The 288,358-nt window shown below is 41.1% G+C and overlaps 1 protein-coding gene and 1 long non-coding RNA gene across 3 annotated transcripts; one reads left to right on the top strand and one right to left on the bottom strand.

Moving 5' to 3' along the window:
• Window positions 1-161,478: 161,478 nt before the first annotated feature.
• DHX15 (DEAH-box helicase 15) lies at window positions 161,479-214,046 on the bottom strand. 2 transcript variants are annotated; one of them, XM_060012741.1, is made up of 14 exons: window positions 213,824-214,046; window positions 207,549-207,984; window positions 204,184-204,377; window positions 188,886-189,045; window positions 187,100-187,318; window positions 182,823-182,990; window positions 174,799-174,885; window positions 173,637-173,786; window positions 173,122-173,230; window positions 172,419-172,610; window positions 169,408-169,530; window positions 164,964-165,154; window positions 163,257-163,426; window positions 161,479-162,045 (listed from the first exon to the last, which is right to left on the bottom strand). In XM_060012741.1, the coding sequence occupies exons 1-14, from the start codon at window positions 213,892-213,894 to the stop codon at window positions 161,928-161,930; spliced, it is 2,388 nt and encodes a 795-aa protein (XP_059868724.1). In that variant the 5' UTR covers window positions 213,895-214,046; the 3' UTR covers window positions 161,479-161,927. The 2 variants fall into 2 exon arrangements, with proteins under 2 accessions (XP_059868724.1, XP_059868725.1); XM_060012742.1 differs by having other exon boundaries at window positions 207,549-207,980; window positions 213,824-213,905.
• A 327-nt stretch (window positions 214,047-214,373) lies between these two features.
• LOC132425508 (uncharacterized) lies at window positions 214,374-268,828 on the top strand. Its single transcript, XR_009519449.1, has 4 exons — window positions 214,374-214,497; window positions 227,380-227,533; window positions 257,888-258,006; window positions 268,637-268,828. It is a non-coding gene; the product is annotated as an uncharacterized lncRNA (long non-coding RNA).
• The last annotated feature ends 19,530 nt before the right edge of the window (window positions 268,829-288,358 follow it).

Here is a 288,358-nt window from a genome sequence, read left to right as displayed (position 1 = left end):
AATTTTCTGCTGTTCTAAATAAATCCTCCCATGAACAACTTTGTGCAAAAAGTTCTTTCTGAACATTTCAATTATTACCTTAGGAAATAATTTTAAAAGTAAAATTGTTGGATCAAAGGTTATGAGCATTTTTAAGGTTCTTTATATTGTTTAACTGCAGTCCAAAAAATGTGTGCTCTCTCCAAATTCCTTTTTATAAATTTTAGAAAGAAGTTTTACAAAGAAAATAATCACCTCCTGAATTGTCATCTGGGAGAAGGCCCAAAAAATCCAGGTCCATCTTCACTCTGACTCACCAGCTGCTCTCCGCCCACCACCTACAGAGGGTCAACAGCTTCTGCCCTCTAGGTTTTTTGCAAGACAAGTCAAATGAAGCCATTCTCTTATTCATTCATCCGACCAACAGTTGAACCGTTAGTTGAGTAGTTGAGCCGTTATTTGCCAGACCCTGTGCCAGGTGCTGAGGACATAAAGAGGAACAGAACTTCATCCCTAACCTATAGGAACAGTGGTGTTTTGGGGCAGACAGACATGTAAATGAATGACAGCACCACGAGACAAGGGCTCCACAGAGGTGGGTCTGGGTGCCCCAGTGCTCCCACAAGGGCATCTGTAGGGGGCGGGGGAGAGGGGAAGTCAGAAAGACCTCCTGGTGGGGATGACACCTGACCATTCCCCCAACAACGTAATAATAGTTACTCTTTCTGAGCACTTCCTTTTGTACTTACAAGCATTTCCTCATTTATCCTCAGATCACCTCCATTAAAGAGATACTATTGCTCTTTCACAAATTTCACAAATGTGATCTTGGACAAATAACTTGTCCAAGATCACAGAGCTAATAAAGGGTGAAGCCAAATGTGATGCCAGACATAACTTCAAACCTTTACATCAAATGCAAACTATTAAATATAGAATGGATAAACAACAAGGTCCTACTGTATAGCACAGGGAACTATATACAATCTCCTGTGATAAATAATAATGGAAAAGGATATGAAAAGAATATATATATATGTATAACTGAATCATTTTGCTGTACAACAGAAATTAACACAACATTGTAAATCAACTATACCTCAATTTTTAAAAAGAAATGAAAGTTGTACTCAAAGTTAACATAAAAAAGTAAACAAGTTAAAATAAATTTGGAATGATCACAAATAAAAAAAAAAAAGCTCTACATCAAGCTGATCCATGGCTCACTACAAACTCTCCATCAGCCCAAATAAAGCTCCTGAGACGTGAGCTCCAACTCCGTGGTTCCATCTGTGAAGACAGATTGAGGTGCCTTCCCCGCAACTTGCCTTCTCCCAGGCAACCTCCCTTGCTCTGTCCTCTCCTTAGCTCTCTTATCACCCAGGAGGACTTTCGTTTTCTTTTAAGCTGGGTGCAACTAAAATTCCTCTCTTTGCCCAGCCTGGCCATTAGGGTATAAATTTGTTCTAACTGCAGAAAACTGATGGAATGAGAAAAGGATCAGTGATGACCCTCTGGACCCCAGCTTCTCTGTCTCTAAAGCAAGGAGATCAAAAATGATGATGTGATCACAAGCACTGAAATTGAGACTGTGATTAAAAATCTTCCAATGAAAAAAAGCCCAGGACCAGATGGCTTCACAGGAGAATTCTATCAAACATTTAGAGAAGAGCTAACACCTATCCTCAAATTCTTCCAAAATATAGCAGAGGGAGGAACACTCCCAAACTCATTCTATGAGGCCACCATCACCCTGATACCAAAACCAGAAAAATACGTCACAAAGAAAGAAAACTACAGGCCAATATCACTGATGAACATAGATGCAAAAATCCTCAACAAAATACTAGCAAACAGAATCCAACAGCACATTAAAAGGATCATACACCATGATCAAGTGGAGTTTATCCCCAGAATGCAAGGATTCTTAAATATACGCAAATCAATCAATGTGATACAACATATTAACAAACTGAAGGAGAAAAACCATATGATTATCTCAGTAGATGCAGAAAAAGCCTTTGACAAAACTCAACACCCATTTATGATAAAAACCTTTCAGAACGTAGGCATAGAGGGAACTTACCTCAACATAATAAAGTCCATATATGACAAACCCACAGCCAACATCGTTCTCAATGGTGAAAAACTGAAACCATTTCCTCTAAGATCAGGAAGAAGACAAGGTTGTCCACTGTCACCACTATTATTCAAATTGTTTTGGAAGTTTTAGCCACAGCAATCAGACAACAAAAAGAAATAAAAGGAATCTAAACTGGAAAAGAAGTAAAGCTGTCACTGTTTGCAGATGACATGATGCTATAAATACAGAATCCTAAAGATGCAACCAGAAAACTACTAGAGCTAATCAATGAACTTGATAAAGTAGCAGGATACAAAATTAATGCACAGAAATCTCTTTCATTCCTATACACTAATGATGAAAAATCTGAAAGAGAAATTAAGGAAACCCTCCCATTTACCACTGCAACAAAAATAATAAAATATCTAGGAATGGGAGTGGTGGGGGGGGTGATGAATTGGGCAATTGGGGTTGACATGTATACACTGATGTGTACAAAACTGATGACTAATAAGACCTGCTGTATAAAAAATTTTTTAATAAAAATAAAACTTAAAAAAAAATACCTAGGAATAAACCTACCTAAGGAGACAAAAGACCTGTATGCAGAAAACTATAAGACACTGATGAAAGAAATTAAAGATGATACAAACAGATGAAGAGAAATACCATGTTCTTGGATTGGAAGAATCAACATTGTGAAAATGACTATCCTACCCAAAGCAATCTACAGATTCAATGCAATCCCTATCAAACTACCAAAGGCATTTTTCACAGAACTAGAACAAAAAATTTCACAATTTGTATGGAAACACAAAAGACTCCAAATAGCCAAACCAATCTTGAGAAAGAAAAATGGAGTGGGAGGAATCAGACTCCCTGACTTCAAACTATACTACAAAGCTGCAGTAATCAAGACAGTATGGTACTGGCACAAAAACAGAAATATAGATCAATGGAACAGGATAGAAAACCCAGAGATAAACCCACACACATATGGTCACCTTATTTTTGATAAAGGCGGCAAGAATATACAATGAAGAGAAGACAGCCTCTTCAACAAGTGGTGCTGGCAAAACTGGACAGCTACATGTAAAAGAATGAAATTAGAACACTCCCTACACCATACACAAAAATAAACTCAAAATGGATTAAAGACTCAAATGTAAGGCCAGACACTATAAACCTCTTAGAGGAAAACAGGCAGAACACTCTATGACATAAATCACAGCAAGATCCTTTTTGACCCACCTCCTAGAGAAAGGAAATGAAAACAAAAACAAACAAATGGGACCTAATGAAACTTAAAAGTTTTTGTACAGCAAAGGAAACATAAACAAGGCAAAAGGACAACCCTCAGAATGGGAGAAAATATTTGCAAATGAAGCAACTGACAAAGGATTAATCTCCAATCTACAAGCAGCTTATGCAGCTCAATATCAAAAAAACAAACAACCCAATCCAAAAATGGGCAGAAGACTTAGATAGACATTTCTCCAAAGAAGATATACAGATTGCCAACAAACACATGAAAGGATGCTCAACATCACTAATCATTAGAGAACTGCAAATCAAAACTACAATTAGGTATCACCTCACACCAGTCAGAATGGCCATCATCAAAACATCTACAAACAATAAATGCTGGAGAGGGTGTGAAGAAAAGGGGACCCTCTTGCTCTGTTGGTGGGATGTGAATTGGTACATCCACTATGGAAAATGGTATGGAGTTTCCTTAAAAAACCGAAAACAGAACTACCATACAACACAGCAATCCCACTACTGGGCATATACCCCGAGAAAACCATAATTCAAAAAGGGTCATGTAGCTAGTCGGAAGCAGCTGCATAGCACAGGGAGATCAGCTCGGTGCTTTGTGACCACCTAGAGGGGTGGGATCGGGACGGTGGGAGGGAGACGCAAGAGGGAGGAGATATGGGGATATACGTATATGTAGAGCTGATTCACTTTGTTATACAGCAGAAACTAACACACCATTGTAAAGCAATTATACTCCAATAAAGATGTTAAAAAAATTTTAAAAAAAAACAAGAGTCATGACCCACGATGTTCATTGCAGCTCTATTTACAATAGCCAGGACATGGAAGCAACCTAAGTGTCCATTGACAGATGAATGGATAAAGAAGATGTGGCACATATATACAATGGAATATTACTCATCCACAAAAAGAAACGAAATTGAGTTATTTGTATTGAGGTGGATGGATGTAGAGTCTGTCATACAGAGTGAAGTAAGTCAGAAAGAGAAAAACAAATACTGTATGCTAACACATATATATGGAATCTAAAAAAAAAAAAAAAAAAGGTCCTGAAGAACCTAGGGGCAGGACAGGAATAAAGACGCAGACATAGAGAATGGACTTGAGGACCCGGGGAGGAGGAAGGGTAAGCTGGGACGAAGTGAGAGAGTGGCAGGGACACATCTACACTACCAAACATAAAATAGATAGCTAGTGGGAAGCAGCCGCATAGCACAGGGAGATCAGCTCTGTGCTTTGTGACCACCTAGAGAGGTGGGGTAGGGAGGGTGGGAGAGAGACACAAGAGGGAGGAGATATGGGGATATATGTATATGTATAGCTGATACACTTTGTTATAAAGCAGAAACTAACACACCATTGTAAAGCAATTATACTCCAATAAAGATGTTTTTAAAAAATGATGATGAGTGGGGCTTCCCTGGTGGCTCAGTGGTTAACAATCCACCTGCAAATGCAGGGGACACAGGTTCGAGCCCTGGTCCGGGAAGATCCCACATGCCACAGAGCAACTAAGCCCGTGTGCCACAACTACGGAGACTGTGCTCTATAGCCTGTGAGCCACAACTACTGAGCCCACATGCCACAACTACTGAAGCCTGCGCGCCTACAGTCCGTGCTCCGCAACAAGAGAAGCCACCACAGTGAGAAGCCCGCACACCACAACGAAGAGTAGCCCCCACTCACCGCAACTAGAGAAAGCCCGCGCTCAGCAACGAAGACCCAACGCAGCCAAAACAAAAATGATAATAAATAAAATAAATTTTTAAAAACTCTTATCTATAAAGAAATAAAAAATGATGATGTGTGAGCCCTTTTGCTAGTCTCATGGTGTAAAATTCCACGAGCCACTGAACCACACCATCAGCATTTATAGCCACTATTAGAATGCAAAAGCGAGGGTTTGGTTCAAATTGAAAAGGCAGACACTTGTGGCCTCTTCCAATGAAGAAGAAAGGAAGAGAAGTGCTTTAATGATTTTTTTAATCATTTCCTCCCAAGCACAACAATGAGAATATATTTGCCGGAGAATGAAAAGAACACAACATCAATTTAGTGCACAGAACTACTCTCAAACCTAAGGGCTGGTCTCACGTTTTTCATTAATTCCAGGCTGATAACTTTCAGCATTAGGCCCCGGTGCTTCATCCAACTCAAGCTTCCTAGAAGCACACAGGCAAATCAGACTTTCTTTGGGTTTGCCAAGAAGTCTTTCAAATATGGAGTACAACTCCGGCTGCAAGTCATTTATTGCTGCCTTAATTTCACTGTCAACCATACATTCTCCATTAGAAACTTCCATCCATCAACCCTGTTAGTTTTCTCATGAAATTATAGAGACTCAATACTCATCTTCCTATGTGATGGCAACACAAATGGTCTCAAACATAGCTTGTCAACAAAAGTACAAAGCTTACAAAAAAAGGAGCCAATAGCTTAATTCCAAAGATGCCACTTGGATCATATCCTCCCATCCACAAGAACCTTCAATGCCTCCCATTGTTTTCAGAATTCAATCCAGTACTTCTAAACTTTTTCTTATTATAGTAAAACATATATAGAAATAATATACATAACATAAAATTTGCCATTTTTACCAAAGTGTGCAGCTCAGTGGCATTAAATGCACCCACATTGTCGTGCACCCATCACCACTATCCTGTACCCATGAAAAAATAATTCCTCATGCCCCCTCCTCCCAGCCCCTGGAAACTTCCATTCTCCTTTCTGTCTCTAGGCATTTGACTATTCCAGATCCCTCATATGAGTGGAACCACACAATATTTATCCTTCTGGGTCTGGCTTATTCCCTTAGCTTAATATCTTCAAGGTTTATCCATGTTATGTATGTATCAGAATTTCATTCCTTTTTAAGGCTAAATAATATACCATGTATTCAGTCCAGTATTTTTTGCATGCCATTTTAAGCCTCCACATCCTGGTCTGATTTTTTTTTTTTCTTTTTCTTCTTCGTCCTTATTTTCCGTTACATAGCTCTGTGCACTCTGGGGCAGAAAAGATTAGTCAGGAGTTCCTTGCCTCTTCCCCAGGAATTTCAATCTCTTCCCCTTTGCTCACACTGGTTCCCCATCCCAGCACACCCCACACCCGGCTTTCTCTACTCTAAATCCTGGTGGTTGCATGAGCTCGATTCAACACCGGCTCCACCACAAAGACCCACGGGAGCACGGATCAAGAGAGATCTATTAAGCACCCACTAAGCTTAAGGACCCTTCAATTACAGTCAGACCAGCTGTAAAATGTGTGCTTTCACAACAGCAAATGGAAGTTCAAGTACCTTCCTGAAAGCAAGAGAGTTCAGAATACATGTGTCGATTCTTTGGTAGTCCCTCTTTTTGTTAAAAAATTTTTTTAATGTTTCTTATTTATGCCAGGTAATAATATGGCTAATGTGTACTGAATACACATATACAATAAAATATATTGCATGTATAGTCTCAGTGTTTCAGTGTAGTCCTGAATAGCCTTTGGGGGCAGTAGACTATTTCTAATGTAACCGGTTTGAACTGAAGACAGATATCACTTTTGTTCAAAGAATAGTACAAGTATTTTCTCCTCTTGATTTCCCTTCCAAGTTATAGATTAAAATATATTAAATGGTATCAATAAACTGACAAAAAAAGAAGTCACAACTGCACCTCTCTTTTTTTTTAACAACTGCACCTCTATTATTTAAACTGCTTCCTGAAAATTCTGACTGGATATTTCTCTTCAAGATTTACAATGGCGCAGATTTTATATATCTTTTTTTGTGTGGTTAAATTAGTAATAACAGCATTAAAATCTTAAGAACTGTACAGTACTATATTTAATTATCTTCTGCCATAATTACACGGATTAAACACAGCATAAGAGACCATAAAGATAGATAAAACATTATGGCTACAAAACTGTTTTTTAATGTCCATAAAATGACTATTAAGCCCTAGGTGACTAAATTAATATCACCCATACAATTTTATGGGATTTCTGTCCACGTCCAACAGTATCATTTGCTGTGATGGCAGATTTTTTTTTTTCGTAGCAGTATTGAAACTTGAACTAACGCTTTTCAAATAGATGAGAACACGGTGGGCTGACTTAGTCAACTTTACCGGAAGAAGAGGTTTGTGTTTGACCAACGCTTCAGGCTAATATCGACTGTAGGCATTTAAACCCAGAGACCACCCCACTTCCTTTCTCATTTACTCCTCACCCCAGCAGGCAAACAAAGAGGTAACATTTGTTGGATGCATTATCCATTTCTTCATTTCCTTCTAAACATTATCTCCAGAGATTTGGGCTTACACTGACAGCACAGGCAATCAAGGGAGCAGATTTACATTTTCCATCGGAAGAACGAGCCTGTGAAACACCCAAGGACGTTCATACTGAGTAACCCGGGCTATCACAGAGATTAAAGAACATGACAGAATCCCAAGAAAAATTCACTCGAAAAGCTAATCCTGTGGGGAGGAAAAGAAAACTATTTGAAAGCTTTGCAAATATAAAGAATAGCTCCCCAGGATCATAATTTAGCAATTAAAGAATTATATATACATATACACATACAATCAGCAGAACTAAAATAAGCCTACTGATCTAAATGCATTATCACCGCTAAAAATCTGCACAGATTTTTCTAACAGTGCTTGAAAAATGAAAATAGGGTTTAATACTAAGATGATTCTTTTATTAAATCAACAAATATATTTTAAGAACCTATTGTGAACCAGCTAAGTCCTAGATGTGGTAGATAAAACAGTAAACCAAATCAACACAGACTTCAGAGACAGACTTGTGGTTGCCAAGGGGGAGGAGGAAGGAGGGGGAGGAAAGGGTTGGGAGTTTGGGATTAGCAGATGCAAACTATTATATATAGGATGGATAAACAACAAGGTCCTACTGTATAGCACAGGGAACTATATTCAATCTCCTGTGATAAACCACAATGGAAAAGATTATGAAAAAGAATATATATATATATGTATAACAGAATCACTTTGCTGTACAGAAGAAAAATTCACAACTTTGTAAATCAACTGTACTTCAATAAATTTTTTTTAAAAATCAACACAGGGCTTCCCTGGTGGCGCAGTGGTTGAGAGTCCGCCTGCCGATGCAGGGGACACAGGTTCGTGCCCCGGTCTGGGAAGATCCCACATGCCGCGGAGCGGCTGGGCCCGTGAGCCATGGCCACTGAGCCTGCGCGTCCGGAGCCTGTGCTCCGCAACGGGAGAGGGCACAACAGTGAGAGGCCTGCGTACCGCAAAAAAAAAAAAAAGAATGAAATAAAAAATCAACACAGTCTCTGGGACCTTATGAAACTTACAGTCTAGTGGACAAGGCAGTAAACAAACAGTGATACAAATAAACTGTGATAAGTGTTTTGAAATAAAAGTTAAGAGTACGTTGAGAAAAACTAACAGCAGTATTTACTTTAGATTGGATTGGAGACAGGAGATCAGCTTGTATAAGGAAGCAAAATTTAAGACATGAGGACGTATAGAAGTTAGGCTGAGGAAGGCATCAAAGAAACAACATTCTAGGTAGAAGAGACACATGATTCAAGGCCCTGAGGTGAGAAAGAGCTTAGTGTGTTTGACACGCTGGCAGTACACATGTACCAGGAAAGCAGGGTTCAGATCCGTTTTAGTTACCACTTGCTCACAGGAGTGTCTTGTTCATAGAAGGCGCTCACGGACTATCTACTAAATGGTTGTTAAGTGAGTAGATGTGGCCAGTGTTCCTGGAGTTTAGTGCGCAACAAGGGGAGCGGCCTGAGATGAGGCTGTTCACCCGGGCAGAAGCCACATCATGGAGGGCACTGCCAACATTTTGAAGACAGCTCCACTGCTTCACAACACTCAACAAACCCAGAGGCAACTTGTTTCCTCCTTTACTGATTAAACCCACGGACTTCCTATGCCTTGTAATACTCACTTATTGCGTGGTTTTCAAGGGCAGAGACCATGTCTTACTCATTTTGGTGGCCCCTGTGACTTGCATGGAATAAAACGCGTGGAATAAAAGGCACCTGAGTACTTAATGACTGAAAGTCCATGCATGGAGTCCTTGGTAGAGATCAGGTAGTGTCCTAAGCACTTTGTATGCATTAGCTCACTCAAGTTTCAAAAATATCTGCAGTAAGTGTGTGTGCGTGTGTGCACGTGCATAAAAGAGAGAGAAGTTTTCCTTATTTTTGTTTCCAATTGCAAGTGAGAAAACTAAGGCTTAACAGAAGGTTAGGGAGCTTGCCCGGGATCACGCTGCTAACCATCACCAGATCTTTCACCTCTAGAATCTGTTCTCTTATCTGTTACCCTACGCTGCCTCCCTCAACCAGACTCTAGAGGTGACAACTCCACTGATTTCTCCTTCAAAGAGAAATATACATAATGGCTACCAGATGATACATAAGGGAGTCTTTCCTTTATTATATTACCAAGATTTAAATGTGTGACGCAAAATGTATTTTCTTCATGTGGGCACCGTAAAATAAAGAGGATTGTTCTTTAAAGTAAATGGATGAAGTAGATTTCTTCCAATTACACTAGGTTTGGGAACAATTCAAAAGCTTTACAGACTCCGTGACTCAGAGCCTTGATTTCTGTGGGTTTCCTCATGGGCATCCAACCCAGTTTGATCCACTGGGACGCCTTGCTTTGTGGGCTGCTAGAGTAAGCCCCTGACTTCCTGAAGATCATTTTGTGGTAGAACTCTGACATGCTTTCCTAAAAAACAACACTTCCCCCCATACTGGTGACAGAAAACTGGGCTAGAGAGACTAGGACTCTGACCCACTGTGGCATTCTCATTTTCTGATCCTGTCAATGAACTTCAAACTGAGCTCTGAAGGTCAACTGGCTTCTGGGATTCATTTGGAGGAAGGGGGGCCAGGGAACCAGAATAGAAAGTTTCAAAATAGCAAAAACCACCATGAAAACACTCTGTCTCCTGATTCAAACCAAACCTTTATTCACAGATGAATTATCCTGTATCTTTACCTCCCATGCAAGTTTCAATGCTACGGCAGCAAACACAGAAAAAGTGATGCAAACCTAAAACTTATTTGACTGCCTGGATTAAAGATAACACCTTGTATGTATATGCAAATAGTTAGGGCTGAGGGTAGAGATTCGATGCTACTTTTTAGGAAAACTATTTAGCCTGTACATTCTGAACAAGCAAAGCTGTCCTGAAATCTGCCCTGTCTCTGAAAAAATAAAGAAAAAATAATGAAATGTTCCAAATGATTAAAACACCAATTTCAGGTTAAACCAAGAGCAAGGATATCTACACCTGAGATGTAAGGAAAAAAGGAGGAACGGGACAAAAACAGTTCCCTTATCTAAATCACCATTTCCCTCAGGAGAAGGTGTAACATAATAATAGCTCACACTTAGTAAGCACTTCCTGAGTGCTGGAAAGCATGCTTTCATGAGAACACATTTAATCTTCCTATCAACCCCATAGGCAGGTCATATTATTATCCCATTTTACAGATGAGGAAACTGAAACAGGCAAGTTAGGCAACTTGCCAAAGTTTCACAGCTAATAGATATGACTTGAACCCAGAAACCCTGGCTTCAGGGCCTTTGTCACCAACTACAACACAGCCTCTAGTTCATTATGAGCAAAACATGGAGAAAGGACAACAAAAAGAGCTGTTAGAAAAGAACAGATCAGGTGGGGTCAGGAGCAAGTAGACCTGGAGACTCAGACGCTCAAATTTAGGTTAGAAGACAAAGAGCTTAGGAAAAAACCCAGAATTTCTGAGCAGAGTTGTGATGTGCTGAAAGCAGTATTTAAGGCAAATTATTCTAAGTACAGATGTTTTGCTTGATATGGAGTGTTTATAAAAAGCCATCACAATGCACATTAAATAATTCAATATAAAAAATTAGTTAACAGAAATAAGCCCAGATATAATCCAAAACTCTTTCCAAAAAAAGACACTGACTACCCAATGTAAGAAGCGTTTAGTCTTAAGTATTTAAAATTATTTTATTGTAAGAATTGAGCTGAGAGGGGCAAAAAAAAAAAAGCTTTCATGGTACAGAAAACATACAGCATCCTGATTTAGGGCATAGTGTACTCTGAGACTATTTTCTAACCAAAAAATCACAGTTGTTTTTTTTTCTTTTTTTAATATGGTCTTCTAAAAAGAAGCCCTCCTGTAGTCAACAAAGAAGAAAGAGGTTTTCAATTTTTTTTCTTTCAGGAAGGAGTTTATTCTATCCTGGGAAGCAGTTTCTGTGCAGAGCTGCAGAGCCGGGTACTGCATTGGTTGGGCTCTAGGGTCGAAGTCAAAGCCTCGAAGGGTGTTATAAACCTGATGGGCATAAATCAAGGAGGCCCCAGAGGGATGAATTTGGGGTCCATTGTGTTGCTATTCCAACTCCCAAATGAGGTACCCTGGGACTTTAACAATACAGAGTCACCAGAGAGTAGAGGGGAGAGGCCAGGAGAAGCCTGGGATATGAGGGACGGGGGGAATGGAAGCTGACCCAGAGGCAGAACTGGGTAGGGGGAGAGAGCCCAGCATCTGCAGAGCAAGTTACAAGCTGGAGAAAATAACACAAAGACATCAATTCGACAGAAAGCAGAGAGATATCAGGCACTGGCCCCAACCAGGAACTAGGTGAGGGGGCAGCTAGGATAGGAATGGCCAACACGAGTGGGCAGAACTCCAGCAGGTGACAGAAGAGGAAGTTCTAGAAGCAAGCTCTAGGGAAGGGAATTCAGAAGAGCTAACGGACTAGCTAGGATTCTACATCCTGTGGGCAGGGGTGATCAGAGGTGCCAGTTTCACCCCCCAGATCTCAGCGGCAGGTCTAGCCAGGCACACACACTGAGCTGTAGCCCTCAAGGTCTAATGACTTGATTCTCAAGCCGCAAAGGGTGCTGGGCATTCTCCCCAACCAACCCATAAGCAAATACATGTCACCAACATCCGACTGCCAGCCCCAAACCTGGGCATGTGCTCGGTGACCTTGGAGTTTTCCCCCTACCTATGGAGCACGGAACTCCTTGTTTACCAAAACCTGTTGGTTTTTTTTTTTTTTTTTTTTTTTTTTTTTGCGGTACGCGGGCCTCTCACTGTTGTGGCCTCTCCCGTTGCAGAGCACAGGCTCCGGATGCGCAGGCTCAGCAGCCACGGCTCACGGGCCTAGCCGCTCCGCGTACTGTGGGATCTTCCCGGACCAGGGCACGAACCCGTGTCCCCTGCATCGGCAGGCAGACTCTCAACTACTGCGCCACCAGGGAAGCCCCTGTTGGTCTTTTTAAACAGCCTCCTCCTCCCTCTAGACCGGACGCTCCTCAGAAGCAGGTAGCACTTTGTAGGCTTCCTTCCTACTCTTGTGGAACTTAATGCTGCCGTGTGAGTGCTTTAAAACCACCCATTAAACAAATCCTGTCTGGAGGTCTCCACCAGCCTTAAGGCTGAATTGAAAGAAGCCGTCTCCCAGCACAGGTGGGGCAGGGGTTCATTAGCTGATAGTCAGTGTTCTCTCTGGACAACGTGTAGGGCTGTTCAAAGGCTGGCAGAGGATCTTGGGATTTCAGGGCCATGCTGCACATGTCTAATCCAACCGGCATTGCCAGCAGTAGAACCAAAATCTGACTTAGTGCAGTAGGATCGGCAAAGCCAAGTGACCCTTTAAAATAATCATTTTTTCAAATACTCTTTTGTCTTAAATACCAACGTGATTTCTTTGCCAATTCCTTTGTCTGATTCTTAAATACCACCCTGATTCTTTCCGAAGAAATTAGGTGTGTATTCTGCAAGCCACAAAGCATTGCCGATGAGTAATCAGAGAAGCCAAGTATACAGGTGGGAACCTCAGTGGAGATTGAGAGATGAACCAATCGGTCTGGGTCCCCCCGTCCCACTGTGGGTTTTTTTTTTAAAAAGTCAGCGACGATGTCCTCCATCTTCATCAATATTGTATCAGCCAAAGAAACAAGTGGTTCTATTCTCTTGTTTTCTAGAGCAGAAACTGGCCAAGTGGTTCTATTCTCTCGTTCACTGGGGTAGAGGACTCGGCCAGTACAATTTTGGTTTCCTGACTCGTGAGGTTTGCTAAGGACAATGCAAGAGTGGGGCAGAAGATGAAAAAAAAGCATATTTTTTGGAGGTTCAGAACCTCACTATGTCACTTACTACTGCTTTAAGCTCAGAAAAGTTGTTGAACCTCTCTTATCTGTACAATATTATGTTACCTACTGCACAGATTGAAATAAGGTTAAGTAGGTTAATCAATATCCTTGGAACACTGGAGATGCTCTATTAATCTTCACTCACCTCCTCTTGTCTCTCCATCACCCAAGTCTTCTGACATTCTAGAAACCCAGGACCACAGGTGGGAATTTGTTGAAACACTGGAGCTAGAGCATTTGATTTTGAAAAGAAATGATACGGCCCTTCCTGACTGGGATCAGAAAGTACCTTATCATTAGGAAAACTCTAGACCAGAGAAACTGAGATATATTGGTCTGCTATTGCTGCTACAACCAATTACCTCAAACTCTGTGATTTAAAGTGATACAAATGTATTACCTTACAGTTCTGTCCATCAGAATTCTGGTCTCGCCAGGCTAAAATCAAGGCAGTGGCAGGTCTGACTTCTTTTCTGGAGGCTCTGGGGAGGACCGTTTCCGCATGCAGTGGGGTTGTTGGCAGAATTTAGTTCCTGGCACACAGCCCCTGCACCTTGGGACCAGCACCAGGGCATCATATCCTTCTTTCTTTCCCTCTCACCACAGCCAGGAACAGTTCTCCGATTTTAAAGACTCACATGATTAGATTGGGTCCACTCGGATAATCCAAGAGAGTAGAGTCTCTCCATCTCAAGGTCTGTAACCTTAATCATATCTGCAAAGTGCCTCTGGCCATGTCAGGTAACATTCACAGACTCTGGCGGGTCGGGACGTGAACATTTGGAGGGACGGGAGCCTTATTTTGCCTCCCAGGCTACTTGCTGAGCATAATTCATTAAAGTGTGCACCAGTTTACACCTAGAATGCCGGGACCTTGGTCAGGGAAGGTTATTGGTGGATATTTCTACCACTTAGTTCTCTTCTAATTAGCTAAAATTACGTTTTCCCAGATCGTGTTAAGAAAAAACAACACTAACCTATCATTTAGAAGCGTTCCTTTGTTGTTGACTTGGACTTTTCACAGGAGGCAGGTTCAGCTTAAACCAAAATGGGAAAAAGTGTTCAGGGAATCTGCCCCCAGCAAAGAAAAGCCAGGAACTGTTTTCGTCACCCAGGATCAGCTTCCTTCAGAAGGCTGCAGTGACTTACCAAAGCTACATTTGTCGTGACCTCATCTCTGCTTCTATTTACAACACACAGAAACAACTCACAATTCGTGACTGATGGCATGGGACACGGGAGGCAAACAGATTTGAAAAGCCGTGTCCATCATCCTTTCTACAGCTTCTGAGGCATGGCCAAGCCTCCACCTCATTAGTCAAGGGACCTTCTAAGTAACTTTCCAACCCAGCTAAATAGGCGTGGGTGCCAGAAAAAGGCAAGAAGGGGCGAGTGAGAAGACAAAACGGACACAATGAACCCCGTGCCTTTTATTGGCAAAAAAAAGAGGAGCTGCCTGCCACTCATATCTTCATCCATGGCAACAGGCCCCTTCGATCCATGCCCTCTCCCCTTCTCCAAATTAGATTTATCGTCTCCAGCCCCTGATACAGAATCCCTGGTACGGGTCAATGACGGTCATTGTGAAAAACAAGAAATAGAAAAGCTTACCACTTCCTAATGCTTTTTAGCCCCAAAGCACAATAGTACCTTTTATATTTTTTTCAACGAATGCCTCATATGAAATGATAATGTTAACATATCTGAGATTATGGGCTAGAAAAGAGCAAGCGCCAGCACCTGGCAGTCACGCACCAGCAAAGCAGCACTTGAACGGCATGGGTGGGGTGGGGAAGAACTGATATTCCTATTGTTATATTAGAATCCTATTTATATTTTGGCCATCAAATTAAGGCCAGCTGCAGCAAGGCATCCTAAACTTATTGCAATCCTCACTACTATCTCTGTAAGAGATAATGAGTTTCCCAAGCATGTGTGAATTGTACTAGGCAAGCTACAGGGAGTCCCTCTCAGTCAATATTTTCATAGAAAGTCACTTCACGGGAAGGCCCAGGGTCTGACCTAAGCTAATAAATGATTATCCTTTGCTACTAAAATCAGGCCCCTAATTAATTTGCTAATTGTTGGTCTCTGTTCACAGACATTAACCTGAGTTATCCCACCATATACACCTGTAAGTAAATTACAGGCTCTATGCTCAAGATGAACCTTCTGTCCAAGAGGATAAATGTGACTTCAGTGTGTCAGCCACACCTAATTCTTTTAAGTGACCAAGTGTAAAAGATTCTATTAGGGGCATTTCTCCAAGCAAATTAAATGGACACAAACTGCCTCTACTAATTTATTTCCTCAGTAGAGTCTATGGGCACCACTCTTTGAAAGGCACAGTCTCCTTTTTCATACATTTCTCCTTTATAACAGTAACAGCTACCCTTGCTGGCTTTCCAAGCAGTCTAAGCTAAACATTGTATGTTCATTGTCACCCTGAATCCCCACAAAGAACTATGAGGTATACGGTATTATTATGCCCATTTTATAGAAGAGGAAACGAGGTTTAGGGAGTTCAAGTGACTTGTCTTGGCCTATACTGTTAGTATCCATCCATATCTGCTCTGCAATGGACTGAATATTTGTGTCCCCCCAACAAATACATATGCTGAAATCCTAACCTCCAAGGTAATGGAACTAGCAGGCGGGAGGGTGGTGCCCACACGAGTGGGATTAGTGCCCTTATAAAAGGGACCCTAGAGAGCTCTCCTGACCTCTTTCTACCATGTGAGGATACAAGAAGTCAGCAAGCGAGAAGAGGGCCCTCACCAGATCGTGACCTGATCTCGGACTTCCAGCCTCCAGACCTGTGAGAAATAAATTTCCGTTGTTTATAAGCCACCCAGTCTATGGTACTTTGTTATAGCAGCTGAGCTGACTAAGACACCCTCCATACTCACAGGTTAGCATCCTTAGCTTATTCCTAAAGCCCAGACTCTGCCCCAGGGCTTTCTCTATTCACAAGAGCACCTGGGCTTAAGAGTAGGGCAGTATGCAAGTGCCAAGGAGTTGATGTTCCCTGTCCCAGGAGCATCCCTCAAATAAAGACAAATGGGAGTTGGTGGGTAATACTTGAGCTTCCTTGCTCCTCAGGTGGGACAGGCTGAGGAAGGTCTGTATGGTTATCCAGAGGTCCCAGCAGAACTGGGTTTCTGGTGCCCACAGCTGTCTCCTGGTCATTAACACACCTTGCACTGGCTTCCTGACCCTCTCCCCCAAGACAGTCAAGGGTCTCCAAATAAATGTGCACCCAGATAAGTAACTGCAACTCAAGTCTAAGACTTGGGGTCAGCTTCTGGGAGAAGCCAACCTACAATATTTGTCCAAGGCCATATCACCAGTAAATGGCGTGGCTGAAACCAAACCCAAGGTAGCTGATGCCAAAGTCCAGACTCCTGCCCCCTCAATTATACCATCTCCTTTCATCACGGATGCCTGGTGTCTTTACAAAAATTCCCCTAGGAAATGAATACACACCCCCAAAACCCACACCTTCCATGTGAGTGGAAGGTAATCCATTCCTCCCATTGATCAGGCCAATTCTCCACTTCTTTCCCTCTCACAGCTCACATTCAATCCATCAGGAATGTCAACATTCAAATACATCCAGAATCTGCCATCTCGCTACCTGAACAGCTGCCACTCATTCAGGCCACCATCAACTCTCCCCTGGATCAGAGCAAAGACCACCTAACTGGCCTCCCTGCTGCCACCCTGAGGCAGCCACAGTCCATTCTCCACACTGGAATGTGTGCTGCTGGAATGCATTTCTACAAACGTAGATCAGATGATTTCACTCCTTGCTCAACCATCCTATGACTCCAGAATAAAATCCAAGCTCCATTCTATAGCTCACGAGCCCTCCTTGTGGTCCCACCATCCCCTCCTGGAACACATCCCCACCTCTATCCATCCCTTGCTCTGCTCCAGCCACACCGACGTCCTATCTGATCAGAGGCCATCTATATGGCACCCGCCTCACTCTCTGTTCCTGCTTCTTTGTCTTCTGAGCGCTGACCACCATTACCATCACCTGGCTGTTAGGTATGTGCCTGTGTATTGTCTAGCTCCCTCCCTAGAAGAGGGGCGTGGTGTTTCAGCACGGCTCTTTTCCAGGCACTGGAACAATACCCTGTGCATCAAAGACTTTCAGTACATCTGTTGAAGCAGGAAAGTGCTGGAGAGGGCATAGACCCAGCAGCTGTGGTGTCAAAGGGGCAGGACCTAGTTCCACCCTAGAGCTCCGTTTTTCTTTTCACCTCTAAAAGGGGAATAATAATAATAATATCTATCCCCTGGGATAATGCAATGCTTATATATAGCATAAGCCACAGCACAGTTGAAATCAGCTATATTACATAGCTTAAATATGGATATATAAATACATATCTTATATAGAGCTTAAATACAGATAAGGAGTGTCTAGTGGGCAGTGTCTAGTGCAGGATAGGAATTCAATAGAATGCAAGGGCTTCACGAAGGAGGTAGCCCTCGAACTAGCTCTTGGTGGGTGAGGAGTGCAGGAATTGCGGGCAATGAGGCAGGGACCTGCATGAAGTGTGCAGGCAACCACCTGCCAGTAGTTAGTGTGGCTGGAACACAAGTGAAGCACGGCAGGCAGCTAGGGAGGGACAGGAAGAGAAGGAGGTGGGGGGCAGGCGGCAGCCGATGAGAGATGTAGCCGGCGCCAGAGCCCAAAAGGCTTTCTAGGGGAAAGACAAAATCTGATTTAAATGGCAAACGGGAAAACAGTTTATACAAAATACATCAGGGATTCAGAGACCCTAAAACTCCCCAGTTTACCTCTGAGAGTCGAACTGCTAAGTTCCCACAGCAATATAGTCACTAAGGCCTGAAAGGGAGACTTTTTTTTTCCTTTCACAACCAGTATCAGCAAGAATCTCATGAACTTTCCCCAAAGGAGATTAATTCATTCTGTCTCTGTCTCTCTCTTTTTCTGTCTCTATCTATCTCTCTGTCTCTCCCTCTCTGTCTCAATATACTATTCTGTAGATGGGCTGTGCATGTGACACCCTGAGTTGGATCATTTCCTGTTTGAATGCCTCTGTTTTAACTTTTCGGCTTAAAAGATCAAAGAGAAAAATCTAGTATTTCTTAGTGCAAGAAACCCAGGTGAAGGCTAGAGAAATGTATACCCAGGGCCCCAACAAAAAGGAAGAAGCAGAATCCAATCCCAGGTAACAACGCCCACCTCCTGCTGTTAAGCGGGCAAAGACCACACCATCAGCTAGAGTAACCCTGTTCTGACCTGCTGGAAAGTCAAGACAGCAGAAGAGGGAAAGGGGCAGCAAGCTCGTGGCAAGAACATAAAGCATGTCCCTTCCCTTGGGCCAGTCTCCTCAAACACAAATGGCGTTGTCCAGAAGAATTTCCCACTTGGGAATAAAGACAAAACAATAAGCTGGACTTCAGCCCAACCCTGACATTCTGAAGGAGTTTTTCTGTCATAATAAAACTTTAAGACTAGTAAGACCAAGTCCCATGTGAAACTCATATTCCTTCAGGGTTGCAATTTACCCAGAATATGCTTCACAGACCTATCCCTGGTGTCGTATTCTGAAGAGACTCCAGTCATGGGTCCCCACCCACCAGTGTCTACCTTTGAGCTCACCCACTTCAGATACTGGATATGATCATCTTCCTTTTTTCTTTTTAATATATATCTCCTACCATCTCATTTGGTCGCTCCAGACTCCTAGGCCAATTCCAGCTCAAGCACAATCCCTGAGACCTAGCAGGCAATCAACAGCAGTGTGCTGAACTGGTGAATGAATGAATGGATTCATTCATGATCAAAAGATCAAAGATCTGCTTTTCTTGGGGTAAAGAAGTAAATAAGTAAATTCACTGAGCGTTTTTTTTTTTTTTTTTTTTAAGCAGGGTGCAGAGGAAGATGAAATGATTAGGTTTTTTCCCTCCACAAATTAAATTCCACAGCCAAGAGGTAGCCAATTACAAGCTGCATTGCCTTAAAGTAAAGAGAAGTACTTATTGGTCCCTTTCTCCTCAATTCCAGAAATCTCAATCCAGAAAGCAATCTCAATCCTTGCTTCTAACTTTCCAAGAAATGTCTAGAGGTGGTTTGCAAGTCTCTTCATCCAAACAGTTACACTCATCTCCCTTAGCTGACACAGTCAGGCACAGTCTGTTCCCAAGAATCCTGGTTAAACAACTACCACTCACTTCCACACTTGGATTTCAGTAGAACGATGCCCAGCATATGATGACCTTCCTTTTATGAGAAAAAGTGAGGCACTAGAGAGCACACACAGAGGCCCTTTTGAAATATCATGCCTGCAAAAAAAAACCTCAAGATGTCCCAAAGCTCACTGAAAAAGAATCGATATAGGACCTTATTCCAAAAGACCCCAATAATCATTAGGAATTTCTATTCAGCCAACTGCCGAGTACAGATCCTAGGGCATCTCCTCACCTGGATGTCATTCTTTCCCACTCTCACTTCAAGCTTTTCTGAAACACTGGATTCTTTTCAGGAAATGTGACCAGGGACAATGCCTTTATTTCCCACAGGAAACCCCTTCACAGAGTTTGAATGTCTTTTTGGTGAAAAGTGTGAAAGTCAATCTCATTCACGTACTCAGAGCATTTATAAACCTTTTGTACATTCCAATTATATAACACTTTTTGCCAAAGAAAAATTGGGTTGACTGATCTCAGCCCCAATCTTTTATTCAGAGGCTGGGCTCCCTTATATGTTTAGACCTAACATTCATGGTGGTTCAATATAAATATCTGGTGCCAGCCTGAAGTAACCATATCACTAATTACTATTGAATTATAGTGGAAATCATATAGGAGTACTTATAACATTCAGACTAGGACAAGAATGAGCCCATGTGATTAATGTTATTAACACAGCATTCAGTTCAGTAATATACCATAATGATCTGGCTATTATATTAAAGTGTTACTAAATATTCACTTAGCTCCAACAAAAACACAGTGGGTGTGAGGTTTCTTGGTCAGATTCGGAATTTAAACAGTGCTCTTTGTCGGATTTGAGCCTGGTCTGAAGCCCCAACAAACAAAGTCTGCCTACTAAAGGAATGTTTACAAAGATCCAGAAAATACCCACAGAAGGAAGCAGTTTATCACAAACAATACAAATATTTACTTGATTATTTAATGGGTGCCCAGCATGTCTGTCCTTAATGTAGCATTAGCTGACATCAGGAACACACCATATGTGCAAATAATTAATTCAAATTATGCTTTCCTTCCAGTGGGTTCTCTTATAAAGGAGGGGAATTAATGTGGAGGCATATTCAGGAGCAGGGAATTAGAGGCACTCTCTCCATGTCTGCCTTTATGGGTACCTAGTTTTTAATACTTCATCCTCACTGTCATCCTGCTGCCAAGAGCTGATGGCATTTGAAATGCTCCTACCGGGTTCCTTATGTAATCAGTAGGATGACTAACACAGCGATTAAAAACCTGACTTGGCTCAAGATTTTCGTATAAGATTAAGCTTTAGAGGCCCAAGATCGCCAGAATAAGTCCACCTCTTTTAACCACCACCCCAACTGCAAAATAATCGGCTTGCAAATATCAACAGTGGATGATCCATCATTCCTAGCTTTCAGGAATGGAAAGGGAAGAAGGCCATTCAGATGAATATAAAGTGTTTCCAGTGAAGGTGCTTGAGGCTTATTTATAATAAAGACATTCATACTCTATGAAGGGGTTTCCTGTGGGCAATTACACCATCCCTTTTCTCTATGAATTAATACATGGCAAACTTTGGTTTGCATAACATTTCAAATGGCAAAACCCTTAGCAGAAGGGACGTTCAGACACAAAGTGCAACATTAAAAGTTGCAAGCACTTAAACGATATATTCTTGTGATGTTGCTTGCAGGGAGGTTAGGTGGCCTCAAGAGCCGCCCCCCGCCACCGCCCTCCAATTCTGCAAGAGGTGAAGGTCTCTGGCTTCTCCTCGACTCTTATGACATCATGTTCTTACATATTTTTTCTCTAATTGTTCAGATGAGTAATATTTGAGAGTTTTCTCTTTATAAGAATAATAAGAAAAGAAGACAGGAAAATCAAAGAAGAATTTCGAACATCCCTCTGATAAGGAAACTGATCCTTCCTGAGAGCAAAGCATTCCAGGCCTATTATGTAATTATTTACTTATATATTTTGTATATATGTGTGTATGTATGTACCTATATACATGCACGTATTATAGAGTTGCTGTGAGGATTAGATAGTATACATGAAATAATTAGCACAATATCCAATACCTAAGCTCTCAGTAAATGTTAGCCACAATTACAATCCTTGGATTATATCCAGAGCACAATGCTTGGTACACTGTGAGTCCTCAAATATAGCAGATGAATGAATAATTACTAATCCTCGTAGTATGCCTCTACATAACAGAAGTCTAAGGCTCACAGAAGTTATGTAGCTTGTGCAGGGTCACACCTCTGACAAACACTAAATCTAGGATTTGAATCAGATTTGTTTGAGTCTAAAACCCTGGCCCTTTTCACTACATCCTGCTGATTCTCAAATACCTACGATAACAAACTAATGCAGAGATGGCACTGAATAATTGAAAAGTTCATTGATCTATTTCAGATTTCAATGGGACTTCAAACAAGATAAACCTTCCCACCAAAATAAAGAAAAGGGATCTTCTAATTTATTTTAAAATATTTCACAAGATTTCTCAATGTTATACAGATGACTACGAAAAGTTTTAACACTCAAAATCATAAACTTATTCCCTGCCCAGTGACATTTTCTTCTTTCTAATGAATCTGTACTTAAGAGGAAAATTCCAAAAGTGAAACAATGGCAATGACTGAGTAATTCATAGCTCAGTGCTATATGAGCAATTAATTAAATCTCTCCAGCAATACTGAGAAACCAGTCATCTGCCCTATATTTATTTTACTTCCTTTCATTTCCTGTATCTTATATATTCCCCAAAGCAATTCTTTGCAGTCATTTTACCTCCCATGCCCAAATCTAATAATCCCTCTTGTTCTTAAGCATTGCGGGTACACAGCATTGTTATTATATTATTAAATGTACATCAGATAAATTCAGTTGTGCTGCATTCTCCAATATACTTTTTTTCCCCAATCACTTATTTTCTATTTCTCATAAGTAAACACTGAGGTCTTTATTAGCGATAGGTTTTTTTATTTTTTTAACCTATGCTTCAACTTTTTTTCTTATAAGTTTTGTTGCTAATCACAAGATTTAGTCAGTCTCTTATGCACATTCACGACTCTGTAATCTTAACAAGCTATATGCAGATGATTGACAGATAATACTTGACAGGTTCAAAATTAGAGAATATACAATGAAAAATTCAGAACACCCAGATCACTTAGTATGCTACCCTTTTCCAATTTGGCTTCTCTCATAATCATCAACTTGGGAGGGAGAGGGGGAAGGGAGAGAACAGGTCTGAACATTTCCTCACTCTCTGATCTCCTGGATGAAAACCACTGGGCTTGAACCAGTCTGAAAAAGCCATCAGTCAGAAATCACCTCACCAAGAGTTGAAATTCACACCATCAAAACATGAAGTTGAAAATATGATTCTTCAGCATTTAAACCAAAACACCAGCCTCTCCTTTCTAGAGTCAGCCAAAATATTCTTTTCCATATTTTACTCAGTTTCATTCATTGAAGAGAGTTATCATTTATGTAGCATTACTCCTTAAATCTTTAATGAGAAAAGAAATCATGTCATGTTTATTGAAATGATTAGCCCAAGTTTTATTGACTCTGCACAATTTATGTGACAGTTGATATTTACCTGAAGGCTTTCTATCCCGGAAAGGATTGATTGATGAGTTCCCACTATAACATTAGACTCAACTACTAGAGATCGAGCTAAGAAAAGGAGCTTGTTGGTTCTATTTTGTTTTACTGCCCTTAACTTCTTTTTTAAGCCTCCTCACACCACAACCAACAGCACACATCTTTCTCCTGTTTTCAGGAAAACTGGGTGACACAAAACTCTTATCAATGAAACCAGCAGCATTAAATGTTTGGGAAGAGCCAAAGGCCATGCCTACTCAAGCAGATGCTACTCCAAAGACTTTGACCCTGATTCAAGGCAGTCTGCTCTGCCCTCCCCCAGATCTAGTTTCAGTCAACATCCCATTGTGATGAATTAGGAGCCAGCAAAACCTAACTTGGGCAGGCCTTTCTTAGAGGTCGTTCACAGGAGAATTCCACTGGCACCAGCCATGGGTAGGACCTTCTGTCCTCTGAAATAAAAGTAAGTATTTTCCTCCCTTTTCTGTTACCTTCCAACTCTGATCATGTTCACAAGATGACAACTATGTTGGGATTCCATCCAGGAACATTTTAGGGAGGGGAGAGAAATCAGTGCCTGAGGGATCATTAGTTGATGTGCACACTTGTGGAAAAACAACAGGGTTGTAGGTGTTAGATCCCTGCTCTCTTCTGGTGTGGCCATTCAAAATAGGTCATAATGGATAAAATTGTTGAAATGTGGCTTTAGTCCTTTTAGAAAGCAATTGCTGTCCAGAGAAGCATTTGCGTTAATGGTTGGTAATCAGTGGTAAGAGCCCAAGGGTTAGTAACTACTCCTGTGGAAGGAAAAGTGGGCATCTGAGGAAGAAATGGGGAGTCCTCTGGAAAATCACAAGGAAAGAGGAGAACCCTGGATTTCCATCATCAGAGAAATGTACACTGAATAATCAGGCCAACTTCGACTCAGCAATCTGTTAAAGGGACAGTTGCGAAGTTCTGCGCAATTTGAGGGTAGAAATCCTGAAATATCGCTATGGGTGGGACAGCCACAGAAGGTTAACAGATACTTCCAATAAGTGATAAAGATATTTTGTAGTCATGGTAACCTGCATGCAAATTTAGAACATTTATTTTAAAAGACTTCTCTCCCCTTTCTCCCAATATCACTTCTAGTTTTCTTTTTTCTATATTCTTATCTGAAGCTGGGTAACTAAGATTCCAACAATAATGGAATCTAATTTTTGAGTTTCTCTCTTCAACATGGAACTTGGTAATTTTAAGGCAGATCCTCTGAACAAGGGCGTTTAAAATATCCATATATTACTGTATGCATTCGTATCATATAATTTACACCACACAAAATGTTGAAAAGACCTTTAAGTGTCCTGTTCCCAACAGGCTGTGCAATAAACTGATTCACATTATAATGAATTTCTTGAACATTAAGCTAAAGGGAGGCAGTTGAAACTTAATATGTATGAAAGGAAGAACTTTTCCTGGAACAAAAATTAGAAGGAAGCATATACACCAGGAGATGCACAAGAAACAGAAAGGGAACAGTCAGGAGATGGCAATTTTCTCGTAGCCTGTTAACTCGGTTTCTTTCAAACAGTTTTATTCTTTCCTTTGAAATGAGAAGCTGGGCAAACTCTCCAACGATGGACTGGAGATGAGCCTTTATTCCTGGTCCTCACTCTGCCATATCTTCAACCTCCCGCTAGCACCCCAGCTGGCTCTGACAAGCACAATTTCAGAAGAGGACTGAAGCCAGGCCAAGCTTATTACCTCTTCCTTAGGCCACTGAGTTTAAAGATATATGGTAATTTGATATCAGCATCGATGGAGAAAAAAGTCCGAAAGGGCATGGTCAGAGCACAGATAATCGTCACTTCCTTCTTTTTGCTTATTTCTGTTCTGTAAATCTTTTAATTGAACACGCACATCCCTGTTACACTCAAGACAAAAAGCCATCAAACTTATTTTAAAAAAAACAGAATGAAAATCTAACAGCACCCCACCTCCTGTTCAAACTCTGAGATAGGGATGGAGGAAACAGTTTCCCTCTAACAGTTCCTTTTCACTGATAAGGGCAGGCGGTGGGGGGAATGTTGTCAGTGACATGAAAGTTACAAGTAAATTAATTTGAGTTAGATAATGCCAATACCTTACATCTTGGATGCACTTTTCAATCACTATCCCATTTGTCCGAATTATAATCCTAGGAGGTAGTTAAGAGAAGTCGTATCAGCCCCAAGTCATATATGAGAAAACTGAAGCTCAGAGGAAACAGAAAAACTGCTCAGGGTCACACAGAGAAAGAAATATAAAACCTCCAACTCATTCACTTTTTAAAAACACCATAGCTGGTAGCACGCCATGCTTTTTTAACACCCTGCAAAGCTGTAGCTATAATTGCAGCAAGAATAATTTTGGCATATTTGCTGTCGCATAATTATTCAAGAAGGTACAAGTGCCCTGTCAACACCTTCGATTCAGTCACAATGAAGAAAGGCAGTCAAGACTTTGTCTTTTGTGGCCGCCCACCCACCGAATTAGCAGGGGCTTAGCGAGGCGGGACTGTGCTATGGCTCAAGGTACCCCCTGTGCGAGATGGCTGATGTTGTTAGTTGGGCGAGCGCAGCATTAAACAACGTGCTAGTTCCTTTTCAATCCTGTTTTCAATCACTGTGATTCCACCAAAGAGAAAGTCTTGGCTTGGAGATAATAAACCTTTACCACCTTCCTCAGCCCTCCCAGACTACTACCGCTTTTTAACAAAAGAAAAACAGGTTTCAGACTCATAACCTTCCTTGGGCAACAGTGTCTAGCTAAATATATTAACTTTTTGGTGTTCCCTTAACCTTTATTAGGTATCCTTCTGTTTATAGCAAGTGATACTGGTTTTCCATATAAATGGTAACATAAAATTTCTTCTAGGAATAAATTTCTGGAGGTAAACAAAAAAGTGAGATAAACATATTAGGTTAAACCATGTGAAACCACTGGGGGCATTTTTTTAGATCAAAAATGGTCAAAAATTGGCCCTTTCATATGATTTAGCCTAATGGATAGCATATGATAGATGGGTAGTAAATGATAGTGATTGTTTATAGATATGACAAATATATAGATATACTTAGAGAGAGATGACATATATAGAGACATATTTAGATATGACTGAAAATTATAGTAGATGAATGACTTCAATTTGAGAAACCTTGTTATTAGGACCATCATCGTATTAGGTTGGAATCTCATTTTTCAATAGCAATATCCTTAATCCATGACAATGTGGCTTTTGATCCAATCGAAGTCCTTCTGGTTTCACTTAGACTGGACCTCACTGTGGCCCAGGGCCAGCCACAATGGAGAAGCATGTGCTGCAGATGAGCCAAAGAGCAGAAGAAACAAGACTACAGGACATCCCGACCCACTCTCTCTCATCACCTTCCTCTTGCCTTCCCTCATCTCCAATATGGAAATTATGTTAAACCACCATGAAACAGACAGACCACCTTTCATCTATCAGAAACAATTTCATCCTGCCTCCATGCCTTACACACCCTTCTGTCCCTACTATGCTTCCTCCAGAATAATCAAGTTGCTTAGAGTCCTGAAAAGAGTTTCCAGTGATGGTACCTACCCTTACCTGCACTGTCCCCAACCCCCACCCACTGCCTTCTCCAAAGGAGAAGCTATGGAACATCTCTGGAAGAAGGAATCTCAAAAGTTCATGAGGAAAAGGAAAAGGAAGGGGAAGGGGGAGAATCCATGAGTCAGGGGTGAACACGGGAGCCTGCACCTTTCACATGGAGACCACGGAAAGTCAGTAGGATGGGCTCATTTTTACGAACGGCTGCCTCTCTTCAGAAACTCACTGGTGCTACTTATGAAACCTAAGAAAGTTACATCTCTCTTTCAGCCTCCAGAGTTTGGGAGGAGCACATTTTAATGCAAAGCTCCAAGCTTGCTCCACTTACTGTGAGGCAGCAGCTACACTAAGGACACAAGCTACAGTCTCCTTCCCAGTCTTTTCCCCACCAACTTGGTGACCTTGGCCACGTCACTGAACCTGTCGGCTTTGGGTTTACTTAAGTGCCAAAGGTGACATGGCCAAGGTCACCAAGTTGGTGGGGAAAAGACTGGGAAGGAGACTGTAGCTTGTGTCCTTAGTGTAGCTGCTGCCTCACAGTAAGTGGAGCAAGCTTGGCACTTAAATCAGTGGTTCTCAAAGTTGGCTCCATATTAGAATCGAACCACCTGCAGAGCTTCATAAACAATGCCCAGTCAGGCCCACACCTGGAAAGTGTTTAACGGGTTAGCACTGCGCCATGCATCTGCATTTGTAAAGCTGCCCTTGGGGTTCTATTATAGGATTCCTGGCATGGAGCTTCCCTGAGGGCCCATCCCAGCTCTGACATTCTTGGAGTCCCTGAACCTCATTTAGGGGCTGGCGGCCTTTTCTGGTTTCCATTGGCACTACCTAGCCTTTATCTATAAACACTTTTGCCTTTGCTATAATTGCAGTTCTTAACCTTATCGGGAAAACTGCCAACACCAAAGAGGTGAAGTTTATTCTTCTACCAAAAGGGACTTTGTACTTTGGTGGAAAACTGGCTTTGCAGCTATGCAGACTCGATTTTGAATCCTACTGTGGTGGCCTTGAGCAAGCTTCTTAATCTCACTAAGCCCCAGCTTTCTCATCTCCAACATGGGGACGATAATACCTCTTTCATGGACGGTTGTGAGGAATGAATGTATATATAAAGCACACAGGATGTAAACACTGAATAAGTGTCAGTTACCCCTCCTTCCCTGAAATTTGGAGGTGACAGGGGGTTCTGTGCTCACAGAGGAAAGAGCTGGATGAAGGCCAGTCTGAATTTCCAGAACCCCAAGAGCAGTCTTTGGCTGAACGGATCAACACCTGCCAGAGAGACACTTAGAGCTTCAAAGCCCGGCCTCCCACGAGCCACAACGTCCTCCCACCATGAGCCGCAACGTCCTCCCTCCCGTTAGCTGCAGAAAAGCAGAAACAATCCGGTTCATCGCCCTGGAAGGGGGAAGCTACAAGTGTGAACTAACAGAACTGCAGGCCATGAGATAAGTAGGCCAGTCCTGGACTCCTGCCGCCAAAAGCGCAGGAAGAGAGAGGCAACCGTCAAAGGAATGTAATGAGGAAACAGTGGAGTCTAGTGATACTGGGGCAAAGAGCCGTCCGCAACAGATGGAAGAGGAAAAAGATGAGAAAAAGAAAAGATAGTTGCCCTTTGCAGCATTGGCAGGGCCAGGGAATACATTTCCCAGATCCCTGAGAATAAACAGCTAGGGAAACATTCGGCGCTGCTGTAAGTAAGGTTGCTGTGAAAAATTAGCTTTACCCTCCCCATGCGTACGTGGCAGAGGAAAAAGACTGGAAGGAAACACAAAAATGTTAGTAGGGTTTGTCTCGAAGTAGTAAACTTGTTGGTCATTTCTAGTCTCTTCCATATACATGTCTGCAGATTGCAAATCTGTAATGAATAGGAATGTCTTTTATTTTCAGGGAAACAAATGGAAGGAATAAATGAAGCATGTCCTACAAGTTTATAATGACAGACAGGGAAAAAAAGGAAAGAGGCACGGGGTAGGGGTGGGGGTGGACATGAGATTACCAAAAAAGAGAACTTTTTTTTTAACTAGCAAATACGACAGAAAAGAAGCGACTCACAGATACAGAAAACTAACCAGTGGTTACCAGTGAGGAGGGGGGAGGGGCAATATAAGGGCTGGGGAGTGAGAGGTACCAACTTTGGGATGTAAGATAGGCTCAAGGATGTATGGTATGACACGGGGAATATAGCCAATATTTTGTAATAACTGTAAATGGAAAGTAACCTTTAAAAATTGTATAATTTTTTTTTTAATTTTTTAGAAGAGAGCTGTGTTTTTAAGAAGAGAGCAAATGAAAATTTGGTGGGTTAACCATTCATGAGACCCTATTTCCTAGGAGACTGGGGTCAGAATTTGCCACTGCAAATAGCAAACAAGGCTGCAGTCTATATTTTAACCTTTTTTGCTTGCAATGTTGACACTGGCTTTTCCAGTGTTTTGGAGCCTGGGAATTGCTATGTGATAGCAAACACAAATAAATCACTAAGGAATGTTGATGCAAATGCTCTAGCAAAAGAACCTAGCTTTGAGCACAGACCTACAGAAACCAAAACAAAACCAAGGAGGTGCTTATATTTCATAAAACATCACTTGTCAGTATTTTTCCAATCTAAAAATACATGCAACCTCATACAGGATGTCATGGATTTCGAAGAGGCGATCCCAGATGTCAGAGTTAAAATTTTCCTACAACGTTCAAAATGCTTCCTATGGCAAAACTATGACAGTTAACACCCCTGGGGAAGGACAGGCTTTCGATGCAGGAAAGCCTCCGCTTTCACTAGGCCAAGGTCAGTGTTTCTTTTCTTCTGTCTGCCTCTACCTCTGGTCTGCTGGCATAGACCCACTCAGGGATCACAGAATAGCAATTGCACCCTGTTGCTTTATCCTTAGAGGTCTTCTGATGGGGCCTGGCTGCCACAAGAAACCTGTCATGAAGAAATCTATCATCAACTCTGTCCGGTTAGGGGATGTGGGACTTTTAGAGAAAACAGCTAAACAGCTACCATTAAAACTCCTTGTGAATATAGCCAATATTTTATAATAACTATAAATGGAGCATAACCTTTAAAAATTGTGAACTACATTGTACACCTGTAACTTATACAGCATTGTACAGCCACTGTACTTCAATAAAAAACTGTTAATAGGTTAGATCTCGTGTTAAGTATTCTATTTTTTTTAAAACAGTAACAAACTAAATATATATGTATGTGTGTGTGTGTGTATATATATATATATATATATTTTTTTTTTTTTTTTAGCAGCATATGGTTGGGTCTTGCTTTTTTTTTTTTTTTTTTTTTTGCGGTACGCTGGCCTCTCACTGTTTTGGCCTCTCCCGTTGCCGAGCACAGGCTCCAGACACGCAGGCTCAGCAGCCATGGCTCACGGGCCCAGCCGCTCCGCGGCATGTGGGATCTTCCCGGACCAGGGCACGAACCTGTGTCCCCTGCATCGGCAGGCGGACTCTCAACCACTGCGCCACCAGGGAAGCTCTGAGTCTTGCTTTTTAATCCAGTCTTACCATCTCTGTTTAAATCATTTACTTTTTAAAATTTTCCCACAAATCCCATAAATATGGGTTAATTTTTTTTTCTTATTAGTTATCTATTTTATACATATTAGTGTATACATGTCAATCCCAATCTCCCAATTCAGCACACCACCACCACCACCACCCACTGCCTTCCCCCCTTGGTGTCCATACGTTTGTTCTCTACATCTGTGTCTCTATTTCTTTCTTGAAAACCAGTTCATCTGTATCATTTTTCTAGGTTCCACATATGTGTGTTAATATACGATATTTGTTTTTCTCTCTCTGACTTATTTCACTCTGCATGACAGTCTCTAGGTCCATCCACGTCTCTACAAATGACCCGATTTTCTTCCTTTTTATGGCTGCATAATACTCCATCGTATATATGTACCACATCTTCTTTATCCATCTGTCTGTCGATGGGCATTTAGGTTGCTTCCGTGACCTGGCTATTGTAAATAGTGCTGCAATGAACGTTAGGGTGCACGTGTCATTTTGAATCATGGTTTTCTCTGGGTACATGCCCAGGAGTGGGACTGCTGGGTTGTATGGTAGTTCTATTTTTAGTTTTTCAAGGAACCGCCATACTGTTCTCCATAGTGGCTGTACCAATTTACATTCCCACCAACAGTGCAAGAGGGTTCCCTTTTCTCCACACCCTCTCTGGCATTTGTTGTTTGTAGATTTTCTGATGATGTCCATTCTAACTGATGTGAGGTGATACCTCATTGTAGTTTTGATTTGCATTTCTCTAATAATTAGTGATGCTGAGCAGCTTTTCATGTGCCTCTTGGCCCTCCATATGTCTTTTTTGGAGAAATATTTAGGTCTTCTGCCCACTTTTTGACTGGGTTGTTTTTTTAATATTGAGCTGCATGAGCTGTTTATATATTTTGGAGATTAATCCTTTGTCCGTGGATTCATCTGCAAATATTTTCTTCCATTCTGAGGGTTCTCTTTTCATCTTGTTATAGTTTCCTTTGCAGTGCAAAAGTTTTTTAAGTTTCATTAGGTCCCATTTGTTTATTTTTGTTTTTATTTCCATTACTCTAGGAGGTGGGTCAAAAAAGATCTTGCTGTGAATTATGTCGAAGAGTGTTCTTCCTATGTTTTCCTTTAAGAGTTTTATAGTGTCCAGTCTTACATTTAGGTCTTTAATCCATTTTGAGTTTATTTTTGTGTATGGTGTTAGGGACTGTTCTAATTTCATTATTTTACATGTAGCTGTCCAGTTTTCCCAGCACCACTTATTGAAGAGACTGTCTTTTCTCCATTGTATATCCTTGCCTCCTTTGTCATAGATTAGTTGACCATGGGTGTGTGGGTTTATCTCTGGGCTTTCTATCCTGTTCCATTGATCTGTATTTCTGTTTTTGTGCCAGTACCATATTGTCTTGATTACTGTAGCTCTGTAGTTTAGTCTGAGATCAGAGAGTCTGATTCCTCCAGCTCCGTTTTTTTCCCTCAAGACTGCTTTGGCTATTCGGGGTCTTTTGTGTCTCCATACAAATTTTAAGATTTTATGTTCTAGTTCTGTAAAAATAATGCCATTGGTAATTTGATAGGGATTGTATTGGATCTGTAGATTGCTTTGTGTAGTACAGTCATTTTCAGAATATTGATTCTTCCAATCCAAGAACATGGTATTTCTCTCCATCTATTTGTGTCATCTTTGATTCCTTTCATCAATGTCTTATAGTTTTCTGAGTACAGGTCTTTTACCTCCTTAGGTAGGTTTAGTCCTAGGTATTTTACTCTTTTTGTTGCAGTGGTGAATGGGATTGTTTCCTTAAATTCTCATTCTGATCTTTTGTTGTTACTGTATAGGAATGTAAGAGATTTCGGTGCATTAATTTTGTATCCTGCAACTTCACCAAATTCATTGATTAGCTCTAGTAGTTTTCTGGTTGCATCTTTAGGATTCTCTACGTATAGTATCATGTCATCTGCAAACAGTGACAGCTTTACTTCTTCTTTTCCAATTTGTATTCCTTTTATTTCTTTTTCTTCTCTGGTTGCCGTGGCTAGGACTTCCAAAACTACGTTGAATAAGAGTGGCGAGAGTGGACCTCCTTGTCTTATTCCTAATCTTAGAGGAAATGCTTTCAGTTTTTCACCATTGAGAATGATGTTTGCTATGGGTTTGTCGTATATGGCCTTTATTATGTTGAGGTAGGTTCCCTCGGTGCCCACTTTCTGGAGAGTTTTTATCATAAATGGGTGTTGAATTTTGCCAAAAATTTTTTCTGCATCTATTGAGATGATCATGTGGTTTTTATTCTTCAGTTTGTTAATATGGTGTATCACATTGATTGATTTGCATATATTGAAGAATCCTTGCATCCCTGGGATAAATTCCACTTGATCATGGTGTATGATCCTTTTAATGTGTTGTTGCATTCTGTTTGCTGGTATTTTGTTGAGGATTTTTGCATCTATGTTCATCAGTGATACTGGTCTACAATTTTCTTTCTTTGTAGGATCTTTGTCTGGTTTTGGTATCAGGGTGATGGTGGCCTCTTAGAATGAGTTTGGGAGTGTTCCTTCCTCTGCAATTTTTTGGAAGAGTTTGAGAAGGATGGGTGTTAGCTCTTCTCTAAATGTTTGATAGAATTCACCTGTGAAGCTATCTGGTCCTGGACTTTTGTTTGTTGGAAGATTTTTAATCACAGTTTCAAGTTCATTATTTGTGATTGGTCTGTTCATATTTTCTATTTCTTCCTGGTTCAGTCTTGGAAGGTTATACCTTTCTAAGAATTTGTCCATTTCTTCCAGGTTGTCCATTTTATTGGCATAGAGTTGCTTGTAGTAGTCCCATATGATGCTTTGTATTTCTGCGGTGTCTATTGTAACTTCTCCTTTTTCATTTCTAGTATTACTGATTTGAGTCCTCTCTTTTTCTTGATGAGTATGGCTAAAGGTTTATCAATTTTGTTTATCTTCTCAAAGAACGAGCTTTTAGTTGTACTGATCTTTGCTATTGTTTTGTTTCTATTTCATTTATTTCTGCCCTGATCTTTATGATTTCTTTCCTTCTAACTGGGTTTTGTTTGTTCTTCTTTCTCTAGTTCCTTTACATGCAAGGTTAGATTGTTTATTTGAGATTTTTCTTGTTTCTTCAGGTAGGATTGTATAGCTATAAACTTCCCTCTTAGAACTGCTTTTGCTGCATCCCATACATTTTGGATCATCATTTTTTCATTGCCATTTGTCTCTAGGTATTTTTTTATCTCCTCTTTGATTTCTTCAGAGATCTCTTGGTTATTTAGTAATGTGATGTTAAGCTTCCATGTGTTTGTGTTTTTTACGTTTTTTTCCCTGTAATTGATTTCTAATCTCATAGCATTGTGGTCAGAAAATATGCTTGATATGATTTCAGTTTTCTTAAAATTACCAAGGCTTGATTTGTGACCCACAATGTGATCTATTCTGGAGAATGTTCCGTGTGCACTTGAGAAGAAAGTGTAGTCTCTTGTTTTCGGATGGAATGTCCTATAAATATCAAGTAAATCTATCTGGTCTATTGTGTCATTTAAGGCTTGTGTTTCCTTATTAATTTTCTGTCTGGATGATCTGCCCATTGGTGTAAGTGAGGTGTTAAAATCCCTCATTATTATTGTGTTACTGTCGATTTCCTCTTTTACAGCTGTTAGCACTTGTCTTATGTATTGAGGTGCTCCTATGTTGGCTGCATATAATTGTTATATCTTCTTCTTGGATTGATACCTTGATCATTATGTAGTGTCCTTCCTTGTCTCTTGTAACATTCTTTATTCTAAAGTCTATTTTAACTGATATGAGTATTGCTACTCCAATTTTCTTCTGACTTCCATTTGCATGGAAAATCTTTTTCCATCCCCTTACTTTCAGTCTGTATGTGTTCCTAGGTCTGAAGTGGGTCTCTTGTAGACAGCATATAGATGGGTCTTGGTTTTGTATCCATCCGGTGAGCCTGTGTGTTTTTCGTTGGAGCCTTTAATCCATTCACATTTAAGGTAATTATAGATTAAGTATGTTCTTATTACTGTTTTCTTGTTTTGGGTTTGTTTTTGCAGGTCATTTTCTTCTCTTGTGTTTCCCACTTAGAGAAGTTCCTTTAGCATTTGCTGTAGACCGGGTTTGGTGGTGCAGAATTCTCTTAGCTTTTACTTGTCTGTAAAGCTTTTGAGTTCTCTGTTGAATCTGAATGAGATACTTGTCAGGTAACGTCATCTTGGTTGTAGTTTCTTCCCTTTCATCACTTTAAATATATTATGCCATTCCCTTCTGGCATATCGAGTTTCTGCTGAGAAATCAGCTGTTAACCTTATGGGAGTTCCCTTGTATGTTGTTTGTCATTTTTCTCTTGCTGCTTTTAGTAATTTTTCTTTGTCTTCAATTTCTGTCAATGATTACTATGTGTCTTGGGGTGTTTCTCCTTGGATTTATCCTGCCTGGGACTCTCTGCACTTCCTGGACTTGGGTGGCTATTTCCTTTCCCATGTTAGGGAAGTTTTCAACTATAATCTCTTCAAATATTTTCTCGGGTCCTTTCTCTCCCTCTTCTCCTTCTGGAACCCCTATAATGCAAATGTTCGTGCATTTAGTATTGTCCCAGAGGTCTCTTAGGCCGTCTTCATTTCTTTTCATTCTTTTTTCTTTATTCTGTCCCACAGCAGTGAATTCCACCATTCTGTCTTCCAGATCACTTATTCGTTCTTCTGCCTCACTTATTCTGCTATTGATTCCTTCTAGTGATTTTTCATTTCAGTTATTGAATTGTTCATCTCTGGTTTTTTTCTTCTTTAATTCTTCTAGGTGTTTGTTCTTTAATTCTTCTAGGTCTTTGTTAAACACTTCTTGCATCCTCTCCATCTTTGCCTCCATTCTTTTTCCAAGGTCCTGGATCATCTTCACTATCATTATTCTGAATTCTTTTTCTAGAAGGTTGCCTATCTCCACTTCATTTAATTGTTTTTCTGGGGTTTTATCTTGTTCCTTCATCTGGTATATAGTCCTCTGCCTTTTCATTTTATCTATCTTTCTGTGAATGCTGTTTTTGCTCCACAGGCTGCAGGGCTGTAGTTCTTCTTGCTTCTGCTGTCTGCCCTCTGGTGGATGAGGCTATCTAAGAGGCTTGCACAAGCTTCCTGATGGGAGGGACTGGTGGTGGGTAGAGCTGGGTGTTGCTCTGGTGGGCAGAGCTCAGTAAAACTTTAATCTGCTTGTCTGCTTATGGGTGAGGCTGAGATCCCTCCCTGTTGGTTGTTTGGCCTAAGGCAACCTAACACTGGGGGCTACAGGCTCTTTGGTGGGGCTAATGGCGGACTCCAGGAGGGCTCATGCCAAGGAGTACTTCCCAGAACTTCTGCTGCCAGTGTCCTTGTCCCCACAGTCAGCTATAGCCACCCCTTGCCTCTGCAGGAGACCCTCCAACACTAGCAGGTAAGTCTGGTTCAGTTTCCTATGGGGTCACTGCTCCTTCCCCCTGGGTCCTGATGCACACACTGCTTTGTGTGTGCCCTCCAAGAGTGGAGTCTCTCTTGTCTCCCAGACCTGTCGAAGTCCTGCAATCAAATCCCGCTAGCCTTCAAAGTCTGATTCTCTAGGAATTCCCCCTCCCGTTGCTGGACCCCCAGGTTGGGAAGCCTGACGTGGGGCTCAGAATCTTCACTCCAGTGGGTGGACTTCTGTGGCATAATTGTTCTCCAGTTTGTGAGTCACTCACCCAGTGGTTATGGGATTTGATTTTATTGTGATTGCACCCCTCCTACCATCTTATTGCAGCTTCTCCTTTGGATGTGGGGTATCTTCTTTGGTGAATTCCAGTGTCTTCCTGTTGAAAACTCTTCAGCAGTTAGTTGTGATTTGGTGCTCTTGCAAGAGGGGCTGAGTGCACATCCTTCTACTCTGCCATCTTGAACCAATCTCGATATATTTTAAAGTCTCGTGTTAAGTATTCTTAACATGAATAAATTCTAACACTGAAATACAATTTTTAAATATACCATGTTCATATTAACAGTATTATAAATAATTTGCTTACTACAGAAAACCAATAAGAAGAAAATAAAAATCACTCATAATTACCCCCAAAAAAACAACAACAAAAACTCCTCGTGAATTTTCTCTCCCAAGACACTTCTAATCTAGCCTCATATGTTAGGTTTTGAAGAAAACAGTATCATTAAAAAAGAAAATAGAGTTGGGGGAGGTTAAGGTTAGGCTTAAGGGTTCATGAAATTCAGACTCCACACATTTCAATTAAATGGTACATTGACCCATGTACCGAACTGTACTGAAATCTGCTCCAAGTCCCATTTGTCAAGTTTCATCTGCCAGCATTTGGATTCAAGATGACAGACAGAGTTATAAATCCAATTCAAGATGACACTTATACTGAGCAGTATACCTAGTTTCATCAAAATCAGTTAGCATCCTCAACAGCTGAACACAGGATAGACCAAACAGACAGTTAAAAAGGAAAATGTTATGTCATCTATTTGAAGCAGGAATTGTTCTTAAATTGTGCTTAAATTAAAATTCATTTTTGTGTCTACTCATTCATTTAGCAAATATTTATTGAGCACCTACTTTATGTCACGTACTACAGGAAAAGCCAGGGATATGCAAATCACAGGGCAAAGTCTTTGCCCTTGTAGATCTTACATTATGGTGGGGAGGTGAGGGAATAATTAAATAAAATCACTAAAAACTGAGATTAGAGCCATCATGGAACTAAGAAGGGAGGTATGATAGAGAAAAATAAGGAAAGCCTACTTTAGACAGGGTTGCAGGGAAGCCTCCTCCAAAGGGACGTATTTAGGTTGACATGGAAGGATGGGATGGAAGCAGCCACATTAAGAGCCCAGGAAGAGTGCTCCACACAAAAGAAACAGCAAACCCCAAGGTCTTAAGTAGGACCTGTCGTGGTCATGGACACACTAAGGATGGGAGGGTGAGGAGGAGAGGCAGAGCAAGCCCACCATGACTCGCAATGTTAAATGATTACTAGTGGTATTAAGAGTAACACTGTCTGGGAATTCCCTGGTGGTCCAGTGGTTAGGACTTGGCACTCTCACTGCCAGGAGCCCGGGTTTGAACCCTGGTTGGGGAACTAAGATCCCGCAGGTCACGCGGCCAAAAAAGACAAAACAACGTTAACACTGTCAGAATCATTTGTGTGGATTATGCAAAATGGGAGACATTGTGCCTGAAAGGAAACTATGCATTTTGCCTTTCTTCTCTTTAAGTGTTTTCCATTCACACATTAAATAATGCCTAACAGCTCATACATTTCACTTTCTTTAGAAAATTACCACTATTAAATATTACCATCAGCCTCACTAAGCAACTTTTAAGTGTGATACGTAGCCCTTTAATGCATTTAGCACCTAAGCATATAAACTTCCCACCACAGAAAATGGAAGAGTCCTCCGTCAAATCAGTTAACTCCAAAAGCAGTCAGGTATCTACTGCATGGCCTGCGGAGCAAATAGCTCTTGGGTACTTCAGCCCTGTAGGGCTGCAGAAGCCATCGGATCTCCATGAAAGCTTGTCACATTCGAGATGTACCCAATCTGCTCCGTGGATACAGGTCAATCCGCAGAGAGATAAAAGGATGTGCCCGATTATACAAAGCACCTTCCATTTCCCAGTCACCAGAAAAGTTGTAAATTTTATGAAATTCCCATCTTATAGTTCTCTTGATTGCTTTTAAGCTATTTGGAAAATAAAATGGATTGCAGGAGAGTTTTCCTAACTAGCTCAGTGATCTTTCCTTGTCATGTCAGATTGAAAGAATTCACCATATGACTAAAGGTCAATGTTCTAGAAGTATTTATGGGTGACTAAAAGGGGAAGACTATTAGGGAAATTCTTTTTCATTACCCTCACTATTGCACAGTTAGTTACACGAGGTGCTAGACACACCCGTGCTACATCCTCACCCTCCCTTCCATGTTCACGAACCCATGGGTTACGTTCCTAGGTAGGGGGGGTTCTTCTTATAATGAATTTAAGGATACCCTTTCAAAGAAATGACTAAATGTTGGTTACATTTTAAATTGTGCATGATTTTAGTTCTCTCTGAGTAATGTTTGATGGATACGTCTTTTAAAAATAGTCAAATGGACTAACTTTTTAGCAATAAAACTGTGTGCAATAAAAATGCTGGAGGGTACCCGTTAGCAAACTGTCATAGGCTGGAGAATTATTAGACCCCATAATTCTGTAGTGCAAAACCAAATTTGTTGATTTTTTTCAAGTAGAAAAAACTCCAGGAAATTAAATGGAAAGACCTGTAGTAATGAAATATTAAATGCAATTTCAAGTGCACAAAAATGTCAGAAGCCAAAAAAAAAGATCTCAGGAACAACATTACTTTTCTTACACCTCATGTATGCCTGAGCTTAAATTGCCCTAGAAACCAGCCAGACCCAGATGCAGGGAGTGGTGGGGATGCACGGGAAAGGTAGGAAGAAGCAGCCCAGAACAGGAAAAAGTAAGAACTAAGAGTAATGGAAAGAAGTCAGATAGAAAATATTTCATTTGTTTTCAATTTCCAAAGTTGAAGTCATACTCCATCAACACACATCAACACCAGCAGAAAGGCATAAAAGCAAAAGCAAAAGTACCCGACTTCAACCATGACATGCCCGTACTACCCAAAGTTCAGTCTGATTCTTGGTTCTTTGCGCTGTTACAGTCCTGGGCTCCTGTTCTTAACCTCAGCATAACTGTACTTCAATTCTGGCCAAAGAGAACATGTCTCATAGGATGGTTTGGTGAGCATTTGGACTCAGTCAGTTGAGATGTGTCTACGTGAAGAGGACTACTATTGGAAGCAGTCACTGGAAATCTACAGCTTCAGCTGCAGAACTGGCAGTAATAATTCATTTTAGTAATAAGTATTTAGGAAGGGATAGGGAGATCCAGAGAAATTTACAGGCAAGATTTTGAAATAAAAATCATTGTGTGAATAAAAGTGTCAAATGTTAATATCAGGACACCGTGAGTTTAGGCAGGACACGCTGTTCATGTGGAATATTGTTTCAAGATGCACACAGGGAAAATCCTGGCTAACTCTCCAGGTCCAATTCTCACACAGTCTGTACACTCTATTTTTTTTTAACTTTTTATTCTATGTTGAAGTACAGTTGATTAACAATGTCGTGTTAGTTTCAGGTGTACAACAATGTGATTCAGTTATACATATACATGTATCTATTCTTTTTCAAATTCTTTTCCCAATTAGGTTGTTACAGAATATTGAGCAGAGTTCCCTGTGCTATACAGTAGATCCTTCTTGCTATATCCATTTTAAATACAGCAGTGTGTATATTCTTTCTTTAAATAAGCTACAGGAATCAGATGATCTGTAATTTATGATTGTTACACCTTTAAAACCTTAACAACACGTGATGAAATCTATTTCTTTAGAATATCCATCTGTGTGGTTGCAACGCTGGATGGCAGAAAGAAAGATTTATATTTATGGCCAATTTTTATTTATTCTCATCTATTTATAAATTGGGCTACAACTTCAATAGCCATCGTTAAAAAGAATAATGTCATTCCTAACCACTGCCTTTGACTATAAAAACAATTTCACCATAACAGATAGCACTGAAATACTCCAAGAATAATCTATAAATGAATCCTGGATTACCAGTCTAAAGATGGTGGTTATAAATGATTACATGAAAGAGGCTGATGTTACTTTGAAATTCTTGAAGTATGTCTATGGATTTTCGTATTTTATATGTAACATTTTTATGAAGTGATTTTGCCGTTACATAATAGCTTTCATCTTCAAAGCACTTCACAAATATGAACTAGTTACATAAAAAACTATATTACTGCAAAATCAGAAAATGGAAAAGCTAAGGTTCTCCTAGTAACAGTCACTCTCACACATTCTATATGTTTAATCTACAACAAAGGTTATGTATTTAAAACATGTTTCATTATAAATACTGTTAACAAAACCATCTAAAGGGTTAACAGAGCTTTCACTATACCAGGCAGCTATTACTATCCATAAAAATCTCCCTTTTATGGAATTTATAAATTTGAAGAAATTAGACTTGTATTATGGTAGATCTTCTTTGTCCCCTTCTTCTAGTTCATGAAATCTGTTAAATATCAGTAAAAAGTGATGTTCAACAAAGCTTTATCACGATAAAATTGAAAAAAAATTAAACACATCATGAAGAATGGTTAACTAAATTATGGTATGTTTATGTGATATAATATTCTCAAATATAATACAGCCATTAAAAATTATGTTTTTGAAGAATATTTAAGTACCTGAGGAAATCTGTGCAATATATTAGTTTTTTAAGGGCTACAAGATTATCTATATCCTATCATGCCAATTTTATAAAAGAAATAATTATATATAGGCACACAAGCAAATTGGATGAAATAAATATGGGTAATAGGGCATTGTGATTTTATTTCCTTCCTTGGACTTTATTATTTAAATTTTTGACAATAAGATATATATTTTAATGGGACATATATGTTATTTAAAGGAAAACAAACCTACAATCCTTGGCTTCAAGAACTTACACTCTACTGGAGAGGTAGAAAATGTCCGTCAGTGTGATAATCTCTTTGAGAGTGAGAGCTCAGAGGACCATGGGAGTAGCCCAAGGCAGAGGTTCAGAATAGAAGGAGGAGAATTTTCAACTGGGTCTTGCAAGGTAAGCAGGTATTTAATAATAACAGAGAGAGCAGTCTAGACAGAACATATACAAAGGCCCATGTATGAGACACATGGACACAACAAGAAAAATAAAGAGCTTTCCTGGGGCAAAGAATATGGACAGGAATCATAGAAGATGATGCCGGTGATGGCACATGCTAGATCATAGGAGACCTTGCATATTATGGAAAAGGATCTGACTTCAATCTTTACACACAATGGGTAGACCCTGCTGGAAAAGGGGATGTGGAGAGGGGTTAAGTCAAGAAAGCAATAACGGGCTTCCCTGGTGGTGCAGTGGTTGACAGTCCGCCTGCGGATGCAGGGGACACCTGTTCGTGCCCCGGTCTGGGAAGATCCCACATGCCGCGGAGCGGCTGGGCCCGTGAGCCATGGCCGCTGAGCCTGCGCGTCCGGAGCCTGTGCTCCGCAACGGGAGAGGCCACAACAGTGAGAGGCCCGCATACTGCAAAAAAAAAAAAAAAAAAAAAGAAAGCAATAAGAAGAGAGGAGTTCTTTATGTCACTGGCTGCAGCAAGCAAATAATTGGAGGAAGGCAATACTAGAGGCAGGGATCCGGGGTAGGAGATTCTGATAGGATTTTCCCTCAAAGAACAGTGGAGAAGAAAGGAGAGAAGGGGTTCTACAGAGAGTTAGGAAATAGAATCAATATAATTTAGTAGCCAGATAGATGTGAATGAATGAAAAAAAAGTGTCCAAGGTAACTCCCAGGACTCTAGACGGAATGAGTGAGTGGTACCATTATCTTAATAAAGTGGATCTGGGCACAAAGCCAGTGAGTTTGATTTGGGACATGTGGAATTAAAGGAGACTCCAGATATTCAGATAAGAATACATAGAAGCCTCCATGGATTCGTACACAAGTCATAGGTGAAGGACAGAAGAACAGACTTGAGAACACTCAGCTTATAGCTCCGTGCTTAAAAAATTAGAAATGGATGGAATCACCCTAGAACACTGGGCAAAGTGAGGAGCCTGGAAATTGGGGAAACATCATATACTTGGGGACAGGCACAAAGAGCCAGCAAAAATAACCAAGATGGAATGGTCATGGAAGCTGAGAAGCAGAGATTTTCAAGAGGGAGTGAAAGGCTATGGAGGTCAAACAGATAAAGGCCAAAATGCATCATTTAGGTCTGACAATAAGAATGCTCATTTGACAACTGCTGCAGCAGTTTCAGTGGGTGGTATGAACAGAAGCTTATAAGAGATCACGGAATGATTCAGATTTAAGGGGAACCTGAGCATAGGACTCCTTCCACAAACTTAGCTATGAACTGAAGAAGAAAGGAAGCACTAAAACTAGAGATGAACGTAGAACTAGAAAAGAAGGGCATTGATGATTTATGGATAGGTGACTAGCAACAATCGCAGTAACGACTACCCACGAAAGACAGTCACCTTTTTTCGCCTAATAAACATATAGTCATACGTATACAGATGGCCAAAAGACACATGAAAAGATACTCAACATGGCTAATTATTAGAGAAATGCAAATCAAAACCACAATGAGGTATCACCTCACACTGGTCAGAATGGCCAACATCAGAAAGTCTACAAATAATAAATGCTGGAGAGGGTGTGGAGAGAAAGGGACCCTCCTACACTGTTGGTGGGAATGTAAATTTGTGCAGTCACTATGGAGAACAGTATGGAGGTTCCTTAAAAAACTAAAAATAGGGCTTCCCTGGTGGCGCAGTGGTTGAGAGTCCACCTGCCGATGCAGGGGACACGGGTTCGTGCCCCGGTCCGGGAAGATCCCACATGCCGCGGAGCGGCTGGGCCCGTGAGCCATGGCCGCTGAGCCTGCGCGTTCGGAGCCTGTGCTCCGCAACGGGAGAGGCCACAACAGTGAGAGGCCCGCGTACCGCAAAAAAAAAAAAAAAAACTAAAACTAAAAATAGAGCTGCCATATGATCCTGCATTCCTACTCCTGGGCATGTATCTGGAGGAAATCATACTTTGAAAAGATACATGAACCCCAGTGTTCATTGCAGCTCTACAAGACATGGAAGCAACCTAAATGTCCATGGACAGATGAACAGATAAAGAATATGCAGTACACTTTCACAACAGAATATTTCCCAGCCATAAAAAAGAATGAAATAATGCCATTTGTAGCAACATGGATAGACCTAGAGATCATCATACTAAGTGAAATAAATCAGAAAGAGAAAGACAAATATCATATGATATCACTTATATGTGGAATCTAAAAGGAAAAAAAAGACACAAATGAACTTATTTCCAAAAAAGAAAGAGACTCACAGACGCAGAAAACAAATTTATGGTTACTAAAGGGGAAAGGGGGGTGAAGGGATGGATAAATTAGGAGGCTAGAATTAACATATACACACTACTGTGTATAAAATAGATAACCAACAAGGACCTACTGTATTGCACAGGGAACTATACTCAATATTATGTAATGACCTATAAGGGAAAAGAATCTGAAAAGGAATATATATATATATATATATATATATATATATATATATATATATATATATATATATATATATATATATAAAAAACTGAATCACTGTGCTGTGCACCTGAAGCTTACACGCTATTGTAAATCAACTATACGTCAATAAAAATTTGTTTTAATAAATAAATATATAGACATACAGCCACAAAACAAAGATATGACAACACATGTCCAAATGTTTGCTCTAAAACATCAACATTATTCAGCTAAAATTCACACTGGAGATATCTTTTGTCAGTGTGAAAAAATCCTGAGATTCCATTTCCAAAGTCTCACCTTAAATTTTTCTGTTACTCAGGTCATTGAAAGAGTTTGCTAATATGAGGAATACAATTGATAGCTATAAATAATCTGGGACCAGCAATGAATTCATTTGGGGCTAAATTATCTACTGAATGACAAAGTTGTTTTGAATTAACTGAATAACTCTTTCAACACTTAAGTAGACCTAAGCTTGATTAGGTAAAAATCCATTTGTCTAATATAAACTAGTTGAAGAAGTTTGCATAGAAATTTAAGGAACTTCATTTTTGTTGTGGTTCTTACTGGGCTAGTTAATTTAATGTTAGGAACTTTAACCCATATTAGGGTCAAAGTCTATACCATTCTTTCCTTCAATTCACCTAAAAATATCAAATTCACTCTATGTGTAAGATCCACAAAAAGATTCACAATTCATTATTTCTAACCCAATAATTCTGCTCTTAGGAATTTATCGTATGATATAATAGGGGAAAAATGCTATTTGCACAGATGTTTTCACTACGATATTATCCAGAAGAACAAAAACATGGAAACAACCTAAAAATTCAACAATGGGGAGGAAACCACATCAATTACAGACATTTACTTAATGGAATCATATACAGTCATTAATTGCGTGAAACAAAGCTGAATAAGATTGTTCACTTTGACTGCAATCATATAATTATAAATTATGTGTGCAAACCAAAAAATTCTTAAAGGTAATATAATACACACACATACACACACACAGCTATGCTGTAGAAATAAGAAAGACTTTTGTTTCTTTTTTCAAACTTTCTTTTAACGTTCCTTTAAGAACTTTCAGAAGTTAAGAGAAAGGAAGACAGGGGAGAGAGGGAGGGAGGAAAAAGGAAGGAAGGAAGAAGGAAGAGGAGAACATAACTGAAGATCAAAACCAGTGGAAAGAAAAGTCCTGAAAGAGAAAAAAAGAATTCTAAAATGTATCTTGACATAGTTGCAAACTATTTGTTGACTGTGACTCACTTGCAGATTCTGAAGTCCTGTCTAGAACTGATACAAGGTTAAATGGAGTTACCCACTTGCACGTATGGCTCATTTAAATGATACAGACGAGTACCCTGTCATCACTACATCAGAATCTATTAATGTTAAATATATTTTTTTGACCGATTTTACTGAAAACAAAGAAATAAAGATGGCAGACAGTTCCAGCATAAGTAAACTGTTGGTGTAGTGCTAAAGTTTTCAGGTTTCTCTGTATTCTTAGTTGAATATTATTTACAACAAACTTAATTTTATTTTTAAAATATTTTCAGTAAAATTTTGAATATGCTCAAATAACAACACTAAGATAGAATCGGGGTAGCCTGAAGTAGCTAACAGGCCTTGCTTCAATTTTAAGCAATTTAGATTAACGAAGGCTACTTCTCAACATTGCCATGAGAACTGAACTTCTTAACGTCTATAATAATGCTTCAGGAAACAATTAGTTATTTTGCTTACAATTTCAAAGGCCTGTAATAGTTAGAAGGGGGACTCCAGAGTCAGAGGGGTTTGCATTCCAGCTCCAACATTATTAGCTTGGAGACCCTCAGTGAGTTACCAGAATGCTCTGTGCCACTGGTTCCTCATTTACAAAATGGGGATGAAAGTAGTATCTCTCTCATGAGGTCTTGTGAGTATTAAGTGAGATGAATGTATGTAGAGTACTTAGAGATATGCCTGGAACATAATAAGCACACAGATAATGGGAGCTGTTATTATTATTAGATATTGCAATGATACACAGAAGCATCAACGCTCTGGCCTTGAGGGAGCCTGCATTTATTAACATTAATAATAATGACATAAATAAGCATAATGGTAACTACTATTATACCTTTCGCAGGCATGTCATCATTTCCATGTATTAACTCTTCTGATTTCACTCTGACTCTGTAAGACAGGTTTTAGACACATTATATAGCTCAAGCAACTGAGGTCCAGGAGAGCAATGCAATTGACGGATTGCCCACAAATAGGACGTTAGTAAGGGTTGAGGTAGGTTTTGCTCTAAAGCTACGGATTAGAAGTGTCAACCCTCACGACAGGACCCGGGGAGGGGGTGGGGTGTGGGGGGAGGGGTTGAGGATTGGTTAAGAGTTTATGGCCTTCCTTTTTGCTGACAAAGCAATTTGGATAGGTTTGGAGTTTTAAACGGTATAGTAAAACTTGACTAATCACGACCCACAGTATGAATTACAAGTACCTTATTTTTTCAGAAAAATGAAAGAGCTGCCAAAAGTAGCACTACAAAAACTGTATTTTAGCAGCGATATCCTAAGAGTTCACAGACTACGATTATGCCTCAGACAAGTCCAGCTTCAAAGTAAGATCAGAGTCACAAGACAGGAAGTAAGCACACTTTTTCCCCTCAAATTAAAATTAAGACAAGACTGCTGTTTGAAAATACCCATGCTTGCAACAAGAAGGTGGGATTTTTAGCAATTTATATAATACTGGCTCCTTTGATGTATTACTTTACACAACCAGATGTATTTTTATTAGTTTTGGTCTCACATAAAAACGTATGTTTACCGTGAAGAATTATGAAAAAGCAAGCGAAAAAATCATCCTAAGTTCCACAAACTTCAAAATAAATAATGTTGTAATGTTTTGTAGATGTGTCATATGTGTATGTGTACAACCGCTTATTTACATGCCCCCAATATAAAATTTTATTTCCAACTTCTTGCAGCTCATAACTTCTTAATGTCACACAAAAACCACTTCTTCTGTTGTTGGGATACTATATATGCAGTTTTGTCTGGCTTGCCTTTCATTTAACATTATATCAAGAGCATTTCCCATGTTATTAAACATGGTTTGAAAAGGTATTTTTCCTGACTTTTTAGATTTGGATACCTCGCCTTTTAAAAATAGCACATAGATTCAAGAATGTTCTGCAACTCAAAACTCTATGACATAATATAGAGATCGAAGTTTCATGACCCCCTGCTAACTCCAGTTAACACATGTTAAATTATCTAAAGCAACTTAGGAATTTAATAATTTTACCTTAAAACATCAGGGAAAAGCTTTTAGTTCGGGGTAACTCCTCATGTTTGCATTTTAACAGACCTCTTTTGGGTACCTCAAATCTTTTGGCTAGAACAGCTTTCCTTAGCTTTATGATTTCCCCTGCCTAGAAAGTAAAGGTAAAAGTAAAAAATTATTATGAAGTTCATATGCCCTTATCTATTGTGACTGGAAGCCTTGTTAAGGGCAGAGACCACTTCTCAATCCATCTCTCTATGTCTTCTTGAATGCCTTAAAAAATTAATTGCACCAGACTGTTACCACTTTTCTAAAAATATGTGTCCAGGTGAATATTGTCCATAATATTGTACTGTGAAACCAGTGAACAGGTATATACACAAAACAATGATCTCTCTAAACTCTGAGTTTGACTTGGCCATACCTCATCACAAGAGGGGCATTACACAGGTATTCAGTTCATACATATCTCCGACTACTCATCCAAATAAAGTTGGGTCACCTTCACCAAGAAATCGTTTCCCTGGAGGGGGTAAACACACATCTAAACCCACAAAAATTCTATTAGCACCAGTTATGTTGTAACACAATGATGAACACTTTTCTTCCAATTTGCTAGCTCCCCAACTAAAGAAAGGCTTTGCCGGTTCTGGTTGGCATTCGAGCTGTGTGTAGTAGATATGCTGATTTTTAAAAAAGAAAGAAAAAGAACTACAATAATGATGTGGTCTCCTGAGAATATATTTATTTCTGCAGTATAAAGCAAAATTAAATTCTTCAATCTCAAAAACTATTAAAAGGTTGTATTTAAAATGCATGAAGCATTAAAAAGACATCAAAATTAAAATAATCTCATAAATCTCTTCATTTAAAAGACTTATTAGAATACAGATCGAGGCAGAAAACAGCTGCCCGGCACTCCGGAGTAGTAAATTATGACTGTTTTAACTTTTTTTCATTTTCATCATTGAAAATTCTTTTCCAGAATAATTGTATTGCTGTAGCAAGACCAACTGTCCCATATATTTAACGTGTGAATAGTAAATTGCTTTCAATGGACTCTGAAACAGATCTGCTGTAAATTCGTTCAAAGAACAGCAGGCCACAGGGTCGTACCCTGGCAAAGGATACAGAAGATACAAGCAGAAATTAGCTTTTAATGTAAAATTGATCCAATTAATTACTATTCCAATTCGGTTTGCCAGAGCACTAGGGATACCCTAGGAAAACCTGATAGCATAAGAGGTTTTTTTGGGCCATTCCCTTCTTCCCTAGATCTGCCAGCTAAAACCCAAGAAAAAGTCAGCAGAGGAAGGACAGTCAGATGTGTCCAATTGCCATCCATCATGAAAACCGGACTCTCTTTTGTAAATGACTGACAGCTAGAGGAAGTTTTGTTTTTTAATAAAGATTCTCACTCCACAGACCATCATGTGTCCGTCTTGATTGTACTAGAACATTCCTTGGAGCACAATTAAACTATCATGTGGATTGCACCTCAATGCCTTTGAAGCCTAAGGGGAGGAAAAGAAAAGCCAGATGGCTAACCAGGAGGCCTGTGATCCCCCTCGTGATACTCTTTAACAATATACTAGGAACTGAGCAGAGCTGTTGTTGACGGAAACAGCCAGGTATGCTTTGAAAGTCTTAGAAGATAAAAGGTGTGTTGCCATAGAGCTGCCTCCCATTTTTATGGACCTCCCCTTCCTCAGATGCACTCCGACCTCATTCCTCCTTCACAGGGACAAGATTAGTAAACAGTGGGCTTTATTAGGAGCTGTTTAGAACACCATTAATCCAACTTAATTGATGGTGTAGTGGTACCAGGTCTTTTTCTGCTTTCTCTTTCCAGAAGACAACATTGGTAGCAGAATTGGACTTCTTTCCAGAAACAGCACCTATCTTTGTAATTCTGTACACTTTCCCATCGCCTTGGCTCAAGCAGGCTGAGCAAAGCTTCTTATCTAAGACTCTGAAAAGGATAACAGGACTGCTCAAGTATAAAAACTGCAAGTACTTTATTTATCTTTCTTTCTGCTTAGATTACCATTATCTCTGGTCACTGAATTTTGTCTTTGGGGCTTCAAATGGAGAGCGAAGTCAACCAGAAGGTACAGCTCTAAACCCAATGGAATACTGCTCCATCAGCACTCGTACACACACAGACACATACACACAGAGGCTCACATACACACACACACACAGAGGCACACACACACACACACACACACACACACACACACACACACACAGGCACGCCTCCTTCCAGCCTTTGGCTTTACCCTAGGGTTAACTTCCTCATGAATAGTTTCAGATGATGCTATGATCTTCCTTGCAAAATATTTATGCTGAAAAACAATTCAGGTTCTACAAGTGCCTCAGTAACTACTACGTACAGTGAAGCCGACAGGTAGGCCGAACAAAGGAGCTGTCTAACCAGGCAAGGTTTCTGCAGAATGGGGGGGAAATTGCATAAAATAATTGCTAACCTGAATTTCAAATCTATCCATTCATTCTTTCCTATAACCACATGTAAGACATTGAAGATACCATGGAGATGAATTGAGAAGTGGTTCCTGCCCATAAGTCTTCCAGTTATAACAGAGATGGTCATGTGAATATCTATGACAAGATTAGAATAACAAAGATACTAAATCATGTTTTAAGCAAAGTCTTATGGGCATGCACAATTAACTGTGACTACAGAAATCAGGGAAGGCTTCAAAGAGGAGAAAGCAAAGGAGATCCATTATTAGTGCGTAGGGAAAAGAGCACTTACAATTAAGGAACAGCATGCACAGACTCACACAGAAGTAAAGTCATCAGAAGAGATGGCTCCTGCGCACATTTTTGTCATGTGAGGACTGCATTCACAATTCTTGCTATAGCCACACACCATCTGTACTAGTATTTGCTTAACATTCTTTCTTTAATTGGCTCCATTTTTACTGAAATAAATTTATTTTTTCAAAGGAAAAATTTCTGTCACTACTATAAATGGAAATCCAGTGTTGCTTGCCCCAAGCACCACATAACTATAAAAGCAAATAAATGAAAACAAAACAATGAAATTCTAGCTAAATACTGTTGGAGCCTGCCCTCTCATTATCACAAAGGGGAGCTAGTGGGGCAAGATGCTGAAGAAATCCCAACATCAAACAAAGACTTTCTCCTCAAGGGTTCTCTGAAGGGTTGAGAGAGAACTCTAAATTCTTCAAAATTCTAAATTCTGAAAAAATCACTCATGGGGTAACTCAGGGTTTTCAAGGCCATGTTAGGGTACAACCTAAAGTCATTCTGAATCATTGGCCTACACTCTGGGAAACACTGAAATAGATCAAAGACCTTACCCCACCCTAATAAGCACCATGGTATTACATATATATTTCTCCCTACCACCCTATCCTTTATATAAACTAAGTCATTATTACTGCATTTCATCAAATCTAAGTTAATATCAATTATGAGATGCACCATTATTTTATGTGCCATTAAGAAAGAAAAATGCTGCCAATTAAATTGTGATACACCATCACTTATAAGAAGCATCTAATTTCAGAGATGTTAAAATGTGGCGGGGAAATGCTTGTTTTGGAATCAGTGAGACACATTATTAATCACTGTTGCTTAGAAGCAAATAACATAGAGCTTGGAAGTTAACTGGTTTTCAGAAAACAATGAAAAAGTGTATCTGGTGTAATGTCCTACTTGATATAACTAGAATAGTAAATTGTCATCCTTTTAGGACAAGACAATATAGAACAGTGATTCAAAGCAGAGCCTGGAAGACCCTGGGTTCAAATCGTGCTTCTGTCACTTACTAGAAGTGGCACATTAAATGACTAACAAACTCCATTGGTTCATCTGTAAATTACTCCATGTATTTTCAATATTTAAACATTTCCCCAGTGGAAAACTAAAAAAGAACCCTGGGTATTTTCCTGCCCAGATCTGTCAGAACTGATTTTTAATGAAAGCTAAGTATCATTTGTAACTACTAGTACCAGTGCAGTATAGTTAGTAAAATTTTTTTCCTCTTTTATTTTCTAGACCCAAAGAACCACAGTGCCAACTAGTTTTAGATCATCACTGCATGCTTTACTAATGCTCACTTACATAGGATAGTACCTGAAGACTAGTCAGTCACAAATAGAGTTAGACCCCGTAGAGGTGGGTTCCTTTGAGTTGGTCAACTTACCACCTCAGATTCCAGTTCCTTGTGACTTTCCGTTCCAAGGCTCCTCCTGGACACTAACAAGTCTATCAATGTGAATTGTCCTGAAGATAAAATGTGGAATGATCTACCCCAGTGCAATCCCTGGGAACAGCAAGCTGCTTCTCCTGTTGTCAGAGGAGCATCTCCTTAGTTTGTGCGTTACCTTACTAGGTGCTTTCACACTACGATACAATCTGAGCCTTGTACCAAGCCTGGGCTTTAAACAGGACAGGCGTTATTGCTGCAAATCATGGAAGTCAAACTTGAGACTCAAGAGAGGTCACGACAGGATTTGCCCAAGGTCACACCATCGTGAGTAATGGAGATGGAAGGAAGCCCAAATCTGGCTCCAAATGTTCCACTCACTCCATGCTTCCACATCATAAAAACTTTTTTTTTAAGTAATTACACCATTTTGCTGTTCATCCTCATTCTATCTCCTCGTTTCTGGCTCGGTACTTGTTCTTCACCGGTCCTCCAAGCTCTCACACTAGCCCTAAATCTCTTGCTGACCTCTTGTCAGTGTCGTTGAGATGAAACAAGTTTCTGGGAGACTCAACCCTTCATCGTGCCCGCACTTTCTGGGGCTGAGTCGGGCAGACACTGGGACCTTCGTCACAAGCGTGCAGGAGACTGCTGTTCTCAGGTAGAGCCACACGGGGGCAGGGTGACGAAGGATGCAGCCACGCCTGGAATTCCTGGGAGAGAACGAGGGTACAGTCCAAAGCCTTAGGGCAAGTGCAGGACGATGGTGAAGGCTCAGAGGCAGCTAGGCATGGAGAATGTGGTCGCTTATGTGGGAATTGCACCCACGAATTCTAGATTTGCTTCCTCAGCCAACAAGCTGGGGAATGTTAGGCAACTTGCTTCCCCTGTTAGGTGATCTAGTAATCTCTAAGAGCAGACCCCTCTTTAAGAGCTGTTGACTCAGGACCTTTACAGTCTAGCGCTAAAGAGCCCTGATAGCGTTCTTACTAAGTGTGAAGTGCCTGTGCAGGTTTAAATGAGACAGTGTTAACAAAATGCTCTCAACTGATAGAGAGCCGAGACGGCTGTCTGTAGCGCGCCCTCTAATGGCTAGGTGGTATCATCACAGCCTTCTCTATCTTGAAATAACAAGAGAATACATATCTTAGTATAAGTCTCATATTTTTCCCTCTGAGTCCTGACAAAGCAGGATTCAGGAAGCCCTGGCAATCGTTTTAGAGGTCAAAGAGCATTGCACTGCTCCCCACAGCTCATGCTTCAAACACACTGCATGTGACTCTTCTCTGTGTCACCCCTTTCTCCATGCCCTTTCTGGTTCTTCTGATTCCTTCATAGAAAGATACTCTAATTTCTGCAATTAAAACACTGCAGAAGAATGATATTAACTCAAACATGGAACGTGTGCAAATCCTAGTCCCCATATAGTATGATGAAGAGAGCTCTTGACTACCCACCACATGCATTCTCATATATCCCCTATTCCAGGACTGCCAGAAATATTATTTCTGCTTTATAATTAACATGATAAAGGGTCAATAACTTAATATAAATGATTAATAAACAGTTAAAAACAAAAAACCAAATCACTCCTTGGACTTGGAACATAAACAAAAAGTTCAGGAAAGATCAACAGCTAATAAATAATAAAATAAAATGCCAATCCACACTAGTTATCAAAGAAGAATAAATTAAAACATGACAACTGACTGCCAATATTATAAAATTCACTATTCCCAGTGCTGATGAGGGTGACATAAGATGGGCATTTCAGTATACTGTAATTGGTACAATCATCCTGAAAACAATATAGCAGAATATATCAAAAGTCTTGTTGGGACTCGTATGTACAAAACATGAGGAAATTCTTAAGGTACAGTGGTCCTCTGATATCCTTTCTCCCCTTCCTCTTTAGGAATGGAATCTCCAGTTTTTTTAGCTGGGCATATGTCCATTTGTAATAAAGATTATATTTCCTAGCATCCCTTGCAGTTAGGTGTGGTCCTGCAAATATATTCTAGCCTAAGAAATGGAAGTGGAAATGACTGATGCAAATTCCAAGTAAAGGCTTACTTTCTTCCTCTCTTTTCCTTCTTCCCTACAGTCTGGAATGCAGCTGGATGGCTAGAACTCCAGCAGTCATTTTAGATATTGTGGCGGTTTGAGAATGGAAGTCACATGTGGTGGAGCAACAAAATAGAAACAGCTGGACAAATCACTACCAAACTTTTTAAATTCAGAAGACAAATAAAATTCTATTTTGTTTAAGCCACTCTAATTTGGAGTTTTACTTGCAGCCAATCCTAATCCCAAATAATATATGCATTAATACTGAACGTACAGCAAAATATTTGATTGAAAAAAGATGCAGAGCAGTGTGTACTATGCTACCATTGTATAAAAAAGGAAAGCAAAAACATTATGTATGTGGAAGCTAGCTCCCTAATGAACCATGCCTCCCATTATCCATACCCTTACATAGACCCTTCCCACATTGAGTCTGAACTTGCTATATGACTCACTTAAACAAACAGAAAGTGGAGAAAGTGACACTGTGCCAGCTCCTTGCCTAAGCATTAAGAAAGCCTGGCAGCTTCTGCCAAGATGTTCTTTGCAAATAAATAAAAATAGGAAATAAATAAATAAATCCCACTATAGGGGAACATCTACATTATGGCATTTCTTTACTCTTTTTATATATTATACAGCACAATGATTGAGAAAATGCTTATTATATAGAAAGAAAACGATAGCATAAAATTATACTCATATGGAATATGATGTCTACTTTGTAAAAATGCATAGAAAATAAGACTTCAATGAATTACATAAAGAGTACTAATATTACTTGCCCCTTACTGACTGAATAATGGTTAATTTATGGGGGGTCCTTTATTCTTTCCAAATTTCTTACAAAGAGCATGTTTTACTTTTAATTTCAATAATTCTATTTTTATTTCTAGAAGTTCTACTTGGGTCTTTTTTGAATATTTCTAGGCTTTCCAATAAACTTTTGATACAGTAGTCCCTCCTTATCTGCAGTTTCACTTTCCATGGTTTTAGTTATCCACTGTCAAACATGCTCCAAAAATATTAAATGAAAAATTTCAGAAATAAACAATTCATAAGTTTTAAATCGCATGCCTTTCCAAGCAGCCTGATGAAATCCTGCACCATCCAGCTCCGTCCTGCTCAGAACATGAATCATCCCTTTGTCCAGCATATTCACACTGTATAGGATTCCTGCTCGTTAGTATAGGAAAAACATAGTATATATAGGGTTCGGTACTATTTGCAGCTTCAGGCATTCACTGGGGGGTCTTAGGATGTATCCCCCATAGATAGGGGGGATAACTGTGTATGATTTGGGATTAGTTGATTCTTTTGCTCATGTTTTCAGTTCTACTATTTCCTTGAACATTTTTAACTTATCTCTGTATCTTTTCTGTATCATCATAACTCCAATATTTGAAGCACTTGAGGGTCTCATTCTGCTATTTGTTGTTTCCCTTGACTCTTAAATACAACTACATTCTTCATGTGTTTGTAATTCTGGGTTGTGAGATCACATGAGACTAACCTGAAACTGTGACGATGCCACAAGGTCTGGGATGAAGGTCCATTTCTCCAGAGAGCATCTGCCTCCACATCTTCCAGGCACTCTGAGCACCACCAGCCCAGGACCTCTAAAGTTAAGATCTCATCTAGATCACTCAGGGAGTCTAAATTCAAACCCCAAAGCCAAAGGAGGGCAGAACTCTTGTTAAAATTTGGGTAAGAAGACATTTTTCCCCCCAATGAGAGCTAAGTCTAAGATATCTCTCTTGGCCAAAAGGATGATTTTTTTTTTTTTTTTTTTTTTTTTACCTAACTCCCTTTTTCATGGAAAGTGTAGTACTTTGAATGCCCTAGCTTTACAGTAGGGTCTCATTTTCAACTTCCCACATTGCACGGGCCCAAAGACTGGTTTCTGGTCCCCAGCACAGTAGTCAGAGCTTAAGAATCTAAGTTTCTGCTCTCAGCAAACACCCTCAGGGCAGAGTCTCAGTTTCTCCTTCACACCCACTTTCCATTTCCCTCTTTATTTTTATGCCCTGGAAACTCCACTCCCTGTTTTGCAGATATCATTAAAAGATGTTAGTTATACTTTATCCAGCATTCTTAGATTATTTGAGCAGGAAGGTTTATTAGAGTATCTGGTCTACCTGCCATGTAGCCAGAATTGGAAGTATGGGCTGATATTACTTTTATAATCAAAAAAAAAAAAAAATTTCAGTACAAAATAACCTATCCCTATAAAATGGGGAGAGTCTTGCCTATTGACTATCCTGAAAACTTCCCTTACAGGGGAAGTTGCTAAAAATTATTCAGCACTGAGATGCAGCTCTAGGAAAATCTCTGCACCTTGATGAGACTGAAATTAACGTTAATTCATTACCAAAATAAAAGGACATTACATACAAGTCGAGAACTTCCACAGGTGAGCAGAGAAAGCAAGGTACAAGAGAACATCAAGGTGCCAGAATATAGTAGGTGCTCATTAAATAATTATATTAATAAAATAAAAATACCCATGTCTACTAGGCAATATTTTAGAAATGGGTACTAGCAAAGTTTTGTCAATAATTTTATATTTACCATATCCCATTTTTTAAAGAATATAGACATTTACATCAAAGGAATCTCTTCAAATATTCTATGGATCAATTCTTAAATATTCAAAAAGCTGAGATACATTTCTCTTCCCTTCCTTCTATTGTAACCATCGCTAAGCAATGATATTTCCACAACATTTGCCTTAATTTGTAGGTACAGAAATCTTCATTTTATGTTCTAACGTGAGAATTAAATGAGATGATTCAGGCAAAGCGCACAGCACTTAGCACAAAATAAGAGTTTGTTACAATGATGGCTGGGGGGCTGATGATGGTGGTAATGATTTTAAAAAGCATCAATGTAAAATGTGAGGGAGATACACCAACTGACTGAAAACTAAAATCAATGCAGAGCAAGTGGAACATTCTTTGTTTTGGTCTTAAAACCCCAATAGGGGCATGCTTCAGAGTTGTTTACCTGTATCCAGAGCATCTGAAAATGAATCAGGTCTAAGTAGATACTTAATAAATATTCCATCTTTATGGTAAATGTTAGTGTTGCTGTAAGGGTATCACCGTCTCATGAAGGCAACTCATGAGCATTAGGTTTCAAATTTCTAGCATGAGGCCAAGATGGACACATGTACCCATGAGTCTGAGATCTCTGAAGAATACCCCTCAACTAGTGTTCTAAGGCCCTGCTCCTTACTGCTCCAGAAAGAGAGATCCATACTCACCTTCACAGCTGAGAATGATGGTTATTATCTACTCTTCATATACTGTTACCAGGGAGTGGTGTAGGAGGGAATGGGGAGCTGCTAATCAATGGGCATAAAGTTTCAGTCAAGCATGATGACTAAGCTCTAGAGATCTCCTCTACAGCACTGTACCTAGAGTCAACCATAACATATTGTACACGTAAAAGTTTGTTAAGTGGGTAGATCTTAGGTGAAGTGTGCTTACCACTATAAAGTAACACATAAATAATTAAAATTTTAATATACTTTTTGTGGCCAAAATAATTAAACATAAATATTCAAATGATTTAAATATTAGGAAAAATGTTTTAATATAGCCAAAATGCAAAAGGGTGATGGATCTATAAGCTTAAATGATACGAAAAAATTGTAAAGAAAGTGCATACTTGATAACACAAAATTTAAACTTTTCACTTGAAAAAAATATATTTACTAAGCACATACTATGAGCCGAGCTTGATGCTTCCCCTTAGGGAAGGAGATAGTAGAGTGGTTAAGAGCACAGATCTCTGGGATCTGTCTGCCTGGGCCTGAACCCCAGCTCTGTCATTTACCTTGAGCAAAGCTAGTTAATTAGTCTCTCTAAGCCTCAGCCTCCTGGTCTTCAAACAGGCAAACCGCCTCCTGGTCTTCAAACAGCTCTGTACTCATAGAGCTGGTGTGGGGATGGATGAATTGCTATATGGGAAGTGCCTAGAACATAGTAAATGTTATGTAAGTCTTAGCTATCATTATACCTCCTTTCCAGATGAAGAAACTGGGGTTGACAGCAGTCAAATTATTTGGCTCGTAAGAGGAAGAGCTGGGACTTGAACCCAGGCAGCCTGACTTTTAGACACTTGACAAAAAGCAGAAGCTTGATGTACGCACCCTTTCCATGGCAGCTCTGAAACCTTTTCCCCAAACATAAGTGGTCTCACCCCACTGCAGCCAAGGGAAGGACTGCCAAATACAACTCTATCTGGCTGAGAGGGAACAGAATAGACCAAGGGAAGGCCTGTCCCCCCGGCCTGCCCCACTCATGACCGGCCTCGGCCCAGCACAGTTTTAAAACGGACGATGTGGACAAACAGCTGAGAGGTGGAGAGAGAGAAGCCACAAGCCTCTCAAACTCAGCATCTGCTGCTGTGTTCTGATTCCCCAGCCACAGAAAGGGCGGCCAAGAATGAGAGGCGGGAGTGGGTATGTCTTCCCCACCAATGCATATGCTGTTTGAGAGCCCAACCAACAGTAATATCCACTGTTTAACAAACACTTCCGGATGTGGCAGGTACCGAGCTGGGTACTTCCCAGGAGCTTCATCTGATCCCCATGACAACCTCCTGAGGCAGGTGCTGTCACGTTGTCCTCTCTGCAGATGAGGAACTTGAGGATTCTTGAGATCAAGTAAATTGCCTGAGGGCACAGAGTTAAACAGCAGAGCCAGGCTCAGCCCAGAGCCGGGTCATAACCCATCTAACTACACTCTGCTGTAGACTGAATGTCTGTGACCCCACCCCTAAAATTCATATGTTTAAAACTGATGGTATTAGGAGGTGAGCCTTTGGGAGGTCATAAGGGTGGAGCCCTCATGAATGAGATCATAAAAGACCTCAAAGAGCTCCCTCATCCCTTCTGCGATGTGAGGACTCAGCCAGAAAGGCTGTCTATGGACTAGGAAGTGGGCTCTTACCAAACATCCAATCTGCCAGTGCCTTGATCTTAGACTTCCCGGCTTCCAAAACTGGGAGAAGTAGATGTCTGTTGTTGAAGCCACCCGCTCTAACGGTATTCTGTTATAGCAGCCCAAACAGAGTAGGACACTCTGCTCCAACAGTGCACACCAGGGAGATGACGGCAATAAAATGGCTCAGGTTGCAGCCACAACGAGCCTCCTTTCCCCGGAGGACTGGTGGATAGAGCCCACTAGTCAAAGACTTTGGAGCCAAAGACCCCAAAATCTGAGCTCAGCTCCTCCTCTGCTCTGCACTCACTAAGGAACTTTGGACCGACTGTTTGTAACCACCACCATTTATTGAGAAATTACTATGTGCCCCACATTGTGCTCAATGTTAGATTGTAAGCCCCGTGAGGGCAGGAATGGGGTCTGTCGCATTTACTAAAGTATCCCCAGAAGCAGCACGGTGCCTGGCTATCAGTAGGGGCCGGAAAAATATTTGTAGAATAAATAAATGATGGATGGATGGATGAAAATCTTCTGTCTAATCCTTATAACCACTCTGTAAAGTAAAATTTTAATCCTCTGAATATAGGGAGAGAAATTAATTTCAGAGATGTCGTACTCCTGTTCAAGGCCACACAGTTTCTGAGTTATAGCTGAGACTCAAACCCAGCATCTCTGGCTCCCAAATCATAGTCTTTCCTCTGCATTTCTTTTTCCCCAAAGGAGACAATGCCACTCTCCTACCCCACAGGGCTATTGTGAAGGTCAAATGGATAAGGTGTAATGAGTGTGTTTTGCAAACTCTGCACTTGAGAAGGTTGATAACTGATTTTAACACAGAATCAAAGCCTAAAGCCAAAACAGCACAATGTAAGTGGAATTTTAAGCAGTGAGAAGAAATGGGTGTATTTGAGAGACAAGAGAGCTGTCGCTAGCTTTAAAATCCAACCACACTGCATGCGCACGGCCACCTTCTCAGGAGGTAGGCGGTGAGCAGAATCCCCAGATTTGGAATTGCAGAGTTGCAAAATTATGCAAAGGGCACCCAAACAGCCTTCTACCCAATGCAGGACCCTCAACAGATTGTCACCTCAACTCTGATAGAACAAAAAAGTGACAGCATCACACCAGGAAGAGGTATACTGGGGGTGTGGCTCAGAACCCACTGCATTTATTCAGCCTGCTGCATATAATCCCTTCCCTGAAGGTCTCATGCGCCAGAGATGTTTTTAGATTCCTGGGTGATCCATCTAACCTGTAACCTCCATGGTTAAATCAAATGATTTAATTACACTTCTGCAGTAAATTAGAATTTAGCAACACCTTATATCTAAGGAGTGTACAACACCATGTCACGTCTTCATTTATTTTTTACAGTAGCCTTATCATCATTTCCCTAATAAGAAGAAACTATATTCAGCATAGAAATTTGCCCAACAAAATTGAAGCCCACATGCAAAACTGAAGGCTAGATAGACTTCTTTCTTCACACTCTTTATCCCCCAAAAGATGGCTTAAAACAGGTCTGATCAGAAAATAGAACACAACTGAATCAAGTAATAGCCACAAAAGCCTTTTTAAGAACACAAGTAGAATGTCAGCCTACACCGGCTAGCAGAGTAAAAATCTCTAGTGAGTCTCCGAATCCTAAACCATCAGGATTGGGGACCTACAGAAGACAATCTTTTTATAAAAGGCTGAAAAATTGCCAACTTTTCTTTAAAAGCTGAAAAATTGAGGCAATGCAAAAACGAAAAGATTATTTTAAAACCAGGTGCAAGAATGATGCTCCCAGGGCAAAGCACCCACATCCTTAGTCTCTCCCAGATTCAGCAGAGGGGGCAACTCAAAGCTTTCTGGGCCCAAAGCTGGCAACTTACATGAGTGACTTGGGCATAAGGATGTGGGCTGTACCCAGTCTGATGGAGCGGTCTTACCTTGATGGAATACAGGCTTAGTGTTGCCAGATTTTATTGATATTTTTAAAAAGAAGCCGGAAGTCCTTTCTTTACGGGGGTGGGAAGAGCTGGAGCAAAACCTTCTCACTTTTTAATGACAAATTAAAAGTTTTGGCCAAGATTTTCAACTGCAACCTTTCCCCTCCTGAGTGACATCATGGTACCCCACAACAAGTCCAAACGAGACCCTGAAGACCTGCTCTTCACTTCCCAGTTACGCACACTTTCAAAAGGTCACCGAAACTTCTCTGGGCCTCAGTTTCCTCATCTGCAAAATGGACCTAAGGATGTCTCCCTTATTTATTTCACATAATTTTCCCATGAATCAAATGAAATAAGCTTTTCAAAAGCAAGGGTCATTTCATTTTTATGTCCCTGGGGCCTGTGCCCAATCGAAATAAAATATATATTAAAAGTTTGTTGAACTGAAAAGTACATTGAAAACTGGGAAGCATCTATCAAATGTCAAGTTTCACACTAAATACTAGTCATCAAAATCTTTTAAAATTGTACGGAAAGTTTATATGTGGCATTTTCCAAAGAAACAATGTATTTTTCCCTCCCTCCGAAAAAGCTCTCCCAACAAAAGTGACTGTACCTGTTTAGTAACTTGAGAGAGACAGACAGAGAGAGAGAGGGCTCTTTTATGCAAATTTGATTTCCCTATAATAATCTAGAGCTATTCTGCTAGAAGGAATTATCTCTGCAGCCTGGCAGCTGTGGTAGGAGTGAATTAAAAATGGCTCTGTATATGGGAAAATCTGTTCTATAATCAGTGCTATTCTTGGAGGGGACATCAATCTAGTCCAGCTCCCATGATGCTCCACTTGTGTGAATGACATACAAGTGTGAGGTAGAAACTCTCCTTACATCATGGCTGAGGCTGCTACCCCACCAGAGACTCTGCACCACGACCCTGAGATGGATGACGACAGACCTAATGGTGGCCTCCAACCAGCCAGTGTGGCCAATCCCCTTAGTTTGGATAAAAAACATGAGCGGAAAAACAAATCTTTCCACAGTGATTTATTCAACTCAACTCTAATGAACTGCCCAGTCTTAGGGTTACTGTAAGGTTTCTGCCTGTTTTCTTTTCCTTCCTTCCTTCCTCCTTCCTTCCTTCCTTCCCTCCTTCCTTCTTCCTTCCTTCCCTTCCTCTCTCCCTCCTTTTCTTCCTTCCTTCCCTCTTTCCTTTCCTCCTTCATTCCTCTCTTCCTTTCTTCCTTTCCCTCCCTGCTGTTCGCATACAGAGTACGAGCCTCTATTCCTGAGTCATAAGTCACCAGGCAAGGAAATGCTATTCAAGGGCTTTTTGTCCATGGGAAAGGCACATGGACAGAAAAGTGTTTTAAAAATAAGCAACCACCACAGGGCTTTACATAACATGTCATCACGCTCTTAATGAGACAACTGCTTGGTCATTAAAAATACCCTGGCCCTGAGTGGCTAATTTAACCTGAAATCACCACACGGCAGCATCAGCCCTCACTCCACAGAAAGATATTACACTGCAGACGAGTAAAGCCATTATATTCCTCAAAATGAATCCTAGCTCCTTCCTCGGACCATAGAAACTTCTTGGAAATCCGCATCCCTGTGTTACATCTGAGGTGTCCTCCTTCTTTCTCTGAGTCAAACACACCCTCATTGTGTCTGCCTGGGAAGATGCCAGGATATCAAAAAATTAAACTGTGGGTTTGTCTGCATGTGTGCCTGTGTCTCTTTATAACTGGGTGTGAACTTACCCTGATTTAAGTCGCTCAGGATCCTTTAAAATAACCAAGCGCAATGCCAGGAACGCCAAGAAATTGTATCTTCTAAATTGGAACCAGTTTCCCCCTTTCAAGCACTATTAAGAAATTGGCTTTGTCAGTGTGCGTTGTCCATGAGCCTACAGACCCAAACAGCTGGGTGCATACATGACCACAGGGGAGGGTCAGAGTCTCCGGAATGTTGGGTCCTCCAGGGAGGACAGAGCGGGCTCCATTTAGCCCCCAGTAGAGCAGGGGTACCTGCTTGACGTGGTGGAGGACACCTCTCCAAGTTGATGGAGAGTGGAATCTGCTTTAGACTACGTGAGGCTGCTCTAAGACAGCTCTAAATATCGCCAGAGAGATGCAAGAAATGCTGCTGTGTCCTTCAGGAATGTTCCCAAAGGGAAGCATTCCCGCTCCCCGACAGGGCTCCGTGGTCCGGCCCTGGCGGGTCATTCTCAGGTAGCCATTTCTTTACGTTTTCCTTGGGTTCTGTACTTTTGAGGTCTTTCTCTTTTTTTCAGCTACAGCAGCCCTAGATACCGGGCATCACTAGGCATGCACCTATCTTTTAGCCCAAATCCACTCCCTCTGAAGCTCTGGAAGGCTCCAACGTCCCGACAAAAGGCACAAAAGCTGCCTACATTATCACTTCAGTTGGAAAGCAAATCGGGTGGCACTGCAGGGTTAATTTAAAAGACAGCTGCATCCATTTTGCTCATTACTCTTCATGTACAAACTGCAAATTGCATTTGAAAATATTTTCTTTAAAATAAAATTGTCATTTCTGAGCCTCCTGCAGGCATCTAGTGTCTGGGTCAAGCAAGTAGCACAGATGAAGCGGGGCGTCATTCGGCATATGCTTCACGGAGGTAGCAGGCCACGCCCTGCTGACCCTATTGCACAGTGAATAATGCAAAAGGGGGAAATGTTATTGTTCGATAAATCGTTCTCCTACATTGGGAAGCTGGGTCAGAATTTGCCTCACAAGCTTCAGAATTCAGTCTGGTGACTCTGGGTTTTAAGAGGAAGCAAGTAAATGTGTGACTCCCTAATTTTGTCCTCCCGTTGATCTCTTTCTCTTTCTCATGGATCTAAGTTGGTTTCCCCCAGGAATCCTGAGAATGAAATTAATCAGAGGCATTCATTGTCTGGATGTCAGGCACTGATGGTAAATGCCTCAGCTTCCATCTCTGGAAAACAGGGGTACTCGTAATACCTCTTTTATAGGGTTGTTATGAAAAATAAATCAGTTGATTCATAGAAAGTATCTGATATGATGTCCAGCACATGGTTAGCACACGGTAAATGCAGACATAGATACAGAAACGTAGACGTTACATTTCCTGAGCCTGCAAAACAAGAGGCAACTATTTAAAAGCTTTTTCTAAAAAGGCTCAATTGGAGTAAGGTGCTCTGGGCTTAACACCTGAACCCACAAGTTAATTTCGACACCACCAGAGTGAAACTGATTTTGCGTCTCCTGGTGTGATGCAATCAGAGGTACACATCACCACCTATGAAGTGTTTCTACCAAAATTGTGAACCTGAACTTGATCAAGCCTCTGGATCTAACGGCGTCCAAGAGAAAAATAAGAACGACAGAGGAACGTCAGCTTGCAAGCAACAAAATCCAAACTGTAGTAAACTCAATAGGACAAATAAATTCAACAAATACATTTCAAGCAAAGAATAAAAAGAGGAGCATCTTAAATTAAAAGAAACATAAAAGTCATATCCACCAAATGCAGTGTGTGGACTTCATTTTGATCCTGCTTTGGACAAACCACATGTAAAATACCAGTACTTCAAATGGGGCAATCTGAACGCTAACTGCATATTTGTGACATTCAGGAATTACTCTGATTTTTTTAGCGGCTCCTCCCACTGAGAGGTAGAGTCTAATTCCCCTCCACTGACCCTGGCCCTAGTGACTCCCTTCTTCAACGGAACGTGATGGAAGCAATGGCAGTAAGCTCGGACGGTAGATCATAAGAGACTTACAGCTTCTACCCAAGTGTCTTGAAACTCTTACTCTTGGGACATTCCTTCTTGGAACCCAGCAGCCATGCTAGGAGAAGCCCAAGCCACGTGGAGAGACCATCTAAAGAAACGAAGGCATCAACAGCCTCACCTGAGTCCCCAGCTGACAGTCATATGAGTGAGCCACCCTGCATATGCAGCCCAGTCGGATCTTCAGACAACTGCAGCCAACTAAGATCTGATTATAATGGCATTAGAGACCCCAAAGGAAAACTGCCCAGCTAAACCCAATGAGCCCATAGAATTGTGAGATAACAATAAACTATTGTTTTAAGACATCTAGTTTAGAAGTGGTTTGTGATGCAGCAAAAAAATCAGAAAACTTTATCTCTTGGAGACGTACCCTTCAGTATTTACAGAAGAAATGATACGATACCTAGGATTTTCCATTTAATCCAGTTGAGGTGGGGGGAATAGTTGAAATGAGCTTGCCCCATGTGCTGCTAGTTATTAAAACGGAAAAATTGGATCATAGGGAGTAATTATACTCTTCTTTCTACTTCTGAATTTTTTTGAAATGTTTTCTAATGAAAGTTTTTTTTTTTAAGAGCTCTGGATTTATCAAGACAGTTCCGAGACTACAGGGGGAAAGAATATTAGCTATTAGGTGATTCTATGTGGTAGGCATCACAGATGCCATTTAAATGTGTAGTGTTGATAAGTTCATTGTTACCTGTCCATCTACAGGACATCCATCTCTCAGAAGGCAGAAGAGTTGAAATAACCTGGAGTCAAGAGTGGAATTCAAATCCCAGCTCCACCTCCTCCTGGGAGTCCTTGGGCATGCTCTTCAGTATTTCTGGGCTTCACTCTTTCACGTGCAAAACACTTCTCCTGGGGCTTCCCTGGTGGCACAGTGATTGAGAGTCCGCCTGCCAATGCAGGGGACACGGGTTCGTGCCCCGGTCCAGGAAGATCCCACATGCCGCGGAGCGGCTGGGCCCCGTGAGCCATGGCCGCTGAGCCTGCGCGTCCGGAGCCTGTGCTCCGCAAAAAAAACCACTTCTCCTAATGAAGTTGCCCAATTCTTAAATAGTTAAAGGGGCAATGTACCCTATAAAGTGCTATAAAAGTATAGATATTATTGTTGCCAGCCGTGATGGAAATCATTATTCTCAAGGTCTTGACAATATTACATCACTAGAGATCATCTGCACACCAGCGTAAATGACATTAAATTTCTGTTCTTTTATCACACATTCAAGAGCTGAACAGACCTTTTTTCATGCTGGAGGATGCATTTGGTTAAAATAGAAGTCATGCAGAGTATGTAAGGTTCATTTTGGGGGTGGGGTACATCTTGAAGAGATATGCATTCATCGCCTAGGGCATCAGAAACGTGGTGCTATGCTTGGAGCAAAAAATCGGGTGTACAGCAAAAGAGAGGTCAACCAAATTGCTTCTTGCTATGGGCAACTCCAGAGAGCATCCTGCAGAGTGAGCGGTTCAGAAACGATTTTAGGACGGTTGGTTATTCTCCCAAACAACACGAGAGAAGCTAACAAGTCACTAACTCCACTAATAAATTAATCCACGAGTATGTGTGCTGCTATCTTGAGATAGAATTCAATGTACACCTCTCTTTACGTAGTGAATACGGAGGAAACCAAATATTGTAACTGAAGCAGATTCCTCCGTTAACTCGGCTTTCCATTTCAACGATCTGTTGCTATTGAAATAAATTGTGAAAAAAATTAATGAAATCTAACTTTAAAAGGCAGCTTAAATCCACACATTTGCCAATGGCTCATAACTTGCTAATAAAATATAAACAACATGTTAGGTAATATAAAATAGCAATAAAACAAATGTTATTATAAGACAACTCCTTGCCTTTTTTCCTCTACTAGATTTGAAGCTTTGTGAAGGTAAAATTTTTGTGTATTTAGCTTTCCTATGGCATCAACTGAAATGCCTTAGACTAGCATTTCCCAAAGAATGTCTGCAGATCCCCACACCACCTAATTTTATTGGTGTTGGATTGGTTAATGGTCTCTGGAGTAGTGTGTGTGTTTGGGAAATGCTGGGTTGAACAACCTGAATCAGGTTTTGTATTTGGTGGTGGTTTTTGAATGATGAGCGTTGGGACAGTCCCTCTTGGAACCCAGCAGCGGTGCTGGGAGAAGCCCAAACCGCCTTCTTAAATGGTTGTACCATCTTGCATTCTCATGAGTGAGAGCTCCTGTTGCCCCACATCCTCTCTAGCAGGTGGTATCATTTTTATTTATTTATTTATTTATTTATTTATTTATTTAATTTTTATTTTTATTATTTTTTTTTTTTTTGCGGTACGTGGGCCTCTCACTGTTGTGGCCTCTCCCGTTGCGGAGCACAGGCTCCGGACGCGCAGGCTCAGCGGCCATGGCTCACGGGCCCAGCCGCTCCGCGGCATGTGGGATCTTCCCGGACCGGGGCTCGAACCCGTGTCCCCTGCATCAGCAGGCGGACTCTCAACCACTGCGCCACCAGGAAGCCCTTAACCTGATTTTTTAATGAAGAAACTGAGTCTAGACTCCAAATGAAGTGACTGGAACCAAACACAAGTACAATCATTGTGCGTTTTACAATTCACTGGAGCAGGGGTCTAAAAGCTAACCCCCAGGGCCAAATCCCACCCGCCACCTGTTGCTCTACAACCTGTGAGCTAAGAATAGTTTTCACATTTTCAAATAATTAGGGGGAAAAAGTCAAAAGAAGAATATCATCACCTGTGAAAATTACATGGAATTCCAATTTCAGTGTCTATTTAATAAAGTTTTATTGGCACACAGCCACGCCTATTGTTTTCCCATATCTGTGGCTGCTTTTGTGCCTTGCCAGCAGAGTCAAGTAGTTGCCAGAGAGAGAATATGGCCTGCAGAGCCTAAAATATTTACTAGCTGGCACTTTACAGAAAGAGCTTGCCAAGCTCTGCCCAGAAGAATCAGACCCAATTAGAAGTATCATCTCTATGAAGATAATCAGGCTTTGTAAAGGTTTTCTATCAACAAACTCAAAAATGTATTCAAAAGTAGTTTTTTTTTTTAACTTTTTATTTTATATTGGAGCATGGTTGATCAACAATGTTGTGTTAGTTTCAGGTGTACAACAAAGTGACTCAGTCATACATATACATGTATGTGTTCCTTTTCAAATTCTTTTCCCAATTAGGTTGTTACAGAATATTGAGCAGAGTTCCTTGTGCTATACAGTAGGTCCTTGTTGGTTACCCATTTTAAATATAGCAGTGTGTACATGTCAATCCCAAACTATCCCTCCCCTCCCCACCCTTCCCCCCTGGTAACCATAAGTTAGTTCTCTAAGTCTGTGAGTCTGTTTCAGTTTTGTAAATAAGTTCATTTGTACCATTTTTTTTACAAAAGTAGTTTCTATATGCAGCTCCCCTCCTTATAGAACTCTCCTTGCTACTTTTTCCGGACATCTTAGCATTGTATAGGTGGTGATGCTCCACGTAGAAAGTATTGAATTTTGACTGCCAACAGTAAAGTGCACCGTCTCTAAGATTTAGGCTCTTTTCCCTTCAAGAGAGCAACATTCTGGGGACCTCCCTGGTGGCGCAGTAGTTAACAATCCGCCTGCCAATTCAGGGGACACGGGTTCGAGCCCTGGTCCGGGAAGATTCTACATGCCGCGGAGTAACTAAGCCCGTGCTCCACAACTACTGAGCCTGCGTGCCACAACTACCGAAGCCTAGAGCCCGTGCTCCGCAACAAGAGAAGCCACCGCAATGAGAAGTCCGTGTACCACGACAAAGAGTAGCCCCTGCTCACCGCAACTACAGAAAGCCCGTGTGCAGTAAAGAAGACCCAATGCAGCCAAAAATTTAAAAATAAATAAATAAATTTATAAAAAAAAAGGAGAGAGAGAGTAACATCCTGCCTGGCCTCCCTTTTTTTTTTTTTTTTTTTTTTTTTGCCTTAAGGTTTGTTTACACTCAGCAGGAGGAAAGGTAAGGAGATAAAGCAATGCAGAATGAATAAAGGAAGACAAGGCTACAGCAAAACACAGAGAAGGCAAGATTAGAGGAGTGAGCCCCAGGGAAGAAAGTTTACAAGTTAGCAACTGAGTGGATGGAAAGAGAGATTACACCTGGAACACAGTGGCCAGAAGGAAGAATCACTGGAGACAAAATCGCCACAGGCAAAGGTTATTTCAAATGCACAGATCTCCCAACGTGTGGATCAAGTCACTGAAATAATGAATTTAATCCTGGCGATTAGCTTCTCTAGTCGGCTGGGAGCCCTGCTGGTATTTCAACCCAGACCCTTGCTGGGCGGTCAGTTAGAACAGGGGAACACAGGGAGGGGAAAGACATTTTGCATCTGCAATTCCTTCCTTCTGTCGCTCACTTCCCAGACAGAGGAAAGGGGAGAAAGGACTCAGGGCCAGTGTCAGCCTGAAAACACCCCTGATACTTTAGGCTCTTGAAAGGCAGAAAACATGAGTCTCTTTTTTTCCCCTTGCATCCCCAAAGTAATCTTATGAATAATAAAGAATGGTCAATTATTGAATGTTTACTATAAACCAGGCCCCAAATTCAATCCTTTCCACGTATTAACTTCTTTAATCCCTGTAACAACCCTTTGAGCTAAGTAATATTCTGGAGACTTTGAAGAGGTTTAGAGAAGTCAAACGACAAGGCTGGGAAGAAGCTGGGCTTTGAACCCACAGTGACTTTATCAGCCTCCAAAGTCCACACTCTAAAACCTCCATGAGGCACCGGCTCCCAGTGAGCTAAGAAAATTACCTTAGGCACTAAATCAATCAAACATGTTCTGAGCGAATCCAAACTGTGTTCCTTCTGGCCATCAGGCATACTTATTTGTACTAAATTATGAAAATGTTATTTATAAACACCTCTTGCTTTTAATTCTGCCCCAAAACTTGAGTACGAACAGAAGGAAACCCTAAGTGCCTTTAACCAATATCTTTTCTCCCCTTCTATTATCTCCTTCCAGATCAGCAGAAAACTACGTGCCTAGCCACCTGACGGAGAGGAGTAGAGAATAAACTATAATATGCATCACTGTATCTCTGGGACCCAGTTTAGGTCCGTTGTCCCTCTTTCACTCTCAAGAGTGCCCATTTGAATTATCAATTCTATAGTGACCCCAGCTCAGGGATCCTCAACCTCAGCTATGCAACTGGATCACCTGAGATTATTTTAAAATACTGAGTCCGACCCCAACCATGTAGATTCTGGTTTGATTTATTTGCAGTGAGGCCCTAGCATAGGTATGTTTTAAAAGTCCTCATGTGTTTCAAATATGCAGCTGCAGCCTAAAAGTACTGTACCAGCTCTAAACCAAAGTTGTTGGGTGTAACTTCGGGAAAAATTATTTTGAACTACGTAAAGGGAGCTTACTCAGCTAGGAGGAGGTGGCCTTGGGCCCTTCCTCCTTCTTTCTGGGAATGCTGACATGAGAGCTGGAGCTCAAGCAGCCATTTTGGTCTCTGAGGCTACCTTGAAGATGAAAACCACACACCAAGAGGGAAAACAAAGAGTAGAAGCTGGGGTCATCAACAGCTATAAAGCCATGGAATATCTATAGATTTTTATCAACAAGGAAGAAAAATCTTTCTTTTTTCAAGCCACCACACCAAATGTCTGTTACCAACAGCCAAATGCAATTTTTAAGTAATACAGTTGGCATCACTATGTTACAAATGAGAACAGTTGCTCAGAGTCCCACAGTTTCTAAGTAACAGAAGTCAAATGTTCTGACTCCAATCCTACGACCTTTCTGCTAGAAGGAATGGGGCAGAGTATATTTTACGGACAGAGAAAAGGGTTCTCACTAACAAACGTGTATCTTCCCAGACAACTCTACTGACATTCTGACCACCTATTTTTGAATCCCTTTCATATGTATTGCCAGAACATTGAACAAGGAGAAGATATGATAAGTAGCAGCTCTTACGAATACATATGAAGTTTATTTTGCTTTAAGAACAGCATGCCCTTAAAATTTCCTTTATACTGTGGTTGTATTCCTGATAAATTTATGTAAAATTTCTTAAATCCCAAATTCTTTTAATTTATTTACTCAACAAATACTTTCTGAGAACCTAGTATGGAAGAGACACTAATTTTACAGGAAAAGGGTTTGAGAAAGAGTTTGCAGGGTTTACAGAAAGACACGTGTTCTTCCCCACGAGGAGGTGAAAATCTGAGTGGGATATAACATGTACACGAATAGCTATAGTGGACGCTCAGTGCTGCCTGCAAAGGGTTGTGGTCAACCAAAGAAGGACAAGATCACCTTTGGCTTAAGGAACCAGGGAAGGCTTCACGGAAGAGGTGGCATTCACGTTTTAAGATCCCAAAAGGCCAACGGGGACAGGCACTTCAGGTCCAGGAACTTCCCTGATCAAGGCTGAAAGGCAGTTACGAGGTGGGTGTGTTAACAAGGAGTCCAGTTGGACTGAAACACAATGTCTGTGCTAGAGAAAGAGGGTAGATGAGTCTGGGGAGGTAGTTTAGGGTCAAATTACAAAAAGTCTGGAAGGCCAGGCTAACAGTTTTGGATCTATTCAGTAGACAGTGTGGGTCAGAGCAGTGACCTCGGAAGATGAATTTGCCAAGCCCAAGCAAAAGGAATTAGCCAGGGAGAGAAGAGAGGAAGGGGGACCACGTAATATGTCACAGCCACAGTCCAGGCAAGAGGTAATGCGCGTCAGAATTAGGGCAGAGGTAGTGGGAATGCAGAGGGAGGCTAAGTGCCAGAAACAGATCTGACTAGACTTGGCAGGATGTGGGAAATTAGACAAAGGCAAGGGAGGAATTGGATGGCTCAAGGTTCCAGGCTGAGGAAATGAGTGGCATTCATCAGTAGTGCAGGTTCCAGGAATGCAAAGTTCTAACAGTCGGTAGGAAGTACAGAACCGGCCTATGGGAGAGACATCAAGAGTGCAGTTTCAGATTTCTGAGTGATTTGTCTGGAAGCCATTAAAATAGGGAAATAGTAGAGAGAAAAGAAATGTGAAGACAGAAACTTGAGTAATATTGACAATTGGCAGATGGGGGTAAAGGAAGGAAAGAAGAAAGGAAGGGAGGGAGGGAGGGAGGGAGGGAGAGAGGGAGAGAGGAAGGGAGACTGAAGATTAGAGAAGAAGGAAAGAAACTAAGGGAATACAACATTACAGAAGAAAAGGAAGACAGGATTTAAAGAAAGAATTGTACTAACAGTGTTAAAGCAATAAAATAACATTATCTGTTGGGTTTTAATTTGACGTTTTCTTTCTGTGGGTAGCTTAGCTCTGGTGCTGGATGACCCCCAACACAAGCCACAGATTCCTCCCTTTCCACAGGAGGGTGTAGCCACAGACACCAGACAAGGTCAGTGGCCTCCACTGATGTAATAGGAAAACAGGTCCCCCCTAGTCAGGGACCTAAAAGCCCTGATATCTGATCCAAATTCTGCCTCTCAGATAAATTTCATAACTTCTCTGGGTCCCTGTAGATTCATCTATAAAATGATGAGTCAAGATCAATTGCACAAAGATATATAGTCAAGGGTATTCCTCGTAGTATTGCTTTGTTACGGTAAAAATTTGGAAACAACCCAAATGTCCAACAATAAGGAATTGGTTAAATAAATTATGGTCTGTTCATACAGCAGATCACTTTGTAGCTGTTAAAAGCTATGATATAGAAATAATTTATTGACACATAGAGGGGTGTACAATATATTCAACTTCAAAAGCAAATTATGAGATTATGATGTCTTTTTTAAAAACATATGCATAGAAAAAAGTATAGATGACATAAATGTTTGTCTCTATCTCTAACGTAGAGAAATGATGGATGATTTTCACCATATTTCATTTTACTTATCTGTATTTGCTAAGTTTTCTAGACTAAACATTTATTATAGATAAAAGTTTTTAAAAAACGTATTTTTTCAAGTGAAATGGCCTCTATACGGCTATAACACTACCCCTCTCCCTCAGACTACTAACTTCAGGTTTTCTGTAGGAATGCTCACCATATATACATAACAAAAAGTAATAGAAATGTTATTCCTTATACTTGATTTTAATTTATAATAACTTATGTGGCCATCCGTTGAGTGTGCAGTTGTAGTCAAGATCCTTCAGTCTACAAGCAGAAAACCTGAACTCAAGAAGAAGTTTTCTTAACCCCAAGGATCCAGCTTCTCCATCTTGTAAAATTTGATGATACTTCCTACCCCAGTGAACTCAGAGTCTGAGATTAGCTGAGCGAAATAAAATATGTGCCAGGCTGTTGGAGGAGGTCATTGAGAGGATGTGTTGCTGGTTGACCCTGGAGCTGGACTCAGGCAATCAGAGATTCCTCACCCCCTCCCCTGTCCTTGGAACATACGTTCCACCCACCATTCCCACACTAGGAGATGTTTCAAGGATGCAGCCTTGAGAAGGTAAGGTGCCATTGAGCCCCTCTGGTATGTGACAGAACCCCATTAAGGCCTGTTTGTAAACTTTTAAGATTCTGATGGGTGGGGGGCAGAAATCTACTCATCTTGTACTGCCCAAGACAAGCTTCGTTTGTAAGTTTCCTCGCTTATTAAACCCTCCACTCATCAATCTGGGGTGGGCTCCTCTTTCTTCAATCACTCCTTGCCCTCTGCATATAGGGCCAGTTTCAGATTTCACCACGGGAATCTCCCAAGGTTGTGAACCAACCCAGCCCTGAACTGTAAAGGGCCACCCAAATAGGAAGTTATTATTACATTCTGGACTTCAAGGGACACATAGTTTTCTAATTAAACACCATGGACTACTTTCAGTCCTCTGGCATTTATCTATTCATTGAGCAAATGTATTCCAAAGTCCTACTATGTGCCAGGCACTGTGGCAGGTCCTGGGGATGCAATGGGAAGTGACATAGACATTCTGTCCACCTTTATGTGCCATTATCGAGTCATTCCCTAAACACCAAGACACAGTGCTGGAGCCCAACAGACCTAATTCTAATTAGAGCTCTTAAAGGTGTTAGGACCCAAGTCAGGTACTTAACCTATCCACACCACCCTTTATGTGCCAAATAAGGGTGATAATATCCATCTCAAAAACCTATTCTAATATCCATTTCAAAAACCTGTGCTAAAGATTAAGCGATTATACAAAAGTGTCTGGCACAGGACCCGGCACATAGTAGGACCTCAGTAAACATAGCTATTATTTCATTATGAATCCCATTGTTTGCTGATTTAACTGCCAATATACCATGAGCAAATTTTTCTTTAAGTCATTCAATAGCAAATTTTATTTCACCAGACACACTTCAATTCTGATCAATGCCACACCTTTTACTACGTAGGAAATAGTTTTGCTAATTCTTTGCCAGAATTCTTATATTTAGAGAGCATTGGGTTGTATTATTCAATTTTCACTCTTTGACATTCATCCAGGATTTCTTTTCTTCTTTGAGGCAGCCGTAGGGTGTCTAGATTTCAAATACTTGGCTTCTGTTGGAAAAGGAAAAACAAAAAAATATTCCTTTGGACAATGATTTCTTTTCCCCAGTGGTTAAAAACAGAGGGAAAAGAGCCAAAAGAGGAGGCTGGTATAAAGAGAGATGCCATGAGACTCACCATCATCCAGAAGTTGGGTTGTCTCTGCTATGAGAACACTTCCCACGGCCCCCTTAAGGCAGATAAACACCAAAGAAAAGGGCATTCCTTCTCACTCAGGGACCATCAGTCAGGACACCATCTGTTGCTCAGTTGGAACAGACCATACTGCTTAGATACCATGGAAGTGTGATATTTCCCTTCACTTCCTACTCCCCAGCCAACACCAATCTCTAACAAATCTTCAACTGTGTATATGTGTGTGTGTGTGTGTGTGTGTGTGTGTGTGTGTGTGTGTTACAACACAAATTCAGGAAACATTGCATCCTAATCAAAAAAAGAAAAAAAAAATTCCTCTCCCCTTTCAGCAGCATCCTAGATACACAAAGTATGCAGTAGAACCTAAAGTGCCCTACAACCCAGAGAAGCCAGAGGTACCAAGGCTATTCTCTCCCACTTCCAGCCTCGGGGAACTTCCTTAATGCCACAGCCAAACTATGTAACTGTGACCACACTTCCTTATGGCTGCAGCGCCACCTAGTGGCCAGGTGAGCAAGGCGTACGCTCATGCTCATCAATGTGAAAAAGCAACTTCCATCCTTTCCAAAGAGAAACAAAAGTGGTTGCTACACACGACAGCTAGAATTAGGAATCACCACGGTTCTATCATATTCAAATTATTTCCTGATTATAATCACATCCAAATCACTGGGAAGGGACAAGAGAATAGAAAATTCCTGCTATCATTAGATTTTCATGTCCAAATGCATCCTCATACAAACTCACAAACTTACACAAATATTTAGTCTAAATCCAGGCATCTTTGTGGCCTGTAAAGTCTTCAAGGCCTGCAATTATATACATAAAGTCTTTTTAAAACAAAAAGGAAGATGAAAAATAGGTCTTTAAAGACCTGTAATGAGATTCCTCTTTTCTATTTTCCACAAATTGCTCTGTCCACTTGCTGGCATTTTTGATGTCATAAGAAACTGACAACTGAATTGCAACTTTATCCTGCAGAGAACAACCAAAAACATGCCTGTACATTGTAAAGATGGCAGTTTAACTAACATAATTTGTTTAGGACTTAACCTGGGGGTATACAACCTAATTCAGTTCATTTTAAACCCAAATTATTCCAGTTAATAGCCTGGTGGAGCTCAGAACAGAATGTGTGCACTGCTGCTAAGTATTCCATATTAAAAATAGTTTGTGGTGGGATATGCCTTTTTTAATTAAAAATTTAATGTACATTAACATTTTTAGATGAAAAACTGACAATCCAAAAACAGTTCTAAATTCTCCTTTGATTATTTTTCCCGAGCACTGAAGGCATGATATAGCTACAGAAATAAGCTAACAGTAAAGTTCTTTGAAAGACTATTTTCTGTCGTAGCTCACGTGTTCTTTGTTATAACCCTCCAGTGGTTTTCTGGTACAGAGATGAATCGGGTAAAACTCTTAGCTGGGACTCCAACCCACAAGAACTTGACTTAATTTCTGACCCATACCTCCTGCTCAGGCCTACTCACTGTCCCCTGCTGAGACCTACAACAGACCAAATTCTAAGTAGGATGAGTTGCTGATTTCCTGCACTCTTTCTGCATCCACCGGCACCTTCGATCCCCCACCACTCACATGGCCTTGCACTGACCCCTTGCTTTGGACCAGAGTAGGACTGTCAGATTCAGAAAAAAAAAAAAAAAAAAAGGAAAAGGAAAGAAGGGTAAGACATTCAGTTAAATTTGAATTTCAGGTAAACAACAAATAAATTTTAGCATCAGTATGACCCAAATATTGCATAGGGGCATACTTATACTAAAAACTCACGTGTTGTTTACCTGAAGTTCAAAGGTAACGGGTGTTCTGTATTTGATCCAACAACTCCAGCTTAGGAACCCTCTTGGGGTGTCACATGGTGATCTGGTCTTCAATGCAAGAGTCTTTTTCCCATCCGTTTCTGAGCCACTGACTCCATAATGAAGCCTACCTGTCTACATTCTTTTCAGATGTCCAAGTGACCAGTCATCAAATCAGAGAGACTAATGTTAAGCTCTCTTTCTTGGAACTGACAACAGCCTTAATCAATAGTTCCCAAAACATGGCGTGTGCGCAATTAGTAGTACATGACTGAATTCTTTTGTTATTTTTTGTTGTTTTGTTTTCACTGTATTTTTTTTTTTTGGTGATCAATAATAACACTTTCTACTCATTAATAACACTACTGCTTTCCCATTTACGGTAGTGATATACATTTATTTTTAAATTTATTTTAAAATAAACTTAAGTGTTTTTTTTTAAAAAAAAAAAAGGTGAATCAATATAAGGGTGAAAAGTAAGTAAACAATAGCACAGATGCTACTCAGATAAAGTGATATCATGACAGTGGCACCAAAAGGACTGACGTTTAGGAAACAATGACCTAAAGCCCACAGACCAAATCTGGCCCCCCACCCATTTTTGTAAATAAAGTTTTATTGGGACATGGCCACAACCATGCGTGTATGTATTGCTTATGGCTGCTTTCATGCAACAACAGCAGAGCTGAGTAGTTGCAAAAGAGATCATACGACTCACAAGGCCTAAAATATTTACTCTCTGGCCCTTTACGAAAAAACAAGTTTCCTGACCCTTGACCTAAAGCATCACTCATCCAAGCTAGTCAAAGGAAAAGATAGAACTTTGAAAGTCCCCATGACAGAGATATTTTTGGACAACCCAGCCTAAAGCCGAAATGGTCCTCCATTTCCCATTTCAGATTCTTTTTGTTAACCTCCTTCCCATGCCTGAATCTGCTGAGGCTTTCATCCTTCATTCTCATGCTTAAGATTCAGAATAATATCTGCTTCTTCCAGTAAGCCTTCCCTTATTAACTCAGATCCACCTACACCCTGAACCAGGTGATAGTAAGTGAAATACACCAACATGCTTTTATCGAGTTCTCTTTAAAAATACAAAAAGAAAAAAAAAGATCTGTACTTATAGAGAAGCATGGCCATATAAGGCAAAGCCTTTTAATAACAAAACAACTCAATACTTGAGTACAGAATATGTTAAAGTTAGCATAAATAGGTAACACAGTAACTTCCATAATCATGCACAAATTACTTCTGAAACAATGGTTAGGCTCTGGAAATAAAGCTTTAATCAGCCGCCAACGTCTGAGTAAGCATAATTGCACCCCGCTAGTTAAACATCCTTAAGCATGATAGCATTCTGATCCCACAGGTCAGCAATATTGCAGCATCTCAAGCCAATTCACTAAGATGGGAAGACACAGACACCTTAGGTTTAAAATAAAATTAAAATACAGCCCCTATTGTGCTGTTACAGTCATTGAATATATCTAGAAATTTTCCCAGCCTTGGAAAACACCAGATAGATAGATAGATATGTGGATTCCAGCTCAACGTCATCTCCTTGATAAACCTTTCCAAGCTGGCCCAGACAAAATTTGTTGCCCTTCCCTCTGAATATCTATTGACTCTGGTTGCTCTTGAAAGTCCAGTAGTCACCAACGTGCCATAACTGTGTACCTGGTGACAAGTCACTGACCTGGTTGCCTCTAAGTCCAGGCCTATGTTTGACTTGCTTTCTCTAGCCTAACACATGACAGGGCTAGTTAAGTTTTGGCAAAAAGAAGCGATGAAACACTCAAAGTTGTTCCAAATGAGATCCAAGGAGAATATGACAAGTAGCAGAATAAAACAAAACTAAGTAAATGTTTCTGTACTAATCAAAGAAACGTTCTGTTTGTAACCCAGTTTGGTTAACAAGTTATGCCTATCACGGCAAGACATACAATGAGTAGTGTTGGGGGAGGGGTGGATCAATGACCTCTAGCCTTTCCCATTTTCTATGCTTTCTCTTCCTGTCAACTTCTTATCATCTGCCTACTGCTGCTCTTTTTCTCTTAGAAAATAAGCCAGCATCAGTCATTTGCACATTAGTATGAATAAGATAATTAGTTACCTCTCCCAGTTACCTCTCTCAGTTCTAACAGAGGCAGTAAAGTCATTATCCCAAATTAAAGGAACCAGAAGGATGTGCAACAGGCCAAGGAAAACGTCAAACACAACCCAACTCTGCCTACAAGTCAAGACTGTTGGGATGGAAAGTTACCTTGGCTCAAATAGAGATGTACAAAATGGCGGCAGTAATGGTGGGGATTGAAATACATACAATGATTATTTTTAGCATCCTTTCCAGATCTTAGAGTCACTTTGTTTATTTCAGAACATAATAATATATTATTTGCAACTGTGTGGTACATGTTTAAAAAAGTAGAGACCTTGAGCCGAAGTGAAAAACTTCAAGGAAAATTTTACTGTATTCATGAGAAAGACAAAAACATCCTAAAAAACGTTTGTTCTCTATGTGATTTTTCTAGCCTTTACATGTCTATAGCTGGTTTTTTTTATTTGGGTATTTTGGGAGAAGCCTCACTGATTATGCCAAATAGGAAAGGAAGGAGAGAAAAAAACTACGAAAGAGCTGTGCTGGCTGAGCAAACCGTTTAAGTAAACACCTAGTAATAGGGGAGCGGAAGAAATGTTAAATCCAGAGGGAACTATATACCATGTGTTCCAGTATCTATCCCGGTTAGAATGCCACAATCCCAAAGGAGAAGTGCTCTACAAAGCATAATATGAGTATCAGCTCTCATCATTCAATATAGTTTTTCAACCCTTTCAAAATTACATTGAAAAAATCTATAGAACGCACGTTTAGATTAATGAACTGTTTGGATCTGGATCAATAAGCACTCGAGGCTCTGTGCCGTTGACACCTGCTGGGAACATCTAGAATGCTTCATGAAGGGCAGAGCCAGTCGGCACTTTGTAACTACAGGGGTTCCACTTAATAAACAAGCAATCTAATACATGACCTCTGCAGATTAATTTCCTGAGAGCAAGTAAATAATCTGGCTTCAAAATTTCCCTGATTATGCATATAATTACAGTATCACTTACCAATTAACACACTGATTTAAACCTTCTTGGGATTATGTATTTAAGAGTATAAAAGAGATCATTCTGTCATCATCCAAACACTCAGAAATGCTCTAGTTTGGCAAAGAATCACAGAGAGCATAACTTTCCACCCACCTGATTTCTCTCATGGAAGAAAAAGCTATGATGTTAAGGTTATAAATGATACCTTAAAATATCATAGACCATAATTATTGTCTCAATAACTGGACCACAGTGACACCCATTAGCAAAGGTTTGTACATGACATAATAACAAAGTCTTGGGGAAGCTTCATCATCTCCTGAAATATTTCTGTAGAACCACAGATTTATAAAACTGCTTCTCTAGCTCGGATTATTACTATTTTTTAATTTACTGCAGCAACGAGGGTATAATTTATCCACCATTAGACAGTTACATAAATAGACAAAGATATATGGTAGAGATTCTTCTCCACTTTAGACAAGTATAATGATTAATGTTAGTTTGTTATTTCTTATTCCTACATAAAATTTTTCATTAAAAATGTTAATATATCCCTTCACAAGGCCACATAGTGATGGGGGAAAAGAATAAAGATGAAATTGCTACACAGCATGCATACATATGTAAAAGAAGTTAAAAATAATAAATCAACATGGCAAATATAATGAAGCCTGCTGTCGAACAGTAAAAGCTGTCAAAATGAGGTTTTATTATTAAGAACTTTATATCCAACTGTTCGGCTGCGTAAAATCTTTCATATCACTTGTGTACTTTCAGGGAGAGGATTCACATCTGGGATGAAATTGTCATGGTGCCGCATTCCTGATTCCTTCCCCTGGTATTACTTTCTGAATAATTATTTGAATCTCCACAGAAAATGAAAGTTGACTGAAGCTAACTGCAAAATAACAAGCTTTTACACGCAGAAAAGCCACTCTGTGGTGTTTTCTCTAACGGTAAATATTTCAAAAAGGAATGCTTAAGCATTGGAAAAATAAAGATGTCACTGGTTCAAACTCCAGAACTACAGTTTTCTCAGTAAGATCATAACGCAAACAATCATAAATATGATTTAAAGTTACAACTCTGGCGTCAATATTTAAAGCACAGTCTTAGCATTTTGGCAATTCTTCTACACATGACCATTGTACGATGTTGCACAAATGATTTAACTTCTTTGTACCCCATTTTCCTATCTAAAATAAAATTCTACCCCATAGATTCATCCAAAAAATAAAATAAAATAAAATAAAATTACAACTCTGGGGAAACACAGTCAGTTAACTTTGGACTCCATTCTTATGTCTTCTAGAGAAGTAAAGCCCCTAATATAATGCTTTATGATTCCAGAATATATAATATTGACATTGTGATTGTTTTGGAGACATAATAACTAATTATTCAGAAAGAGCAAGAAAATAAACCAATCCAACTCCTCCTCCAACCTTAATCCCTAATTTAAAGGAGCAGAAAATACGGCTTCATAGAATCGGAAGTCCCAAGTGCCATTCCAAAATAAAAGGAACACTTCAAATAAACTTCAATCCCCCTGACAGCATACAAACAAAAACAGCAGCTATATACCAGCTTCTCCCCAAAACAAAACCCAGTGAAATGACTGAGAATTTCAGCTACCAAAATCCAACTCTGTGAAACTCTGGGGGTGTCAGCAGCTACTCAATAAAAAGGAAAACTGAAAATAGTACAAAAATGGCTCCTAATAGCAATAATGTATACTTCTGCGGTCATTACCGGTCAGATAATAACCGGCAGTGACCTTCAAACCGTACATTATGGTTAAAGTATGGTCTAGTGCTCATTGCAGATGTGTAGCTTAGAAATAAACAGTAAATGCTCAAACCGTTCCAAGGCTGCTTGCATGCATGGATTTTTTCCCTCCCCAGCATTATCACACCAGGAATCTTATAATGATCTGAAAAATATGTACCTAGGGTAACAGTGCTATACTGAAAAGATAAATACCCAGACCGATGTAATCGAAAACACACACAGAAAGCAGCTTTCCTGTAATGCAGGTGAATGTTTTATAACACGAAGACTCGGAGAGAACATTCTGACCTTTTTAAGCCTCAGCTGTCAGGAAAGCTGCAGGGATCTTGGTTAATTTATAAATCCCCTCTGCGAAATGGTATAATATTAATATTCCCATTCTGCAGGTCAAAACAGTGAGGCCCAGGTAAACCAAATGGCCTGTTATGGGAGGAAGCAAGGTAATGGCTCTGAAAATTAACCTCTCTGTAGGTCAGGCCTGGGTTCCTACATTAAGGTAAATTTTTTACAATTTTCAAATTCCTTCATCACAAATCTATTTGTATTTCTTTCCCATCTCCTGTAAACTAGGGGATTGCGCACATTAAAAAACTTTTTTTTCAAATGTACAGGGAATGTTGCATCTGTTTTCTTCTTTGTAATTTTTCTGCTCAACCATTTTTTTTTAACATCAAATCATCTTTGCAAATGCATCTCTGGCCAACATGGAAGAAACTGTACAGTCTGGGAGCCATGCTTGGTCTAACTAAAGCTTTCTTGGACATTCCATTCCAAGACTCGAGAAAAGAGTTCCACTGCTTTATCAAGAATTACCATTGGTTATTTCTTGGCAAAGCAGTAGTGGGGAGAGTACAGAAAATTGGGCACTTCCTAGAATACAGATGAAATGAAGCCAGTTACAGCTACTTTTTTTTTCCAGTTGTTTAAAACACAAAAGAAGGAAAACAGTGACCCCAGCTTCCCTCCTCTTTTTCATTACTCCAATGAGCTAGTTCCACCAGAGTGGACATCCGCCTGGGTTCCTTGGGGCCACAGTTCTCACCCCTTGATCACAAGTTCATGCCTAAAGCTGAGAACCAGCTCACTAATTAAACACAGGAACTCTTCGGTTCCAAGTTTTCTTACTACCAGCATTCTCATCCTCTCCTTGCCCACCTGGAAAACAATCTCACTCAACTGATTTTTGGTGGGGTCTTTACTGAAGCTGAGAGGCAACTTTCTTTCGAAGATGTATTGGCTTCCTCTTTCCAGGGGGAGAGCTCAGGATCTCTGCCGATGCCAGTGGTGATCAGCCCAACACCATCGGAGCTGCCGCACAGCTGAACAGGCCATAGCTAGGTGGGCAAATACCTGTCTAGGACAGTGGTTCTCAACAGGGGTGACTCTGTTCCCCAGGAACATTGATCCATGTCTAGAGACATTTTGAGTTGTCATAACTGGGGGGATGGGGGGGCTTGATTCTTGGCATCAAGTGGGTAGAGGCCAAGGAATAAGCGGAAAACACACACACATACACACACACACCACAAAGAATTATCCAGCCCCAGGGACTTCCCTGGTGGTCCAGTGGCTAAGACTTTGCCTTCCAATGCAGGGGGTACAGGTTCAATCCCTGGTCGGGGAGCTAAGATCCCACATGCCTCAGAGCCAAACAAAACTAAAACATAAAACAGAAGCAATATTGTAACAAATTCAAAAAAGAGTTCAAAAATGGTCCACATTAAAAAAAAAAAAATCTTAAAAAAAAAAAGAATTACCCAGCCCCAAATGTCAACAGTCCCCAGGCTGAGAAACCCAGGTCTAGATGCCTTGCTGTTTAGAACAGATGTCCCCCTGAATCAACCCTGCATCCCCGGCACTTCCCCGGCATCGAGCACACAGAAGGTCCTCAATCCGTGCTGGTGGAAATGCAGGCAGTCCATGGTAAGAGAGCAGAGGGGTGGGCCCGTCTTCCCCATCCCACCTGATGTCCTAGTGTCTTCCATTTTCTTCTTTCGGTCTCTTTCTCTTTTACTATTGTCCCATTCCCCCTCTCTTTTTCTACTCTCTGTTCTTTCTCTTTGCCTTCAAAAGGCTACATTTGGAGAGTGCTTCACAGTTTCCAAGGAGCTTAGCCTATGTGATCTCCAAAACAACACAAGGGAAATATTACATCCTTACTCAATACAGGGTGAAACCGAAGCTCACACAATATAAGCAATTGGTCCAAAGTCACCCAAGTTACTACACTGTAAAGGAGAGACCGGATGTGTGTCCAGCTCCAGGGCCACGAGTTCTCTCCTGGCAAAGGACGGGCTGGGATATTACCTGCTTGTGCAGCAAGGAGGTGGCTGACCCATGTTCTAAAATGAACTCCAAAATATTCCTAAGTAGTTGGCCAGTAAGAATGATGTAACGGGAAATAGACAAACTTCACTTTCAGACCAGCATCTCCCCCCTCTGTCCTGTGATGGCTGTAAGCCAAAGGCATTCAGGTGCTGAAAAATGGAAGTGTATCCTCCTTATCATTAGCTATACAAATGCCTTATTTTAAGAGCCTCGGGCCATGGGTAATCCCAGGCCTTATGAGATCCAAGCATAACTGACATGGGACCCAGTGCCACAAGCCACTGACCTCATCAGTGAGGAGAGGCCCAACACAAGGGCAGAGCCTAGTGTCATACTGCTGCCGGACATGACAAAATACACGTGGAATTTCACTGCAAATCCCCAACTGTTGAGCCTGGATAAGCGGCACAGTACACCTTTGGTCGGTTTCTGGCCTCAGAGGCACTGGGCCGAGGAGGTAAATATAACAAAATAATAATAATCAAAGAACTGGAAAGTCAGCTGTGGGCGCGCACACACATGTATTCATAACTGCCGTAAAACTAATAAACACATGTGTTTTCCTCCATCTCCCGAGTTCTTCTGTGTCCCAGGCCCTGTGCTGGGTAGCAAAGAGACAAAGATGAATTGGCCTGACAGTCATCCTCTACAGGGTCTAGTAAGGGAAACAAGACATATCAACAGGTGAATCACATTCCCAAGAGACCAGTGCCACACTGGAAGGTCAGGAAGCTTGGGGATCAACCCACAGAGGAAGCAGTAAGTGGCCCTGCCTAGGGAAGGTGACACGGAAGCTGGGACAAAAAAACAAGGAGAGGTTTGCCTGTGGGAAAGGGGAGCAGCACAGAGACAGCGTGGGCAAAGGCATGATATCAACAGAATCAGACCTGCTCAGCAACAGTGAGATGTATTTTTCCTTACATATGACTTGAGGAGGGTTTTCTTGTGACAGGCCCTGTGTGAGAACCTGTACAGGGAGACGGAAATCAGACTGAGAAACGCTTTATATGCCAAGCGAAGGCGTTCGGAAGATACCCCAGAAGCCTGCACTTCTTTTTAACTTTTCAGTGGCTACCCAGATAAGATACACATTTTCCATTATAACCGAGCGCTTCCTGACCAGATTTGCAGCTGAAACAAATGTTTTACAAGATAACACTCACCTTTTCTACGTGAAATTCATTCTGTTCCTCTTCGTATTTTTGAATGTTTGTTGCAAACTGCGTAAAATGATTTCATGAGCCACATATCAGTTTTATCCTACAGTTTTTAAACCCTGCTACAAGCCACAGGGAAGCAAGAGAATTTTTTAAATTGGGAACTGACAAAATCAGGTATATTTAGGATGATAATTTCGGCAGCAAGGTGAGAGGTGGACTGGAGTTGGGCACCCTGGGATTAGGGAAGCCTGCTAGAAGCCAGAGTCCATAACAGACATGATCTGAGTCTGCACTAAGGTAATGACCCTGAAGATGGAAAGTAGGGCAAAGCTCTAGAGCCTTTAAGTCACAGAATCAACCACCCTGGGTGACTTATTACAGCAGGAACGAGGGAAAAGCTTCTAGATTGAAAGGTTGATGGGATGACCCCCCCCCCAATGGAAGTGTCCAGTAAAGATGCCTCCAAATTTCAGAAGATATGTCTAAAGATGGAAACATGGATGGAGATGTAATTAGCAGAGATATGATCATTAAAGCCTTGGGGTGGATGCGTTCTCCTAGAGGGTCATATAGAAACAGCAAAGAGGAGAAATAGACATGGAAACACCAAACTGAAGAACCAGACAGAAGAACCAGAGAGACTGTCAAAGGCAATGGAAGAGAGATCAGTGGCCACCAATGGAAGGCTGGCCATCATCATGGCCTCATCATTATCCAACATGATACTTTATGTTCATTTCCATATTTATTTATTGCCTGCCTCTCCAATACAATATGATACACTTCTGCATCTCCAGAACCTAGAAGAGTGCCCTCAGCACATAGTAGGACTGAAGAAATATTTGCTGAGTGAGTGAATGAATAAAGTAAGGAATGCAAGCCAAGGAAGGAAAGGATCTCAAAATATGGGAGTTGTCAACACAGGCAACTGCTTAAAAGAATCAAGAAAGAAGAAGACTGAAAATAGGTCATTAGTTTTGAAAATTAGGTCATTGGTAACCTTAGCAAGAGTCCTTTTGATAAAGTGTTGGGACAAAAGCTAAATTGGTATGACTTCAAAGAAAATGGGGGTGAGGGCACTAATTGCAAGGGAATAGGAGGCAATGTCAAGAGAAGGTTAATCTGGGAGAGGAGAGATGAACGCAATCTGATATCACATATAGGCTTAGATGAATAAGCCTGAGGAAAGAAACTGAAGATAAAGAAGGGGAAAAGCAACGGAATAAGCCAGTGAAAAGGGTAGAAAGGGTTAGGGAGGCCAGCATACAAGTGAAGAGGTTGTCTTAGCTCATTCCAGCTGCTATAATAAAATGCCATAATCTGGATGGCTTATAAACAACAGAAATTTATTTCACACAGTGCTGAAGTCTAGGAAGTTTCAGATTAAGGTACCAGCAGGTTCACTGTGTGGTGAGAGCCCACTTTCTGGTTCACAGACAGCACCTTCTAGCTCTGACCTCACATGGTGGGAGGAGCGAGGGATCTCTCTGGGGTCTCAGGTACAAGGGCTCCAATCCCATTCATGGGGGTCCCACCCTCCTGACCAAATCACCTCCCAAAGGTCCCCCCTCCTAATACTACCATAGCGGTTTTAGGATTTCAATATGTGAATTTTGAGGGGACACAAACATTCAGACCACAGCAAAAGTTGACTTTAATAAGCTTTGTCTGTTACAGAAAAGGAGAGAAGGAGTGGATTGTCATGGGTAAATGTTCTGATATATGCAAGGAAAATGAAGGAATCCCCAGCTGATGGATTCATTTTTCCTTTGTGAAAGATGAGGAAAAATTACCTGCATAACCTGCATAAGGTGAGGAGTAGCTTGTCTTGAATGGGCTGCCATGGGGAATCCAAAGGTGGCTAATTAGGGGAAAGCAAAGAGATTTCAAGAAGCACTGAGGATCTAACCAAAACTGGAAACCATAATGTTATGGTGGTGTCCATCAGCATGGTTATGGAGCTCCCTTTAGTGATGCTGAAAGCCCAGAGCAGAAGCAGAAAAAAAAATTGGGTTTACCATGCATCCACAGTGTGGTCTAACGAGGATTGTCCTGGAAGAAAGCCTCCCCTCCTTCTCCACCAATAAGAGCAGGTAGTCCCTGTCTTAGCCACACTGTCCCATCAAGGTTGCTGGGTCCTGAGCATGTCATCATAACTCTATGAGCTTCTTACCAATAACTGTGGATCATAATATTGTTCTAGTCTCACTGACTTATGCAGGGGCCCAAATAGGACAATTTATTTGAACGACTTTTGCCAACTCCTACTGAGGTCACCCACCTTGCTGCTTTCCCAAACAAGTCTTGTACCATCTTTTTTTAATACAGTTGTGCCAGGATGTATTGAACACCTACTAGGCACCTGGCAGTCTCCTTCTCTCCAACTATTCCCCTTGCCCCATGAGAATCACATTTTTGACCTACAGAATAAGGACAATTTACATAGGAGACCCTTAATTCATTCAGTATCTATTTAAATTACTTCTCCATGAAAAGAACTTCTGCCAACCCTAATGCCTTAGAGATGGAACCAAAGAGAGAGAAATTTGCTTTTGTTAGCGGACTCCATAATTACATGGAGCTATGTCCACCTGGGTAATAGCTCGTGGGATTTTTTTTTAACTTTTTATATAAACGTTTCAGGTTCTTACCTTGCTACGTTGACTTTTTTTCAATATTAATTGCCTCCATAGTCTTAATCTATAGCAACATTTCTAACCATTGTCCCTGTACATTTTTATTTCTTCCTCAGGAGACTGCTACTGGATAACTTAATTTAAATTTTTTAATACCATGAATAAATATTATCCGCCTTCTCTCTAGAGGGGACAAGCGATTCTCTGGAGGGTTAGCGTCAACTCTTTGACAGTTTACTTCATGAAATAGGTTTCTGGGTTTCAGTGTGGTCCATAAGTTTCATAAACTAGGAGAACCCACATCTCCTTTAACCAGTGTTAATTACCATCATCTGCAGAAGGGACCTATAAACCCTCACCTTCAATGCATCTGTCTACAGGCACTGAGTTTATGAATGAGGTCTCTTGCCTAAAGGATTATTGGATAGCCTTTTATATAACGAGTCTCCTCCTCTGTTGATTCGCAGATCCCAGACAATGGGGTCACCTGGGAAGCTAAGTTGCAGCCATAAATTATTCCTTTTTGCATGACTGGAGCAGCTGCTCTGGCCACACAGTCCAGCTCTCTCCTGTTCCAACGTAGAGGGTGATCTTAGACCCCCGTCACTTTTTTTTTTTTTTTTTTTTTGCGGTACGCGGGCCTCTCACTGTTGTGGCCTCTCCCGTTGCGGAGCACAGGCTCCGGACGCGCAGGCTCAGCGGCCATGGCTCACGGGCCCAGCCGCTCCGCAGCATGTGGGATCCTCCCGGACCGGGGCACGAACCCGTGTCCCCTGCATCGGCACGCAGACTCTCAACCACTGCACCACCAGGGAAGCCCCCCCCCCCACCTCCCGTCACTTTTTAAATAAGCTCTAACTCCTCCCATTCCCGAGCACGTGTTCTGTTCCTTGGATAGCCCAATTTTTACTGCTGAAACTCAAGAAGCTATTAAAGTCTCCTCAACCTGGCAGAGCCCCGGGACCAGATGGTGTTCTCCTGGTTCTTATAAAGCCTTTATTAACAAAATGACACCAAGCCTCACTGGCCTCCATAATGACTGCTTTTCCCACCCACGGTAGACCCTAGATGGGGAGGATGACCTGTTGATTGCTATTCTTGTCATCATTGTCAAAACATCTCTTGAACTCCGAATTGCTCTGAATCTTCACTTGGGTCCCTCCGATCCCTTGCAGGGCACTGATGAGAACTGCTCTCTCTCCCCAAAAAGGAAAGAAAGCCAAAGCAAGGGCTAAAGCTAATGAGAAGCATAAACAACAGACTACAGAGGGGGTTTTGCTAGGAATTCGCCGCCCCTTTCAGGATTTTGAACAGTTTGGCAATGATGAAGCTTTCGGCAGCCCCTCTCAGGAAAAGTCAGAGCTGTTAATTGCTAAGCCAGCCTCGTGGGATCTGCATGGATGACTCACTTTCAATCGGTGTAGTTTTTCATCATGAGCCGATGCAGCATGCCACACGTTACTCTAAGTGTCGAGGCTACATCAGGGTGCCCGGGATTGCTGAGTGAGTCAGTAAAGGAATACAGAATTTCTCACCTCCAGGTCACTAGTTCAAATGCAAAAGGCCATGGAGAGCCATTATCTTCCCGTGGACTCTGGGAAAGTTTTCAGGCGCTATCAGCTGCCACAAATGATGCTCGCGTGACAAACACTCACTGCACAGCATCTCAGGAAGAGCTTGGAAACTCACGCTCTCCGAGGTCATACTGGGCTTGGGAAAGCTGAGGCTATAGCAGCCCTTTTCCACCTGTTCTGTGAACTTTGCCAACACCACCAAAATGATCATAAATGCAAATTCCCCCTCAACGCATTTTTGAAATTACTTTAAAGTTCAACAGTTTTACTCTCACCTAATTTTTGTCCACTCATAACAGGCTGGTGGAAACAGGTTAGCAGTTGAAACTTTTAAGATTCCCCCCAAATTCAACCCTGACGTGGGGGAAATGGGCAGAGCCCGTGAGAACTGCCTGTACATTCTGCTCAGAAATGTTAACTCACCAGGGAATTTTCTCAGCACGGGTGCTTTACAGCTCAGGACCTTTTCTTGCTGAATACTGAAGTTATTTCTGGAAAAACAATTCTTATTTCCAAAGTAATATGGCTGGTGACACAGAAACGTCCCTTCTTGTTTATCCACTGTCCATCCTAAGATTGGCTCTTTTGGGTTTAACTCTTTGCCCTCTTTCTTCACCCTCACTGAGATGTCGTCCTCCTCCTGTCCCTTACTGGAACCTTCTCTAGAAGTACAGCCACAGACCCAGAGCTCAATTCCTGCCTTTGTAGGCAGCACGGTCCTTTCTGCTGATGGCATGGGTAGGCCAGTGAATCTTCCGGATCCCATACTCCCTGTATCACCCAGAGCCAGCAGAGCGGCTGATACTGGTAAAAATGACAACATAAATTACATAAAGGAATGTCCTGTACTGCGGCAATCCTAGCATTTGTTCATTTCTGCATGCAGCCCAAGCCCTTCCCCACACTGGGTCTTTGAACGAGATGTTTCCTCTCCTTGGAAGCCCTTCCCACTTGCTATGCCTCCTAAACACCTGTGTTTTCCTCAGATCTCACCCACATCACCGCTTCTCCCCTACTCTCCCTGAGGAGGGCAACTAGCCCTGTCGCGGCACGAGCACTGACATGTACGCCCCGGGTTAAGGTCCACCTCCCACTCTGGACCACAGATTCCCACGGGGGCAAGACAGCATCCTTGTTCCTCTTCCTCACCTCCATACCCAGCACTGAGCACAGAGCTGCCACATCGTGGGCACCTCAGAAGTTATGTGTCCAATGAATCCATGACCTCATTTAACATTCACAACCACCCGATGCTTTTTTAAATCTCCACTTTACTAAGGAGGACGCGGAGGCTCTGAGAGGATAAATCACTCGACCCAAACCACACAGCTAATAAGTTGGCAAAAGCAAGGCTGGAACCCAAGGCCATGAGGCTCCCAAGCCCTGCTCCTTCCCATCATTTTATATGACCTCGCTCCCAGGTCTCAGTCAACGCTAGGCTGTGAAAGAGTCCACGTGATTTCCTAGCTCCTGACGTGTCTGTTGTCAGTTTAGCAGGGTGGGCACCTGGGGTGCCTCCACCCAACCCCATGCACACCACAGCCCATGGTACAAATCAATCACTCTTCTACTGAGCAAAATAAAGCCTTCGATTCCTTACCTACGCCTATATATTCATGAGCAATATGACATTCCCAGACAGGGCCACGACTAGGACAGGGCCAGCGAGGCACTTGCCTTGGGTGCCAAAGTTAAGGACACATCAAAATCTCATTAACCAAGATATTTTAATGCAATATGTTAAAAAACTGACACACAAAAAATTGATGACGAGCAAAACGTCAAAATCTTAAGTCAAGGCGGGATGGGTATTACCGATTTTTCTCCCACCTCAGGCTCTAGTGTGGCTTGGCAAGGCAGTGCTCACTGCACCTCTCACAGGTAAGCAGAGGTGGCAGACGAGTTGACACCTCTTTGCCACTCCAGGGTGTCTGCCTGGTGAGGAATGTCTGCCTGACTTGCTTTACGGAGAACTCAGCAGAGCAACGTGAACACATGGGTATTTTGTTTGTCAATAAGCGATGGTGTCTGTCTTCCCCATCAGATGTGGAACTACAAACCTGAAAGTTATAAGAGCTTCCTCTCTTAAAAGACTGGACTCCTTTTTAAAATTTATTTTATTGAAGTATAGTTAATTTACAATGTTGTGTTAATTTCTACTATACAGCAAAGTGATTCAGTTATACATATATATATTCTTTTTCATATTCTTCTCCATTATGGTTTATCCCAGGATATTGAATATAGTTCCCTGTGCTATACAGTAGGACCTTGTTCTTTATCCATTCTATAAATAATAGTTTGCATCTGATAATCCCAAACTCCCAATCCTTCCCTCCCCCTCTCCCCCCTCCCCCTTGGCAACCACAAGTCTGTTCTCTCTGTGAGTCTGTTTCTGTTTTGTAGATCTGTTCATTTGTATCATAGTTTAGATTCCACATGTAAGTGATATCATATGGTATTTGTCTTTCTCTTTCCGACTTACTTCACTTAGTATGATAACCTCTAGGTCCAACCATGTTGCTGCAAATGGCATTACTTCATTCTTTTTTATGGCTGAGTAGTATTCCATCATATATATGTACCACATCTTTATCCATTCATCTGTTGATGGACATTTAGGTTGTTTCCATGTCTTGGCTACTGTAAATAGTGCTGCAGGGCTTCCCTGGTGGCGCAGTGGTTGAGAGTCCGCCTGCCGATGCAGGGGACACGGGTTCGTGCCCCGGTCCCGGAAGATCCCACATGCCGCGGAGCGGCTGGGCCCGTGAGCCATGGCCGCTGAGCCTGCACGTCCGGAGCCCATGCTCCGCAACAGGAGAGGCCACAACAGTGAGAGGCCCGCGTACAGCAAAAAAATAAATAAATAAAAATATAAATAGTGCTGCAATGAACACTGGGGTGCATGTATCTTTTTGAATTAGAGTTTTCTCCAGATATATGCCCAAGAGTGGGATTGCAGGATCGTATGACAACTCTATTTTTAGTTTTTTAAGGAACCTCCATACCCTTCTTCATAGTGGCTGTACCAATTTACTTTCCCACCAACAGCACAGGAGTGTTTGCTTTTCTCCACACCCTCTCCAGGATTTGTTATTTTTAGGCTTTTTAATGATGGCCATTCTGACTGATATGATGGTGGTACCTCATTGTAATTTTGATTTGCATTTCAAGACTGGGCTTTTGTTTAGCAAAGCAATAAACAAACATGAGAGATGATGTCAGATTGCCTCAATATCTTGTGAAGGGAAGAAAGGAGATGAGGATGGACCTTTTTCCTACACAGCTTCTGGGGCCACCTCTTGCCCCATATTCTGTGTGAACAGTTCCCCCTGGAGGAGTGGAGGCCACAGCTCAGGTGTGCAGAGGGACAGTAACAGAGGCCCAGAGTGGCCACTTTAGCTGGTGTGGTCAGGGAGGAGGTCTCTAAGGAAGGGACATATAGAACCTGAAGAGTGCATGTAGTCAGCTCAGAGCTGAGGGAACTAAGGCCCCAGGGCTGGCAAGCGCTTGGTGTCTGTCTTAGCTTGGACTGCCATAACAAAATACCACAGACTGGCTGACTTCAACAACAGGCATGTACTTCTCAGTTCTGGAGGCTGAGAAGTCCAAAATCAAGGAGCTGGCTGACTGGTTCCTGATGAGGGCACTCTTCCTGGCTTTTAGCAGGGCATCTTCTTGCTGTGTCCTCACATGGCAGAGAGAGAAAGAAGCAGGCTCTCTGGTGTCTCTTTAAATAAGGACATTAATTCCATCATGAGGACCCCAGCCTTATGACTTCACCTAATCCTAATTACTTCCCAAAGGCCCCATCATATTTGGGGGTTTAGAGCTTCAACATATGAGTTTGGGCATGGGGCATGGGGGCCCAATTCAGTCCAAAGTAGCATCCAACAATTAGAAGAAAGACATGAGTAGTTAGACAGAGTGACCCAGGGAGAAGACTGCAGGGGATGAGGCTGGACATCCTGTAGGACTTTGAAGACCATGGTAAGGACTTTGGATTGAAATCTGTAAATAAAGGAAAGCCACAAGAGGAAGTTAGCTGGAAGACGGTTGATCCAATGACCATATGTCAACGTTCACTCTGGTCCCAGGTAATGAACTGGTTGGAAGGGAACAGCACAGAGGGTGGGTAGATTCAGTAGGAGGTCCAAGATGGGATCAGGGGGAGGCAAAGATGGAGATGAACAAACTGACTCAGCGGTAGAACTGATAGCACTTGGTGATGGATTTGATGTGGAGGAACAGGGGAAGAGAGGACAATTCTTGGGTTTTGGCTTAAGCAACAGGATAGAATGACTGAGGTAATAAAAGACTGAGTAAGAAACAGATGTGAGTTGGAGTTGGAGTGAAGGGAGCATTATCCCATTCTCTATGGAGCAGGGATTTTCCACCAGAGATGAGGGCATGATACTGGAGAAAAAAACCTACATTCCTACTGATAATACCCATACCACTGGCTGAAAACAATCACCTAAGATTTTAGTCTCCATCAATCCTCCCACTTGTGTCTTACTCATGGCAGTAAAGTTTATTCCCAATAATACTGCTGCAATTTTTTAATTCATCATACTTGTGTTTTAGAATTATCAGAGCAGTGAAATTTATATTCAAGAGCATTATTACAATTTTTGACTGCTAATGAAATTATTGTTTCTGCTTGTGATGTGTTTTGGAGCTATAATGATAAAAAGTTCCTCTCAAAAATACCACTGCAATGTTGATGTCCTCAAAACCTGCCATAAATGACAAACTGCAGAGTGCCTGTGAGCAGTTAATCTCTCTTCTTGGAAAAGCTGGGCATCATGTTTGTATCACGGTAGGATCTAGGCCCTTTAGTAGAAGATAATTAAAATACTAATGGTTGAGACTCACAGTCCAGAACTGAGGTTGCCAAACATTTTTGATCCTGTACTTCATTAGTAAAATAAAACCAAGCACAAATCCCCAGAATGTTTTTTTAATTTATAATAAAATATGATATAATTTAATTTAATATGTGATATAATTTAATATAATTTAATTATATATAAATATAATATATATTATATATTATTTCTACTGCACTAATATATTATATGCATTATAGCCTATGAACCAAAAAGAACTTAAGAGGATGAGACACAAAACAAAAAGACATTGAAATTCTAACATCTTCTTCCCTTTCCCTGCTGCCCTCAACACCTGAGTAAAAGCCCAGCAGTTTGGAAAGAATGGGCCTGGAATACTGTCCTCCCCCAAGCCCCCGCCCCCCGTCTCTGATTCATATGCATCCTTCTCATTGTTTGAGGGAACTGATCTGACCATGGATTTCCACCCCCTAGGGCTAAATGCAGCACCCTAAGGGAAGGCTTAGGTGCAGGGGATGTGGAAGGACCGGCTTCATCCATTTTAAATTGGGGGATTTTTGAGTGAGAAGTTTAACTGAACAAAGGGACTTGTTCATAAAATCAAGCTTGAGAAGCGCCACTCCACAGAGCAGCTAGGGCTCCTTGGGCACACCAGTTAGAAGTTATCCGTCTGCTCCTTTCCATTTTCTGTACTTGCTGTAATTTCTTCCTGTTTTCTTCTTGACTTCTTCCAAGTTCCAGGCTAGAAGTCATTAAAGCAGCCTCCAATGACGATTCAACTGGTATCAGTAGACACTCAAACCTAGAGACGATATGGCCACAATCTGGGTGTTCCCACAAATGCTTTCACGTGAAAAAAAAAAAAAAAAAAAAGACTTCCAGAAGATAGAAAACATTCCAAGACAGGGTTAAATAGCTTCTCATCAGCAGGCACAAGGACCCCGCGGTCACTCTGTAGAGACTCCTGTTGTAATTGCTCTGATCTTTCCCATCAAAGGTCCAAGATGATCCCAATAAGATGACCCATTTACTCCAACAGACCCTGGAGTTTCTAACCCTGGATTTGCTGTGGATTTACCAACCAGTCATTGGCAAGTGACCCAATCCTCTGGGTCAAATCCCGTACCTCCATGGAGACTTTTTACCCAGAAGGAATTCTTCTAAAAGAGGAGTTGCTTCAGTGTCTCACTCTGACTTTCTCTCCTCCTCATCCAGCCCGTTTTGGAGCATACTCCCAATCTTCTGATCCCTGTTCAAATTCCTTGCCCTATAGCAAACGCAAAGAGAGGTCTCTCTCCTCCTAGGAGTTCCTAGAACAACGATTATCTGTGAGATTTATCTGACAATTAATCCTGAGAGACCTTGTCCTGTTGACCTCAACGGTTACTGTGATGGTGGTAAACTTCATATGTCCTTCCAGTATCCCGAGGTAGACCAGAAGTATCTGCAGGGCAGGAACTATTTTTCATCTTCCCACAGGGAACGACACGGCACTTGACACACAGGAAGTGCCCAGGAGAGATTTGCTGAATTCCATGTGCTTCCAAGCTTACTGCCAGTTTCCTTTAACTCCTGTGAAAGGGAAGAGCAGTACGCACCTGGTGGGGCCGCGCCGAGGAGTGAGTCGGCCAGCTCAAGCACAGCACAGGTCACAAGTCAGAAACTACCAGCCCCAGACACGTTCACCTCATAGACACATTTAAATGTTTATTTTAAAATTTAAAATTTTGTTGTCAACAGTCAAAAATCAGGAGATGTCACACAAACACACACATATACACACACACACACTAGCAATTAAACTTGGAACACCTACTTTTGTTGAAAAATCAGAGCTCATCACTCTACATGCATCCCTACCTGGCAACAATGGATGGGCCTTAGGGAGCAGCTGTCTCCTCTGGAGAAGCACAGATTTTTCTGGTTCACAACGTCCTCACCATTCCCAAGCTAGTTAACACAACATTAAGTGGAGATTTGAGACAACATAAAAATTCCTGTTTCTTAAAAACAGTCATCTCTTGTTTGTCAGAGCACTGTGGAATGGTAGGGACTGTGTGACAAGGACACACCCAGTCACACCCACCCAGCGCACTTCATTCATGTGCTTCCCTCCCTGGCGCTGGCACGTGTGTGTCTCACCTCTAGTAGGTGCTTCGGAAACAGCAGTTTTCCTGACCCACTTCCCCTGCCCTTATGCTCCTCTTCTAGCTCTGATTTATTCTTTCAACAACCTAATCGTTTCTCTGTGCCCTTTTATTTCCCTTTCAGATTTGTATTCCCCTGCCCCTTTCTGCCTGTGGGATCCTGCTGCTAGGACACTGGAATCAGACCTTACCTCATTCTTGGAGTCTAAGCTACTGCAGCCTGACTGCTGGAGCACAAGCAAATGAGCAGTCCAGTCAGGGAAGAGCTACACCACCCAGAAGAAAATTAATTCCTAAGGCTTGATGGACCTGGCAGAACCAGAGCCTTACTCAATCACAGGCCCAGGAGGCCGTGGAAAGGGGAGGAGGGACAGCCGCCCTGAACGTGGATTTTGCTGCCTCAGCCCAAGGCCGGCCTCACATCTGTCATGCCCACAGCCCTAGCTATTTGCCAAAGAAAAGAAGGAAGGAAAGAAGCGAAGAAGGAGGAAAGGAGGGAGGGAGGGAAGGAAGGAGGGAGGTGAGAGGTGAGGAAAGAGGAGGAGAGGGGAGGGAGAAACTCTGAGATGCCAAAAACATACTCATCATAGACACAGCTCTGAGCCCAGGAGTGTGGTGCTACCTGATTTTAGCAGAGCTACAATTGCAAAATTCAGCTGGTCCTTAAAATTCAGTAGCCCTAGAACAAAAAAGAACTGCTTGGCGGAGCTGTGACATTTAAGCGGTCATGCATTTTTCAACGTATCAGTTATGCAAAGATGTTTATATTCACTCTCTCCTCAGTCATGTTTCATTTAAATGGAGTGGAAAAAAAAGTCTTCCAAAAGTTTAATTAAATAAAATAGAATCATGGAAGTCAACGTTTAAAAAAAACAGACTTTAGAGGTGAAAAAGAGTACAAATTACATAAATAATACGGGAAAAATAAAAGCAGAAGAGTAAACTTAATACGTATTCTTGTTATCTCTACCTCTTGTTGTTTCCCCTCCAAGTGAATTTTTATCTTGCATTATGTTTCTAAAAATCCAGAAAGAAAAATGTCAGTAGACGGCAACATGAAAAGGTTCATGGGAGGCTGAGTTCCTCTAAAAACGTGAGAGGTAAAGAAAAAAATTCTTTATTTAAAGAGGCAGTTTCTCTTTTAAAAGAATGTGGGGCTGCATGGACAGTTTTCATTCATAATCTTACGAGCATGCAAAATAAAGTTCAGAAAGGTCTAACGGAAACCCCAGACCAATTCAAGATCATCCGTTTCGTTCCTACGTTCAGTCATAACAGCTTTAATACGTAAGGTAATGACAGCAGTGATAATGACCTTAACTTAGGTAATCCATTTGTTGACAGCAGGTGATAATTCCGGCCTTCCTGTTAGTAATCTGTTTTTTGGCAAACAAGGGAGAGGGCTATTTGCCACATACATTTATTTTTATGGGGAGGACATGTTTTATAAAGCTGGATACGGGACAGTACAGGTGTGGAATTAATCGTCTAAGCTGCAAAATATGTTAGTGATGGTATGTTAAATCTATGGCACACAGTGGCCCTGACATGATTAAATGTTCACTTCTATTAAGTAACCACAAGCCTGTATTTCCAATTATGGTGGTGAACTGCTTTCTGCTGAGTGGATTAGCTTAGTACTTCATTCTGCTGGTAGTTTTATGATCTGAGATCTTTCATTTTCCCAATTCAACTCTTAGGGCTGCAAAGACAAGCTGCCTGACTTTTAAATAATATATTCCCCCTTTAAATTTCTGCCTCCTTCCATTTCCTAGGAGTGCCATTTCCTGTCACCATAATTATAATAATTTGTATGTAGTTCCTGGGATCACATTTCCAATTGAGTCCTAAATTGGTTAACCTCATGAAGTTATTAATATGCCTTTTTAACCTGCACAAATTATATATTTGTCTGGTTGGTCAAATAATGTTCATTATTACATACATTCTTTGCCTCTCTTCCTCAGTTTTAATGTCACTATTTTAGTTTGCAAAGTGCACTTCATATTTTTATAATACGCTAAAAATTACAGAACAGTAAGAGTTGGAAAGGAAGGTCTGGGTTAGGGACTAGTAAAAGCAAAGGCTCAGTGGAATAAGAGATCACATTGCACCGGAATAGTAAAACAACAGCTCTGGCACTGGGGAAGAGCCAGTGCAGAGGTGGTGAGAGGTGGGAAGGGAACGCTCAGGCCACCCAACCGGGTCCTGGGGGGCCGCACCAAGGCATGCAAGAGAACAGTCAGCTCAGCAAGCCTCCACGAAGAATCCCTCCAGAAAACACCCCATGACCAAATGACCAGCTCTACACAAGAACCCCATACATGTTAAGACATTCACCCCGATTGTCTAGGCCCAAACCCTGTGCAGACAGTGGCAGTCACAGGTGTGAACGTTAAATAAGATCTCAAGACTGAATGTCTCTCTGGCTTGAAGATTCATATAATCCCGTTTCTCTCACTAGCTGTTTATTTAAATGTTTCCTAAATCATGTGTCAGTAGGCCCTTGCTGATATAAAATCAATATCTCCACAATTCCTTTTTGTCTCTGATAACACAACCAGACTGTCGGTACTAGATGACTGTGTTTTATGGGGACTCTGTTCAGAATACCAGCAGTGGGTTTTATTATTATAAAATCATATAACAATTTGCATCCACAGGATTCAATTCTTCCAAACCTCTCAAGACATGTGTGGGTATTTGTTAAGCCTTGAACTTAAAGCGTTTCAGAGGTTAAAGCATATCTGTAGGTCTTCCAAAGTCCTCAAATCTGGGTGAGCAAAAGGGACATGAAACTATCAGAAAATCCACCATTATGCATTTCTGAGTTTACTGGGCAGGAAAAGATTGCCTACCTTTGCCAAATATATTCTGATAATCTGGAGAACATTGCTGGTTAAACGATATTAGTTCAATATCACTGAAATGATTGAGTCCATATCGTTATGATGTGAATGTGTCTCCCCAAAATTCATAGATTGAAATGCTAACCCCCAACGTGATGTTGTTTGGAGCTCGGGTCTTTGGGAGGTGATTAGGTCATAAGAGTGGAGCCCTCATGAATGGGATTAGTGCCCTTATAAAAGAGACCCCAGAGAGCTCACTCACTTTTTTCACCCCATGAGGACATGTCAAGAGCATGGCCATCTATGAATCAGGAAGCTGACCCTCACCAAACACTGACCTGCCAGCATCTTGACCTTGGACTTTCAGCCTCCAAAATTGTAAGAAATAAATGTTTATTGTTTAAGCCCCCCTATCTGTGATATTTTTGTTATTGCCGCCTGAATGGACTACGGCACTGATGAAACAGTTTCTTCTTACATACTTTCTATCACCCAACAACACCTGGTTCTGGAATCTGCCATAAACCAAAGACAGGCTAAGGAAGGAAACAGCTGAATTTCTTCACATCCTCACCAATACTTTTTTTTTTTTTAATAACAGTCATCCCACAAAGTGTGTTATAACATCTAATTGTTGTTTTGATTTGCATTTCTCTGATGATTAGTGATGCCGATATACCTGTTAACCATTTGTATGTTTTCTTTGGGGAAATGTCAATTCAAGTCTTTAACCCATTTTTTAAAATCTGGTTATCAGTTTTTCGCTATTGGGTTGTAGGAGTTCCTTACACATTTTAATTCCCTCAAGAAGAGGGAAGAGACAAAGACACTTTTAACATAATAATCACACAGAGGAGTGCTAAGGAGAGGGCGGTATTGCCAGAATCGAAGGTGAAACTCTCAGAATAGACAAGGTGGTGTTATGGACTGAATGTTTGTGTCCCCTCGAAATTCATCTGCTGAAATATAATTCCCAGTGTGACCGTATGAGGAGGTGGGGCCTTTGGGAGGTAATTAGGTCATGAGGGTGAAGCCCCCCATGATGGGATTAGTGCTCTTATAACTCGAGGAAGAGACCAGAGGTCTGTGTCTTTCAGGCATGTGAGGATACACTGAGAAGTCAGCTGTCTGTGACCAGAAGAGGCCTCTCACCAGAACCCAACCTTGTGGCACCCTGATCTGGGACTTCCAGCCTCCAGAACTGTAAGAGATGAATCTCTGTCATTTATAAGTCATGCAGTGTATGGTACTTCATTATAGCAACCCAAACTCACTATAACAGGTGGGAGATGCTGAACTTACTAGAAAGCCATCTCACATCTTTGTCTTACTTTACAAGTGAAAATCTGACCAGTGCATGTAAAACACCTCCGTCTAGAGCAGGTCCTTCAGCCACTGGCAGCGTCTCTTCTCTGCCTGCGGCTACTCCACCATAACCTTCCTCCAGCTCTTGCCTGGAGACAATCCCGAACCTCCACAGGCAGCCGCCCATCCCAGAACCAGGAGTGCCTTCTCACCCGCTCCAACACATGACCAGAAACACTCTCCTGCCTCCACTGCCAAGTGGCCCAAGGCTGTGGAGAAACCAAAGATGGCTCTTCTTCACAAAAATGCTACACTGGACCCACCCGTCATTGTCCCGCCCAGCACCGCTGAGTGGATGGACGAGGGGCCATCTTAGCCAGACCCTGGCCTCCACCACAAACCAGGACCAAGCAGGTGACTCCAGGGCCTGAGCCAAACAGAACTGCCCACTGGGAAACCAAACAAAGAGACAGAGAAGGAACATCAGTTGGGATGGGGCACTGGGGCTGAGCAGTGATGACATGGAATCAGGACCGGCAGCCATTTAGGTTGAATCTTAGGCCACATAAGTCAGGAGCAAAGAGGCTCCTAAGACAGTGAGGGCATGTAGCCCTTGTCCCAACTCTACAGCACCCAGTCCTACTTCACGTGACACATCGCTTCACTTCACTTTCTGACCTTGAATCCCATGATGTGTCTGGATCCTTGCCACACATCTGCTAACCATCAAAGCCATGTGTGTGTCTGTGCATGTGTGTGTGTGCTTTCTTAGTGAGCTTTCTTCCTTGCAAACAAAAGGAGGAAACATTGGCATGAAACAGACCCAGAAGATATCCTTCTCCACAGAATATCGGAGGCAATGACCAGCTTCTAAAGACTTCAGCGTCAAGCCCTTCTTTAAACTGGGCGATTGCTCTTTACAGAAACCAACAAAACAGAGGGCTGCTCCTTTAAACATTTTAAACACTTGTTTCTAAAAACCCCAGAGGGTTCACAAGGGTACAGAGTGTGCCCACTGGAGTTGTACCCTTCTCATCTCCCACCGGAATCCAGCCAATCACAGAGATCCACGGGCATCTGCCCTGAATGTGCTACTTAACCTTTGTACGCCATGTAATGTTTGAGGAGCCCACTTCAGGTTTGTCATTTGCACTATTACCAGACACTCGGACATCCTTACACCGTTGGGAAACAGAGGCAGCTGCCCAAACTCTTCTTTGTTTAAGGTAATGACTCTCCATCTTAAGTCCCTGCCTCCACCATCTCTCACATCTATTTTACACAAGAGCCCCCAACTGTTTATTCTTCCCCTGATTCACCCCCGCCTCTGCCATCCTCCTCCTCGAAGAAGCCAGAGTGATCTTTTAAAAAACATAAATCACGGGCTTCCCTGGTGGCGCTGTGGTTGAGAGTCCGCCTGCCGATGCAGGGGACGTGGGTTCGTGCCCCGGTCCGGGAAGATCCCACATGCCGCAGAGCGACTGGGCCCGTGAGCCATGGCCGCTGAGCCTGCGCGTCCGGATCCTGTGCTCCGCAACAGGAGAGGCCACAACAGTGAGGCCCGCGTACCGCAAAAAAAAAAAAAAAAAAAAAAAAAAAAAAACATAAATCACGCCATGTCTCTCCCCTGCTTACAAATTTCCAATGAATTCTCGCAACACTGAGGATGGATTCTAAACTCCAAACTCCTCACCTTTCAGCTGCAGTCTGGTGGGATCTGGGCTCTTCTACTTCTATCCTGATGTCCAGCCACATCCCCTCACTCACCCAGTTGCAGCCACACCGTTAGTGCTGTCCACTTCCGGCCAGACCACAGAAGCTCCAACAAGACCTACACAGGGTCTTCCCTTGACCACCCCAGCATGTACACCCCCTCCACACACCCCATCCTCATCACTGTCAATCCCATCACATCATCCTTTTTTATCATCTTCATAGCACTTATCGCTTTCAGAAATTACCTTGTGCCTGCATTTAATTGTACTGTTTTTATTTTGTCTCCGCCTGCAAGACGATAAATGCCACCAAAGCCCAGGCCTTTTTTTCTTGCTCACTGCTGTCTATTCAGGTTCTAAAACGGTGTCTGGAACATGATCAAGCCTCCAAAAATATTTGTGGAAAGAACAATCCTCTAACTTGAGATTGAAAGAGTTAGTTTTTCAGGTAGTTTGGCTCAAAAGACTTTTTTCCCATTTACAAGCCCAAAATACGAATTTCTACCTTAACATTACTTTTTCCACTGATAATGGAAATAATAGTCACCATCTGGTTTTGAAATACCACTCTATGTTAAATACCTACGCAATCTGCATTTATTATAGGTCAACCAAAAAAGAACTGGCTATTACCCATCTCCTATAATTTGACTGCATTTTCTGAAGAATCACATTATTCTTGAGTTTTACCTTCTAATTTTCTTTGGTATTATGCTTTTATTCCCTGCAAATAAATGGGCAATTTTTTCCATTTTGTTTGCAAACCAGAAAAAAAATATTAAAATCTGAAGCAGACAACAGAACTTCTAGAAATGACGTGACTAGTATATATTAGGGCATACGGCTTCTCAGCAAAAGACTAAACGTGTTTCTTCCTAGAAAATATTTTATTGAAGCTTACCTCATTACCAACATGTTCTGTGGGAACAAATACAGAAGGGGGTGGAGAAAATGGGGTCTAATAGATATTACGGTTTCCCCAAAATTGTCTCTTGTAAGCCTGGTTAGCATCTGTTCACATATGCTGCATCCGTCTCCCTCTTTTCCTTTTATACTAACATCATCATTAAAGCTTCTGTTTGCTTTCCACACTCCAAGCACTGTTCTAAGCTTTTCCCTTGTATTATCTCATTTAACTCCTAGAATAACCTCAGAAAGTAGATGTTACAATGTCCATTTTACAGATCAGAAAACTGAAAGTTAGTAACTTGCAGAGCTGACTATAAAACACCAGACCTTCACCATCACACTATACATGGATTTCCTTCTAGAACTTCTACATGGATGGATTTCAATTTGGAGAGGTCAAACCTCTGAAGCAACCTAGAATTCTTATACAAATCTGCCTGAGAAGATGTAAATGTTGCAGAGATTCTTTCCTTCCCAGTAAAAATGGAGAAATCTGAAGCCTGAATTATACTCACTAGTAAAAATGATGACAGAATTAATAACTGCTGTGTGGAATTCATCATTACAAGTAACCTTTCTCGCTTCCCTTGATTTCATGAACACTGCATATTAAGTCTGGGCCGGATGCCTACAGACATCTTTGAAGACAGTATTTTATCATCTGAATATTCGGCCATTTGAAGAAAAAACATAGCTTGTTCCAAATTCCTCACCCTTGTAAATGTTTTTAAGACTTAATAGAAATATAGCTTCGTACCTGTTACTACCTCTCAAATGACCACCCACAAGGCCTCTTCTGTTGTGAAAGACTTTCTCAGAATCCAAAAACTGTCTAAGAAAACAATTATTTCTTTTCATCACGCTTCTGAGTCTGCTTAAAGACAAGAAACTACAGGGAATTTGATTACAGTACAAATAGATCTAAGAGTAACAGTAAGGATGATAACTAAGCTATAATAATCAGCACTTCAGCTTGGCTCCCTAATCAAATAATTCTTTGATTTTCATGACTTTGTTTCATCTATAACACCCCTTCCCAGCATATACCATAAACTTTGATTTCATGTTTGCATAAAAATGAATACAGTACTCATACTTGTGTGGTGTTTATCGACTGAAATTAAGTTCACCATAAAATAAGGATTTTAAAGTTTTCTTAAACACTCAGGGCTCATCATATTTTCTACTCGAGCTACAGAAAATCATATGACTATTCCTTTTTAGACTACAGAACATCTTTTGAAAATGCTGGCTAACATCTAAATCAGGCAAGACCCTAATGGCATTTTCAACAAAGAGTCCCTCCTACATATGTACATAGGTCAGTTACTTATTTATTTTCGTCCATTCCTTCTGCCTACATTTCAGTCATTATATTCTATACCATGAAGTGCCTCATGGGACCACGAGGGTTGAACCGGGTGATGGTTAGTTTTATGTGTCAACTTGGCTGGGCCATGGGACCCAGATATTTGGTCAAACATTATTCTGGATGTTTCTGTGAAGGTGTTTTTTGGATGAGATTAACAGTTAAATTGGTGACTGTGAGTAAAGCATAATGTGGGTAGGTCTTATCCAATCAATTGAAGGCCTTAATAGACCAAAAACTGACCTTCCTGAGCAAGAATTCTGCCATCAGATGGCTTTGGGGCTCCAATGGTGACTCTTTACTGGGTCTCCAGCCTGCTGACCTACTCTGCAATGTTTGGGCTTACCCGGCCTCTACACTTGCATGAACCATTTCTTAAAATACTTCTCTCTCTCTCTCTCTCTCTCAACACACACACACACGCACAAGCACACAGTATGTCTGTTCTGTTTCTCTGGAAAACCCTAAAACAGGCTGTTTCAGAAAAGACTAACATTGCTGTCATTTGTATCACAGTCTCAGCTTCTTTCTTTAGTTAACAGAATGTATTATAATTGCACACGTGGGTCTAACAAGTTCTAGTCTCTCAACCACGTCCTTCAGTCATTCTGCACTAGTTATGACTTGGAATGGGTGAAGGCTAGAATTTTCTCACTTCCTTGCTCATGGCCAGCCAAAAGGCACTAAGGCCACATCATTCGCCACTATTTTCTAAATCACAAATCCTGAGATCACTGTTTCTGGAGGACCATTTCCCCAGGGCCTCAAGTAAAAAGATAATTTGCTTATTTTTTTCATAAGCTGGAAGTCATACATTCAACTTAACCACTGTTGATTGGGGGTCTACTGTTCCAAGTGCTGGACACACAAAGTGTGCTGCCCTCACGAAGCTTACAGTCTAGGAAGGTAGACATGAAAAAATGACAAAAAATATACTATCACTTGGCACTAACAACACTAAAAAAGGGCCTGAGATTTCAATCCTACCACTATCATAATAGTTTTAGGATGAGGTAGAGGATGCTGGGGGGAATCAACATGGGTTGAATTGTGTCCCCCCACCCCAAAAAAGTTCATGATGAAATCCTAACCCCCAGGACCTCAGAATGTGACCATAGTTGACGACAGGGTCTTTGCAGTGTGATTATGTTAAAATGAGGCCCTTAGGATGGGGCCTAATCCAATATGACTTGTATCCTTATAAGAAAAGGAAAAGCTGGACACAGACACAAACAGAGGGAAGACAACGTGAAGAGACACAGAGAGAAGACAGTCATCTAGAAGCCTAGGAGAAAGGCCTGGAATGGGTCCTTCCCTCCTGGCCCTCAGAAAGAACCAAACCTGCTTGCAGCTTGACCTTGGACTTCTAAAACTGTGAGAAAGTAAGTTTCCATTGCTTAAGCCACCCAGCCCATGGTACTTTGTTACAGCAGCCCTAGCAACCTCATACAGAGGTTAAGCTTACGAATTATGCAGACCAGTGGCTGATGATAGGAATAAGAGAGTTCACATGAAGGCATAACCAGCCTAACTTGATGGCTGACTTGAAGTGATAGGAGAAGGAAAGCAAGAGATACTGGCTGACTTGGGTCATGAGTATAGTTAATTATGAAAGTGGCCCCTGATTCCCTCCCACCCACCCCACCTCCCACACCCATCACACACATGCATGTTCTTGTGGTGTGGCCTTGCAGCTCCTCCCATCAAGAGGCAGAATATACTTCTCCACTCCCTGAATCTGGGCTGGCCTTCTGACTTGCTCTGACCAATAGAATAAGACAGAAGTAACGTTTTACAAGTTCTAAGCCTAGGCCTCAGGAGACCTTGCAGCTTCCTCTCTCTTGCTTTTCTTGGGAAGCCTGTGGTCACTACTACGTGAATGAGCCTGGGTTAGCCTGCTGGATGCATGGATACATGGCTCAGTTAACCCCATATGCCCAGCCAACAGCCAGCCATCTGCCAGATGTATGAGTGAGGCCATCCACGGCCAGCTGACTGCAGACATAAGTGAACCTAGTTGAACCGGCAGAAGAACCACCCAGCTGATCCTAGCCCACATTCCTGATCCGTATAATTATGTCCTTAAAAATGGTTGTTCTTTGAAGCCACAGGGTTTTGGGTGGTTTGGTATATACTGCAAATGTTAACTGATATGCAGGATGAGTATTGTTGCCTTTCATCCAGATAAGGAATTCAAGAGCAACGCATGAGGAAGTCTGTCTTTTGACACACTGTGCTTAAAATATCAATGGGACTGTCAAGTAGCCAGTTGGTTTGGAATTCAGGAAGGAGATCTTGCCTGGAAATACAAATCTGAAAGACTGATTTCCATGTGTGAAGAGACTGCCACAGGAGAGCAGGAATACAGTAAAAGGAAAGGAGATCAGAGTGGGGACCCCAGGAACATCACATTTAAGGTCAAGCAAAGCAAGAGTCAATGAGGGAGAGGAGATGTGATGAAAGATAGGAAGATGCCACAGAAGTCAAAGCAATTCCTCAACAGAGTCACAGAAATACCTAAAAAAAAAAAAAAAAAAAAAAAATAGAACTAGTAAGAGTCCCAGCCTTTGGGTATTAGGAAGCCATTGCCAGGAGAGTTTCAGCAAGGTGGTGATGGGCGAACCCTTCTTACAGCTCATTAAAAAGCGAGTGGGAGGGGAGGATTTGTAAACGGTGAGTATCTACAAGTTTCCTGCTGAGGTTGGCACAGAGGTCACCTGCCTGGATCACTATCTGCCCCTTTGCTCCGGAAATCTTTGAGCCACTGAGAGAGACCAGCCTCACAGTCATGCAGATTCTTGACTCTGAAATGTACAGTCACATCAGCTGGGCTTTTTCATGCCATCCAACTAAAGAAGGAGACAGGCACCCTCTAAAGGGAAGTAAAAGGTTGATGGAGGAATTTTTCAAGATGGGAGTGGAACACTTATTCCTAAGTGTATGGAGTCACGAAGCCATGATGATGGATCAAAGTCCTGGAGAGGTTGAGAGGGGACGATATTCACGGGTGCAAGAAAAAGCCGGAGGTGAAAAGATGGAGATTTCCAGATATGAGACGAAAGATTAAGGGAATTCACACTGGGTGACCATGAATCCTCACCTGGGAAGGGAGCCAGTGGTGGGCAGAGGAGTTGAGGACAGTGGGCAATGTCTGGAGTTGCAGATACGAACAGTGAGTGAGCTTGATGACCCATACAGAGCTTGGTGAATGGCACTGAGTTTGGGGACAATAAAATCACAGTGGCATTCTTTAGCATGACTGGGTTTTTCCAACAGCAGGCAACAGCTTGCATGTAGAAGCAAACAAGGCAGTTGGTTGGACTGACCCAAGACTGGGATTCTGTGGACAGATATTAAAGGGCAAAGGATTAATAAGGGCTTTGAGGTTTTGGCAAGAGAGTGGTTAAAGTGATGTATCAGGTTCTCCGCTGGCTAAAAAAGCAAGGAGGAAAGTATGACTGATGAGCTGCGAAAAAAGGGAGAGCAGTATAAGGACCAGGAATCTTGGAAATACATAGGTGAGGGAGCAGAAAGGCTATGAGGCTGTAGTCATGTACGATGACACTGGAGTTTAAGGTTCCAGGAGCAGAGCCATTCCAAACGATAAGGTCAGCTGGTGACTGGGCCACTGTGGGAGGTGAAGTGTTGCAACTCGGAGACTAAGCCACTGGGTCCATCCTCCATGCACAAATGCTGAAGATCACCCTGGTGATGACAGCTGGGGGAGAGGGGAGGCATAAGCCAAGTGTCTGGGCCCTCAGGGGAAAAGGGGAAGTGACAGGGAGCTGATAAGATGACCAGGAGGAAGGGTAGGATACAGTCTCTGGGAATTTCGCCGGGGGCTACAGGAATCACATGGTTTTGTGTGATAGTGGCCAAGTAATGTTCTGGAAGCAACAATGACCACAGCTCCTCTGGGCCTAAGGGGTATGGACAAATGAACAGCCACTGCCCCACTGTATCTTCCTAAGGAGGAATCAAACTGTAGTAAAGGCAAGATTTGGGAAAAGGGAGTTTATACTGTTAATAAACCAAAGGTCCAGAGGCATTATGGAAAAAGCTGTGAGGAGGTCAACAGAGAAAGGAAGTGGGGCAAGCCAGTGAGAAAAGAGAATGCCCTTCATTGTGGAATTGAATCATTATTACTTTTGTATAAGTTTTTATTTGCACAAATATCTCTAAGATTTGTCAGATCTGGGTCCAGACCAGACCAGCAATAACGATGCCTTATTATATAGTTAACATTCCTCTTCCCTTGGAAGTATCTCAGGAATGACCAGAGATACTGCTTAGAGTCCAGACTTACTCCTTGGTTTGAAGTTTAAGTAGTTCTGTGAGTGGAACAAGAAAGATTTTTCTCTCCATAGGTCTCAACAGAACATAAGCCAGGAGGTTTTGTAGAGATAATACACCCTGGAAAGAGAGGAAAAAAATGCTCATTTGATAACCAGAGTTAAACTCTTGACGTAAACTATTTGCTTGGATCTAGCGTTTTATTCTAGCGGCCCAAAGAATTTGAAAAACTAAAGACGAAAGAAGGTCATAATTGATATAAGCATGACCTCTTGACCGATAAGGTCATTATAAAGGTTTATTTTGAAGTTTTCAAATGGACAAAGAAAAGACTGTAATACGAGGTTCGTCTCCTAATAGCCTCCATCTGACATGTAGCTGCTGGGAGTATAAGTTGGTACATCTCTTCTAAGAAACAATTAACACAAAAGTCGTATAAATTTGTATGCCCTTTAACTCAGCAGTTCTATTACTGGGTATGATCCTGAAGAAATAATCACAGATATGCCCCAGGTTTAGTCATAATTGGTGACAACCTAAACACCCAACATTTAGGAGGATGGTTAAATAAGTGGTCCTATAATCATACAATGGAATACTGCAGAGACATTAAAAGGGATATAGAAGCATATGAAATATTACGTGGCAAGTTAGTTATGATTTATTGGGCTAAGATCAGGTTATAAAATTGCTTACACGTGATTCCAATGTAAAAATGAAATACTATGTAGGCCTAAAACAAAGACCCGAAAGATATCCATTAGAGTGGTATCTGTGATTACCTTTAGATGTTTGCATTATGTATGGTTTTGATGTTCCTCTTTTTTCTGAGCCTTTCTAAGAAAAGTCTCCAAAATGAAAATGTATCATATCTATAATAAGAAAAATTAATAATATGCTTTTATCAGTTTCCTAGTATATGATATTCCAAAACAGTACCTTAGAAATCAGGTTTAAATATATTTTTTAAATTAAGTAGTAAAGTATAAAAGAAGAAAGTATTCCCTATTCTTAAAAATGCAGAACAAAAGAAGTATTTGTCCTAATTTTGAAGAGAAAACTCCCTTTTTAGCAAAAGTCCTTTTTGGGTTGGTGCTTAAAGGAATGTTCCTACCTCTATGTTCTAATCCTTTTTGAAACAGGGGCTGCTGATACCTGTGTATTCCCAGAAGGAGTCAAACGTTATTTTTCTTTTCAAATGATCAATAAAGATTTTAGCACCTATTTTGTTCCCTGCACTGTATTTAATGTGAGTCATGCAAATGATGTTTTAAAAAAACCTCAAGGCATTTATAAATCAACTAAGAAAAAGCTGTAACTATTTAAATACAACAGATATAAAAGAACTAATAAGAACAACAGCATTCAAGGAGTGCTTTCTATTTATGACGACTTCTTAAATACCATATATACCCAAATATAAGATCAGGCATTTTCCCAAAATTCTCCCAAAAAGAGGGATATTCAAGTATCTTCAAAGGCGCTCATATTACAGGACATTCTCTAATTACTTTATTTAAACAATTAAGTAATGCTTGGGGAAGACTTATTAGCCTAAAATAACCTCAGTCTATGCTTTTTTTTTTTTAATGCTTTTTTGAGATGCTCTCAGAGATCACTTGACAGAATCAGTTACAGAGGAGGCAGAGATTTAATAAAGATTTCGTCAACCCCACAATGCAAATGTTTAATATCACTGTCACAAGCATTTAAAAAAGAACTACCTAAATGAGTATAATGCATATTTATTTAACATTTACTTTATTTCCGGTGGGTATTCGATGCTACTGTAGTAAAAAAAAAATGGTTTCAGAAGGCAAGCTCTCCTTCCACCATAATGATAGTGACTAAGAGAGCACTTTATAAACATTCCCCAAAATATCATCATACTCAATTTTACTACTACAGTAAAAGAATGAATATGGCCAAAATTTGGGGGAAATGAACCAGTATTTATTTTAATGCACATAAACAGGAGTCAACCTATTGGTTTTTGGAGGGGGTAGGGGTTGCTGTTTGGTTTGGTTTTGTTTTGTTTTAGAAACTTGTTCTTTAAGGCCAGTTTCATTGGGGAAAATAATCCTAAAACTATTTCTAATGCAACTGTTACTAGCAGGGTCACAAAATCAATTAGCAATGGAGTCCTACTTCCTAAAAAACAAGCATTCGACAAACATTGTAAAGATGATTCCATTCCCCTTTACAATTTTTTTTTGGCTCTTTTCCCAACGCTATGTAACCCTTTTAGTCTGACATCACGAAAAGAAAGAAGTAAATAATTTCATTAGCACTGCTGCACAGGCCTCAGAGCGTGTCCCCAACTTCAGAGGCTATGTCACTTTCTAGCTCGGATGACTAATTTTAATCCAGAAAATGTTTAGCAATCCATTAAAGTGCAATAAGATCCAAAATAAAACTTTACGTTTGATTTACTAATTAAACTGTTCTCTTGACATTGTCAACAGAGCAGATTTTAAATGATGCAAAGATCTTAACTCTCAACTAAGTTTGAAAGCAACTCCCCTATTTAGATTACTAACTCACATGATCCCACCTCTGCTAGCTCTGTCCCTATGCTAAGCAAGAGAGAGGGAGGGGGACTGCTGGTGGGAGGACTGTAAACTCGTCCCTTGGAAGACCCTTTATAAACTTCCAAAGTTGAAACAATGAGTAGGGCAGACCCTGCCCCCTCACCTGTTCTTCTCTCTATATAACATTTTTTATTTTTCTTTCTTGGTACTTCACACAATTTGAACGAGATGATGGATAGATCGATGGATGGATGGATGGATGGATGGATGGACGGATGGAAGGAAGGAAGGACAGACAAATAGATGATAGATTGACGATATGTATAAACACATGGAGACGGATACAAAAGAATTTATATATAATATATATTATATATATGTCATGTGATCTATGTCTCTCCCACTAAATTAAAGCTCCTTGAGGGTGGGGATAAGCACAATAAATTGTAGGTACTCAATAAATTTGGTTGAATGAAAAACAATCGACAAAAAAAAAAAAGAACAATCTTGGACAACTACTCCTTGACAAATTCCTTCTGCGCTTTCCTTCTGCCTGGAATGCCCCCTCTGCCTCATTCTCATCTACCCGAATTCTCCCCATTTTCCAAAGCCCAAAGCAAATGTCACTGCCTCTTTAAAATCTTCTGTGATTTCCAAAAGGAAACTCCCCATCATCCAAATGACCACTGCACTGTTACCCACTGCTTTCTTAAAGCACTACCCATTTTCTAACCTTCTCTGCATAGAGGTGAGGTTCCACTTGAAACCCACACCCATGTTGAAGGCAGCAGGTTTTATCCATCTTTGATTTCCCTGTCACCCATCGGTTCGTCCACCTGAAGGTAGCCTAGCATGGTGGCTAATATTAAAACACGGGCTCGGAAGCCAGACATGATAGATACAGATCCTGACTGTACCACTTACTGACTGTGTGACCTTGGTTGTCACTTCACCTCTCTGTGCCTCGGCCCATTTGTAAAGGGTAATATGCAACACTGATAACAGTACCTACCTCTAGGGTTATTCTGATGACAAAATGAGTTGTTCTATGTAAAGCACTTTAAAAGGTTTCTGGAATGTTATAGTAAGTGTTCAATGCAAGAACTCTATTATTATCGACTCAGTCTAATGTATTGAGACTACTATGCACCAGGCACACTGCTGGACTGCCACATCAGTAGGTACTCTATAAATATTTGAGGATTGATGGAGAAGACCTAACATTGACTCAGCTCTTTATTAGTCAAGAGCAAAGGTCTTCCCAGGTCCAAGGTCTCACTTGATCTTAACAACCATTCTAGGGGATGGATGTCATCATTCCTACTTTTATGCAGAAGCAAATGGAGTCCCTTCCGCTCTGAACTGCACGAACACATATTTGATGGGTGAAAAGTCTCTATAGTGTTCACCTCACAAGCCCTCCAACTTCTAGAGATTTTTTTCCGTCCCCTCCTGCAGCTCCCTCAACTTCACCAGAAGCATCCTTTTTAGCATCTGTTCAGCCTGACTCCTGTCATTAGATACATTCTTGTGTGTTTATAATGCACCACTGATTTGTTTCAGACTAAATCGTGGGATCTAAAAATAAAGTGATGTTGAACATATTTCTTTGCATATTAACTTTAAAGAAATAGATTAATCTTTTAGAAATAATCAAAAATGAATGATCCACTCAGCATGTAGAAGTTACCAAAAAATAAAAAGTTAAAATTAAAATTACAACCCCTCAGATTCCCACTTTTCCTCCTTTATCCTTTCTGAATTTATTAATTTAAGTATACACTTCGTAATTTTTCATTTTAAAAATTAAGAGGTCTAGTGAGCCTACAGTAAACCAATCATCTTCTTCCCTGGGGACACTTAAATGAAAGCAGGATTCATTTACTCTCCAAGTCAAATTCCCATTTTCAAAAATGACACTGTAGAATTGTCCTCATCATCCTAAGAGATGGAACAAATAAGAATAAACGAAGGGACACATATAACGGTATAAAAGTTTTCTGAAATTTCAGACATTTTCCAACACCTCTGTCTGTCTACTACAGGCCAGGCATGATGAGGGATCTTGAACTGAAGAAGGCACTCTTCCTTCCCACAGGGAGCTTCCTAAGTGGTAGGAAGGGGAGGTGAAACTTACACATTAACGATGGCAACTCAGGATGGAAAGGATTATGGGAAAGACAGTCATGGGAGTGGGACAGAGAAATGAATTCTTGCTGATGTAAAAATACGACTCATCTATTTGATAAATTATTTAAAATGTTGCCCCCTTCAGAACACACTCACACACACCCATTTTGACAATATACTTCTTTTCTTTCTTTGCAACCTGAAAACACTCTCACTCATGAGCCCTTGGGTGTTTATCTTAAGCCACCAACCAGCCTTGGTGGCATCATTTTTGTCAATTTGATGTCTTCTTATTACTCAGAAAGGTTACATCTGCAAATAAATATACATTCTGGTTGCAACACTGAATAATGAAGCGACCTGCAGTCCGTAAGATGCAGTCATTCCACGCCACATTTCATTTTGGAAGAGGGAGGGCTACAGTCGACTGTGAACAATTACCAAATCATCAATGGAATTCAATAAATGTTGTTTAAAAAAACTAATTATTTGTTACAATAACCAGCTACTACTGCCACTTTGTATTTGGAGGTTTGTAAACTACTTCCATTTGAAATGTAATTGATTCCATTTTTATCATTTGTTCAAGTTTATGGGGTTGTTCTCATCCTAAGAGATGATAACATCTATTTTCAGCAAATTATACATTATAATTCCTCATTCAAAAGCTGTAACAGAAAACAAAATGCTAATTTATGCTGTAAACAAAACTACAGAATCATAATCATTCATTGTTAACTTTAGGGACTGAACTGCTACTGGAAATAATAAATTGGAGCAAAATGTGGTAGGGGGTGATGGTTAAAGTCCTTTTTCTTTTTGTTTGTGCTTTTTTGGCTTGTTTGGTTTCGTCGTCACACAATTAACACACTTTCTAACACGCTTTCAGGCAAGAGATTACATGGATTTTTTGTCTTCTCCCAGATATAAGCCAGACGTTCTTTGCCCCATAGCTACGACCTGCAGCTGGATATTTCAAATCTACAGGAAGATGTGCTCACAAAGAAATCAGAAGCGCACCAAATCAGAAGCGCACCCTAAAAAGGGCCAGGGTATTAGAACCGCACGCCTGCATCTACGTATGTCGTTAAGCTTCCACGCCCACACTGCCCTTTACCCCAGCGATAGCCCCCCTTCTCCGTGCCTCTCCCATATAAGCACCCCTCTGCAGCACCTTCTTGTCAAGGTGATCCTGGGCAAGCTTCCCCTCTATGTCAGGGAATACATGGAACAAACAAACAAACAGAAGTCCGGTAACTTTAATAAATCAGGTCGATTCTTATTAACCAAAAAAGAAGGGGAGGGTAGATGTGGTTCCACATCCCGGACACTGCTTTCCTTAAGTAACTATCTTCAAGTGAAAGACAGTAACAGCACCCAACGGTACTTTCTCTTCCCCATTTTTTTAAAAAAATATAATCCAAAAGAAAGAAAGATGTTAATATGATTATGTCAAAAATGTGAATTGTTTGAAAGGACCAAAAAGTCACACTGCCGTCTTGAGTAAATCACTTTTCTGCTGCCCTTTCATTTAATGCCGTCTGCTGTCCACATTTACCTCTCCGGTGGCAAAGTGTGATCATTGATTTCCTATGGTCTCTCTCTCTCTGGAAGGAAGTTCTGCTTCCTTGATGATGACTACAAAGGGTAGGTGACCCCATTCTCATTCCAATGCAAACCCAGCACTTTTACACTTCCACTAGGGCCGCAGGAACGTGCAACTAGACAGAGACTCTTTGCCCTCTTCGCTGAGACTGTCTTGCTGTAACTACTGACATTTAATGTGTTCCCTCCTCTTCCCACAACTGTATTTTAGAAGATCACGATACAAGTGATGAACCACTAAAAGGCATTAGTTCGTGATGGACATAAATGTTAGGTGCGTGATTTGGTACAGAAGACACATGTTATAACGTCGCCATGACGAGAAAGGTAAATCTCAGTCTAAATCGCAAACACAGCTATATACAGAACAAACCCAAAATGATATAAGTTTGCTTATAAAAGGAGAGTGAGTTATGCCTCAAATATATATATATATATACATACATACACATACCTATACCTATACAAGCTACGGTCTTGGTGTATCTGAATGATTATTTATAAAAATTATTCTATTCGTGTACCTTAAAATTACATTCCTTCTGTACAGTGTTATCTTCCTGACGCCCACATACATTTGGAACGAGCCCTCCACTAACTCGTAATTATCTGATGTTGGGAGCTGGCAATCTGAAGACCCTCTCTATCTCTCAACCTGGATGAACCATTCAAACCGAAAAGAATGGTAAACTCGAACATTTAGTCCATCACCAAGAAACAAAAAAAAAGCATCAGGTAGTTAAGGCTGATTTCGCCAAAACGAAAGACTTCAACTCATTCCCAAACAGAATTATACCTGGTTATATAAATAACCAGGGGGGGAAAAAATAAGCAAACTTGGACAAGCAAAGGATTTATTCATTATCTCATGAAGCTGGCAAATGACTGACAACATAACAAACTTGCTAGAAACGTACCTGTGGCCACACAGCATTTTTCTGTTGTACTGGAGAGCAAGTCTAGTGTGGAGAAAGAGTAAGGGGGACTCTGGGCTCTGAAACCAGACTGCCTGGAGGATGTCCCAGTCTGGCCCCTAATTAGCACTGAGGTCTGAGGCAAGGTACTTACCCCTCTGTGCCTTATCTTCTTCATCTATAAAATGGGAACAATAATAAAGGTATCTAGCTCATATGTTGTGGAGATTAAAGGAGTCACAGACTTTTAATTTGGAACAGCGTTAATCAATCGTAGCTATTGTCACTGTACTTTGGTTCCCAAGTTTTAGGGTAACAACACTTTATACAGAAAAAAGAACAAGACTTTCAAGCTTGTACCTTAAAGAAGCTGCCCTTGCTGGAAGATCCACAACAAATCCAAGTCTCTTTTACTTTTCTGTCTACCTAGGAGAAACCCAATGTTGGAAAAACTGGGATAAGGTGAGCTGGATTTAGAGGTAGATTTCTAAAATGTATTTGAAGTAAATATATAGAAATGCACCTAAAAACTAGTTTGCAGTTCATACACTCACCTTCAGGGAAATTAAAATGTTTTTAAACAAAGAAGCCCAGTTTATATTTTTCCAGCTTTAAGATACTGGCTTCCTAACAACCTTGTAAACGGAGGACGGTCCCAAGTCTTGGCTCATCTCCATGGATCCAAGCAGTGTTACCACTTTAAGAATTATGAAATACCCAGAAAAGAGGGGGAAAAGTATTGAATTCTTTACGGTACTCGGACTGGATGGAAAAGAAGTGCTCCTCAGCGGACTGTTTCTGCTTTGGCTATCTATATTCATGGAAGGAGTGCCAAGCCCTACCCCTCACCCCCCCCCAAAAAATAGGCAGTCAGCACAGCGTTCAACAACTTACCCAAATCCATTAATGCTTCTGCACTGAAACGTCTAGCCTGCTTGAAAAGATAGAGTGAGTACAAAGAATTATAGGTCTTGGCTAACAAAAGTCCAGGGCTGAATTCAAAACAGTCACTGTCTACTCTGAGAAGAGAGTGTGTGTCCTTATAAGGATGCCATTTTCCATTTCTAGTCTGGCAAATTTGAGGGAGTGGCAGAGGGAGGGGGTTAGGAAAGAAAAACTGTTAAAGGCAGAGTCGAGTCTGCTGGTGATGCCTTTATCACGAACTCAGGTTTAAGCTAGACCCAGTAACCAAAGAACTGGTCAATCGAGTGAATAAAGTCAGATAGCTGGCCTTGTGGACACCCAAGCAGTCAGCTAATTGGCTTCATTTTTCACTTTCAGTTGATTACTTCAATATCATACAGACCTGGCCTGCTTCAATTTGGGCTTACAGAGGGACAGCTAAGAAGGTGACCCAGGTCCCAGCTGCAAGCAGTAATGACCAGTGCGCAGTTTCCTGATGGAGACGGAAAGCTTCGACAACTATAGGAGAGACTCGCAGGTTGAAAAAGCACAACATAAAAAGATAGAGTTGGGTTCTGGAAGCTTGCACTACTGCCATCCCTAGGCGTGAAACTGTAAATTAAAGAATGGTCTGTTGTCTGCTGCGCTGAGCCAAATCAGAGACATTTCGTATACGCACTTTAATTGGGGTTTTCATTCTAATTGAAGAAATAAATTCCACCTAAGCAGATGCTCCCCGCCCCCCTCTCACTATGGTATGTTTTGCACATTGGCAAGTGGGTGCAAAATTTCTGCAACATGGTCCCTTCAGATATAAGATGGAATTTCCCAGTTTTTAAATGGTAACATATTCGGCTCTAATACACACTGGGTTCTCTCCCAAAAAATCACCCCAATCCACCCTCCCCCTGCTTTAATGATAAAATGTCACAGAATAACTAAAAACCTTCCAGTCAGCCATGATTCGTGTTTGGGTTTTTTGGGTCTGTTTTTGTGTTTAGTAAGGAATAAAGGCACCAGTCGTTTCCAAATTTCCAGGTCTCTGTATAAAGAACCCCCATTTCCATTAGTTTTTTCACTTGCTTGTTTATCACCAGAGGTGTCATAATCATGTTTCTTGTGAAAATGAAAGTAATCAAACTGCCTTGTGATTCCAGGAAAAGAGCTTCTTAGGGAGACATGCCTGCGTTCTACTGATGTTGTAAAAAGGCTCTTTTACATGGTATTAGATGTTGAGAGCATATCATATTGATCTAGAAATAAAAAGGTTGTTTGTGTTTTTTTTGTACAGGGAACCCTTACCTTCATAAGCACTTTCTAACACTAGGAATAGGATTTTATTTTTAATTGAGGTGGAGTAAACAAATTGTATTTGAAGAGCATTGCTATTTTTAGGGAATGGAAGATTTGTAAGCTTTTGGGCAGCGATTCAGGTAAAAATCATGAATAAGTTTCACTCTTTCAAATTTGGCCCAGGCCTCCCCCTTAGCAGCCCTGCCCAGAGTCCAAGATGAGAGTTGGGGTTGCCTTTGTTTAATTAATGCTTTTTCTCCTAAGGAACAGTTAGGAGCAGGTTTCTTAGTCATTTAACCACGCTCAAATGCTGAAATGCAAACTGGCGATCGATAAGAACCTAGGTCCTTATACCTATATATTCTTCATCCCTGAACATGGTGATAGGGCCGCGATGGAAGCCGCAAGTCCTGGTAAGACTCACTGCCACTGCCTGGCTGCATCTACCACCAGAGATTAAAGCGTCGGTAGCACTTTGAGGGCACCTTTCTCTAATGATGTACATCTCTCATTTGTTTCTGTACTTTATCTTAAAGTTCATACCGCACCAGTGGAAGAAGAAATCAATATTTCAAATAATCTCCCTTTCCCCACCATACAATGTCACTGCACTAAGAGTAGCACGCCACCCGGTACCGGCCTGTGAGCTAATCATCCTCCACAGAGCAGCGCCAGCTGCTTTGTCAGAAATTCTTTCCGATTTTCTTAGCAACATGAGTCTCCCTTTCTAGAAGACAGATCTTGCCTTTTGGGAAAACGCTTTTCCAAATCAAGTTAAACTAACTTTACCCGAAGAGACCGATAGTTTTCCTCTTTTTAAAACGCCACCCCCGCCCCTTCTCTGGTTCTCTCCTTCCTTTACTCCAATCCTGCCCGCACCCCTCCCTCTCGCCCACCTCCTTTGGTTTCCAAGGAGTTTGCACGTGATTGCCAGTCTTGCAAAATCGGGCCGTAGCCCTTCGCTTTTAAAGGCTCTCAAACGACTTGCTTCCCATCTCGTTAAAAGATGTTGCCAAACCTCCCATCGCTGTAACGCTGTATCTCTGTGAGCTTCCTTACACCCAAATCTCCTTTCTCTCTCCCTTGGGAGGTAAACAAAGTGCGGGAGTTTCGCGGCCCAGAGGTGCAGGTCGGAGGTACGCGCCTAGAAACTTATCCTAACGCAGCTGACTCCCGGACTCGGGGGCGCGGCGCTGCCAAGGAATCCCTAATCCCGCCCCGGCTTGTGCGGGGTGAGTGGCTCAAGCCTTTCCTACACCTCTCGGTCCTCAAACACCAGCTGGGGTTGGTTTCTGACTCATCGACAATCTCACACACACACGCGCGCGCGCACACACACACACACAGGCGCGCGCGCGCGCGCAGGCGCGCGGACGCCCGCTCCTGGAGAGCTGGAGTTTGCCGAGCCAGAGGGATTGTTGGCTCTCGGCAATCCGGAGCCGGCGCCGGGAGGCACGGAGAGCACCCGAGGCAGGGTGGTCTGGAGAAAGCCCCCAGCGCCTGCCTCGTTCAGCCGAAGTACCCCTCCAGTTCCCCAATCCCAGCGCCCGCCCGACCCCCTCGTCAGTTCCTGCAAGTTTCTACTCCCAGCGGGGCCTCCCGTTTCTCGGCTGCCTTGCCTGAACCCCCAGTTCGAGCCGCCACCCCGCCCCCCCCGTCGTCCCCCCTCCCCCACACCGCGGCCCCCGCCTTCCAGAGCTCCGCACCCGGCGAGCTGCCGGCACGCTTCCGGGGAGCGGCCCAGACGCCCCCACCCGCGGCGGCAGCCGGCCGGTCTGGCCGGAGCTCGCCGCCGTCTCCCGCTGATGCTGTCTCGGCGGCAGGAGCCTCTCCGAGGCTCCCGGGCCGCCCTGCTGTATTATTCACTCGGATGGCCACGGCGCTTTCTGGAGAGCCCACGCCGGAGACGCGAGGTCTTGGCCCGGCGATTACTAGTTCGGCAGTCTCAGTTTCTTGGAAACTGGGGGTGTTGCGGGGGCGGCGGAGCGCATTTTTCTGTTGTTTCGCTTTGGGGTATTGGCTCTTTTGCCGGGAGCTCGCAGGAGCGCGCTGCGCCCCGGGCCCAGGAAGGAGCGCGCCAAAGCCGGCGAGTGCGGCGGGCAGCCCGGCTAACGGCCGAGGCGGGCGGGCTAGCTGAGGAGGAGAGACGCCGCGGCGGCTGGGCAAGCCGGGCAGAACAGAGCTCTTTTCCTCGACGCCCCCCAAACCCCGCCGGCCTGCTCCCCCCGCGGCGCTGGCTCCGCTGGGCCCGGGAATCCCCCGCGCCCCGGACCGCCCACCGAGTTGCTGCTGCCTTTCACCATTGCTCCTTCGCCTCGCCTCCCGCCCCAACTTTCCCCAGCCTGGACTCGCGCGCGTACACACACACACACACACACACACACACACACACACACACTCACACTCTCCTCTCCCTCGACTCCAGCTCCACTTCCCCGTGTAGTTTGGAGATGACAGATGCCTGTAGACTTTCACCAAACAAGCGGTGGGGGCAGCAGACTACAACAGTTATTTAATTAAAAGGCATTTTTCCTCTCTTTCTCGCTCTGGCTCCCGGAATAGCTTCTGAACGCCTAGACCCTGAGCACATGCCTGTCTCTCCAGGTTACCAGTGGCCCACTAACACCCATCTCCTTCCACGCCCCCCCCTTCCGGCGTCTACCCCCAGCTCCTCCGCGCCCCCCGAGCCACACCGACAAGCACACCTCGAGGCCGGCGGCGGGGAGCGTCGAGGGCACGATGCAGCCGGACTGCATTGCACTGTCATCAAAGTTAAGTGTGTTTGTGGGGTGCTTGTGCGCGCCGGGGGAGGCTCGGGGTCACGGGCACTGGAGCATCCACTCTGCCCCCCTCCTCCTCGGGGTCAGGGGACGCCTCCACTTGAGACTGCAGCCATTTTAGGGAAAGAGGTGGCTTGGAGCCCGGGGGGTAGTGGAGGGGGAACAGCACGTCGCGGGGGACTCAGAGCTCCGCAGCCCCTCGGCGCAACTGGAGGGCGGGCAGGCGCCGGGCGCACAGGGGCGCGGCGCCCGCGGCGACTTGGGGAAGGTTGCGCTCGAGTTCCCTGGTTTTGCCTGGAGTTGTTCGGGGTAACGTGCCGGCTCCTACCTCTCTCTCCCGGGTTCCCGCTGGGCTGGAAGGTTGGGGCGGGGGGTGGGGAGAGGTCTGGATGGTAGATTGCACAAGGGAGGGACGCAACAGACCCTGGAGACTGGAAAGCTAGTGCTGGGGGAAGGCGGACACCTCCTCTCGCCGGTTGGCACAGACCCAGACGGTGCGACCCACTTGGCCCCCCCAGCCTCCCCACCCCCTCCCGAGCCTCTGCTTCCCCGCCGAGTGCCAAGTGAGCGCACGGCTGGGGGCACGGGGCGCGACGCCGACCGGCACCGAGCCACCCCTTACCTGGTTGGAAGGGGTTTCCCAGGAGGAGCCGTAGTTGTAAAAGAAGGAAGAGAAGAAGGTGTCTTCCGACAGCCCGCAGCCCGCCATGCTCTGGATGCAAATAAAATGAGGAAAGAAAAAAAAAAAAAAAAGCACACACACAAAAGCAACCAAAAATTTTCAAAATCAAATTAAACCAATAAGCGAAGAAGAAATTCTCTCGAAAAATAAAGAAAAGGAGGGGGAAGGGAACGGCAAAGGGAACGGAAACTCTCGGCGGTGCTCCCTCTCCGGCTGAGGAGGGATGCTCGGGCTGCCGCTGCCGCTGCTGCCGCTGCCGCCGCCGCCGCCGCCGCCGCCTTCTCAAGACGGTACCTAGAGAGGTTCGTCCTGACTTGAGCAGCCGCCGCCGCCGCCTGTGCCGGCTGCGTGTGTGCGCGCGTGTGTGTGCGTGTGCGTGTGTGTGGTGTGTGCGCGCAGAGCGAGAGACCGCAGGGGAAGCGAGAGGGCGAGAGAATGAGCGAGCCGGGATGGAGGGCGCAGAGGCAGAGCGGGCGGGCGTGTGCGCGCGGGGGTGCGTGCGTGTGTGTGTGCGCGCGTGTGGCTGGGTGTGCGTCTGTTTGGGGAGCTCACTGGAGAGCCGGGGCCGTCACGTGGGTGCGCTGACTCCGCCGGCTGCCGGGGACAGCCTGTACTACAGCCACGGCCACTAAATAAGCCCTCGCCGCCAGACCTTTGCAGTCCCCCCAGGCCGGCGGCCAACCCTCCCCGCGGGTCTGTGCGGGCCCCGGGACTGCAGGGGGCGCGGATGCGGCGGCGGGCAGGTGGGTGGGTGGGGAGGGGGTCGCCCCAAGCCTGGACTGGGAAAGAAAGATACCGGCGGGGAGGCACTTGTCCCCCGCTACGCCCCGCACCCTCCTGGCCAGCCTTCCTCACACCCTCTTTGAAGATTTTTTTTTTTTTTTAATTCCTAAAATTGCTTTCCCGTGCAGGGACCCCTCTTACAGCCACGGGGAAATTATTTTCACACAGTTGCTACGTCTCAATGGGTTTTTTTTCCTTTCCCGGTGCTCCACGTCTCCCGCGCGCGCGCGCGCACACGCCGACACACACACACACCCGTGGCCGCCTCCTCCCATCCCAAATGCAAACCCACTTCCTTTTGCTGTAGTTAAGCTAAGTCAATGCTACATCAAACTAGGCTAGGCTGAGAGAACTGGAAAGTGGATTTAGGGGACAATACTGCCCCAGCAGGAAGAAAGGCTCTAGTTTGGCATTCTGTTGATTTAACAGTTTAAAACGTAGAAGGATTTTGTAGCTTCTGCACTGAAATTCAGGCCCCTTGAGTCACAATTCTTTAAATGGAGCTATTTCCTTAAGTCTATTACATGCTATAAAACTGTAAACTGATAACCCCCGCCCCCAAATGGTATTTTAGGACCAAAGCTTTCTCTCAATTTTAGTAATTGAATATCCAAGAGGATTTTTTCTGCAAAAAGCCATTCCTTACCTGCTCCCCCCCAACATTTTATAGATATTCATAGTAAGTAAAATTCAGATAAAAGTCCGCGTATCGGTGTAGGGTGCTCCTACAAGTATTTGAATCCTTCCAGGACAACTTGAAACAACCTGTTATAGACAATTTATACTGTTTTCTTTCTGAATCCTTTTTCCAAATGCTGCCCATTTTTATTCAAACCAATCGTGCTTTTCCAAGACTCCACACTTCCTCTTTTAAATTCCCCACTTGAGGTCGAAATCCTCTGTGAAATCAACATTTCCACAGCAACCCAGTGATGTCACAAACATCGGCTCATGATTTCAGAGGGAAAATAAAGCAATAGAAAAGGATCTCTCTAGAAAGACAGCTTCTGTTTTCCTGCAAATGGCATTGCTCCTGGTAGCGATTCAGAAAACATATTAGATTTCTGGTTAAATACCTGTTTTCTTTTTTCTGAGATTAACTTATTTTTCAAAGATATGTCAAATGATCTTAAAAGAAATAGGTCACCATCCTCTTTCCTGGGTTCGTGAAGAATGGTGTTTCAAATCAGTGGTCTCTAATCACACTGGCCACTAGAGATTTTAATAAACGGGAAAAAGATGTTTTTTTCTAAAAAATGATGGCAGAAAGAACACCGAGAGATGAAATTTAATGTACTAACTTCAGATCCAAACAATGCTGACTGACCTGGCTTCAAAAATACAGTCGTTTTTAAGGAGTACTAGGCCCACGGAAATTCTATTCGCTTATCAAAATTAGTGCTGATCTCGCCAATATTGAAGAGAGGGGCTTTTCCTCCATCGTTCCTTCTATTGTTTCCTGGATCTGCAGGCTGGGAAAAAGAGGGAAACAGTTTTCATGCCGTCCCGCCTTTTAACCCCCTGCAGTCTCACGCTTATCAATATTAAACGTAAAGGGAATGGAAAATAGAAATGAGGCCCAATGCCTGGGATTTCTTACTTACACTTCCTGTCTAAATAGGTCCTTTAGATAATATTTCCACAGAGCACTATAGAGATTTAGTCTGTAAGGTGTTTTTCATATACATTTTATCTCAAGTTTACATTCTATTCCTACAGCCACTTACTGTTTCCCTGGTTTCCCCCCAGGTCCCACCTCCACCCCAAGGAAAGTTAATTCTGTCTCTGTGATCCCCTTTCCTATTTGCTGAATGAATAGGTTTATTCCTTACAACAATCCTGGAAGAATCGAGACTCTTTAAACCCATTTCAAAGATGTGGAAATAGGCTCAGATATGCCAAATAACTTGCCAAGGTCACCCAGTGGCAAAGTACTGGGAAGTGAACCCAAACTTTGTGACCACCCCCCTCACCTATCTCTCACATCCAGATCTAACTGAGCCCATCAGAGCACTGCTCTTACATGACCATATCACACATCCCTCCAAGAGCAGAGTCAGTGGTTTTACCCTCTAGCTGCCCAAATTGGTGGTGTGTGTACATCTGTGAGACGTGTTCATTTAAAAGTTGATTGCACGTTCACTAGCTCATCCACTCTTCATGAGGACCCTGTTAGGAAGCTATTATTATTTTTGTTTTAGAGGTGAGGAAACAGAGGCTCAGGGAAAGACTCTGATCCCCATCCTACCCAGCTAGTAAGTGGCAGAGCTAGGTCTTGAACCAAAGATTTCTGGTTCATGACTTCTCTTTCCTTAAAAAATAGTCTTTCCCATCTCCAAACACACAGGAAGATGGGTATATGGATCCACTGAGCAGGCAGGACCTACAGAGACATCCAGGGAGGGAGAGGCAGGAACATGTGGAAAGAATCTCCTCTGAGCACCAAACAGGGGAACATTCGTAGACAGAAGTCTGGCCTCCAGCCACAAACATTTGGCTGCCCTCAAATCTCCAGCTCTTTCTTTTTCCAAACAGGGGAGGCCCAAGGAGGGTCACCTGGATAGGCTTCTGATGAAACACCTTCCTCTCTGCCCAGCTTGTCCCTCTCCCAGGGCAGCCCTGCCATCTTGAAAAAATTCTTCCTTGGTAGGTTGGCTCACCAGGTATTAGCACAGTAACGTAGAGGTTTGTTTGCTAGTTCCCAAAAACATAAAAACAAGCCACCCCTTCTACCCCCACTGGGGCCCAGAACAGATGGAGACAACCCCTTGGGAAGTCGGGGGAGCCACAAGCTCATTGAGAAAAGATCATCCCGGCTACCTTGCTAACTCTTTGCTCTGCAGTATTCAGAGATACGAAGATGGAAACCGCGTTTCATTTCCAAACCCCCTGTGCTTGGTTCTCTGAAGACAAACCAAACTTCTGCACGCGTTCCCCTGTCATACTGCCAAGTCACGATTTGTCACACTGCAAATGTGTGATTTGTTAAATTGACATCTTTCCATTAACAAGAAAATACATCTTTATTCGTAAACACTTTCCCCCCTAAGAAATGTTTTGCATTCATTTCATATTGGAAATTGGTTAATAGTCCATATGATGCTGGGGTGTTTTCCTTGTTTATAAATGAGTTGCATTAACACTCTCATACCACTAGGGTGTCATTTAGTGAACGGTTGCTCCACTCTGCAGATGCAAGAGGCCAAAGTGTGGTGGATGAGGATAAAAAATGGTCGTTTTGGCAAAAACTGCAGATGGGAAGCAGATGCACAGAGGAAGAAGATTTCATTCAGTCTTTTTCCTTTATTAAAATGAAGTCTGCTAATCTGTCTTATTTTAAAAAGCCCTCTGAATACAAACTCGTGTTAATTCCAGGCACAGTGGAAACCAAAATCATCCCTGCCTTCAAGAAGTTTACCGTCTTGGGACTTCCCTGGTGGCGCAGTGGTTAGGAATCCGCCTGACAATGCAGGGGACACGGGTTTGATCCCTGGTCCAGGAAGATCCCACATGCCGCGGAGCAACTAAGCCCATGCGCCACAACTACTGAGCCTGCGTGCCACAACTACTGAAGCCCACGTGCCTGGAGCCCGTGCTGCACAACGAGAGGAGCCACTGCAGTGAGAGGCCTGTGCACCGCAATAAAGAGTGGCCCCTGCTCGCCGCAACTAGAGAAAGCTCGTGTGCAGCAGCAAAGATCCAACACAGCCAACAATAAATAAATTTATTAAAAAAAAAAGTTTACAGTCTCAGCACGTGTTGTTTGGTCTACCAATTGGTTTAGTTGCCGATTTTCTTTATAGTTGTTTAAAAATTTACATTCACTCATCAAAATTATAATTACCCTGGGGAGAGATTAAAATTAAGAAGTAGTGAGACAAAGAAAAGTTGAGAGGGCAGAGGGATGGTATAGCAAGAAAGAGACAGGGAGATCCCGTGGAAAGTGCAGAAAGAAAAGGGCAGGAAGAAGGATGCAGAGGTTCATGCAAAACCCAACTACGGCAGAAAATGAACCTCAAAATAACTATGACAATAGTAATAACAATTGTGTAACGAATGCTGACAATATGTCAGGCATGACGTTAAACGTAAGGCAGCCTTACTTGGGGCTGCCCTGACCAAAGGGAAGTGCATTAAAGTGCAAGCTGTTTATTTGGGAGGAGATCCTAGGAAGCATAGGTAGGGAAGTAGAAGTGAAAAAAGAAGTGAAGAAAGGATTAAAGCGGGCAACTATGGGCAACCAGAGCTTAACGCCACTTGGGAACCTCTGGGGGCAGTGGAGGAAGCACCCTTCAGAGTTACCCCACTCGAGGGCTGAGGGCGCTGGGATACGGATCCGTCAACTCCTCAGCTGACGGCTGCTCCCAGGTGTCGTTAACTCCCCAGCACGTCCAACCTGCAGCAAACGTGGGCAAAGTGGGCGCCGGCAGCCAGAGCAAGTCCTCAGGCAAAGGGATGCAGAGACCGCTGTTCGAACCTGGGGCCACATACTTGGAAATGGTAAGGGCTGTGGGGCTATGGGTGAGGCACCAAGAGCATCTGCACCCCAAACATTGACTCATTTCATTTTACAAAAACCTTTTGAAGTGGGAACATTTCCACTTTTCCCTGAGAGAACATAGTCTAGGAGAGTAAGAAGGGGCATCTGTTGTTTTTACCCAGTTAACTAACATCAGTTCCCTCTTCTGGTAACAGCCCCCTGCTTTTCCTTTGAGGAGCATTCCCTCCCCTGTCTCATTTATCTGACCTAAGCCCCTCACTCCAGGGATGCGCAGGTGACCCAAGCTGACCTGATAAGAGCACTACCTCAGACTTTCACTGTACCTATAGGACTATAGGAGCTGTAGAAGTGTGTTCTTTCTGCTGGGAGAGCAAAGCTGGGAGGATATAGGCCTGGAGCTCTTCCAGGCCCTGTTACACCCACAAGAATGAACCCAACTGCTTCAGAATGAAGCCAGCTCAGAGGAAAGCCAGCACTGAAAGGAAGCACCACAGATTCGTGACTTACATCCTCTGAGCGACTGGATCCAGCCCAACCTGAAGCCAGCCACCGCCCTGGACTTTCCAAGTATGTAAGCCAATAGACTCTTCTTTAATTATACTCCAGTTGGGGCTAAATTCACAGAAGTTAAACAACTTTGCCAAGATCATACCTCTAATGAATGTGGAGGTAATATTCAAACCCAAGTAACCCTAATTCATTTTGGTGCTGTGGCCCATGTTCTTAGCTCATGCTCTACAGTGGCGAGTAGTATCTACCACAGGACAGAGCTCAGAGCCACAGCACCCTCCTCATTGTCTGGCCCTCACTTGGAACCTCTTTCCTTCCAGAAGCAGCTGCCAGTTTGTTTAAGAGGATGATGGATCGAGGTGTATCTTGGCTGTATTTGAATTGCTTGTTCCATCAAATCATTAAAAGCGCAACCATGTGTTAATGATGGTCACTTAAGAAAGGCTGGAGCGGAAGTGACAGAAAGCTTAAAACGAAAACAGAGTTAAGAGCTTCAGTTTTTTGATGAGCCAATCAGGACCCACTTATGGACAATTCCAGTTTTAGTCAGGACTCTTGGTTGTAAGTGACAAAAACCCCACTTCACTGGCTGAAGCAAAAAACAAACAAGTGAAAACTTTATTGACTAACCTAACTGAAAAGACCAAGAGTAGGGCTGTCTTTGGGAAAGGCTGGATCTCTGCAAGTCTCAACCTACATCAACAACACAGTTTCTTGGTTTTACTTGCCTTTGGGTTGACCTCATTCTCAAGCCTGCACAAGAGCCTCCAGCAGCGCCTGGCTCACCTCTTCCTTTTTATCAGTAGTCCCAACAGAAAGAGAGTAGACAGATGCCCCTCTCTCTCAACAGTCCCAGCAAAAAATCCCTGAGATTTCAAATCACTGGCTCTGATCGGGTCATGCGCCCATCTTTGCGCTAATTATGGTAGCCAGTGGGATACAATGCTCTGACTGACCGGACTTGAGTCACATGCCCATCCTTGGCTCTCTTGATGGAGTCAGCCCATGAAAGCATGTGAACTGAGACTGGAGAAGATGGGGTCCCCCAGAGGAAAGCTGGGGCACATATTAGTAATCTCCTCTTTCTAGAAGAATGATGATTGGCTGTCAAGCAGACAGATACGGCAATCATCCACAGCAGCACTGTGGTTGACATTAGAGAAGACTCATGACCTCGTCTTAGTCTTTAAGGAGCTCATACTATGCTCAGAAAAAAAGGAACATTACATGTAGAACAACAAAGGAAATATGTAATAATAAATGAAGTGAATTGCAGGTTCTTATTTGCAGGCAACAGAATACATGTCAATGCTTTAAGCAGACAATCTGAGGAAATTCATATCATTCCTGGGAGGGCCAGACAATTGGGTTCGGATGCTACAAATAGGAACAAAGCAGACAGAAAAAGAAGTGATATGACAGTAGGGACTGGACATCAGAAAACTCTACCACCCACTGTCGCAGAAGAACAAAAAGTCTTTGCCACCTCATTGGCCAGAACACCTGATCTCCTGCACTTAGCAGCCACCAAACATTGCTTACTTCTGCCTGTCAGTCCAGAGCAGGTGTGTGCACTTGGGGGGCATCTTATGTGCAAAGGGGTCTGGGAAATGTAGTTTTCCACTGTGTGGCCTCCAAGTACCAAAAGGTTAATTAGGAGGTGTGGCAATGGATACTGAGTTAATTTACAATACCTGCCACAGAGCAGATGACAGGAGTTCAGACCGAGAGTAGATGATAAAGGCTGGACTCAGATCACCTGTCACACTGTTTTGTCTGACTTGGCTCTGACATTTGCTAAAAAATTAGAGGATCTCGATGCCAGGGGATAAGATGCCCATAGAAGCCTGTACTCTTCAGACCACTCCTGGACCATACCTGCAAGTCCTGGGTGCCATCTGAAGACAGATGACGGCACATTGTGTCTGTCACTGGGAGGCAATTAGGAAGAAGTCTTGACCATGATGTATGAAGAACAACCTGGACATCTCCCTCCCCTTCGACGCCTATATCTACTGTTTCCTCTCCTTAAACCTTCCACTTTTCTCCAATTCTTCCCCATCACTCTAGGCCAGGCCACTTTTCTCTTTCACCAGGACCTTACAGTAAACTCCTTTCCCTTCCTTTTGTCTCCATTCTTGTTTTCTACTTACCATTCAAACAGAATAAGATTTCAAAGCACAGGTCTAATCAGGGCCTCCCTTCAGTGGCTTCCACTGCTCTATGGATCAAAGCCCAAATCCCGTAACATATACCCACTATTACATATAAAATAGCTAAGCAACAGGGACCTGCTCTATAGCACAGGGGGCTATACTCAATATCTTGCAATAACCTATAATGGGAAAGAATCTGAAAAAGAATAAAGTTTTAAAAATATATATGTACATAAAATGGGTAACTGAATCACTTTGCTGTATACCTGAAACTAACACAACACTGTAGATTGTTCAGTTGTAAACACTTCAATTAAACAAGTAGTAATTACTATTGTTTAAAAAAGCCCCAATCCTTACACGGGCCCCTTCCAATTCCTTCAGTCTAACTGTCCTCACCCTCTCCAAGTCTGCCATGATTTTCTATGTTCCCGTGTGGCTTAAGAAGCGACAGGAGCGGGCTTCCCTGGTGGCGCAGTGGTTGAGAGTCCGCCTGCCGATGCAGGGGACACGGGTTCGTGCCCCGGTCCGGGAAGATCCCACATACTGCGGAGCGGCTGGGCCCGTGAGCCATGGCCGCTGAGCCTGCGCGTCTGGAGCCTGTGCTCCGCAATGGGAGAGGCCACAACAGTGAGAGGCCCGCGTACCGCAAAAAAAAAAAAAAAAAGCCACAGGAGCCCTGACGATCAGATTCCTACCACATTATCTACCCGGTCTCATCTCAAGTCCCTTTCTCCTCTGCTCCTCCTCACGTCTCCCAGCCACACACAACTTCAGTGCTGCCAACACTGATGCCCAGAGACATCAGATTCTCCACATGGGTGTAGCTTTGCCCCTATGGCTCCGTCTGCCTGGAATGCCTTTCCCACCTTTCTGCCTGGCAAAGACCTCAACAGCGAACTTGGGAGTCACCTTTTGGGGGAAAGCCCTTTGTAAGAGTCCCAGAGGAAACGACATGTGTCTCTCTTAGCCCTGCTCCCACCATTCCTATGGTCCACTGCCCACAGGCCGGTCTTTTTCTCGTGGATTTTCCCACCTAGCCCAGGACCAACTCGATAAAAGTTGACCGAACAAGACCAAATAAACTTTTTTTTTTTTGGCTGCATCAGGTCTTCGTTGCTGCACGTGGGCTTTCTCTAGTTGTGGTGGCTTCTCTTGTTGAGGAGCACGGGCTCTAGGCATGCGGGCTTTAGTAGTTGCAGCACATGGGCTCAGTAGTTGCGGTGCATGTGCTTAGTTGCTCCACAGCATGTGGGATCTTCCTGGACCAGGGCTCGAACCCGTGTCCCCTGCATTAGCAGGTGGATTCTTAACCACTGTGCCACCAGGGAAGCCCCAAATCAACTTTAAAAAAAAAAAAAGTCATCCCTCTACACAGAAAGCAGTAATAAAGAAAATGTTTTCTACTACCACCTTGAGACTTCAATTAATGTGCTTTTCTGCTCGTGAATCCTTGCTTCCAAACAAACAGAACCTGACAGCCCGAATTAAATCATTTATCTTTCTAGGTCTCTGCCTTGGCTCTAACACTAGTGAAGAAGCCTGATATCTCATAAGAAACTGGCAGAAACAAAAGCTGCAGCCCGGTACCCTTGACTTCATCTGGTTTTATAACACATACATACACACGTGCAGGAGAAATGTTCATCTCCAACTCTTTTACCTAGGCGGAATTAAACGCCAAATTATCAGACTTGATCATTGCCAGACTTGTTTCCTCCCATAAACCCTAAAGAAGGGTGTGTGTGCGCGCGCATGCGCGCGTGCGAGCGCCTGCTCACGTGCACGGCGACGGACCACTTTATCCGACTCCATCCGTGAGTTACACAGTGCAAACAGCCTTGGCAGTGAAGAACACAAGCAGAAATGGAGAAAACTTCTGCTTAATGTTATGTTCCAGTTCCTTCGTATACATTGTAATGGCTTTTGACTTAGAGTGACCTCTGTGTTTCCAACCATGGGCCAGTGAGGAAAGAAAAGACCATTTTCACTCTGCCCTGTATAATTAAAACCTAGATGAAGTTTTTTCCCCCCCGTTCTGCTTTTAGAGCCAAACAATGCTGGTTTGCATTCCATCATCATATATAAACACCCACAGGCCAGGATAATTTACCTTTGCTGTTCTAGCCCCTTAAATCAGGGCACCCTGAACTGCATTTAAGCATATCGGAAGGGCCTCTGGTTATGGAGCCTGCAGTATTTATCTTTTTTTAAATAACAAAAATATCCTCTTTACAGTCTACTATTTGGAAAGAGAGAACATGGATACAGGCACTCCATAGATAATCCTCAAATCAGGTCTATGGATTCAGACATCTTTCTTTTTCTTCAAACCTTTGTCTTATAGCTGCTAAGTAGCCACTAAAGAGAGTGGCTTGGAGGTCGCTTCTACCAGCTTCCCCTGCTGAGATCTGGAGAGTGAGATCCCAGCAAGGAGTAAGAAGTATCAGGAACGGTCAGGGGGGCAGGCAGGCTGTGGGGGAGGCCTGAGGGACGCTGCACAGCACGGCGGGTTGACCAAGGTTTCTCAGACTTAACTATGTATGTGAACCACCCAGGGACTTTGTCACAGTGCGGATTCTGGTAGGGCTAACTGGGGCCTGAGATTCTGCATTTTTCTCGCAAGCTCCTGAGCGATGCTGATGGTGCTGGCCCAGGACCCACAAGTCAAATGATGAGGCTTTTAGACCTCAGGCTCCCAGTCAGATAGGCCTGGCTGGGAACCACCTCCTTGGTAGCTGGGCGCTCTGGGACAAATTACTTGACCTCTCTGGGCCCTGGATTCCTTATCTGTTTAACAGTGACGATAGCAACCTAACAGGTCTGCAAAGAGGATTAAATTGTGGAATGCATGTGAGGGGCTGAGTGTAATGCCTGGCATGTCCTTAGCGACAGAATGGAGACCAGGGCCCACCTTCCCCACTCCCCGGGAAGTGTGCCTTGCCCATTCTAGTATTTCATTCTTTTTAGTATTCAATGACTTTTCTTGATTTTATTGTCTCATTACACAAAGTAATACATGTTCGATTAAAGAAAGAAGATGGGAAGGGAGGTAAAGAGGGAGGGAGGGAGGAAAGAACAGAAGAAAATAAGAAAAGACCTATCCCTATACCTCCAGTCATATGTATACACATATCTTAACTAATGGAATTGTATTGCCCATCTCATTTTGCAAGCCTTCATTCTCACTTGTTATATCAGGGTAACAACAGAAACAATAACGGTCATAACAACAGCAAGAGCTCATCTCCATTAGGCTCTTACTATGTGCCAAACACCCGTCTTGCACACTAAGTGCCTGAACTCATTAATTTTCACAACTCTTTGACATGGACTCTTATCAGCCTCATTTTACAGACAAGGAAACTAAGGCACAGAGAGTGTCACTTACCCAAGGTCACACACCGGTCAGTGTGGAATTCAGGTTGGAAACCAGGCAGCCTGGAAGCACAGCCTGGGCCTTTAATTCCAAATTCTGTACCCTTCATGGGTTCACCCTAACATGCTGTTTTATTGCCTGATTTTTTTTTCCCACTTGCCACATCGTGAATATCTGTTCATGTTATTTCATATTTTTGCACAACATCATTTTAGGTGACTGCTAAATGGTAGTATTCCATTGCCCGTTTTACAGATGGGAAAAGCGAGGCCTGGCTGCTCGCTAGAGGGCAAACAGTAAGAGGAAGAACCATGCCCCGCCTGGGGGCCTAGGCCCCGTGCGCCTGAGCATGCCCTCTGGTCACAGAGATGCTGACTGCGCACCTACCACGTGCAGGGAATGTGCTGGCCTCAGTGGAGAATGGAAGACCGACAGGATTCTTACTCTTATGGCCCTCGCTGTCCAGTGAACTGAGCCATGCAATAAACTCAGTCATTTTTTATTTGGACGAGATGATGTGAGATAACTACGAGAGAAACAATTCTACCCTGTGATATGGCAAATGGAAGGGCTGGTGATCATTTAGGAAAACTGAGGAGGTAAGATTTGAAGTGATACCCAAGTGACAAGAGGAGGGAATCACACAGTCATCTAGAGTCAGGTTTATTTAAATCTCTCAACGTAAAACAAAAGCTTAATGGTAACCCTAGGGAAGGGTACTCAGAAGTGTCATGTCCCTACAAAATTCTCATAACATGTAAGAGTGCACAGTGGGAACAGCAAGGCTAGGGGCCCATCCTGGATCTGTCCTCCATGCAGCCTTAGACAGTCTCAGTCACCCCATCTGCAAAATGGGCTTGGGACACTTACCCGAGGGCAGGGGCAGGGCTGCTGTGAACATGAAATGGAACAACGTGGGAGACATGGGACACTTTAGTTGCTGTTGACCTTGACACTGAGTGGTTGACCTGGCTGTTGAAGGGTCAAATCTGCGCTATTAAGACATCAATATTCATCAATAGTAGAATAAGGAGATTCCTGAGACCTCACAAGCTATACATATCTGGGAGCATGTTGGGCATGGACACGTGTCATGATTAAGATTCAGATAATCCTTCCCACGTTGTTTGCTAAGTCTCACCACCAGGGCAGCTTAGGACATTCTGAGTATTGACTTTGGCTTCTCGGTTAATCTGTTTACTCTGGTAAACTGAGGGAGAAGTCTAACTAGGGTCCCCTGAGCACCTTTGACCTCTCTCAACTCCCAGGTGGTGTCATTGCTGAGGTAGAGGCCCGGAGGGAGGTTGCGGTAGGGATTCTTCCTCACACATCTTTGCTCAGGGCAACAAATAACACTAACAACGGCCACTACCGTGCGGGCTAAACACTCTACATCCAGCGTCTAACTTCATCCTCTGACCTCTTGTCCTCTCCATTTTACGGATGCGGGGACTGAGGTTCCAAGAGGCTAAGGAGCTTGGCCAAGGCCACACAGCCAGCCAGGCAGCTCGCACTGTGCCACGTCCCTTCCGCATCCCCAGGCTGGTCCTCACAGCAGGGGCTCAGCCTTCCCTGCTCAGGGACCACTCCCCCCCATTTTTCCCTGGTTAACTCCGATCTCGTTTGGATCCCAGCGCTGTCACAGTGAAATGGCCATATCGTGGGCACTCCAAGCCACCTGTCAGAGCTACAACTGCACGCCGTGCACACGATCATGGGCTTCCTGTACAAAGTCGGGGTTGAGCCCAGCTCAGATGTCAGGCATCAGAGCTGGAGCAAGTGCCACCTCTTCCCAGCTGAGCGCTGGGCAAGTTCTCTAGCCGCCCTCCACCTCAGTTTCCCGGGCTGTAACACAAGGAACATAGGAATCACGACCTCATGGGGTGGCGGCAACGATGAAATTAACTGATGCTGCTGCATGGGAAGTACCCCGCAGGTAGCACCCGTAGGAAGGGGGAGAAGGCCGACCCCCCCCCTCCCCCGCCCACCAGGCTCCACCAGGGCAGGACTGTGCCCGGCTCAGCAGAGCAGGCCTGCCACCAGCATCTGGAGAACTCAGTGAGATACTACGATCATCATCCCATTTTACGCACCAGCGGTGAGTTCCTGCCCAAGGTCACCCAAGCTGGTGGAGGGGCCGCGCTGAGCCTGGCCCTGAATCCTGTGTGCGTCCCCTCTTGGCCACTCCCCGCTGCCCTTTCGGTCTTTCCTCCCGTCTGTGGGGTAAGAGGCCACAGCCTGGGTGGGAGAGGTGGCAGGGGTGTCGCGGAAGCTCAGAGGGAGGCCCATCCTCACACCCTCTCCCCAGCATTCCCACCGCCCCGCCCCCGAGCCCGCACAGGGACCATGAAGATTTCACCCGGACCCCGTGGTTCCGAGCAGCTGGCAGCAGAGGAGCTGAAGGGCACTCCCGGGAGGGGGACAGAGGGGCCCGAGGCGTCCAGACCTCCCCGCCCCGGGCAGTGGGGTCTCCCGTCAGGCCTGGGGCTCCTGGGCACAGGACGAGGACAGGGGACCTCTCAGCTGTCAACTGCCCTCGTGTTTTTAACTTGTTCCTTCATTTCCCCAGGGCCTCACATGTGGCCTGGGCCTAAAGATCTCCTGTGAAAGCTCCACCAGGGGTGTTTTCTGTGTCTTTAGAGGAAGGACTAACCCAGCCAGACCATCTCCATTCCCCTCCTTTCACCCCCTCAGACCAGACCAGCCCAGCCTTTTTTTTCTCTTGAATTTAAGAGCCTTGCAGACACAAAGATCCTTTTAGCTTTTAACATATTTAATAATTTATTATTTATCTGATATTTTGGTAAATGTATTCCTCAGATCGTGCCTCTGCCTCTCCAGTTTCCAATTTGCACCTACCTGACATGGTTTATATTACAATCCATTGATGCTCTCAAGGCAGGGTTTCCTCTTTTAACACTCCTTTATAGCCCTAATGAACTTCTATGCTCCATTTACTCAAGAAGACAGTTCTTTCCCCCTTTTACATTTTCCTGCTCACAGGCATACAAATCATATGTGTCACTAATACAGTGCTGGTTTTCCCTGCGTTGCTTCTTTTTTTAAACATGTTTGCCCTTCAGCCTGCTATTAACCAGTTTCTTCCTACTCTGAAAAACTTGCTCTTTTTAAATTTCATCATTCAGTTTTTTTCCTCGGGGATTTTACCCTTTATTAAGAAGTCAAAACCAATTTTGGAGCGATCATAGATATCAAATAGTCTCATGAATCTTTTGTATCCTCCACTGCTCCTGACACAGGGGTGGGCACACAGCAGGGACACTGTAAACACTTGTTGCAACCAGGATGGTCGACAAGCGATTTTTGAAAGGCAGGGCGGTGCAATGGCTAAGTACACAGGAGCGAAATCTGACTGCGTGGATTGGTTTAAATGCTCATTTTTATCCCACATTAGCTGTGTGACCTCAAGCAAGTTACTCAAAGGCTCTGTGCTTTAGTTGCCTCAGCTCTAACATGGGAATGAGAGTCATTCTACCATCTTCCAAGGTTTGTTGCGAGGATTAAATAACTAAAGCGCTTAAGATGGTTCCTCACCAAGCAAGCTCTGAATAAACAGTGACTTTTGTTATCACTGCCTGCCGACTGTTTGCAACTTTCAGATATTATCGATTACCTTGGATCACAGATAGAATCAGGCAAATCATACTTCTCCCCTCCCCTCAAAATTAAGAACCACACGTGATGAAGGTAATAAGATCTCGTTCCTTATTGTCTACACGGGATTCAGGTGTGTGGAATGGCCCCTCTGTGTGACCTCAAGGCCAGCATGTATAAAATGGGAATGATGCGTCGTCTCTTGCTGGGGAAAACGCCCACAATCCCCGTTCTCAGATCTATCACCTTCATTTAAATAATTTCTCGACTCGTTCGTCCAAAATGAATTGCCCACATACTAGTTCAGAACAGTTGCTAACAAGCCAACGGAAGCCATCGGTCGTAAGGATGGGTCGACTCAGGTGGCAGAGGCAGAAACGCCCACTAGGGGGCGAGCGCGTTCACTCCTCGTTCCCTGTGGTGGCTCAGTCCCAGAACCGGCTCCAGCCCCTTCTCTGTGTGCACTACCGCCTATAATTCCCCACTGCCCAGCTCAGGAAGCTGTATTAACTCCATATCAGACCTGAGAAATCTCAGGCTAACCTGCCCAGGATCACAGCGCTGAGAGGAGAAACTGCAATGGAACCCAGATTTCTCTTACTCTACCAGGCTGCCCCCAGATCCCAGAAGAAGGCAGCCCTCGGCATTGCCCGGAGGAAGTGAAGGTGTGCAGACACCTGAAATGTAGACACTGACAAAATGGTGGGTCACACGCATCTTCCCCCCAAAACGAGCACAGGATTAGGCCTACATTTCCCAAAGTGTGTCCCATGGAACATAAGTCCTGGGAGGTGCTCTGTAAAAAGGGTCTGTGAAACATGGCAAGTCTGTGAAACATGGCATTCACTATTCTGTCTGAAATACAAAGTACACATTAGTTTGTTAAAGGTTCTGATAAATCCTGCAGTAAAGAAAACTCTTTGCTTGACTTTGTTTAATTATTAGCATTTCCCTGGCCTACCTGACATCTGGGTTTTTATACACATATGACATCTTTTAATGTTCACTTTGACAAATGCTGGTTTTGGCAAATAAGGAGCCTAATGAAAGTGAAGAAAAGGAACTTTACACACGTGAATAATGAACTGATACAGATGTCTCGAGGACAGAGGAAAATGTGTCCAAGCAAGATACTCATGGAAAGTCTGAATTATGAAACAAACAGAACCAAAACCATAAAGAAACCTAAAGTCTTTATGATATTGAAAACCATTTCAGCATTCAGGACGACTCCCAAATATAATCCAGAAGACAAAATAAAATGGCAACCAGGTTGCTTCACACCATGGGGTACAAAACCTCTATTTCATTAGTTCATGCTCAGAGCTAAGATCTTCACATGGAATGATCAGATGTTTGCTAAGACTCTGCAATGAATGGCTTAGAAAAGTACAGTCCATGAAGCATTATTTACACTAACCAAGACATGGAAACAACCTAAGTTGTAATGGCTTGTACATGTTTCCTTCATGAGTCTATAAGCTTCTCTTGCACATACCAAGAGCCTACGTGCTATGGTTGGGCAGGACAGACAAGCACCACTGCTGGGAAGGATGGATGGATAGATGGATGGATAAAGAAAATGTGGTATATATAATACAATGGAATACCATTTAGCCATAAAAAAGGAAATCCTGTCATTTCCAGCAACATTGATGGACCTTGAGGACAATCTGCTAAGTGAAGTAAGTCAGACAGAGAAATTCAAATATTGCATGATTTCATTTATATGTGGAATCTAAAAAACAAAAAAAGTAAAAAAAAAACCAAAAACAAAACCCTCGAAGAGAAAGAGATCAGATTTGCGGCTACCAAAGGGAGGGAGGGGCATGGGTGGGGAGGAATTGGATGGAGGTGGTCAAAGGGTACAAACTTCCAGTTATAAGATACATACTGGGGATGTAATAGATAACATGATGACTATAGTTAATGCTGCTGTATGGTATATTTGAAAATTGTAAAAGAGTCCTAAAAGTTCTCACCACAAGGAAAAAAAATTTTATAACTATATTAAGTAATGGTTATTATGTAAACTTATTGTGGTAGTCATTTCACAATACACGTATATCAAGTCATTATGTGGTGCACCTTAAACACATACAGCACTATATGTTGATTACAGCTCGTTAAACTGAAAAACAAAAAGAATTTAAAGCAGTATTTAAAGGATTACTCAAACAAATTCAAGAGAACCTGAAATAAATAACCAAATAAATAAATAAAAGCATCAAAACACACGAAAAAAGAAAGAGGAAGGAAAAAAAGGAAGAGGGAGAGAAAGAGGAAGGAAGGAAGGAGGGAGGGAGGGAAGGAAGGAAGGAAGGAAGGAAAGGAAAGGAAAAGAGGGAGGGTAGAAGGGAGGGAGGGAGGGAAAGAGGAAGAACAGTCCACAGGGACAGATGGTGAGACCCACGGCTGGCTCTGAAACCTGCCTTCTCCAGTTCAGTGAGAGGCCAGCAGAGACAAGTAAGGAACCAGCTGCTGCTCCACAGCTGGAGCAGCTGAAGGACTGACCCTGAGTAGACCCGTGGTCAGCACTGGAGCCCAGCAGCTTGTGCTGACCTCATGCCTCAGCACATACAATAAAAACAACACTTGCTGTTCCTGGTGGGTTAAAGATAGGTGCAAATCCTTTGATACTTCTCCTTTTAGTAGGTGTGGTCTAATTTCCCTTCCCTTGGACCTGAACTGGCCCTAGTGACCTGCCTGACCAAGAAAATGCAGCAGCAAGAATGTTCTGGGACCTCTGAGGCTAGATCACTGCAGCTTCCAGTCTCTTGGGACACATTCTTGGAACCTAGCCCCTCTTCTGTAAGGAAGACCACGCAGCCACGTGGAACTCCAGCTGAGCCCCAGCCGTGTGAGCGAGCCATCCTGGAAGTGGATCTGCTGGCCCCAATCATGCCATCTCAGCCATGGACTAGCCGACGCCACCCAGCCAAGTCCTTCCCAAATAACCTGACGCTCCATGCACGGAATATATGGTAAGATGGTTGTTTTAAGCCACTAAATTTGAGGTCATTTGTTAAAAAGCAATAGATAACTGGAACACAATTTTATTGAGCTACTACTATATGACAGGTGCCAAAGTAGGTGCTTTGTATGTTATCTCCTGTCATTTTCACTAGAGCCTCCATGAGGTAGGTATTTAATGATAAATATGTGAGAATAAGTTTTGTCCTTGGGTGAATTAAAAAATTCACCCAAAGTCCCATAGGAACACTGTGTTGTCTGTCTCCAAAATCTTTAATGACTAGAAAACTCTTTAGGGGAAGAATCCACGAAATATGCTAGGGATAAAATGGGTGGGAGAAAAGCAGAATGAATGGTGAGTTTGTGTGGGTGCAAGGGAATACACCTCAGATTCTGGCCTAAAATAAAAATAAAAGTTGTAGGCAATTGGAGAATTTTCGTGAAAACACGCACTCCCTCTGCCTTCAGCTTTATCACTGCTATGCAATGAAATCGGAAAATGGAGGGAGGGAATATTTTCACAATGTTAAAGATTTTTTTCTTTTAAATTACCAAAGCTAGCACACCGACTGTGCCCTGACGTTTGTCTTTAATAACAGCACCCATGGACGTAGCATCTACTACAGGTAGGCATTGCTTCAGGTGTGTCACCTGTCAGGTAACCTCAGGCACATTTCCTTACATTTTTGTAAGTGCTTTGGAGTTTATAAACCACGTTTACTCACATGCTTATTTCATCATGCGAGCAGATGCTTTTCCTGGGGAGCAAACAGAGCAAAATGAATCAACAATTAATATTTATCAGGTACCACCTATGTGATTGAGAAATATGATCTTCCTTGATTCTCCCTCCCCACTAGCTTATTTCCTTTGCTTTCTTACTTAACAGTTTGCATTGTAATGGCTTGTACATGTTTCCATCATGAGCCTGTAAGCTTCTCTTGCATATACCAAGAGCCTAAGTGCTATGGTTGGGCAGGACAGACAAGCATCACTGCTGGGAAGGATGGATGGACGGATGGACGGATGGAAGGAAGGATGGATGGAAGAACTGTATGCATAGTTAAGCGGTTAAGAGTGGTTAAGACCTGTGGAATCACCCAGTCCTTACTACATTATTGACCATGTGATTGTGGGCTAAGGACTTAACCTTTCCGAATGGAAATACTATTACTTACTTCCATAGAGCTACTGGGGATTAAATGAAATAATAGATATCTCTCACAGTGGCTGATACACTATTAACTCTCAAAAGCAGAAGCTGTGAAAGGAGGAGGGGATGCTGCAGAGGGGGAAGAGCTGGAAGGACAGGAGGAAAAAGAAGTCAGCACAGGGAAATACCTGCCTACTATAAGAAACAAGCAGATGTTTCTGGCCCCTTCCCCTACGTATTTACATATAATGTGGTATCTGCTTTCTTGTTTGACCATTTCTTTACTAACTTGCTGGATTGACAGAGGCCGCCCAGTCCCTCTGTAAAGCGTGCTGACGACGCCCACAGCCCATGAAATGCTCAGAGCTGGTTTGCTCCACTTGAGTTCGCCCACATATTCCCACAAACTGAATCAATCTTTTGTTCCCCAAACCTGTGGCTGCCAGTTTAATTCATTCGTACCACAGATATTTGAGCACCTGTGATGTGTGGGCACTGTTCTAAGCTCTGGTGAATAAGACAGAGAAGGCCTGCTCTCAGGGACCTTCTATTCCAGTTATACGTCTTTGATTTCATAGTTTAATCACACATTATGAAACCTGTGGGAAAAAGAAGTCCTTGTTCCTATGAAAACCAAGTGAAATGTTTTGCCATGATTGAGTGGATGCAAGTTGCTAAAATTGCTGTTGAATCTGGTGTGGGCCAGATGACCAGACAGTGTTGGGAGCATTGGTAAGAATCCAGGATTCTGCTTTGCAGGTGTATTAAAGTTCTTCCCAGCCTTTAAAGAAGCCGAAAGCAGAGGTTAGAGATGACATATTACTTCAGCGTATGGCTTGTGCAGACAACAAACAAGAAACTCTAATCAGACCTAGATAGCAAAGTAGGAAGCTGGTGAGGCAAGCGAGGAACGCAGGGTGCAGAATCTCAGGAGGACTTGCCCCCAGCACCATGCGCATACAGGGTCGGCACCCCACAGTGAGTGCCTCCTTTTATTTTGTGCCCGAAGTGCCTAACTTGCCTTCCCCCTGGGGTCAGCCCGGCCAGGTGGTCTCAGATCTACGTATGTTTTAAGTTAAAACATTGAAGGGGTATAACGTTCTTAAATATCCATCATTTTATCAACCAACCAACTGGTTCCAAGCTTATTGGAAAGGAGAGCTTCTGCGGTATCAAAAATATGCATTCAGCTGTACAATAATGGCAAACATTTATCGAGTGCTTTCCACGGATCAAGCAATGTTCTAAGTGCACTGTGTGTTAACTCTGTTAATCCTCTGCTTTGTTCTAGATACTACTGTTATCATTCCCATTTTGTAGACAAGGAAACAGGCACTGCGAGCTCAGTTGCCTAGTCGCAGTGTCTGGCTGCAGGGTCTGAGACAGCAGTACTTACTCTCAGAGGCCACATGAGTCATGTAGGGCACGACTACCCCTGCCCCATGCTCTACCACCAGCCCTGTCCAAACAGTCGGCAGGGTTCCATCTCCCTGGCCAGAGTGATTGGCTCAGGAGTGGGTATGCATCCCAGCTGATGCATCCTGAGGCCAGGGCTCCCAAGAAGAACCACTGTCTTTTCAGTTGAGAGCTGCTAATGAAGTGGATGAGTTAGCTGGTGGTGTCCCCAAGAGGAGCCTGAAAAAGCCAACAGAGAGGAAAGCAGAGGCAAAAGGAGGGGAGAGACTGAGTCCCACAGCCATTGTCTGAGCTTTGGATCGAGCGCTGCCTAAAGCCAATGTACCCCTCGACTTTTCCACTGTACAAACCAATACAGTCCCAGTTTTACTTAACCCTATTTGAGTTGGGTGTTCTGTCGTCTACAACCAAATTTTTTCTAATTGAAAATTTTCTAATCGCAATCCTCTTTCCTGGATACTTTGATCATTGAATGAGTATTTGTTGAGAAATTATTAGGTATCTGGTCCAAAACTATATGCTCAAAGGGCGATTATCCAGTTTAAGACAGTGTCCCTGCCTACCAGGAACTTACAGTCTCACTGGGAGAGATATGCCCACCCTACCCACCCCAACTCCATCAAAAGTTGGATAATATTAGAACTGCCTCAAGGCAGTATGTGCCAAATGCAAGGAGGGATACTCACTGCTGAGGAAGGAGTGCACTGGAGTGGCCTGAGAAGGTAAGGATGGGTCTTGGAGGACAGGGAAGATGCAGCTAAAAGATGAGTAGCACTTAGGCAGAAAGGAACAGAAGTGGTAGACCCCAGAAGCAGACGCTGAGACGACAATGCAGTGTGTGTATTTTATTTGGGAGATGAGCTCTGGAAATACGGGTAGGAAAGCGGGGTCAGGGAAGAGAAGGAAGCCAGTAAAAAGGGCACCATCAAGCTCATTACTGCAAGGGCACGGAGCTCTATCCAGTGTGCAACATGCTCGAGAATCATCCCAGCTGAGGAGAGAAGAAGGTATTTATCCGCAAACTTTCTGCCCGATACTGGCTCCAGGCTGCTCCTGGGGCCATTACCTCACTGCTGGAAAATCAGGAAAAGCCTGGGCAACCAGGCACAAGTGCTAGTCCCACAGGTCTGCGACAGTCACCATTCTGCCTGACTGCCTTTGCACTGAGCCAGGACAACCAGGAGTTTTGTCCCCAACTGTATCATAAAACCTGTCAAGTGTCTTACTGAAGCCTGGGCAGTTTGGGGCCAGCGGGGAGTGGGTGAAGGGATGTTGGGGAATGGGGTACTATTTTTGTAATGTTAGCGCCCAGGGAATGTTTCAGGAGTCAACATGGCAAAGGCAGAGAGTGAATCCAGACCGTCTCCCCAGTTCCCTCCCAACTCTGCTGATCTCTGATGCTGAATTAGGATGAAACAAATCTGCTCCTCCAGAGAAGCCCAGGTGAGCCATTTGATCAGAGACATTGGATTCACCTTTGTCCTCTGCCCAGCACAGTGGCCCAAATCCCCACAATTATGGTTTTAAAAAGCTGCTGGCCTTGGACAGGTACTTCTTTCTCATTTGCAAAGTAGAATTAATGCCAATTTCTTGTTGGCAACCCACAGTGTGTTTGAAGCATTCCTTGATTTAAGCAGAGTGCCTGCATTTTAATGAAAGATTCAAGGAAGAAATCCACAAACTACACTAAGAATACAGGTGAGGGGGGAATGTCATTTAGGAAGCCCTCGAGTGAGAGGATTCATATCACAAGGAAGATCTTTCCTTCTTTCCTTCATTCAACAAATATTTATGGAATCCCTACTTTGTGCCAGGTAAAGTGAACGAAACAAGCTTCTGCTTTCATATATAAATAAAAATATATACGAACATGTACGTATTGTCAGGTAATTTGATGCTATGAAGGAAAATAAAGCAAGGTAAGGGGAGATACAGGGATAGGAGTGTGTTACTTGAAAAAGGCCTCTCTGAGCAGGTGGCATATGAATAGAGAGAGACCAAGGAAGGTGAAGAAGGTGGAGGAACCCAGGCAGGTAACTGGGGGGAAGGGCATTTTAGAAAGAACAAACAAGAAGACATTACCATACTGGTTTATAGCTTTTACATAAAGCATGTGATGCAGGTTGCATTAGCTTCCTATTGCTGCTGTAACAAATTACTACAAAATTAGTAAAATAAAACACATTTATTAGTTTACAATTCTAGAAGTCAGAAGTCCAAAATGGGTCTTGCAGGCTAACATCAAGGTGTCAACAGATCTGTATTCCTTCTGTAGGCGCTAAGGGAGAACCTGTTTCTCTGACTCCTCTAGCTTCCAGAAGCCACCTGCATTCTTTGGCTTTTGGCTCTTTCCTCAAATCAGTCCAAACTCTCTCTGCCTCAGTCATCAAATCTCCTACTCTGTGAGCCTCCTGCCTCCTTCTTATAAGGACCCTTATGATTATAGTGGACCCACCAAATAATCCAGGATAACGTGCTCTTCTCAAAATCCTTAAATTAATCACATCTGCCAAGTCCCTATTGGGACGTAAGGTAATCTATTCACAGGTTCCAGGGATTAGGACATGAATGACTCGTGGGGGTGGGTCATCATTCAGCCTACTGGTGTACAGCCAACGGTCATAATGCTGGGACCCCTGAAAAGGATGGCAAAATGTTAACTGTTGATGCAGGGAAATGGATACATGGGAGTTCATTACAAAACATCTATACTTTTGTACAAGTTTGAAAAATCCCATTAAAAAGTCTGAAATCTTTTGAGAAGGACCAGCTGAGGTTTAAGGGAAAACCTGGCTTTTGAATTAGAAAATTTAAGATCTATTTGCACATGAAGACATGTTCTAACTCATGAGTAATCAGAGAAACGCAACTTGAAATAATGAGATATGAAGATGGCGAAGATGAGAAAGTGGAATGCCACCAGCTGGCAGAGGCGTGGGGGGAGCGGAGCCTGTGCGGCCATGCTGAGAGCAGCACGGCCCTGCTCTGACCTGGCGCCCAGCACAGAGGTCCGCACACAGGTGCACAGGGCGAGTACAAGGAAGTGTTCCACGCAGCTTCGTTTACGGCAGTGCAGAGCTGGGGGCAACTTGTGTGTCTGTCACTGGGAGCGTGGGTGGGTAAACCGTGGGGCTTGCAACCCACGGAGCACTATGGCGTAGTCAGAAGCAACAGGTTTGATGTACCCACGGCAATAATGGACCTTAAAGGCATCAAGTCGAAGGAGGAACAAAGTAAGAAACAAATTCTCTGTGAAAAGTCAATTCAAAATACTGTCCCACAAGACAAAAGTCCTCATTTGGAAAGACACATATAAACTAGGAAATGGGACTTCCCTGGTGGTGCAGTGGTTAAGAATCCGCCTGCCAATGCAGGGGACACGGGTTCGAGCCCTGGTCCGGGAAGATCCCACTTGCCGCGGAGCAACTAAGCCCTTGCGCCACAACTGCTGAGCCCGCGCTCTAGAGCCGGTGACCCACAACTACTGAGCCCGCGTGCCACAACTACTGAAGCCCGTGCGCCTAGAGCCTGTGCTCCGCAACAAAAGAAGCCACCGCAATGAGAAGCCCGTGCACCGCAACGAAGAGTAGTCCCTGCTCTCCACAACTAGAGAAAGCCCGCGCTCAGCAACGAAGACCCAACGCAGACATAAATAAATCAGCAAACTATGGCTCTCAGGTCAAATCTGCCCTTTGTTTTTGTAAATAACGTTTTATTGGAACACAGTAACCCATTCGTTTAAGCATTGTCAGGGGAAGCTTATCTGTACAAATGACGGTAACATGCCATACACTAAGGGCTTGATTAACTTAACCCTCTGTGCCAGAGGTTAAAAAAACAAAGAAGGTGGTAAGAAGATCTAGGCTTGAGTCCTCACTAGCTAAGAGAGCCCTGGGAAGTCACTTTTCCTGTTTGCTCCTCAGTTTTGACTGTAAAAATGGGGCAATATTCATCTTAGAGACAATATACCTGCAAGTGCCTTGTGAATTATAAATGGCTCTTCAAATGTGAAGGCTTCTTAGTATCAGGGGTGGGAATGGTATCGCAAACATGTGTCCTCCTATAATCCAATGTTGTCTTCTTCCCAGACTTCCTACTAACAGTGTCTTATCCTTTCTCTTCCTTGCCCACTCTATGGAGACACTAACGATAAGGAAGTAACCAGAAGGGAAGGCAAAGAGAAGGGAAACTGCAGACCAACAGGATCCACAAATGGGAAGCAAGCTGGGAAAAAAGTTAGAAAAGCTTATCAAGGGGAGATGGGTTGGACCTGACTGTGGCCACTGTCCAACAGGCCTCAGAAGAGAGCCGACTTATGACGTAATATCGCCTCATGACATCTGACGTAGAGGGATGAGGGAAACTGGCAATTTCTGGTAACAAGGTCCAACAGCTACCATTGCTTAGATGCTGAGCACAGAGCAGGCGTATGCTGAACACCTCACGTACATAACCTTATTTATCCCAAGTACCTCGTACCATGATCCCATATGACAGATGAGAATATTGAGGGTATTAAAGGTTCAGTAATTATTCCAAGGCCACAGAACTAGGAAGTGGCAGAAGCAGTTCATTCAGCCCTCCCCACAACCCTACGAGGAATCATCACCACCGCATAGATGTGAAGTAACACAGCTGAAAGTGTTTGTGGCAGGGCCTCAGAAGAGTGACGCCAAACGTCCCAACTTTCACCACCACTTCAAAACGTCTCCCTGAGACCCAGGGCCCAGAGGACCATTTATTAGAAAAGCCCGTTTGCTTTCTCATGCCCTGAGCCATGCCATCCAAGAGAATATTCTAAGAAGTAAAAGCAGACTTGAGCGCTGCCGGAGACCTACCTGCGAGGGGCTGAGCAGCCTGCTGTGCACATTCCCTTCCTAAAGGCGTCCAGCTCCTTGCTGTCGGTAATTGAAGGGAAGGCTACCTGGTGTAACTAAGAAGCTGAAATTTAAAGGGGAGATGGCAAAAGATAAGAAAATCAGCTTTGGAGGAGGGAACAGGACCCTAGGCCTAGTCGTGAGAACTTGGGCAAGTCGCTTCTCAAACTCTGTCAAGTTGGGTTTGCTTCTTTGCAAATGGAGACCTTCTTTCCTGCTTGAACCTGACCCACAGTTCCCAGTCATTTAAAAATTAATCACAGTAATAATCTACTGGGTACTTGATCCTGGGAAGGGACTATGCCCTTTTACATATACTATATAATTTTATACTTAATACAAACGTGTGAAGTAAATACTAAACTATCCTCATTTTATAGATGGCAAAGCTTAAAGTAACGTCCTCTGTCAACTCAGGATTTGAATCCAAGACTGCCTGACCAAGAAGAGCCCATGATTTTAACCCAAGGTATCTAAACCCTAAATTCACATTAGAACCAAATGGGGAGTTTTGGGGAAAAAAAAAAAACAACCTGATGTGTGGGCCCAATCTTAGAGATTTTGATTTCATTGGTCTAAGGTGGGGCTGGGTTGAGAACCACTGGCTTAACCGTATTACAAGGCAGCCCCCTATTAAAAACTGACCAGCTGCTCATGGTGCCCATTCCACGTCCATGCACAGAAACGCACCAAGGTGCCTTAATACAGCTATATAACAAACTAACATAAAAAAGCTTCATAATGTGTGGTACGTGGCAATATTCTCAAGCAATTAAACTTGGCTCTTAGTTATTCATACTACTTTATATAAATACACATGAATATATTTGGCTTTGCAATTTTTTAAAAATCTGAATTTGAAAGGTGTAGCATTCTGATAGCATCATTTTAGGCTGCTGGGTTTTGTTGTTGTTTTTCTTTTTTAAGGAAAGATACAGTAATATAAATGAGGAAAATGAATCAAGCAATAAGAGAGAGCTCTGGTAAAGAGAGTCCAGCCAACATTCCCACCCATACAGGAGTCCCAAATTGCAAGGGTGACCCTTAGGGTTTTGTTATGTAGAAGTTTACATCAGGGTGACTTTTTGCAAGGTCAGTCAGTGAGGAAGGTCAAAGTGCAGTGGAGAGACTTACATTTTCCCTTTTAAATCCAGAATAAGAGTAATTAATCCTTAAGCTGTGCAACTAGACTTCAGCAAGTAGGTACTCCTCGCCAATTTCTAGCTTTAAGCTGAGATTGTCACTGTATATTAAAGTTGCATTCTGCGCTCTCAAAAACAATTTTCTCACCTGCTTATTAGCTAGCTGTGTGACCTGGGCCATTTAGTATCTCTCAGCCTTACTTTCTATATTGAGCAGTAGGAATAATACCCAGGGTTCTTCCCGGTGTTGCTGTTAGGACAGAATGTGTTCATCTGCGCAAATCAGTCTAGCACATCGGCAGGAAGAGAGAGGGGCCTCACCAAATATCAGTTCTCCACCTTTCCCATGAATGCTCATGCTTGGTTATTGGACATAAGGCATGACTCAAACATATCCTTGGAGGATCTTGGAGCTAGCTTTTTCTGTTAAGAGTTCCGAAGTTTGTTTTAAATACAATCACAACTGTACCTTCACCATAAGCCTTGTTGATTGGATTAGGCTTATGCATCAAATAGCACAATCTCACATAAGACCTGTAAGTGTTGTATGTTACCTGAGTCAGGATGAGCTAAATATATTGTAGCAACAAAGAGTCCCCATACCCCAGTGGCTTCTACAAACGTGGGTTTATTTCTTGCTCATTTCCATCTGGGGTCAGCTGGGAACTTTGCTTTGTGTGGCCTCACTCTGGGACAGGGCCATGGCAGAGGGAGATCAGTCAATGGGAATCACACACTGACTATGCTCTTAAAGCTTACAGTCTCACTTCTACACTGGCCTAAAGTGAGCGAGTCACGTGGCCATACCTAACTTCAAGGGAGATGAAAAAAACTACCACCTGCCTGGAACCAGAAATATTTGGAGAATCACACTGATGACCACCACAGGGATCTTACAGTTTACAAAGCATTTGTCACAATGATTGCCCAATTCTCAAAATATCCAAAGTAGCAATTAATTAATTATATGTGATAATTCAATTATGAGGAGTCAGCAAACACAAACAAAAACAGAGAAAACCCAATGTAAACAGTTTGGGCAACTCTGCCCACTATTCTGAGTGAAAGTGCCTCCGGCTTACGAAGCGTTGAACTTGCTCTTTCCTCAAGACATGTCTGCCTCTTGAAGTACGTCTTCGGTAATGAGTGGGATTCTCATTTTGATTGATATTCTCTAGTAAATGGCCTCTGAATGAAGGCCAACTATATCAATTCTCAGCTTAAAAACTGTGATCTTTCAATACTGAAGGAAAAACTGGCCATTTTTTTTTTCTTGAAATAGCTCAGCATGCATCTGTAATACAGCACCTTCTTGGGGAGATTTAATTTGGACTATATAATGATTTTTGCCTTAAGGTCTGACTTCAGTGTCTGACCCCTGGGTGAAAGATGAGACTTCACTTTATCCCTCTCCAAAAGAGGAGGGAATGAACAAAGGCTCAGCAGTCAAATAACAAGGACACTGAGGAAGGAAGCGGCTTAAATCCCCATCTCCTCAAGGCAAGTCCCCTGTGAAGGGATAGCTTAAATGCATCTCAAGCATTGTGTGGCCCTCTGGGTCTGGCCCCTGGCTCAGTATTTCACCCACCTCTTGCACCCTCAAGATCAAAGTGTGAGGCAGGAGGCTAAGAATAGCCTCCTCTTTTCTTAGTTAATCCTGGCAAGGAAGTGTTCTGGTTTCAAAGCCTGACCACTGGGTGTCAGGCTTCAGGGGGAAAGAAAATAGAGATGGTTTATCAACACCACTTAATTACGCCAATAGAACCCAAGTGAGATTTGCTAAAGGATAGAAAATCAGCTGGCCCAAGTATGTCAATATGTCAGGGAATGCTCACTAAACTTTCACTCATCTGATTAAATCAATAAATATTTATCTTTTCTACATCTGTAGGAATAATTCATTAGATAGCACAGTGCTGTGCCCCTAATCTTCTCTTGATTTAAAGATTAAAGGGGGGTACTTCCCTGGTGGTCCAGTGGTAAAGAATCTGCCTTACCATGCAGGCGACGCAGGTTCAACCCCTGGTCAGGGGAGTAAAGTCCCACATGCCACAGGGCAACTAAGCCCGCCCACCACAACTAAGAGAGAGAAAACCTGCACGCCACAACTAGAGAGAAGCCAGTGCGCCGCAAAGAAAGATCCCACATGCCGCAACTAAGACCTGACACAGCCAGAAAGAAATTAAATAAATAATAAATCTTTAAAAAAAGATTAAAAGGGAGTGGCCAATTTCTATATCAAGCAATTCTAGAGACAGATCACCTGAAATCTTCCTGCAACAAAACACCTGAGAATGCAGAAGAAATATAACAAGATCTTTTAAAATGCATAACTGAGCACAGCAGGAAATAGGGGAAATCCCCAAGATGGGGCTGGAGGAAGCAACCGACAATTCAAGGAAGGATTAGGTGAGTGGGTACGCTTTGACATTTGCCAAACTTGGCAAGACTAGGACGGGAGGAATGGGACTAAGGGGTGGAGCACAACTGTGATTTCTTCATAAAGCCTTGGCCTTCAAAAAAGCAAGTCTCTAGTGGCACAGATATGACAAGGAAGTTCAGTTTTGCACTGGCTGGGGGTAGGGTAAGGTGTTAAGGGAAATAACAATGCTGTGGAGATAACTGAGCTCTCCCTGCTCAGTTATCTGCTCTCCCCACCCTTTACCTCCACCTTCAAGGTTTGAAACCCATCTCTCACTTAGGCTTGAAATCTTGGGCAGGTTACATAACCTCACAGCACCTCATAAATTTAGTTTATGTTAAGTGCTTAACACAGTACTTGGTACATAAAAGTACTGTTCAAAAATCATAGGGCAAATCAAAATGTGTTTGATATGTGTTTTTCTTCCAGAGTTCAACATTTTTCCTTAAGAAAAAGTCCAAAAATGATTTATTTCCTTAAGTTAAAAAATAAAGAAGTCAAAATTTTCATTATTTGAAAACTGAATGAAAAAGAAGTACACTCCATCTTTAGTTGTAAAGGACCAAGATTTCACATGCTTATATGATGCTAATCAAATGATTAGAAAAAAACAGCCTGACATCAGCAAAGGTTCGAAACTCCCTCCACAATGAAATTACTAAAATAACACATACACAAAATGTTTTAGTAACTATTATCCAAGTTCCCTTAATGCCACTGGCATAGTTTAACAACAGTTTTTATTTGGGAAAAGAAAGAAATCAAAAGGGATTATAGGGCTTCCCTGGTGGCGCAGTGGTTGAGAGTCCGCCTGCCGATGCAGGGGACACAGGTTCATGCCCCAGTCTGGGAAGATCCCACATGCTGCGGAGCGGCTGGGCCCGTGAGCCATGGCCACTGAGCCTGCGCTCCACAACGGGAGAGGCCACAGCAGTGAGAGGCCCACATACCGCAAAAAAAAAAAAAAAAAAGGGGGATTATAAATATAAAAGCCACCATGTATGTAATTGCACAGGGGGGAAAGCCCTCACTTGGAATGAGGAAACAAAGTAACAAAATGAATGACCTTGAAGCAAACTTGGTTATTTCAGGGCTTTGATTTTCTTTGAAAATGAGAATTTGAAATCAATGGCTTGAGGTCCCTTCCAGCATTTCCTTTGATTTTGACGGCTGCTGCAATGGCACAGAAGTTATCCATCTGGCCCTCCCATTCCACAAAAACAAAACACATTATCATTTTAAGAGTCAAAGAGTCAAACTGTTGTTTTGAATTTTAAAGCACTACATAACTGCTAAGGTTAAAACTCCCCTCTTTCAAAAATCCGAAAAGGTTGAATCATCAGAGGATAGAACCCATCACCAATGAAAACCAAAGTGGATTTTCAACCTAGTAGAAAATCTGAATTGACAAAGCATGCAAAAATTAGCTCAAATAGCTGCAGCCTTCCTCCATGAGTATCCTGGTAAATGCTTAGTGGTTTAAGTGTTTATTGTTTATGCTGCAGAAAGCAATGAGGCTGGAAGCATGAATGTAATATGCCCAGAAACTAGAATCTTCATTCAACAGGGAAAGAGTTTTCTTCAAATAAAAATAACACAACTAAAAAATTCCAAATTCTTAAAAGGTTTAATTTTTTTCACAGGATTCTTTTTTTGGGGGGGAGGGGTAACACATGGGAGCAAACCACCAACTGTCAATCATGTATTTGCAAAATTCCTGATATTTTACAGTCACTGGATTTACATACATTTGTAAGTGATGTTTCTCCACATACACATACAGTGAAAGACACTGTCCAAATAACTTCTGATGTAAAGTAGAACTTCGAAAGAGAAATCACTTAAAAAATCAAATCTTATATAATAAAAATACTTTAAGCACAGCATTCACACATTTGACGGTAGATCCCAAATGCTTATCTAAACAGAGGGAATGCAATTAAGCTGCCTTCACTCAAAATGGTGCCAGAGGGCAACTACCCCATTTACTAGCCACTGATAAGTCATGACAACACTATTTCACAGCCCGTCACCATACTTCTGAAGCCCCCCACCCCACCCCAGGATTCAGGATTTCCTCAACACTAGGGACTTATCTCAAAAGCCTTAGTTCAGAACAGTAAAATAAATAAAGATCGCAATGCCACATTCAGAAACTAGGTAATGGCTTGGAAGTAAAAAGGGGGCGGGGGAGAAATGAACTGTCACTTATCTGTTTTTCTAAGTTTTCTATTTTTTAATAAATAGCAAAACTAAACTTAAAACACTAACTTAAAAAATAAATCTAGCAGACTTAGAAATTCTGTGGGAAACCCAATGGCCATGGAAAACTTTTAGACCACTTATTAGTAGGTCTTTGTTCAGATATATGGTTCAGACATAATTTAATAATACATATGAACATGGTTATAGTATTTATATTTACTAACGAGAAGAACTTGGCAAAAGACACAATATTCCTTTTCACAATAAAAGTTTTGAAAAGATTCTTTAGATATCATATGTATACAAAAGCTATTAGTATTCATTTTTAATACAAAATAAGCTAATTTCCTTACTTATACCATTTAAATATTATTTTTCTCTCTTCCCTTATGGAACTGGGGGGGGGGGGGAATGCTACAGAAGAAAAACAACTGATGTTTCTGCTAAATAGTTCAAAAAGTCTTCCGTAAGTCTAAATACCTGCTCCTGCTTGCCTAGCTGTGTCTAAACCCTGTCAGGAGACTAAAAAAGGAAGGTCAAAACAAATAAGGCCTTTCCCTGGAACCTCTACTGGACCCTTTGAGAGTGCATGACATTCTGAGTTTCCCTTGTAGACAAATACTTCAGACATTTATTTGTAATCAGATACTGACTTCAGTAGATTACAGCACAGGATCTACAAACAATCACAGTCACTACACTATCAATTCATAAATATAATGTGGATTATCCATGAAAAACTTGTGATTCCTTTCAATACATTCAATACATTCTTTTGGGGTACTTCCCGGCAAGCATCCCCTAGCATATAATAAGGAAAAGAAAGCACTCAGGTTACTTAAATCTTCTTGTCATATTCACAGTAGTATCAATTTTTATAACAGGGGAATCTCTTTCCAGGTGACTCTGGCTAAGAATCCTAAGAGTCAGGGACTAATAAACAAGACAGACCTCTGGAAGGCGGTCACAATAAATATTTCAAAGTTCGTGTAAAGAATGGAGCTTTACTCAGGCCCCACGAAATACCCAATCATATTTGTAACAATGGAATAGGAAAAGTTGCTACTTACAGGCATCCAGTGGACCAGGTGTTAGTTATATACTATTTCATTTAGTCAACCCAACCCTTTGGCAAAGTATTATAACCAATTTCCCTTAACAAATGAGGACGCGGTTAGGTAAGTCACGTCCAGTATTTCAAACCCCATCAATCAGTTTCTAAAGCTCATTACACGATATTCCTACCCCATATTCCTCAGATAATCTGGTTTCTAGCCTGGTGGTTAAAAAAGGAGTAGGCAGTCTAAGAAGTACCCCCATCACCAGTGAGGAAGCAACAATGCAATAAGAAAAGCAAACGTAAGAAAGCAAGCCACGGTGGTGAGATTTTTTAAATATCTGCTGAAAAGTTACTGCATACCACACCTAATGTTAGGTACTAGGGACACAGTGACATGTGACACAGCCCCTGCCCTTAAGGAGCTCACAGCCTATCAGAGAAAAACAGCCTTAAATACTCAACACTCCAAGGACAGAAATGGGTAAGACAATCATCATAATGGCTCGAAATCACAGGGAAAAGCAGTTTAGCGTGAATTAAGTAGGAGGGAATATGATTCACTTCGGTTTGGAAATATTTCTCATCCCCAAACTAAACAAGTTAACTTTTGGATTATGTTCACTTCACGCTAGCATATTACTGATCCACTTTAAAAACAAGAAATAGTTGCAGTGAAAATCCATACTATAATAAAGCAAGTTACTGGTTAAAAAAACATCCCATGAGCCCCTGTAGTACCACTCGAGGACGAGGAGCACCAGAATGCAGTAAAGTTCCTTCTCCTATTTCCTTGTGAACATTACACCAGAACGGAAAACTAGATCCACCTCGCTCACACATGTGCCTATGTGGATAATGTTCTAAACTTACGTGAGATCACAATCTGAGAACCATGCAATCAATCAGAGACTCCAACTAGGCTTTATATATCCAAGCTCCCTAGTACACAGCTCAGGGGAAATCCATCAAGCAGTGCAGGGAGCCCTTAGGCTGCGAGAGGAATGCCAGTTCCGCTGAGTGGCCACGTGACCTTGGACCTCAGTTCTTCTGGGGAGGAAAAAAAGGGGAGGGGGGGAATAATGCAGTCTACCCTAGAGGTAGGAGATTGAGTTCTGATCAAGGACTCTTCAGAGTTCCTATGAATTATTTTAAAAGTTGCTATTGATTGCTTTCTCTTTTCCTCCACCATGACCATCATTTCTACTGCCTTCAGTCTACCTGTTTCTTAGTGAGAACAGGACAATAACTGTCCAAGAGAGCTGTTCATGGGAAAGTCCTCTATACTAAAAGATATCCAATATTACCTTTCTCTATAGTAATTACACAAACTGTGGGAAATTTGGGCTTCAAAGACTTTTCTTAACCCGGATAAACAAAATACCTTGTACCAAAATTGACACGAGCGGATCTCGATCATCACATTACTTTGAGACATCTCTAAAGCAATCAGGACTTTCTGTACAAACTCCTGTTTCTCTGAGGTAATTAAGCGTCTCTAATAAAGGCAAGGAAAAAACAGAATCAGGCATTCAAAGTTTAAAAAACACCTTTAAGTCATCGGTCCAGCCTCTCTCAAATGTAAAAAAGGTAAACAATGAGAAAATAAAATGTAAACTATATTTTAAATTACAAAAAATTTCATTAATATAATTAATCATGGGAAGTCATGATAGCACAAAGCAGCCAAATATAAAGCTTTTAAGAATTTCTAAGTAAATACTTTACAAAATAGTCTTCAGTACATGTTTTTGTACTAAGGAGAACTGAGGCTGTACAATAAAAAGCAAATATACTAAAGTAATACCATACGCTCACTACTGCAATTCAGAAATGAAATTCTAATCATTTTTTCTACAATTTACTGCACAAATTTATCTATCATTCCTTAAACATTAAAATGTTTCCCTTGTAAAGAAGAATGTTAGCACTGGTAAATTCTCCCTGCGAGTCAAATACTAGGTTCTTTGACAAGGTACTATAATATATAATAGAACTAGTGCCAAAGAGCTGAAGTATTCCCCAGCATCTGACCTTAACAATTCTACTTCTTTATGTGATCTAAAATAAACAACACTCACCTCTGTAAGCATTAAAATAAATTTCCACTAGCATGCCTCTGATTGTGCATCAGATTTGGCTAAGTCAAAATTTCTTTCAACTGCCAACAATTCTACATATGAATAACAAATTAAGCTGAAATTAAGACACCTCTCAGCAAAAGCATGACATTTATTACCGAGTGTAGAATGTGTTCACCAATGCCATTAACCAAAAATCGCAAGAAAACAAGGCATAAGGAAAATTCACTGCTACTTGATGAGTTTACGGGTATAGTTGCCATCCAAATCTAAATACATGGAATGCATTAAACTTTAAGTATAAAGAACATCTGCTTTGCCTAAATTTTTTTTTTTTAATGGCAAGATCTTAAAAGACTTTACCACTTTTCTCCATGCCTACTATAACCATCCTCAACCTGGGGCAGCCTTCTCCCTGTTTTCAGTTCCCAGGCTACAACCACAGAAGAGGAACCTGAGCAGAGTGAATTTACTATCAGATTCCTAAGATCTAAACCCGCCCATGAGGAAGGCATCCCTTTGATGATCCTTTGCTTACTCACAATCAAACCACTTAACCAACTGTCACGCATTACTCCCTTCCCTCAAGCCTAAACTTGATTTCCAGTGCACACTAAGATCAATACATTCCCCCACCCCCATCAAAACAGAGGCATTTAGGGCTTCCCTGGTGGCGCAGTGGTTGAGAGTCTGCCTGCCGATGTAGGGGACCCAGATGTAGGGGACCCAGGTTCGTGCCCCAGTCCGGGAAGATCACGTGCCAAGGAGCGGCTGGGCCCGTGAGCCATGGCCGCTGAGCCTGCGCGTCCGGAGCACAGCGCAACGGGAGAGGCCACAACAGTCAGAGGCCCACGTACCGCCAAAACAAACAAACAAACAAACAAAACAGAAGCACTTGAGTTAGGGTCCCTTAACCCTCCCTTCTATCTTCACCTTAGTCTTTCTAAGGAAGTTTTCTCATTTCCTAGGCTACCACCACCAAGCTTGGCCTCAACCCGTCTCTCTTAAAGACACAGGTCCAAGTTTTCCCTAAAAAGGTTCAGCTGGGTCCCCTTCTTTAAAAAAATAGCTCTCCCATCTTGATCTCAATCCTAACCATGCAACTTCTTGTAAAAAGTAGCCTTGGCAAGCTTTTCCTAGTTCAAAACCCTCTCTCTCTCATTCAACAATGCCTAACAGAGGGCAGGTTGGCCATGCAAGGGACTCAGGCAAACTGAAGAAAATGTGCCTCCCCTCCAGGGGCCAGCCACAAACCCCACTGCGGATTACTGAGTGCCATGCTAAACATCAGGTAGGCCTGTCCTTGCCTGACCTATGAATATTTTGAAAAAACCTTATGTGATCATCTTTCCCTTTCTAAACAACGGCTCTACTTGGTTTGAAACACCCCACGGTCACATAAAACAGATGAGCTGGCTGAAATCTGGCTCTTTTGGCTACCCATTTGCAGCCTCTGCCTTAAACATAAACTAGCTAATCCAATGATTTTGTAGATTCACAATTCTCATCTACCCATAAAAGTGCACCATCTAAACTTTTATTTCTTGGTTTTTCACCTCTCCAATTCCCTTATTGTAGCTTCTATACTTGTAACCTCTGCCATTTCTCTCTCTACGTGGCAACTAGGATCACAATAAAATGATCTGAAGCCTAGATTCGCAGTTGGCACACCAAACCATTTCATTCACTTGTACCCTAAACCAGCTATCCTTAATGACTCCTTTGCTTTATGTCACTACTTACTCTTGCCCTTTCACTCTTATTCTTCTGTTTGGGTTCAATCTTCTTACCTGGATTATAATGTTCTAAGTGGCTTCAGTGTCCCTCACTACTTCCAATCTATCCTCTATAGTGAACTCAGATCCACTTTTTTTTTTTTTTCGGTACGCGGGCCTCTCAACTGTTGTGGCCTCTCCCGTTGTGGAGCACAGGCTCCGGACGCGCAGGCTCAGCGGCCATGGCTCACGGGCCCAGCCACGCCGCGGCATGTGGGATCCTCCCGGACCGGGGCACGAACCCGTGTCCCCTGCATCAGCAGGCGGACTCTCAAACACTGCACCACCAGGGAAGACCCTAGGATCCACTTTTAATCTAGCCTTTAAAGCCCTCCACAACTCGATCCCTACCTAAATTCACAGCCTCATCTGACCTCACTCTATAGCGTATACTCCAACCAAAATGGAATACTTGCTGCCCCCTTAACACACCATCAAAACTGGCCCCGAATGCCAAGAGCACAAACCATTAAAGGGAAAAAAAAAAAAAGGATAAATGGGACTTCATCGGTATTTGAAAGTTCTGCTTTTTGAAAGACACCCTTAAGAAAATAAGTCAACAGGCTGGAAAAACATTTCCAAGACATGTATCTCATCAAGAACTTGGATCCAGAATACATGAAGAACTCAACAATAAAACTAATAATAAAAAGGGCTAAAGATGTGACCAGTCACTTCACCAAGAGATGTGAATGACAAATAGGCATGTGAAAAGATGTTCAACACCGCTAAAGATTGGTTGTGCAAATTTCATCACAGTGAAATGCAAATGGAAACCAAAATGAGGGACTACACACCTACTTAAATGGCTAAAATTTTAAATAAAAATGGGGGACTCCCCTGGTGTTCCAGTGGTTAAGACTCCGAGCTTCCAGTGCAAGGGGCAAGGGTTTGATCCCTGGTTGGGGAACTAAGACCCCACGTGCCGCTCAGTGTGGCAAAAAAAATAATAAAGGAGGAGGGTGGTAATTACAAAACACTGGCAAGAATGAAGAGCAATGAAACATGCACTGACGGTGGGACAGCAAAATAGTACAGCACTTTGAAAACTGTTGGGCAGCTTCTCATAAAACTAAACATGCGTTCCTAGGTATTTACACAAGAGAAATAAAAACCGATGTCCATGCAAACACCTGTATGCAAATAGCTTTACTCATAATAGCAAAGGCTGGAAATAACTCAACCTTCCAGCAACAGGTGAATGCATAAACAAATATGGTACATACATAATGGACTACTGAATATACCTATATATGCAACATGGATGACCCTTAAGAGCATTATGCCCAATGAAAGAAACCAGACACAAAAAAACTACAACCAGTCTGATTCCATTTATGACCTTCTGGAAAGGGCTAAACTAAAAGGACAGAAAGTCTGTGCACTTGCAAAGCTCTTGGGAGTCGAGCAAGGGGATTAGTGAACAACGGGACAGGGGGAAACATTTTTGGGGTGATCAAAATGTTGTGTATCGTTTGTGGTGATGATTACACAACTGTATAGATTTGTCAAACTTCACCAAACTGTAGACCTAAATCAACATGGTAGTTTGCTGTATGTAAATTATACCTCAATTAAAGCAGAACAACTGTCTCTGGACCATGACTCTTGGCCTGATAATGCTGTTAATTGTCTAAGAAATACTTAGTGCCTATTGCAATCCTAATAATTGTTTGATGTGCAACTAAACCACAAAATTTCCTGATTACTTAACCCCAAATTTGCAAATGGCTGCCTAGAATCCAGCTTTAAGAGTTAAGAAAAAAAAAAATCTAAAATTTATAATAGGGAGACTTAACATATAAATTCGAATTTCCAGCTTGGTTTAAAATACCATCAGGAAAAAAAAAAAAAAAAATACCATCAGGCATTGTCACATGAGAGCCAGGGATGTGAGCTTACCCCAGCCCTTAACCACTTCCAATGGACTCACACTTAACCATTTGACTTACTTGGCTGCTTATTTATCTCACTTTACTCAATACTTGACTAACTAATCCTTAACCTATCCTTCCTCTCTGATACCTATAGTTCTTTACCACATTCATCATACCTTGCTTTATATTATGGATCTTTGAACACATTTGAAAAATCCCAACCAGACCATAATTCCAGACGGTCTCTGAATTATCAATCTATTTTTATAGACTCACACAATGCCTTCCAGAGTTGGTACTTAATAAAATGAACAGTGATCGGTATTACTAAGCGATGTATACAAAAATTTTATGAAGGAATACCAATAACAATAAAACTTCTATCAGGGAGAAATGTTAAAAACAAGTTATAAATGTAGTTTTCTGAGTTCTCAATCAGGTTCCATTTACTACAGTCTATTATTAATTATAAATGGAGACTCTACAAAAAATAGCATCTTTTCAAACAGAATAAAACAGGCCCACATATTAAAAGAATGCAAGAAACTTGCCAAATACAAGTAACTCCCAGGTTTGGGTTAAACTTAGTGTATGACTGATAACAGAGGCTGCTTTTGCTAGGCTAAGTTCAAACACTTTAGAAATGAGCAATTAACAGTCCAAGCTAGAGAATTCACAGTAAGCCAAACAGGAAAGTTCCCAAAATCTAGCCGGTGTATATCAACAGAAGTACTTAAAAGTCACTACAGCAGTAAGTTCTCAATAAACACATCTGCCTTGATGATGGCAAGATAACTATCTGACCACTTGTACGATGGTTATCTTTTACCTACGGATAAAACATCCGCCTATTTTATCCATAAGTATGGTACGAGGGCACCTCTAAAAATGCCTGGAACCAGACCACAATCCCCTCCTCTACTTTCAGTAATATAGGGTAATGTAATCTTAAGTTGCATTAACAGAAGCAATGGCATGTCTGGTCCCCTGGGAAATACAAGTTCCACGGCACTTTGCCCAGCTTTGACCACAGTATTGACTACAATCCAGAGAACACCCAGCAGAGGTTAAGCAGGAACATTCATGATATCTATAGAAACCGTATCAAAGAGGAAGGCTGAGGAGGAAAACAGGCTGTACAGCCTAAATAAGAATAAAGGAAGATGACAGTTAACTCAAATAACTAAATGGCATCATGCAGAAGAACAGCCAGGCTTATTTAACTTTACTCTAGAAGAATTAAAAACAATTAGTTACAGTGAAAGAGTATGCCCAGCATTTCTAAGAGAACTATTAAGATGTCTTCTAAAGTAATGGTTTTGCTCTGAAGTATCTGAGCAAAGGAGATGGCCATTAAAATTATTTAGAAAAGAATCCCAACTATTTGCAGGTACCTTACAAACCTAAAATTCTAGAACTAAGTCATATACTATATTAAAAATTCAGCATAGAATCCTTTTATTTTTGCAATTCTAGCTAAATGGACTGATTACAGGGTATGTATTTTATCCTGCCCTATACCCCCAAGTTGTGTTCATTTCCTCGGCCTTTACAGACAAGCGTTCTACTTGCTGATTGTCTTCCTTCCTTATGCTACCTATTCTGCACTCTGTATCTAGGGGTTCTGTATCCATGGTTGGTTGAATCCAGGGACCTGTGTTTACAGAGGGCCAATTGTACTATGCCATTTTATATAAGGGACCTGAGCATGCACGGATTTTGGTAACCACAAGGGGTCCTAGAACCAGTTCCCCACAGATACTGAGAATGACTATATTCACAACAAAAAGCAGTTCTACTTATTTTAAACTGAGAGATAAGGAGACCTCTCCAGAAAACCTTCAAAAAAGATTTTCTGAATTACTATGGAGGGAATTTTAATATTTTGGTAGGCATGATAATAGGGAATAAAAACTCGGTTTGCTCTGTTTCCAGGCAGCCACTCCCAATGCACACTCATCACTTGTAAGATACAAACAATACCAGCCATTCCCAGAAACTCTGCCAAATAACTACCTAACATTGTTCTACATATCGCTCTATAACTTGTTTCTCTATAAGAAAACCGAATGGTCGAACTCTAGATTTTAAAAAGCACAAGGTTAAAAAACACATACAACACACTGAGACCTATTTAAAATTGGATAGATGGTCAGATTATAACGATATGCAACTGATTTACCAACTGTATACTGTGGTATAATTTTAACAGATAATATATTACTTTGGCAAGACCTACCATTTTAGTAAACAGTCTTATCAAGTGCCTAGACTTTCTTAACCTAAAAAAAAAATGCTAGCATATAATATTGCCAATAGTTAACGTAGGACAAATTTTTAAACAATTTAAATGAAACCTAAAATATTACTTCAGCATGTAAATTACTCCATGGGACCAAAATTAAGCACTTAATAGAAGCATATTAACTCTTTCAAACCACTAGGCATCATTTAACAATTAACAGCTACCTACACTGAGAAGTATCCCAGTAACCTGAAATACTCTTAACTTGCCCAATTAACTCCCTTACACCACATACTAGATATATGCCTCAAAGTATATTGAAATCCCAACTATGTACACCTATAAATTTAACATTTAAATATTTTTAAAGAGGGGAAAGGGAGAAGAGGCAAGTCCAGACATTAATGAGTACAGTATTTACTCTTCAAGTAAAAGGAACTGATTTACTAAGAACCCTTTGATGGGTCACACCCTAAAGACGGGTCGCATCTAAAGACCCTTTGATGGGTCATTTGTGGTTAAAAAAAGGGTTTTTAACTTGTCTGTGGCCTGTTACAGGGAATGGAAAGTTCACATTTTAACACACTACACTAATTACTTTGTACATTGCATAAAACACCCAACACTGAGAATTCAGTAAAACTGACCAAGATCTACAATATATCATTTCCTATTGTCTATTTAATACAAACATTTGTTTCAGTGACTAGAGTGCTTAGAATGGTATAAGTAAAACAAAAACATCTGCTAAAAATGTGGTAACAAAATAATAAATAATCAGTCTTATGGAACGAACTTTAAGATGAAGAGAAAACTATCCTTTAATTATTCTGTCTTTGGGGATCCAATTCTGAGTAAAAACTACATACTTTATCTCATTAGATCACATCCTGACCTAACAAAGTGCTAAGCTATGTTCTTTAAAACACTGCTGTAACGACTACTTTAAAGAGCAACCCTGTGGAAAGATGCTGAATATGTAATCATAGTACACTTACAATTCAAGGAGAGAAAAAAAAAGTCCCACACTGGGAAGAGAAGAAGCCATACTTAAAGAGACTAGAACAAAAATATCAAAGTGCTGTGGCCAAAATTAGTATAAATAGACTTTATTGAAGTCAGTGCCTCTGTACTGAGACAGAAGATTGTGTCTACATAAGCACAAGTTGTAACATTTCACAACTTCTAAAAGGAATGTCAACAATTACAACGATCATGCATACCATGGTCGATAATCACATTTTAGAAGCATTTTCAACCATTTCTAAAGAAATGCTTATAACATTGTTATATATAGAACTACTTTCAATAAACTGCAAAACATTGATCGACTTTTCCAGTATGAGCTACAGTGTCAACACAAAAGGGAGGCATAAATGTTTAATTTATGAAATCAGAATGGAATATTTACTGTAAAGAAAAATTAAAAAGCTTTCAAATAAAGGCCATTATTGAACCAACGTGAAGAGCACAACTTGAACTTTTGAGTTCATTCATCTTTTAAAGCTGTCCTCTGAATAACTTCAGTTCTAAGCATTGAATTCAGTACTGTGAATATTCCTTGGATTGCAGTTTGGCAATGATGCGGTCCAACTGTCTCTTTGCTTCACACTGTGGGAAATTGCTCATGTCATAATATTGAGGGGCAATTTTCACCAACCTGTCCAGAAGGGGGGGAAAAATTACCAAATTAACAATTAAAGTACTGGAATTGCTAACGGGATAGGCATTACTCATTAATATACTGATAAAGAAAGGCAAACCTACAAATCCAAATCAATGTTAAAATTACAAATGCCTAATCCTTATAAACACCACTTTTGATATGTATGCTTCTAATAAGCTGTAAATTTTCTGATGGTGGACTTCCCATAAACTTAAAAAAAAGATAAATTCTTACAAAAAATCCTTTCTTTACATTAATACAAAGATATTAACATAAGGTCATTCATTTCTTCACTCTAGAACACTATTTTGACCAACCTCTCTAAGGTTAGAGTACTGAAGGTTCTATACAAGAAACATCCTGGTATTCAAATGACTGGATCTTCTCATTTTCAAAGTTCTAATAACCATAAATATAACTCTATACCCCAAACAATACACTTGACTGAATCTTTTTTAACGTTTAGCCATACAATTTTTTCTCAACAAAGCATTTAAGATAAAATGATAATGTCCTACACAATTTCAGTGTCAAAAGTCATAAATCAGTGTAGGAAATATTGCAAGTGACATCAACTAAAATAAGCGCTTCAGTCCCACCATTCTTGGCTGACGTTTCCTATCTTAAGTTATAGAATAGATTCTGGCAAAAAAGGAAAAAAAAAAGGACACAAGAGGGAGTGAGGTAGTGAGCTAGTGAAGTGGGTGGGTAATTTTGCTTAAAATAAGTCAGTTCTGATTACATTTTGTGAATCAAATATGCAATGATACAAAAAGAGGTATAGTTTTTAATGCTTGCTTAGCTCCTAAAGCACCAACATATAAATAACAGTTGAGAGCTAATTATAGTGGGACAGATAAAATATAAAAACTGACTGACTTCTGGAACCAGAAGACTTGAGTTAATCACAACAGCAAGAGAAGGGCTCTAAAGACACTCTTGATATCAGTTAACTGTAGCTTTATATTTGGCTCCAAATCCTGCCCATGTCCGTACCAACGATCTCACTGTCCTCTTATCAAACCAAAGATTTTAAGAGGTAACCATACCATCAGGTCAAAGCCCCATAACTATACACTGGACTATATACCTTAGTGATGAAAACACCAAATTCCCCAGAGTGAAACGAAAAACAAGTCTCCTTTCAGATTCCATTCTGAGCAAATGGTAACGAAAACTTTTAGAACGAAAGGCGCTGAGCTTACCATTCGGGCTTGATATCTGTACACGTCCGGATGTAATTCTTTGTTGTAAGAACAAACTCATTATAAAGCACCCATTCAGGCTTGTGGTCAAGAACAGTAGAGGGATGCAACTGAACCACCTGGTTATCTTTCACAGTTAAGTAATGCCCTGTTCGTTCTAAATGTGCCACCTGAAACCAAAACCCAGTAAATTAATACGATACTTCTGATGTGCTAGTTACAAAACAAAAGTGGTGTAAAGCTACCTATATAATTAGGGACAAGCACGCCTCACCTTTTGCTTTTTATCTGATGGCTATATTTATCTACCACTGCCTAATAAAAGCAGGCATCAGCCAACTACAGCAGGCCAAATCCAACTCACTGCCTATGTTTGTAAGGCCTGTCAGCTAAGAATACTTTATACATTTTTAAATGATTAGGGGAAAAAATTCGAAAGAGAAACATTTGGTGACACTGGAGTGGAAATCACGTGAAATTTACATTTCAGTGAAGTTTTACTGGAACACAGGCATTCCCATTTGTCCAAGGCTGCTTTTGTGCTACAAGGGCAGGCAGAGTTGAATAGTTTTAATAGGGACCTAATGGGCCCACAAAGCCTACTATATACTATTTGGCCTTCCTGCCTTAGACCATCTAGAGTAGGTTCTTAATGCCAGGTGACAATTTTGTGGTAGCTGAACAACTACTAAAAGATTAATTATCTACAATCAAACACATCAATTGGTGGCACTCATCTAATATTTAACAAATACCAAAGCAGATGAAGATAGCCCTTTCCAATTCTAGAACTCTAGTAACATAAAGAATATGTGTGAATAATAGAAATGAATAATACATAATAGAAAATAAACTCAATTTTATTCAATAAATATTTACTAAGCACCTACTAGGTGCCAGGTACTACACTGCATGCCCTATTTCTAATAAATTTTAATCTTAAGAGAATTAGAAATCCATAATGCTTGAATAACAGAGCAAGGCATGAAAATCCTAACTCTAGTAAGATCTTATAAGATGCCACAATAAACATTCTGTTGCTTTGATTTCAAATACCGACAATGCGCCAATCTACTTTCATTCTGACTGAGTGCATTTAAGTCCATTCTATTTATTGAGCTCATCTGGCCTTAAGGCAGGCCACATCTTGCTTAAAAGACAGAGCCAAAGGAGACAACGAAAAAAACAAGTGGGATATATAAGAGATAACTAAAACCAATCCCATCCCAAGTAAGGGACTGACTTGTTTTCATCAGAAAAACTTTGCATTTTTAAAAACATAATCTGTTGTAAGTCCCTTAAAATAAATACTCACTAGATTTACCTGACAAGTTTTACTTCAGCCTCCAATATAAAACACAAAGCTAAATGAAATGTTTTAAATTATTTTTCTTTATTACTTAAATCAAAAGACACGCCTGGCTTTCCCAGCACCAAGTGTCTTAAAGACTCCATTAATAAAAAAGTAATTCTAAAATTGATGTCTATATAACTGGATCACTAACCATGCCATTTAGTGAATTAATTTAGACACGTAAAAACTTCTTAGTGTATCAGTTCATTCAAGAATTTGGACATAAAATTTAAGATCAATATTTATAGGCATTCTTTAACTGAATTTTTGTGTTTATGTGGATTCCAAGGGCTGCTATAGAAAACAAACATTATGTAAACATTTAATTATGCACTTCTGTATTATCCACATACCTGCATAAAATACCCAGTAACCAAAGCTTTTCTTATATTAATATAATAGTCCCTGCTTGTAAAGTCAGTACTTCGACGAGGCAAATTAAATCTGTCCATAATTCTCGATAGCTGCTGGCGTACATTGTCTGCTGACATCAGGGACCTGTAGTTAATGAAGTTGTCATAACACCACTGAACCGATTCATGATCTACAAAGTTGGAGGGAGGGAAAATAAGAGGGACATGAATCATCCAAACAGGTATATTATCTAATTAAAAAAGGAAATCACTATAAACAGTAAGCTAAGTAATCCAAAAGGGAATAACCCACATCATTTTTATAAATTAATCACAATGTTATCAACTTTCCTAAAAATCTGGAGTGAAGTTCAAAATTAGAAATAGCACTAAGGTTTCTGGCTATTGAATGACAAAACAATGGTTTTTGGATAAACTATTTTAATTGTTCTGAGTTATTTACCCATAAACATACACCTGGTTGTTTTAGATAGTCTGACAGGGGTGGGTTGAGAGAATTTGGAAAAATGCCATGTCTTTCTCATTTTCAAAGAAAAAACAAGCTTAGATTAAGACTATCAAATACAATTTAAAAGTTATAAAAATGAACTTCAAGTGACTATTGTGTGCTTTGCTTTACTCCTGAGCTAGAGCACCCCAAACTTAGTGTTTAGAAGTTTTACTGTGACCCATGTACCTCTTAGTGGTTTAAAATACAAGTGACATAGGTTACAAGGATGTCTGGAACACTCACTCTTATGTTTAATAAACAAAGCTTATATCAAAGCACTTCAAGTAATTTCACTACATATATTTTATTATCAAAGGGATCTTTCTCCATTGATGAATCCTTCCAACTAACCTAGAGATGCTCATATAAGAGCTCAAACTGTAGCATCATGTAAAACATTACACAGTGCCATCTTTATGTCTCAAAGTCACAATGGAAAACTGCATTATTTACTTCAGAGGCCCTTCGATAAATAAATCTAAGAGGGTTATTTGTGAAATGGGGGGGGGGTCCTTAAAATATTACAACTATGATGATACTTTTCCAGCTATGTGATATACAGTAATCTTTGGCATAGTCCTTTCTCCTTGGTTCTAGGATTCTACGAATTATAATACACATATTCTTAATAGTTTGTCAGAGGAACAACAGGTATATTAATAAATGTTTATCCATTACAAAATGCAGCCACATTTCAGAAACAGGGTAGGTGGATAGATGGTGTAGTAAATGACCTTTAAATTGAAGACCTGACATGTTAAAATGTCCATTAATTAACCCATCTGGAATGAGAAATAAAAGGTATCCAACTGAACATACTGACATTTAAAGCAAAGCACTGAGTATCTTCAGAGATGAAACAAAGAAAGTATGTGCTTAATGAAAGGTAACGTCGAAACAGACAATAAAAAGGGGGACTTCTTAAAAGGGTTGTTCATTTGCAGACTCTGATCTGGAGTGTAGTGTTTCTGACATGCTAAACTTTTCACAGAATTCATACACTAAAGAGTAACAGAACAGGAATTTTAAGTTGTCAAGATAAACAAATAGTATCTGATGGTTTTACTATGTCTCTAAATTTTTGAGAAATAGTTTGATAAATGGGAGGAATAAAATCTAAACACGGGAACATTTTATTAAAATAATTCTAGCTATATATTTCTCACAGTGAAACTACTCTTAAGATCTAAAGCCAAACCATTAGCACAGACACACACAAACACACAGAGAAATTAAGGCACTGCAAAATAACTTAAATCTAGTTCTGTTTCCCAAGTGTTAAAACAAATAGTATAAAGACTAATTTATCTTTACTATGTAATCAATCATTGTTTTTAATGAAATAGATCGTCTTGACTAATATCTGAAATATTTGCTAATATCTGCTAGTTTGCAAATACACAATGTTTCAAATACAACACAGCATCACTTAAAAAATAGTTAAAACACCCCAAATTCAATAAATGGATCTGAAATGTCCAAATATTATGTGGAGATCAAAGTTTGATGTTATTTTTAGACTAGCTCTCCTTATTTGAAAAGGTGGCAGTGATTAAAGGCTAAATGTCCAGTCATTCTGTTTCCTTTGACCTTATTAAGAAAAGCGTATCGAGGAAAAGGTCTAAAACTAACCAACAGCTTACCATCCCTATGGCAGTGAAAAGCATTTAGTAGAAAAGGATCATCTATCTAGTGAGCAGATGTTCCCATTCTACTTCATGACACTCCCTCTGCTCAGAATGGGTAGGAGAAAGCTTGTATAGGTACCTACTGTTCAATATTTTCCTAGAAAGTTCCCAACTACCAAATATGTGTATAAAGCACAAGCATTCTTTAGCAATTTTATCATTTAAATCTTAAAACTCCTCTAAGATACTGTAATGTTACATTTATATGTAAAAATGAAAACACACAGTTCCACTATAAATCTTAAATTTCATTTTCAAACCAAACTATGAAATACAATGCTGTGCTAGTTATCATCAAAAGCTTAAATGACAAAATAATACAACCTAATTTTAAAAGAATTAAAATGTCCTGTGAGAGAAATAGGGTTAAAAAACCATGCTGCTCCTACAGAAATCTTTTCATTTCCACTTAAAACAGTACCTTAATAACGTCAAGGGATTCTGAGAACCAAGATGGATGTGAATCTGCTCCTTCTCAAGGCAGTTATCACAATCTGTTAACAAGTTACGTGTCTGGTGGTCACACAGTTATCAACTAGCATGCAATACAGTTCGCACCACAACAGGAATATAGTGTATTTCTTGAATTGATCTATCCCATCAGGAATAAAGGCTTTAACATTATGCATTACCAATACTTTGGACACAAGAAGGATAAAATAAATTTTCTGACGTAAACTATGTATTGGCCTTCATCTGTTTCTCAATTACTTTTCATTTACCTCATCTGCCCCAAATTTCTCAGATCCAGGAAGAGAAGGACTCTCTACCTTTTCCTTATCTGATATTCATCAATTCTATCAACTCATATCAGAGTTCGTGTGTAAGACACAGATGTGCAATTTGGCTGCTAAGGTCCTTGTTCCTCATACTGGCCCTCTAGCACTTCTGGACCCTGAATGAATAAATTCACCCCTAACCCCAAAGAGATGTGCCAAAGTCAACAGACTATTTTAAGAGTGTAAATAGGATTTTTTGAGAAATAAAAATGAGATTCAAATAAAACAAGGAGTGCAAAATTTGAATGTCTATATAATAAATTAGGAAACTAAATTCTTATCAGCAGAAACCACAAACTTTCAGAGTGATTGAAGACACCACATTCCTGGAAAAGGGTGATGTAGGGCTATCAGTCTCTGATAACGTATCACCCAACAGGTTAACCTACCGATATGTAGAAATCAAATACTTTCAGAATCTATTGCAATTATTTCCACATTTTTTCCCCTTTACATTTTCCTCTCATTTAATTTTTATAAATAGTGCATTCCAACAAAAGCATCTAGCAATAACTGTATTATTACCACTATGTTTCCTTGTTTTCAAATAACTGGAAAATGTTTTTCATGTTGCTAAATATTCTCTGAAAACAATATAAAGCTAGAACAATATTTCATCACGTTGCTATAGCATAAATCACTGAACCATCTTTCTACTGGTGGGCATTTAGGTAGTTTCCATTTTCCCTTACTATGATAGGTAACTGTGGGATAAAAAACTTGAAACATATCTCTGTCCACAGAATACTAAAAGAAAATCTCACAGATTATCTCTGGGTCAAAGGGTTTGAGTTTGTTAAGGTTCTTGGTAACATAAAATCTACTGCTTTTCATAAACATAACATAAATTTACATTCCCAGCTCTGGTGTAAGACTGCTCCACTAAACCCACTCCCACACAACTAAAGACTATTTTTCTTTAACCTTTGCCAATTTTATAGGTGAGAAAATGGCACCTCTCAATAACAATGCATTTATTGAACTACAAGTAGAGGTGAATTTCCTCCTCATGTTTATGGACCACTTATAGCCTGAGAATGGTCATTCACATTTATAGCTTGTATTTCTATTTTGTTAGTTTACTCTTTTGTAAGAGCTATTTATTAGTAAAAATATTAGACAGTAATAATTCTATAATACAAAACCATTCACAAAAAATGCAAAATTAAAACAAAAGTATATCAAAATCTGTATGTTCATGGTAAATTTTATACAAGTATTTTATCTTTATTTCTCTGTATTTTCCAGGTTTCCAGTGCTTTTTCCCTGATTATAAAAGTAAACAACTCTGGAAAAGATGGGCAATTTCTATTTTAAATGATAGTCATGAGTTTTTTTCTAAAGGATCTCTGGGTTTCTAATGTAAAGTTGTCACGGATAATAAATGAAAGTGCGATGAAGAAACATCTTATATGCTGCAAGTGACATTTAGACAAAAGAGTGCCTTCAATCTAATTTACACTTACTTTGTTTAAAAGCGTGGTAGACATTCAGCAGTGTCAGATGATCTCCATCTATGTGGGCAAATCTCATCTTGGCCTCATCTGCGGCTTTCTTGGCCTCCGTGGGGCGAACAAAACACTGTGGGACTAAACAAGGTTGGTATGGGCCCAACACAAACGCCCATATCGATGAGTCACGCATTCACAGATAGAGGAACAAGGCCTAGCTAGGTCAGTTCACAGAGCATAGGGCAGGGCAGGATGGCCTCCAACTGCATCTTGGACTGTTTACTACCTTGATTTGGTACATCAACACCTAACCACATCTGTAAGACAAGAGGGTTTCAAAGCTACAGAGTACCTGATTATTTTTAACTAGATCTAAAAGTAGGCATCAAAACAGCTATTCTGAAGGCCATCAAGATACTAGGAAGCTCAACTCATTTCAAAAACCAGTGCCGATAGCTCTACCAATAGCCAGAATTACGGTGTTAATAGCCTTTTAGCTAAATATAATTTTTTAAAAGGCCATCCATTGCATCCACTGAATGGTTATGAAAGTGATGAAGCTATACTTGCCCACTGCAGGGCTAAAAACAACTTTCCAACCAGTGTACTGCCACATTTCTATTGTAATTCTTCCCTAGTGCTGTGGCTATTACCAACTGGTGGGTATCACTATTAGCACTGGTGAGCAGAAGCATATGTAAACATAAAAAATATCATGAAATCTTGGGTTTTGATGATAGCAGTAGTGGTGGAAGGTTAAACCGCCTCTGAATTAAGAAAATTCAAAAAGGCTGGGAATATTCGGCCTGGTTTTCCAGCATTTTAAGAAAGATTAGAAAATAAAGTCCCAAGTTCTTTTTTTAAACTGTATTTGAAGACTTCAATATAAAAGCAGAATCCAATATTTTAAAAGTTGACAATTAGTCTGAAACGGTCATTATTTCAAGGGTCATCAAAATATATAACTACAGTATTTGTTTAGAGCCTCAATATTAATTCACATAAAACTTTAAGTTGTTACATACAAAGCGTGCACTATATTTTTTGAAATACAACTTTCCTTAATTCACTTTAGCAATTCCATAGTCGTAATAGCAGTATGAAAATAAAAAGACTTAACAACTTGGGACTTTGTGAACACATTTTTAAAGCTCTTAAAACTTTGTCAATAAAAAAAAATTATAAATTATCAGTTCAGATAGAAGATAATGGGAATAATCGACAGTGAGATCAAATACAGTATCAATTACTCTTTGCCATACAGTTTCCCCTTTAAAATGATTCCAAAGAAGCCAAATAGAGACAATGACACATAATCACAGTAAATACTAAGTCTTGCTTAATGTAACTGAAGCAAGGTAATAAATAAAAGTACAGAAACCTCTCATAGCTGTGAAAGTTAATGTGAACTAGCTACCAGAGTTAAATATTGGGTATAAGAAGCACTCCATAAGGCCCCTGATTTGTACTATTTATATCAGGACCCAAAAACTTCAGAAACTATTTAAATGGAAAACAAAGCATTACAAGCTCAGCAAACTGTTTCAGTTCCGTGACTTCTTCCTCACACTTTAATAACGTTTTCCCCCACAAATGCCATGCTTAATAACTGCTGCACATAAGTGTTCACTCTCTTGATGTGCTAAAGATGACCAGTAAACCCTACGTTTTGTAGAACTAGTACAAATAAGAGATGTAGTTGGAAGATCTCAACTGCATCATAATGACCAATTTTTTTTAAGAGCTAATTTTCTGAACTCAGACAATGGTAATTGTATAGTATGCCTGATAAGAGAACCTAGAAAAATAAAAACTGGGCAGATAACAAATACACAATCTGTTAAAACTCTTGCCCCACACTTTCTCTAAAAACTAAAATGTTGGGTTAACTACAACTGGGAGAATCTAGCAAAAACAACATATAAGAAAAGGCAGACAACAACCTACCACCACCTCCGCAAGAGACTACAATTTCATTAAAATGATTCGATACTGCCCTGCCCATCTGCTCTGAGTCTGATCAATCATAACTCTGCAAAAAAAACATTTTAGCTAGTTCTTAAATTAAAAATTCACACCATTAAAATATACATCTAAACTAAGCCAAAATTTTTATATTTAGAAATTTTAAAAATTTCCTCCTTTAACTACATGTAAGATTTTGAATTATTTGAGGCATTTAATTATAAATAATACCAATAAACCACTCTATGACTGGAAGTCAACTTTCCCCAGTACTGAAACTAGTATTATAGAGTACTTTGATAGTAAAAACTTAATACGTTTTCTATTTTACGCTGCAAGAACCAGTGTATATTTTTATATTAACAGTATTTCTTTTTTTTTGGAAAATCTAATTTCCAAGTTACTATTTATTTATGAATTAAGTGTTACTATTAAAAACAATAGTATTTGTTCAGCTTAATGTTCTAATTTTTAAAATAAGCCATTTTATCTATTAGACATATTTATTTTATCAAGTGTTTTCCTGTCATTGTAAAAGAATTACCATCAGGTTAGATTTTAAACCCAGAATTATATATTACTACTTCTATTTATTTGATACTAAGTTTGAAGTAAATGTTTGATTGCCACTGCAGTACGATTTATACATGTAAAAAAAGCTCACTCTTTAAATGACAGTTTGCTTTGTCTCAGGCTCACTTAATAGTGCCAGCTACTAGAACAAAGTTCTTCTGGTACTTTTAGCAATAAACTGCAAAACTAATGGACCTACCAAAGAACTCAGTTATGATGTCTTCAGACTTACTCTCTTATTGAGATTTTTATCTGCACTCAAGAGAGCCCATGTTTTTACTATACTGTGTGCACAATGACTTAATTTACTTTTGTAAATACTATGTCATTATGAAGCTACTTTACAAGATATTTAGGAAGCAAAATGAGTCCCTTAAAACCACCTATAAAATCCACTATCATACTAAATATTAGAAAACAAAACCAAAAGTGAAGTCCACCCAAACTTTGAAGAGCTGGGCTTTTTTTAGTTCCTTTCCCTCTATTACCTGACAACATAGCAGTAATAGATAGGACCTCATTAGAACAGTTGTAGTCACAACTTGCAATAACCATTTTAGCGAGCTGTGGATCTAGAGGAAACTCAGCCATCATGGATCCCAATTCAGTCAGATCTCCATCATCATTTAAAGCAGCCAGATAATTCAAAAGTTCTAGGGCTCTCATCAGAGTTTCAGGAGCTAGGAGGAAAAGGCAATATAACAGACAAGCAAAAACGTGACAAAGTACAAATTATTATAAGCATTCTCATTTTTCATTCTACAGTGGACAAAGCTCGAAACTCAAACTGTCATCAAATTCAATTACAGCGATCTAGCAAACTATGAATCATATAAAATTGCAAAACTTTCCTGTATAATAGTAAAACTGTCATCTTCCTAAGTACATTAAATAACTGTTAACTCAACAATGTGTTTATCAAACTATTTTTCTTCCAAAAATAATTGGGAAAATTTTCATTTTCATGCCCTGTCAATAACTCCCAGAATAATTTAGCTATTCTGAAGGGAAAAAAAAAAAAAGAATTTGCTCTTTTGTCACTCTTTTAGTTTTAATGCTAACACACAAAATTTATCTTGACACAGTGTAAGAAACAGGTAAAATGTATTTAATATACACACTGAATAGGATGAAGAGAAAGAGTCAATTTTGGTTAAAAGGTTTGATAAAATATGCTTTGAGAATTCATACCTGGTGGATCCATAAAATCAAAATGCACCAAATCATCAATACCAAGTTTCTTCAATTGTAACACAACTGATCCTAAATTAGAACGCAAAATCTCAGGATAGGTGTTATCCTAGAAAAATACAAAAACATTTGTTCTGTTAAACATTCCTTAATCCTCTTGCTCCAAAAAGCAAAACGTATCTGTTCTCTGCCCCCTCAGCTATTAACTTTTGGCATTTCTTCTAAACCGCTGACTAAAGAGAGGAGAAAAACACTTATGGACTAAAAAGACTAAAAGGGAATCAGACACTTTCTATGAACTATCTTTATAGGGTTCGAAGCGTTACTGCTGCTGCCCACCTAGACTTAGAACTGTAACAAAGATTTGTATTGGTAGACTACACCATAAATCTCAGAAAAACTAAAGAGATTATAGTGCCAAAAGGCAAGATAAAGTAAATGAAGTAATTTTCTCCTGGTAACAAATTCAACTTAACCTTCCAAACACACTAGGAAGGACACAGTAAAACCCTTACCTGCATTTCTGTTTTGTAAGCTTTCTCTGTATAAAGTCTGAAGCACTTCCCAGGTCTGGTTCGTCCAGCTCGACCAGCCCTTTGCTGAGCTGAAGCTTTACTAATGGCTGTCACTAAAAGGGACTCGACTCTGATTCGAGGATTATATACCTATTGGAATGGAAATAACATTAAGAATGATTCTTCCTTCAGTTAAACACAAAACTGTGATCTAACAGAAGTATCCAAAGCCCACAGCTAACCCCAAAATAAACAAAGTAGTACTGATGACCACGATAAACCATGCTGGGACAGAAACAAAATTCATCGTCTTTACTCCTTAACTTTCTTTCAGGTATTCTGTCTCCAACATTTTGAGAGACCCAAACTAACGTGAAAAGTCTCTTATCTAACACACAGATAGCTTATATCATCTTTACTCTTCCTAATTTAAAATAATTTCAGCTTTACCTTACTCTTATATAGTGGATTGTGCTGAAGGTTTTTGCCTGAAAAGAACCTGTCAATTTCAACACCTTGGACATTAAGAAAACTATTTTGAACTTAGTCCAGAAGAAGTCAGTTATATGCTGCCAGTTTAAAGGACAGTTTTCTATCAAAAATATGAATACTATGTACAATGAATTCTCCCAATTATACTTATAAAATGTAATCAAATGCAATCAAAGATCTTTAAATTATAAAACATAGTTTATTTATCTACTGAGCAGTCACTTCATTTGGTAAAAGTGCTTGGTATTCAGTACTGTTAAACTAGGGGTTAACATAGTACTTTTTATTCAAGTACTGTGCCTGGCACATAGAAACTCTAATTTAGTTGGGGAGTGACTGATATGCAGGTTATGATAATCAATCCTGTATTTATTACTACCACCATACTCCTTACATGAACATACACTCACATACAGAACACTCACCATCACTACAAAGAAACAAAGAAAACAATGCAACCGAAAAGAAGCCTAGGGTTAAACATTAAACATGGGCTTAGTATGTGAAAGCCAGCTAGAACACAAAGAGTTCATATCTCAGAAGTCTGAAAATGAAACACAAACTGGAAAATAATTCTAAAAAGTAAATTTAAGCCATTAAATGAGTAAGCAGTAAGTACTGTTAAACTAATACTAATTTATAAAGTACTAAAGTAGTACAAAATACGTACCTTTTGTTTCGCAAATCCAGGATCAATCACAAATACCACACCATCTATTGTCAAAGATGTCTCTGCAATGTTAGTTGACACAACAACCTGTTAAGAAATAAAGAGTACTTAACTTATACTACCGGCCAAGTACAATTCAAATAGTAAGATTAGCATTAACTTTCACTAAACAATCAGTTACAACCCACTAAATAAACCAGAAATAAGGTTTGATCTTTAATGACCAATGCTATATAAAGACGAATATTTAAGAATTCAGGGCTTCCCTGGTGGTGCAGTGGTTGAGAGTCCGCCTGCCGATGCAAGGGACACGGGTTCGTGCCCCGGTCTGGGAAGATCCCACATGCTGCGGAGCGGCTGGGCCCGTGAGCCATGGCCGCTGAGCCTGTGCGTCCAGAGCCTGTGCTCCGCAACGGGAGAGGCCACAACAGTGAGAGGCCCGCATACCGCAAAAAAAAAAAAAAAGAATTCAAAGTTTCATTAAGCTCATCATAGTACCTTCCTTTTTCAACAAAAAATCTTCAGGTTATTACTCAATCACATCATGTTTTGATTATTCAAATAGCAGAAGAACATCAAAAGAAAATTATCAATAAATCAATATAAGCTTACCTCACAGAATGTCTCCCTGAGAGAACACTCCTTTGTTAATATCCAAACTCCACACAACATGTAAATCTTTCAATATTTTCAGGCAACATTGACAAAGGAAAACTTTGTATCACCAAAACTCAACTCAGTATTTTAAACAAAATGGCACATAGGGATGAAAACCTCAAGTTAGAATCCAAGAATTTGCAGATCATCAGAACAGAACGTGGATGTTTTGTAAAGTGTATAGTCTCAAAGGGGGTGTCACTGCATACAAGGAAACTGTTAATCATTTTAACTTTTTATTGACAGGGAATAATGTTTAAAGCATTTACATACTAACATGATAGCCTGCTTTTTCATGTGGGTGTTTTACTGTATTTTAAACAGGTTTTAGAAGATTAGGGGCTTGAGAATGACATGTTACATAATTTTTCTTTTTAAACAATGGGAAAATGGGATCCTCATTATTATTTTCCCCAAAACATCTCATTTTGGGAACAGATTGCTGCCATTAAGTAGGAGATACGTGTATATACAAGCAGTTTACACAGAAGATAGATCAGAGTCTGCTCTTAAAGCTTTTACAGTTTGTAAAGAAACATTAGAGGTGGAGAGGAAGTGTAATGACATCAAAAATGGGCTGTAAGGTTTCCCTGGTGGTGCAGTGGTTGAGAGTCTGCCTGCCAATGCAGGGGACACGGGTTCGTGCCCTGGTCCGGGAAGATCCCACATGCCGCTAGGCTAGGTCCGTGAGCCATGTCCACTGAGCCTGCGCGTCTGGAGCCTGTGCTCCGCAACGGGAGAGGCCACAACAGTGAGAGGCCCGCGTACAGCACACACACAAAAAAAAAAAAAAAGCGCTCTAAGATTTTTAAAGTGTTTATTTCCAAAGTGAAGACAATGAAAACTTACCGAGAAAATGGCGTTTAGGAGAGTTGTTGAAGGTAAGGTGGGATCTACCCACAAGAGGGAAGGGAAGAGCACTAGAAATAGAAGGTTCGGCTTAAACGAGAGAGCATGTGGACAAGAATGCCCATAGGCACATGTAAGAAAGGACTCACACTGCCAGGAAATCTTGGAGGTTTAAAAGATTACTAGAATGCCGCGGAGCAACTAAGCCTGTGTGCCACAGCTACTGAGCCTGCACTCTAGAGCCTGCGAGCCAAAACTACTGAAGCCCATGTGCCTAGAGCCCGTGCTCTTCAACAAGAGAAGCCACCACAACGAGAAGCCCAAGCACCATAACTAAGAGTAGCCCCCGCTCGCCGCAACCAGAGAAAGCCCACGCACAGCAACGAAGACCCAACGCAGCCAAAAATAAATAAAATAAATTTTTATATATTAAAAAAAGATTACTAGAACATCACTAACAGGATAATATTTTAGAATCACTTGCATGTCTAAGACAAAAACACTCCCTTTGTGCATTGGTCAGTTGAAAAGACTACTAACTAGCAAATGGACAATAAACCATAAGTGGTTTGATGCTTAATGAAATATATTTTCCAGAACATTTTGAAGACACGCACATTCAATAATTAGAGCTGAAGCAAGCATAAACAAGGTTAACAGGTGAACTTAAATAAATACAACCAGAGTTTATTTAATATTCTTCTACAAAGTCAGTGTGTTGTAGTGGAAGGAGCAGGGGTAGGTGGCAAAGCCAGGAATCAAACCTAAATAGCTAAGTAAGAGTGGAGAGGTTTTAACACCCCCAAGCTTTAATTTCCTTTTATAACTCTTGTATACTAGTCTAGCTGAGACAGAGTTTTAAGATATAAACTTAGATAATGTGGAAAGCCCTTAAAACTATACAGAATCACAAACTACATGCCTGTGATTACATAAGAGGTCTTGTAATTTTCTGTTATTCTGGGGTGAAAATGGTTGCCATTATGGATAGATGTTGTACTTCTAGATAGATGTTTAAAACACATTTTGGGGGAAAAAAAATTTCACATATTTCTAATAGAACAAAATATACTCAATGTAATAAAAATGTATTGATGTGATTAACCCTTTGAGTTATTTAAAAACAATTTTTGTCCACCAAATAATTTCACTTGGTGTTCATGTGTCTTCTCTGGGTGTGTGTGTGACAAATCATACAACACCTTATAAAGTGGTGTGGATGTGTGATTTCACAAGTGTTTAAGAATCAGGTGATTACACCAACTTTGACAAGCTCCGTGTCATTACTGATGATAAAGTCAACTGCCATCCCAAAGTCACACTCTGAAATACAAGCATAAAAACACCTAGAGAAGCATGGTCTTTAGACTTTTTCCAAAGATTAAAAAAGTAAATTGGTTAAAAAGCTTTAAGGTGATAAAAACTTTTTTTTGAGTAGGACCTACCTACCCTATGAGAGGTGGGTTTTGGGACAAAAAAGGGGAACAATCATATAACAAATTGTACAACTCTGAGGGAGGTATTTCTACTGACTCTACCACTAGAGCTGGATAAACAATACTAACTAAGGCTAAATAAAACATACACACCCACAGATTACAAAAGAATAGAGAAATAAATGAGATGATAAAAGTTATCTAGCTGTCTTGGAACCTTAGCAGTGGGGTGAGTGAGGCAAGCCCTAAGTATGTTCTAAATGTGTTAAGTGGCACATGATCTAATTAGGAAGTGGTCATAACACAGTGATACTGAATTTGTCAAGGGACTTACATATTACTGACAGGAATATATACGTTATAAGCTTTCTAGACTGTAGCTTGCAAATAAGTGTTCAAAGTGTCTTAAAGAGTGTTCAAACCTCACTTGCAAAGGAATTATTTCAGGTAAATAACCCCATATATAGAATAAACATTATGACAAAAAGTCTGGCGATGCCAATTCTAATCTTTTTATATTGTATGTGTTAAGAATAAACTCTCAGCTAGATTTATCCCTTTCCTCCTCAATAATCTGCCTTCTAATGGAATCCACGTTGATTTATTTCAGTAATTCCATTTCAAAGTACTTGAGTTGCTCTACTTGAATTCTATTTGGACTCAGTAATGCAGTTAGGTTAAACAAATTTGGATTTTTAGTCCCTAGGGAACTCGGTGGGAGTCTCCAATTCAGTGAGGACATTAGCTTGTTTGTAAATGTCCCAGCAGCACCACACTAAGTTATCTTCAGAGAGTGTATTATTAAGCCTCTCTTTAAAACTACAGAGCCATCACCATAAGGGCCATTTCTCTTTTATATTGAGCAATGAATGCTCTGAGCATACACTGTTAATTAGTAAACTCTAAGATAAGCTACAGAAAAATCAGCTATTTGTATGGACAAAATTAATGAAAACTAAATAAAAACAATAATAGTTGCTGGATTTTAATAACACCAAATCTACATAAAACAGCAGCTATAAGTCTTAGTCAAAAAATGCATACAAGTGACTTACTGATGAGTAAACTTTCATGCATGTACAAAACTACTGTAGCTTTAGCTTAAAGTCAAATATTTGAACAAATGTCAAGCATGATCAAAACAGGTAACAGTCTCCACCCTCACATAAATTTATGAATTGCATTCTCAACCTTTCTTTTAAAACAATTTATTTATTTATTTATTTTTGGCTGTGTTGGGTCTTCATTGCTGCACGTGGGCTTTCTCTAGTTGCAGCAAACGGGGGCTACTCTCATTGCGTTGCGCAGGCTTCTCATTGTGGTGGCTTCTCTTGTTGCGGAGCATGGGCTCTAGGCACGCGGGCTTCAGTAGTTGTGGCTCTGGGGCTCTAGAGCACAGGCTCAGTAGTTGTGGCTCGCGGGCTCTAGAGCGCAGACTCAGTAATTGTGGTGCACGGGCTTAGTTGCTCTGCAGCATGTGGGATCTTCCCGGAACAGGGCTCGAACCTGTGTCCCCTGCATTGGCAGGCGGATTCTTAACCACTGCGCCACCAGGGAAGCCGTCAACCTTTCCTGATTAAAAACTTGAAAGTTTACCATTGGTGTTATGTTGCAAGTCCACATAAAAAGAACTCAGTAACTATTTGTAAAAGGAATACTGGTTAAGTACCCAGTGCCCATAAAAGATTACGTTTAATATAGCCTACATTTAAAAACTTTACTAAAAAGCTGTTTTGTTATTAGTTTTACCACAATCCTATTAGGAACCCTATTTTGCATAAATTAATACAATGAGTAAGATAATAAGGTACTACCTTACAAAACGTGCTCGAATATAAAGTAATTTAACAAAAACATGAATCAAATAGTATTTTGTTTCACACTGGAAGCAGACTGTAAACCCCTAAATGTTCCTATGTAATTTTATTTATCTACTTACTTATTTTTGTGCTTTGTCACACTCTTTATATTTTTTTAAATTGGAGTATGGTTGATTTACAACAGAGTTACTTTCTGCTGTACAGTTTACATATATATATATATATATATATCCACTCTTTTTTAGATTCTTTTCCCATATAGGTCATTACAGAGTATTGAGCTCCCTGTGCTATACAGTAGGTCCTTATTAGTTATCTATTTTATATATAATAGTGTGTATATGTCAATCCCAATGCCCAATTTATCCCTCCCTGTAATTTTAAATGAATTGTATCAGTCAGTGACAGCACTCTTGAATGAAAGTCCCATTCTAGTAACTGGCAGTTATGTTTAATTAATGAATTCATGACAAAAGAATCAAGCCTTGGCCTCTAGTTCTTTGTTTTATAATATAAATAGGATATTACCAAAGTTGTAGCATTTAAAAAAGAGAACAGGAAAATAGCAACTGAATACCAGTTCTTACTGTTCTGGTATCCACCCACATTCCCTCATGTAACCTGTGTGCATCTTAATTCTTACCCTTCTTCTTTTCCCACAATCCCACCAATCCTTTCTTCTATTCTAACTGAACCTGCCAAGCCCTGGGTCTGATGGTCACTTGCTCATCTCGCCTGCCAGTCACTGCTTGGCCTTAGTGCATTTCAACAGTCTCAGGGTTTCAGCTGGCACTCCTACCTTCCCTGACCAGCTTCAAAATACATGATTTGCTGGGTGAATCCTCCTCTATAAACTTCTATAAAAATTGTTCACTTTCCCTTAAACATGCTGGGGTCCAATGTGTCTTTCCTCATAAAGAATAATGCACCAATTGCCAAGGGAAGTCCTCCCTCCCCTGGGATCATCCAGGGAGGCCATGACAGCCCTCTTCTCAACCTCTAAGATGAAGCTGACTCACTCCAGGAGATAACATGATTTCCCAACAAGAGATCCTATAGCTTTAGCTGAATGAAACATCATTAGTGGATGATGAAATAGCACTGTGGCCCTTAGTTTTGATTCTGAATTAAAAGCCTGAGATGGGATCCCAAGGTGAGTCCAAGCCCTGGGAACTCCAATGGCCTCCCCTCAACATCTGTGGCCATCACACATATATCCAACTGCTGCTGAATCACTCTTTTCAGAAAGACAAAATTCTCCTAAATATCCTAGGATTTACAAGAACATGAAAAGCAATAGTTTTAAAAACCAAACAACTCATTCTATTCCATGGGCTTTGGCTGTAGAGTCTACAAAATGTACCATGTACTGGACTGACACCAGACTGAACCTAAATTTCCAATATACTAGTATTAACAGAGCGAAGAGCTCAGATATGAAGTAAGTTTTAATGTGTGGGCCCAATAGTTCTCAAAGTAACTCAAAATGGAATGAAGAGAACTACATGAAAAGACAAACATGGCAAATCTTGCTGTAAGCCAATTTTACTCAAAGATAAATAAAAACACCATTTTAAAATTAAAACGAATGCAGATAACACAAAGTGTACATGATTTCAAGAGAAAATTAAATCACCTGCCTGGAGGATGTACTAACTCTAACTCCTCTTTACTACAGAAAATGTTTACGAAACAGCTATTTTTATATACATCCATTGACAAAGAGTGAAGTTAAAAACTCCACAGAGAATGAGTACTTTTCAGTCAACAAATCAACTTCAAAATTATATACTAAAGTTATCACTTAAAACTGTCCCCCAAAGTTCTGAATGCACATAAACAGAAAATATTTTAAAACATATTCTAGAGACAGCACTGACAAAAATAATTGCAATAATTGAACATAATGAAGCTATGATCAGATTATTTTTTTAAAAGTCATATTCACTACGCTTGTTGATCTATGAAAAACTCAAAACCTAATATTTTTCCTTATCAACCTCCTGTTAATTTATATACCACTACGCTGGGGGTGCCTAACTTTTCAGTAAGTTCTTTCCATTTGAAAAATGTATCTGGTTCATTTAACTTTTACACAGCCATGTAAAGAGATAATTAACCATGATACATTTAAATATCTTTATAATTTGTAATTTTCCAACAATCATCAAAAATGTTGGGAAAAAAGATCGAAAAATTACAGCAAAAAAAATTGTGAATCTGTTAAGCTAGAATACAGACAGAAGAAAGCAATAAATTCCAAATCTGACTGACAAACAAGTCGTAAGTGAGTAATATTTCCTAAGACTTTTCTACATGAATAAACTCAAGAAATGTGTAACAGTTGCCACGAGGGCCTAGACTGTTCTAGATATGTTAGTACCCTGTATACAATAAGCTTAATCCCCGACAATCATCTCCCCAAGGTGATGAAGGTAATCAACTATACCCAGTTTAAAATATGCAAACTTTAAAACCAGATCAAGAATCGTACCAAAATTCACATGCAGCTTATTATATAGCCTAATAAGTGGCTGGGCTTTTTAGAAGCCAAATTGACTCTAGTGGCTTTCCAACCTTTTCAAACAATGCAATCTTATTTTCAAAGGATCTAAGAGAATCTCCATCTCTTAAAAAATAAAGGCATAGCTACCTGTATCAAACTCAGATCTCCTTCCTATACACGCCCCCCCCACACACAAAGCACCCAGAAACAAGGCTGGAATTCCCCTGGCTCCCTTCCTGTGCCAGGCAGATATCCACACCAAAAGGATCCACAGTTCCTGCCCACAAGAAATCCAAATATTTACGCAGTGTGATTACTGTTGCTGTTATTAGAGATCTGTGCAGTCACCATTTCATACCTACAGACATGACATTTGGTTAGGTCTTGACAAAAATTCTAGGCAGAAGCCAAGGCACTAAAGAAAAAAGTACTTAGTTTTTGCCAAGTGATTTAATGGGGAGGAAGACATCTGGCTGTCTTCCTCACCCCAATCAACCTTCCATTTGCTAAGGAGGAACTTCTGGGGAGAGAGGGAAGCAGTATCTGCTCTTACTCTAAGGTCAAAAGATATGCAAAACTCTACTCAAATACATTTCTTTCTATTTACTTTGGAAATACAGGTAACGCTGTAGCACACAATTCAGATGACAATCACCCATAACTTACTCCTTTATAATTAATTCAATATAGTTTGATATCTCACAGACAAATCTTTCGGCATTAATGCAATGTTTATAGAGAACATTTCAATGCTACCTTTCTTCCAATTGCTCCGTTCTGCTTTTTTGGAGGCGGAGGCTCAAAAATGCGTTGCTGCTGCTGAGGTGGGAGTGTAGAGTACAGTGGAATGATTTTAATGTCACCAACTTCAGGGCCCAAATCATCAACCTCACGCTTTATTCTCTTACAGGCTTCATCAATTTCCTACAAAAGTTTGAGTTTGAAAATAAAATGAATACACACTGAAACATTTTAAGTATTTATCATAATCCTAGTCCTATGCACCTTATTTTCATTTTAGTAATCAAAATTAATTTAGCAAATTTCACTGGGATTTCCAAAAATAATCCAAGAAACTGACTTCTGTAGTCAAATAAACACAAAATTGCCTTATTGGCATTCCACACCCTTTTTCTTAGACTCGATATCCTAATTAATTCTCAACAAACTGTACTAAAATTGAAATTTCTCACCCAGGAATATTTAACTGCACTCATAACCTTTTCAATTTTCACAATCTAAAAGAAATTGATGTGCTAGATATTTTAAACAAGCCAATTAGGCTTTAATGTCACGTATCACTAATGCAATTATATGGAAGATTTGCTTCATTGTGCTTAATGAGAACACACACCTCTACAGTATCAACATAGATATTTAAGAACTAGGTTAACCCAAATATCTTAGAGCCTCTTCAAAAGTTTCCCTACTACAGAAAACGATTCCAATACATTTGCATTCAAACCCAGTTTTAAAGAGAGGACACACAATGAATACTGAGAGTGTATGAGCGACAGGTGGATGGGAGGCTCTAGGGGATGGCAAAGGGACTTGAAAATGGGAAGGGAGCCAATTTTAAATTTTACAGAAGCTTTGATTTAGTTAAACTCAGAAGTATGCTAAATGATTTGGCAGTCTGTCCAATAATCTCTACCAGAAGTTACCCTTATTGACAAATTATCTTTTATTCAAAAGACAGAATGATTTTTAAACATTTATCAGGTTAATTTATTGTATATTATAATCAAGCTAGAATAATTTTCCTTGAAATGATTGTAAATCAAAGTGCAACTGTGTTTCCATGTTAAAGAATACAAAGATTTTGGATACTTAAGAACAACAAAAAAAAGGTTTTTTCCATCAATTTCAAACATACCAGTTTTCTTGAATAACAGATAAAGTCTTGAAAATTGTGACACAGAAAATTACTACTAAGTATTTGATGTAATAGTTTCCTTTGAGATCTAAAGTTTCCAAACGAAAATGAAAGTTTGCTATTCACTGAAAAAAATATAACAAATGAAACAAATATTTTTACCAAAAAAACTGCTTTCAAATGCTGAACCTAGATTAGAATGCCCCCTGCTGGTATACAAATACAAAATTAGACCTCTTCCCCACCCCCGCAAAAAAAACTGAATATAAATCCAAAACTAAATTTTATATATTACATATCCTATAGGAAAACTGACACCAGTATTTTCAATTTTGTTAATTCTATAATATATTCGACTGGAAAATAAATGGTCAGAAGCCACCAAATCCCAGATTTTATATAGAAAATTAAAAGTGCCCCAAATCATGCATTTGCAGACTCCAGAAATTTTAACAAGATTATTGTACTTGGAAGTACTAGAAGTATTTGCTAAGCATGTATGGAGCTAAAACAAAACCACTATTGCACGGGATATAAAGACTACTCTAAAGAGCAGAGGGGAAAAAAATGCCACACCATTTATGTTTTTATACAAAGTTCTAAACACTATGCTTTTAAACTCAGCAACAAAATTTTCCCTAAATTTAACCAAACTTCCAGAGTCAACACTGTCAGTTCTGAAGACCACAAAGCTTATTAACATTCATCAGCACAATGCAACCTTCTGCTTAGTCATGAATTGAGAACTGAGACAAAAGTTTAAGAGTTTCTGAATTCAGGAAAGACTTTCAGCTCCAAAAGCATCAATATGTATGTTAGTAAATTAATTCAGACCCTACTAATTTAAAGAATCTCAACTCCTGCATGTGGAAAAGATTCAGTGAAATTAAAGATAAAAGAATATACTGCTTAAAGAATGAAGGTTTCAACATCTTTAAGCATCTACAATTGATATTTCAATTATAATCATTCTTATCTAATTCAGTAGCACAGCTCCTCTAAGGAGTTCTTCTAGGAACACTTGATTTAATGGATTAACAAAAAAATAATACACATTCTAGAATTCACATGTTTTCCAACCTTTCACCAATTAAAAACTGGTCTCTCCCCTCCCAAATTAACTCAAGGGACTACAGAAAACACAACTGTTTACGTGGTCAAAATGGTAACATGGTCATCATTTTTAAATGTCAAGATAGCTAAATTTTATGGATGCTATTCAAATTTATGGAGACAGGAGTACTGAATTCCCAGAATCTACCATTTAACTGACCAAGTAAAAATAACAGGTTCACAGACATGAGGAATAGTAGTATTGATACCTTATCCTTAAAGGTCTTTACATTCTTCAAGACTTTATTAGTCTTCTAAAGGAAACTTAAAAATGCAACAGGACACATGTAAACCTAGTTCAATTACAGTAATACTTTACTGAAAGATACACACATTTGAAAACCTTGGGGCTTATTCCCTTCCTTTCCCCAGCTGTGGGGTAGCTGCCAAAATATCAACCACAGAAATTTAACTCATAGAAAAGCATCTCAGGTCGTCTCCATAAGGCCATCTGATATTTTTGATAGAATTCTAATATGCTTGTCTATCTGAACATAATGACTATTTTGAATAGCCGTTAAAAAAACATGCTATGCACTTTGGAGGAAGTGAGAAACTATAGAGACCATACACAAAAGAACAAAATGAATACAACAGCCTCAACATTGCATTATAGGATAAACACTGTTTACATGCATCTAAAAAGCATTTGGTACTCTTGCTTACAAAATACATATATAAATTCTTCCATTCAAAATGCATACAAAGGGAGACTAATACATACAGAGATCTATCTGTAAAACTGAATTTGCAACCCACCTTTTTCCCCAAAAGAACAAATATGATTCTCTACTGTGAATGATTTTGCACCCCCAGGGGACATTTGGCAACGTCTACAGACTGGGGGAGTGTAACTGCATCTAATGCGTAAAGGCCAGAGACACTAAGAAACATCCTACAATGCATGGGGTACCCACAGCAAAGAATTAATCAGCCTACAACATAAATAGTGCTATGGTCGAAAAACCCTGCTCTACAGAAAAGAAACTATGGTCAATGGGACAGAAATAATAAATCATATGGACAATACTGAAAAAATGCAAGGGTAAAAAAGTCACTCAACATTTATAGCTCTTAATGCAACAGCATTTGATCAAATATTATATATCAAGCATCCCTGCAGACTGAACGCAAATAAGAGAGTTCACATTCTAGTGGAGGTGAATGAACAGCACAGATACAGAACATTTCCAGCTATGAAGAAAGTTGTAATGGAAAAGCACTCCTCTAGAACCTTGCTAGGAATAGAATCTCAGGCCCTACCTGACCTATTGAATCAGAATCTTCAAGCTTTCTAGGTGATCAGCACATATATTAGTTTGAGAAGCAAGTTCTAGAAAATTCACAAAGCCTACTACAGCAAATGACAAGCTTTAAGAAAACCTCTAGAAAAGGCTTTCTAAAACTATTTTATCCAGATAGCTTTCATCGAGTTTATTTAGCCATCAAGAATTTTTCAGCACACCTGTAAACATCCTGTTGGATATGAGTTTAGAAAATGCTGCATCTGAGAATAAAATTCCTATCTTAAAATTGATGTAAATTCTAACTAAGGAATTTCAGTGATTCCTTCCAATCCTCAGTAAACACATGCAAGAAGACAAAAACAAAACACACACATTTGTTTTGATGGTAGATGGGCACCTGAATTACCTGAGTTCACTTACAAACTAAATTACTGACTATAATAACCAGATTTCACATCACCTGTGATTCAAATTCATACCTCAGCAAAATTGCAAATTAACACAACACTACTCACCACCCAGGTCTCTCCAAAGTTGAGACTACAATTGCTAAATCTTGAAATTCTAAAAGCATTTAATATTCTTAGGGTAATTAACTAGAACACAAAGACTAATAGTATAAAAGGGTATTCCTAGAGTACACAGATAAAAGGAGTTAAATATTTCATATATATATACAATCAGGTTGAAGAAAAACTTTAAATACTGGGATAAGAAATATATGGTTAATATATGCCAAGTTCTTAAAGTTGTTGCCTAATAGAAACTATAAATAATGAAGCAAATAATGACAATACCTCTTGACCAGTTAAGAAAAGTAGAAGATCTCCTTCCTCTTCTTCACACATATGAATCTGGATCACGGTTCGAATTGCTGCTTCAAGATAATCTCTCTCTGGTTCGGGAGTATAAAAGATCTCAACAGGATGTGTACGCCCAGGAATAGTTAAGAGAGGACAGTTATCAAAGTAAATCTGGAATTTTCCTGCATCTAGAGTAGCGCTCATAACTATAACCTGAAAAGAAAACAGTAAATTAAGTGAAGCTGTCTTCAAAGATACTTATGTGGTTTTAAAGTAAAAAACAGAAGAGTAATGTTTACTGCTCCAAATATGTCAATATGCCTAAATAAACTGTGATTAAAAAATTCAAATACAGAAAAGCTGTGCTATAGTAAGCTATTTACATTTTTAAAAAGTAGGAATAAACCTGGCATCCAATAAATAAACTAGAATACATGTTCATGAAGCAACACCTTAAAAACCAAAGTTTATATAATTACATGATATGTAAAAGGGCTTGGTAAAAGACAACATAAATATGTAGTATGATTGCAGCTATGTTATTAAAACAAAACATGACAACCTTGCACATAGGGGAAAACAGGAAGAAAGCGCAAAAACAAAACAAAACAAAATATTTCTCTATTCTTCCAAACCATCTTTATTAAGCATATGTTCTTCAGAAAATTTTCTAAAACAGAGGCTTTCTATACTGCTGTAAAAGCCACAGTGAAAAAAGGTTGTTCAGGTGCAGGGTTGCATGACCGTGTAGTCACCCTCCTTTTATTTAAATTATGACGTTATATGACCCATTAAAAACGTACTTAAATAGAAGGCTCCCCCCTTAAACATTCCACTACAGAGTTCTTAATTTCTACTTTGAGTTCCTAACTAAAAATTTCAGTAGCTCATAAGGTTTAATCAATAATGACAGTACTCATATAGTTATTCAAATATATTCTTTAAAAGCATAAATTTAATATTTATAAGCCAAATCATACTCAATATCAATTTTTCTTAAGACCAAGAATCTTTCTGCCTAGTATACAAACCCTCTGTAACACATACACTAACACACGATACTAAGTTCCAATGAATGGTACACACATACACACAGACACAATGCAAAAGGGGAACTTTCATAAACTTTGGGAGACAAAAACGTCAGCATATTCAGTCAGTTTTAAGCCCTTATCAACACAGTAACACTGGCCAGGGTCTAAGTGGTGTAATGGACAGAAAAACAAACAAACAAACACAAGACCCTAGGTTAAGGGAAGGCATTTCTAAGGAGTGGTTTATTCTGGGTGTAGATATTCCACTCTCCAGCATTACGAGTTATAATGAGCATGTTTGTGTTGGGACAAGGACAAAGATTTGATCCTTAATGAAGGCGTTCCCTGTACTTAATAAAGTCAGGGTGAACAGAAGGCTTAAAAACACCATTAGATCATTTAAAACAAAACAAAACAAGAAACAAAAAACTGGGTGGGTTAGAAACTGAAAAGATTTGGCTTAAAAATACATTACTAAAATATATTACTAAAAATACATTACTAAAAAATACATTACCAAAAAAATTTGGCTTAAAAAGGCATTACCAAAAATACATACTTAAAGTCTAAAAGACACAGCAAGGTAAATTAGAAAGAAAGGATAACCACTATAGGTACTCTTATTGGTTGCTTCTTTTACAGGTGATTATTTTTTGTAGTCGATTAGAGTGAGCATCATGTGCTCCCTGTTTTTTATATATACATACATATATAGGTATTTTTTAACAACAAATAAATTAATTCACCTTTAAATCTGATCTCTGTCTAACAACCTCCTTCAGAACACCCATGAGAATATCTGTAGCCAATGTCCTTTCATGAGCCTCATCAAGAATTATTACACCATAACGCTCCAAGAGAGGATCATTCATAGCTTCACGAAGTAACATCCCATCAGTCATATACCTATATTGACAAAGAACATGTTAGTTAAGGTTCATTTAGGGCATTTTAAAACTAACCTTCATGACATAAATATGAAATGCAAAGACATCAGATAAGTCAAAATTAAACTCTTATTCAAACCAAGTGTGCTATTGTTTCATAATCAATTGCAAAATTAAGCTTCCAGAAAAACTTTTCAGTGAATATATCAAAGTTATACATTATCAAATCCTGTCAAGTGAGCCTGTAATACTGCAATGCATTGAGAAAACAAGGTAAATCTGATGATGGAATATAACAAACACATGGTTTCACACAAATGCCAAAGCAAAATCAGTCACTTAAAAAATTTCTTAAAAACAAAATAAAATTTTAAACAAATATTCAACCTGCGAATAAAACTAAGAAACCATTTTAAGTTGCTTTATCACATTACAGCACTAAAATGTTGTACTTCTTTAAAATCCTAATAATTCCTCACTTAAGCTAACAGACTCCTGGTTCAAAAGGACTAAGAGAGCACAAGTCTACCATCTTTCTTTCCCCAGCCCCATCCAATTCAATAAAATGATGGTAAAGAATCATAAAAAGGAATATATTCATGGAATGAGTAGCAGCATTAGCACTATGGAAATGCTGATAAATACATATGGAAGAGAAAAGGCAAATGGCATTAGCTGTATCAATGAAGCAAAGAGGAAAACTAGGCTTAGGGATGGCTCAAGAGAAGACAGCTAATGTGTGATACAGGCACTCAGAAGAAGGGTGGTTTGCAGAATGGCTGTATGGGTCAGCCATCTCCTGTCCATTCCATTCTGGCTGCTACTGTCACTAACACGAAACGCTATCCTACATTTGGCACCTGGACAAATTGCAAATGCTGAAGTCACAGGTCATTCAGTTAAAATACAAATCCATGGTTTTATTTACAGAATTAAAAGCAGTATAAAAATCTGATGTCATTATTTATGACTTCACTATTCTGGCTCTATTTTTTGTTTTGCGGTACGCGGGCCTCTCACTGTGTGGTCTCTCCCGTTGCGGAGCACAGGCTCCGGACGCACAGGCCCAGCGGCCATGGCCCACGGGCCCAGGCACTCCGCGGCACGTGGGATCCTCCCGGACCGGGGCGCGAAACCATGTCCCCTGCATCGGCAGGAGGACTCCCAACCACTGCGCCACCAGGGAAGCCCCCTGGCTCTATTCTTGACAAATTAGTCTAATCTAATCTTTCACGGACCAACTTGATATTTTTAGCTAAGGCCATCTGCTGGAGCACCAAGTTCAGCAAAATGACAGTATACAACCCACAGGAAGCCCTCTCTTTATTTTACCTGAACTTAATTGTAAATTAAGACTTTTGGCAAAGAAATCCATCTTTACTCTTTATATGTTATGTTTCCTTCTTCTTTGGTCCTATTTTAAAAAGGAAGCTACCACATTCCTGGCATCGACACAGCATTACCTGCAAGATTATTTTATATTAAGACCATGAAGCAAAAACAGAGCCAATTAAACTATGACTCAATGCCTTAACCACAGTGCACCACGGTGCATGAATCAGCTACACTATCCTCTAGATGCTCTGAAATATCTTTTATCTCTTTGAGGACATGTGGTGCTTTCTCCTGCCTTCAGATGTTATTACTGACATGAGCTGGGCAGTCCTTTTGCACATTATCTCAGTAGCAAAACATTAATACAGTTTCATCTACTTGTGGATAATTTCCTTAGATTCAACAAAGCTCTTGTCTGTTGCTTTGCAAGGCAAAAAACCCGAACTGGTCACTCTTTGAACAGCAAATATCTGCTTAAATACTATCAAATTTACACTCTACTGCTCAGTTTGCAAGCCAACTCATTTCAACATGGAATCTTAGTGTATTATTTTGAAGATACTTTAATTAACAAATGAGCTCAACATATGTAGTTACGGCAATACATATTACTTATTTGAAGTGACAACTTGTACAGCTAGATCAAGTTCAAGCACTGACAACCACCTAACTTCTACCTGCTTAGAAGACCCACATAGACTGTAAAATGCATTCTAATTTCACATATTAAAATTGTGATTAAAAAGCCACTAAAGTATCAAACTTTCACTTGAAAAGTCCTTAAAAAAAAAAACAAAACACCCTTTTATTTTGATCTTTTCTCATATTCCTCAAACTTCAGACCACCAAAACACTATGGAGGCATCCAAAAGGAGAGCTAACCCAAATGCTCATTCTTTCATATTTTTCTGAGAAGAGGGGAAAGGTTACAAATGGCAGTTTATATATTAAATTAATGGAACTATTATTTGCCTTCTTTTATTAACAAATTGTATTACCTATTACCAAGTTGAATGGTCAACTAAACCTGAACCCTCTGACTTCCAGATTCTACAGACTCCTAATAGTTCAATATTGATTAGATCATCACCCAGTGATCCAATTCTATGACATGTTACAGTTAATTATCTCCTGCATCACCAGCTAATATGGGAAGCTTGCTGTTTGTACAACAGAGAGCTTCAGGAAAAAAGACATTTGTGAAGTTGGAAAATCTCTCAAAGATACAATCAAATTTGCTGCTTTCCCAGTGAAGAAAACTGAGTACTAGCAGTTAACTTTTCCAGGGTCTCAAAACCAGTTAAACAGCTAAGACTAGGTATCAGTGTACTGATTCCCAATCCCAGGCCCCTCCTACACTAACACACTCTCCTAAAAGTCCCAGGTAAATAAATGAAAAAGATACCTGGTGATTTGCTGTACTGCTAGATGTATGAAACCCTTTGCTAAAAAAAACAAAGTAACCTGAAACAGAGCACAAAGAAGGGAGAACCAGGTAGGTACTGGTGGTCCTATTAAAACCCTAACCATTTTCTTTTAGTTAGGTCAAGTTTTACTACCTTTCATAGTAGTGATAAAATACTTAACCCAGACTAAGGGGTGAGCCATAAAAATAGGGGGTCACAATAATAAATTGTAATTACATTATTCTGAAGTTTCAGTAATGGACTAGTAAACAAAAATTGCACAGGACGGCCGAACTCTACATTTTACTGGATACCCTATTCTCCAGTGTTTTTTTAACTGTCTTAGGACAAAGACTAGCTTAAAAAGTCATCAGCATCACCTGGGAACTGGTTAGAAATACAGAACTGGCCTCACCTCAGACCTACTTAATCAAAAATTCTGAAGGTGAGGCATAGCAATCTATGTTCTAACAAGCTTTCCTATGATTCTGATGCTTGCTAACTTGTGGAAAGCACTAGTCTAAATTAATCAAGTTAAACAAGAGGCAGGGTATTCCCTGGCGGTCCAGTGGTTAGGACTCCAAGCTTCCAATGCAGGGGGGCCAGGTTCAATCCCCGGTTGGGAACTAAGATACCGCAAGCCGTGTGGCATGGCCAAAAACAAAAAAGTCTTTGGCGCTATTAAAATAAAACTTAAAAAAAAAAAAAAGAGGCAGATTAAGCAAAGTAGATGGTTAAGGTGGCAAAAACATCCTTGGAGCAAGTCAGAAACAGTCCCTATTTCCAAACAGGACTGTCTATATAATAAAACAAAGCAAAAAAACCCGGTGTGCTAAGTACTATCAATTTAGCTTAAGTATTTTTTGCAGTCAATGCGCACAGGCAGACGGCATGGTACAAGCCAACCGCAAACTCTGATCCCAACCAATGTCACAAATTCTGGTATAAACAAAGCACTTTAAAACATTATGTACTGCAAACGTGTTATTTGTTTATAGTTTTCTTTACATATATTTATAATTTTTGAAACATCTCAAGTAGTCAGATTCAAAGAAAAGTCATAAAGGGAAAAAAGATCCACAGAAAGGTGACAAATGCTTTGCAAAATGAACACCAGAAATTTAAAAAAAATTTTTTTTTTTTGTGGTACGTGGGCCTCTCACCATTGTGGCCTCTCCCGCTGCGGAGCAGAGGCTCCAGACGCGCAGGCTCAGCAGCCATGGCTCACGGGCCCAGCCGCTCCGCGGCATGTGGGATCCTCCCGGACCAGGGTATGAACCCATGTCCCCTGCATCTGCAGGCAGACTCTCAACCACTGTGCCACCAAGGAAGCCCTAAAAAGTTTTTAATAATAAACTATGTATTATTTATAACTTTAATGAATGTCAACAAGTAATGCTCAAGTTATGAGTGATGAAAAACTGACTAGGGCTTCCCTGGTGGCACAGTGGTTGAGAGTCTGCCTGCCAATGAGGGGACACGGGTTCAAGCCCCAGTCCGGGAGGATCCCACATGCCGTGGAGCAACTAAGCCCGTGCAACACAACTACTGAAGCCCACATGCCCTAGAGCCCGGCTCCACAACAAGCCACCGCAATGAGAAGCCCACGCGCCACAACAAAGAGTAGCCCCAACTCGCCGCAACCAGAGAAAGCCCGCATGCAGGAATGAAGAAAAAAACCTGACTGTATGGGTAAGCAATCCTCAGTAACAGTGTTCTCGGGGTGGGGGGTGGGGCAATAATAAAAGACTCCCTGCCTCAGCGCCACCCCCCCAATTCCAGACTGATCAAAGATGTTTAAGACAAAAACATACTAGAGTACAGAATACATGGAGGCTTATTTAAAACAACCTTGGCCAGGGTGTGATGTAAAATCCACATTAAAAAGTGGTTAGGGCTTCCCTGGCGCATTGGTTGAGAGTCCGCCTGCCGATGCAGGGGACACGGGTTCGTGCCCCGAGTCCAGGAAGATCCCACATGCCGCAGAGCGGCTGGGCCCGTGAGCCATGGCCACTGAGACCGCGCGTCCGGAGCCTGTGCTCCGCAACGGGAGAGGCCACAACAGTGAGAGGCCCGCGTACCGCAAAAAAAAAAAAAAAAAAAAAAAAAAAAGTGGTTAAACGCTTGTATAAAATTCGTGTTTCTGCAAGGCATGAAATGTCATAAACAAGGCAAGGAAACAAATGGCAAACTAGGCAAAAACTGCAGCTCATATCCAGAATGCCAAACTGCTAAAAGTTCATACAAATCAGTAAGAAAAAGGCCGACCAACCATAGGACAAAGAATAGAAAGTTACCAAATTTCATCAATCCTATAATACTGTATATTTTTAAAATTTTCCTTCTCTGTGATTGGCATGCATTTTATTTTTATTTTTTCCACTCATGATTTTTTAAATTGAAGTATAGTTAATTTACAATGTTGTGTTAGTTTCTGCTGTACAGCAAGGTGATTCAGTTATACATATACATACTTTTTAAATATATATTCTTTTCCATTATGGTTTATCATAGAACACTGAATATAGTTCTCTGTGTTATACAGTAGGACCTTGTTGTTTAAAGCATACATTTTGAAATAGCACCTGTCAACCAGGTAGCAATACTCCTGGAAAGATGAAAAAAGCATCTCAGATTCCAAAAAAAAATACAAATGGCCCATAAATACATGTAAAGATGCTCAATTTCATACAAAAGAAATGCAAATTAAAACCATAATGAGATTCTATTTTTCACTTACAATACTGACAAAGATAAAAAAAAAAGTTCCACAACAAAGTGTTGGCAAGAGCATGGAAACTGACGCTCATTTTCTCATCCCTTACTGGTCTGAGTAGATAAAATCTCTGTGAAGGGAAATCTGGCCACAGCTAATAAATTCAAACACACCCTTTGATCCAACCAGTTTCATTTTTAAGAAACTCATTTCACAGATATACTCACCTGTACACGTGTGAAAAAATGTGTGTACAAGATTGTAAGGGAGTACCTAGGGCAGCAACTGATTTTAATAACAAAAACTGTAAATTTGAGTGTCCATCAGAAGAATTAAACTATGCAGCCATTAAAAAGAATGAGGCGGGCTTCCCTGGTGGCGCAGTGGTTCAGAGTCTGCCTGCCGATGCAGGGGACACGGGTTCGTGCCCCGGTCCGGGAAGATCCCACATGCCGCGGAGTGGCTGGGCCCGTAAGCCATGGCTGCTGAGCCTGCGTGTCTGGAGCCTGTGCTCCGCGATGGGAGAGGCCAGAACAGTGAGAGGCCCATGTATCGCAAAAAAAAAAAAAAAAAAAAAAAAAAGAGGCAACTTTGTTTATTGATCTACAACAACCTCCAAGATAAATATAAATGAAATCAGCAGCCATACGTCTTGAACCAGCCCTACTATAAACTCTGAATTAATCTGTTCTGAAAATCCTAGTTACACGGTGCTTTTCCAATACTGTTAGGGTTTTGGTTACCTTTTGAAGTATAGGCTTTATCCTGGCATGATTAAATATGCATGTAAATCAAAACTATGTTCTTAGAGGATCCAAAATTTGTCTCAGTATGACCCAAAGAAATTCTTGGTATCTGCTTCAAAGAGTATTTAGTATAAATGACAGGCACTGTTCATTCTGAGTAATTAGACTTACTGCTTCACAAATACTTACACATAACTATATGGAGAGATGAAGAATGAGGATGGAGAGGAATAACACCACATACAGTAGTTAAGAACACATCCTTGTTGCAAGACAAACCTTGATCAAGTCCCTGCTTTCTTACTGGTGTTCAACCTTGAACAAGTTCAACTTCTCTAATACTCCATTTGAAAAATGAGAATATGGTAGCTATTGTTTAAATTAAATAAAACAATGTATATAAAACACCTAACTGCACCAACTGCCTGGCACTTGGTAAGTATTCAATACAGTAGAACTCTACACTCCACTCTTAACTAACCTCCACCTAATGAATGAATCCTTGGGAAAACCACCCTTACTCTACAAACATACTGTAGTATAACTACACTTTTGTCCCTGCCAGTTGGGACAACATAATCATGTGTGACATGATGATCAACTTTTAGAACAGAAAAGAGAGTTGTACGTGTGTATCCTAAGTTGTATGCTCCAGAAAAGCTTGAAAAAGATAAATCACACACACAAAAACTATCAAATGTGTGAGATAACTACAGAAGAGTGAAAAGTGTCTGGAATTCCAGAATTCCAAAAGACTGAACTCTCTTAAATTCCAGAAAACAACACCTGTGTACTTTGCAAGTGTTTGAGGTTTAGATCCCACCTTTAGAACTAGACATTTTACTAAGTAATGGAACTCCAAAGGGCCCATATTCAAGGAAATGGGTTGGTCCTACATTAACAGATTGACGAATGAATGTATGGGTTTTAAGCTAAAATAAAATGTTTAACATTTTCATAAATTTTCTATTTACCACTGTTTTTATTTTATTTTAAATTTTGACTGCGTTGGGTCTTTGTTGGTGCACATGGGCTTTCTCTAGTTGCGGCGAGCAGGGGCTACTCTTCGTTGCGGTGCACAGGCTTCTCATTGCAGTGGCTTCTCTTGTTGCAGAGCATGGGCTCTAGGCACGCGGGCTTCAGTAGTTGTGGCTCACGGGCTCTAGAGCGCAGGTTCAGTAGTTGTGGCGCACAGGCTTAGTTGCTCCACAGCATGTGGTATCTTTCTGGACTAGGGCTTGAACCCGTGTTCCCTGCATTGGCAGGCGGATTCCTAAGCACTGCACCACCAGGGAAGCCCTACCACTGTTTTTAGATTAACCCACTACAATCCAGTCAAGTGACATATGTGTCTCTATTAAAGAAAAGCTACCCATATTAAAATGCCTACACAAACAGGTTTGTGTCTGGTAATTTCTTCAAAGTTATAATGGATCAAGACTTCTGAAAGAGACAATGACTAAAAGAAGTCCTTACACACTTTCCTACCACAAAACCTATTTTTGTTTAACGCCCCTATCCGTAGAATAATTTTTTAATGACAATAGTAAGGAACAGAAAAATAACAAAGCTAAAATAGTTTGCATTTATCAGGAATAATATTCAGAAGATAGAACTACATAGAGTACAGTGATTTTATAAAACATTGTTCTTTTCACCAGCAAATATGGTGAGTCTAAACACCCTACCCTTCCTTCACAATGCCAACACTATGAAATGGTTGATCACCAAAAAAAAAGCAAACAATTTTTAAACATGCTTACAGTGAATGCTATTATACTTATTAAAGAGCTACTGATAGTTATCAAATACCTTCATCCATCAAAACAATTTTTTTCCAATATCAGTTAGTACTTCTGTATGCCATGTGCACAAAAAAAAGTTGATCATACATTTTAAGTATATAGAAGTCAGTTTAAAAAATGAAGTTTTTTACCTCTTTTAAGTGACCTGGCTATTTCTGGACTCATCACTAACTTAAGAAAGTCTTCTTGTGCATGTCCAAAATAGCTAGCACTGTATGCCTCAGTTCTATGAATTTATTTTAGACAACTTCACAAACCTGATCCACAAGAACACAGCCATTTAAAAAAGCAAGACATTTTGTTGTTCAATATTAAGATCTCCTAAAGGACAGCTCACATACAATCCACTAAAGCACAATCTAATTTTACTGTGTAGAAAAATAAAGGTGGGAGCATCCAATCTGATTCCGCAGACATCACATTAGCAAATAATGGTGGTTAAGAATGAAATAATGACTGAGTTTTTTCTTTCAATGTCCAATATTTGTTTAATAATCTATTAAGTTGTTAGAACATAAATACTTATTAGGTTCTTAGAACCAAACTACTAAATAAACAAGAATTCTGAGTTATTTCTTTAGGCCTAGGGTGTCATGAAAAAACTCCTGACATTAAGCATGCTGCAAATCAAAGCAGCATGGGAACTTCTACTCTACTTAAAATCTAGCTAATCTACCTAGTTAATTTGCCCATTTAAGTCTCTCCATCCTTCTCAGCTCAGATGAAATACCACCTCTTCTGTGAAATCATCTACACAATTCATGTGACATTCAAACTACCTTCTTAATTGCTTCATAGCTTACCTCCCCAACCAAGTCAGAAAAGAGCCAGCAACACTAGCTCGGTTCCTTTATATACATAATGATCCTTTCACTGGTAAAGGGATAAAGATTTATATAGGCTCACGTTCAGGCTGACATATTCTTAGCAAAAGCATTACCCAGTATGAGCAACACTAATCTTACTATAACCACAACACTATATTTAGCATGATATCAGTTACAATGAGAACAAATCACTATTAAATGTAAACAGTCACATGGAAAGGTACTATACAGTACTTGGAATAATTTGCAATCTACAATGTTTTAATGCAATTCTAATATCAAAAAAATGGACAGGGACTCCCCTGGTGGTCCAGTGGTTAAGAATCCACCTTCCAATGCAGGAGACATGGGTTCAATCCCTGGTCGGGGAACTAAGATCCCACATGCCGCCGCAGGGCAACTAAGCCCGCCCGCCACAACTTCTGAGCCCTCTCGCACTAGAGCCCACACACGAGAGAGCCCACGTGCCAAAACTGAGCCCTCGCACGGCAATCAGAGAGAAGCTTGCGCGATGCAACAAAAGATCCCACGTGCCCCAAACTAAGACCCGACGCAGCCAAATTAATTAATTACTTATTTTAAAAATGGACCAAAAAAGCCAAACAGAAAACATCAAATCACACTTATGAAGTATATATAGCCTCATAGTTATTAACTGAAATGCTGAAGATCAGCAGCCAAAGAATCCAGCTTTATTTTGGCAAACAGCCAAAATACATTTGGTATGTGTTTCAGAGTTAAGGATCTCATCAAGCAAAAGAAATTAATAGAAAAATAAGGAAACTAAATCATTTTTTTCAAAATATACTGCATGCAAATTTTCATAACTTTTGAAGGAAATGTTCTCCCATCTTCACAACAGAATTTACAAAGCTAGGATCAATGTGTAGGTTCTACTTAGTGTTTTTTTTTAATTTATTTGGCTGCGCCAGGTCTTAGTTGCAGTATGCAGGATCTTCAGTTGCAACATGCGGATCTAGTTCCCTGACCAGGGATTGAACCCGTGCCCCCTACACTGGGAGTACGAAGTCTTAACCACTGGGCCACCAGGGAAACCCCCTACTTGGTGTTTTTAAATATGTTGGCACTGTAAACAAAAGAGACTTCTATAATCCCTTGTGAGTGCCTAAGTATAAACACAAGCATCAAATGTAATACTATATGCAGACCTTTAGGAAATCAAGTTAGCTTTCTATGAATTAACAAAAGCCAACAGAATTTCAATTCTAAGGTGACAACAGTGATTTTTTTAGTCTCTATGACAGGAACTGCTTAAGTGGTAAATAGCCACATTTACTCTTTATTCCCACCCCTTTCTAAAGATCCACTAAAACCGCCTTTCCCTAACTTCAGTGCTACACTTGAATTAGAACAAAGCCTACCATATAACAGATGTTCAATAAAGTAGTTTATAATTGATGTTTGTATAATTAATGACCTCTAATGACCAGATATCTGTTTCCACATCTTACCTTCAGTCCTAAAAGAATATTTGGATTCATTGATTAATTTCATATTGACAAGTAACGTTTAATTCAAGCTAAAACTCCCAAATTGTAATTCAATTGTTGTATTAAAAGGAACTTTATTAAATTGGTTTTATAAGTCCATTTTAAATTAACCAGGTTAACTGGTTAATAAGATCCAATAATTTCTCAAACTGGAAATCTTCCACCATTATCAGCAGCAGCAAGAGTAGAAATGTTGACTTAGCACTTGCTGGGTAACAGGAATTACTCCATGGGCTACACACAAATTACACATGTGATCTGAGAACAACCCTAAGATGTAGTTGCTATTATCAGCTCCATCTTCTGAAAAAAGCAGTAAGCTCAGGGGAGATTAATTACGTGGCCAAAATCACACCTAATAAGTGGCAGAGCTAGGACACAACTCAGGCACTGCAATCCTAGAGTCTGTGCTCTACAATCTCTTTCCTTTTGACTCTCTTCTCAAGTCAACTTTTCAGAACAAGACTGTCTTGTTGGAAACCCACTCTGGAATCTCTAAGTAGTCCTTATAAAGCTGGTGCTTCGAACTGTTGTTTCCAGGGGTCCCAAAGAATTTGCTATGGCAATGTCTGATAAATCCTCCCCAAGGGTCAACCTTAGATACTCTATTTTACTGGGTTCTTATATTTGTTAAATATTTTTGGATTCTCTTTCATCTTCTTGCCTAGACTGTCTTTTGGAGATTAAAAAATTCTGCAAGTTTCCGATCCATGTTCCATGGAAAAGCACTTCCTTGGCTGGTTTGCTCAAAACTTTTCTCCCTCAAGTTTTACAAAGGGCTTACCACACCTTAAAACCCAAGGCTTTATTTCTCCCTGTCACTTAATTAAATTTCAGCTATGTCCTGTCTTTTAACTTTCCTTGATTTTCTAGCATCTTGTCCTGAAGTTATATAAAAGATAAACATCTCAGGATAGTGCACAGTCATACAGAGCTAAAAGCATGTGTCCTCCAATAAAGAGCTGCAACACTTTCTGCTTCATCAACATTATCCTGGGTTGAGTTCTTAGTCTTGTGACATCCCAAAATTGAAATGAATCTGATACCCAAAAGCAAAAGATTCAGAATAAAAGGCAAATTATGTACATAAAATCACTATACCTTCTCCACCAAGACAAGTTTAAACAAATCAGGGAAAATGTCTTTCCATGAAAATTCTACCCTCTCCATGATTATATTTAAGATTCACCCTTAGTCTACATTGTAGTGACAAATTTTCACACTCCTCTGCTGCCCCTTCCGTGTCCTCAGAATTTTTTTTTTTTAAAGGATTCATGCACAAGACATGTCTACAGATACAGACACAAACTCTCTTCCCAAAGGGTTTATGTTCCAATTAGGTAAGGAAAAAAACAAAAAAACCCCAATCTCTGATCATCCATACTGTCTACAAACCAGTCCTGAAATATCTCAAAAGCCATCTGCCATGGAAATGCTGATTCACACAAATGAGTTGGATACTTTAAATAATATGCAGACTACAGTGCCTTCAAGCAAAAAGTATGATTTTTTCCCCCTTCAGAAAATAAGTTTTCAAAAATGATGTTCCATGTGCCTAGAAAGATCTGCTTCTCTGTACCCCAATCCCTACTCCTGGCAAACCATTACTTTTAGTTCAGTCCTTGACTTAAAATTCTGCCTTCTCTTTTCTAGTCTCAACTGAATTCTCAAATGATGCTTTCCTATACACTCCAAAATTCTCTTTCAGAGCCTAATCATAATTTTAGATTTTATATTTACTTTTTTATTTGCTTTACGTAGACAGGAACCAGATTTACTACTATACCTAGCACTGCCCAACACACAGAAGGTACTCAATTATTAACTGACTGAATTAATAAGCATTACTGGATTCCCTCAATATCACAATCTCTCAGTAATTTGGCAGTTTGAGGAAAAAAAACAGAAAGGAAGCATACCACCTAAAATAACAGCGAAATTAGCTACTAAATTAATAACTTAAATATTATGATGTTTTCCCGAAAGTTCAAGACTACTAAACTGCTCTATTCCCTTAAAAGTTAACAGCTCCTTCACAAAGAATGAAGAATGGATTTCTTAAAATTTGTTACAAGTCCAACTACGAAGTGTTTAAAATCCTGTGCAAAACTGTTATCAACCTCTTCCTAATATTAAAATGAATTAAGATATTTTTCACTGACTCATCACAAATTTGGCAACTTAATCTTTCTGACTATTCTGGTCTTCTTATTGCTACCTCATGAGGTACCTCTCCCACTAATGTGCATTCCAAGATGGCCAAAGGAACATAAATATACTGCAAAAGAAATACTTTAGGGAGGGAAAAAAAAAAAAAGATGGGAGCAGGCAAACACACAACAAACAAAATATAAAAACATTTAGCAGTGGTGGTTTTGAAAAGTAACTTGTCTACTGGGACTGGATAGCTATTTAAGGCTAGTCTAACATACTGTGCACTAATTTACACTAGATCCAATCCTCTAAAACAGCATAATATTAGACCTAGAACCTAGACATATATGTGTCCCAAACACTGAAGAAACTATCTTTGGACCATTAATCTGTATAAAGATGATTTAAAGATATAATTAGGCTAAAGTACTCTCAAACTTATTTAATTAGTAAACACGTATTTGTTCAGTATACACAACGAATGAGGAAGGGCATGGTTAAATTCTCAGCTCCTGAGACAGAATCTTTGTAAGTTAGTCCTCTTTACCATCCTTCTATGGGTGAAAATTAAAGGCTTCTTCTGGCTACACAGTAGATACATAAGCATTTTATATCTATATATGAAAATAGTTTATGGAGGGTACTGATAGTTGTCTGATGTATTCACTCTTCCTACCCAATTAACTATGTAACCGATCCTCGTTAAGTTGAAGCTTTAAATGTTTTGAACACTGGGTTCTCAAGAAATGAGTTGATAGATGACTATACAAAATACATACAGGGATTCGTAAGACACTGCACTTAATGAAGCACTTCCATTAGTTAAAACTACCACTAACCCTGTACTACTAGGATTTGATATCACTTAAAGATAATACCAAGTCAGCTTCTAGCTCTTCAGAAGATTCTAGAAGAAATTCCAATAAGCTTACCCTGTCAAGAATTAAAGTTTTTTAAATTTTACTATAGCCTCCAGAAACCATTCCATTAAAAAAAATCACAATGCCAAAGATACTTTCATTTTGAGCTATCATATGTTACCTGTCACTCCCTATTAACTGAACCAAAATCTTTCACAAGCATACACCTTTTAAAAGCCTACCACTTCCTACTACAAACATACACAACACACCTTCTGTCCCAACACTGCATGTAACTTTCTCATCTCCGAATTTCCAAATTCTGTTCCCCTGCTCAACTGTGGCTTTCAAAAAAAAAAATTCAATGCATACTGAATCAAATTTTAGAATATTATTCCTCCTAAAGGTGAGTAAAATCTGCCTTTTATTATCCTCAATTGCTTGACATTATCTAATCTTAAATAAAAAAACATAAGATTTTGCTTATGTAGTGTTTTTGTCAATTATATTGTAATTACAACCAACCAATAATGTGATTACACTAAACTAAAAAGACTTATTCAATGAAGATTAAGGTTTAAGCCAAAAACATGTCTCATAAAGTCATAAAGACAAGCTGAAGTAAACACCTAAGTTCAATTGCTATTAAAAATGAAACAATCTGAAGTTCTAATAAAACAGTATATCAAAGAAACTAAGAAATTGAAATGAAATTTGAGGGTAACAATGTTCTGATTATGGAAAAATTTTAAGTTGTGATATCACAGTTACATTTCAAGAAATCTTATCTTCGAGAGATGCATTGAAATATTTAGATGAAAGTGTATGATGCCTAGGATTTACTTCAAATTATATGGGACATATAAAAGGTTGAGATATGGATGAAATGATTGGCCAAGTTTGAAGATGCAAGACAAATAAACATGAGTTCATTACAGTATTATTCTACTTTTACATACATTTGAAGTTTTCTGTAAAATATATAGTTTCCCCCATAACACAGTATGTACCTCTGCCATCAAAGACTCATGTCACTGTCCATGTAACATTTTATTCCCAATTGTCTTTTAAAAACAACCTGAGGGAGAAGATTGTATCATGACAAGGAAATTGTTTTTAACAAATGATTGAAATGTCATACATACACAGAATAAACAAATTTTAAAAAGGGGAAGATTTTCAAAAGCATTACCATCAGGCAACAAACATCACTACTTACGCAGAATGGAAGTGTTAAGATGAAGATAAAAAACTAGGGAAATTAAAGAAAATGTTAGAAAAAAGATCAGTATGATTGTCAATCATGTGCACCATGGTATAATGAAGAGGAACGAGGTCTTTGAGGAGACTCCAAGAGTATATCACAAGACAAAAGATTCCTCCTTTTAGCTCATAACATATGCATGGTAATAGCTGTACAGTTAACATTAAAAGCTCTCTCACCCAAATAAATCATACCCCTTCCCACACATCATTTGTTCTAAAAGTAACTGTCCTTTACTAAATATATCATTTTACTTTTCTATCATATTTAAATGATACATTTCACCTAAGATATTGCACCAAGTAACTAAAAAATCTGACCTTTGAACTTCAATGACCACTGAATAGCTATACATATATTACTACCAAGAAAAAGAATCCATATTAAAAAGTCATCTAGTAAGCATAAGAAGGTCTAATCTGGATTATTCTAAAGTCAGATGGCTTGACACTCCACTAGCAAAGTCCCCTATCTAGTGGCAGAAAATAAAAACAGAGGGGAAAAAAGTGTTCATTTTTAAAGATAATACTTACTTAAGAATGGTTTTTGCACTACTGCAGTCTTCAAATCGAATGGAGTAACCAACTTCCTGGCCCAACATCACATCCATTTCATCAGCAACTCTCTGGGCCACACTCATTGCAGCCACTCTCCTGGGTTGGGTACAGGCAACTCCTCTTTTGGGTCCTGGTAATGATCGCATGTACTCCACACACCACTGTGGAATCTATCAAATAATTTCACATTTAAATTAATTCTACTCTGCCTGTGCATCAGGTATATTTAACATGAAGTGTTTTATCTCATTCTAATAATTTAAAACAAAATTCAATTTAGGCACACCACAAATTATTACTTATGACTTATAATAGCATGAGCTCTCCAAGCCAAGGAAGGGTCATGTATAACACTGATATGTCATAACTGTACTCCTCAGTGAGCTAGGTCCACTGAGGCTTTGCTGAACATGCTCTATGGTGTCGGTGTTCCACCACCAAGCATTTCTCTCTGCACTGGAAAAATTCCAACTTATGAAAATTCTACTTCATAACAAATGTTAGTTCCCAAAAATATTCTAAGAAACTGTAACTTAAATTCCTATACAATTTAAGTTACAAATTCAGCTCATACTTGGTAAGCCAGCAGAATCTAACTCCTATCCTTCTCCCCTCAGAAGTATGCACAATGGAAACACCTTAGGTACATCTTAAAAGTTAATTTTAGTTAACTATCAAACTCAAATTCAATAGGACCTATAGAAGCAGCAACAGCACTTCCCTGAAGGAGGGAAATGAAGGGTAAACAAGGAAAAAAAAAAAAAAAAAAAAGACCAACAAGCATAAGTAGTTGGTTGTTGCCATGATGACACTGCATTTCCTAGCTGGTTTGTTCCTAAACCAACCATTATCAATAGAAACTAAGATATTTGATAATTTAATGGTTCTTCTCTACTCACTTACCTGTGAAAGAACCATGGGAAAAATCTAAGTGCTTACTACATTAAATTGGAATCCACTCCTACAAGAAGGACATGATGGATCTCCATCAAAGCCTCCAAAAGCCTAACAGATTTTAATGCTACAGGAAACGTGGCATTTTTTTGGTATAGGATTTGTACAGTGATATTTGAAGAATACTAGTTGTACTATTACTACTTTTTTTTTTTTTTTTTTTTTTGTGGTACACGGGCCTCTCACTGTTGTGGCCTCTCCCCTTGAGAAGCACAGGCTCCGGACGCGCAGGCTCAGCAGCCATGGCTCACGGGCCCAGCTGCTCCGCGGCATGTGGGATCTTCCCGGACCGGGGCACGAACCCGTGTCCCCCGCGTTGGCAGGCGGACTCTCAACCACTGCGCCACCAGGAAAGCCCTATTACTACATTTTAGTTAGGTTCCTTCTGCAATTTTGTTTGGAGAATTTCACTTTCTGATAGGCACAAAAAGATAACCAAAAAATGGCTAACTATTCTTAATGGTTTTGAGTCAAAGTTTAATAGGAGTATGTGGAAAAAGCATTTGCATGAAATTCACTATTTACAGTTGTTTCCCTTTGAATACCCCAAATCCCTGCAGTCCTAGGTATCCATGTACCTTAAGTATTAAAAAAAAAAAAAATACTAATCCAAAAAATCACAAATCTTGTTTTGCGTTCACCTGCCCTTCTTCTCCACTAACTGCTACTAAATAAACTCATCTCTGAAATAAGGTTAATCATATAAGACCACAGAAGAACAGTATGAAATAAATATAACTTTGGCTATGAGACAAAGGGACAGAGTTTTAAATACTGAACCCACCTATATCTACAGTGTAACCTAGGGCAACCCACTAAACCTCTCATAAATCAAAGCCTCATTTTGCTCATCTGTAAAATGGTGATTAACAACTTCCTTGCATGGCTGTTGAAAAACTTAAATGAGATAATACAAACTACATAGTGCCTGGCTTTACCCAATTGCTGACTAAATGGGTGCTATTAATACTACACAAACTAGATAAACCAGTTGAAATAATTATTAAAAATATAATATTAATAAGCTTAGAATTATATCTTTTCATGTATTCTTTAAATTTCCATAAGGTGATAAAAATAAACCAACAGTTTTAGCTTCTAACATCAGCATTACATTTCCTCCGTTTAAAAAGAAAAACCATACTTAGGCTCAGTCTTATATAACAAAAGCCTCCAATCTGGGTTGCTATTGTAGCCTTCAAAATGTCTCCATGAAATACTCAAATTGACAGACTTGTGGCATTGTGTAACTTAAATTATACACATACAGGATAACCTGTACATGTAGTATGCTCAAATCTAAACATGTTCACAGGTACATAAACATGGAAAATCAGGCCCGTAGGAAACACAGCAATTATTTCTGCGTGATAAGTAATTATTAAATTCATTTCAACACTTTCCTGAATTTTCCAAATTTTCTACAATAGCCAGGGGCTGCTATTTTTGCAAAATCTAAGAAATTTTCTGATGGATCAGGCTCAAGCATCTGAAAATGAAAATATGGTTACCTCGCTCATAGCAAGAAAATGCAAATTAAAAATTACACTGAAATACCATTTTTCTCCTGTCAGATTTGCAAAAGTTCAAGTTCAGTAGTACACTCTAGTCGTTTCCCACATATGCTCTCATACATACTCACGGAACGGTAAACTGATACGTTCCCTATAGAAGGCTATTTGGCTGTACGTTCCACAACTATAATCCATCTTCTGACCCAATAATTTCTATTTCTGAGAATTTATCCTAAAGATATACTTGCCCATGAAAAACAACCATGAGAAGCAGCCTAAATGTCTATAACATGGGCCTAGTAAATGGTTCATCCATGTTTGAAAAATATCCTAAATATATTTCTAATACAACACTAACATGTGTGTTTAGTTCAGGGGTGGGGAGGACGGGGACACTATTGGATGGAGGTCACAAGTAAAAAGACTTTACTTAGCTCTTCTATTTTTTTTTTTAAAGAATAGATAATATTCACATAGTTCAAAACAATTATAAAAACAAAGAAATGAAAATGACAAAAACAAAACCACTCCAATGGTTCAGCTCTCTCCACCCAAGCACTGGAAAACAAACCTTGTGCCTCCAAATATGTACCACCCCAGAATCAAAGTGGGTGGGAGAGTATCACTGCCATAATTTACATAATAAAACTGGAAAAAAACAGCACCGCTGTTTTTCCAAAGAGACTCAGGAAAACAGGTACTCCCTACAGGATTCCAACTCCGTAAGTCACTAAAAGTTGCTAAACATAAAAGCAGCTATGCTTCAAAAAGTTCTGACAGACAGCCAATGAGAATAACCACCAGAACCAAATACGCAACATTTAGTAAACATAAACATTAATGAAGTACGTACTGTGGTATTCAATAACTCACCTGTGTTGTTTTACCAGACCCAGTCTCACCAACAAGTACAAAGGATTGATGTCTAACCAGAATATCTGTAAACCTATCCTTGTACTCCCAAACAGGGAGCTGAAGCCGTTTCTTCAGAATATCATAGTATCGAGGCGTATGGGGTAAGTTGGTAAATGGATTAATGCACTGTGGAAGTGATGTGTGTCCTGCATGTCCGGTGTGTGTAGAATGAGCAGAATGTGTTGAATGTGCTGAATGTGCCGAGTGGGTTGAGTGAGCTGAATGGGAAGCTTTTAAAGGTGGTAATCCAGCACTGATAAGCATAGCATTCGTGGAAGCTCGCAATTCTTTCTCCTTTTCTTTCTCCCTCTCCCGCTCTCTATCTCCTCTATCTCGTTCTCGTTCCCGATCTTTAGACCGATCTTCACGATCACGGTCACGATCTCGATCCTTCCTAAAAAAAAAAAAAAATTTATAACTCAGATTCCAAATTTTATGCAAAATGTTCATAGCGGCGTTATAGTCACAAGAAAGTAAAATGTCCAACAACCAAATAAACTGATATAAAACTCGAAGTATCAGAAACAATGAAAAAGAACTTGTAATCAAGGATCCTCCATGCCTTATCCATAAACATCTTTCCCTTCCTTAATGATGCTTCAAATTCTATTAAGGAACAGTCTCTTTCCACCTTTAGCCATTCTGCATGTAAAATCCTTTCCTTCTTAGAAATTAAAAACTGAGGGCAGTGTGGGAAAAAGGTAGGGACAAATTAGGCAAAAAGAGAATGGCATCAGAGTCTTTCCCAGATTCTCCTTCAGGTTACATGAAAAGGTATTTTCACACTGAAAGTATGTTCAAAATTTAGCAAGAACTAAGTCTTTTATTGCTTCTGGCCTCAAAGACAATTCCACCTCACATTACAGTAATACAAACAAAACTCAGCACAAAATTCCGAGTTAAAGAATTAGCAAGTTTATTTTCCTAAGTTAACGCTTTCCAAATTTTGTTCAAAATGCATATATTGCTCTATAAGGAAAACTAAAACTTTTTATTCTTGTTTTCATTGTTTACTCTTGCATGTATCCTTAACAGCAATAGTAAAAAAACACTGGAAGTACTTTGTAAAACCTATGTATACTTTGATCATCCATAAAGGAAAAGTAGCTCATTTAAGAACAAGCTTCACTGAACACTATTAAGTTGTTTAAAATGTTTAAATTATGCAGATGACCACCATATTAACCTTAGGTCATTTAGCCAATTCCAGCATCTACTTCTAGACACTAGAGATGATCCCTAACCAGTAAGAATTTTAAAATTATCTATACTTATTCATTTTACTAATCTAGTTTATTTCAGACTAAATCCTATAGCAGACAAATGTGCCACAAGGTGTTTGGACTCATTTGAAATAGTGAGGCAACTTGGAACCATGACACAAGCTGCTAAACATGTCATTGTTCCTTATCCATAACACACACAAGACATACAAATTTCCCATGCCCCAATTATCAGTAGCAGACTAGGGAAGACCATTCATTCTGATGTAATGGCAAATCAGCTGGGCAACAGTTACTCCCCTTCGTAGAATACAGCTAAAATGCTGAGCCCAGCATGAGTTAGGATGGTTCCCCAATTACAAAAATGGTAAGCTGACCAATTATATTTGATATTGTCCCTTCTAAAATAAATAATTCTATTCCACAGGAACTTGCCTAAATAGAGAAAAGCCTTATTATATGTTCACAAATATTCATACACACATATATTTTTTACATATATATAATCTTTTCATGTATGTATATATAAAAAGCGATTCTCCCTTCCCCCAACCCAATGTTCACCTTCTACAGAATTACAGGACATACAAGCTAGGATCGGAGCTTCTCATCCCATGTGGCATAAAGAGAAAGAAATCAAAGGAACCTAAAGGATAACCTACTCAGCATACAAACTGAAGTCCCACAACTCAGAACTTAAGCTTCCTGGCCTATCTTCGCAATATACCATCAACCATCCTTTCTTTGCTTCTCTCATTCTGCTCCAGTTTAACGTGCTTGTAATTAAATAAGTATTTGCACAGCTCCAAAATGTAAACGAGAAAAAGTTTACAACAGGATAGATAGATACGTGTCCAGCAAAGTGAGCAGCACTGTAGTCAGGAATGGATTCAAAGACTAGACATTTTATAGTTCATAGAACATAAAGAATCCTTAAAGAACATCTGGTCTAAATAATACATGTTTTTCAAGGGCCTACTTCACCAGAAACTTTATTACCAAAAATAACTGCAACAGAGGAAGCATAAAATACATTCTGAAGACACAAAGATTAACTGCTGACCATGAATTGGGGTTTAACTCTAATATAAGAGTAAAAGGAGCACGAGCACCTAGATCACAGTTGCATAACCACTGGAAAGGTATAAGCCTCAATTTACTAATCTGCAAAGCGAGAAGTATTAATAAAATAGTCTCTTAGATTAAAATTAGAAAGCAAATTCAATCACCTAGAAATGTTGCCTGTGATTCCAACTACCCACCTTCAACAGGAAAGGGAAGATAAAAATTAGGGTCAGTGGGCGGGGGGGGGCTCAAACCCACTGCTTCATAAATATATGCAGAATATTGTGTATATGCATGTTTTCTTTTTTAAACAGGCACCTTTATTATAAAGGAGTTTGTTACTTAGAAGATTTACTAATCGAGGTATAATACTTAAAAAACTAATTATCAAAGCAGTGATCACTTAGCCACAATAATGGCAGGGAGAGACACAACAGGACACATTTGTTTAGCACGTGGTTCAGTATTTTATCTCAGCTTAATCCTGGCTCAACACTTAAGCTATATGACCACATTTATTTCTTTCCTCATCTTTAAAAAGCTCTTGTGGGGTATTGCAAGGGTTAAATGAGTTAATATATGTAATGTGCTTAAAGTAGTGCCTGGAACATAATAAATGCCCAATAAACATTGGTTATCATTTATTTTTTAAATTTAGAACACCACGTTAAAATTCTACATGGAGTAACAGAAACTAAAGAAATGCTAATGAAGATGTAAACTGGTTATCAAAATCAGAGTATTTTAAACAAGCATTGATTTTAATCTGGTAATCTCACTTTCAGAGACTTCTAGGGATATAAGTACACATAAGGATGTTCATCACACTTTTCACTTGTAAGACTAGGAAACTACCAAAACGTCAGTGAACAGGAAATTGGTTAAATAAGTTATGATACCCCTTTACAAGTGGAATACTATGCAGCCAATGAAAAGAATAATGGATATCCATTCCACAGTTTATAAAGTATTTCTGGGTGAATTTAAAGAAATCAAAGCACAAATAATACATATTAAAAGATCCTACTGGTATCAAATAGGATACCTGTGAATAAATATGCAGAGATCTAAAAAAATTTTCATCAAGGGATTAAATAAAGATGAGGATGAAGATTTCTCATAATTTTTTTCCCTTTTCTTTATATCTTTACGAATGGACGTTTCTTGTGTTTCCTGGGGCAAGTTACTTAACCTCATCACAGAACTGCAGTGAAAACCCTGTTTATAAAGCACCTGAAAGTTTTGGGAACACTGTACGTACATTATCTTATCTATGTTTCACATTTTTAACCGAAAAAATTTTTATCAGGCAGTAATATCAGAAACTAACATCGAAGTGAAAAATGTCCCTGTTTTCAAAATTTTTTTCCATACTTCAACATTAAGTTGTCTTTTGGTTAATAATTTTACACAGAAAATGTTGTGGGAAAAATGGAAAAAGGAATAAGGTCAATATGTAACAGAAACCTTCAACTTCTCTACCTGTTTCCAAACTTAAAATATAGCAAGAGTAAATAAAGCCATATATAGTTTGGGAGCATGAATTTGAGTAAAATCTCTCACTTAATTACCTTCCCTTCTGAGTAGCGGGGAAAATGGGACATCCATGTTTGGCAGTGGAGTTCACAAGACTGACAGGCCTACCCTCTCATGTAAAACCACCTGCTACTTAGCAGGGCTTTAAAAAAAGAAAAGAAAAATCTGCAAGATTGCATGACAGTCAACAAATTATTTTGTTGACTTTTTAAATTATTAAATATGGAAAAAAAAAACCCTAAGCACTAATAAACACTCCAAGCCCACTGCTAAAGAAAGTTCTATCAGAAATGACATTCAGGTGACACAGAAATGAGTATACAAATGTCCCTCCAAAATATCTCAGAACTTGAGCTTTATTCCAAAGATGAACTCTCGTTCATTTACAGGTAGATGTCATATATAATATCCAAGAGAATCAAAAGGTCACCACCAAAGACTTAAAAAGTCCACATTTTTACTAAGGATGTCGGATTTGCAAGGAAAGGGGAACAAACCCATGTACATATCATGGGCCCACTAATCCCCCAAAAAGCATTTAAATGGTGCACATACACACAAATATTAGTAAGTGAATTCATTCCTTCCCCGTATATTTTTTTCCAATCTGAATTCTGTGAGAGGCATTAGTTGCATCTTAGCCAGATGACAAGCAATTTATTTTTGCTTCACAGGAACAAAGAACCAAGTGTTCCCTACTTTACCAACCCATTGTAAATGTCATTAAAATAGGCTGTAATGACTCTTAACTACAGTCACAGTCTGTGTGCTGTACTGGAAAAAGCAAGAGGCTAAGATTGAAAATTAAAAGATCAAGGTTCTAGATCCACCTGTAAACTGTAAGGTTGCACAAGCCACCTTAACAACTCTGGGTCTCCATTTCTCATCCCTCGAGTGGAGCCGAGTATATGCTCTTTAAAGTCACTTCCAGCTCTAAGGAGCCTGTGACTTGTAGCTCAAATGTGCTCAAGTTCTGCTGTGTGTGTTGGGGTCAGGGAGAGAAAGCTGACACAGAACACTGTAAACTAAAAAATGTACACGATTAAACTGTTATATATTTATGCTTTCCATATTCAATATACGGAAAGCCACCAAAAAGTATACCCTATCCTGGCTTATACTCCTCAGACACAGACACCTCAATCAACCGAAAGGAAGGAATCTGAGTGAACAAAAGTTATACAGACTTGACACAGTGATTCTGCACACGTACACACACACTAAAATGCAAAATTATGCAAAGTATTGAAGATATTCAGACTTTCATGTCTCTGCCTGAATTATCCAAATAAACCTCTGTACTTCAGGAACGAGAAGTACACACTGGACAAGAAATGATTTTGATGCAATTGCTAAGGTTAACTGTTAAATTCCTCTGCACCTTTAAGAAAAGGTAAGTAGAAAGGAATCTGAAACACCACGGGCGTGGTCTACTTCAACTCCCAAGCAACCTCCCGACAGGCGATACTTTGCCGTAAACACTAAAAACTTTTGAAAAGGGTCTTCTCGTTTCAAAAGCTACCTAGGAACGAGGGCCGGGGAGGGACACAGAAAACAAGAATTTATTGGAAAAAAAGAATGCCTTCTAATTGCTATCCCGGGGATGCCCAATAACTACTGTTTTGGCCAAAGCAGGAAATAAAGGAGATGGCGGGAGCGTGGGCAGAGAGCGGAAGTTTGCCTAGTATCTACTTTGAAGTGTTTGAATGGACCGAGGCACGCACTCTCCCGCCAAAGTATAAACTCCGCGTCTCCAAACCACCAGCCCTCCAGCCCATCAGGTATACTCCACATTTTCCTTTCTCCCGGCTGGCCCTCTACTCTCCCCTCCCCCGAGAACTCCTCGTCCGCACGCCTCACTCTACTCCCAGCACCTCCACCCCAGCCTACACAAGAATCCATGCGCTTCGCTCACTTTCCGGCCTCCGCTTCTCCCCTTGCTGGGCGCCCAGCCGCCCCCCAAGGTCCTCTCCCCGACCCCGCTGGCTGAGAAGTACCTGGTGCCCTTGGAAACGATTACTCCCGCCGCGCCCTCCCCCACCCTCTCTCCAGGCTCCAGGCCTTACCAGGAGCCCAGGCCACGAGGTCCGCGGTTCCCTCCCGTCCGCTCCCCTCGAAGTGACTCTTGCTCGACTCCGCCCGAGGAGGAGGCACCCTACTGGCCACGACAGGCCTCTCCGCTCTCCCGACTGGGCCGGGCGGCCACCGCGCCACTCAGCTCCCCGCGCCCTTGCTGGGCCGAACGCCTGGGGGTCCGCTCTCCCGCGCCCCGCCGCCAGTGACCCGAGCCCAGAAGAAAACAAAAGAGTCAGGGCCCGTGGCCCGCTCGGCCTAGCCCTCCCTGGCCCGCTCCCGGCCGGGACCCCAACAAAGCCTGAGCCCCTGCCTCGCGCCCCCGGCCTGGCTTACCCATCGGTCCCCGCACGCTTCTTGCCGGAGGGGTAATCCTCCCCCAGGTCCAACCGGTGTCGCTTAGACATCTTCGGACTCTTCGAGCGGGTGGTTACGAAGGAAGAAAAAAAGAGAACCTAGCGGCTCTATCGGTGCAGTCGAAGGCAGCTACAAAACTCTGGAGGACCCCCACCCCTCCCGCTACAACAGCCTACACCGTGCGGCCGGAACCAGGAGCTAAAATGGCGGCGGCGATGAGGGCTGGGCCTGCGCGCGCGCTTCCGCGGTATGCTGTGCGTGCGTGCGTGCGTGCGTACGTGGTGCGCGCGCACGCATAGGAGGCGGGAACTCAAGCCCCGCCCACCGCCTCGTTGACCCGCCCTTATTCCGCCCTCCGCCTGGCAGGCACTTCCCGCCCTCTGGGCGGGTGCTAGGCGGGTTGGGCCCTTGGCCCCTTCAAGGCCCTCCGATTTAGGAAATTGAGAGAAGAGGAAGTCTAATCCTAGTTAGGAAATCCTATCCATCTGTATTACCCTGGCATTAGGGGAATCTGAGACCCACAGAGGTTGAAAAACTAATCGAGATTATACAGCTGATAAGGGACAGAGCCAGGATTGGTACCCAACTATAACTCCTGATCTAGCACTTGAAGCCACTGACCAGACATTCTCAACTGCAGTGGGAAAACTGAGGTGAGAAAATGTCAAGACTTACCAAAATGCATTTTGCCTTTTTTTTTTAATGTTTATTTTATACTATAGTTGATTTAACATTTTGCCTCCTTTTACCAAGCACGGACAGATTGCACTCAACCTATTGATGTTTTTACTGGAATAGGGAAAATTGGCAGTAAGGGCATAACTTTTTCCTGTGTGCATATTGTGTGCTTCCACGCTGTTAACCCTACTTCTATTCTCATTCTTACAGTAACCCTGCAAAGTAGGTGTTATTTAATAGATGTGAACACCAAGACTGAGAGAGGTTATGTCACACAGCCATTAGGGCTGTCCCTAAAGCCATAGCAAATTGTTGGGATAGAATGACTTTATGACTTTTGTGACTCTCTCCCCCCAGAACCTATCTGCTTGCTCAGTTGCATTCATTCCCAGAAAAGCACACAAGAAAAAGATCTGTGAACCAGCCCAAGCCGGGTGATCTATGTAGTTTGCGCAGTGGTCATTTGGATGCCCTGGAAGACCATATTAGGATTCTTATCCAGTCCTCAGAATTGCAGTCTCTAAGGTTAAATACAACTCTACAATTGCAGCTTATAAAGAGAATTCTTTTATTTTTTTTGTACAAAATCCACATTCCAAAGTCAGCCCAAAGAAAAGTGAGTATCTTCACTTACAAAATACCCAGTATAACTTTCTACCCTAAAAGTACATTAACAGCATATTGACTTTTGTTGGAGATCATGATGTATAATCACTGAATTGTAAACCTGGAAGGGTTTCCAGCTGATCTTCTCTTTCTGCTTCATTTTCCAAATGAGGAAATCTAAGCCCTGTGATGACCAGGTTCACCAGTTAGTGTCAATGTCAGAATTAAAATCCAGATTTCACTCTCACATTTCCAGGCTCAGGTCTCCAGGTTCCCAGTTTGAGGGATACTATAAAGTGCTCTAAAATTTTGGAGAAACAATGAAGGAAAAGCTTAGAATTCTACCTGCAGAAATGCTCCACCCTAAGAGGCATCAGCCTGTCATAAATGTGCAAGGAAACTTGGTAAAGGAGGAACTGAAATCAAAGTGATAAGACTTCTTCCTTGGGTCTAGTGTATATTTAAAGAAAACTGTAACCTAATCAATTGTGTTGTGACCTGAATGACTGAAGAGAGGCTGTATTTCTCTAAGGATAGTGGCCTTTCTGGAATCTACAACAGGGGAGCAAAGGGCCAGAATCTGCCAGGATGTTTACACTCTCTGTGAGGAGGGATAGAGTTCTGGATCTGAATGACTCACCCTGGATTTTCAGGCAGAATGGTCCCTAGAATAGAGAAGAGCTATCCACCAGCTCCCCTACAGCTTGCCAGAAATGTTGCCAGAGGAGATTTCCTTTACTCTTACTCTACCAGACAACTCTCCAGTCTATTATTTGGTCTATGGCATGACTTTACTCACCTAGAGGGAATGTCTTACGCAGCTAACCAGCTCCAGGTGTCAAGCCAGAGGTGTCTCCCAACCTAACTTAATAAATAATATTAGCTAACACATATAACACACACATATACTGGGTCCCACAAACTGTTTCTTATATATATTAACCTATCAGATCCTTACAGAACTTTAAGCTGGGTGCTATGAGTTAGACTTGTTTACAGGTGAGGAAACTGGTGCACCAAGAAGCTGAGTATTGTGGCCAAGATGACAGTTTTGGATTCATCCCAAAACAGTCTGTGTGCTTAAGGGGTACACGGTAGTGCTGCTGATAAATAGGTATTCTTATTCCACATTATTCTCCTAGGGTTTGGTTATTGAGGATAAGTTTCCCCAGTCAGACAGACTCAATGTGAAATGATAAGTTTCTACATTGTCAAAGGGGAGGACGCGTTTACAGAGCTCTCAATGAACGGGTCAGGATTTAAAAGACTTGAACCCACTCTGTCTCCAGAGCCACATGGTTAACCACTGCACTTTGTCACTATTATCTATGCCTTAATTACTTCATTTACTTATTCACTCAACAAATATTTATTAAACTCCCATGTCAGGCATTGAGTTAAGTGCTGGGAAAAAGAGAAGAACAAAATAGCCATAGTTCCTGCCTTTATGACACTTATCAGAGGGAGAGAGGCAGGCATTAAACAGATAAATACACAGGTAACTATATCTGGTAAGTGTTTTTAGGCCATGCAAAGGGAACAGACACTGTGAGAGCATATAACAAGTGGCCCTTATCTAGAGTGAAGGTTAGGGAAGACCTCTCTGAGAAAGGGACATTTAAACAAAGACAAGAATAAGCAGTACAAATTGGTCAGTCAAAGAGGTAAGAAAGCATTTCCAAGCAGAGGAAGCAGCCTGTGCAAAGGCCCTGAAACTTTCAAAAGTCAGGTGCAATCCACAGACAGAGAGAACATAAGTGCAATGAGATGAGGAAGACGTGATCCTGCAGATGCAAGAAGGGGCCGTTTCATGCAGAGCGTGAGTTGTCTGCCAAGGATATTAAGACTATCCTTCCCAAGAGTAATAGGAAGACATCAAAAAGACTTAATTGGGAAAATATGATCACTTGTGAGGATTTGCCAGGATCAACCAGCCAATCTCTCTTTTTGAATTCTCTTTAGTTGCAAAATGCTTACAAATTCAAAACAATCTTCAGTAGTGCTTTTAATCACTCTGTCCTCTCTCTACCATTTAATGGAAACTGTAACAAAGTGTACTGGGCACTATGACTTGCCATGGAAATTCTGCTTCAAGAATGAAAGACATCCCTCAGTTTCTAGGAGTGCTACTTGCAGACGGTACTCAACTGTCTGCTCCCTTCAGGAATTTCCTTGGTTAAAGAGAGCTGCCTGGGACTTCCCTGGTGGTCCAGTGGTTAAGAATCTACCTTCCAGTACGGGGGATGCAGGTTCAATCCCTGATCATGGAACTAAGATCCCACATGCCGCGGGGCAACTAAGCCCATGCGCTGCAAGTACTGAGCCCGCACACTCTGGAGCCCACACACCACAGCTAGAGAAGCCCACACACCACAACTACTGAGCCTGCACCCTCTGGAGCCCATGCACCGCAACTAGAGAGAAGCCCATGCGCCAAAGAGCCCAAACACTGCAACAAAGGTCCTGCATGCTGCAACTAAGAAGCAACACAGCTAAATAAATAAATAAATAAATAAATAAATAAATAAATAAAGAGAGCTGCCCAAAGGCAGCCTGAAGACGTTGTGGAGGTATAAACACCTGATCCCTTTACGTAACTAGGAATAACCGTGAGCTTTGGCGCATCAGAGCTCCCTATGGGATCAGCTGAGGCTGTTATTATTTATGATGGTGTCTCTTGTACCACCATGCATTTTGGCCACTAACCACCCAGAGTTAACTCAGATGCCATGATTTAAGGGCACAGTCTCCAGTAAGACTGCCCTTACTCCAGATGCCATCCACAAGCTCAGGGACCAACAGGCCACCTGTACTTCTGACCAACTGGCTACAAATTTGGGGTTTCCCACAACCTACTCAGGTTCAGTAATTTGCTGGAATAATGATTCACAGAACTCAAGAAAGTACTATACTTATGATTACAATTTTATTATAAAGTATACAAATCAGAATCAGCCAAATGAAGAGATACATAGGGTAAAGCCTGGGAGGGTCCTAAACACAGAGCTTCTGTGCCCTCTCTCTGTGGAATTAGGACACATCACCCTCCTGACACATCAAGGTGTTGTTCACAAACCAGGAAGTTCCACTGAGCTTCAGTGTCCTGAGTTTTTATTGTGGTTTCATGACACAGCCATAATTGATTGAATCACTGGCCCCATGATGGAACTCAATCTCCAGTCCCCTTCCCCTCCCTAGAGGTCCAGAACCTAGGCTGATGTCACATGGCTGAAAGCCTCAACTCTTTTATCACATGGTTGGTCTTTCTGGCATGACCAACCCTCATCCTAAATCATCTCATTAGCGTAAACTCAGGTGTGGTCCGAGGACCCACCATAAATAACAAACTCACTCCTATCCCGTGGGAAATTCCAGTGGTTTAGAAGTTGCCTCCCAGGAACCAGGGACAAAACCAGTCACATTCTTTATTATACGACAGCATCACAGCCTAATTTTTCCCTCTGTCTGATCCTACTTTTATGCCTTTCCTTCCACTAGTGTACTCCTTAATAAACTCCCAGAACACTAATCTTTGCTTCAGAGTCTACTTTTCATGGAACCTGACCTAAAAGATTTGGTGCCAGGAATGGTCCAAGAAAGAAGACACTATGATTGAATTTTGGAGTTGGCCACCAATTTCATTGGCTGGCAATGAATCAGTGGCAGGTGGAACATAGCTACCACAAGAAAACACGGCAATTGTTAAAGCTTTCAACTGTGGTATACGGGGAAAGATCAGGCACTGTTGCCAAAGTATAGGGGAAATAGTATCTATACTATAAGACCATTGGGATTTGATTGGCTATTGCTAAGTAGACTTGATACTTTGAAGAGAGATAATGAAAGGCTGAGTATGATTAATCTGCAAGTCAAAGCTCAGTATGGAAGCCAGAAGATCTTCTGGAAGCATGTAAAGAGGTTCTCATCTCCTGCAGTGGGAAGACAGAGAAAACTGAGGACAGATCCCAGGACTTAACTGTAACAGTAACAGAAAGCCAAGTGGAAACTTCCAAAGAAGATTAAACTCTCCATTTAGGCAGGCATGATATTTCAAGGGTAGATCCCTGGTTGGGAAAGAGTGGGACCCTGACACATGGGATGAAGACATTTAGGTCGATATACATGAAAAATCTCGAACCCTAAATTCTCTACAACCTACTGAGCCTGCCAAAATGCCCCACTACTTCCTATTAAAAGCTAGTGCTCCTTCCTTGTGAGATAATGAGAGGCCTTCTGTGCAGGATAACATGCACCTCCCTCAGGATGCACCCCCCACATTACCTGCCGATCACTAGGCAATGATTAGAATTAAGTCACAATATATGATATTCCACAGACATTCTAAGGCTGATAATATTGGAAAGCAACCCCAAAGAAGCTGTAGAACCTACGCAACAAGTACCAACAGAAGCCAGGGAAGTATGCATGTGATTGAATTCTGAAGGTTCTGGATAAAAAGAGAAGAGGGAGGCGGAACATAAAGTCCAATGAGGGAGAATTTATCAATTTGGGTGTACTCTCCCAGGATACGGGTTCGCGCAAGAACCCCAGGTGATGGCGTGAACACACTCAAGATGTCATCTAGAAGCATGGCAAAAACAATGGCCCAAACTACATCAAGTAAGGTAGAAATGCCGGAACTGCTGTGGTTGACAGTGTAAGGGGTGATTAAACAGTTCAGGTAAGTGAACATGCTAGAGCGAAAATACTTACATAAAGCTGGAAAACTCAGCAGATGAATATATTCCACAGAAAAGTTCAGAGGACACACCACTTAGCAAATCGAAAAGGAATTTCTGGTAAGAGGCATCATCATCACTCATAACTTCAGTGGTGGCTGTCATCGTAGTCCAGGGCTGAAGATAGAAGATGACATTTCAGAGCTGGGCTTCCTGAGAGAGGTAGAGATGATAGCACCCTGTAACACAGAGGTCTTATGGTGGCATTTAAACATCCGAAACCAAGTGGATGCTATAAGGTAGGAGTGCAGTCAAGGGGGCCTGACCCACAGAATTATGGAGATGGTAAATAGAACAAGGCATCTAGGGCAAAATGGATGGACAACCATCAAAGGAAGCCCTCAATCTGAACAACCAAAATAAATCAAGGATGCAAGATCAAGAGGTTAAAGAAAGTTGCCCCAGTGAAAATTTGCCCAGTTTCTGGACCTGAACTATGTCAAAAACCAAATTCTTCACACTGAGTAAAACAAAGCAGAAAGATGAGTTTATTGAAAGGCTTTTGACCTGCAAGGTGGGACACTCAGGGCTACCAGAGCAATGAATTCTGAGTTGCTCACAGACTAAAGGGTTTTTGGGAGGGTAAATGCAGAAGTTATTTGGACTTTTCAGCTGATTGGTTGCCTGGTGGTCTTCTTCCTTATTTTGGTCAGGGTAGTGAGTCAGAGGAACAAGGAAATCCAAAGATGGCATGAATAGACTTGGCATTTGGGGACTGACCCGCATCCTCTGCTGATTTCTGAGAAGAGCTGTAAATTCCTGCAACTTATGTTAGGTAACGTTAAGTTTCATTTTTCTTTAATGAACCCAAATTAGCCAACTCCATTTTGTCCCTAACATAAGTGACTCCATTTTAGTTTTGGGTTTACAACCGGTTTTTGGACCTGGAACACGTTAATTAAGGGAGAAATATGTTCCTAGGAGAAAGAACTCTACAACACCGTAACAGTGTATTCAGTAGTCATTCCCCGAGTCCTTTCCTTAAGGGGTCTGTAGCCATTTGCTTATGTAGCCATACACTGGGGAAAAGAGAGTACCCAAACGTTTCAAGGACAATTGGATATACAACCTGAACTGACATTGACGCTAAGAGACTCCAAGTGCCTGTATGGACTCCGTTAGAGTGGGGGCAGATGGGAGCCTGGAATGGAGGTCTGGCCCAGGTCCAGCTTGTAACAGTTTTCCTGGATCCTCAAACACACCCACTTGTCATGTCCCCAGTCCATAAATGTATCAATACACTTAAGAATAGACATCCTTGGTAGTTTGCACAACCCCCCATATTGAATTTTTGGCCTGTAAGGAATAAGAGCTATCATAGTGGCAAATGCCGAGTAGAGGCTTATGAAACCATCCCCCCCATCTCAGCCAAGATACTAAATAAAGAACAACCTGGGGAGGAATTTCCACTTACACCACCAGCATGTAAAGAGCTTAGAAGTTATCACTCCCGTTCTTAGAAGAAAAAGCTGAACAAACTGAAAGCCAATGGCTTTTCTTGAAACCATTAGAAAACTGAGGTTGCAGGGTAAACTGCCACCCTGAACTCTGGAGAGACAGGCAAGTTCAAAGAGTCATAGCAAAGATGTGATTACCTGGAGCAGAAGCCACTGGAGCCATACCTGGTTGGAACGCTCACCTCAATGGTCATTTTGACAAATTGCTAATGGCTGAGTGGGGACTATCTAGACAGTGAAAAACTCTTGTGGGCCTCAGTCTTAGGTGGGCTTTCCCACTCCAGTGGGTTTTACCTCCAGGAATCCCACCAAGTTTTCACAATAAAGAGCCAAGAAAGATACTCTTGTGGTGCCGGAAGAGATGGGGAAGAGCAACCATTGTGAAATACGCCCAGAACATTCTCCATAGCAAGAGCTTACTTTCCAGGAGAGAAAAAGGCTCTTACCAGAGGCTTCCCACCTGGGTGGAGGGCATTTCTCCCACTCCAACCCCTTCTAGCCTTCCTGTTTTATCTAAGGGTGTAAAAAAAAAAGCTAAGGCTTGTGAAGGTCACAGCTCAGGAACACAGGCCCATTAGAAGATAGATTCAGTGATAAGATTAGAGAACACATCGCCTGCCCACTCCTTACCACCACCCCAGCAGGGTTGCAGTGTAACAGTATAACACGATTAGCACTGAAAGAGCTGCAGGATGAGGACTCAAACTGAGGATGATTCCATAGGGAAACCACAGTCAACCTGGAAGACTAAATAAGGACAACAGAGGAATTTGAAACCTCTAGCACCTACAGGTACAGTAAACATTAAACACAGCCCAACTTCTGCCGGACTAACATAAAACCTCACACTAAAGACCTACTGTTTACTTCAGTCCCTGTTACCCAATACATCATGCTGGCTTTCAAGAAAAAAATTACAAGGCTTGCTTAAAGAACAAGAGAAAACATAGTCTGAAGAGACAAAGCAAGTACTGGAACCAGAATCAGATATGACACAGATTTTGGAATTATCAGACAGGGAATTTAAAATAACTCTGATTAGTATGCTAAGGGCTCTAATGGAAAAAATGGATAACATGCACAAGCAGATTAACATAAGCAGGGTAATACAAGTAGAGAAGTGGAAACTCTAACAAAAGAATGAGAAGGAAATGCTAAAAGTAAAAAACATTGTAACAGAAATGAAGAATGCCTTGCAAAAATTATTAACAGAAGTTCTTCAGGGAAAAGGAAATGATATATAGGTCAGAAACTCAGATCTACATAAAGAATGGAAGAGTATTAGAGAAGGAATAAAAGTAAAATAAAATCTTTTATTTTATTTTATTTATATTTTGTTATAGCAAATGGATAAGTTAAATGAATGACAGCAGTGTTATAAGGGATGTGAGGGAGGAATTGGGGATATTCTGAGTTACCTGCAATAACTTAGTATGCATGAAGCAGTGTAATGTGATTTGAAGATGGACTTAGATAAGTTTAAATGTATATTGAAAAGTCTAAGGCTACCACTAAGTTTTTTTGGAAGTATAATTGATATGCTAAGAGAGGAGATAAGATGAAATCATATAAAATGTTCAATTAAAACCTGAGAAGGCAGAAAAAGAGGAGGTGAAAAAAGAAACAAAGAACAATTGCAATGAATAGAAAACAGTTACAAAATCAACTCAGGGAAACAACAAGAAACAAACAACCCACTTAAAAAAATGGGTAAAGAACTTGAATAGACATTTCTCAAAAAAAAGATATACAGATGCCCAATAAACACATAAAAAGATGCTCAACATCACTAATCATTAGGGAAATGCAAATCAAAATCACAATAAGAAATCACTTCTACACCTGTTAGGATGCCGATTATAAAAAGAAAAAAACAGAATATAACAAGTGTGGGACTTCCCTGGTGGCCCAGTGGATAAGACTCGGTGCTCCCAATGCAGGGGACCTGGGTTCGATCCCTGGTCAGGGAAGATCCCACATGCATGCCACGACTAGGAGTTCACATGCCACAACTAAAGAGCCCACTTGCCACAACTAAGGAGCCCACATACTGCATCTAAGGAGCCCCCCTGCTGCAACTAAGACCTGGTGCAACCAAATAAATAAATATTTTCTAAAAAAAAGAAAGAAGCTCATGGTGTCCAGGTGGCTCTTTAAAAAAAAAAAAAAGAATATAACAAGTGTTGGCAAGAAATTGGAACACTGTGCATTGCTGTTGGGAATGTAAAATGGTGCAGCCACCATGGGAAACAGTATGACAAGTACTCCAAAAATTAAACATAGAATTACCATATGATTCAGCAGTTCCTCTTCTGGGTATATACCCAAAACAACTGAAAGCAGGGACTTGAACAGACATTTGTACATCCATGTTCATAGCAGCATTATTTCACAATAGCCACAAGGTGGAAATAACCCAAATGTTCATTGATAGATGAATGGACAGAGAAAATTTGGTTTATACATACAATGGAATTTTATTTAACCTTAATAAGGCATGAAAATCAGACCGTCTACAATATAGATGAATCTTGAAGACATTATGCTGAGTGAAATGAGATGTGGCGATTAATGGTGGTGGAGGTTGCACAGCAATTTGAATGTACTAAATGCCTCCGAACTGGACACTCATGAATGGCTGAAACAGTGAATTCCGTGTTATACAGTCATCCCTTGGTATTCGAGGGGGAGTAGTTCCAGGATCTCTGTGGCTACCAAAATCCACAGATGCTCAAATCCCTTATATAAAGTGGTGTAATATTTGCATATAACCTACGCACATCCTCCGGAATATTTTATTTAATTAATTAGTTTAAACCAATGCTAATTTTTAAAAATTTATTTATTTATTTTGTTTTTGGCTACGTTGGGTCTCTGGTCGCTGCGCGTGGGCTTTCTCTAGTTGCGGCGAGCAGGGGCTACTCTTCGTTGTGGTGCACGGGCTTCTCATTGCAGTGGCTTCTCCTGTTGTGGAACACAGGCTCTAGGCGCACGGGTTGTCACTAGTTGGGGCACGCGGGCTCAGTAGTTGTGTCTCGCGGGCTCTAGAGCACAGGCTCAGTAGTTGTGGCTCACGGACTTAGTTGCTCCTTGGCATGTGGGATCTTCCCGGACCAGGGCTTGAACCCATGTCCCCTGCATTGGCAGGTGGATTCCTAACCACTGTGCCACCAGGGAAGCCCCCTCCTGTATATTTTAAATCATCTCTAGATTACTTATAATACCTAATACAGTGTAAATGCTATGTAAATTGTTGTAAATACAATGTAAATGCCATACAAATAGTTGCCAGAATGTGGCAAATTCAAGTTTTGCTTTTTGAAATTTTTTTCAAATATTTTCCATCCACCATTGGTTGAATTTGTGGATGCAGAACCTATGGATATGGGGGGCCAACTGTATGTATTTTACAACCCACATTTTAAAAAAACTGAGAGAAAAAAGGTAAATATGGTTGCCTCCCTTAAAGACCTAAGAGATGGATGGGTGGTGGTTCCCATCATACCTCTGTTTAATTTACCAGTCTGGCCTCTACAAAATCCAGACAAATCCTGGAGAATGGCGATGGACTATCACAAATCTAACCAAATAGTATCCCCAATTGCAGCTGCTGTGCCAAGTATGCTATCTTTGCTAGAGCAGATTAGTAGGGACTCAGGTACATGATATGTGGCCAGTGATCTGGCAAATCGGCTCTTTTTCTATCCCCTATCAAAAAAAGAATCAGAAATAACTGACATTCCTTTGGAATGTGCGACAATATCCATTTATGGCCTCGCCCTTAAGCTATGTTAACTCTTTGTCCTCTGTCATAACATAGTCTGAGGAGACATGGACCAGCTGGACATCCTGCAGAGTATCACACTGATCCAGTAAATTGATGACATCATGCTAGTTGGATCAAAAAACAAGCGATTGCTAGGATATTGGAGGCCTTTGTAATTTACATGCATCCTCAAGGGAGATGAACTCGAAAAGACTCAGGAGCCTGCCACATTAGTATTTTTTCAGAGTCCAGTGATCTTGAGTATGCTGGGGCGTCCCTTCTAAAGTAAAAGAGAAATCACTGCATTTTGTAGCTCCCATCATGAGGAAGACAGCACAATGCCTGCCAGGTAGACCTCTTCAGGTTCTAGAAGCAATATATTTCCAGAAGTACTGCTCCAACTCACATACCTGGTGACACAGTAGGATGCCATTTTTCAGTCGGGTCCATAGCAGGAAAGGGCTCTGCAACAGGTCTAGGCTGCAGGGCAAGCAGCTATTGGCCTTTTGGACCACACAGCCCAGCAGAGCCTATTAGGGGTATCAGTGGTGGGAAAATATGACATATAGATTTTATAACAAGCCCCAATAGGAGAATCACAATGTAAATCCATAGAATTCTGGATCAAAGCCATGCCAACTGCAACAGAGAATTATACACCTTTGAAAACACAGCTCCTGGAATACTACTAGGCCCTGATAGAGGTGAATGCCTCACCATGGAACACCAAGTGACCATGACACCAGAACTACCCCTCATGAGATATTTCTATCACACTTTGCAAGGCATTAGCTGGGGCAGACCCAGGTAGAAGAGGTACATCTAGCATTGAATGTGAACAAGACCTGAGGGCACAAGCAAGATGCAAGAGAAGATAGCATGCAGGTAGCTCATAGCATCATGCAGGTGTTGTTATGCAGCACTTAGTGGTGTGCTGGAGCCAGTCTGCACCAGCTCATGAGAGCTCATTGTTGTTTTCAGGAAGGGTTGCCATCTTGTCGACATCATATTGGTGGTTTGAAATTGACCATAGTGGAAGTATTTACACTATGAAAATTAGCTAATGTTATAAATCAGATATTTTTTTCTCCTTTTCAGAAAGCCAGTTGTTAAATATTTACCAGTATACCACTGCTCAGCTCACATCTCTTACTGCATGGGGGAATTTTTGATGATCAGTTGATGCAGGAAAAAAAGCCTGAGCTTGATTCACAAATGGCTCACCTTAGTTTGTTGCTGAAAGCTAGAAAGGGGTGATGGCTGCACTGCTGCCCCACCCAACATGGTCTTGAAAGATGACGGTGAGGAGAATGCCTCCCACCTGGTCAGCTACTTTATGTGGAAAGAGAAGTGGCCTGAAATTAGAATACACAGGGGCTCATGGACAGTGCTGGATAGCTTGGCCCTCTGATCAGGGGTTTAGAAGCGGAAAGCTTGGAAGACTGGGGAACAGCAAAGACAAGGGTAAAGTCATGTGGTTGAACATATGGAAGTGAGCATAGAGTGTGAAGATCCTTATTTCACATGTTAATGACCATCAGAGAACATCCATCATAGGAGACGTACTACAAAAACACATATCCAGTTGATACAAGCCAGCCTCTGTCATCAGCCACTCCAGTGCTTGCATCTTGGGCACATGAATGGAGTTCCCGTGGTAGCAGGGATGGAAGCTATACATGGATGCAATGGCACAGGTCCCTCTTAAGGGTGATCGACCTACTCTCACCACTGAATGTCTGACCTTCTTGCAACAGAAACCAACAGCACAGTCCCTCCAAGAGACCAAGCAACCACCTGATGACAAGTTAACGACTTTGGATACCATCTACCCTTTCCCAAGGATAAATGTATATTCTGGGTGTGGATTTGCCTTTCCTGCCTGCCAGCCCTCATCCAGTACCATTATCCAAGCACATATAGAATGTTTAATAAGCATAAGATTCCACATACTACTGTGCCACACAAAGGAACTCACTTAACATTAAAGGAAGTGCTGGAACAGGCATGATACCGTGAGATCCACTGTTCACATCACATACCGCCATACCCAGAAGCCACTAGCCTGATAGAAGAGCCAGCTCAGAGCCAATACCTTATGAAGATGGCATGCCGTCCTGTGCAATGCAGGGGACATTCTAAATAAATGACCCTTATAGGGTGCTGTTTCCCCAGGAGGTAGAATACATAGGCCTAGGAATCAAGAGGTGCAAGTGGGGGTACTCCCATTTTCCTTCACTCCTACTGATCCATTTGGGGAATTTGTGCTTCCCTTTCCTGAAACTCTAGGTTCTGAACAGTCAAGAGTCTTGGTTGCTAGAAGGCAGTACTTCCACCATGGCTGCCAGCTGGGCTCTTTAAGCTCCTCCTGCCAAGGTGTCGGAGGACAAGAAGAGGAATCACCATCCTGGCAGGAATAATTGGCCCTAGTCACCAGGAAGAGGTAAGACTGCTGTTAGACAATAGGGGCAAAAAAGAATATGTTTTCCACCTGGATGATCCATTTGAGCATCTCTTGGTACTCTCTTGTTCAGTTTTGGTAATAAATAGACCAGTGTAGCAGCTACGGACTGAGAACAGCATTGTGACCAGGGACTCAGACTCTTAAGAGTTGAGGGTCTGGGTCATACTACCAGGTAAGCCACCAGGAGCACCAGAGGTGCTAGCTGAGGGTGAGGGTAAAATAGACAGCCAGTAGAGGAGGGAAATGATGAGTATTAATTGCAGCACTGAGACCTACTATAGTGGTAGTGTCTGTAGTTGATCCCAATAGTGTACTTCCTCCCCAGGGTAGCCTATGTCTAACGACTGAACATCATGGAAGTATAAATCCTGGTCCCAGCTGTCATGATCTGGACCAAATTGGGAGGGCTACCCTAGCTTCGGAATTCCTATTAGGATCAACTTAGACCTTTTAGGGGACTAACACAGCCAAACTTTTCTCTCTGCCAAATTCTACTTTCTTTTCTTTTCTTTCCACTGGTGTTGATCCCTGAAGCAATCCCTAGTAAACTTCCTACATGCTAATCTCAGGGTCAGAGTCTGCTTCCCAGGAAACCCAATTTAAGACACTAGGTTGGTTTCTTTATTTTCAATATGAAAAACCTCCAAACAAATTCTAGATTAATTATCAGAAAGCTTGAAAGCCTCATATGTACATTGATTAATTCATTCATTCAACAAATATTTATTTAGTACCACCTATATATCAAGAACCATTCTAGAGGCTAAGGCTATAGTGACAAAAACATAAAAAGATTCCTCTCCTTGTGGCACTTGTATTCTAGTGGAGGGTAACCAACAATGAGCATGAAACAAATAAGATAATTTTGATGAGTGCTATGAAGAAAATAACACATGAGAGTATGATAGGAAGTAACTCGAGATGCTAGAGGTATGATGGGTTCCATCAAGAAGGTGGTTAAGTAAAGCTTCTCTTAGAAGATGGCATTTGAGCCCAGATAAGAGGAACCCAGCCTTTTAAGAACTTGGTAAGAATATTCCAGGCAGAAAAAAGAGCATGTATAAGGAAGGAAATGAGTGTGAGCATGTAAAAACTAGGACAAAGAGCAGAGTGGAAGGAGGTGGTGACCAAGAGGGAGTGGGCTAAGAGGAGGCCATTGAGGTAGGCAGGGGCCACATTGTATAGGACCCATGGGAAATTGAAAGGAGTTTGGATTAATTCTAATCTCAGTGGAAATCCATTAGAGGATTTTAAACAAGGGAGTAGTATCATCCGTTTTATTTTTTCATAAGTCAATTTAGTTGCTGTTGGAGAATCAACTAAGGGGGAGAAAGGCAAAAAGTGAGAACAGGGAAATTGTTGTTGAAGTAGCCCAGGTAAGAAATGATGGTGACTAAACCTGGAATGGTGGCAATAAGCAGGTAAGAGGTAGTTGGATTTGGGATCTATTTTAGGGGCATAGCCAACAGGACATGCTAATGGATTGTCTCAGTGGAAGTTCAGGATAACAGAAAGGAGAAGAATATAGAATGTTTGATCAACTGGATGGATGGTGGAACTGTTTATTAAGATGGGGGGGATTGTGGTGGGTGGGTTGGAGGGAATGAATCAAGAGTTCTAATTTGGTGATGCTAAGAGACATGACACCGAATGATAGGTAAAGTCATGAGTTCCGGGCCCCAGAGAAAGGCTTCAGGTGGGTAAAAATTAATACTGGTTTCCCCCAGCAAGAAGTCAGGCCACCTCTGGATTTCCAGACAGTTTACTGTGAACATTTAAGCGATCTGGGGCAAGGATATCAGTGAATGCCCCTCGCCCGTGGCATACACACCTTCTCTCTCCTCCCTGTGTGGACACTCCAGCCCAACTGTGATGGCTCTGGTCCAGGTTCCCAGGGGGCACAGACTCCAAACAGCCACATTGCCTTGGCCCTGTAGACACTTGGCCAAGTGGGTGAGTATTGCCTGAGAAGAGCCCCAGGGGCGCCCTCTGTAGCCCAGGGCTCAGGGCAGGAGCCCTGGCTCCCTGGGTCTAAGGGAGATCTTGCTCTAGGCTCTAGTAATGTGTGCCAGTTTCTCCCCTCATCATGATAACTGTATAAATAGAGCAGTAGGAAGCTCAGGGCACCTAGTTATCAAGCCCCATACAGGTGCTGAATTATTTAAGAGGCAAGTAAGAAAAATGGGAGCCTGTAAAGAAAACAAAAAGGAACAGAAAGTGAGGAAGGCAAGCCCACCAGACTGTGAGAGACTTGAGAACAGTGGCCACATCATAGCCAAGCTTGGATCCTCAGCACAATGCCTGGAACTTACTAGGAGCATGGGGACAGCTTATCTTTCCAACCCCAGCTTTACACTCTTTTAAGGCACATCTTCCTCTTGGGGAAAGTACCAGCAAGGAAGATTTCACCATTTTCGCCAACTCAGTAGAGCCTGACCTCCATTGGTCCATGTTTCTCAGTTGGGTGAAATAAATGTCACTGTGCAACCAGCCTTTTGGTTCTTGTTCTCTTGGATCTGCATGCCCACAAAGGGAGTCCATTGTCTTTCTGCACTCCCACTCCTCAGAGGAAGCTTGCAGAGATAAAGCACCCACACTGCTCTCACACACCCCCTCCCCACCAACCCGTTCCCCCAACAAGAAGAGGGAGGCCTGAAGTTCCCCAGGGGTGCTACTTCTGTTCAAAGAGGAAAGAAATATTAGCCCCACTATCAATCTCACGTTTAAGATGGTTCTTGGTCAGTTCTCCAAAAGCCAGTTTTCTAAAAGCCAGCTCACCCGAAGGCTGATTTACTGAATGGCCCAGTCTCCAAAGCCCAATCACCAGGAGGGAGTCTGATGTGGGTCTTTTCTGTATCTTCCATATCTCTCCTTAACATGCTCATGTTTTCCTCCACCTTCTTGAACATATTTGTTATTACTCCTTTAATGCCATAGTCTACTAATTTTATCATCTGTGTTATTTCTGGATCTGTTTTATTGATTGATTTTTCTCATCTTTATGAGTTATATTATTCTGCTTCTCTGCATGCCTAGTAAATTTTTATTGGATGCAAATAGTTTGAATTTTGTCTTGTTCAATACTGGATATCTTTTGTTCCTTTGAATGGTTTTGGGCTCTGTTTTAGGACACAGTTAAGTTACTTGGAAGGAATTCAGTCCTTTCAAAACTTGTCTTTATACTTCGTTAGTTGGGTTTAGAGCAGCCTTTAGTCTAGGGCTAGTTCTGGGGATTGTTCTGCCTGATCTTTTCTGGTGGTCTTCCCCTAACCTCATGTAGAGTTCTCACACACATTGCTATGGACTGAATGCTTGTGTCCCCCCCAAATTCACATGTTGAAACCCTAACCCCCAATGTGATGGTATTTAGAGGTGGGGTCTTCAGGAGGTAATTAGGTTTAGATGAGATCATAAGGGTGGGGCCCTTATGATGGGATTAATGCCCTTATAAAAAGAGGAGGAGACCAGGCATCTCAGTCTCTCTGAGACACCAAGGAAGGCCACATGAGGGTATAAACAGGAAGAGAGCTCTCACCAAGACCCAACCAGACACCCTGATCTCAAACTTCCAGCCTCCAGAACTGTGAGGAATAAATGTGTTTTTAAAAAATTTTAATGGAAATACAGTTAATTTACAATATTAGTTTCAGGTGTAAAACATATCAATTTTTTTTTAGATTATACTCCACTTAAAGTTATTACAAAATAATGGCTATGGAAATAAATATCTGTTGTTTAAGCCACCTGGTCTATGGCATTTTGTTGCAGTGGCTGAGCTGACTAAGACACCTAGGTACTGATGAGTACTGAGCTGAACTCTCAAGGGGAACTCTCTGTGGATCTCTGAGCTCTCTTCATGTGGCTCTTTACTATCTTCTGGCCTGACCCACAAATTCCAGCTCCCTTGACCTCCTCAGGGGTCAGAGACCACTCTGTTTAGGTGCTCCTTCCTGTGCTGCAGCTGAGAAATTCTCTCCAGGGGGTATGCTTGGACAGTCTTAGGGTTCACCTTGTTTGTTTTCCTTCTCCGTGCTGCCTGTTGTCCAATGCCTGAAAACTATTGTTTTACATATTTTTTTCTAGTAATTTCATTGTATAGGAAGGAGGCTAAATCTGGACCCTGTTATTTCATCATGGTCAGGTAAACTCAGTCTATACTATAGACTCAATGCTCCAGTATCTAGTAGGGAAGGTCTTCCCTCATTTTTCTTTTTACTTCAAAACTTTCTTGGCCATTTGGGTCCCTTTCTCCTTCATATGAATTGTATAGCCAGCTTGTTAAATTCCCTTAGAAAGTCCTGTTGGGTTTTGGATTGGGATGAATTAAATTTATATAATAATATGAGATATAACTGATATCCTTACATTTGCATATATCTTGCCCTTGGATCGGGAAAGTTAATATCATAAAATACTACTTCTCTGCTGCTGATGCTTTCGATGGCCTGGAAGGGGAGGATGCATGATACAATTGAATTGGGCATTTGAGGAACCAGTGGAGGACAGGCTGGCCATTTCAAGGTTGATAAGCTGGAAGGGGGTGGGAATTCTATTGGATTAAAACCTTAAAATTCTAAAGGTTAAGGAGGTAAGAGTGATCTCTGAGACAGTTTATTATGAGAAAACAAGATGGAGAGAAGTATATATGGTATATATATTTAAGAAAGGGGAGATACATATACACATATATAGATACTGTGTATGTATACATGTGCATAAATCTATAACTACTTAAATTAAAAACTGTAAAGTTAATTAACTATAAAACCAGTTTTCAATGACTTCCTGTGGGGAAGTAGTGAACAAGCAGAGACAGAAGCTGAGCTTTTCTGAATATTCCCTGCTTTTAGATTTGACTTTAAAACCATATACGTTTTACACAATTATACATCAAACTTAAATTTTTAAAAAGCAATCCCTAAACACTGAAAGTAAAATAAAACAAATGAACCCAACTCAACCAGAATCATGTTTTGGTGGCACAGCTACCCAGAGAGAAGCAATTTAAAGTGACTTTTAAAGCACAGTAATTTGATAGCCCATCCCTAGTGGGCTATGCCCTACGGACAAAAAAAGAATTGCAAAAAATATCTTAAGCTGCCCTGAGAAATCCCACATTTTTTGAGGCAGTATTAGGACCGTTATTCTCAGACTATAGTGTATGTAGAGTGCCCTAAAGGAAGCAAGTAATTCTGCTGAGATTGTCAACAACTGAAATTTTTCAGTGTGGTAGGAAGGAGGTCAATGAGTTAAGTACTAACCCTGTAGTCTTTAATTTGAGTTGAAACTATTAGTATAAACTCATGACATGTACTCTTACCAGCAAACACCATTTTCTACTCTGTCCACTGAAAAAAAATTCCAGAAACAGTGACTAAACCAGTAACATCAAGTGCCCAGATGGTGGTCCCAAATTCAGTTTCACCTAGAAGGCCAAAGGGCCCCTTGGATTACAGCCATGACAGATCTAGGGCAGGAAACACACCACCTGCCCTGAGTAACTGAGCTTCCTGCTCTCTGGTGTGACCTTAAAGATTCCCAGGGCTGTGTCCAAAGGCCTCACAAGCCAACCTGAAGAGGCTCCCACAGGCCACTGAAACATGAATAATAACTTTAATAGATTGAAATATATCCAATATGATTATGCCCACTAGTTCATAACAAAGCAAACAAACAAAACAAAACAAAGTTAGTGGTCACTTTCAGAAGATTCTAGGAAGTCAGCTCATCTGAAATCAATCTCTTATCTTGTTTTTTTGCATAACATGTACCTCCAGGTACCCAAGTAGTTGTAGCACTTTTGTAGAAGAAACATCTAAAGCTGCTTCCGTTAACAATACAGAAGGAGTGATGGAGTCATAACGTCACCACTGTGCAAGTTCTAACAAATCCATGGATAGAGGAGTGCTGAATAACAAAGAGAATCAGACATCCTGTGCCGTCCTCTGTGAAGAGTATTTGCCAGAAAATTGAACCTGAGTCTGATCAAACTTCTAGATCTAACCACTAATAGGCAGAAACTAAAGGGACAGAGGAATACATTACATGACACCACAGAGGTGCAGTTATCAAAATGCAGGCTAGGAAATGCTACTGGAAAAAACAACCCATTCTCTTCAGTAATTGCAAGAAAAAAGTGTGACAGGGGAGGAGTCTATAGATTCAAAAAAGATTTAAAGACCTGTCACAACCAACTGCAATTTATGGCCTTATTTTGATTCTGAGTCTAACAAATAGACTAAATAATCGTGCGATAATTGGAGAAATTTAAACAGTGACTAGACATTTAATTATCCAGAAATTGTTCATTTTTAAGATGTGATAATATTTCTCTTTTAAAGAGATAAATACTGAAATTCTTATAGACAAAAAACAATAGTCTCCCTAAATAAATATAACACATTCCATTTATTATCCTAACAGGTTTTCTGGGGGGAGTGGAAGGAGTTGATAAAATTGTTTTAAAATCTATATGGAATACATATGGAAATATAAAAGCCTGAAAAGCAAAGAAAACTATAAAGAAGATAAATAATGAGAGACTTGCCTTCAACTGAAAGCCATTGTAATAAAAATCACTGTAATACAACCAGAATGGTATTGGCATAAGAGTAGACAAATCAGTGGAACAGAAGAATGGATCCAAATATAGATCTCAGTATATATCATAATTTAATATGTGACAAAGGTAGTATTTCAATTCTGTGGGAAAGAATGGTTTATTTAATAAATAGTGCTGGCATAACTGGCTATTCATCTAGAACAAAATGAACTTGTATCCCAGTTTCACAACAATACAAAAATAAATTCCAAGTGGATTAAAAACTTAAATGTAAACAGTAAATCTTAGAAGAACATTTAGGCGACTACGTGGAAATCTAGGGGACAGAGAACACCTCTTTAACTAAAACCAGAAATCTGGAAGTATAAAAGATAGACATACTTCATTATCTAAAAATGGAAAACTTTTATATGGCAAAAGATACCATAAACAAAGTCGACTCAAAATATGCATTTAGAAAAGTATGTGTAATGCAGATAACAGATAAAGGGTTAATAATTCTTACATGCAACAAATTCTTACGAAGTGGTAAAAAAAAGATAAACACTTCCATTTTTTAAAAAGGGCAAGTGTATAAACAGGCAATTTACAGAATACCAAATCCAAATGGCTAATAAGCGTATTAAAAGGTACGCAAACTCACCAGCAGTCAGGAAACTGCAAATTAAAATAATGAGACATAGGGCTCCCCTGGTGGCGCAGTGGTTGAGAGTCCGCCTGCCGATGCAGGGGACATGGGTTTGTGCCCCGGTCCGGGGAGATCCCACATGCCGCGGAGCGGCTGGGCGCGTGAGCCATGGCCGCTGGGCCTGCGCGTCCAGAGCCTGTGCTCCGCAACGGGAGAGGCCACAACAGTGAGAGGCCCGCGTGCCGCAAAAAAAAATTAAATAAATAATAAAAAATAATGAGACATTACACCCATCCGACTGGCAAAAATTAAAAAGAATAGGACTTCCCTGGTGGCACAGTGGTTAAGAATCTGCCTGCCAATGCAAGGGATATGGGTTCGAGCCCTGGTCCGGGAAGATCCCACATGCCACGGAGCAACTAAGCCCGTGCGCCACAACTACTGAGCCTGTGCTCTAGAGCCCACGAGCCACAACTACTGAGGCCCACGCACCTAGAGCCTGTGCTCTGCAACAAGAGAAGCCACCGCAATGAGAGGCCCGCGCACCGCAATGAAGAGTAGCCCCCGCTCACCGCAACTAGAGAAAGCTCGTGCACAGCAACAAAGACCCGACGCAGCCAAAATATAAATAAATAAAATAAATAAATAAATAAATTTTAAAAAATTAAAAAGAATAATATTATCTATTGCAGTCTCATGCATTGCTTGTGAAAAGTGTGAATTGTTATTGCCTTTTGGAAAAAAATAATCTAACAGCATCTATTAAAATAAAGAATCCACATACCCAATGATTGCACTGCTGGGAATGTAGCCAGTAGAAATAAAAGAACCAGTACAGAAAGCTATATGTAACTTGTTTATTGCAGAATTATAGTAGCAAAAAACTAAAAACAAAGTGAATATGCATCCATAAGGAAATGGTTGAATAAATTGTGCATTTATCTGCGTCATAAAATACTATGCAGCTACTAAGAAGAAGGAATTAGAACTACTCCCCATGAATTAGAAGGATTTCTTCACAATGTTGAGTGATAAAGACAAGATGCTGAGAATTGTGTATATTATGGTTTCCAGCTATAAACTAGTATATGAGTGTATGTATGTGTGTGTGTATATATGTAAATGTATATATTTGTGTGCAAACTTGTTTGCTCATGATTACATGACCTTGGGGAAAAAGCATGGAATGCTCTACAGGGCGTTGTTAACAAGGGCTATGCCAGGTTGGGGGTAGGGGGATTAGTTTTGGGTAGATGCTGGAAGAGGGTAGAAGGAAAAAAAATCTAATAGAAATTTTTTAAACTAGCTTAATGACACTATATATATATATATATAAAACACACACATTAGTATGTATATACATTATATATACACATATAAATGTATAATGTGTGTGTATATATATATTAAGAGAAAAAGCTAGAGTTGAATCTATATCGACATATTTGCAGGGATATTCATGATATGTTGTTAAATTTTTAAAAGCTAGTAATGTGTATGGTATGATTCTATTTTGTCAAAACAAAGAACATAAAAACAAACCACTATAACTGTGGGCTGCATAAATGCTTGTAATACTGAATGAACCATGAAAAGGATGTGAAGGGATAAATGCCAGTTGTTAACATTTGTCACCTCAAAGGGGGTTGAGATGGGGATGAGATGATGATTAACTTTTCTTTACACATCACTGTAGTAGTTTCCTTGTTGCAATAAAGCTGTATTGCTTTATAATTGGAGAAACATAAAGCAGAGAAAATAAGAAAAAACTATAGTCTTTCACTTAGAGAACATATTATCTTTCATGATATATTGAAGTCTTTTTTTCCCCTTAAAGTTTCTTGGTATTTGTTGTTTTCTTATTCGGGAATAAGTGTTTATCAAATATTTTGGGGGCACCTATTGAGATGATCATCTGGTTTTTCTCCTCTATTTTCTCTTCAATATCTGTACTCTCCCATGTGGCGATCGTATTCATTCTCAAACATCATACATGTGCCAACAAGCCCCAAATACATATCTCCAGCCCAGACTTCTATTCCAAACTCCAGATCCTGGAGAACTGCCTGTTGACATCTCCCCTTGAATGTCTAATGACATCTCAAACTCGACACAACTCTCCCAAATTCCACCAAACTTATTCTACATGCAGCTGTCTTTATATCAGGTAAGGACAACTTCATCTAGCCAATTCTCAGGCCAGAAAATATGTGTCATCTGTGACGTTTCTCTTTCACACTTTTACACTCAATGCATCAGGAAATCCCGTTCATTCTATCTTCAAAATGCATTAGAATTGACCACTTTCATTACCACCACTGCTTCCAACCTGGTAAGAGCCACAATCCTCTCTCACCTGCATTACTGGTGGTCCTGTGTCTGTTCTTGACTGTCTACAGTCTATTCTCAACAGGACACCCAGAGTCAAGCCCTTTAAATGTCCATGAAATCACATCACTCCTTTGCTCAAAACCCTGTTCTCTCCTCTCCCCGCCTACACATGTCCCCCTGCCACTGCTCCCAATTCATTTAGATTAAAACCCAAGGTCTGTACAAGGGCTACACAATCCAGCTCCCTGTGACCTCTCGACCTCATCCCCTTCCACTTCCAGTTTCCTCAAAGTTCCTAGAACATGACAGGCATACCACTCCCGCCCTGGAGTCTTCATACTCACTGTTCCCTCTGCTTTGAATGCCCTTCCACCAGATAGCTGCTTGGCTAACTCCTCTCCTCAGCGCACCCTACCCTAACCACTTCATTCAATATCCAGCCTCCTACTCCCACAGGACAACTGTCTCTCGCCCCCATCTACTTTTTCATCTTCCATGGCATTCATCCTCTTCTCCAGACTGAAATGTTTATCTTTTATTGTCTGTCTCATGCCACTAGAACACACTCTCCAAGAGGACAAGAACCTTGTTTTGTTCACTGATGTGACCCAAATGTCTAGAACAGTGCCTGACACATAATAGATGCTTAACAAATATTTGTTGAATAAAAGAATGAATTAGTGAATTGCATTAGCTCCTCCAAAACCAGTCCTCTCAATGCTATGATTCCTCTCTTGGATGTGTTTTGAGCTGTAATGTTCTACAGGATTTTAAAATTTTCTCTTAAGTATGACTCTTACTGCTTTTCCTCTTTTAGGAATCTTTCCAAATTTCTGGCTCATTATTGAAGCTTTTCATTGTTTCCCCCACACTATTATAGATTTATTTACTTTTAAAGTACCTCTATGATGATTTCATAGGATTTGGTGAGTAAGGAAAGGCAGATGTGTGTGCTCCCTCCTCCCACCCTTGACCTCAGAGAACTGGGAGTTTGTTAGTGTGCATCCGTCTCTCTGAGTCTGAGTGAATCTGATGAACTTAAGTTACTGGGCTGTGGGCCCTAGTGACCCCATCAATACAATGTAGCCTTATGAAGCCTGGCTTGGCCAACAGCTGGCCTTCCTCTAAAACCTCTAGCTCTAGCCTTTCAAATTTAACACTGTCCTCATTAACCAAGATATTATAAAGTATTTTTTTTCAATTCAGAGAGGAAATGAATTGCATAAAAGCTAGATAATAAAAATGAGGTTCTAATGCCTGACACCACATTTCCTTCTTACTAATCAACTCAAATCTTAAAATCAAAGATATCCACCCGCATCCTTAGGGAACTCATTGAAAATCTTATGCAGCTGAAAAAATTTCTAATCTCCTTTTACCATAGCTCTACTAGTCAATTAAAGACTTTTCAAAATGTAAAATATGCATTTTTATGTCTAGTCTCAAAGTCACTGAAGACCAGATTTTGACCATTGATTTATATGCTGAATATGCCTACCCTATGAAAAGAAATTTGGTTAATTTGGGAGTTTGGGAGTGTGCTAAACTATTTTTATCTGACTTTCCTACTAGCATAGCATTTATAAACTGCAGAAAAACTTGCTTTTTATTCCCTCATTAAAAAAATATTTATATTCTCAATGCTTTTGGTTTTGTACTTTTATGTAATTTCATGGCTATGTTGGATTTGGAGGAAAAGTGTTCACTGTGAACCCATTTATCCAAGACCAAATGTGAATAAACATAGAGCACGAAATCACAAAACTGTGACTGAATTTATTATTTTTAAAAAAGTATGACTTGGCCTTTGACTACTAATCTCAGCCAATATAGAGAAGAGACCTTGAGCTATCAGCTGAGTCAGCACCCCCCCTGTCAACACCCAACTGTCAACTGGATAAACCAGTCTTTCCAGATCTTTCTGTTGAATCAATAGACCCACGTCCTTGGCCTCCTGCTAACAGTCTTATCCTTTTCCTCTACCTTCTCTAAGATGCACCAAATAAGAACTCCAGTTTGTAAACAATTGGTATAAATGGTTTCTATTATCTTGGGAAAACCTATGCGAATGGAGGCTTTCATCTTATTTTGGAGTTTATTCTATTGTTCTAGCACCGTGATAGTAAATAAGTTCTTCCCTGTGCTCATCCAAAATGTTGTCCTTTGCTGTAAACTCATTTTCTCTTAATTAAAATTATTGGACATAGAAAACCGTCACTCATCATCCTCTGTATTATCCTTGGAGACAATGCACAAGATCTCTCTTTGGCCTATTCTAATTTTTGCTTGTGAAAAAATGGAAACCTACTTTTCATTTCTCATCATTTTTGGATGCTGTTCAGCAATTCCATGTGATTATTGAAATGTGGCCAAAATGGGACCCCATTTACTAGATCTTTGTAGAGATGGTAGCTTTTGAAAGATTGAAACAATAGGAGAAATTAAACAGGAAACGATAGATTTAACTGTCTAAAATTTTTGAATGTATATACCATGAAAATTAATAAAGCTGGCTAGGAAACATTAAAATAGTAAAAAATTCATATCTATACAATCTAAAGAATTTACTTGTATGAAAATCTGCTTATATATAAGATCAAATTTTTAATGAATAATTATGTTCATTTTTTAATGCTTTGGTTATTTTCATTTAAAACCATCTTTTTGAGTAACATCAAGATGCCAGTAGATACATGAATCCTGAATAGACAATATTCTTATTGGCCAACATTCACTTTTCCTCAAAATCTAGTTGACGTGTCATGTCTTGGAAATCCTCAAGAAACTCCTAGGGAAAGTAAGCTCTTCTTTAAACCTGTGATTTTGTATTCCATAACACACTGTACTGCCCTTGTTTAATAGTCACAACAGTATTCTGCAATTATTTATATGACTGTCTTCCTACTAGAAATAACCAACCGCATGATAAGATGTCAGAGCAGGGACGATGTCTTTGCTTCATTATCTTTTCATTGTCCAACATGGTGTATGCCATATGCAGTAGGTGCTTCATAATTGCTTATAGAATGAATTAGTTCACATTAAAATAAGTGTAAATAGTAATTAGAGAATTATAGAAAAGACCCCCCTTCTCAAGCTCTTAATCAAAAGTCTGCAATATAATGCAATATTATTTTGTTCAAAAAGACTTTAATGTGTTGAAGGACATGTGTTCATTTTGCCTAGGAATTTTAAAAATATGAATATTATTAAAGATATGAAAAGATAAGAGTTTTCCTGAAATTAATTTATAAATTCAGTTTAATGACAGTTTACAGGGTTCTTAAAACTTAGCACACTCATTCCAAAGTCCATCTAGAGAAACAAACATAAGAGAAGAGCCAGATAGAAAAAAATAATGAAGAGAAATAGCCCTATTAAATATTTAAATGTTTCACTAAATTGCAGTAATTAACATGCTGTGGACTGCTGTGGAAACAGAAAGATTCTATTAATAAAGAGAATGAGAAATTCAGAAATGATCAGAAGCATGTATAAACATTATTTTACAATAAAGTTAGCCTCTCAGAAGAAGTGATGAAAGGTTGGCCTGTCCAATAAATTATATTATGAGAAATGGAAAGGCATTTGACAAAGGTCATCTGAATCTCTACATCACTTCTTTCACCAAAAGAAATTCAATGGCTTAAACTCTTAAAGTAATACAATGACAACAACAACAAAACCCCTAGAAGAACATGTCAATAAATTAAAAAAAAAATAAGTTTGAATGAGGAAGACCATACTAAGCATGACATGATATTAACAAACCATGAATGATTAGATTGACTATTTAAATTTTTAAAAATCCTGAAATTTCCATGCAGCAAAAAAGAACCCTACAAAACAAACAAAAAACTCTCCATAGACAAAATCAAAAGATAAACAAGAAACAGAAATAATAATGTTTGTAATACATGAAGCACTAATCTCTTTAATATGCAGAGTTCACACCAATCCATATAGAAAAGATTAATGTTCCAATAAAAAGATGAGCAAAGGATATGAACACAAAATTCATAGGAGAGTAGTAAATGGCTAATAAATCTATAAAAAGATAATAAAAGAGTATCAAAGTAAAACAATGAAATTCCATTTTTTACTTAGCAGATTAGTAAATTTTAAAAAAATTGATGACATACAGTATTGGCCACAGAGAGAGGAAATTAATACTCCCCCCAAAATTGGTGGAGGGGTGAGAAGGTGCATAAAATATTCTAGAGGGGTTTTTGGCAATAGTAATAAAACATTTACATTAAAACAAACAAGCAAAAATGTGTTTAAGGGTGTTTATTGTAGCATTGTTTGAAATAATAAATGCTAGATACAACCTGAATGTCTATCAACAGGGAGTTAAATTATTACAGAGCCATACAATGGATCTCTATGCAGCTCACAGAGAATGTACTAGAATAGAAGAATATGAAAAGGTGTCTGTTATATCATTAATCAAAAAGAAAAGCAAGTTCAGAACAGTGGTAGAATAGGATCCCATTATTTTTATGTTGTCATTTTTGTTTTTTTTGACTGTGTTGGGTCTTTGTTGCTGTGCGTGGGCTTTCTCTAGTTGCAGTACGCAGGCTTCTCATTGCATTGGCTTCTCTTGTTGAGGAGCATGGGCTCTTGGCGCGCAGGCTCCAGTAGTTGCAGCATGCGGGCTCAGTAGTTGTGGCACACGGGCTGTAGAGCATGTGGGCTTCAGTAGCTGTGGCACATGGACTTAGCTGCTCTGCGGCATGTAGGATCTTCCCGGACCAGGGCTTGAACCCATGTCCCCTGCGTTGGCAGGTGGACTCTTAACCACTGCACCACCAGGGAAGTCCCCCCCCATTTGTTTTTTTAATGAGTATTAACAGCATTTATGCTTTGCATGTATTTATATAAAAACTATCTGAAAGGACATACAATTTATTAACAGTGGCAACTTCTGGAAACGGGGCTGAGAGGAGAAAGTTATGATAGAATTTTACTTTTTACTTTACACTTTCTTTTACTTTTTTATGAGTATGAGGTACTTTTGTCATTAAAGTTTAAAACGTAAAATAAAACTCACATTTTACATAGCAAACATTAGAGGCAAAACCCTTTGACAAACAATCTGGCAACAGGTGATGACCCACAGGGCTGGGGCTAGGGTGGGGCGAGAGAGGCACTTACTTTGGGCACAAAATTTAAGAGGACATCAGAAAACCCAGAAATCAAGATGAGTGATATTTTAATACACTATTTAAAAACTTTTTTTATTGAAGTATAGTTGATTTACAATATTGTGTTAGTTTCTGGTGTATAGCAAAGTGATTCAGTTATACATATATATATTTTTTCCAATTCTTTTCCGTTATAGATTATTACAAGATATTGAATATAGTTCCCTGTACTATACAGTAAATCCTTGGTTTTTATCTATTTTGTACGTCATGGTGTGTATCTGTTGGTCCCATACTCCTAATTTATCCCTCCCCCACCTCTTTCCCCTTTGGTAACTGTAAATTTGTTTTTTATGTCTTTGAGTCTGTTTCTGTTTTGAAAATGAGTTCATTTGCATTATGTTTTAGATTTCATACATAAGTGGTATCATATAATATTTGTCTTTCTCTGTCTAGTTTACTTCATTTGGTATGATAATCTCTAGGTCCATCCATGTTGCTGCAAATGGCAATGTTTCATTCTTTTTTATGGCCAAGTAATATTCCACTATATATATATTTATATATACATTTATGTATATATAATGAAATATATGTATATACCACATCTTCTTTATCCATTCATCTGTTGATGGACACTTAGGTTGTTTCCATGTCTTGGCTATTGTAAATAGCACTGCTATGAACACTGGGGTGTATGAACCTTTTCAAATAGAGTTTTTGTCTTTTCCAGATATATGCCCAGGAGTGGGATTGCTGGATCATATGGTTACTCTATTTTTAGTTTTTTAATTTTGTCATTTTAAGAATGGTATATAAGGCTTCCCTGGTGGCACAGTGGTTAAGAATCTGCCTGCCACTGCAGGGAACCCGGGTTTGAGCCCTGGTCCGGGAAGATCCTACATGCTGTGGAGCAACTAAGCCCGTGTGCCACAACTACTGAGCCTGCACTCTAGGGCCCTGTGCTCTAGGGCCCGCGAGCCACAGCTATGAGCCCACACACTGCAACTACTGAAGCCTGTGCGCCTAGAGCCCGTGCTCTGCAACAAGAGAAGCCACTGCAGTGAGAAGCCCGCGCACCGCAGCAAAGAGTAGCCCCCGCTCGCCGCAACTAGAGAAAAGCCTGTGCCAGCAGCGAAGACCCAACTCAGCCAAAAATAAATAAATTGGAAAAAAAAAAAAAGGAATGGTATATAAACGGAATCGTACAATATGTGACCTTTTGAGATTAGCTTTTTTTATTCAGCATAACAACCTTTTAAAATTCATCCGTACTGTTGCGTGCATCAGTGGTTTGTTTTCGTTGTGGAGTAGCATTCCATGGTATGGATGTTACCATGTCATTTTCAACCATTCACCTATTGAGGGAAATTGTAGTTCCAGTTTTGGGCTGTTTCAAATACTGATGCTATGAGAAATCATGTGTCAGCTTTTGTTCATTTCTTTAAAATAAAAGCCCCAACTATCAAACTCTTAGAGGAAAACATAGGCAGAACACTCTATGACATAAATCACAGCAAGATCCTTTTTGACCCACCTCCTAGAGAAATGGAAATAAAAACAAAAATAAACAAATGGGACCTAATGAAACTTAAAAGCTTTTGCACAGCAAAGGAAACCATAAACAAGACCAAAAGACAACCCTCAGAATAGGAGAAAATATTTGCAAATGAAACAACTGACAAAGGACTAATCTCCAAAATTTACAAGCAGCTCATGCAGCTCAGTAACAAAAAAACAAACAACCCAATCCAAAAATGGGCAGAAGACCTAAATAGACATTTCTCCAAAGAAGACATACAGATGGTCAACAGGCACATGAAAAGATGCTCATTATTGTTAATTATTAGAGAAATGCAAATCAAAACTACAATGAGGCATCACATCATACTGGTAAGAATGGCCATCATCAAAAAGTCCACAAACAATAAATGCTGGAGAGGGTGTGGAGAAAAGGGAACACTCTTGCACTGCTGGTGGGAATGTGAATTGGTTCAGCCACTATGGAGAACAGTATGGAGGTTCCTTAAAAAACTACAAATAGAGCTACCATACGACCCAGCAATCCCACTACTGGGCATATACCCTGAGAAAACCATAATTCCGAAAGAGTCATGTACCAAAATGTTCATTGCAGCTCTATTTACAATAGCCAGGAGATGGAAGCAACCTGAGTGCCTATCATCAGATGAATGGATAAAGAAGATGTGGCACATGTATACAATGGACTATTACTCAGCCATAAAAAGAAACGAAACTGAGTTATTTGTAGTGAGGTGGATGGACCTAGAGTCTGTCATACAGAGTGAAGTAAGTCAGAAAGAGAAAAACAAATACTGTATGCTAACACATATATATGGAATCTAAAAAAAAAAAAAAAAAAAGGTCGTGAAGAACCTAGGGGTAAGACGGGAATAAAGACACAGACCTACTAGAGAATGGACTTGAGGATATGCGGAGGGGGAAGGGTGAGCTGTGACAAAGTGAGAGAGTGGCATGGACATATCTACACTACCAAATGTAAAATAGATAGCTAGTGGGAAGCAGCTGCATGGCACAGGGAGATCAGCTCTGTGCTTTGTGACCACCTAGAGGGGTCAGATAGGGAGGGTGGGAGGGAGGGAGACGCAAGAGGGAAGAGATATGGTACACTTTGTTATAAAGTGTTACACTTTGTTATAAAGCAGAAACTAAGACACGATTGTAAAGCAATTATACTCCAATAAAGATGTTAAAAAAACAAAAAAGCCCCAGAGTGCAATTGCTGTGTTACATTGGCTGTACCATTTTACATCCCCACCAGCAATATAAGAGTGGTCCAGTTTCTCTGCATCCTCTCTAGCATTTGGTGTTTGTTATGGGCTGGATTATGTCTTTCCTAAATTCATATGTTGTAGCCATAACCCCCAGTACATCAGAATATATTTGGAGATAGGGTCTTTAAAGAGGTGATTAAGGTTGAATAAGGTCATTGGTGTAGACCCTAATCCAATACAACTGGTGTCCTTATAAGAAGAGATTAGGACTAAACATATACAGAGAAAAGACCATGTGAAAACACAGGGAGAATATGGCCATCTACAAGTCAAGGAACAAGGCCTCAGAATGAAATCAACCCTGCCAACAGTTTGCTCTTAAACTTCTGGCCTCCAGAATTGTGAGAAATAAATTGCTGTTGTCTTCAGCCACCCAGTCTGTGGTATTTGTTACAGCAGTTTTAGTAAACAAATGCAGTATTGTCATAATTTTTTATTTTAACTGTCTGACAGGTGTGTAGTGACATCTCATTGTACTATTAATTTGCATTTTCCTAATGCCTAATGATGCTGAACATCTGCTCATGTGCTTATTTGCCACTTGTATATCACTTTTGGTAAAATGTCTCTTCATGTCTTTTGCCTGCTTTCTAATTGGATTGCTTGTTTTCATAATGTTGACTTTTAAATGTTCTTTGGATATTCTAGAAATGAGACCTTTGTCTAATATGTGATTTGCAAATATTTTCTCCCCATCTATAGCTTGCCTTTTCATCCTCTTAACAGGGTCTTTCACAGAGCAAAATTTTAATTTTGATGAAGTCCAATTTATCCATTTTTTTCTTTTATGGATTGTGCTTTTGGTGTTATGACTAAGAACTCTTCACTAAGTCCTAGGTCCTGAAGACTTTCTCCTATATTATCTTTTAAAAATTTTATAGCTTTACTTTTTTTTTTTTTTTTTTGTGGTACGCGGGCCTCTCACTGCCGTGGCCTCTCCCGTTGCGGAGCACAGGCTCCGCGGCCATGGCTCACGGGCCCAGCCGCTCCACGGCACGTGGGATATTCCCGGACCGGGGCACAAACCCATGTCCCCTGCATCGGCAGGCGGACTCTCAACCACTGCGCCACCAGGGAAACCCTATAGCTTTACATTTTACATTTAACTCTATGATCCATTTTGAGTTAATTTTTTTTATAAGGTGTGAGGTTCAGGTCAAGTTTTATTTTTTGTTTTTGAGGAGTTTTTTTGTTTTGTTTTCTTTTGTTTTGTTTTGTATTGCCTATGGATAGCCAGTTGCTCCAGCACCATTTACTAAAAAGACAGTCCTTCCTCTATTGGATTGCACTTGCCCTTTATCAAAAATTACTTGACTGTACTTGTGTGGGGATATTTCTGGGTTCTCTATATTGTTCCACTGATGTATATGTCGATCCCTCCGCCGAAATCACACAACCTTGATTACTGTAGCTCTACAATAAGTCTTGAAATTAGGTAGAGTGATTCCTTCCATTTTTTTCTTTTTCAGAATGGTTTTAGCTGTTCTACTTTCTTTACCTTTCTATATAAATTTTAGAATTATCTCACCTATCTACAAAAAATATTGCTAGGAATTGCATAAAAGCTGTATATCAGTTTGAAGAGAATTCACATCTTTAGTATGCTGAGTTTTCCAATCCATGTATATGGAAAGTCTGTATATTTACTTAGATTGTCTTTGATTTCTTTCATCAGAATTTTGTAGTTTTCAGTATACAAGTCTTGTACATGTTTTGCTAAATTACACCTAAATATTTCACTTTTGAGGAGTAATTGTAAGTGATGTTGTATTCTTAATTTTGATTTCTACATATTCATTGTTGGTATGTACACAATTACTGGCATCTCTACTAGTATACAATTTATTTTATTTTTTATAAATTTATTTTATTTATTTATTTTTGGCCGCACTGGGTCTTCGTTGCTGCGCACGGGCTTTCTCTAGGTGCAGCGAGCGGGGACTACTCTTCATTGCGGTGCACAGCCTTCTCATTGCGGTGGCTTCTCTTGCTGTGGAGCACGGGCTCTAGGTTTGTGGGCTTCAGTAGTTGTGGCATGTGGGTTCAGTAGTTGTGGCACACAGGCTTAGTTGCTCCGTGGCATGTGGGATCCTCCCGGACCAGGAATTGAACCTGTGTCCCCTGCACTGGCAGGCAGATTCTTAACCACTGTGCCACCAGGGAAGTCCCCCAAAATATATATTTAATACATTTATAGTAATGTTTCAATAGTAAACGCATTTAGTTTTTTTACAACTTTAGTAATTATTTTGCCATTGCAAAATATAGCAGGAGGATGACTGGACCTTGGCAGCTTAACTCAATCGTGTAATAAAAAAGACACTTCACCATCCATACCATCCCTGAGGAAATGGCTTCAGTAGCTAAATTCTTATCAACTTCCGGTAACTTTTGCCCATACAAGAAATCAAAATGAATTAAAAAGGGGAATTTTCTCTCCAAAGACTAAATTTCTAGATTCATATACTTTTTCTATTTTATCTTCTTTATCTCCAGTGGTACATTTCCCCTTCCTGTCTGCTCTGGCCCTGCACACAGAACTCAAGATTATGGTGAGGAATATGGGAATACAACAGGATGAGACTCAGGGGAGTCACTTCCCTCAGCCATTTGTACGTAGAGCCACTTACCTGGTTGAGGCCCTTATCATCTCTCCTGGGGGAATATTGTAACAGCCTCCAATTGGCCCCCCTGCCTCCTCCAGCCTCATTCTCTTCCCATTCATTTTCTGTACAGCTATTGCAGTTTTTTTGTTTTTTGTTTTTTTGCTGTACGCGGGCCTCTCACTGTTGTGGCCTCTCCCGTTGCGGAGCACAGGCTCCAGACGCGCAGGCTTAGCGGCCATGGCTCACAGGCCCAGGTGCTCCGCGGCATGTGGGATCTTCCCAGACCGGGGCACGAACCCGTGTCCCCTGCATCGGCAGGCGGACCCTCAACCACTGCGCCACCAGGGAAGCCCTGCGGTTTTTTTTTAAACAAATACATTTGCTCATGAGACTTTCCTATTTAAATCTTTTTGTGATCCCCTCGTGTGTACAGGATAGAATAAAACACGAGACCCTTCATAAGGCCCAGCCACTCCAGCCAGTGTACTTCTTCTGTCTCCATCCTCATAAAGCCTAAACTCTAGCCATTAAACTACTCAGAATTTCCTGAATAAGCCAAATATTTTTGTTCATTAATATAATTTTCCTCTAATTTAAACTCTCATTACTCCTTTGACAAAAATGTACCTATCTTTAAAGACAAACTTAAAAAAAATCAACATTTCAGAAAGCCAATTACTTTCCTTCATCTCCTGTTTCAAATAAAATTTACCACTCCCTTTGTCATGTCCCATAGTCCTTTACCCTTTTACCTGTGACCTTATCTTCCTAATCAACAAGTGTGACACATTTTCTGATAAATATAATTATACTAATGAGGACAATCAGATAAAATACTTTAAATTAAGACTACATAGCACATTTGACAATATATTATAATCATAAACACATTTGATGGTATAATATCTTGATTTTAAGACACTATTGATTTTAAGATGGCATATTTATTTAGTAATACATTTTTTAAAAGACTATTAATCTACATCAATCTACATATTTTAAACTGCCAAATTTATCCAGATAATTACATTTTACTTTTTTTGTTTAGTATTACAGAGTTTAAGTCTTCAACATAATGAGAATCTAAGGGTCCTTCTGAATCACATCTCATCACCTGCAGTTTGCTTGGCATCACGGTTTATATCATGATCATTTTGTAATCTGTTCTGGTGATAGTGACCCCTTTAGCATCCTTAGTTAAGATCATTAAGTATGGAGTATATTAAAGATTATCAAAGTTTGTCATTGTTTCTTATTTGGTTAAACTCAGTCTTGGTTGCCATTTAATTAAATGATGTATTGCTGGAAGTTAAATGGTTTCTCTTTAAGTGAGAGGAAGCTTTGAACAGAGAGACTTCTAAAGCCTGAGTGATAATCCTTCATGGTGTGTGAATTGGTTACACCTGCCTCTCCCAGGTTTGTAAGTTCTATCAGCTATTACTGAGAGACTTGGTCGTTTCTACTGTCTTTAATCGCATTGCTTGTTGAAGAGAGGAATTTGTTCAATTTTGTTTGTTTTAATTCTTCATCATAAAATAATTTTTTGGAAGACACTTAAGCAACAATTAGGAATCCAAAGTTAGTTAAAATTTTATCACCGATGCAAATAAAGGTGAGAAAAGGGTAACATACTCACTGTGCATCACTAAATACTCCTGTGCTCCAGCCTTCTCACTTGTGTTACCCCAGCTGGTGACAATTCACTCTTCTGCCCGGCAGCTTGTAGGAAAGTAAAGATTGGCATTGATTGTAAAGGCACATTTCAATTCCAGAAATATCAAAATTTAACAAACATTTGCATTTATCATCACAAAATTAAGGTATTGTTTATGTGTTTGTGTCCTTCACAAGACTATAAGCTCCTTAGTTCTGCTATTTTTTCAACTTCATCTCTGTGTTCCTAGAGTCCAGTATGGTGCTTGGTATGTATTATGTGCTCAATAAATACTGTGGAATGAATGAGAAAATGCAAACTATACACTAATTGGGTAACTAATTTGATACGTGTTCATGTATCAGTTATTTAGTTGGACTGACATAGGTTTGAAGGGGGTGATTCTCAATTTATTCTTCCTTTTTTTTGTGAATTGTGTTAGACATGTTTTGTTCCTCAATTTGAAGAATGTTTTTCTCCAGTTCAAGAGGAGAAAAGTCACATAAATGGATAGAATTTTCTTGCTTAGATTGCCCATGTATCTTTGGAAGCTGCTTCTACTTCTCTGATAAGAGCCAGTTCACAAACAAGTGAATAAACAAGTAGCAAACAAATATTATCAGGACATTTTAGAAATATCTGATAGTCCGTAAGTCCAGAGATTGATTTTTCAAGGAAGAGTGTGCTGAAAGCTGTGCTTTTTTATTACACACACGTACTCATGTCATATCTAGGCTACTAAAATTGTTCTTGGTTCATATGATGGAATTAAGTAAAGCAATATTTCATGGTGCTATTCAAAGAACCTTCTCAACTGTGCAGGGGTTAGGACTAGATGCACTGTTTGCCCAGAGGCTCTTCAAAGAGGGAAGCATGAAAAGCCTGGGAGTGAGTGTGGTGTTCTAGTTATCCATTGCTTATAACGAACTATCCTGAACACATGGCAATCATTTTATTATATCTCATGATTTTGTGTGTGAGGAATTTAGGCAGGGGTCAGCAACAGTGCTCCATGTGGCATCATGTAAGATCACTCGGCAACACTCAGCTGGAGGCTGGGCTGGCCAGGAGGGTACGAGTCGGCTTTACTCACATGTCTGGTGGCTTGGTGAGTCGGATGAAAGGCTCAGCTCAGCTGGGACTGTCTGCTGGAGTGCCTATGTGTGGTTTTTCTCTCAAGGTGGCCTCAGGATAATTGGTTTTCTTACTAGGCAGCCCAAGGCTGCATGGCTGTTTATGACCCAGTCTCAGAACCATATAGCAGCCCTTCCACCCTGTTCTATTGGTCCAAGCCTACCCAGATTCAAGAGGCAGGGACACAGATCCCACCTCTGGAAGGAAGGAGTGTCAAAGATTTTGCAGCATTGTTTTTTTTTTTGTTGTTGTTGTTGTTGTTTTGCAGCATTGTTTTAAAACTGCCATGAGTGTGGATGTGGGGAGACTCCAACAGGAAGCCCTGTGTATAGGGGGGAAGACTATGTGCCCATCAAGCCTGAAGGGCATGGTGAGGCTGCAAGTGGGAGGATGAAAAGTAAGGTCAGAATCTATCAGCAGGAGTCAGAAACTACATGATAGGAGGAATTGTTGGCATCATGTATTCAGAAGAAAGATCTATGAGCAGCAAGAAATGATGGAGTTTTCCTTTAGAAGTGGCGCAGTGCCTAGTGTGTGATATGCGTGGTATTGCCCATCAGAGGAACTCATGATCGTTGCTACTTTATGCTTGGACATCTGAGCAAGTTTGATAATGTGGTCACCAGAAATCAGCATTTCTTCTTCTCAGCAACTCAGCCCATTTTCTGTTCCACAGATCCCTTCTGTAAACCCTGACCAGGGGTCACTGTGTTCCTGGCCTTTCCTCAAACAGAGGCTTCTGCTCAGTTCCCCGGTGCACCCCTAGCTTAACCTCAGGGGCCATGGGGCAGAGGGCCATGGACAGATTTGCGGCTTCTCTGGCTTCTTTAAACACCCAGTGGAACTCCATCTTCCTCAGCAGGTCTCAGATCTGTGCCCTGAATTCTGTCTTCCTTTATTATTTCCTCCACATCCTTCTGTCTCTTTCCTATTCTGCTGTTCCCATCCCCATGTTCCAGTTCACTCAGGGTCTTCTTGAGGCTTTCTCTGAGCTGATACTTTTCACCCCAGATTTCCCCACTAGCAACTCTCAGGATGGTTAACTGTTGAATTGTCAGGTTAATTTCACATGGATAGTTTCAACTTGGCCATGGTAGAGTAGCTATAACCCAGCCCTCCCTACCCCAGAGCCAGTTGTTAAACACTTACCAGGACGTTATTGCCCACTTCTTTATGATTTTATTTTGTCTCTTGCTTCAACCCACCTCTGTCTGAATTTACTTCAGAAATCACCATTTCCACTCACTGTGGAGTCACGGAACATTTGCATTTGAAAATATAAAATGGTTAAGAGCAAGTGACTTCACCTTCTTTAAGCTCTCATCTCCTGTCTGTAAAGTGGTGATAGCAACGTCTTCCTTGGAGGTCGTGATTGGACGAGACCAGGTCATGTAGGTCCGGGCTCAGCAAATACTCACTACTCATTGGCTCTTGTCACTGTGCCGGTCCCCGCCCCACCCAGACTCAGGTTACTCCTTTATCCACTGATAGTTTTTCTGGCACTCTCATGTTCTACGAAAAGCTGGCACTAATGATTCATTAGTGCGGTGTGTTTTAAGCTGACAAAAATCACTTCAATGGTGGAAAAAGCTCACGACAATCAATCCACCCTCGTTTACACTTCTGTGATGAACTGTGAAACTTAGGTCTCGTTCTGCAACGCTAGATCCTGGGCAGTTTGAGGGATCTCAAACTGTGAATTCTTGGATCATTATCTACGTTGTCATTCTTTCACTTGGACAAAGCTGTTCTTCTGGGAATACCCATCTGGCACGTGTCTATATTCAACTGTGCCCTAATTTTGTAGGAACAGCTTCCCTGAGTTCATTGTGCATTGAGGTCAGATAAGAATCATTTGGGCAAAACAAGCTGTCCCCTCTTCTCCGGAGTCTGAAACACACACATCCCATCCTATGCATCATCTGACGTGGGTAGCGGCTGTTAACATGTTTTGCCCAAAGGAATTCATATCTGATTCTTCCTGCAAGGCTAATTTAATTTGGAAAAGACTTTTTTTATCCTAAAGTTATTATATTTGATGAGATTAATTGCCCCCTGCTTTCAAAAATGCATATTTCAACGGCTAACAGGGATGTCAAGAAATGCATAAAATAAAAATATAAGGCAGGAAAAAATAACAGTTATTTGTTTGACGTTGGAAAGTGCCAAGGTCCTTTAATCTGCTGCTTCATGGTCCCAATGGACCATTTAAATGTAAAGTTAGGTTTACTGAGGTGTAATTTACATGCAGGAAAATGTACCTATTCTGATATAGAGTTCTATGAGTTTTTGGGGTTTTTTTTTTTTTACATCTTTATTGGAGTATAATTGCTTTACAATGGTGTGTTAGTTTCTGCTTTCTAACAAAGTGAATCAGTTATACATATACATATGTTCCCATATCTCTTCCCTCTTGCGTCTCCCTCCCTCCCACCCTCCCTATCCCACCCTGCTAGGTGGTCACAAAGCACAGAGCTGATCTCCCTGTGCCATGCGGCTGCTTCCCACTAGCTATCTATTTTACATTTGGTAGTGTAGATATGTCCATGCCACTCTCTCACTATGTCTCAGCTTACCCTTCCCCCTCCCCATATCCTCAAGTCCATTCTCTAGTAGGTCTGTGTATTTATTCCCATCTTACCCCTAGGTTCTTCATGACATTTTTTTTTTCTTAGATTCCATATATATGTGTTAGCATACGGTATTTGTCTTTCTCTTTCTGACTTACTTCACTCTGTATGACAGACTCTAGGTCCATCCACCTCACTACAAATAACTCAATTTCGTTTCTTCTTATGGCTGAGTAATAGTCCATTGTATATATGTGCCACATCTTCTTTATCCATTCATCCGTTGATGGGCACTTAGGTTGCTTCCATCTCCTGGCTATTGTAAATAGAGCTGCAATGAACATTTTGGTACATGACTCTTGGAATTATGGTTTTCTCAGGCTATATGCCCAGTAGTGGGATTGCTGGGTCGTATGGTAGCTCTATTTGTAGTTTTTTAAGGAACCTCCATACTGTTCTCCATAGTGGCTGAACCAATTCACATTCCCACCAGCAGTGCAAGAGTGTTCCCTTTTCTCCACACCCTCTCCAGCATTTATTGTTTCTAGATTTTTTGATGATGGCCATTCTGACTGGTGTGAGATGATATCTCATTGTAGTTTTGAGTTCCATTTCTCTAATGATTAATGATGTTGAGCATTCTTTCATGTGCTTGTTGACAATCTGTATATCTTGGAAACACAAAAGACCCCGAATAGCCAAAGCAATCTTGAGAATGAAAAACGGAGCTGGAGGAATCAGGCTCCTGGACTTCAGACTATACTACAAAGCTACAGTAATCAAGACAGTATGGTACTGACACAAAAACAGAAATATAGATCAATGGAACAGGATAGAAAGCCCAGAGATAAACCCACACACATATGGTCACCTTATCTTTGATAAAGGAGGCAGGAATATACAGTGGAGAAAGGACAGCCTCTTCAATAAGTGGTGCTGGGAAAACTGGACAGGTACATGTAAAAGTATGAGATTAGAACACTCCCTAACACCATACACAAAAATAAGCTCAGAATGGATTAAAGACCTAAATGTAAGGCCAGAAACTATCAAACTCTTAGAGGAAAACATAGGCAGAACACTCTGTGACATAAATCACAGCAAGATCCTTTTTGACCCACCTCTTAGAGAAATGGAAATAAAAACAAAAATAAACAAATGGGACCTAATGAAACTTCAAAGCTTTTGCACAGCAAAGGAAACCATAAACAAGACCAAAAGACAACCCTCAGAATGGGAGAAAATATTTGCAAATGAATCAACTGACAAAGGATTAATCTCCAAAATTTACAAGCAGCTCAATAACAAAAAAGCAAACAACCCAATCCAAAAATGGGCAGAAGACCTAAATAGACATTTCTCCAAAGAAGAGTTCTATGAGTTTTGACAAACACATGTGCTGTGTAATCACCACAATCAAGGTATAGAACATTCCCAGTCCTTCTCCAAATTCCCTAAGGCCCTTTGATGCTGACTCCCCTCCCCCATCCCCAGGCCCTGGCAATCACTGATCCGTTTTCGGGCTCTATAGTTTTGCCTTTTTCAGAAAGTTGTATTAATGAAACATTACACTATGTAGCCTTTTGAGTCTGCCTCCTTTTACTCAGCTAATGCATTTGAGATGCACCCATGATGTGCCTGTACTGGTGGCTTATTCTTTGTTATAGCTGAACAGTATTCAATTGTGTGCATGTACCACGGTTTGTTTATCCATTCACAGTTAAAGGACATTTGGGTTGTTTCCAGGTTTGGGTGATTATGAATCAAGGCACTATAAATATCTGCATACAGATTTTCATATGGACATAGGTTTTCATTTCCCTTGGGTCAACCCTATGGGCCATTTTCTCAGTTCCCCCAAACTCCTGTGGCTGCTTCACATCTGCCTGCATTATCCTCAGAGCCCCAGCTTGGTGAGTTGAGCACCGTTCTTACTTCAAGCAGAGATGTGTGAGTTCCAGAGCCAGGGAGCAGTTTTAGAATTTAGGTCTCTAGACAACTGACCTACCCTCTCCTCTGAGGAGACAGGGAAATAAATAAAATGCAGAGAAATAGATGAACGATAGATAGAGGGAGAAGAGGTGGGCAAAGTAAGGCGAGTGAGCACAAGACAGATCTCCTACATCAGGTGCTGTAATTAAGGGCTTCTTCTTAATTAGCAGCCCAGCTGCCTATAAAATTGAATTGTGTTTCTCTGCTTATAAACAGGAATTGTGACTCACTAAGTTATGATTTGCTTAAATCCACTCTTGCCATTTGTGCGTAGGAGCTAATGTATTTATTGCAGCTGATATCTGGACTAAAGTGAAATGATTAGGAGGTCTTTGGTCATCAGAGATTTCTATTAATAACTCGATTTGAAGAACAATAGTAGCTAACACTGAGTACTTGCCATGTACCAGATACTGTTCTAAGGACTTTACATATTCAAACTCAATTAATCCTCATGACAACCTTAAGAGCTAGCGGTAATTTCCCCCACTTTACAAATTTTATATAATCTGATGCACAGAGAGGTTGAGGACCCTTAGCAAGTGGCAGTGCTGGAATAAACACAGGCCATCTGGCTCTCCAGCCCAGTTGCTTAACCATGAGGCTATCCTGCCCCTAAGCTCCTGCCACAAAGAGCCAGACACTTCGTGCGCCTTCTCTGTTCTTCATACCTACCCAGCAAGGTGACTCTTATTATCCCTATTTTACAGATGAGGGAATTGAGACTCAGAGAAATTAAGTAACTAGGTCAAGGTCCCCGGGCTTGTGGGTCATGGAATTGGGAATGGAATCCGAGTTAGTCCACGTGCTCTCCACCACTTCTCCCTGCCTCTAATAAAATCCTTTGGTTCGCCATGGACTTGACCTAAGTTGAGAGGCTGTCGAGGACATGCAATGAAGATGAATCTGTCTGAGGCTGTGTTAACCTGCTCTCCAGGCTCAGCGTGTGCTCTCTGCGTGTTCCTGCTGGGACTTGGCTCCATGCGGCCTGCTAGCCTCAGAGAGGAGCTCTCTGGGGACCAGGAGTCAAATCGTAAAAATATTCTTATTTTTTCCCAGGACTTTTCTCAAACAATAAACTCCCTTAGAAAGGTTGGGGGAAACACACACACACACACAAGTAAATACTTATTGAGAATATATTTATAATAGATGTCTTTTTGCATTCAACTCAACTTTCCTTAATAGGCTGCTTATTCTGGGCATCATGCTTGCTCTAATTAGTTTTTTCATCATGTGATGGTTGGTCTCTGGAGGAAGACAGAGCTTGAAAGCATGAGCCGCAGCCATATTTAGCTGTAAAACCACCAAATAAGCTCATCATTGCCTTGGCTGTGCTTCTGTGAGGTGGAGGTGAGGGCTGGCCCAGTCCTTACAGATCTCACCTTGCGTAAAAATGCCCTGACGTTGGGGATGCTTGGTTTGCATTATTTATTTCATCATCATTGGGCATCTTCTCCGTGCTCAGCTCTGCGTTCAGCACTTTTGGACTTTTGCTACCTCTAGTCCCCACAGCTGACTTTCTGCACACATCTGTCCCCCTACTAAATTATGGGTTCCTGAGTGTAGAGAACTATGTCATCAGGGATGAATTGGATCTGGTTTCCTATCATCCAGGAGCCCCTAGTTTAGTAAGAGAAACCGACATATATATAAATAATCTGAAAACATGGCACACTGTGATGGTGCGATAGTTTTATAACAATAATAATTAACATTTGAGGAAAGGGTATCATGGTCCTGGCCCTGTGCAAAATCCTGCAGTGTTTACATATATCTTTAATCCTTAGGGAAATCAGTGCTGTATCAGTTATCTGTTACCATAATAAGGCTGTGTAGCAACCATAAAACCTCAGTGGCACGCAACAACATTTATTTTTGCTCACAAGTCTGAGCATTGGCTGGCAGCTTCTGCTTCTGGGGCAGCGGGCTGTTGGCCGAGGCACCTTGGCTGAGTTCTCCCATGCATCTGGGTGGCTGGGGACTGGCTGGTCTGAGAAGGTCTCAGATGAGACACTTTGCTTCCATTTTACTCTGTCTTTCCTCCTCCAGCAGGCTAGCTCTTGCTTATTCTCATGGCAGAGGCAGGATTCCAAGAAGCACGTGGAAGCACACAAACCTCTAGAGGACGAATCTCGAAACTGGCACACAGTCAATTCTGCTTCATCTGCACTTGGCCAAAGCAAATTTACAAGGGTAACCTAGATTCAGGGAATGGGGTAGAGGCTCCACCTCTTAAAGAGAGGAGCTGCAGAGTTATTCTGTGAAGGGCATGGATGCCAGAGCAGTAAAGAATCGTAGTAGACATTTTTGTAATCTACCACAGGAACTAGTATCATCCCCATTTTACAGATGAAGAAACTGATGCATAAAGAGGTACCTAAGCTCACGCAGAAAGTACTGGCATCATAAAGAAAAGGGCTATGGAAGTACAGATGAAGGAAGAGATTGATGTTTTTATGACAGACTTGAAATCTTCTTTGGTGTGGGGATAAATCAGAACTGGGACACTGTAGCAGGTGCTGTTGATGCCTCACCCCAGTTCATACCAGGACCTTGAGCTCACAGCAGCTGTGGGGGACAGCCTGCCAGCTTCTCACCTCAAGGGACTCTCTGCTTCTCTGCTTGAGGCTTTTTCCAGGGTCATCAAAGTTTGCTCTGTCTCCTTGCAGGGGAGCCTGCAAGTGTCAGAGTTAATGCCCCCAGAGGCAACCCTCAGCCAGCAAGACATAGGAGCTGAGGAATCCATACCCCAGCTTCCCCATCCTGGGTGGAATAATTCTGTGGCACATTTTCGAAATTCCTCAGATGACCCCCTTGGGAACTGAGCCCCAGGTTACTCTCAGTAGTAAACTGCTCATTAACACACACCTTATCACTCTCCTCTTTCAAGGAAGACACCTGCACCCAAACCCTTGTCTTAGGGTCTGCTTTTGCAAGAAATCAAAGGAAGACACCTTGAAGGACGGAAAAGATGTTGACAGATAGAAGAAGCCTGGTGCAGTGTTCCAGGTAAAGGATCTTATTTGATAATGTCTTGAAAGTGTTCTACACTCGTCTATTTTGTTTGGTCAGAAGTGCTTTTCAGAACATGGGACTGGTTTTGAAACATGTAGCGCACAAAGCAAACATGAGGGATACCGCTTAGCTTATTCTCATTAGGCACATTCATGTTTTTTTGCTTCTCAAAAACTTAACTTTTCTAGTTATAAAAGAAATGCAGGCACATTGTAGAAAAATTGGAAATGCAAAAGAAAGTAAAAAGAAGAAAAACACATAATCCTACCACACAGAGGCAATTCCTCCTAAAATTCTTCTATATTTTCTTCTGATTTTTCTTGTATGTGTATTTTAATATGTTTCAGGTATACTATTTATTCAGTTTTGGACGCTTCTTTTCCACTTGATATCAGAGCAAAAGCATTTTATAACATTATTAATAAATTTCCAGAAATCTAACTTCTAATGGCTGCTTTATATGACAGCATGAGAATGTGGCATAGATTTACCTAACCATTCCCCCAGTTCTGGATGTTGTGTCTAAATTTTCCTTGTGCAAATAATACTATATTCATATCATTGTGCAATCGCATTTTATATTAATTTCAGATTATTCCTTTTAGGAATGATTCCTAGAAATAGAATTAGTAGGTTACAGGGTTTAAACATTTTCAAAGGCTTTTGGCCACCAAAATCTTAACTTTAACATTTAGGTTTTGTCCAGCCCAGTTATCTGTCTTAGTACCTGAAGAGGGTTTTAGTTCAGAACCTTATTCGATCAATCAACGTATATTTATTGAGCACCTATTATGATCAGGCGTGGTTCTCAGTACTAGAGATACCAATGAACAAAACATACAAAAATCCCTCCCCTGGGAAGTACAAGATGAGCCTCAGACATCTTCTAATAAATACTAGAGCGTAAGGAAGTGCTTAAAAAAATGATGAGTGCATGTAGGGAGGACCCAAGAGCCTGCTTGAAAGGGTTCCCACCAGCAAAATCTGGGATAATGTGAATATCAAATAACTAAGGAAAACAGTGAATTATAAACTATTGAAAAATTAGAAATTGATGAATCCATTGTAATAATAGGTAGATAAACAAACACACAAGGGAGAAGGGAAGGCTCTTGCTTATAGTAAAATGCCAAATTCTCACCAGTCAATGGACAGGGAGTGCTGAAGTGGGAAATTACCATTTTATTACTATCATAATAAAGATTGGCTTAGGCAAGAATCACCAATAGATTAAATCTAGGAGGTAATTTTCACAAGGAGCAGGAGATCTGCATGGCCTTAAGTGTCTCTCTAGAGACTGGTCACCATTTGCAAAGGAAAGAACAGTAACTATTCAGTGCAGAAATCGCACAACATCTCGACCAGATGATAAAGATTGATATCACCCATGAGGGGCAGAGGGATGGTGTGTGCTTTCAAATGTCATTCATTGAGAAGGACACATCAATGATGTATTCTGGTCGGGAATGCCTAACCTGAATATAACTATGAGGAAATATCAGACCAATCCCAAATGAGGAAAGTTCTATTGAAAGAGAGAGAGGGAGAGAGAGAAGCATTATAGTCTTCAAAAGTGTCAGTGTCATAAAATACAAAGAAAGGCTGAGCTGGGAAAAAAGTGCTATAAACAGTATTAGGTCAATTGACATCATTGGGTCAATTATCAGTTGGAATACCCTAAACACGTTAGATAAGAGTTAAATTCACTGAAGTTGATAACTGTGTTATGGTGATTTAGAATATCCCAATTCTTAGGAAATACACACTGAAGTAATTCGGGGTAACAGGCCATGATGTAGGCAACCTACTCTCAAATGTTCAGAAAAGTATTATGTAATTATATAGTATGGTTGTGCAATTAAAATAATCACGTAAGTTTTATATATGAGAGGGAGAACATTATTATGCACATGAATAAAATGCCAGCAGTATGTCAATCTGGGGATAGGGCTCATGGGTGTCCTTTGTCCTATTCTTATGTTTGCCACTTTTCTGTGAGTAAAATTATTTCCATATCAAAAATTTTGATCTCATAGAACCCACATTCATTAACATTACAAAAAGATTGGGGGAGAATCACTGAATCCACACACTGGAATGAAAACTGTGTTCAAACACTTCACTAAATGTTTGCTTAAGCATAACCAGCCTTTTTCCAGTGTTACCTTCCAGTACCCTCTCTCTAGGTTGGGGTGGGGTCCTTAACCAATGGGGTGTAGGTCCTCGGCCTGTGTTCCACTTCTTCATGGTTATGCCCACAACGTCTCATCCCCCTATTGTTCTGCATGATGATATTTCCTATTTCAGGGCTGTATTGGCCAGGTTCTAACCAGGACGGCGGAAACCTTCTGGATATTTAAAACAGAGGGAGCTTAATGTGGGGAATTGGTTACATGGGTGATGGAAATGTTAAGAAGACAAATGGGAGATCGAGGCGGCCCAGAGATTTGCAACAGCAGAAGGCCACTGCCGCCTCTGAGCTGGAGGGACAAAGGGGGAAGGCAGCATTGCTGGAGCCCAGGGGCCGGGGTCACCTGGAGACACAGGAACCGCCACAGGCCTAGCTGGCAGGAGCTGGCAGCTCAGACACAGCCCTTGCTAGAGGAAGTCCCTGCTTCTCCCTCCTCCAGCTCCAGTCTCCCACGACTGCCTCCCCGTGGCTGAGCCCAGGGCAGCCTGGGAAATGCAGCTGCAGGGTCAGCCCATCTCTCACCCTCTTAACACAGACACCTTGTGGGATATAGAGCAGAGCAGGAGGAGAATGAAGAATAGATCTTAGGGCAGCCACTCCTGTGCCCTCATTGCTATTTGCAGAAAGTTCTTGGCATTGGCATCCACAATGTTCAAAATCCCCTCTATGTATATTGTCTAGGGAGGCTTGGCCTCTCTCCTGTCCTTTTTGTAAATTTTTGGTCTAGGTTGTTGGGCCTGTGACTCTGTCTCTATTCTGAGCCCTCTCTCTGTTGGCCATGAGTTCTCTCAAGCTGACCTGTGTCAGCCGTGGTTTCTGCAGCCAGGCAGATCCCTTTGAAGTCCTGCATAGTTTTCACATTAGCATTTATATTGTGGCTGCACCTTTGAGGGTGCTAACCATGCACTTCTCTCCCTCTCTGTGGTCTAGTTGCTGTTTCCCAAACACTATCTGTAAACGTGTGAGCAGGATTTTGCACCCCTTTGGTGGGAAGAGTCTCTTTTTACTTGGGACCTGGCCTGAAAACAGAGTTCCCCATTGGGTGGTGCTGTGGCCCATCCTGTGTCCCATTACTGAGAACAACCCTACTCAAGGATGCTGCTGCTTTTGTCATTTCAGGCCCAACGGCTTGTTAGCCTGTGCCTTTTCATGGTCTTTTGTCTAAGAGTGGAAACAGTTGACTTCCCATTTTTCCTGGAAAATTAATTTATTCTTTCCATGTCCATGCTAAAGATGGCCAGAAGATTGAAACAGGCACATATTGGAAATACCACTGGGGGAAGGGCAGGTACCCCTATCTCAGAGTGACTAAATGTCAGCGATCTAGATGTCCCCAATTCTCTCAGCCTGCAATCACCTTGTCTTTAAAGATTTAAAGATCAACTCAAATTCCTATCTCACTTTTGCCAGAAATCAGCATCCCTCCCAACAAACCATACTATTCTCTGTGACTTTTAAGTTCCTCCCAGTCACCTCTGGCTTCAGTCTCCTGCTTCCGTTTGATTCTCAATCTCCCTTCTACGTCCTCTATGCTGTTCCTTTTCCACATTGCACGATCGGTGTCATTCTTAACATCATGCAGTTCCTTGACCTTGGAGGCCATGTGTTTCAAATGCCGTGTCCTCATTGTGGCCAGGGTGAGAAATGAAGACATGTTGTGTTCAGGTTCATTTGTTTCAGTGTTTATCTGGGATTGCAGCCAGTACTGCTTACTCAAGCACATGCACTTCCCTAAAATTGCATGTTGACACAGGCATAGCAAACTTTTACTGAAATTTTGAGGGTATGGGGGCTGCTTTTAACTCAGTGTAGCACATGCAAGTGCATATGCATACATACACACCCCAACTTAAAATTAAACATTAAATATCCCTATTAAGTCCATTGGTCTTTCTTGTACCATGAACTTCTTACTGGCCAGTCTTCCATATGAAGACATGATCTATCCCCATATTCTCCATTCGTTTCTTTTTTACATCTCTTTTTTCTTATTTCCTCCATTTTAGAGGATAGCTTCCAACCCAGCCACCCTCTCTTTATATCTTCCTAAGCCAACCAATTCACTCCCCCCCACCCTGAGTGCTAGCCTTCCATAACCAGAATGGTTTATCAGAATTTTCACTAAATAAAAGACGGCTCTCTCTCTCAGGTACCCCATAGCTGATGTGTTTGTAGAGATGGGATGGGAGTGGGGATCAGAGGGGAGAACACATGAAGGGGGTTTGACAAATGTCCCTTGTGAAGGGGACAAAATAAACATGTTAAGCTTGAGAGTAATCTGGACAATTTTCTGCTCTCCCAAATATCTACCTCACAGTCTCTAACTCGGTGCTTTGTTCTTTCGGACTCTGAAAGTTTTTTGGTCTTCAATAATTCTCTATTAAAATGCAAATACCTACTGGGAGTTGTTAAGCCTTATCAGTTAATAGTTGACTGTTGCATGAGCATAGGATCCTGCTTTAATGGGGCCAGGATGGCAGAGGGATGGGGTGATATTGTGGAAGGACAAATAGATATAGGAAGAAGGGGAGAGAATATTTATTGAAGGGGTCATTTTGGGGTCTTTCTTATATTTTGACCAGAATGAACTCAGCTCACCATTTTCCATAGCCTTTTCCTTTGCCTTCTCAAGAGGAGACATTTTTAAATGGTTGGTTTCTTTCCCCTTGACCTGAGACTAAGTTGAATTAAGGAGGGATGCTGGAGCTTCTCTCCTTTGTCATGCCTAAATTAGAAAGAGTAAAAGTAATCCAAGGAAATAGCTATAACAGAAGCCCCCTCCAGTTTAAATTTAGCTCTATTTAATGGCATCAGTCCCGTGGCAAACATGTGGCTTTGGTGGCTCAGTGGGTGGCAGCAAAGCCTGGATATGGCCTGGATGATGGTGTGCTTCTTCCGTGGTAGGAGGTAAGCCAAATTCCTACCAGCGCCCATCAGGAAGGACCAAAAGAGAGTGCAGGTGCACACTGCCAATCATCCCAACTCCCAGGAAACCACAGAAAGCTCACAACCTCCAGAAGAAGTGAAGGTATTGTCAGCTGAGTCCCAGCAGCCTTCCAGCTAGAGCACCTTCTGCATCACCTGTGCGCTCTCTACCTACTGTGCATGTCTTCTCTCCCCTGCTGGACCGTGAATGTCTTCAGCAGGAGCCAAGCCTGCTTCATCTTCAAGTGCAAGTCCAAAATGCTTTCAGAATAAATGCATCCATAAAGAATAAGCAACAATGCGGGATCATTCCAAAGCAGAATGTGGAAATAAATGAAATCTTTGCCACCCTCCCATCCCTTTCCCCCAGGATTCGGTTTTCCCTTTCAGTGTTAATATTAAAATATATAACAACCAGGACGGCACCAGCATCAACCAATCAGAAGAGAAGCAAGCTTGCTCAGAAGCTGAGTCCTGGGCCACATGCTGTGTGGGATTAACCCTTTAGTTCCCGGAGCATCAAGTTTGGGAAAGGTTTGCCCAGTTGGCTCAGGAGAGCATCAATTTACCCACCAATGTGGAAACATTCCAATAGTTTAACAACCTTATGGCTATCCTGATGTGTCCTGCCTGAGTACCAGCCCCTGCCCCTTTCTAGGTACTCTGCTCCCAGCTGCAAACCTGGGGTGAAGCTGGGCCTATGAAAGCTCTACCTTGCACTGGCCTGTGCACTTTGGTTGGGGGGAGCTGTCAGGGGGCTCAGTCCTAGAGCAGGGGTTGGGGTCGTTCTGAAGAGGCCCAGGGCCTGGTGGTTCAAAAGACAATGTCTGTGTAGCTCTGAGCTGGCAGGACAGGGCACATCTTTTCCTCAGACCCAGCAGGCATATGGTCACTGGCTTTGGTGCCAAATTCCCTGCGGCTTATAACAGCTCCAGAGAAAGGCTTGCTATGACACTAAGACATCAGCTTTCTATTCTATTTTTTGCCTTGCATATTCCCACTATTGAAGAAAAAAAAAAAACACAAAACTTCCCTTCCCCCACAGCCCTCATCCCCCTAAAAAAATTATCTTTAGGCAAACCCAATTCTGCTGCTCGCTGCTGAAAGAAAGGAAAAGAAACTGTTTTAGTTTCTTTTGATGCATATTAGATCCAGCTTAGGGTTCACTTTTACTACCTCTGTCCTCATTCATGCATCAAAGCTCTCAGTCTAGGACAGGGTTAGGGGAACCCTGACTCTTGGGGTCTTTGAATGTAATCGTGAACCTGGTGTGGGGGGAGACAGGAGGAAGAGAGCAAGGAAGTGAGCTATTTTCAGTTTGTCAAAAATCCAAATGGAAATTATAGATGAACACAGCACCCTTGTGTGCAACTAGAGAAATTCAACTTGAGCCAACTTAGGGGGAAAAAAAGTGGAATTAATTAGCTCATGAAATCAATCCACAGGAAGAACTGGGGTGTGCTGAGCCTCAGGGACCACTGGGACCAGTGCCTTAAATGTCACCAAGACATTCTCAAATTTTCCTAGCTCTCACCTGTGCTCTTCTCTGAATACGGGCTTCATTCTCTAGATCGGTTCGACCAATGGTGGAGAGTGACTTTACCCTCCAGGGGACATTTGGCAATATCTGGGGGGAGATGCTACTGGCATCTAGTGGGTAGAGGCCAAGATGCTGCTATACATTCTACAATGCACAGAATAGCCCCCCTAAAACCAAGGATTATCTGACTCAAACTGTCAATAGTTGTTGGGAAACCCTGGTCTAAGACCGGCTTCTTCCGTATGGTTGGAAACTGGCTTCTCCCACACCTACATCCAACAGCTTTGATAGCCCAAGGGGGACTGAGACTTGTCCCTTCTGATCCAAATGTCAACAATCCCAGGAAAGCTCCCTGATTGGCCCAGCTTGGCCAGGAGGCTCACCCTGGACTAGTCAGTAGTTCCAGAGAGGTGGGATTATAAAAGACCAGAGAAGCCCTTTCTAGAACTTCATGGTTGAAGTTGGGAAGGAGCTTTCTCAGAAGTAAGAAAGTAAAGGGCAGGGGAAACATGACAATAAAGTTACAAATGCTACAGTTGAGTAAGTTCAGTTTATTTGGGAGGCAACATCTTTTAAAACTAGGGATATGGGGGAGCCAGTAAAGAGAAGTGAGCTTTGGTGGAGTAAAGGTTGGGAACCATATTAATACCAAACCCTCCACTAAAATACTGCACAGGCCAGTGTCCTCCGATCCAGACCCTTTTTTTCCCATTCCTCCCTTGAAGACAATTCCTGGGGGACCCGTTCGCTCAGAATCTATGGGTGGTAAGTGGTTATTCAGATAACCTAATTATCACTAATGTTTAGCTAGCTAATGAGTTATTCTCTCCAGATGATATAATGCCTAACCCCATTACAATGTGCATATCCTTTAAAAGGTCCTTAAAGGAGGAAATAATGGTAGAAATTTCAGGCAAATAGGAGCTTGGTGGGAAGGTATTTTTGTTTTGGTGTCCTATAGATTCAGGAGATAGCAGGTTACACTATAATTGAATAAGACATGTTCAAGGTCAACATATTCTGAAGTATGCTCTATGGAACACTGAGTCCCTAGGATGGTAGAAGGTATTATTGAAAATAAAGATTTCATAATCAAGTCAGTTGGGAAATGCTGGTTTAGATGACATTTAGTGGGTTTCTTTACTATAGGACTCAGAGCTTTTAATAGTATGGGTGTTGTGATTCTCAAGAAGAAACTATATAGTATGCAGACTTCCCAAAATTTTGAGGTCAAGGAACCCCCTTTGTTGAGACATATTTTACATAGGGTGACCAGTCATATTTTACACCTGCTGTCCTTGCATAATTGCTAAAGGCATCTACTTTAATTCCCCAAAGTGTACCAGTTTGGAGAGTAAATTATATGGTCACCCTATTCTAACAGAAACACACTTTGGAAAATGCTTTTCTATTGTCATCTTTATTTTGAGAGAGCAACATTTTATACCACCTTTGATCAGCCTTAGGAATTCTTCTCGCTGGAATATTTATCACTACTTGGGCATCAAACTTAGAGTGAATTCTTAGTTCTCTCTAGATGAACACAGCATGAGAATTATCTGGAACAACGGTTTCCCATTGTCCCCCAGAGCACAATTTAGAGCACTAAATTGACCCCTCCAATCAATGTTAATATTAGAATCCCAGAATCAAAGCACAGACTTTTAAAATTAGACAGACCCTAAGGTCATTGCATTATTTTTATTTATTTATTTATTTATGGCTGCATTGGGTCTTCGAGTGGGCTTTTCTCTAGTTGTGGTGAGGGGGGGCTACTCTTCGCTGCGGTGAGCAGGCTTCTCATTGCAGTGGCTTCTCTTGTTGCGGAGTGTGGGCTCTAGGCGTTCGGGCTTCAGTAGTTGTGGCTCGCGGGCTTTAGAGTGCAGGCTTAGTAGTTGTGGCGCACAGGCTTAGTTGCTCCGCAGCATGTGGGATTTTTGCGGACCAGGGCTTGAACCCATGTCTCCTGCATTGGCAGGTGGATTCTTAACCACTGTGCCACCAGGGAAGCCCAGGTCATTGCATTATTAAGGAATTGTTTGTAAGAGACAGAAACTCAAATTGAACAACCAAAAAAGGGAAGGAAGGAAGGAAGGAAGGAAGAAATTTAGGGAATAAAACTCTAGAAGCAGAGGACAAAATTCAGGAACTAGAACATCTTTGAGTCCCTTGAGGGCTGGACCCAGTTTCTTGCTGTTTCAGGATTCCATCTCCAATCACGGTTTGTCTCTGCCTTAGCGTCAATCTGTCCCACCTCAGACCATGTTGCCTCTATAGATGCTGGTGATTACAGAAGACAAATTTATGACCTGCAAGTATTCACATAATAAACATCAGACAAAACAAAGACAATCATTTAAAAATTAGAACCATGAGCAAAAACATTAAGCAATGTAGAGTGGTTTCAAAGGAGGACAGGACAAAGGGGTTTTGTTTTAAGGTCAAAGTGTAGGACAAAAACCAATTCCTGTAAATAATGACCCTTGGAAGTCCCTTAAATCACCTATAAAGTACAGTGTATATGGTTTTACATCCTCAACTCTTGATATGTACAAATGACAGAGGCATGCAGTAATGTGAAGAAAATAAGGAATAATGTACAGAAAAATAATGAGTACATGTGTAAAACATAAACTTCCAGACTTTTTACTTTCTTGAAGAGAGCTGAGAAATGGAAGAGTAAAGAAGAAAATAAAGGAAAACTACAGATGGTTTCTTCAATTGAGCACCAGATCAAGTACTCAGTTTAGAATTAAGGGGTATTTTGTACCAAAAAAAAATGTGTCTTTAAATACTAGATGATATTTAGGGCAGAGACCATGAAACACTTACAGGGAGAAGAGCTGCATTAAGTTTTCAGTCTCATGCTCACACTGAGCTTGGTTCCCTGATGGGAGGTGGGGAAGAATCATCTGCCCTATTTTGACTCTGTTTACTTTTCCTTTTGGTTTTCTTCCTCTCCTTCCCCTTCCCTTTAGCCCTCCCTCTCTCCCTCCCACCTCTCCCCTTTCCCTTAAGCCAGTGTGGTAGGCAATGTAATATAGTAGTAAAAAACACGGGATATGGTTGCATCAACTTAAATCCCACCACTCTCACTGTGGACCTTGGAAAAGTTACTTAGTCTTTCTATACCTCATGTATAAAATGGGGGCAATGAGAACATGCCTCCGTGTTTTGTGATGATTCAACAAGATAATTCATGCAAAGCGCTTAGAACAGTGAAGATACTTATCACCACTATTACAGCTATTACTACTGCGACTACTATTAGCACTGTATGATAAAGCCAAGAGGGTCTCAGTTCTCTGGGGACCTTTATTTATTTCCACTTTGTTCATTTCCTCCCAGTCCCCGGTGTTTGTTTTGTTTGTTTGTTTTTCTTTTAAACCCATCTTTGACTGGTTTGTGCCTTATGGAGAGAAAGCCTCTTTTGATTCTTTCTTCAGGAGTTACACTCCATTCCTCATTCATTCATTCAACATATGTTTATTAAGTGGCTTGTATGTCCCAGGCATAATTCCAGGTGCTGGAGATATAGCAGAAAACAAATCAACACAAATCCCTGCCCTTGGGAGCTACTATGCCAGTAGGAGAAGGAAGCTGTGAAGGGGAAATTTTCAAGCTCCCTAGTTCATCATTCAAATTGTGTTGTCTTTCTCCCCTCTCCTGCTCCAGCTTGCTTGTCTCTAATTTCTTGACGCCACGTCTTTTGTTTATGTGTGAATACCCTAGGTTGTCCCAGAAAAGATTTCAGGCAGCTTCCTTGGCTTTTAACCTCATTGCTTCCAAATGACTTGTTCCACCCCCTGCCACGTGCAGTGATGTTTTCCTAGATGCTGTTCACCTTTTCCAAGCTGGATCCATCTCCTGCCTGGTCTTTCAGAGTCCCTTCCTTTGGTGGAGGCAACAAATCCCAATTTAGTATCACTTGTGATTATAATTAATGTGCTGTTTACTCCCTCTTCCAGATCATTAATGAAGACGTTAAGTGAGACCAGAATGAAACCGTGTTTCCGTGGCATCCTGCTAGACACCTTCCAACAACTTGACACCCTGCCATTTGCTGTTTCATTACCCTTTGTTTACCTTGCGAGCCCAGGCCCTTGCTTCTCAAGGAGGCAGGAAGCTTGATATTTCTACTGCTGCAGAGATGCCACTTAAAGGTGGAGCTATTAAAACCTGGCAGATTGTCAATACATCCTTTTGAATGTGAATTAAATGTGGATTATGAATAGAGCATTGTCAGTAAATACTTGGTTGCTCTCCCTCCTCTCAGATGCCTTTGTTTTCCCTGGACTTTCTGCAGCTGTTCTGTCTTTCCTAGAGCAGAGAAGAGTAGATGGTTGGATCAGCGTAACTATGAACTGGAAAGTTACTGTTACATGTGAAGACTGTGCTAGATGGATTGCATTCATAGCCCCTGTTTTTCTCCCTTCCCTGTAACCATGCCCTCCCCATGTAACCCTGCAGAGCCCCCTTCCACTCTGATTCTGGCCCAGCCATGTGACTTTCTTTGACAGAGGGATTTTAGCAGACATAATGCAGACATTGGCTTGAAAAAAGTCACTGTATCTCTCTGCTTGCATTCTTGCACCTTCCACCACTGTGGTGAAAACAGGCCTGGGAGAGCCTGTTGGGAGATAGGACACACAGAGCAGAGCCCAGTCACCCCAGCTGCCCAGTCAGGACAACTAGCTGACCTCCAGATGCATGAACAATAAGTATATTGCGTATGAGGGCTTGTGGTTTTTTTGTTACACAGCAGTAGCCATGGTAATAGAAAGCTGATACAGTAGCACACATCTGGAGTCTCATGGCCTGGAAATGCACTGATTTCTTTTTTCTTTTTTCTTTTTTTTTTAAATGAGGGGCAGATACTATTATTATTATTATTTTTCTTTTTCGGTACGCGGGCCTCTCACTGCTGTGGCCCCTTCGTTGCGGAGCACAGGCTCCGGACGCGCAGGCTCAGCGGCCATGGCTCACAGGCCCAGCCGCTCTGCAGTACGTGGGATCTTCCCAGACTGGGGCACGAACCCGTGTCCCCTGCATTGGCAGGCAGACTCTCAACCACTGCGCCACCAGGGAAGCCCTATTATTATTTTTTAATAGATCTTTATTGGAGTATAATTGCTTCACAGTACTGTGTTAGTTTCTGTTGTACAACAAAGTGAATCAGCCATATACATACATATATCCCCATATCCCCTCCCTCCCACACTCCCTATCCCACCCCTCTAGGGGGTCACAAATCACGGAGCTGATCTCCCTGTGCTATGCTGCTGCTTCCCACTAGCTATCTATTTTACATATGGTAGTATATATATGTCCATGCCACTCTCTCACTTCACCCCAGCTTCCCCCTCCCGCTCCCCATGTCCTCAAGTCCATTCTCTATGTCTGCGTATTTATTCTTGCCCTGCCACTAGGTTCATCAATACTATTTTTTTTTAGATTCCATATATATGTGTTAGCACACGGTATTTGTTTTTCTCTTTCTGACTTACTTCACTCTGTATGACAGACTCTAGGTCCATCCACCTAACTACAAATAACTCAATTTCGTCTCCTTTTATGGCTGAGTAATATTCATTGTATATATGTGCCACATCTTCTTTATCCATTCATCTGTCGATGCTTCTATGGTCCTGGCTATTGTAAATAGTGCTTGTTTTCCACGTAGTGTATTCTTGACGCAATCCTTTATAAGAAAGGAGAAGGAAAAGTGTTCTAAGTAGAGATTCGGAAGTACAGAATAGATCCTAGCATCTGGCTTCAGGCTTTAAAAAAGCAAAACCAGAATACAACTTCCATTGTTTTCAGCTCCAGATTGTTAAAGCGGGTACGGAGCACAGGTACTGTGTGTGGCGTGTCATAGGAATTCTGACAAGTACAGTCACCTGTATGTGGGGAGGGGCTATGGGAGCTGCAGCATTTGCAGTGCACTGAGAAACTCCTTTTCCCAGTGAAGACAGAAAAGAGAAATGAAGGCTGTTGCAAGAAGAACATGAGTGGGCTTCCTGGTGGCACAGTGGTTGAGAGTCCGTCTGCCGAGGCAGGGGACGTGGGTTCGTGCCCCAGTCCGGCAGGATCCCACATGCGTGAGCCATGGCCGCTGAGTCTGCGCGTCCGGAGCCTGTGCTTGCTACTTCCCTTTCAAATATTTACCTCCTGAAACTACCCCATCACTCAGCCCGTGGTCGAAAAATGTCCCGTTGGTTTGTGGCAACCTAGTGATACATGGCCTTAGTTGGATGGGCTAAGCCTGGAAAAGCTCTGTTTATGCTGCTGTTTATACTTCCTGAGCGGAAGCCACACGCTCCTGAAGTGTGGAAGAAGCAGCCTCTAGTTGCTCCCTGGGGCCTTTCGCAGCCAGGGCCCCTCTAGGCTTCCTCTTCACGGCTAACACCCAGCCCTAGGACCTTGCTAGCAACAACAGGGTGGGCCTCAGCCTGTTAGACAGGCAGAATCCCAGGTCCCTCCCAAGTCCACTGAATCCATATCGACATTTTCACAAGAACCACAGGGGATCCGCGTGCACGTTAAAGTGTGAAAAGCAATGCACTAGGGGAATTCAGAGCTTTTCTAGTGTAGTAAGTTATTTCTCTTGGGGTCAGCTACCTCCTCTAGACGGTGGGCTTCTTGAGAGCAGGATCACGTCTTTTGGATTTTTGTATCCCCAGCACTTCGCGCTGTGTTTGAATATAGTAGGAGCTCAAAACAAACCTGTTGAACTGTAGTGAGTGGATGTTACTGGGCAGCCAGACGCCTCAGGCTACTCCACTACCTACAGACACACCTTTTCTCTCCATGATTCCTGAGCCTCCTGGAGTGGACGCCACCTTGAGTGTGCAGATTTGCCCAAACGAAGCAAACTCTGCACGGGCTCTGGGCAGCTCTGCACACTCCAGAGATCTAGGTTGGAACATTGTGATGTAAAGCACGGCATCAAGTACCTCGGAATAAGCAAGGTTGGGACCAGAGTCCTGCATATATTGGAATGTCAACACTGGACCCAAATTAGGGCCCTAGTGAAAAACTCGCTAGACATTTAAGAGAGGACATAGAAATAGACCAGCGGGCAGGAAGGGAGAGAGAGTGAGGAGGAGGATGGTAAGAAACCAGGGCAGGGCTTCCCTGGTGGCCCAGTGGTTGAGAGTCTGCCTGCCGATGCAGGGGACACGGGTTCGTTCCCCGGTCCGGGAAGATCCCACATGCCGCGGAGCGGCTGGGCCAGAGAGCCATGGCCGCGGAGCCTGTGCTGCGCAACGGGAGAGGCCACAGCAGTGAGAGGCCCGCGTACCGCAAAAAAAAAAAAAAAAAAAGATAAACCAGGGGGAATGACAGCAGGGGAGGGGAAGGAAAGAAAAAATAGGCCAGAGCTTATGGGACCTAAATTTTACCTTCTTATTTTCTAGTGTAACTTCGAATTTTTTCACCCCCCCCCCATGGTATCATTGACATTAAATATCCAATCTCCTCAGGCCCACATCAACTTGAGTAATATACTACAGCCAAGGTTGGCTGCATCTGCTCTGTTCCCCCTTACTCAATTCAAGTTAAGAATGCTCCCACCATACATTACTATTGGGATTTAAAAAATGATTTATTTTGCTACACAATTCAGACCTTTGAACCATGCTGGATGCTGGGTGGTTTGTTGACATAGTAGTTAGGGATAAAAGGAGAGTTTGGGGGATTGTGGAATTTTGACTTTCTATAAATCATTAATTTTATTGTAGTAAATAGAGGTCACCTCCTGGAACTTCAATAGCCTGCCTTGAAAAATGGTATGAAACTATCAAAGTCCATCAAAAGGAAAAATAGGACAAATGGAGTAGAGGGGAAATAATATTTTCTCAGTTGCAGCCAAGGCCACAGCAAGAATATGGTCAGTACGGTCAGAGCTACTTTGAAGAGGTCAGCCAAAAACTTTCCCTTGCTTCTTTGAGCATATTGTATATCACCCTGCCCCAGAGGAGAAACTGAAGATGAAGCATGGGGCAAAGTAGCTGAGGAGGGTGGGGCCTTGGATGTTCAGTTCTGCCGTGAGCCTAGAAAGGCTAAGGCCAGAACATACTCCAAAACCTATGCCCTGACTCGGCTGAGAATAACATATATGGCAGGCGTTGCAGACGCAAATACAGATACGAGGGCCATGGAGGGCAGGTAAATGATAAACCAGACTGGGAGGGTGTATTCTGAGCTGAGATACTCTAGCTTGAGTTCTACAACACATTTTCAACTGCCTTCCTTCTTGATAGTAGAGGCAGTAATGCATGTTCCATTTCCCAGCCACACTTGCAGCAAGGTGTGGCTGATACAACTCACTTCCAACCTTTAAGATGTTAGTGGAAGTCCCTGGAGCGTCTTCCTTTCTCATATGCAAGGACAGCTTTGCCTGAAGAGATTTTGTCCTTTGCCCCTCTCCGTCCTCCACCCTCTTTTCTTGTCTGAAACACATATGCTCTAGCTGGATGTGCAGCAGCCATCTTGAGATCATGAGGACAAAACACCACATGCTAAAGATGGCAGAGCAGCCAGCCAGAGGAGCCTAGGTTCCTGATGGCATCGCTCAGCCTCAGTGCCAGCCTCAGACTTCTGAATCCTGGACATCTCATCTTGCTGCATGAGAAAAACGAATCCCTTGTTTAAACCCTGGTGGTCAGATTTTCTATTATTTACACAGTGATATACTGCCCCCTAGCTCTATCCATTGTTGGCATGTAGAAATGATGGCCCAGTGTTGCCAGATCTGATTTTTCAAGAGAAGATGTAAGTCTAGATTACTTTTTTACATGTAATTTCCCAGTTGGCAGTTGGGAATTGAGCCCAATAGAGATAATTAATTGAATTATTTGAAAACACACTTCCAACTTTTGTGACCTCTGATTTATAGAATGTTTACTCTGGGCCAGGTATGATGCCAAACACTCTATGTATCAATAGATTATTTCATTTAATCCTTACAACAATGTTGAAAGGAATGCTATTATTTCTTCTGTTTTATAAGTGAGGAAACTGAGGCTCAGAGGTTAACTTGCCCAAGGCCATAGGGCTGGTAGGGAAAGTGCCTGTCTTTGGAGCAGGCATGGCTAATTATTATGGAATCAATCATCTCTTACCACAGTAACGCTGCTTAACAAACAGCCCCACACTCGATGGCTTACAATCAGCATTTATTCTCATGCTTCCAGGTCTGTGGGTTGACTGTGGTTTGGGCCTCAGTGACTAACTCTGCTTCAGGCTGTGGGTTCTGTGGGACTGGCTCCAGGCTGGGACTCAGGTTCGGGTTGACTCTATGTATATTCATCCCGGGGGCCAGGTTAAGGGCAATGGCCACACAGGGGGGACACCAGAGTTAAGAACTAAGCCAAACGGGCTGGCGCATGTAAAGCCTCTAGCCTTGTTGTGGCTAGCGTTCCATTGGCCAAAAACAGTTTTGAAGCCAAGCATAACATTGACAGAGCAGGGACACAGACTGGGCCCACGGTGGGAGGGGGAGTAAGTATTGCTCAGCGACAATTCAAACAATGGCGATTTTACTACACAGCCTCAGGAGAAGCTGCCTTCGTTGTCATGAAACAAGGACTCCTTTTGTTCCCGTTGCCTGTTTGCAACGCTGGCACATGGTACACAGACCTGGAAAATGGGGCATGAAGCCATCCGAACTCATCTAAAATCATTTCGTTTTAGAGCTGTCATCACCCTCTGATGATGTTACACCCTGCAAATTGTGATCCAGCTCTAGCTTCCAGGAGGCAACTGGCAGAAGTTGGGGAGGAGTCGGTGGGAAGGTATCCCAGCTCCTTTCTGAGGGAAGAGCTTTTATCCCATTCCAGTTTTGACGTCCCTCCCCAAACACGGGCTTCATGCAGAGAGATGGACGTGCTACCTGAGAGAATCCACCCTTGCCAGTTCTTTAAAGCAGAGGTTCTCAAAGGGGACAGGGGTGATTGTGCCTCCAGGGGGCACTTGGCAACGTCTGGAGGCATTTTTGATGGTCACAGCTTGGGGAGGGGGTGCTACTGGCTTCTAACTTGTACAGGCCAGGGATGCAGCGAAACACCCTGCAATGCATAGGACAGAATTATCCAGCCTGGAATGTCACTAGTGCCAGGTACTCTAGAGACGTGCTTGTTGGCCTCCCAGTCATCTCTGCAAAGGCTTGATTTAATTTCTAGGTATCATTTTGTTTACCTTGAGAAGGGGTGGTGTATGCACATCACAAAATTCAGAAAGTGCAGTAGGGTCCATAGGGAGAGTGCGTGCCTCTCCAGCCTCCCGGTGCCCCCTCTCCTCCGCACCACTAACCCTGGTTCCTTATGCTGTTCCCTCCAGACAGCCTCTGGGCATGTTTGGACAGACCCTGTCAGTGCTCCGCTAATGTCCTCCCTCCCCTCCCTTCAACACCCCAAAGGCTGCTCTCTGTGAACCCTGAGATTTCCCTCCTGGGGCTATTTGCTCTGGTCCTGGGAGCAGCTTTGGCAAGCAGGAATGACTCGAGAGAGTGAATGTCTTGGAAGTAGCTCACAACCAAAGACAGATGGAAAGATGACGGATAAACAGCACAGTCCCCTGACCCCGCAGGTGAGGTAGTAGTGAGGTGAAGTTCACGCCCTTTTCCAGACTCCCCCAGCAGATTTGCACTCCTGCCTTCAGTGGTAACTCTTGATAATGCCCTTAACTGACTCTCTTTCCTTCCCTGCCTACCTAGACATCCCTTGCCTTACTTCTCCACTTCCTATTGGAGTTTCCTGTGGTCACAAAAAATGACATACACTTATATTCTTCTCTTAAAGTTTGATTCTGGAGGAATACAAATTCAGACAGCTATAAATATATAAACATATATGTAATATACACATATAATGTAATATGTATGTATGCAATGTAATATATATATATGTAATACATGTATTATTTATTACCTTTGGTGTACATTACATATATGTATATAATATACCACACATGTGTATTACATTACATATTGTATACACATATATTATATATTACATTTATTACATACATGTGCTATATGTGTGTATAGACATATATATGACATGTATATATTACATTATACATATTGAATGTTTGTGTCCCCCTAAAACTCATATGTTGAAACCCAGTCCCCAATGTGATAGTATTAGGAGGTGTGGTCTTTGGGAGGTGATTAGGTCATGAGGGTGGAGCCCACATGAATGGTATTAGTGCCCTTATAAAAGAGACCCTAGAGAGTTCTCTCAGCCTCTTTCTACCACACGAGGATACAAGAAGTCAGCAATCGAGAAGAAGGCCCTCACCAGAACCTGATCCTGCTGGCACCCTGATCTTGGACTTGCAGGCTCTAGAGCTGTGAGAAATAAATTTCTGTTGTTTGTAAGCCACACAGTCTATAGTAATGTTTATTATAGCAGTCTGAATAGACCAAGACTGTATGTATGTATGTACATATGTATACATACACGTATACATATATATACACACATATGAATATGTGTATATATCTATTTTTTACATGGATGATAATATTCTTCATCTTGCTTTTTCACTTAATTATACATCTTGTTAATTGTTCCTTATCAGCATAGAGAGTTATCTTTTTCTTTTATTTATTATTATTTTATTGGCAGCATTTGTATTTCATTGTACAGATATTCCATAATGTATGGACATCTGGATAGTTTTCAATCTTCTGTGTTTATAAATGTTACTGAAGTGACTATCATATATTTGATATAATTTCTTCCAGTGGAACTGCTGGGCCATGTGGCATGTGCATTTAAAAATTTTGATAGACATTGGCAAATTTTTTCCCATAAAACCTATACCAATATATATCTTCTCATCAGCAAAGTGTAAGAGTAGGAACTCAGTGCTGAAAAGATGGAACCAAATATTTCTGCTCCCCTTGTCCATGCTTTGGTCACTGCTCAAAGCATTTTTCTCTCTTCTGTATGTTGGAGGTGGACATGACCATGGAACCCCCAGGCTGTGGAATTACAGATGAATGAATGCAGCCCGGAGGCACACAGACAGTGCACTTGAAGCTGTGCGCGCACGTGCACACACACACACACACACACACACACACACACACACACACACAGCATAACTCCCATGCCCATCCAGTTAGTTAGAATCCTTGTTGGTTAAGTGTCGTTGAGGAAGAAAGTTCTGAACTCCACAAAAGTGAGGTTTCCAAGACAGATTCAATAATGAGATACTGAGAGGATATATGCATTTCATGTGACAGCACCCCCTTGAAATGTAATGAAGACAAATGCGTTTGGAGCACTTACTATGTGCCTGGCAGAGAGCCAAATGTCTTCCTGTGTCCTCTTACCACTTCACAACCTATGTTGATGATGATGTTCTTATCCTTGTTTTTTTTTTTTTAATGGGGAGACTGAGTCACAGAGATACTGATTGACCACATATCAGTGGAGGGAAGCAGTTCAAAGCATGGTCTCTGTAATCCAGACTGCCCGGATTAAAATCCTGACTCTCCCTCTTTTTAGCCAGGTAACCGTAGGCAAGTTGCCCTTCCTCTCCGTGTCTCAGTTTCTTCCTCTGTGAAATGGAGACATTGTTGTGAGGAGTAGATCAGTTAACAGATAGAAAATGCTCAATAAAGTTTGGATATCACCTTTGTCAATCTGACTCTTCAAGATGGAATTTTCATCACTGCATTTGACTGTATCCTAGTAGTCCAGTTCATTTTCTTTTAAATAAAAATAAAATGTATATGTCTAAGATTTTAAGAAAATAAGTGAAAGAGATAAAGCAGAAGTTTTCTTCCAGAAATTCTCAAACTGCTCTTAAAAGTGTGGCTGGAACCACCGTCATACCTGAGCAGCCTGGATGACTAGGAACAGATCCCACCACAGTGAGTGGCCGTGATGGAGGCAGAAGTCAGCACTGACTGCTATGCTTATCTGCAGAAATCCAGGCTCTCTGCCTTCTAGAATAATTTGATCCACACCATCTGGCAGCTTGAAAGAAGAAGAAAGAGCAGAAGAGAAAGAAGAAACAGCAGCCATGAAGCATGAATGTAATTCCCAATCTGAGTTACGCACTCTCATGTAATATGAGCCAAATTTAAATATGTCAACATCTCAACAATTGCTGATTTTTCAAGTGCTATACGATGCATCTGGCAGGCGCTCGTTGAATGCTCTTCAACGATGGTGACGCAAATGTATTTACTAAAATATAGTGTATTGAAAAAATAAATAGTATATTGTGATGTCCTTTAGTTTGCGTTTGCATAAATTGGCACTCTCTGAAATAAGTGGTTGAGATTTAAAAGAACATGATATATCTTTAAATGTTCAAAGAATCATAATTATAGAGCTTTCGAATCCTTTCGTTCATTTCCCTCATTTTAAGTGTAAGAAAACTTAGCCCAAGATTAGTTTTTTTTGTTTTGTTTTGTTTTGTTGTTATATTTTGTCTTTATTTCTCTGTGCCAGACACTGTTAAGCCAACTCTTAATATAAAAACTTTTTGGTTGCCAAGATTAGGTTTTGATAATGAGAGAGAGAGAATAGGATGTGAGCCAAGCACCCTGGGATCCCAGCAGGGAGGAAAATGGGGGAGAAAGGTGAAGGTGAGTGGAAGCTGGACCACCCTGGCTCCTGAAGCATCCTTCCTTCCTCCTCTCCTCTGTGGTGACTTCCTGGAGAGGAAGCAGCAGTGTAACTGCTAACCAGGTGTAGCTCCTCTGCTTCCTGAGATGGAAGCTCCTCTGTGATGGAGATAGTGTACCTGTGGTTTATTAAGAAGGAGTCTTGGGATTGGAACCTGTAAACGGGAAAGGCAGAGGGGGAAGTTGAGCTGTGATGCCTCCACAGAGCCCCCAGACAACTCTATGGGACATTCTGAAGCCAGGGTGTGCCTTCAGATTGTCCCAGACTGAGATAAGGGGACCAGGCCTTTATATCCCCACATTGGCCACTCATTAGATGTGGGTCACTGCAGGTGAGGGGGCTCCCTTCTGCTCAGGTGGTTCCTGAAATGAGCTGACAGCTGAGGGCTGGATGCCAATAGCACTCTCAGAACCGAAGGAGAGCCCTTCATGCCTAAAGGAGTCGTGGGCATCACATCACAGTCCCCATCACACCAGGACAGTGCCTGGCACAGGCCGAGCCATCAGGAAATGTCTGTTGAATGGATGAACCCACCTAGAGCCTCAGGACAGACCTACAAGGGACAGAATGGGCTGTCACCTTTACAGTGTGATGTAGAGGTACAAGAAGAGATCAGTTCACCTAAGGTAAAATAAAACTCCACTCTACCTGTTTCTCTAGTATCTGGAATCTCTCTAGATTCCTGGGCAATGGAGGCACTCCTGAGCAAGGTCTACCCCTACGACGTGCAGTTGCAAGACAACTCGCAGTACTATGTTGAACGTTGCTCATTAATTTCCTTCTTCATTTTGAGCACTAGAAAATGCAAAGCTAAATTTGCACCTCATCTATAATAATGCATGGAAATTTGGAGCTGCAAAACTATTTTCTTCATCCCCCACCCCCAAACTTGATATCCCATTCTAACGTATAGTTTCCCTGATTCTTATGTTTTAGCATTTATTTATGTCTTACTATTTTAATTGATGTATTTCTGATAGCCTCTGTAAGCTCCGTGGAACAGGCCAAATATGAACATACGCATACTGTAAGTTTATTATCTTCTCTCGACAGTTAGTAGTTGGGACCCAGTCTCACTCACGTTGACTCACATTCTATGACATCAAGGCTAACGGATGAGATCAGCAGGATTATTCTGGGATCTTTAACGGGATGTCTTCATGTTGAAATGCTCTCTTTTGGCTCAACAAAACGATAGTCATCGTATCTTTAGGCGGTAAGAAGCTTTCCTTATAAACCCTACTTTTGTGAACTTTTATATAATGCAACTTTATTTCCTGGATTTAGTTTATATATTAAATATAGGTTTTAAAAGCACTGTTGTGATCTCTAAGGCATAAATAAATATTTTCAACCATAGCTTAGCGGTCTTGCTTTAAAAATGCCAACATCCAGATCCTTCGGTGTGGGCAACAAATGTTTCTTGTCGCCTCGTCTCTGCAGGGTGGCAGCACTGGTCTCTGTAGGGTTTACAGGTGACCCTGGCCTCTGTCCTTGAGGAGACAGCAGCAGTGATATTGTTAAGGCAAAACTGTCCTTGAAAAGCCTGCTCCCCCATCCAGTGTTAATTCAGGCAGCCAAGAAATTGAGGTCTCTTGTCTATTTAAGTCTGGGAAAAACTTGCTTTCATCATGTTTGAGGTGAGTAATAAAAACAAATCAAGAAGTTGTGTGACTTTGTTTTGGTGGTACTTTGTTTTTTGAATTATGTTTTTAAATAGAGGTATAGTTGATTTATAAAGTTGTGTTAGTTTCAGGTGTACAGCAAAGTGATTCAGTTATACATATATATATTTTTCAGATTCTTTTCCTTTATAGGTTCTTACAAAATATTGAGTATATTTCCCTGTACTATACAGCAGGTCCTTGTTGGTTATCTAATTTATATACAGTAGTGTGTTTATGTTAACCCCAAATTCCTAATTTATCCCTTCCTTCCCTTTCACCTTTGATAACCATAAGTTTGTTTCCTATGTCTGCGGGTCTATTTCTGTTTTGTATATAAGTTCATTTTTATCATTTCTTTTTTTTTTTATGGAAGCATGGAAGCAACCTAAATGTCCATTGACAGATGAATGAATAAGAAGATGTGGGGGCTTCCCTGGTGGCGCAGTGGTTGAGAGTCCGCCTGCCGATGCAGGGGACACGGGTTCGTGCCCCGGTCCGGGAAGATCCCACATGCCGCGGAGCGGCTGGGCCCGTGAGCCATGGCCGCTGAGCCTGCGCGTCTGGAGCCTGTGCTCCACAACGGGAGAGGCCACCACAACAGTGAGAGGCCCGCGTACCGCAAAAAAAAAAAAAAAAAAAAAGAAGATGTGGTATATTTATATGATAGAATATTACTCAGCCGTAAAAAAGACTGAAATAATTTGCATCCATGTTGCCATTTGCAGCAACATGGATGGACCTAGAGATTGTCATACTCAGTGAAGTAAGGCAGACAGAGAAAGACACATATCATATGACACCGCTTATATGTGGAATCCAAAAAAGAAGTTGGGGGCTTCCCTGGTGGCTCAGTGGTTAAGAATCTGCCTGCCAATGCAGGGGACACAGGTCCCAGCCCTGGTCTGGGGAGGTCCCACATGCCGCGGAGTGACTAAGCCTGTGCGCCACAACTACTGAGCCTGTACTCCAGAGCCCGCGAGCCACATCTACTGAGCCCATGTGCCACAACTACTGAAGCCCATGTGCCTGGAGCCTGTGCTCTGCAACAAGAGAAGCCATTGCAATGAGAAGCCCCCACTTGCCACAACTAGAGAAAGCCACGTGCAGCAATGAAGACCAAATGCAGCCAAAAATAAATAAATAAAATAAATAAATTTATTTTTAAAAAATAAAATAAAAAAGAAGTTGTACAGCTTTTTTTTTTTTTTTTGGTTTTTTTTTTTTTTTGCAGTACGCGGGCCTCTCACCGCTGTGGCCTCTCCCGTTGCGGAGCATAGGCTCCGGATGTGCAGGCTCAGCGGCCATGGCTCACGGGCCCAGTGGCTCCGCGGCATGTGGGATCTTCCCGGACCGGGGCACAAACCCGTGTCCCCAGGCGGACTCTCAACCACTGCGCCACCAGGGAAGCCCTGTACGGAGTTTTTGATGGGACTTAGACCTGCTGCAGTTGAATGGTATTAAAATTGTAGGATGAAGAGTGAATTCTAACTTACACTGCTATAGGCTGGGCTTTTGGGAATCCACCCCTGACATATGGGTGGTGAGGCTTCCATGGGGTTTTGGATCCACACAGATATATACATGCCATTGGACTCAGACACTGTATATCTTTCTCAGAGCAGAGCTAAAGTTCTCTCAAGTCCATAACTGGCTACATAGTTTAAAGAACTTTCAATCCTCTGGAACATGGATCTTTACTTTCATCTTTTATTTGTTCATTTCATCTATTCATTCAAACAGTATTTACTGAAACTTTACTATGCCTCAGGCACATAGTGAGATCGGTGAAGAACTAAACAAGAAAATACAATGGAGTGTGAAAAGTATTAGGATGGAGGACATGTGGGGTAATATAGGAGCCCAAAGGAGCAGCAGGGAATATATCAGAGAAAATAATGTCTAAGAGGAATGGAGTTGGGGAGAATGTTCTAGGCAGAGGAACGGTGTGCATGAAAGCCAGGAGAAAGTCTCTCTCGAGAATGAGGTATTTGTGGAGTAAATGAAGTCCAGTTGGCTGGATCCCCAAGTGTGAGAGAAGGGGAGGATGGAGGCAGGTGAACTGTGGAGTTAGGCAGGTGCAGGGGAGGGATTCTAGGCTTTATTCTGGGGTCCGTGGGGAACATTTTGAAGGGTCTGAAGCAGTACAATGACACAATTGGATTTTTTTTAACGGATCAATAACCTGGGCAAGAGATTATTGTCACCTGGACTCACATGGTGACAGCAGCAAAAGAAGCGGATGCACTCCAAAGGTGCTTAGGAAGCAGCATGTCCAGGCCGGGGTGGTCCTCCAGCCAGACCCTAGTACTGGGAAATTGGGAGTGAGGGGCTGAAATGCCTCCGACACAGCCTCCCTGCCTGGGGTCCTGCTGCCACAGGAGTCTCCATGGAGCTCAATCTCCTACTGGATTGTACCCAGTGTAAGACCTGTTTCTCAGGAGTGACTTGAAATGAGAATGAGATCTCCAGGGTAGATTCTTGCTCAGGAAAACTGCAAAACAGAACCTCAATTGCTCTGCATCTGAATCCCTATGCTTTCTCTAAATTGGCCTGAGGTTGCTCCCACCCTGACCTTGGTTTCTGTTGTAAGCTCGCTTCATTCTGAGCAGGGGAGAATCTCCTCCCAAAGCAGGCCGAATCTTCGGTTTCAGAACCTTCATCAGGCGCTTAAAAAAGAAGCACCTCAGGATTTCCCTGGTGGCGCAGTGGTTAAGAATCTGCCTGCCAATACAGGCGACACGGGTTCGAGCCCTGGTCCGGGAAGATCCCACACTCCGTGGAGCAACTAAGCCCGTGCGCCACAACTACTGAGCCTGCTCTCTAAAGCCTGCGAGCCACAACTACTGAAGCCCTCATGCCTAGAGCCCGCACACCATGACAAAGAGTAGCCCCCCGCTCGCCGCAACTAGAGAAAGCCCATGCACAGTAACGAAGACCCAACGCAGCCAAAAATAAATAAATAAATTTATTAAAAAAAAAAAAAAAGAAGCACCTCAGCTCTAAGAATGTGTGTGAATGAGCTTTGTAAACAGTAAAGGGCTGGACGTTGTAAGACTGGAGTCTTCTGCCAAGTAGAGCAGGCCTTCCTCACACTATGCGTGTAAGAAAGTGAACTTCAGTATTTAGCCTATTAAAAATATATTACTAGGGTCTCCCTGGTGGTGCAGTGGTTGAGAGTCCGCCTGCTGATGCAGGGGACACCGGTTTGTGCCCCGGTCCGGGAAGATCCCACATGCCGCGAAGTGGCTGGGCTCGTGAGCCATGGCCGCTGAGCCTGTGCGTCCGGAGCCTGTGCTCCGCAACGGGAGAGGCCACAACAGTGCGAGGCCCGCGTACTGCAAAAAAAAAAAAAAAAAAAAAAAAAAAAAAAAAAATATATATATACATATATTACTGAGCACCTACTCTATACAGGGCACCATTGGAGGCAGAACCTATATGCTATTTATCTCTTTACGCTTAGTCCCTGGCACAGGCCTCAGAAAGAGAAGGTGGGTATTGCTGTACTCTGAAAAGGGCCTCAGGATCCTCCAGGTGCATCTCCGAGTGCACCGGCTCACCTGCATCTTGCTGAGGCAGGGCAGCTCATGGGCTCTGGAGTCAGGCTTGAATTCAATTCCCGATGGCTCACTTGGGAGCTATGTGGTCCTTGGCAAGTCACTTAACTACTGTAAATCTCAGTGAGCTCATCTATCAATTGGGGGAGCCATTAGGTCAAAAGGCACAAAATTACCACTTTTGTAAGCCCCAAATCCACAGTTTCAGATGATTTGACCACCTACGATAGAGGGTTGTTGTGAGGATTAGATGAGATTATGCAGTAAAATTTTTCATCTAGTCCCTGTCACAAGGTAGGGAGCCGTCTTGATCTTCCTCTTCTTTTTATAATAATAATAATAATAAATTAAAATAAAATTGTAGTTATTATTTATACCTGGGGAGGGCAGTTTGGGCTGCGGGTGTGGAGGGGGATACTTCTCCATCTTTAAAATTCCACTAAGATTTTTCCCTGAGCACTCCTGGCCTTTTGCCACACCCCTCATACCTCCCCTTGGAGATGGAGTGAATTACCTGGTTGGTGAATGACAGCCGCTGGCCCATGTTTTCTGATGGGGAGGAACTATTCCATCGAGAAAACTAAAGGTAAGTATGTATGTGTGTGCCTCTCTCTGCCCTCTTCCCCCTCCGCCATCCTTCCCTAGACCAATGCCAGGCAGCCATCCTGCATAAGGTGTTTGTTCTATGGACTCAACCTTCCCCCTGCCCGTGGCCAGCTTTAAAATGGGGTGTGTGGGCAGGAGTAGAGTCAGGGAGAAGGAGGAAGCCCACATCTAAGCCCTGCCCTGCCATCCAGATTTTAGTAGCAATAAAGCAGATGTTTTGATCTCCGTCTCCTCATTCCTGTTCTCTCAGTTGATTTAGAGCTGGGCACAGAGGAGAGCAGTGTAGTTAATTAGTTCCCTCCACCCCACAGAAGGGACTGGACCAACCCTCTCCGAGAAGGTGTGGTGGCCAGTATGGAATTCCATTTTTGTATCACTGCTCTCCTGGGGAGGGAATCCCAATTTGGGGGATGGGGGAGGGCAAAAAGTTTCCTTGGCCCTCCTAGCCAGAGAAAATTTCCTCACTGGGAGAATTTTTTTCCTCAGGACTCCACCTTTGACCATCCTCTCTAGCTTTCTGTCCTTCCAGAAGCTTTCTCTTCTCTATCCAAATCCCTGTTACTTTTTCCGCCCTGAGCAGTTTTATCCCTACTTTCCTGCCCTCCACCCACCCTACGCCAAGCCTGTACCTCACCTTAACACTTCTCAATGCTTTCCCTTGCTCTGCTGTACAAAGAAGGCCTGCTCCAGCCTCTCCTGTGTAGCCTAGGGACTCCTAAGCAAGGCAGAGTCAGGCACTGGCAAACCTGGATAAGAAAGAAAATCACATCTTTATTGTCACTAGCCTTTAATGGAAATTCAGCATTTCCTTTAAATATGAAGGTAGGCAACAAATCACAATAATTTCAGCAGAACTTATGAATTTGTCATTAATAGAAATCACAGATATTTCCGAATCACATACATACAGTTGTTACAGACATCTCAAAATATCATTTAGGTTCATCAGAACTTTGAAATTACAGTACTTACTAGACCTGCTGCTAGAGCTTGCTAGATATTGCTAAATTATCATTTAACTATTTTGGTAACTGTGTTTCTGTATAACTGATTTCCTTTGAAATCCTATGTTTTTATTTTATGCGCTTGGAGACATTACCCTGAGGAGTCCATAGATTTTACCATATTGCCAAAGGGACCCATGGCACAATAAAGATTTAGAATTTGTGCTTTGGGTGGAAAAAGCACTGCAGAAGTCATGCAATTAGTTATTCTTTAACGTGATCAGTTCCCAGCTGGGGCTTCGAACTGCAGTCAGGGCCAGCGACCAGGAGGGCAGGGATGTGACAGTGGGCCCTTGGCCCGTCCAGAGGAGGGGTGGCAGATGGTAGTTTCCAAGCTGGCCTGTCCCACACCCTCCTAATGTGAGGCTGACTCTCCTTCTGGTAGGAGCGGCTGTCTGTTCTTTCTCCTCTTGAAGAGGGGAGGGAGTGTGACGGTCAATGCAAATGCCCAGGCCAGCTTCTGAGAAGCAAGAGGTGTTACTGCTTCCTCCAGGACAGGCCCCAGCTGAGGTCCCAGCCTGACAGCCACATCGGCTGGGATGCTGGAGGAGGGAAGCTGCCTCCAGGCCCAGCGGCCACTGCAAACAACACAGACCCAAGAACCAGCGCCCCCGACAGGGATAACAGGGATCGTTGTTGCTTTAAGGCACTAAGTATGACATGACTTGTTCCATACCAAGAGTCACCAGAATAGAAGGTGCCCTGGATATTTTTTTTTTTTAGTAAATTTATTTATTTATTTATGGCTACGTTGGGTCTGCGTTGCTGCGCGCGGGCTTCCTCTAGTTGCGGCGAGTGGGGGCTACTCTTCATTGCGGTGCACGAGCTCTAGGTGTGCGGGCTTCAGTAGTTGTGGCACGCGGGCTCAGTAGTTGTGGCGCATGGGCTTAGTTGCTCCGCGGCATGTGGGATCTTCCTGGACCAGGGCTCGAACCCATGTCCCCTGCATTGGCAGGCGGATTCTTAACCACTGTGTCACCAGGGAAGTCCTCCCTGGATATATTTTTGTCCTTCTTCTAGTTATGCTATATTTTCTGAACTATGGCTAGTGCACAGAGTGTAAGATCTCTGTAGCCCAAACTTGAAACATGTATCTATATTGTGAGGGAGGTGTTTCACTAGTGGTTTTGTTTTTTGTCTCATATTAGACTTTAGAGCAGTGCTGTCCAATAGAACTTTATCCAATGATGGAAACAACCTCCATCTCTGCTCTCCAATATGGTAGCCACTGCCTACAAGTGGTTTTTGAGCACTTGAAATGTGGTTAGGGCAACTGAGGAACTGAATTTTAAATTTCATTTATTTTATTTCAACTTAAATAGCCACATGGGTTACTGGCTACTTTGTTGAACAGTACAGTTCTAGAGAGTCCATTTTAGATTCCATGTGCTCATAATATCAATTCTTATTTTCATTCAATACATGGTTTATTTAGTGAAGGAAATACCTCACTAAATAGGTGGGTTGCCTACTGGAAAACTACTGAAGGGTTTGCTTTTGACAAACAAAATAAAACAACCCAACCACCTTGCAAAACCAGAAAATCAACAACTCTGTAAAATTGGCATTTTGGTACTGAGTGGTCACAAAAGCTCTGAGGCTGTCTTATTAGAGACTCAAAACAACATTCAGCCCCCATCAGTTGAATGAGGAAGGGTCCCAGCCCCAGGCCTGCTGCCATGACTCCTGGGATGCTGTACTGTGAAAGCAGATGTGGACTGTGTTTCTCCACAGAAACAAGACAGGAGGACCAGGAATCTCCATGTCTGTGCATGGAAAAAAGAGAGTTGGGTGGAGACCTTCACTTTTGCACACTTTCATATTGTTTACATTGTTTTTTACTCAGTGAGTGCAATTAATACTTCCATGTATAGGGACTTCCCTGGTGGCGCAGTGGTTAAGAATCCGCCTGCCAATCCAGGGAACACGGGTTCGAGCCCTGGTCCGGGAAGATCCCACGTGCTGTGGAGCAACTAAGCCCATGCACCACAACTACTGAAGTCTGCGCACCACAACTACTGAAGCCTGCACACTTAGAGCCTGTGCTCCACAACGAAGAGTAGCCCCACTGGCCGCAACTAGAGAAAGCCCACGCGCAGCAATGAAGACCCAACACAGCCAAAAAGATAAATAAATAAAAAGTTAAAAAAAACTTCCATGTAAAAAAAAAAAAAAAAAAAAACTTCCATGTATACCCTGAATTCTACAGCTATATTTTTTAGTGAAAGAAAAACTTCTCTATTTTTAAAAGCACAGTTTTATTTTAAAGAGGGATCAACTCAGTTCCAAACCACAGTAAAATCTGAAAATTAGAAGAATACGAAAGACCCACTCAGATTATTGAACAGGTTCTGAATTAGTGAATATCCACGCTATCTGTAAGGCAAAGTAGATGTGTCACTTTCAATACTGACCAGTAACACAAACCATGAGGAGACGCTGTGCAGCCAGGAGAAGTTCTGCAAAATCGACCCAGGGGATTATAATCATTTGTAATCAGTCCTTCAGTTAACTGGGCACGAAAGGAGGTCGTAAAGAGTTCAGAAGTGTTTTCCCAAGGAAGTTAAATATACCCCTCCCACCTCGTTTGCTTACAGGGGCATTTCACTCAAGGAACCCAAATTTTATTCAAAGAAAAAAAGTAAGTTTCAGTCTTTTCTCTTTTCCAATTTTTTACAAACTAGAATTAAAAAGCGTCCAAATGAATAAGCTTCTGGTGTAAAATAGGAAACAAACAAACAAACAAAACCCAAACCTAAAACAAAAGGAGTAAAGGGAAGAAATCAAATAACCATGAATAGTCACTGAACACCGCAAAGGGACATGGATTAAAGAGGAGAAAAAGACATGTTTTCTGTTTTCAGGAGCTTACATTTTAATCAGTGGCTGACAATGTAATTTAAAAAAGAAACAATGCTGGCCAAATGCCAGTATTTGGCTAAGATTTTTATTTCTCCTTTTAGTAGTAGGTACAAAAGAATAGACGTTCCCAGATTCTGGGTCTTCCAGCAAAATGTTTTAGAAAGCAGCTTTCTAATCATTCTAAAAACTACTCTTAAGAAGAAAAAACTAAAGCAAATTAACTGCTCAGGAGATGCCGGCTCATCATAGAAAAGCATTTAAAACTACACAGAAGCAAAAGAAAATAAAAATTACCTATAATCTTACTATTCAGAGATAAAGTGCTACTTTTTTACATTCTTT

Source organism: Delphinus delphis, chromosome 5, assembly GCF_949987515.2.
Source record: "Delphinus delphis chromosome 5, mDelDel1.2, whole genome shotgun sequence".
NCBI classification, from domain to species: domain Eukaryota; kingdom Metazoa; phylum Chordata; class Mammalia; order Artiodactyla; family Delphinidae; genus Delphinus; species Delphinus delphis.
The sequence above is the reverse complement of the archived record's forward strand: the minus strand, read 5'-3'. Positions and strand labels throughout refer to the sequence as shown.

Excerpts from the sequence above, each read along its gene's own strand:
- DHX15 (XM_060012741.1), bottom strand. The coding sequence starts at position 213,894 with ATGTCTAAGCGACACCGGTTGGACCTGGGGGAGGATTACCCCTCCGGC. Across the intron at positions 174,886-182,822 it reads ACGGAGCAATTGGAAGAAAG|GTTGTTGTGTCAACTAACAT; the intron begins GTAGCATTGAAA and ends ATTTCTTAACAG. Across the intron at positions 173,231-173,636 it reads CTTACAAAACAGAAATGCAG|GATAACACCTATCCTGAGAT; the intron begins GTAAGGGTTTTA and ends GTATTTTTCTAG.